Here is a 288,358-nt window from a genome sequence, read left to right as displayed (position 1 = left end):
TTCTTGAATTTCAATGCAAATTTAAAAATTGCAAATTGTCATCCCAAGTAACAATTTGAGTTTTATTACACTCTTATGATGACATTCAAGACCAAAATTGGTCATGAAAACCACCATAAGAGTACAATCAAACTCACATTGCTGCTTGGGATCACATACACACACATACATACATACATACATACATATATATATACATACATACATACATACATACATACATACATACATACATACATACATACATACATACATACATACATACATACATACATACATACATACATACATACATACATACATACATACATACATACATACATACATACATACATACATACATACATACATACATACATACATACATACATACATACATACATACATACACACATACATCACACACATTGAATACAATCAACATTTGTTTTGAATTCACACGTTTTAACGGTTTAATATACGGTGCTTAAGTGTTAAAGTTTAAATAACTTTTGAATGAACTGTCCGATTTTAAATAACTCGGTTTCGTTTGATAGATCTCAGTAGTAATTTTCAAATAATAATAAAATGTGTGATATTTTTCATTGAATTAATGCTTATATGTTACAAAAATATGTTTTAAATACTATTTTTTCACATTTCTTTATGTAACTTTCAAACTACAAGCCCAATCGTCATGAAATTTGGAAGTTAAGGGTTTGCAAGGCTCCTCTTTCATATGCAATCAATTTTGTTCAAATCGGTTAAGTGACCTATGAGATAATGAAGTCCCATATTTTTCATATTTTTATACATAACTTTTGAACTAAAAGTCCGATCAGTATGAAATTCAATAGCGACCAATGGGACACCTCGACCTTTCATTTGACACTAAGAACATTAAAATCGGTCCAGCTATCTCCGAGAAAAGTGAGTGAGATTAAAAGCGTCACATACACACACACACATACACACACACACACACACACACACACACACACACACACACACACACACACACACACACACACACACACACACACACACACACACACACACACACACACACACACACACACACACACACACACACACACACACACACACACACACACACACACACACACACACACACACACACACACACACACACACACACACACACACACACACACACACACACACACACACACACACACACACACACACACACACACACACACACACACACACACACACACACACACACACACACACACACACACACACACACACACACACACACACACACACACACACACACACACACACACACACACACACACACACACACACACACACACACACACACACACACACACACACACACACACACACACACACACACACACACACACACACACACACACACACACACACACACACACACACACACACACACACACACACACACACACACACACACACACACACACACACACACACACACACACACACACACATACACACACACAGAAAATGCTCAGTTTTCGAAACTGAGTCGAATGGTATATGACATTCGGCCCGCAGGACCTTCTTTCCATTTCCGGTTTTCCAAGTGATTTCTATACCTTTATGCTATATATTTATATAGTAGAAAGGCAAAACCTATAAACTAGACCTTTACTACGCAATGTATATGTTAAAGAATAATATTTCTTCTTACAACTTACTTTTACTTGCACTTACCCACATTAGTAACAACTTACTCAGCAATTTCATGAGAAAAAGAACTATCAAAATTTGTAAGTGCTACTATTTTGTTCAAATTTTGTAAGCTTATTCAATTTCCAAAATTTTTATGTAAACCAACGCACAATGCAACGTTAACTAATAGATGAATTATGTTCCGAAGACGTGTCGATTTCTATCTCAAATAGCAAGTAAGACCGTATAACAAAGGTTCCTTTCACCAATAGGTGGATTAAATCAGGTTTTTTCAATATAAATTAAATAACTTATGTAGCCTAAAATCAATCCAAAACTCGGGAACCGAATTTTGTTCGACTCCAAAATGTTCCTATTGTACATCAGTCTCATTTCATCATTTGTTCCGGGATCGACGCTGAAGTCGCCATTAGTCAACAAAATATTCCCCAACTTACCTTGGGCGCCAGTTTTGGGTCATATATTTTAAACGAGGCAAAGAAAACAAAATTCAAAACTTGGGTCGTTTTCACCCCAATGAATAATGCTCATGAACATGAGGACCACCTACCGGTAGAGTCGTATAAACATGGCCGAGAAACGCTGCCAATGGCTATACATTGGATTATTTCCAATAATTGTGAGAAGGAGAAGCTACCAGAGGACTGGATGGAAGGAATGATTTATTCCATCTACAAAAAGAGCGATCGGTTCGACTGCTGCTGCCCCTAGAAATGAGCGCTAATTCCGCCAATGATCAATTCCAAACTCTCGGGGCTGTGGCATTAACCAAAGTCAGGCTGCAATGGGCCAAGGATATAGCATCTTATTCTGCTCCCTAAAAATAGAAAGACGTACCAACTACCAAAGATGTGTTAGAATAAAAAAACAAAAGTAGCAAAGTAGTTGCTTAATAAACCAATACATAAATAAAGAAATGATGAGAGTGCATTCATTGCAAAGCTTAGTTAATAAATAATGCATATAAATTATTTTTGATATGAGTGTGGAATAATTGATGTATTCGAAATTGATACAAGACTACAGAGGTGGGCACGGCTAATCAGCTAACCGCGAACTAGCTAGCGCATAGTGCGTTGGGTTGAGGAAACTTGAATTTCATTTGTTTGGGAGCCATCCCCCTCCTAAAAAGGTAAGGGGTCCTAATTCATCATAGAAAAAAATCATGCCGCTAAAAACACACACATGCCAAATTTGGTTCCATTTGATTAAATAGTTCTCGCGTTGAGGAAATTTGTATTCCATTCGTATAGGAGCCCCCCCCCCTCCTCAAGTGGGGATGGGTCCCAATTCACCATAGGAACAATTCTTGCTTCCAAAAACCTTCACATGCCAAATTTGGTTCAATTTGCTTGATTAGTTCTCGAGTTATGAGCAAATTTGTATTTCATTTGTATGGAAGCCGCTCCCTCTTAAAGGGGAGAGGGGTCATAATTCCCCTTCTAAAGAGGGGTGGGGTCTCAATTCACCCTAGAAAAAATTCTTGTCTCCAAAAACACCCACATGTCAAATTTTGTTCCATTTGCTTGATTATTTCTCGAGTTATGCAGAAATTTGTGTTTCATTTATACCAGGAGCAGATACCCCTCTGTAACGGTCTAATGATGCATATGGCTGCAGCCCCCGCGTATGCGACTGCCGCGGATCCACCTGGAAGAGGGGAATCCGCGAACTTAAAATCTAAAGAAACCAAACACGCACGATCTATCTCTAGATTACGACTGACTTTATTGAAACTAAATTTACAAACAGGAAACTTAAGACCAGGCAATAAAACTGCTATCGGTAGACATCGTTGGTAATTCCATGGTTGTGAGTATCGGTCCGCCTATTTTGATGCTTCGTCCAGACGGTGTGAAAACAGGCAAACGTCCTGCCTATGGAATGTTGATAGATATGATGATGATGGGCAAAGCGAGATGGGCGGCAGGTAGTGGCCAACAATAACATATCCCTTTAGTTTATTTGGCGCATAGGTAGCAAGCGCCGTTAAACAAAACAAAATCAAATTAAACCTTATGTTGTGAATGGGGGTTTTCCCCGCCAGAAGGCCGATCCTTCAATCAGCTTATTGTAATGCATCTGGGGAATTCATATCACACCGCATATACTTTAAAATACAGGTAGGCAAATTAAGGACGAGTGGCGCTGCATCTCCCCCCTCTTATTGAGCTGCAAGACACACGTCTTGCAGTGGTTAGGTGTTTGGTGATATCCGTTAATGCCTTCCTGGTGTAGTCAAGTCTAAATAACTGAATGGAGTATGCTGATATCATATAGCTTGACCAGCGATGTTCGTATATATTGTCGTTTCTCTTATTCGCTTCAGGTTTGTTTTTATTTCGTTAATTTTTTAAACCTTTGATGATGTCTTTTTGATATTGACCTTTTTGTCTGCAAAACCTTCTGCGTTGGATTTTTGATTTCGCCTTTTGAAGCAATATTGTTGCCGCCTATGACATAGTTGATAAAACGTTCTTCTCGGTAAATGGTGTTGGTATCAACTTGATAATTATAATAATTATAATATATATTCTCGTTTGACATTCCTTTTCGCTCGCTATTTTTGTTGTCATAGTAATTTGCCATTTGCTACTTCTCCCACTTCCGTTGCCTTTCGCTGCTTCCGGTTGATCTAGCATTCAGCTCGTCGGTGCCTGGGTACGGACAACATCCTTCCTTTGCGGACTGCAGAGTCGTTTTCTTTATCGCAACGCTTCATTTTATAATTGTACTTATTTTTCTATCACAATATAGCATTTGCTCATGAAAATATAAATTTTTTTTTGTTTGAATTTCTTAAAAGTGTCTAAAAGTGGCTGCACGCTTTGCCAAAATATTAATCACAACTAGCAAAACTGCGAATGGGGAATTTACATTGTCATTAAATCTCTTCTAAATTCATTCCAAAAATATTTTTAATCACTCAACTGTACCTATTCGTTATATTATTTAACGTGAAAGTTAAGCCTATCAACTACTAACGATTTCTTTTTTATAAAAATATAACATGACGTATAAAATGCTATTGAAGTTGTAGTATTGCCACGTAATGTTGCATGTTTCCTAGACAAAGGTTTGCAATATATTATTTAGTATAAACCATAGTAATTTAGTGTTAGCTGTGACAACGTTATAAAGAATTTCATATTATAATATTTTCTTCGCTTTTCCATAATTAATCATCAACAATCATCTCATTTTTTTTTAATATCTACAATGCAATTTTACTCTCTCTATGTTCGATAGTCACTGTTATTATTTTACTTTATTTATTATCTTTTCCTATTATAAATACTACTAGTCTTTTGATTTTTTTTATCAAATTACAAAAATATAGAAGAATGGGCAAGTTAATTTTGTATACTTTCTAGCTATGCAGTTTTAATGAATAAAAATAGGCAAATGTATATTAATAACTTGATTGAACATAGGTTCATGAGGAAGTGCCCACCGGCGAAATATTTCTCAAATTTTCCCATATTGTTTATGTATTTAGTCATTTTTGGTTTTTATATATATAGATTATTTTTCATTATAACGTTTTTATAAGAGTATGCATTGAAATTTTGTTTTTACTTTTATTAGTTTAATCATTTGTTCTGTTTTAGTCGTACTGAATTTTTTAGATTTGTTTCAGACTTTAAGCGGTCTCTGTTACCCGTTAATTTTCTTGTTTCCTTTATCTTCGGTCATTTGCCTTATAATTTTTTTTCGTCATTATCCCTCTTCGTCATTAGCTTCTCTTCGCGAAATTCATGTATATTATTTATATAGTCGTCAATAACTGTCAATTCTACTTGCTGCTGAATCGCTCTTTACGTAATTTATTAAGTCGCTCTTTTCATTTTTTTTATTATTCGTCCTCGTGTTCCTTCTTTATCCACTTTACATATGCAGGAAACTGCATATCGCTTCCCCTCTCCCTCTGTAGGTGCGTCCACCTATTTTAGGGATTCTGGCAACAGGCTTGGGTAAAACTGTCATACATGCTTACATTCATTCCGGGTGCCGAAACCCGTTCATTTACTCATCACATTCACCCACACTCGCTTACTCCAGTTATTCGGCTAACTGGTGTTTGTTTTGCAACAGTCTTCCTAGCCATCTTGCACTAGAAATTCCCTTCAGGATATTCAACCAACAATCCAATTACTGTCCTTACATCCACCCCCCTTCTTTTACTTATTACTTATAACTCTCTTGTACTCATAAATGCCTCTCTAGGACTTTTGTACCGCTCATCTTCTATCTGAAAGGAAATAAATTTTATATATAAAAAAAAACAAATGCCAGACAGTCATCTGTCTGTAAATAAAGTTTGCTCCTTTCCCTCCTTTGTTGAATTCACCTGAAAAATAGATACTTAGTTAATTTTTTTAAACATATGTTATTAATTATTAAATTTTCTTTTCTTTTCTGAAATTCCTTGTTACGAAAGTTCTAACTATCAGTCTTCCCAATATTCTAGCATACAATATAAAAGCAGGTCAAGTCTCCATCCCTTTCATGTCAATACGCCATATTCTTTATATACCAACTTTCATGCAGTGTCTTTCTTGAATTGCCTTTTATGTCCTTTTATATTTTGAAATATGCCATTATATTCGCGTATGATCTATGTATGTTTTTTTTCTGTATAAATGTGCGTCATGTAGTCAAATAATTATTCCTAATCGCTATATTTCCAACTAACTATGTTAAACCGTTAATCCTTTTTTCCTAAAGATCGACATATGACAACAAAAAAGTGTCGACACAGTTTAAAAAAAAAATATGTTTTTTTAATCATAATACCGTTTCAGACGGTTATTATGTACTTTTTCTAACTTGTTTCCGTTTTTAATGACCGTGGTCATTTCACTTGGTAATTCGACCACCTCATATGGTCCCCGCCAGTTATTTTGCAATTTTTGACCCGCACCCGTATGGACGGCCTTTACTAAAACTAAATCTCCCCACATAGGTTGCCAATTATTAGTATTCTTATCGTAGAGCTCTTTTCGTTTCTCTTTGGATAATAATAGATTCCTTCTTGCTTTTGCGCGTGTTTCAAAAAATATACTTTTCAGTTCCTTTGTGTAATCACCGTAGCTTAAATCGTCAAAGTCTTGTCGTTTATATACCGATGCCGGGATATTAGCTCTCCGGCCGTACATTAATTCGAACGGCGTGTACCCCGTCGATGAGTTCATTGTTGTGTTGTATTCGAAAGTGAAAAAGGGCAGATGTTGATCCCATGTATGAGGCTTACCGCCAACATACTGCCTTAAATACATTTTTAATTCACGATTCGACCTTTCTACCACGTTCGCCTGTGGGTGGTATGCACTTGTGGTTATTTTTTTAATTTTCAAAATTTTGCACACATCTTTCATCAATGTGCTAACGAAATTTGTTCCATTGTCGGTGACTAATTCCAGAGGAGCACCATATTTGCAAATTAAATTTTCTACGAAAGTTTGGGCAACCGTCTGGCTCTCCTGATTGACCATCGGTGCAATTGTTAAAAATCTAGTTAAGTCGTCTTGCATGACTAAGCCATATTTATTCCCCCAATCGGACTCGGGCAATACGACGATGTCCATAAATAATTTTTCAAATGGTTCTGATGCGGTTGTCGTAATCCGCATTGGTATTTTATTCATTTTGCAAATTTTATTTTTCTGGCAGGAATCACACTGCCTTACGTAATTTTCAATATCCCGGCGCATATTTGTCCAGGTATACAAAGCTCCAATTTTCTGACGCATTCGCTTAGCGCCTACATGCCCTCCAAGTGGGCTGTCATGAAATTCGTGCAATACCGTTTCAATTTGATCTGCCGGTAAACTAGTTCGCTCTTGATCAGCATTAAACAATATAAATTTTTTTCCGAACAATCCCGCAAAAAACGTTATTATGTCTACAACGTTCTGCTGTTTAATTTTTCTAAATGAGGTGATATTGACCATCTCCTCTGATTCATACACTCTTTCCCCTCACTAGACACAATCGCGGACAAGACACTTCTAACTCTTACAAAATGTTAAAATAAAACAAATTACTTTTAACTTACACGTCGACCGGTTTCAGGCATCATATGCCTATCTTCAGGACGAGAGCCGATGTCCAACTGATCACTGTGTCGTTATTGTATCATCATCGATGCAACGTCGTAGAGAGAGTGAGAAAGATGTCACAGCTTAATTTTTTCTTATAAGATTGAAGAGAGGCGAGATTATTGGTGCGTCATCATCATTCATAAGCGGTTTCGTTGCATTGGAAATGAACATTGATTCCCAAGCATTAAGCAATGAAACCTTCTTCACGGTTTTAATTAGTTTAGCACTCTCCCAATCGATTTTATGTAGCTGGTTACCACTATGTGATGCAACACTAGAATCGCACGTTCTGTTGTGTTCCACTGCCTTCATATGTTCTTTTAGGCGAGTTTTGAACTTGCGACGTGTTTGACCTATGTACACGGCCGGGCAATCTTTGCATGGAATCTGATAAATCCCCGATTGCTCATCGGGAGGTGTTTTATCTTTAAGATTACATAACAGTTCCCGTAGTGTGCAGCTACTTTTGTGGGCTACCGCAAATCCAAATTGTTTCAGCACATGTTTAATTTAAAATTTGGGATTTACCGTAAGCCAACGTCAACGGACCGCTTCATAACTGCAGACTCGAACCATTTTGGTGCCCAAAAACAAGCAGCGTTTCACTCAATGGCACATCGTCTTTTCAATATACCATTGGAAAAAGACGAGTTTGATACTGAAAAAGATAGAATGTTCAAAATCGCTGAACAAAATGGTTACGATAGAATGTTTGTGAATAAAATTCTAAGAAAACACGAAAGAAAAAGACACCGTTATGAAGCAACGACCCTCCAACCAGAGAGAGAGGAAAACGTTCGAATTAGCCTACCGTTTTACCCAACAGTTACAAATCCGATTAAACATGTGCTGAAACAATTTGGATTTGCGGTAGCCCACAAAAGTAGCTGCACACTACGGGAACTGTTATGTAATCTTAAAGATAAAACACCTCCCGATGAGCAATCGGGGATTTATCAGATTCCATGCAAAGATTGCCCGGCCGTGTACATAGGTCAAACACGTCGCAAGTTCAAAACTCGCCTAAAAGAACATATGAAGGCAGTGGAACACAACAGAACGTGCGATTCTAGTGTTGCATCACATAGTGGTAACCAGCTACATAAAATCGATTGGGAGAGTGCTAAACTAATTAAAACCGTGAAGAAGGTTTCATTGCTTAATGCTTGGGAATCAATGTTCATTTCCAATGCAACGAAACCGCTTATGAATGATGATGACGCACCAATAATCTCGCCTCTCTTCAATCTTATAAGAAAAAATTAAGCTGTGACATCTTTCTCACTCTCTCTACGACGTTGCATCGATGATGATACAATAACGACACAGTGATCAGTTGGACATCGGCTCTCGTCCTGAAGATAGGCATATGATGCCTGAAACCGGTCGACGTGTAAGTTAAAAGTAATTTGTTTTATTTTAACATTTTGTAAGAGTTAGAAGTGTCTTGTCCGCGATTGTGTCTAGTGATTGTGGTGCTCTTACGTTGCACAAAAAATTTATTTGTTACTCTTTCCCCTATTTGGAAACTTCGCGCAAACTTTTCGAAAAAAAAATCGCACTCTATCATGGAGTTGTTTTTTCCGTTTAAAATCATTCCCCATATTTTCTTATCTGGGATAAATACTACGTCGTCTTTTAAGTAGTCTTTTATGCCGTTTGGTAGATCGCATAGCTTTGACAGCTCACTATGGGCTGTACGGCTGTTTAAAATTACGAAATTGGGAGTGTTTGCGTCTTTCCCTACAATTGTACGTGAAAATTTTATTTTATCTTCGCAAAGTGGCCTTTGCGTCAAGATTTCTTTATATTCATCAAATGTAATACCTATGTCGTTGGACGCGGTATCCAAGTTCTGGCTATCTGAAACATCGATATTTGACAAGTCTTGTGCACCATCAGCATTGTCGTTGCCGCCATCATGCGCATTTTGCGCGGCCTGCTGCCGTCGCTGTAGCCTGGTTACGGCTGCAATTTGATTCGGTTTATTTTTCTCGATTGTCTCGAGCTTGTTCAACGGTATACGGGATAAGAAATCTGCGACAACGTTCTCACGCCCGTGTTTATATCTGATGTCACACTCGAGTCCTTGAAGTTTTAAGCGTAGTCTCGTAAGTGTGGACGAGGTTTCCTTTAACCTCCAAATGAATACTAGTGGTCTATGGTCGGTGTATACGATAAATCTCTGTCCAAAAATGTAATGTTTGAAATAATCTACTGCCCATAGAACGGAAAGTAGCTCCTTCTCGATTATATGATATCGAGTTTCGGCACCTATAAGTGCACGACTCGCAAAAGCAATTGGTCGATTTGTCGACTTTTCGTTTGATAGGACGGCTCCAATAGCATGTTTGCTAGCGTCCGTAGTGAGCACAAAAGTATCTCCATAATTTGGCCTTATTAAGAGAGGTTCTGAAATTAATGCATTTTTCAGTTCTTCGAATGCATGTTGGCATTCTTCACTCCATGCAAATTTTACATTCTTTTTGAGAAGATCGTTTAAAGGTCTACGAATCTCAGCAATGTTGAGTATAAATTTTCCATAAAAGTTCACCGTACCAAGAAAGGACCTAACGCCTTTCACGGTAGTAGGGGGTGTTAGACATTGAATTGCCTTAACATTTGCATCAGTGGGCTTAATGCCGTCTTTATTGACAACATGCCCTAAATACTCGAGCTCGGTTTGCAAAAAATGGCATTTTCCGGGCTCTATCTTTAAATTATGTTTGCGTAAGGCTTCCAGCACCTTGCATAAATTTTGGTTGTGATCCTGTACACTACCACCAAATATAATTATATCGTCGAGATAAACGAATGCTTTTACTTGTCCGATCTCGAATAAAACTGTGTTCATTAATCTCTGGAATGTTGATGGGCTGTTTTTCAGACCCATCGGCATTCTTGTAAATTCGAAATGCCCCATAGGAGTTGAAAATGCTGTTTTAGCAGCGTCTCTCGGGTGAATCGGGACTTGGTAGAAACCTGATTTTAAATCTATGGAGGAAAAATAGTAGGCGTTGCCTACATTATCTAGGATTTCGTTTATTAGCGGGATGGGGTAAACAAATGGTTTTGTTACCTCATTCAAGGCTCTGAAGTCTACCACGATGCGGTATTTCTTGTTACCCTCTGCATCTAGTTTCTTCGGTACACATAGGACCGGTGCATTCCATGGGCTTGTGCTTGGCTTGATAATGCCTTGGGCTCTCATTTCCTCGATTTCTTTGTTAATGTGCCTCTTAGTGGCTTCTGGGAATCGGTATTGCCTTTTATTAATCGGAATATTGGAGGAGGTCTCAATCTCATGCACTGCTATATCAGTGATGGTCAGCTTATCTCCCTTAAGAAAAAATAGGTCCGCAAAATTTTCTAAAATCGATTTTATTTCTGTGAAATCCTTGTCTGGTAGGTGTGCTAGGTTAATCACCTCCCTCAATTTCTCCACTCGCTCGGCTCCGATTGCTCGGGAAATGTGTTTGTGTTCCAGAAGATCGCAATCCATTCTGGAGTCTATTTCGAAGAATTCAGGGGTTTCTTCCGCCCCCTCACTAATGTCAGCTTTATTGTGCACCGAGTCGCTTGAACACATTTTTAGTTCTGCTCGCGCGCGCGCCCTTGCGTTAATGCGCCGGTCTCTTAGCTCAGTAGATGAGCCCATCGGCTGCATCTCTTCATTTTCTCTATACAATGTGTAATGTGTTTTGGCATATTCTGTTCGCAATAAATTAATCCGAACATTTTGTCCTGCCCTAGACCTATAACCGTCAGGATCTACTTCTCCCGGTTTTGGGTAATAGTTTTGTAACACAATGTAATCAAAATTATTGCTTACATGTGCCGTGTGTTTCCTCAAGAAGCCTGACCCTAAAATCCCCTGTATATTTCCTGGTAGTTTTTCTACTACATAAAATTTTGTTGGGAATATCAGATCTCCAACAGCTAGATCGAGCCACACTGTCCCCAAGGTATTCAGGTGACCATCTCCAAGCCCTTGAAAAGTTGTGGACTCTTGGATGTTAGGTGTCTCTTCATAAAAATACAGCATGTCCTTTTCGATCAGGTTGTCACATGCTCCTGTGTCTAACAAAACCGTGAATGTCACGTGATAATATTGTTTTGCCGTAAGATCCATTGTAAGTTGTCTATCGGCATTATAATATATGCGTTTTGCTACGCACGCGCTGTAGTCCCAGTTGGGTCCTTGATTTCTGAACACGTGTGGGAAAAATTATTCTCCGGTGGGGTTGATTTGCCACCTCCGCAGAAAGTACAATGATTATGTTGTACTTGCCAAGCGGCGAGCACTCTATGGTCTAATTTTCTGGGTCGATTGTGATAGCCTGTGTGTTGCTGCGGCCTTGGTCCCTGGTTATTTTGAGCAAATTGATCCGGTCGGTCACGCCGGCTATTTGAACCTCCACCTCTCTGTTCTGTCCGATGTTGATCATGCTCCCTAGGATTATTTCTATTAAAATTATAACAATAATTCCCATGGTTATTTCTGGAATTATTACTGTTAATGTTAAAATTAGGGGCGCTTTGGCCGTTATTTCTATAGCCTCCGCCGCTTTCATATTTCGGGTCAGTATCGTATCTGTAGTCATTATTCTGATATGCCCTGTTGTTATCGTTATAGGTATTGTAATTACCGTTACCCTTACTACGATAAGGTCTCTCATTATCTTTACCTCTACTATAGTTAGAATCACTAGGACCATCGTTTTTTGGCTGATTTTGATTGCATGGGTAACCGTATCCATAATTACGATTGCACCCGTCCTGTGTACCCCAGTTCATTTCCCTGGGTATGTTATTCAAAACCTGCATTACCGAGTTCATTCGGTATGGATTGCCTTGATTTCCCGCACCTTGAACCTCCGGTTGTCCGGTTGGTTGTCCGGGTCGGAGCCTGGAAGGACCTGAGTATGCGAATGCACCTCTTGCTTGATCTTCTATCAACCTTCTTCCCAAAATTTTGGATACTAAGACTTCGATCTGTTCACACCAGTGTTGCTCTGATTCCAAAGAATCTATAAGCTCTTCCAGTGTGAGCGTCTTTTTTGTCTTTGCCATTTTTTTTAGTTGCGGGTTACGCAATCCGGTAATGAAATGCCATTTAAGATTCCTGGCAGTAATCGACTCTCTTATTTCATTCGGGGGGTCAAATAACTCCGTCTGAATTTTAAGTTGCTTTGCCCTATTTGCGAAAGCTGAAAATGATTCTCCCTCTTCTTGTTCCAGATTATCAACTCTGGCTATCACCTCGTCCATTTTAACCGAGACGCCGAAAATTTTCCTTAAATTAGCCTTTATGTTCTCCCAGTTATCGGCTTTTATAATATTAGCTTTTCTCGCCGCATCACTTTTTAGTTTGTCCATTACAATTGTAATGAGCGGGGACTGTGACTCACCCTCTGCAATAAGAGACGCAAAATAGTCCACTTGCCCGATAAATCCATCAAGCTCCTCCACTTGTCCTGAGTAATCAGGGATAAGCTGGTGGGCTAGCGCTAAGGGAAATGCCATAATTTCTGGTTTAGTATTTCCCAATTTTAACTCCCAAAGAATCTTCAAATTCTTTGCTGATTTCCACAAACCGCTTTTTTAATTGCTTTAAATGAGTCTCAGTGTCTGAGTTCTCTTCGTCGCTATTGCTTAAATTCTCGGCAATTATAGTGGACGATAAAATAGGCTCATTAACTGATAAATTTTGTACCGGCGAAGAACTTGAAGTGATGACTTCCCGATTTCGTAATCGAATTATTCGGTCGGTCATTTAATTTAAAAAGAGAAAAAAAAGAAATGACCGAATAAAATTAGCCCCACACAGAAAAATTAATGATCGTTAGAAACAACAATATGTGTTGTTAAGTTCGCCTTGTATCATATTTTTGTATGAATAAGAATAATATTTAAACCGAATTTATGCTCCTGTTCCTCGTCAGTCCGGAAACCCTCGTCGATAATTATAGTTTTTTTTAAACTAGGTATTGATCAAACAAAACATGGCAACGTCAACAAGACAAGAAAACGTGACAATAGAGTGAGCTAAAATATGTTTCAAAGGCCGAAATGTCAGGCAGTATAAAAAACCGTTTTTGATATCAAAAATGACTGCAAAGCCGCAAATCCACAATATAATATATCTCAGTCAATATCAATAATATGGCAAATAATCTTTGACCAACAAACGTACCTTAATCTCTACAAAAATAAAAAGAAAAAATAAACAAATAAACTTACCCCACAATCATCTTTTTTTTTGTGATTAACTCAAAATTCAGCAGCAGGAACAAAAAAAGTGTCGTTGAACAGATTAAAAATTTTGCTAAGCTCAAACACAGCCAGTCCGAAACAATTGATGCGAAACGTTTTTTTTTTTTCACTTCACTTGAACTTCCGTAGCATACACCGACTTTGCACTCACTTCAAGCACTTTGTTTGCGAAATGAAACAAGGTTTTTCGACTTTACAAAATTATGTTTCGTACTACTCCCGCGGCACTAAAAACAAAATGGCACGGATTCCGCCACCAGTCAGAAACTACGTTCGGCTCTCCTTCAGGGTCACCGCTGTCACCACAAAATGCAGCCCCCGCGTATGCGACTGCCGCGGATCCACCTGGAAGAGGGGAATCCGCGAACTTAAAATCTAAAGAAACCAAACACGCACGATCTATCTCTAGATTACGACTGACTTTATTGAAACTAAATTTACAAACAGGAAACTTAAGACCAGGTAATAAAACTGCTGTCGGTAGACATCGTTGGTAATTCCATGGTTGTGAGTATCGGTCCGCCTATTTTGATGCTTCGTCCAGACGGTGTGAAAACAGGCAAACGTCCTGCCTATGGAATGTTGATAGATATGATGATGATGGGCAAAGCGAGATGGGCGGCAGGTAGTGGCCAACAATAACATATCCCTTTAGTTTATTTGGCGCATAGGTAGCAAGCGCCGTTAAACAAAACAAAATCAAATTAAACCTTATGTTGTGAATGGGGGTTTTCCCCGCCAGAAGGCCGATCCTTCAATCAGCTTATTGTAATGCATCTGGGGAATTCATATCACACCGCATATACTTTAAAATACAGGTAGGCAAATTAAGGACGAGTGGCGCTGCATGGCAACACGCAGAGGGTTCTTCTATATGTGTTCAGTGACGGGTTTGGGAGAAAGAGACAGCAACGAAAGAGAAAGTACAGATGGTGGTAAAACGACGAACAGAGGTGACAATGAGTATTCGTATATGGGACGCGTGACTAATCGGACGTGACGAGTTGACGGTCGAGTTTACAGATTTACAATGGCGACGAGGTTGAAAATCGGTGGGTAATAGTGTTATGTGAATTATTAATTATTAATAACGAAAAGCGCAAAAAAAAGTAGTGTTACGACCATCGACCAAATCAATCATCACACACAAATAGGATTAACTTGTGATAAAATAAAAATGCTGAAAAAATGGCTTAGAATTATATCTTGTGCGAAAAATTGCTAGAAAAATGGCAGAAAATTATCTTGTTGAAGAAAAAAATGGCGGAGGTTCATGGCTTGATTTTTTTTAAGTTGATGGTTGTGCTTTTTGTATCTCGAACGACGCTTTGCTTTATGCGAGCAGAGAGAAAAAAATTGAAGCGTGTGAAAGGGAGTGAAATGACGAAAGTGTTCGTACGGTGCGAATTATTTTGTTGCTTGTGGTTATTTCTACGACGAGTTTACGTGCAGCATTATGCTCCAGCAGATAGTTTGCTTCGTTTGAGTTGTGCTTCGTGCCGAGTTATGCCCACAGTGACGTTTCATGCAGAATGAAATTTGTTACTGCGTTATGCTCTGAATAATGTTCGGCTTCGTGCTGAGTTATGCTTATACAGGATGATGCTTCGGAAAGAGTTTGCTTCATGCTGAGTCATGCTTCGTGCAATCGTTTACTTCCTGTAATATGTTTTATGTTTCGTGCTGAGTTATGCTTATACAGGATTGTTGTTGTTAATTGGCCTAACGTCTTATGACAAGGCCTGCGCAGTATAATTTCTCCATCTGTTTCGGTCCATGGCAACTGATCTCCAGTTCCGCGGGCACCCAGTGCTCGCCAGATCTCGCTCCACCTGGTCTTGCCACCTCGCTCGCTGTGCCCCTCTTCGTCTTGTTCCTACCGGATTTGATGCGAAGACCATTTTTGCAGGATAGTTGTCCGGCATTCTAGCAACATGTCCTGCCCAACGTATCCGTCCAGCTTTAACCACTTTCTGAATACTTGGTTCGCCGTAGAGACGCGCGAGCTCGTGGTTCATTCTTCGCCTCCATACACCGTTCTCTTGCACTCCGCCAAAGATGGTTCTTAGCACCCGCCGTTCGAAAACTCCGAGTGCTCGTAGGTCCTCTTCTAGCAATGTCCACGTTTCGTGCCCGTAGAGGACAACCGGTCTAATTAGCGTTTTGTACAGTGTGCACTTTGTACGGGGGCTCAGATTGTTCAACCGTAAGTGTTTGTGGAGTCCGTACCCAAGCAGCACCATTTGTTGCATGAAGGGTTACGCAACTCTAATTGAAACATTCAAATATGGTAAAAGTTCGCATCAGTTACCTTTATCGAACTGTTATGTGATTGAAAAAGCGCAAGAGGTGGAGCCTATCTGCAACTAATTGTTACACAGATGTTTTATGGACATCAATGCGCGTTATCTATCCATTCGCGACTACGATACTAAAAGAGATTTTAAGCCTGTTCGCACTCCCACGAAATCCTATGCCGCGTTGTCAAAACTTGCGTGAAAACATAAACAAAAATACTTCCTTCTCTTTTTTTCTCGCACAAAAACCAATGCGCGTTATCTAAATACAAGCAGGTATTCGCGACTACGATACTAAAAGAGATTTTATGCCTGTTCGCACTCACACGAAATCCTATGTCGCGTTGTCAAAACTTACGACTACGATACTAAAAGAGATTTTAAGCCTGTTCGCACTCCCACGAAATCCTATGCCGCGTTGTCAAAACTTGCGTGAAAACAAAAACAAAAATACTTTCTTCTCTTTTTTCCTCGCACAAAAACCAAACAATTATGAGCAACTTCATCACGAATTATGTTTAGCGGGAACCGGGATTTCCTCTCAGGGCTCCAAGACGAAAATTATTTATATTAATATTCTTAATGCGACTTTAGTTTTTTGGGCCTATTATGAGCTAATCTCCATGCCATTCAAAATTTATCGTGCAAAATATAATTTTGCTTTGTATTATTTGATGCGCCTCGTGAAAGTTATTAATTTATTTATTTTCAAGTTTAAAGAATTAACCCATCCAGATTAAGAATTCGTTTACGATGGAAAAATGCGGTGTAAAATCGAACTAGATACTGCAATCAAATAATATTTTAGTAAATGCCATGGATTCCTGATGAATGTTCGTGTAATTATTGTTGAAATAAAAACATTCCTTCGTTGAAAAATATTTTTTCATAAAAATATGGCAGAATATGATGTTACATTGGTTGTATTTGTTTGGTTACATTTTATTTAACAATATGCCGTAATCAACATGATGCAACATCATGTGACATTATTGTTTAGCAATGGCGTTATAATAACACGATGTTGCGATGAAGTTTCATGTTACTAGATATAGACTAATATATTTGTGACAGCCAGTATAAGTATTGGATAACCTGAATCCAACATATTAATAACATGAAGTTGCTTATTTGTTGTGTGTTTCAATACTGTAACCGGTGAAGTTTTTTGCAATTTAAACAAGACTTAATAGCCACATGGAAGATGTTGCAAGTGCTGCTTGGGTAGTAGGCCCGACTTCCGCTGATAATACGACTTTTAATCTCACGGCTGGTATTGTTGTCCTCTGTTGCCAGCGAGCCAAGGTATACGAACTCGTCGACTACCTCGAACTCATCCCCGTCGATTACCACGGTGCTGCCCAAGCGAGCCCTGTCGCGCTCGGTCCCGCCCGCCAGCATATACTTCGTTTTAGACGTATTTATCTGCAATCCAATCTTCTCTGCTTCGCGTTTTAGTCTGGTGTACTGATCTTCCACCGCCTCAAATGTTCTGCCGACAGCATCCACGTCGTCAGCAAAGCAGATAAATTGACTGGATTTATTGAAAATAGTGCCCCGCATTTCGATCGCCGCTCGCCTTATAACACCTTCAAGCGCAATGTTGAATAGCAGGCAGGAAAGACCATCTCCTTGTCGAAGTCCCCTGCGAGATTCGAATGGGTCCGACAATCCACCCGAGATTCTCACACAGCACTGGATCCCATCCATCGTAGCCATGATAAGTCTAGTAAGCTTACCCGGAAAGCCGTTTTCGTCCAAAATTTTCCATAGCTCTTGTCGGTTTACGCTATCATATGCGGCTTTGAAATCGATGAACAGGTGGTGCGTGGGGACTCGGAATTCGCGGCACTTCTGGAGGCTCTGCCGCAGGGTGAAGATTTGGTCTGTTGTAGACCGACCCTCCATGAAGCCGGCCTGGTAACTTCCCACAAATCTATTGGCTATTGGCGATAGTCGATGAAAGAGGACTTGGGACAGCACTTTGTAGGCGGCATTCAGGATAGTGATGGCTCGGTAGTTCTCACAATCCAGCTTATCACCTTTCTTGTAGATAGGGCAGATAACCCCGTCTTTCCACTCCTCCGGTAGTCGTTCCGTATCCCAAATCTTGACAATCAATTGATGCAGACAGCCGGCCAACTTGTCCGGGCCCATTTTAATAAGTTCCGCTCCAATGCCATCCTTTCCCGCTGCTTTGTTGTTCTTCAGCCGCTGGATGGCTTCTTTAACTTCCCTTATCGATGGAGGTGGCACATCTTCGTCGCTTGCTGCACCAATGTGGTCACTTCCTCCGCTATCATGGTCTTCCGCCTGCACGCCATTCAGGTGTTCATCGTAGTGCTGCTTCCACCTTTCGATCACCGCACGGTCATCAGTCAAGATACCTCCATCTTTATCTCTGCACATTTCGGCTCGCGGCACGAAGCCTTTGCGAGATCCGTTGAGTTTCTGATAGAACTTCCGTGTGTCGTGAAAGCGGTACAGCTGTTCGAGTTCTTCGCACTCCTTCTCCTCTTGGTGGCGCTTCTTTTCCTTGAAGAGTCGGGTTTGCTGCCTCCGCTTCTGTTTGTATCGCTCCACATTCTGACGGGTGGCTCTACGCAGCATTTGTACCCGCGCTGCGTTCTTCTCATCCAATATCTGCTGGCATTCCTCGTCAAACCATTCGTTACGTCGATTCGGTGCCACACTGCCTAGGACGTTCTCCGCTACGCTGTTAATGGCTGTTTTCACGGCATTCCAACAGTCTTCAAGAGGGGCTTCATCCAGCTCTCCCTCTTCCGACAGCACGGTTTCGAGAGATAACGCGTAGTTTTCGGCGACCTCTGGTTGCTTCAGTCGCGCTAGATTATACCGTGGCGGGCGGCGGTATCGTATGTTGTTCACAACAGATAGTTTTTGACGTATCCTTACCATCACTAGGTAGTGGTCCGAATCATTGTTAGCGCCCGGATAGGTTCTGACGTCGATAATGTCTGAAAAGTGCCGACCATCTATCAGAACGTGGTCGATTTGTGATTCTGTCTGGTTGGGTGATCTCCAGGTGTACCGATGGTAGAGGTTATGCTGGAAGAAGGTACTACGTATGGCCATGTTCTTGGAGGCGGCGAAGTCGACAAGTCTTAGGCCGTTTTCGTTCGTTTGCGGGTGAGCGCTGAACCGTCCAATCACCGGTTTGAATTCCTCCTCCTGACCAACCTGAGCATTACAGTCCCCGATGATAATTTTGACATCATGTCTTGGGCAGCGGTCGTATTCACGCTCCAACTGCGCGTAGAATTCGTCTTTGTCATCATCGGTACTTCCGAGGTGAGGGCTGTGCACGTTAATTATGCTTATATTGAAGAATCGGCCCTTGATTCTTAATCTGCACATTCGGGGGTTGATCGGCCACCACCCGATCACCCGCTTCTGCATCTCGCCCATCACTATAAAAGCTGTGCCCAGCTCGTGTGTATTGCCGCAGCTCTGGTAGATGGCATGACCATCTCTATACGTACGTACCATCGTTCCTTTCCAGCATACCTCCTGCAGCGCTACGATGTCGAACTTGCGGCTCTTCACTTCTTTAGAAAGCACGTGGGTACTTCCGAGGAAATTTAGAGACCGACAGTTCCATGTTCCTAATTTCCAATCGTTAGTCCGTTTTCGTCGCCTGGGTCTTTGCCGATTGTTCCGATTAGAGTTATTATTATTACTTACGGAGTCCATTGCTTTGGTTTTTTTAGTGGTTCAGGCTTGCAAAGCCCGCAACCAACCCCACAGTATCGCCGGAGGGCCAACGTAGCTCGAAGGAGCCCTCCCCCCTGTCAGCATACGACCTTGGTTTCCACCGGGGTTGGTTACCCGATCTCCACCCGAGGTTGCTCGTATCCCGGCTGGTACCACGAGGAGGTTGGGGTAGGAGTTGCTAGGTAAGAGGCTATGAACCACTGTGGGGTCTATTTTATGCCCAGTGCACAAGGCACCGATGGTACGCATTACCAAGCCATTTACCAGCCGCTTATACAGGATTATACTTCGGAAAAGGTTTTGCTTCGTGCTGAGTCATGCTTAGTGCAGAGTTATGCTTCGTGCGGTCGTTTACTTCCTGTAATGTGTTTTGTGCTTCGTGCTGTGTTTTGCTTATACCGGATTATACTTCGGGAAAGGTTTTGCTTCATGCTGAGTCATGCTTAGTGCAGAGTTATACTTCGTGCAATCGTTTCTTCCTGTAATGTACACACGTTGTGCCTCGTGCTAGGCTATATTTCCTACAGAGTTATAGTTCTTATAAAGGCGGTTTATACAGGCTTTAAAATAAGAGTTTTGATACGCACATCGTTGTGTCAAGGTTACATAGAAACTATTGGAAGTCATTGGTTTGCGTTTTGAGAATTAATATGATTAATGTAGAATGTTTGCGTGCGAATTGCCATGATTTATACGGAGAGATTGAATAAGGTAAATATTTTAAGAAACGATTTTTGTTTGTTTGTTGTTATTTACAGATGCGGCTGCAATGCCGGCGTTCAAGATTGGTAACGATTCCAGGAATGATTGGTTGAAGTGGAAAAGAGCATTTGAACGTTTTGTAAAAGCAAATAGCATTGACTCCGATGTAGAAAAATATGATCTCCTACTTGTCCTAGGAGGCATCGAGCTGCAATCATACTACGATAAAGTTCCCAAATGGATAGTCAGATGTATGTTTGCGGATATTGATGATGTGATTGTTGATCAGATCATTGAAGGATGCAGATCATCCGACCTTAGAAATAGACTTCTAATGGAAGACTTAACGCTGAACAACTCGGTTACTCTAGGGAAGACGCTCGAAGAACTACAGAAGCAAACCAAAGAATACGAGAGGCCACCACCGATGATCGTACAGCAAATTACAGGCCATAAAAATGAGTCGTCAAATATCTATAATCGAAGTGGACACCAGAGTTATGTTAGAAAATGCTATAATTGTAACAGAGCTGGCCATTTCGCCAAGGAAACCGAGAAGTGTCCAGCTAAGAATTCTGCGTGCCATAAGTGCGGTACTAAAGGGCATTTTTTGTTTTTACTGGTACTGACTTTATCGCGGTCAAACGTAAAACTCTTTTTTGATTAAAGCAGAGGAGCGTTTGGTGCGAAAAATGTTAGACTGAATACTGGGCAAGTTTCGATCTGCGGCTAAAAATATTGAGCTTAGCGTGGCACCGGGACTCCAACCCGGAATTTCTCGATTAGTACTCGAGTGCTTTACGCATTTAAACTATACCACACCCATATATTAATTAGTCTCAGATCTAGTTTTTGTCCTACCAGTCCAAGCGTTCCATCTTTCGCACACATACGCTCCCCCGGGGACGGTTATTATTTGTAATACGACTGCCCTTTGTTTCTACACGAGAAGATAGACTGTTATCGACTGCATTGTGAAGAAGCTAACAGTCTGGTGCCTACCGTCGTCGAGGCACAACGGTGTTAAACCACACCGGGGTGTGTTTTTTGTTTTTACTGGTACTGACTTTATCACGGTCAAACGTAAAACTCTTTTTTGATTAAAGCAGGGGAGCGTTTGGTGCGAAAAATGTTAGACTGAATACTGGGCAAGTTTCGATCTGCGGCTAAAAATATTGGGCTTAGCGTGGCACCGGGACTCCAACCCGGAATTTCTCGATTAGTACTCGAGTGCTTTACGCATTTAAACTATACCACACCCATATATTAATTAGTCTCAGATCTAGTTTTTGTCCTACCAGTCCAAGCGTTCCATCTTTCGCACACATACGCTCCCCCGGGGACGGTTATTATTTGTAATACGACTGCCCTTTGTTTCTACACGAGAAGATAGACTGTTATCGACTGCATTGTGAAGAAGCTAACAGTCTGGTGCCTACCGTCGTCGAGGCACAACGGTGTTAAACCACACCGGGGTGTGTTTTTTGTTTTTACTGGTACTGACTTTATCACGGTCAAACGTAAAACTCTTTTTTGATTAAAGCAGGGGAGCGTTTGGTGCGAAAAATGTTAGACTGAATACTGGGCAAGTTTCGATCTGCGGCTAAAAATATTGGGCTTAGCGTGGCACCGGGACTCCAACCCGGAATTTCTCGATTAGTACTCGAGTGCTTTACGCATTTAAACTATACCACACCCATATATTAATTAGTCTCAGATCTAGTTTTTGTCCTACCAGTCCAAGCGTTCCATCTTTCGCACACATACGCTCCCCCGGTGACGGTTATTATTTGTAATACGACTGCCCTTTGTTTCTACACGAGAAGATAGACTGTTATCGACTGCATTGTGAAGAAGCTAACAGTCTGGTGCCTACCGTCGTCGAGGCACAACGGTGTTAAACCACACCGGGGTGTGTTTTTTGTTTTTACTGGTACTGACTTTATCGCGGTCAAACGTAAAACTCTTTTTTGATTAAAGCAGAGGAGCGTTTGGTGCGAAAAATGTTAGACTGAATACTGGGCAAGTTTCGATCTGCGGCTAAAAATATTGGGCTTAGCCTAATCCAGACTGTTAGCTTCTTCACAGTCTATCAGTCAGTCAGTCTATGCAGTCGATAACAGTCTATCTTCTCGTGTAGAAACAAAGGGCAGTCGTATTACAAATAATAACCGTCACCGGGGGAGCGTATGTGTGCGAAAGATGGAACGCTTGGACTGGTAGGACAAAAACTAGATCTGAGACTAATTAATATATGGGTGTGGTATAGTTTAAATGCGTAAAGCACTCGAGTACTAATCGAGAAATTCCGGGTTGGAGTCCCGGTGCCACGCTAAGCCCAATATTTTTAGCCGCAGATCGAAACTTGCCCAGTATTCAGTCTAACATTTTTCGCACCAAACGCTCCTCTGCTTTAATCAAAAAAGACTAAAGGGCATTTCAAAATTTGTTGCCGTAAACGAAAACAGGAAGATGCTAGTTTTCGCAAAGGTTACCCACACAAACGAGTTAACGCTATCGAAATTGACAATGAGGACAAAAAGGCGGTGTTCTTTGTTGATAATGACGAACTGAGCGAAGTACTACGGATTGAGATCGGGGGCATAGTAACATCTATGTTGATTTATTCAGGATCGCCAGTGAATATTATCAACAGCAAAACATTTGAGTTTCTGAGAACGAACGATGCAAACATTTTAAACGTAAGAAACACTCAACAACACGACGTACAACTGAGATCTTTTGGCTCCGACAAGACAAGAACATCGTATTCAGTAATGCTTTTGAAGCGGAAATCAAAATTCCGGGTGAAGATTCCGGCATTTGGGCTCACATTTTAGTAGCTCCACGAGGTCAAACAAATCTTCTTAGCAAAAGTACGGCGTTTGCTCTGGGTGTCCTTAAAATTGGATATAACGTGAACCAGATTAGTGGGAGGAATGATGTTGATCAGATGTCGGAATTCCCAAAAATACCAAACTTTCAACTCAAAATCCAGGTGAATGATACGGTGCAACCTATTGCCCAGGCAGCACGGAGATTTCCTATCGCTATGGAGGCTGACGTAGAAAATGCGATTCAGGAACTTCTTCAGAAGAATATAATCGAGCGAGTAGACGGACCATTAACATGGGTGTCCCCTTTACTGCCCATCCGGAAAGCTGACGGGAGAATACGTCTTTGTGTGGACATGAGAGCGGCAAATAAGGCAGTACGGCGAGAGAATTTTCCAATGTCCAACATCGACGTCGCAATGGCTTCTATTCGCAATGTATCGAAATTGTCAAAAATTGATCTTGAGGCAGCGTATTACCATTTTGAGCTTGAATGCGACCGTAGAAATATTACCACGTTTGTTGCTCGTAGTGGAGTATACCGATTTTGTAGACTCATGTTCGGTATCAAATCGGCACCGGAACTGTTCCAAAGAGAAATGGAGAATCTCCTTTAGAGGGATTAAGGGATTAATAGTGTACATGGACGATTTACTACGTGCTCGTAATCAACGTAATACGCAAAGGTGTGGAAAAAAGGAGATAATCGTCGATTTTGCAGCCAGGGACGGTGCCACACTACAAAAAAAAGACCGTTCCGGACGATGCGACAAGTTTCGGCAGATCTACACCCGCGCAATCGTGATTAGCAGTATGCCGATCTCCAAAACATTATGACAGCATTTATTTTCATCACCTATACATAATCATTGCGTGAGGAACGGTGGATGTTGTTGTGCCGGTGGATGTTGTTGTGCCGGCTTTGGCTTTGGCTTTGAGCTTGTTTCTGAGATTTTTTTGTTCAAAGTGTTTATATTCATTTTTTCCCCCGCTTGGCTATGAGCTGAACTCTGCTCAAGCTATATTTTTCTCTCTTCTGCTTGGCCATAGCCGAACTCTGCGTAAGCCATTTTGACAACGTTTTTTTCCGCTAGGTTATGAGCCGAACTCTGCGCAAGCTATTTTGATAACCTTTTTTCCCGCTTGGTTATGAGCCGAACTCTGCGCAAGCTATTTAGACAATTTTTTACCCGCTTGGCTAGGAGCCGAACTTTGCGCAAGCTATTTCGGTAAAATTTTTATATTTTTCCATCGCTTGGCTATGAGCCGAACTCTGCGCAAGCTACTTTGGCAACACTTTTATTTCTTTTCCGCTTGGCTATGACCCACTTAAGCTTAATTAGGCGCGTCCGGCAGAAATCGAACAAAAATCTGGCAGCGAAAAACTTTTTCTGCCAGACATTCTGCCGGATTTCTGGCCGCAGTCACCCGTGAAAACTAGCAGAAATGACACATCCAATTCGGGCAGAAATTTCGCCTCGGTTTTTCTGTCGGATTTCTGTTCGATTTCTGCCAGAGGTTTCGAATAAAAACCGATTTTGTACCAATTCAGCTTTCCCTCCTTTTTTGGAGGGTAGCAGCACGAAGCGTACAATAAACAGGTTAACAATTAAATTATACCTGCTTTGTCATGTTCCATATTATTCTCTTATACCTTTTGCCCGAAACTGCAAAACTGATCAACCGCTTTTCTGCTGCCTCAAAGTGTCACATTTGACATATAGAGAATCGGGCGAAAAATGAAGACTGGTTCTGTTCGATTTCTGCCAGACATCCGAAATTTTCGTAAGCTGGGAGCCGAACTCTGCGCAAGCTATTTCGGTCACAGTTATTTTATCAGATTTTATGCATAACTATTATGTGTGTACAACTTACCCTAACTCATGTATTTATTTTCACATATTTATCACAAATGGATGCTCAAACTTGGATACTTTCATCACAGACAAACAGAAATAACTCTTGGAAGAAAAATCAACAAAAAATATCGTACCTCACATTTAGCCTGAACACCAGCACCATCTACGATCGACATTCCCAAATATGAGATAGCAACAGGAGTATCCCTCGAAGGTGCAGTATTTTTTTTTATTTCGTCAAAAAGCGCCACTTTGACCAAAACGGAGACATTCCCAACTAAGCTCAAATTTGAAATGACGGTTTAATCGGTACGAAGAATGGAAAACGAGTGTTATGTCTGTTTGTCTGTGCTTTCATCATATAATGCACTGAATCTTACATGGCAGAAAGCAGAATCGCCAATGTGATATTTTGTATATTAACTACGCTAAACACCTTTGATATTGCCGATGATATTGACAAACAGACGAGACACTCATGTTAATTCCATCGTATATTCAAAATCCACTTATTTAAAAAAAAGCATGTTTCGCAACATGACCACACCGCAACGCTCGAGTGTTGCTTCGAGTTTCCAGTATAAAGCCATTCAAATGTAAAAAAACATACAGTATAAAACCCTGCAAATGTAAAAAACCCTGCAGTGTAAAACCCTGCAAATGCAAGGTACTCCGAAACATGCATAACAGAGGGCGCTAATATTGCTTAACACCGGGGACCAGGTTTACCGCGTTCTCTATATTTCAGATCTCACGCTAAGCGAGCCCACTCACGCACACACCCTTCTTTCGGAATGCCACAGAACAATTTGATAATTTGCATTAATTATTTATTTGGAAACAAACGAAGGCAACATTTCAAAGCGCCTCACAGTGGAGCAGATTGACCCGACGCTCGGACAAAACCTCATAACTTCTTTTATGTGCTTCGTAGAGCTTTATTGTCTTCAGCAACATGCATTGTTATAAAATTTCGCATCTTTCTATAAATTTTAAGTAGTAGTATTTTTATTCCTATAGATGGCGTTGAAGTCTAACTTTCTAAATAATGACTTTAGAAATGTTGTCTTAAGAAAAGTTGTTTGTCCTGTAAAGTTACGTAAAGTTACTGAACATACCAAAATTGTAGGACTTACGGGAATCAAGTTATAAATATTTTAAATACTCAAACACATTTTTTTCAGTGTGTAGTCGAAATTGGTAGTCGGACGACCTCCTGTACAAATGTCGACCAACATTTAAAAGGGGCGGATAAGCCAACTGTCAAACAGAACGAGTGACAGTTATTTTTTGCTGGAGCAGCATAGGAAAATGAACTCTCACTCGTTCTGTTTGACAGTTGGTTTATCCGCCCTTTTCAAATGGTAGTCGACAAATTATCAAATTATCAATCTGTACAAAATATACAAAATCTGTATATCAAGAATAATTTAGGATTATTATTCTGGTATAGGGTAAATCAACCATTTGTGGACCTTTCTATACATTATTTTTAACTCTTAACGCTAAAAACCCAACCAATGGCACTTACAATATTAGTAACTTTCGAATAAGCCTACATCTATCAATTTATGCTGCAAATCTCTATATTTTACATATTTTTTAAAACAGATTGGAGTGTCCATTTTCCTTTTATGGAACCATGCGGTTAACAATAGAATAACGACCGGGTCCATTATAGGAATTCTAGTGTATTTTGCATGGAGAAGGTCCGCTAATGGCGCTAATGGCGGCACGAATTGACATTTTTGACGTAGGACTACGTCTTACGGCAAGTTTTGAGATAGGGTGTCATTCCAAAAAATCGAAAAATGCGAGCGTCACGAAAAATGAAAGGTTTTGAACGCTAATAGCTCAGCGGTTTTCCGATCGATTTTCAATATTCTTACACCAATCGATCGGAAAATCTTCTAAGAATTGACCCAAATGAAGAAAAGTATGGATTCTTGATGTTGAACTATTGAAAAATTGAAAATAATGAACCTATGTTTTACCAGAATTCTCGCTTCGTGATTGGTTGGAAGATTCTTTACGATGATCTAAGCCTATACCAATTTGATATCTGTACTTGGGAAGTAAGGCAAAACAAGTGACGAAGTTGCCTCATTTCAACAATATTTCTTAACACCGCGGTTAAACCTAGACCATTTTGATGTCCTTGATTGGGAAGTACGTCAGAAAGAGTAACAAAACCCCCTCGTGCCAACAGATTTCTTACGAACGCGATTAAACCTAGTCCAATTTGATGTCTGTGTTAGGGAAGTGTGCCAGAAAAAATGACACAAGTTCGTTCTCCCAACAGATCGCAAATTCTTTACTGCGAGACGATTAAACCTCGGCAAATTTGATATGTGTTGGAAAAATGTGCTACTACTGTAGTGTTCAGTTATAATATGACTCTGTATGAATACGCATGCTTGCCGTTTCATTAGAAGTGTAGTGAAAAGTTGTGCTGTTGATAAAATGGGATTGAATTGGTAAAATCCCTTCAACGTGGGGAACCATGGGTAATAAAAACAATCTTTAATTTCTGTAAGGTAGCAGGAAAGCAATAGTTTGTGTTATTGATTTTGTTAAATTGTTTCCAAATTGCACATAGAAATAACTCTGAAATCTTTTGAGGATTGAACGTATGCACTGTTACTGCTTTAATAAATGTTACATACAACGCATGTAGCATGTATATATGTTGCATATAGCATGTATACGTGCAGAATCGAATGATTACAAGCATGGATACATGCTACTATCACTACAAAGAGGCTTACGTAGTCCTGCGTCACCTATATATGCGGTCGTGTTGTACACAGCCCCTCTGATTTTTTAGGTTTAATCGAAAGTTGCTCGTATTGTAAGTGCCATCGGCTGCGTGTTTAGTGTTACCAGTTTAAAATAATTCGTGGAAGAAAACTACTCAAGTACAGTCATCCCAGTATTACGGGCCAGTTAAGCATGATACTGCTACAAAATTATCGGTAGAAAGACAAATTTAAATAATTTACAGATTATTTATAACTTAATTGGTTATAAATATACCATAGTTAGATGTTCTGTAGGCAATCTTGTTCAAAAATTACACACTTTTTTGCAGAACAACAAAATGTGAGCATATTCCATTCCCAGTATTATGGGCTACTTTTAAACCTGGTCAGAATTATGGGTCATGGGTATGTGTGTGCGTGTTTGCGCGCGTGTGTGTGTTTGCGCGCGTGTGTGTGTTTGCGCGCGTGTGTGTGTTTGCGCGCGTGTGTGTGTTTGCGCGCGTGTGTGTGTTTGCGCGCGTGTGTGTGTTTGCGCGCGTGTGTGTGTTTGCGCGCGTGTGTGTGTTTGCGCGCGCGTGTGTGTGTGTGTGTGTGTGTGTGTGTGTGTGTGTGTGTGTGTGTGTGTGTGTGGTTCTCGTGATTAAGGTATCTTGTTGTATCTTGTACTGCACTCAGCAACTATCTGAGTGAGTTGAGTTTAGATTCAATTTTAGCTTCTTCTTCAAGAAGCTCATTAAACTGACTCAATGTAAGATGGATGGTACTCAGTGCTGTGTTCGGATTTCGAGTGGAATGTCAAGTTCATTCGAGTCACGCAGAGGGCTTCATCAAAGTGATGGTCTCTATGGCAAACCAAGTATGCAAAAGCGGGCCTAAGCTAAATGGATACGATAGGCAGGGCATGTTGCAAGAATGCCGGACAACTACCCTACAAAGATGGTATTTGGCTCACATCCGGTAGGAATAAGCGCGCAGCGAGCAAGATGGTTAGATTAGGCGGAGCGAGTCTGGAAAATTGAAAAGCGTTGACCCACAACCGAGTGCATTGGAGAAACTTTGTTCATCAGGCTTTATCTTAGAACAGCAAGCCAACTAAGTACAGTAAGTAAATTCAGAAAGAAGAAAAGTATTTGATCCTTGATTATTAGTTTTGGGTGGTTTCCAAAAATAACGCGGAACTGCACTGTACGGTAGATTGTGATCCCTTGCAACTTCTCGAACTTTTTCGATTTGTCTTGCTGGATCAAAAGCGTGATGCAAAATATCAGAATCATAGAGCTTCGATTTCTGTATAGGGTAATTGATCTTGAATGGACCTATTTAGCGCTTTTTAACACCACCACTCGCACTCCTGCTCAATTTACTCGTCATTTATAAATAACTAGCTGACCCGACAAACTTCGTATTGCCACAAATTAACCTGTGTTGTACATAAATCATGAATCTCGGATGATCTTTGTCACAATCTCGAGTTTTGCAAGCCCCCCAGTGGGCGGCGCTTCCGATGGCGGGTCACCGGCAACACTCGCGACCGTCTCGTCCTGAATGATCTAGTGTTACTATAGATAGTTTTTGTGGTCTTGTATTGACTAATGTTTTATGGAAGAGTCACGAATTTCTCGAGTTCGATTAGTTTTTGAGTTTCGCAAAAATTTCTGTTTTATTTGTATGAGAGTCCATCCCCCTACCACAGGGGTGAGAGGTCTCTAACTATCGTTAAATAAATTCAAGACTCCAAAATCTCCCACTTGCCAATTTTGGTTCCATTTGCTTGATTAGTTCTCAAGTTATAAGGAAATTTGAATTTCATTTGTATGGGAGCTCCCCTCTTAAAAGGAGAAGGGGTCGTAATTCACCATAGAAAAAATTTCTGCCATCTAAAACTCCCACATGCCAAATTTGGTTCCATTTGATTGATTAGTTCTCGAGATAAGAGGAAATTTGCATTTCATTTGTATGGAAGCCCACCCTCTTAAACGGGAGATGGGTCATAACTCGCTTTCTAAAGAAGAGAGGGGTCTCAATTCACCATAGAAAAAAATCTTGCATCCAAAACCACTTACATGTCAAATTTGGTTCCATTTGCTTGATTAGTTCTCGAGTTATTAGGAAATTTGTTTTTCATTTGTATAGGAGCCCCCCCTCCTAAAGTGGGTAGGGGTCCCAATTCATCATAGAAAAAATTTTTGTCTCCAAAAACACCCACGTGCCAAATTTGGTTCCATTTGCTTGATTAGTTCTCGAGTTGTGAGGAAATTTGTATTTCGTTTGTATAGGAGCCCCCCCTCTTAAAGTTGGGAGGGGTCCTAATTCATCATAGAAAATATTCTTGCCCTCGAAAACTTTCACATGCCAGATTTGGTTTCATTTGCTTGATTAGCTCTCGAGTTATGAGGAAATTTTTACTTCATTTGTATAGGAGCCCTCCTCCTAAAGTGTGGAGGGGTCCCAGTTCATCATAGAAAAAAATTTTGTCTCCAAAAACACCCACGTGTCAAATTTGGTTCCATTTGCATGATTAGTTCTCGAGTTATGAGGAAATTTGTATTTCGTTTGTATAGGAGCCCCCCCTCTTAAAGTGGGGAGGGGTTCTAATTCACCATAGAAAATATTCATGCCCTAGAAAACTTTTACATGCCAAATTTGGTTCCATTTGCTTGATTAATTCTCGAGTTATGAGGAAATTTGAATATCATTTGTATAGGAGCCCCCCTTCCTAAAGTGGGGAGGGGTCCCAATTCATCATAGAAAAAAATTTTGTCTCCAAAAACACCCACGTGCCAAATTTTGCTCCATTTGCTTGGTTAGTTCTCGAGTTATGAGGAAATTTGTATTTCGTCTGTATAGGAGCCCCCCCTCTTAAAGTGGGGAGGGGTCCTTATTTACCATAGAAAATATTCTTGCCCTCGAAAACTTTCACATGCCAAATTTTGTTCCATTTGCTTGATTAGTTTTTCAGTTATGAGGAAATTTGTATTTCATGTGTATAGGATCCCCCCCTCCTAAAACGGGGAGGGGTCCCAATTCATCATAGAAAAAATTTTTGTCGCCAAGAACACCCACATGCCAAATTTGGTTCCATTTGCTTAATTACTTCTCGAGTTATGAGGAAAACTGTGTTTCTTTGGTACAGGAGCCCCCCCCCTCTTAAAGTGGGGAGGGGTCCTAATTTACCATAGAAAATATCCTTGCCCTCGAAAACCTTCACATGCCAAATTTGGTTCCATTTGCTTGATTAGTTCTCGAGTTATGAGGAAATTTGTATGGAAGCCCCCCCTTTTAAAGAGGAGAGGAGTTATAATTCTCCTTATAAAGAGGGGAGGGGTCTCAATTTACCATAGAATAAATTCTTGTCACCGAAAACACCCACATGCCAAATTTTTTTCTATTTGCTTGATTAGTTGTCGAGTTATGCAGAAATTTGTGTTTCATTTGTATAGGAGCCCCCCCTCTTAGTGGGGGGAGGGGTTTCTAACCATCACTAAAACCTTTCCTGGCCCCAAGAAACTTCTACATGCATATTTTCATGCCGATTGGTTCAGTAGTTTTCGATTCTATAAGGAACATACGGACAGACAGACAGACAGACAGACAGACAGACAGACAGACAGACAGACAGACAGACAGACAGACAGAAATCCTTCTTTATAGGTATAGATATGTGGTGATGTTACTATTTGTTGGAAAGTACCACCTTTTTTCTACATTATCAGTACTTTAAAAATGTATAATTGATGAAACTTTCATTAAATATATCGTTTTTTGCCAAAGCCTTTTTTTGATCTTGAATGGACCCAACATGATCTTGAATTGGAACTATTTTTGATTTTGAAATGAACCAAAATTAGGATTGTCATAGTTTCTTCCATGTAAATGAACAAAATAATAAGATTTTTTTTTTAATAGTACAACTATACTACTGTTATTTATTAATAGGACACAAGGTTGAACAGCTTTTACCTTTCTTATACTCTGTTAGAAAGGTATGAAATTCGGTTGAAAAATTTAAAATCGGTCACAGTCACCGAGGATCTTGTTTTTATGTCAGCCCAACAATTGAACAATGTTTCAGTGACTTGATATGCGTTGTGTATGTATCTGTGTGACATTTGTATATTGGGAATTTATTATTACCTGTTGTTCAGATATGGTTGAAACGATTTACTCGTGATAAAAAAATTATGTCGCCTATTAGTTTCAAAAAATTTAAACCATTCATTAAAAATATGTAATATAACTTGTATTAAACGTAGTTTATCAAGTACAGTGGGGTTCGAGCTTTTATTTAGTGACTACATATTCCGAAAGGTCAGACTTTTACTGACGTAGGACTACGTCTTACTGCAAAGCATCTAAAGGTTTGCGACAGCCCCTATCGAACATTTTGAATATAAAACCGTTGCAATCGTGAAAAATTCGTTAATTAGTGGTAATTATTCAATTTTTGACACATTTATATGCATTTTTTTCAGTTGAAAAATGGTCTAGATTTTGCCACGGTTTCGATTTTGGCAACATAGGCGACACGCATTTGTTGTCAAATTCGAAATCATACTGTAAATGGTGCTTGAAAAAATTAGACTTGGTAATTCTACTAGGTTTAAAGGTAAGCTTAGATACTAGGTTTTAATTTTAAATGATAGTCGATGAAGAACTGTACCAGATAGAAAATGGGAAGTTTCAAAAATGAATATTTTAGATCTCAGAGTCACTCAATTTCGGTGGACAAGGAGGTATTAATTTTGTCACAAGTCAGAGGGAAGAGGTGCTTAAAGAAAACTTTACATCCCCCAAGAAAACAATCAGAGGGGTTGTGTATAAGATACGACCACGGATGACGTAGTACAACGTTAGTCCGGTTGCATGATTTTGAATACTTTACTAAACTGATTTTTAATCTATCTTTCAATCGACCAAAAGGTGATGTGAAGTCAACCTGCTTACTTATCGGCGGAATATAAGGCCTTTTGTCACCCCCCCCCCCTTTGGAAATTGGCTTGAAAAATCGGGGGGCTAAAAAAATTTGGAGGATATGGGTATAAAATCAATTGTCCGTGGGCTCTACAGCCTGAAAAACTCGAAAAATTAGTGTACTTAACACTTCTAGCACGAAACAGAAATGGAAATTCGAATTCGGAGTTTCCGAAAATCGTCCAAAAAAAATTCTCTCGTTTTTGTCTTCTTTTCGTACATTTTTGCATGGAAACGTATATATTAAAAGCAAGAACAGATTTGGTTTTCACGCTTAAACTTTAAATAAAAATGCTTCAAACCCATGTTTTTTGCTCGATTAAAAAATTCACTTGGTCCCCCCCCCCTTTAGTGGCCCAACACCGGAAGGACAAAAACGTTATAAAATATTTGTAATGGCCTAATTTTACTTTATTATGAGTTTCACAATTATTTTAACTAAACTAGAAAATTATCAAATACAATATTATTTTTTTAGGCATATCCAGTTCGAAAATGGTCCAGATATTGATCCAAATTTTATATTTTTTGCACCATATCATTATCCAGGCCTTTACCTAATTTCTAAATCCTCCATTGACGCACAGATGATTTTATTGCCAAACCGGGTAATTTTGTAGGACGGTTGGGCATCACAAAGTTTCACGAGGGTGAGGAAGTTGGCGTTCTTAACCATCAGAAGTGGCTGCTTCTTTTTACTCAGACGAGTCTGATTTTGTGACTACAGGATCCGGTTGAATTTTATTGGCCTTAGGGTTTCCGTTCAGCGCGCTAAAGGTGTTTTGAAACTTTGGTATATGCTTGATTAACGTGTTTAAAATATTTCTCATCTGAGTTTTGTCAAAACTTAAACTTACAGCAAAACTTTTTGCTGTATTTATATAGAAAATACAGGACGTTATTTGTCCATGAAAAAAATTTTGATTCCAACCATTTTTACGATGTTGCCTGTAGATAGTTATGCAAGGATAACCACTTTAAATAGAGTTTGGAATATTAGCTTCGTAACTCAATTCGAAGTTCCAATATTAGAGTTTCCTATACAATAAAGCTATATATAAATCTTCAGAATTGTATTCTCAAATAACTTGTTTCATTCTTCTGTGCATTACTTTTAATGATACAAGAATTGTCCCGTTTAGCATAATTTGGGAATTTTTTTTACATAGGGCGAACAAATTGGGAAAATTTTGCTCTACTTATATAGATTACCTATATAGATTATATAGATTACACTTTTGCTTCGTGCTAAAACAAATACGTAAAATCCAATTGAAAAATTTAAGTGTAACTGGTTTTGTGCTAAATGCAAATGAAGCAAAAATAGCTCTGTTTTAAGGGGCATAGTACCTTTTACACCATATTTTTTGCCTAATTTCAAATAATTTTTTCTCGATAACGCGAAAGGCAAATTGAATCGGGTTTTTTGCATTCGAAACATTGCATTTTATACTAATATTTGCAATTTTGTTTTCATAAGGGAACATCTTCCCCTTGCCCCTACGGCTCCTTGAAGATAGTCGTTCAAAAAAACCATGAATTGCGGTACCATGGATTGGCGCTGGGGGGCTTATCCGAATTGAAAAATTCCAAAACGACATGAAAGAACATTAAATTATCTCGTGTTTGATCCATCCTTTTTTAGAATTCGAACACATAACAAAATGGCGGACATCGAAACATAAAAGTATGGTTTTTAAGCGAAAAAATTGACTTTAAACATTTCTAAAAAAATCAAAAATTACAATATCAAGAAAAGGATGGGTCAAACACTAGATAGTTTTGTTGGCTTTCAAACAAAAAAAGAATCATAAGAATTGCTTGAGCCGTTCTTAAGATATTTATGGTACCGACTTTCAAAACCTGGTTTCGAGAAAAACGACGTTGAAGTTTTTACTCGTTGTTTAATCGCTCCAGACATGCGCGGTACAAATAGCTGTAACTTTGTCAATATTTGGAATTCATGCAAACGACTTCAAACACATATGGTCAAAATGTTAATCTTTCGAAATAATCAATAAAAAAATTTAGGTTTTAAAAAATTGAAAAGGTACTATGCCCCCTTAACAGAAGGCAGTTAGTATCCCTCTTATCTTTTGATCCATCTTATCTTTTAATCAATGATGGTTAAAATTTTTGTACAATACTGAGAATAAATTAAGGTTATATTGTTTTAAGCATAAAATGACATATGTTAGCTAACTAATTAGGAAGACTTTTTAGTTTCAAAACTAGAGGCTACAATGTACAAACACTATGAAGCAACCACGAAAAAGGATGAGTGATAGTTAGTTTTATCAATATAATTAAGTTTTTATTTAGGCTATAAATCAAGCCTACTTTCAATATCCCGTGCTTATAGATTAATTATAAACGGAGATACTATAGTGACAACAAGCAGTTTTATGGAATATACAACGGCGTGTTCGTTAGTGGTAGGCAATGATAGCTACCGCCAGTGATGTCTCGGAGCGCAAAACTAGGTCCATTCTAAAATCAATACTAGGTCCGTTCAAGATCAAAAAAGGGGGTTAACATTTTTAAGGAATTTGAAGATTTTACTGGTTTTACTGAACTTTTAAATACCTAAATTGAAATTACACATATTTTAGCATCATTTTAAGAGTATTGTTTTATTTCAAACCAGAAGGGTTCCGGGTAGTAACAGTTTGAAAATACACTATGGTGACTGCCAAAACGCTGAAAAACAGCTACTTTTAAATAAGCGGCAATAAAGTGGTTTTGGCTATAATTTTAATTTAATTTTAGTATATTTACGTTCAGAAATGATTAAACATAAACATAAAAGCTAAATACAGTACAAAGACTTGATAATTATATCCTAAAATTCTTAATTAAAAAATAGGTCCATTCAAGATCAGAATTCGACTAGGTCCATTTCAAAATCATTTACCCTACTGATTTTCTGTGCACGTTTTTTCGTTTTACTGAAAACAAATTACAATTATAGTCAAAAACAGCGGATACTGTTGATCTATATGCTTGACCCATAATACTGGGAAAAGTGAATTTTGCTCCCAGTATTATGGGCCATTGTTTAATTTCGTATATTAAAGTGGAAAATGAATTTTTCTAAGCGGTTTCACCGTAATTCAATGAATACAACATACCTATTCCCTCGATTTCCATTCATTTTATGCTCAGACACACAAATTTACGCCGCTATTCAGCTTATAATTTACAACCGATTTTTTTACAACAACCGCAAAAATAGCAACAAATCGACAGTCGATTGGAAAATTAAGAAAATTAACGCTTTTGAACTAAGTGTATTACTATCAAGCATGCAGCGGAATGTTGCTTCTATCTATTGAACTCATACTCGATAGTTAAATACTAATTTGTTACGTATGAAGCTAACGTAAAGTATGGACTGGGCCTTAATACTGGGTGGCCCATCATATTGGGGTGACTGTATTAACTGTTCCACTAATGGTTAATTTACCTTATAAACTCAAATGTGGTGTTATGTTTTTGCCTTTCTACTATATAAATATATAGTATAAAGGTATAGAAATCACTCGGAAAATCGGAAATGGAAAAAGGTCCTGCGGGCCGAATGTCATATACCATACGACTCAGTTTCGAAAACTGAGCATTTTCTGTTTGTGTGTATGTATGTATGTGTGTGTGTGTGTGTGTGTGTGTGTGTGTGTGTGTGTGTGTGTGTGTGTGTGTGTGTGTGTGTGTGTGTGTGTGTGTGTGTGTGTGTGTGTGTGTGTGTGTGTGTGTGTGTGTGTGTGTGTGTGTGTGTGTGTGTGTGTGTGTGTGTGTGTGTGTGTGTGTGTGTGTGTGTAACGCTCTCAAACTCACTCACTTTTCTCGGAGATGGCTGGACCGATTTTAATGTTCTTAGTGCCAAATGGTTGGTAAACGGCTAGATAATGCGGAATATAGACCCCATAGTGGTCGTTAGCCTCTTATCCAGCAACTCCGATCCCGACTCCTCGTGGTACCAGCCGGAATACGAGCAACCTTAGCGGAGATCGGGTAACCAACCCCGGTGGAAACTAAGGTCGTATACTAACCGGGAAGGAGGTATAGTGCGTCTCGGCACTATGAGATGGCAGCCCCATCGCGAGACTCGGTAGTGTTGCCTTAGTACGGCTACACACCTAAACTAAACTTAAACTAACAACATTCAAGCATATTCGGAGCGGAATATTCGGCATCGGCCTAGGCGACGAAATAAGGACGACGAATGGAGACTCGGGACTTGGAACTGCAGATCGCTAAATTTCGCAGGTTGCGAGCGGGTGCTGATTGAACAGTTGGAACCCCGCAAACTCGGCATCGTAGCTCTGCAGGAAATCTGTCGTAAAGGAGAGAAGGTATGGAAGATCCGTGGCGGAAAGGCCCAGTTTTACCAGAGCGGTGGCGCTACCAACGAACTGGGAACGGGCTTTGTAGTGCTGGGCGGAATGCAGGATCGCGTGCTAGATTGGAAGGCGATCAACGAGAGAATGTGTGTATTGAGGATAAAGGGCCGTTTCTTCAATTATAGCATCATTAACGTGCACTGCCCGCACGAAGGTAGACCCGACGATGAGAAAGAAGCGTTCTACGCGAGGCTGGAGGCAACGTACGACAGCTGCTCGTCACGGGACATCAAGATCGTCATCGGGGATATGAACGCCCAGGTCGGTAGGGAAGAAATGTATAGACCGGTGGTAGGACCCCATAGCCTGCACACCGACACAAATGATAACGGCCAACGATGTATAAACTTCGCAGCTTCCCGAGGCCTGGTGATCCAAAGTACCTTTTTCCCGCGCAAGGATATCCACAAGGCCACCTGGAGATCACCTGACCAACGTACAATGAACTAAATTGACCACGTTCTCATAGAGGGCCGATTCTTCTCTAACATCACGAACGTACGCTCTCGTCGGGGTGCGGATATTGATTCTGACCATTACCTAGTAGCAGTACATGTGCGCTCAAAGTTGTCCACCGTATACCGGACACGTCAAAGCCGCCCTCCTCGGCTGAACATCAGGCAGCTAGATAACCCACAAGCTGCCGAGAACTACGCGCGAGTACTGAATGAGGCACTGCCTTCTTCCGAGGAGTTAGGTGCTTCAAACCTCGAAGACGGTTGGGGCAGAATACGCTCGGCCATCGGAGAGGCACTAGGTATTGAGCCTCGGAGTACACAAAATGATTGGTTTGATGGGGAATGCCAACAAGCGGTGGAGGAGAAAAAAAATGCTTGGAAAAATTATCTAAGTATTGCCACTAGAGAGAACCTGGCCAAGTACCGACGAGCTAGGAACCAGTTGACCACGATCCTGAGGAGAAAAAAGCGCCAAAAGGAGGACAGAGATCGTGAAGAATTAGAGCAACTATTCCGAGCTAATGACACGCGCAAGTTTTATGAGAAGGTGAACCAAACTCGGAAGGGCTACACACCGAAACCTGACATGTGTAGGGACGAGGGAGGGAATCTAATTACAAACGAGCGCGAGGTGGTCGACAGGTGGAAGCAGTTCTTCGATGAACACCTCAATGGCGAAGTCACGGAAGGAGGCGGAACGGAAATTAACCTAGGAGCGCCCATGGAAGATAGTGATGTCCTAGCACCTGATCTCCAAGAAGTCAAACGAGAAATCAGGCTGCTGAAGACCAATAAAGCCGCTGGGAAGGACCGCCTACCGGCAGAGCTTTATAAACATGGCGGGGAAACGCTAGCAAAGGCTCTATACTGGGTTATTTCGAGGATTTGGGAGGAGGAAAAGCTACCGGAGGAATGGATGGAAGGAGTGGAGCCTTTTTTTGATCTTGAATGGACCCAACATGATCTTGAATTGGAACTATTTTTGATTTTGAAATGAACCAAAATTAGGATTGTCATAGTTTCTTCCATGTAAATGAACAAAATAATAACAAAGATTTTTTTTTAATAGTACAACTATACTACTGTTATTTATTAATAGGACACAAGGTTGAACAGCTTTTACCTTTCTTATACTCTGTTAGAAAGGTATGAAATTCGGTTGAAAAATTTAAAATCGGTCACAGTCACCGAGGATCTTGTTTTTATGTCAGCCCAACAATTGAACAATGTTTCAGTGACTTGATATGCGTTGTGTATGTATCTGTGTGACATTTGTATATTGGGAATTTATTATTACCTGTTGTCCAGATATGGTTGAAACGATTTACTCGTGATAAAAAAATTATGTCGCCTATTAGTTTCAAAAAATTTAAACCATTCATTAAAAATATGTAATATAACTTGTATTAAACGTAGTTTATCAAGTACAGTGGGGTTCGAGCTTTTATTTAGTGACTACATATTCCGAAAGGTCAGACTTTTACTGACGTAGGACTACGTCTTACTGCAAAGCATCTAAAGGTTTGCGACAGCCCCTATCGAACATTTTGAATATAAAACCGTTGCAATCGTGAAAAATTCGTTAATTAGTGGTAATTATTCAATTTTTGACACATTTATATGCATTTTTTTCAGTTGAAAAATGGTCTAGATTTTGCCACGGTTTCGATTTTGGCAACATAGGCGACACGCATTTGTTGTCAAATTCGAAATCATACTGTAAATGGTGCTTGAAAAAATTAGACTTGGTAATTCTACTAGGTTTAAAGGTAAGCTTAGATACTAGGTTTTAATTTTAAATGATAGTCGATGAAGAACTGTACCAGATAGAAAATGGGAAGTTTCAAAAATGAATATTTTAGATCTCAGAGTCACTCAATTTCGGTGGACAAGGAGGTATTAATTTTGTCACAAGTCAGAGGGAAGAGGTGCTTAAAGAAAACTTTACATCCCCCAAGAAAACAATCAGAGGGGTTGTGTATAAGATACGACCACGGATGACGTAGTACAACGTTAGTCCGGTTGCATGATTTTGGATACTTTACTAAACTGATTTTTAATCTATCTTTCAATCGACCAAAAGGTGATGTGAAGTCAACCTGCTTACTTATCGGCGGAATATAAGGCCTTTTGTCACCCCCCCCCCCCCCCTTTGGAAATTGGCTTGAAAAATCGGGGGGCTAAAAAAATTTGGAGGATATGGGTATAAAATCAATTGTCCGTGGGCTCTACAGCCTGAAAAACTCGAAAAATTAGTGTACTTAACACTTCTAGCACGAAACAGAAATGGAAATTCGAATTCGGAGTTTCCGAAAATCGTCCAAAAAAAATTCTCTCGTTTTTGTCTTCTTTTCGTACATTTTTGCATGGAAACGTATATATTAAAAGCAAGAACAGATTTGGTTTTCACGCTTAAACTTTAAATAAAAATGCTTCAAACCCATGTTTTTTGCTCGATTAAAAAATTCACTTGGTCCCCCCCCCCTTTAGTGGCCCAACACCGGAAGGACAAAAACGTTATAAAATATTTGTAATGGCCTAATTTTACTTTATTATGAGTTTCACAATTATTTTAACTAAACTAGAAAATTATCAAATACAATATTATTTTTTTAGGCATATCCAGTTCGAAAATGGTCCAGATATTGATCCAAATTTTATATTTTTTGCACCATATCATTATCCAGGCCTTTACCTAATTTCTAAATCCTCCATTGACGCACAGATGATTTTATTGCCAAACCGGGTAATTTTGTAGGACGGTTGGGCATCACAAAGTTTCACGAGGGTGAGGAAGTTGGCGTTCTTAACCATCAGAAGTGGCTGCTTCTTTTTACTCAGACGAGTCTGATTTTGTGACTACAGGATCCGGTTGAATTTTATTGGCCTTAGGGTTTCCGTTCAGCGCGCTAAAGGTGTTTTGAAACTTTGGTATATGCTTGATTAACGTGTTTAAAATATTTCTCATCTGAGTTTTGTCAAAACTTAAACTTACAGCAAAACTTTTTGCTGTATTTATATAGAAAATACAGGACGTTATTTGTCCATGAAAAAAATTTTGATTCCAACCATTTTTACGATGTTGCCTGTAGATAGTTATGCAAGGATAACCACTTTAAATAGAGTTTGGAATATTAGCTTCGTAACTCAATTCGAAGTTCCAATATTAGAGTTTCCTATACAATAAAGCTATATATAAATCTTCAGAATTGTATTCTCAAATAACTTGTTTCATTCTTCTATGCATTACTTTTAATGATACAAGAATTGTCCCGTTTAGCATAATTTGGGAATTTTTTTTACATAGGGCGAACAAATTGGGAAAATTTTGCTCTACTTATATAGATTACCTATATAGATTATATAGATTACACTTTTGCTTCGTGCTAAAACAAATACGTAAAATCCAATTGAAAAATTTAAGTGTAACTGGTTTTGTGCTAAATGCAAATGAAGCAAAAATAGCTCTGTTTTAAGGGGCATAGTACCTTTTACACCATATTTTTTGCCTAATTTCAAATAATTTTTTCTCGATAACGCGAAAGGCAAATTGAATCGGGTTTTTTGCATTCGAAACATTGCATTTTATACTAATATTTGCAATTTTGTTTTCATAAGGGAACATCTTCCCCTTGCCCCTACGGCTCCTTGAAGATAGTCGTTCAAAAAAACCATGAATTGCGGTACCATGGATTGGCGCTGGGGGGCTTATCCGAATTGAAAAATTCCAAAACGACATGAAAGAACATTAAATTATCTCGTGTTTGATCCATCCTTTTTTAGAATTCGAACACATAACAAAATGGCGGACATCGAAACATAAAAGTATGGTTTTTAAGCGAAAAAATTGACTTTAAACATTTCTAAAAAAATCAAAAATTACAATATCAAGAAAAGGATGGGTCAAACACTAGATAGTTTTGTTGGCTTTCAAACAAAAAAAGAATCATAAGAATTGCTTGAGCCGTTCTTAAGATATTTATGGTACCGACTTTCAAAACCTGGTTTCGAGAAAAACGACGTTGAAGTTTTTACTCGTTGTTTAATCGCTCCAGACATGCGCGGTACAAATAGCTGTAACTTTGTCAATATTTGGAATTCATGCAAACGACTTCAAACACATATGGTCAAAATGTTAATCTTTCGAAATAATCAATAAAAAAATTTAGGTTTTAAAAAATTGAAAAGGTACTATGCCCCCTTAACAGAAGGCAGTTAGTATCCCTCTTATCTTTTGATCCATCTTATCTTTTAATCAATGATGGTTAAAATTTTTGTACAATACTGAGAATAAATTAAGGTTATATTGTTTTAAGCATAAAATGACATATGTTAGCTAACTAATTAGGAAGACTTTTTAGTTTCAAAACTAGAGGCTACAATGTACAAACACTATGAAGCAACCACGAAAAAGGATGAGTGATAGTTAGTTTTATCAATATAATTAAGTTTTTATTTAGGCTATAAATCAAGCCTACTTTCAATATCCCGTGCTTATAGATTAATTATAAACGGAGATACTATAGTGACAACAAGCAGTTTTATGGAATATACAACGGCGTGTTCGTTAGTGGTAGGCAATGATAGCTACCGCCAGTGATGTCTCGGAGCGCAAAACTAGGTCCATTCTAAAATCAATACTAGGTCCGTTCAAGATCAAAAAAGGGGGTTAACATTTTTAAGGAATTTGAAGATTTTACTGGTTTTACTGAACTTTTAAATACCTAAATTGAAATTACACATATTTTAGCATCATTTTAAGAGTATTGTTTTATTTCAAACCAGAAGGGTTCCGGGTAGTAACAGTTTGAAAATACACTATGGTGACTGCCAAAACGCTGAAAAACAGCTACTTTTAAATAAGCGGCAATAAAGTGGTTTTGGCTATAATTTTAATTTAATTTTAGTATATTTACGTTCAGAAATGATTAAACATAAACATAAAAGCTAAATACAGTACAAAGACTTGATAATTATATCCTAAAATTCTTAATTAAAAAATAGGTCCATTCAAGATCAGAATTCGACTAGGTCCATTTCAAAATCATTTACCCTACTGATTTTCTGTGCACGTTTTTTCGTTTTACTGAAAACAAATTACAATTATAGTCAAAAACAGCGGATACTGTTGATCTATATGCTTGACCCATAATACTGGGAAAAGTGAATTTTGCTCCCAGTATTATGGGCCATTGTTTAATTTCGTATATTAAAGTGGAAAATGAATTTTTCTAAGCGGTTTCACCGTAATTCAATGAATACAACATACCTATTCCCTCGATTTCCATTCATTTTATGCTCAGACACACAAATTTACGCCGCTATTCAGCTTATAATTTACAACCGATTTTTTTACAACAACCGCAAAAATAGCAACAAATCGACAGTCGATTGGAAAATTAAGAAAATTAACGCTTTTGAACTAAGTGTATTACTATCAAGCATGCAGCGGAATGTTGCTTCTATCTATTGAACTCATACTCGATAGTTAAATACTAATTTGTTACGTATGAAGCTAACGTAAAGTATGGACTGGGCCTTAATACTGGGTGGCCCATCATATTGGGGTGACTGTATTAACTGTTCCACTAATGGTTAATTTACCTTATAAACTCAAATGTGGTGTTATGTTTTTGCCTTTCTACTATATAAATATATAGTATAAAGGTATAGAAATCACTCGGAAAATCGGAAATGGAAAAAGGTCCTGCGGGCCGAATGTCATATACCATACGACTCAGTTTCGAAAACTGAGCATTTTCTGTTTGTGTGTATGTATGTGTGTGTGTGTGTGTGTGTGTGTGTGTGTGTGTGTGTGTGTGTGTGTGTGTGTGTGTAACGCTCTCAAACTCACTCACTTTTCTCGGAGATGGCTGGACCGATTTTAATGTTCTTAGTGCCAAATGGTTGGTAAACGGCTAGATAATGCGGAATATAGACCCCATAGTGGTCGTTAGCCTCTTATCCAGCAACTCCGATCCCGACTCCTCGTGGTACCAGCCGGAATACGAGCAACCTTAGCGGAGATCGGGTAACCAACCCCGGTGGAAACTAAGGTCGTATACTAACCGGGAAGGAGGTATAGTGCGTCTCGGCACTATGAGATGGCAGCCCCATCGCGAGACTCGGTAGTGTTGCCTTAGTACGGCTACACACCTAAACTAAACTTAAACTAACAACATTCAAGCATATTCGGAGCGGAATATTTGGCATCGGCCTAGGCGACGAAATAAGGACGACGAATGGAGACAATGGATCGCTAAATTTCGCAGGTTGCGAGCGGGTGCTGATTGAACAGTTGGAACCCCGCAAACTCGGCATCGTAGCTCTGCAGGAAATCTGTCGTAAAGGAGAGAAGGTATGGAAGATCCGTGGCGGAAAGGCCCAGTTTTACCAGAGCGGTGGCGCTACCAACGAACTGGGAACGGGCTTTGTAGTGCTGGGCGGAATGCAGGATCGCGTGCTAGATTGGAAGGCGATCAACGAGAGAATGTGTGTATTGAGGATAAAGGGCCGTTTCTTCAATTATAGCATCATTAACGTGCACTGCCCGCACGAAGGTAGACCCGACGATGAGAAAGAAGCGTTCTACGCGAGGCTGGAGGCAACGTACGACAGCTGCTCGTCACGGGACATCAAGATCGTCATCGGGGATATGAACGCCCAGGTCGGTAGGGAAGAAATGTATAGACCGGTGGTAGGACCCCATAGCCTGCACACCGACACAAATGATAACGGCCAACGATGTATAAACTTCGCAGCTTCCCGAGGCCTGGTGATCCAAAGTACCTTTTTCCCGCGCAAGGATATCCACAAGGCCACCTGGAGATCACCTGACCAACGTACAATGAACCAAATTGACCACGTTCTCATAGAGGGCCGGTTCTTCTCTAACATCACGAACGTACGCTCTCGTCGGGGTGCGGATATTGATTCTGACCATTACCTAGTAGCAGTACATGTGCGCTCAAAGCTGTCCACCGTATACCGGACACGTCAAAGCCGCCCTCCTCGGCTGAACATCAGGCAGCTAGATAACCCACAAGCTGCCGAGAACTACGCGCGAGTACTGAATGAGGCACTGCCTTCTTCCGAGGAGTTAGGTGCTTCAAACCTCGAAGACGGTTGGGGCAGAATACGCTCGGCCATCGGAGAGGCACTAGGTATTGAGCCTCGGAGTACACAAAATGATTGGTTTGATGGGGAATGCCAACAAGCGGTGGAGGAGAAAAAAAATGCTTGGAAAAATTATCTAAGTATTGCCACTAGAGAGAACCTGGCCAAGTACCGACGAGCTAGGAACCAGTTGACCACGATCCTGAGGAGAAAAAAGCGCCAAAAGGAGGACAGAGATCGTGAAGAATTAGAGCAACTATTCCGAGCTAATGACACGCGCAAGTTTTATGAGAAGGTGAACCAAACTCGGAAGGGCTACACACCGAAACCTGACATGTGTAGGGACGAGGGAGGGAATCTAATTACAAACGAGCGCGAGGTGGTCGACAGGTGGAAGCAGTTCTTCGATGAACACCTCAATGGCGAAGTCACGGAAGGAGGCGGAACGGAAATTAACCTAGGAGCGCCCATGGAAGATAGTGATGTCCTAGCACCTGATCTCCAAGAAGTCAAACGAGAAATCAGGCTGCTGAAGACCAATAAAGCCGCTGGGAAGGACCGCCTACCGGCAGAGCTTTATAAACATGGCGGGGAAACGCTAGCAAAGGCTCTATACTGGGTTATTTCGAGGATTTGGGAGGAGGAAAAGCTACCGGAGGAATGGATGGAAGGAGTGGTTTGTCCCATCTACAAAAAGGGTGATCGGCTAGACTGCTGCAACTATCGTGGTATTACACTGGTAAACGCCGCCTACAAGGTACTCTCCCAGATCCTGTTACGCCGGCTGTCACCGATAGCACAAGGTTTCGTAGGGAATTATCAGGCGGGTTTCATGGGGGCTCGCGCAACTACGGACCAAATGTTTACTATCCGACAGATCTTGCAGAAATGTCGAGAGTACAACGTGCCCACGCATCACATCTTTGTCGATTTCAAAGCAGCATACGATACAGTCGATCGAGACAAGCTATGGCAGATAATGCACGAATACGGTTTTCCGGACAAACTGACGCGACTGATCAGAGCTACATTGGATCGAGTGATGTGTTTCGTACGCATCTCTGGGACACTCTCGAGTCCCTTCGAGACGCGACGAGGGTTGAGACAAGGTGACGGTCTATCCTGCATGCTGTTCAACATCGCTCTTGAGGGGGTGATCCGACGAGCGGGCATCGAAACGAGAGGCACGATTTTTACCAAGAGTCGCCAACTTCTAGGGTTTGCAGATGACTTCGATATCATTGCCAGGAACTTTGCGACGGCGGAGGCGATCTACGCCAGACTGAAAGCGGAGTCTAGGAGAATTGGGCTAAAAATAAATGTGTCGAAGACCAAATACATGAAAGGAAGAGGCTCAAAGGAAACAAATGCGCGCCTCCCACGGACGGTAACCGTTGACGGCGACGAACTAGAAGTGGTAGAAGAGTTCGTGTATTTGGGATCGCTGGTGACCGCGGACAACAACACTAGTAAGGAGATCCAGCGGCGCATCCAAGCGGGAAATCGGGCCTACTTTGCCCTTCGTAAAACGCTGCGATCAGGAAGCATACGACGCCGCACGAAGCTAACAATGTACAAAACCATTATTAGACCGGTAGTTCTTTATGGACTTGAAGCCGTGACGCTGCTTACGGAGGACATACGCGCCCTTGCCGTGTTTAAGCGGAAAGTGCTGCGGACGATATTTGGCGGAGTACAAACTGAAAGCGGAGAGTGGCGGAGGCGTATGAATCACGAGCTACAGGCACTGCTTGGGGAGACTCCCATCGTACATCTAGCGAAAGTTAGCAGGCTACGGTGGGCCGGACACGTCGTAAGGATGCCGGACGACAGTGCGACGAAAACGGTCCTCTTCAACAACCCCACCGGCACCAGGAACAGGGGGGCCCAACGTGCACGATGGCTCGACCAGGTCGAAAGCGATTTGCGACTTCTGAGACGACTAGGAAATTGGCGACGAGTGGCCCAAGACCGAGTTGAATGGAGACGACTGCTATGCTGCTGAAGAAGAAGAAGAAGTGTCAAATGAAAGGTCTAGGTGTCCCATAGGTCGCTATTGAATTTCATACTGATCGGACTTTCAGTTCAAAAGTTATGTATAAAAATACGAAAAATATGGGACTTCATTATCTCATAAGTCCCTTAACCAATTTGAACAAAATTGATTGCATATGAAAGAGGAGCCTTGCAAACCCTTAACTTCCAAATTTCATGACGATTGGGCTTATAGTTTGAAAGTTACATAAAGAAATGTGAAAAAAAAGTATTTAAAACATATTTTTGTAACATATAAACATTAATTCCATGAAAAACATCACACATTTTTTTATTATTTGAAAATTACTGCTGAGATCTATCAAACGAAACCGAGTTATTTAAAATCGAACGGTTTATTCAAAAGTTATTAAAACTTTAACACTTAACCACCGTATATTAAACCGTCAAAATGTGTGAAATCATAACATATCAATCAAATGTTGATTGTATTCAATGTGTGTGTATGTATGAGTGCATATATGTATGTATGTATGTATGTATGTATGTATGTATGTATGTATGTATGTATGTATGTATGTATGTATGTATGTATGTATGTATGTATGTATGTATGTATGTATGTATGTATGTATGTATGTATGTATGTATGTATGTATGTATGTATGTATGTATGTATGTATGTATGTATGTATGTATGTATGTATGTATGTATGTATGTATGTATGTATGTATGTATGTATGTATGTATGTATGTATGTATGTATGTATGTATGTATGTATGTATGTATGTATGTATGTATGTATGTATGTATGTATGTATGTATGTATGTATGTATGTATGTATGTATGTATGTATGTATGTATGTATGTATGTATGTATGTATGTATGTATGTATGTATGTATGTATGTATGTATTTATGTATGTATGTATGTATGTATGTATGTATGTATGTATGTATGTATGTATGTATATATGTATGTATGTATGTATGTATGTATGTGTGTATGTATGTATGTGTGTATGTATGTATGTATGTGTGTATGTATGTATGTATGTGTGTATGTATGTATGTAAGTGTGTATGTATGTGATGACAATTTGCAATCTTTAAATTTGCATTGAAATTCAAGGAAAGTGAGTAACATGTCAATTGTCTAAAGTTTTTGAAGCCTCTTAGTGGAATACGAACTCTGAAATTAAAGAAAAGAAAAAATTTTTACCGACTAAATTCCACTATTTAATATTTATTCGCGACAGATACGTATACGCTTTGAAATAGGACACTGATGAAGCACGACCTGCAGGCGAACTACGTATCTGTTGCAAATAAATATTAAATAGTGGGATTCAATTTTTTCTTTTCTTTGATTTCAGATTACAATTGTCATTTTCTTCACTTGCTGCTACTCACACTCACAATTGTACAGCAAAAGCAAAAAGCGAAAAAAAGCAGTTAATTTAAGCATATAGGTATAGTGGATTAAAAATACTAGTGAGTTGATTTTTCCAAATAAACTTATATAAATTTCAAACAACTTTTGCGCATCAATAGATGCTCTTTCCAATCAATAGATACTAGAGCTTAGAAATTTTATATGAAAAATAAGAGGAAAACGTTATACGGTACTAATTTTGTACGATTTCTTTTCAGTAGTGACATTTTAAAAGACATAAATCTTATGTCATGTACCATCTATACCTATAAAGAAGGATTTCTGTCTGTCTGTCTGTCTGTCTGTCTGTCTGTCTGTTTTGTGTTCCTTATAGAATCAAAAACTACTGAACCAATCGGCGTGAAAATTTGCATGTAGAGGTTTTTAGGGCCAGGAAAGGTTTTAGTGATGGTTAGAGACCCCTCCCCCCACTAAGAGGGGGGGCTCCCATACAAATGAAACACAAATTTCTGCATAATTCGAGAACTAATTAAGCAAATAGAACCAAATTTGGCATGTGGGTGTTTTCGGTGACAAGAATTTATTCTAGGGTAATTTGAGACCCCTCCCCTCTTTATAAGGGGAATTATAACTCCTCTCCCCTTTAAGAGGGGGGGTTTCCATACCAATTTCCTCATAACTCGAGAACTAATCAAGCAAATGGAACCAAATTTGGCATGTGAAGGTTTTCGAGGACAAGAAAATTTTCTATGTTGAATTAGGACCCCTCCTCACTTTAAGAGGGGGGGCTCCTGTACAAATGAAATACCAATTTCCTCATAACTCGAGAACTAATCAAGCAAATGGAACCAAATTTGGCATGTGTGTGTTTTTGAAGACAAAATTTTTTTCTATGATGAATTGGGACCCCTCCCCACTTTAAGAGGGGGGGGGGCTCCTATACAAACGAAATACAAATTTCCTTATAACTCGAGAGCTAATCCAGCAAATGGAACCAAATTTGGCATGTAGGTGTTTTTGGAGGCAAGAATGTTTTCTATGATGAATAAGAACCTCTCCCCACTTTAGGAGGGGGGGCTCCTATACAAATGAAATACAAATTTCCTCATAACTCGAGAACTAATCAAGCAAATAGAACCAAATTTGGAATGTGGGTGTTTTCGGTGACAAGAATTTATTCTATGGTAAATTGAGACCCCTCCCTCTTTATAAGAGGAATTGTAACTCCTCTCTCCTTTAAGAGGGGGGGCTGCCATACAAATTTCCTCATAACTCGAGAACTAATCAAGCAAATGGAACCAACTTTGGCATGTGAAGGTTTTCGAGGGCAAGAAAATTTTCTACGGTGAATTAGGACCCCTCCCCACTCTAAGAGGGGGGGCTCCTGTACAAATGAAATACAAATTTCCTCCTAACTCGAGAACTAATCAAGCAAATAGAACAACATTTGGCATGTGGGTGTTTTTTTTGGTGACAAGAATTTATTCTATGGTGAATTGAGACCCCTCCCCTCTTTATAAGAGGAATTATAACTCCTCTCCCCTTTAAGAGGGGGGACTTCCATACAAATTTCCTCATAACTCGAGAACTAATCAAGCAAATGCAACCAAATTTGGCATGTGAAGGTTTTCGAGAGCAAGAAAATTTTCTATGGTGAATTAGGACCCCTCCCCACTTTAAGAGGAGGGGCTCCTGTACAAATGAAATACAAATTTCCTCATAACTCGAGAACTAATCAAGCGAATTGAACCAAATTTGGCATGTGTGTGTTTTTGGAGACAATTTTTTTTTCAATGATGAATTGGGACCCCTCCCCACTTTAGGAGGGGGGGTCCTGTACAAACGAGATACAAATTTCCTCATAACTCGAGAACTAATCCAGCAAATGGAACCAAATTTGGCATGTAGGTGTTTTTGGAGGCAAGAATTTTTTCTGTGATGAATTAGGACCTCTTCCCACATTAGGAGGGGGGGCTCCAATACAAATGAAATACAAATTTCCCCATAACTCGAGAACTAATCAAGCAAATGGAACCAACTTTGGCATGTGAAGGTTTTCGAGGGCAAGAAAATTTTCTACGGTGAATTAGGACCCCTCCCCACTCTAAGAGGGGGGGCTCCTGTACAAATGAAATACAAATTTCCTCCTAACTCGAGAACTAATCAAGCAAATAGAACAACATTTGGCATGTGGGTGTTTTTGGAGGCAACCATTTTTCCCATGATGAATTAGGACTTCTTACCTTTTTAGGAGGGGGGAGGGGCTCCCATTCAAACGAAATACAAATTTGCTCATAACTTTAGAACTAATCAAGTAAATGGAACCAAATTTGGCATGTGAGAGTTTTAGATGGCAGATTTTTTTTTCTGTGGTGTATTACGACCCCTTTCCCTTTTAAGAGGGTGGGCTTCCATACAAATGAAATACAAATTTCCTTATAATTTGAGTACTAATCAAGCAAATGGAACCAAGTTTAGCATGTAGGAGATTTTTGAGTCTTGAATTTATTTTATGATAGTTAGAGACCTCTCACCCCTGTGGTAGGGGGATATGGACTCTCATACAAATCAAACAGAAATTTTGGCGAAACTCAAAAACTAATCCAACTCGAGAAATTCGAGACTCTTCCATAAAACATTAATCAATAACAAGACCACAAAAACTATCTATAGTAACACTAGATCATTCAGGACGAGCCGGTCGCGAGTGTTGCCGGTGACCCGCCGTCGGAAGCGCCGCCCACTGGGGGACTTGCAAAACTCGAGAAGTGATAAAGATCATCCGAGATTCATGATTTATGTACAACACAGGTTAATTTGTGGCAATACGAAGTTTGTCGGGTCAGCTAGTATTTTAATAAATAAATCGAATTGACAAGCACTGGAAATCATATCGATCATGTTTCCCATTCTCAAGTATGTTTATGGCGCAGCTTTCGCACTATTCGACCTCATCTTGTTTTCGTAATCCTCTAACGGGAAACATTGTAAAAACGATGCGATCAAGCTAATGACTATCTTTCCATGAGAGTACATTCAAAAGAAGCTTAAGTTTTGATTTTCATGCAAAAATAATTATCTGAAGAAGCGCCAGCTAAGCAATAGTTCCATTTCTCTTTTTCATATCTAATGCTCTATTCAGTTATTTTTTCTAATTCAGATAAATTGCAAAATTGAAGCCAAGCAATCAATCATTTTGTTGTAGGTATCCTTTTTCTTCAAAAACGAAATATAATAATAATTTTTCTGAACACTTGTTTTTCAAAGATGCTAACTTTTGAACGCATGGTATTAATATCAAAATATCTGCTATGAACACATATTTCATATTGTCAATTCAAAACAAGTTTCATATGTGGCTCTGAAGCCCGAAAGTTAAGGCCGTCTGTAGACCCGTTAAAGGGTTAATTTCTAATTTTCTATATGTATTCATTCAAGTCTGCAAAATTATCTTTTGTGTTTACATTATGTTTCTATAAATCGCGTAAATATTATAAAACTAAATAAGGTGTTCATCAACATAAGTGACGCTTACAAGTATTTCTGCACCCGAGGAAAGAAAATATAATTATTGTACGCAATAGGTTGTGAATTTTAATGGCAAATAAAGTTTTTGAGGAATACGGAACGGATATTTAAAAATATAGTGAAGTTAATTATAAATGTTCCTGAGAAATTAAATAATGATTATTGTGGCAGTAGAAAGGCCAGATCACGCCGCTAGGTGGATTAATTCGGGTTTTTTTGGATGCCAGAAGGCCATCGGGTTGGGTGTGTTATGTTTAGTATGTTCTGTTTCATGGCAGAAGGCTCAAAAAATAACTTGTAACTGACAGAGTAGCAATCTGTTTATCCTGCAAACACGTATCAACATGTTCGACTCTAAAACACAAAATGCAGGCTAGTCCAACTAGCTGAAAGTCCAACCGAACATATTCTACTGCCAATTTGACTTGAAACAGAGTTAATTGGGAAAAAGCTGTTAAGTGGTCGCCTGTACAATGTCCTAAATTCCCCTTATCGACTTCAATGTATCTCATGTCGATAATAATGTTGTGTCTTACATACACAAGCATAAGTCTTTAACGTACAGCATGAATGAACTTCGCACTGGCGCGCGCATTTACTAATTTGTTGCCTCAAATGCCGAAAAACATGCATTCGGAAAACTTTAATATCTCCGAACATCGCAACTAGTAGCAGCTAATTTTTTGCTTATTACTAGTTAACACTTTGATTTTATGGTAGTGTCAGAGCGGAAATCTGTGGAAATCTTTTTCTACACACTATTGAAAGTTGACAAAAACAACAAATTTTTTGTTCTAAAACGCTTCATCAGAACAAAGCCTACTAGTAAAAGATCTGTCTTAATATCACCTAAACTATTAGTTTATAATCCCTTCAATGTGAATTGTGCCTTAAAAGTATAGAATTTTAAGCAGCATGGTACCCGAGCAAGGATTGACAACAAAAGTATATCAAAATTATTACATATTCTGCTGTTGATATCAACTAGAAAACATGTTTTGTTACCAACTCAAAATGGCACTTATGATGTATCAGACTTTATTATCATTTTGCTTTCATTATTAATGAAGGAAAATATGTTGGCAGATTCTATATATGGTGTAAATAAACGTAAATTTTCACTTAAATTTTTTTCTAGTAAAATGGTTGGTTCAAATTATATGATGATAGCAAAATGATGATCATATGATAGTAAAATTATAGTTATAACTAATTCTGCTTTCCTATTAATATTGTGTAACATCAAGATTAGTATTCCGTTTGATATTTTTGATAGCAAAAGTAGTATTCAATTTAATTTCACGGCGTGGAATTTTTGCAATCAATTTTGATATTTTAACCGCTAAGTCGACCAAAATGAAATCACACCGAGTATTCAAAATCCGTGACATCAAGATATCAAATTTTGTTTTCAATTTGCTCTAATACCCTGCTCGGGTAGCTAGATACTAAAAGATTAAATGATATTTATTTTCTCATTTTCCAAATTTTTTTAACACTGTGTTTCACCTTCTTTAATGCCTATTGAAAAACCCGATTTAATCCACCTAGTGGTGAAAAGAACCTTTGTTATACGGTCTTACTTGCTATTTGAGATAGAAATCGACACGTCTTCGGAAAATAATTCATCTATTGGTTGTAGTTGCGTAGTGCGTTGGTTTACATAATATTTTTGAAAATTGAATAAGTTTACAAAATTTGAACAAAATAGAAACACTTTTAAATTTTAATGAAAAAAGGATCATGAAATTGCTGAGTAAGGATAAGTAAGTTGTTATTAATCTGAGTAAGTGCAAATAAAAGTAAGTTGTAAGAGAAAATCTTATCCTTTAGCATATACATTGTCTAGTAAAGGTCTAGTTTATAGGTTTTTGAACTAGGCATAGTTTCCTGTAATGCCATTCTATTTGAATCACATCAATAGAGTTTTCTTGAATAATTTTCATCAATTTTTATTAACTCACGCTGATGTATTTTATACAACACGTGCAGGTTTTTCAACGCCATATTGTTAGTTACAAATCGTTGTCTAACTAACGTATATTCTTCAACAAACTTATTGTGAGCAAAATATCATAATTATTCAATGCATTAATAATTTAAATTGTTGGGAAAATTTATGCAGCAAAACTATCAGCAAATGTAAAATGTTTAAAATGTATCCGTCTGCTGATAGTCGAGTAATTCGGAGTCAAAATTAGGGTATTCTTTATAATCAAAGTTCTACAGTTCCTAAACAAGCAAACATACAGGTATACTATTTTCAGAAAAGTTGTGTATTTTTACTATTTGTACAATTTTGTAGTACATGAAAAAGTCATGCAACAATTACCAAAAGAGCAATAATAGAAAAACTGATTTTACAAATTCATGTACAATAAATAAGATTTTTCTATCTTCGCTGCAGAGATAGAAGGTTACTGTCTTTAGCAAAATTTCTTGTAATAATATGCTCTATAACTTTGCAGAACACATCAATGTGTTATATTGACACTGAAGAAAAATATTTTTTTTATTTCACTTTTAGGGGGATTAATAAAAATTTAAATTCCACCAGACGATAGAGCTTCCAATTTCAAGAAACTCTTTTAAAGGTTCGATAAACCTAAAACCAAGTTTTTCCAGTCAAAACTCTAGTGCACACGTTTTCTTTGGTTTGGGGCTATTGTGCGCGAGAGTAACTGTGTTACAAAAGATGGCGCGAGTGTTCGACGGTTAATATATTTTAATCGGTAAAACCAATTCTTATGCAATTTTGCATATATATTCGTAGTCTCAAAACCTCTCGTTTGATATTAAAATAATTGAAATTAGGTAAATTATCTTGGTTAAAATCATTATATATTATTGCAAATTTTGGTGTGGTGTATACGGTTGCTCATAACTTTCAAATTAAACGTCCAATCAAAAAACCATTCAATAGTGATCTATTAGGATACCTAATCAAATGAGACTAATAGCGCATAAATCGGTTTGGCCATCTCTAAGAAACAGGCGATAATTATTACCTTGTCAAAACAGGTTTTTTAACCATAACTTTTAAACTGCTTGATTGTTTTCAATTAAAAATTCCTGAACAATTTAGCTTTAATAAGGGCTTTCATTTGATACTAAGATCGCTGAAATCGGTCATGTAGTTTTGAAGAAACCCGTGTCACGTATTTTTCACATTTTTGCTTATAACTTTTAAACGAAACGTCGTGTCACGAAATAACTCAATAGTGATCTACTAGACAATAACACCTTCCAAACAAAAGTAATAGCGAACCATTCGGTTCAGCCATCTCTGAGAAACAGGCGATAGAAAAGTATAAGTATAAGTAAAAACGTGAAAATTACGTGACACGATTTTCTCCGGAACCAAATGACTGATTTCAACGATCTTGGTATCGAATGAAAGCTCTTGTTAATGCTAAATTTTTCGGGTAAATTTTATTGAAAACAAACAAGTAGTTTAAAAGTTATTCTAAAAAAACTTGTTTTGACAAGGTAATAATCATCGCCTGTTTCTTAAAGATGGCTAAACCGACTTAGGCGCTATTAGTCTCATTTGAAAGGTAACATAGCCTAATAGATCACTATTGATTTGTTTTTTGATTGGACGTTTAATTTGAAAGTTATGAGCAATTGAATACAACACATTAAAATTTACAATAATTTATAACTATTTCATCTAGGATGATTTATCTAGTTTGAATTATTTTTGCATCAAATTAGAGTTTATTGCTGCAAATATATCTGTACAATTTCAGAAGAATTGGTTTTGCCGATCAAAAGATATTAACCCTCCAACACTCGCGCCAACTTTTGTAATACGGTTATTCGCGCGCACAATGGCCCAAAGCCAAAAAGACATGCGCACTAGAGTTTTGACTGGGAAAATTTGTTTTTAGGTTTATCGAACCTTTGGAAGAATTTCTTGAAATTGAAAGTTCTATCGTCTGGTGCAATTTAAATTTTGATTAATCCCCCTAAAAGTGAAATAAAAAAAATATTTTTCTTCAGTTTCAATATAACACATTGATGTGTTCTGCAAAGTTTTAGAACACATTATTACAAGAAATTTTGCTGAAGACAGTAACCCTCTATCTCTTCAGCGAAGCTAGAAAAATCTTATTTATTGTATATGAATTAGTGAAATCAGTTTTTTATTTTAGCTCTTTTCGTAATTTTTGTATGACTTTTTCATGTATTACAAAGTTGCACAAATAGTAAAAATACATAACTTTTCTGAATATAGTATACCTCTACGTTTGCTTGTTTAGGAACTGTAGAACTTTGATTATAAAAAATACCCTAATTTTGACCCCGAATTACTCGACTACCAACAGACGGATACATTTTAAACATTTTACATTATTGCATCAAAACAGCATATAGACACCATTTTTCCATATGAAGAAACGAGAGAAAATTCCAGTTGAGCCAACACCTCATATGCTGATGCTTCATTTCTGTGATGTCAGTTTATGCTGATCTATTTTCCCAACAATTTAAAGTATTAATGCATTGAATTATTATGACATTTTGCTCATAACAAGTTTATTGAAGAATATACGTTAGTTAAACAACGATGTGTAACTTTATAACAATATGGCGTTCAAAAACCTACACGTGTTATACAAAATACAACAGCGTGAGTAGCCGAAGGTTAATAAAAATTGATGAAATTGATTCTGGAAAACGTTATTGGTATGAATCAAATAGACTAATCTCAAGATTTTAGTCTTGACCTTGGAATGAGGTCATACATATATTAATATTTTTTTGAAACGATGGTTCTACAATTGATGAAGGGACGGTAGGGGTAAGAAATGAAAATTTTGGTGAAGGAGGGGAAGGGCGGAAAGGAAGGGGGGGGGTATTGGTAGCTATGCTTGACAAGTAGTCATTTTGACTCCTACCTTTTGTCCAATGCTGGAAGGTGCATGAGTCGAACCAAGCTGTAATCTGAGATTATAACCGGATTCGAACCCACAACACCCTCCAGGGCATGTGGTTCGCTGGTACTTGTACCTTTGAACCATAGAGGCGCTGGACAAAAGGAGACCGCAAAATCCACTTCTCAAGGATAGCTACGCGTGTTGGTTGTGTTATCGACACATATTGTGCCGCTTCCTGCATCAATTGCAGATTACCACCGAGCGAGAAGTTTTAATCTAACTACTATTTTACTTTCAGGACGACGACACTGTGCCGGCCCTTACGACTTGCAAGGTACTGCACGTGACGCTGTTCGTCCGTCAGCGTATGTTAGCCGCGTTTCTCGGCGCGGGTTTTCGAGGGAAGGCCCCGTTCCTATGTAATAGACTAATCTCAAGATTTTAGTCTTGACCTTGGAATGTGGTCATACATATATTAATATTTTTTTGAAATGATGGTTCTACAATTGATGAAGGGACGGTAGGGGAAAGAAATGAAAATTTTGGTGAAGGAGGGGGAAGGGCGGAAAGGAAGGGGGGGGGGGGGTATTGGTAGCTATGCTTGACAAGTAGTCATTTTGACCCGCGCCGAGAAACGCGGCTAACATACGCTGACGGACGAACAGCGTCACGTGCAGTACCTTGCAAGTCGTAAGGGCCGGCACAGTGTCGTCGTCCTGAAAGTAAAATAGTAGTTAGATTAAAACTTCTCGCTCGGTGGTGATCTGCAATTGATGCAGGAAGCGGCACAATATGTGTCGATAACACAACCAACACGCGTAGCTATCCTTGAGAAGTGGATTTTGCGGTCTCCTTTTGTCCAGCGCCTCTATGGTTCAAAGGTACAAATACCAGCGAACCACATGCCCTGGAGGGTGTTGTGGGTTCGAATCCGGTTATAATCTCAGATTACAGCTTGGTTCGACTCATGCACCTTCCAGCATTGGACAAAAGGTAGGAGTCAAAATGACTACTTGTCAAGCATAGCTACCAATACCCCCCCCTTCCTTTCCGCCCTTCCCCCTCCTTCACCAAAATTTTCATTTCTTTCCCCTACCGTCCCTTCATCAATTGTAGAACCATCGTTTCAAAAAAATATGAATCAAATAGGCATTACAGGAAATTATGCATAGTTCAAAAACCTATAAACTAGACCTTTACTACGCAATGTATATGTTAAAGAATAATATTTGCTCTTACAACTTACTTTTACTTGCACTTACTCAAATTATTAACAACTTACTTATCTTTATTCAGCACTTTCATGAAAAAAGGATCTATCAAAATTTATAAGTGGTCATATTTTGTTCAAATTTTGCAAACTTATTCAATTTTCAAAAATTTTATGTAAAGCAACGCAGTGCGTAACGTTAACTCCGAATTATACTCTGAAGACGTGTCGATTTCTATCTCAAATAGCAAGTAAGACCGTATAACAAAGGTTCCTTTCACCACTAGGTGGATTAAATCGGGTTTTTACATAGCACTGACTGCCGCTGGAAGGATAACTATCCCATCAACACGAAAAAAAGAAAATAGCGCTCAAAGCTGAAAAACTGATGAAACTGAGAAAATGTTAGAAAACTAGGTACATTATTTTTGCATATAACTTGTAAACTTTTTACAAGAAACGATATACGCAGTGAGACAATTATGCGTCCATTTTTTCAGTGGGACAAATTGTCTTCAAATTTTTTTCGAAAACTAAAGTAAATTTGAAAAATACACATCGAATTTAACGTTATCGAACAAAATATCGGTTATGCTTCAAACGGCAGTGTAGGTACATTCTACTTGCCCTGGTCAGAGCATTAATAAGGGGGGCCCTACTCTGGAAGACTGCAAAATAATAGATTTGCGTAAGTTTTTTCAGATGCTAGAATTATAGCTAAGTGTTGGGGTATTTTGGTTATTGGTTAAGTATATTTGAAGATATATTTTGTATTTTTTGCATACCTGAATAGTGATTATTATGCTGGTGGCAGGTGGGCGCGTGAATGCCCTCTAGAAAATAGTTCCTTGCTGGCGGTACGTGCCGGAAACCAACGGAGTATCGTAGAACGGATTTGAAGGATGATTGTGAAGCTTTAGGTTAATACCTAAATTGTTACGCAGCGGTTTTTGAAAATTCGAAAAATTACCAAAATGGCGGCAATTTTTCCAAAAGAAAGGCCCTGGCGGGTGTTGTGGGTTCGAATTCGGTTATAATCTCAGATTATAGCTTGGTTCCACTCATGCACCTTCCAGCATTGGACAAAAGGTAGGAGTCAAAATGACTACTTGTTAAGCGTAGCTACTAATACTTCCCCCCCTCCTTTCCTTTCCGCTCTTCTCCTCCTTCACCAAAAAATTTTCATTTCTTTCCCCTACCGTCCCTTCATCAATTGTAGAACCATCGTTTCGAAAAAATATTAATATATATGTATGACCGCATTTCAAGGTCAAGACGAGATTAAAAATAGAAAAAAATTGCATTATCACTTTTAGCAGAGACAAGTCTTTGCTGGTCGTGGCAATCCTTTTATTTGTTGTTGTCTGGACGGTATGTATCTGCCTCGGCGTGTCGTTATCCCTCGTCCAAGGCAACCAGCTCTGCTTGACGCTTTGCGAGTTACTCACAATAGATTTGCTCAGCAAGATGAAATGCGTCGGGCTAAAGCCGCCAGAATTGTTATGGTCGGGTGGCATAGTGGCGATACCACCACTGCTAGCGCCGTACCGTAATCGCGTGACCAGCTCCCGCTGCCGGTGCGCAAAACCCCACTTCTGCTCGTGCCATCCACTGCTGCTTTTTGTTTTTTAGATGAAAAAAACTAAATCCGATCCGATGACAAATATACGTAGTGATTAGCTCAGGAAGCAGTACTATCTGCGTAAACTAATGACGGGGTGACAAAAGTACTATTCCTCTGCGGTACTGGCACGAACCACTTCTGCTGTTAACTAATCACTGCTGCTGCTAACTAATAACATCACTGCTAACTAACTGAACAATCGCACGCAATGTTCGCAGCTAGCCGAAAGTTCTGGATTTCCAGTTTCCAGTGAATTTCACTCAGTAGCACCGCTCACCGTCGTCAATATTCAAGAGAAAAAAAAACCTTTGCGTTGTGAGTGTGTTATGTTGCTGGTATTGCTGGTGGTACAAGCGAAATACTTTAGGGGCCATCCATATACCACGTGGACAGCTTAGAGGGGGGTAGGGGGTATGAAAATGTCCACGCTTGTCCACGGAAGGGGGGGAGGGGGTATGGAAAATGTCCACGTGGACAAGTTTTTTCATACAAAAAATAGAAATTAGAAACAGCAATATTGAATTAATTCTACATATTAGCATTAGCAACCATTGATTAGTGATTGTTTTTGGGCTTAAATAAAGTTTTGTCTTCTAAGGCATATGTTGACCTAAACACCTGAATCTTGTTGAAAAGATTAAGCCTGCGCTAGTACTCATAAATGTTGATTGCCTAGCCTGACATTTGATGTAATGCAATAAAAAAGATATTATTCTTTTTTACAACCCTTGCCTCCATTGGGAAAGGAAGAATTCACGAATATTCACCAGTCACGTGACTCATTTATCATTTAGGTCGCGCTTGTACCAAATGTGGATTGCGTTTAGCATCAATGGGTAACGTATTTCCAAAAGGATTCGTCTTCAGAATATTTTACGAATCATTTCGCGTCGAAAAGGTTTAGTGTTGTGTTGAAGTAGATGACCAAGCTGAGGTGCTCCGGTTAGACAAAGGTACTCTGAACAGAGAAGAATCGTCAAGCGAAAGCAGAGCTGCCACAAATACAGATATTTATGCAGGCATAAATTTGGGACCCATCAATTTCTTCAGTTGCTGTGCTTTCTGACTCTACTAATGTTCCTAAATTTTAAAGTGCTCCATAAACCCTAAGTCGGGCTGAAACGGACTTTCTTGCAGTCGATAATAATAGTAGACAAGATCAAAAGAATTAAGGTAAAACGGTACTGAATCCTAACATGACCGGAAATGTATTGGCGTCCATGTAAGGATACGGGTGCCATCGATGCGGCCATGATGGGATTCAGTACCGTTTCACCTTAAGGTCCTAACATTTTGCATACGGATTTTAATACAATGCATGGAATGCATGGGAAAACTCCAATTTCCGCAACGACTAAAAATCCGTTTGCATTGTGTCGAGGCCTCCAGATTGGAGTTTCCTTTCACGTAAGTTTTTTCAATAAATACTGCATAAATCAAGTTGAAAACTAATAGCGAATTTGTTTATTCAATCCAGGTTGGAACTGGATGAATTTTTTGTGTTCATTCGGATTGAATAAAAAAGTTCGCTATAAATTTAGCACAATGCATTTCTGTTTTGTTAAATTTGGCATAAGAAAAAAATTGTCCACGTGGACAAACAGGGAAGGGGCTGGGGGTTGAGCCAATATCCACGCTTGTCCACGGAGGGGGGCGGGGGGTTGAAAATAGGTGTTTTTCGGTCCACGTGGTATCTGGATGGCCTCTTAGCACAAATAGTTTATTAAAGTAAAAACTTGAGATTAGTCTAAAAGAAAGGTGCTTTTTCACCAAAAATCGCCAAATAAAAACTCTTAAAAAATTGAAAAATTGAGATATCCAAAAACCGGCTTTGTAACAATTTAGATAATTCATTTTTATATGCTTAAAAAAATTCAGCCAAATCGGTCCACTAAGTATAATCAATATATATATAGAATGCCAGTGTCGTTGGTGTTTCATGGATGTTTTGGTGGCAAACATGTTGCTGGTTCGTGTCTTGGATACGGGAACTACATTGTCAAATTGCCCAATAGAAAATTTTCCTGCCGACGAAATACCCCAAAACGACCAAATCGGGTGATTTATCCTACGTGATTTACGGAAAAGCAGAAGGATTTTTTATTGGGTTGCCTTTTTAGTTTGACAATCAGATTCTTGTTTCAAATGTAATTTTCAAATGTGTGATGTTTACCACGAGCACTGCAGCGACACTGGCATTTTATATATATTGATTCTACTGTCACTAGATCCTGAGATACACGTACCGCCAGCTAAAGAAACATGGTTGTGGGGAAAACGTGTTCAATGTTTTGTACAGCAATGCACAAATCCACAAAACAGCAATACAGCACAGTACAGTAGACTCTCGGAAAAGTTAATCGATTGGGGAATGGGTCGAATAACTTTTCCGAACTATTAACTTTTCCGAGTAGTCCTAAAAATCATTAAAAATGATAAACACAAGGGCGAAAAATGCATTCCGGGATATAAGATACACATTTTTATATATTTGGAAGTTGTAATGGAAAAAAATAATGTAGCAAGATCTTTATGAAATAATACTTAGTTCCTTTCAGTAAGTTTAAAATAATCGGTTACACGAGTTTACTTTCGTTTTTTCTGCGAATACGTTTTGATAATGTTCGCGCTTATTTTTAGTTCCTTGCTGTTCCTTCTTTTGCATTTAAAATTCATCTGAGTTTGCGCTTTTCCAGTATGTCATCAATAATTCTGAAGTATTCTATGTGCTCGTATTGAACTATTGTTGCGATTGTCCGGTACAAAAGTTTAATTTAATATCAGTTATGATGCGACTCTGTATGAAACTGTGGAAATGCGACAATAAACTGAAAAATGAGAAATTAAGATAGAAGGTAAACTCACGTGCGTGGACGAACGCTTGGACAACCAATAAATTCAAACTCTCAGAAAAGTTAAGGCAAAAATTAACTTTTTAGAGCGTTGCATGAGAGCTGATATTCGCTTAACTTTTCGGAACAATTAACTTTTCAGAGAGTTAACTTTTCCGTGAGTCTACTGTACAGCAATCCACAAAATTTGCCGTAAGTTTTCAACGAGATCAGATATTAAAAAATCCCTTTGGCATGACATTTCTGCAGGTGTAAGCTTCTCGAATGTGTAAAAAATAGAATTCGATTTTTCCGACTTTCTAGAGTAGGGTCCCCCCTTAAATTGATATCAAAATAAGTAGAAAATTCTAGACAATCAAACATTTTTTCAATTGGCCGACGCTATCGTTTATTATTTTTGGCGAACATAGTGAACGAATAACTGTTAAATACTGTTGAGTGTTTAGACTTTAGTTTGTTTAATTCCTAATAAGGTCTCAGCGACACCCAAGAAATAAACCATTTGAGCTATTCCAAAAAGTGGGGCGATAACTATCATGCGGCAGAGTCCTCCTTTGAAAAATGCTTGTGGTCCTTCATTAGATAACGTTTTCCTGTAAAATAAAAAAAATGTGTTACTTGCTGAAAACTACAGTGTGACATATATATATATATATATATATATATATATATTCGAGCAAAAATCATTTTATGTTTGCAGCGGCATATACGGTTGATACAATCAAACAAAACCATGGGTGTGTCATCATGACTTGAGTCTTACTTGACGTAGTTTCATTTTCGTATTGTGCCTCGTTCGCTGTGCACGTACCAGAGTTTGAGTTACGGTGGTGTCCAAGGGGTCGGACACTCAGCACATTGTGCCGCGGCATTCCAGAGATGTCAAGCGGCGGACCTGCGCTTCAATTTATGAAATGGGAGCACTGCCAGTTGTCAAAATCATCTCGCACGGTTGCGATCTATCAGATTATAACGAATTTAACAAATCTTGTAGTTCGGCACTTACGGCTGTGCCGAGTGACCGACCCCTTGGTGGTTGCTAATAAATAAATTTCGAAACGGTGCTACATGCAGCACTATTTTTCGTGTCCTCAAACATCACGACATAAAAATAAGATTTGAATACTATACACTAAAGCGATTTGTCGAGACGCGATCTGTCGAAAATCGCGAAAAAAATCGGAAGAAAACAAGGCGTCAGAACTACAGAGATCAAAAAGGTTGTTCGAGAGCGAATTTGTCGCAGTTGCGACCGGCCCGCACGGAAAATGGCAGTTCAGCTGAATATCGAAAGAAAATCTCTTCGTTGAATTTTGAAAATGGATCTGGATATGAAAGCATTTAAAAAAAACCCGAATTAATCCACCTAGCGGCGTGACGTAGCCTTTCTACTGCCACAATAATCATTATTTAATTTCTCAGGAACGTCTATGTATAATTAACTTGACTATATTTTTAAATATCCGTTCCGTATTCCTCAAAATCCTTATTTGCCAGTAAAATTACCAACGTATTGCGTAGAATAATTAAATTTTCTTTCCTTGGGTGCGTAAATACTTGTAACACCTTATTTAGTTTTATAATCGGTCGGCCTTAACTTTTGGGCTTCAGAGCCATATACGAAACTTGTTTTGAATTGACAATATGAAATATGTGTTCAAAACAGATTTTTTGATAATTAATTAATACCATGCGTTCAAAAGTTAGCATCTTTGAAAAACAAGAGTTCAGAAAAATTATTATTATACTTCGCTTTTGAAGACAAAGGATATCGACAACAAAATGATTAATCTCAAAATTTTACTATTAGTTTGCTTGGCTTCAATTTTGCGATATATCTGAATTAGAAAAAATAACTGAATAGAGCATTAGATATGAAAAAGAGAAATTGAACTTTTTCTTAGCTGGCGCTCCTTCAGATAATTATTTTTGCATGAAAATCAAAACTTAAGCTTCTTTTGAATGTACTTTCATGAAAAGATAGTCATTAGCTTGATCGCATCGTTTTTACAATGTTAGAGGGTTAGGAAAACAAGATGAGGTCGAAAAATAGTGCAAGCTGCGCCTTAAACATGCTTGAGAATAGGAAATATGATCGATATGATTTCCAGTGCTTGTCATTTTTGATTTATTTGTTGAAACATAATACATGACATAAGACATCTGTCCTTTAAAATGTCATTAACGAAAACAAATCTTACAAAATTACTACCGTGCAACGTTTACTTCAGGACTATTTTTCATGTAACATTTCTAAGCTCTAGTATCTATTGATTAAAAAGACCTACATGCTTAAATTAACTGCTTTTCTTCGCTGTTTGCTTTTCGTGTACAATTGTGAGTAACAGCAAGTGAACTGAAATCAAAGAAAAGAAAAAGCTTTTCGATTGAATCCCACTATTTAATATTTATTTGCAACAGAGACGTAGTTCGCCTACGACGTGCAGGCTTCATGAGTGTCTTATTCCAAAGCGTATACGTATCTGTCGCGAATAAATATTAAATAGTGGAATTTAGTCGGTAAAAGTTTTTTCTTTTCTTTAATTTCAAATTTCGTATTCCACTAAGAGGCTTCAAAAACTTCAGACAATTTCTTGAAGACTTTTCTTGAATTTCAATGCAAATTTAAAAATTGCAAATTGTCATCCCAAGTAACAATTTGAGTTTTATTACACTCTTATGATAGCATTCAAGACCACAATTGGTCATGAAAACCACCATAAGAGTACAATCAAACTCACATTGTTGCTTGGGATCACATACACACATACATACATACATACATATATACATATATACATACATACATACATACATACATACATACATACATACATACATACATACATACATACATACACACATACATCACACGCATTAAATACAATCAACATTTGTTTTGATTTCACACGTTTTAACGGTTTAATATACGGTGCTTAAGTGTTAAAGTTTAAATAACTTTTGAATGAACCGTCCGATTTTAAATAACTCGGTTTCGTTTGATAGATCTCAGCAGTTATTTTCAAATAATAATAAAATGTGTGATGTTTTTCATTGAATTAATGCTTATATGTTACAAAAATATGTTTTAAATATTATTTTTTCACATTTCTTTATGTAACTTTCGAACTACAAGCCCAATCGTCATGAAATTTGGAAGTTAAGGGTTTGCAAGGCTCCTCTTTCATATGCAATCAATTTTGTTCAAATCGGTTAAGGGACCTATGAGATAATGAAGTCCCATATTTTTCATATTTTTATACATAACTTTTGAACTAAAAGTCCGATCAGTATGAAATTCAATAGCAACCAATGGGACACCTAGACCTTTCATTTGACACTAAGAACATTAAAATCGGTCCAGCCATCTCCGAGAAAAGTGAGTGAGATTAAAAGCGTCACATACACACACACACACATACACACACACACATACATACACACACACACAGAAAATGCTCAGTTTTCGAAACTGAGTCGAATGGTATATAACATTCGGCCCGCAGGACCTTCTTTCCATTTCCGGTTTTCCAAGTGATTTCTATACCTTTATACTATATATTTATATAGTAGAAAGGCAAAACGTAAAATCCATGGATAAACGGAAGTAACAAAACAAAAACGGTAGGAAAGATGCAAACTACTGCTCCGCCGGCACGGTGATTCCGAAGTGATCTTTTCTGAGAAGGAGTTGTTTGTTCTTCAAACACCGCATCATGTTCAAAATAATCGGTTGTGGTTGGTTTCTATCACGAACGTTCCAAAACACAAACGGAATGTACAACGATACCAAAAATCATAAGCTTAAAGTGGCGATACGGTTATCATGGAACGTGCATGTCGACGTAGGCAGGTCTAGATGACAGTAGATTCAGTACAAAGCGTTAGCTATGATGCATAAAAAATGGGAGCTTGATCTTTTGTGATTCAGAGGGTCAACCGCCCAAGCGCCGCGCAACACAAGCTAAGAAAGTACAGCAATGTCGAAAACCGATGTCATCTGAAGATCTCGTAGAATACCAGAACTCCGTATGTTCAGTCAGTTTCCGTGGACTACACAAGCGAGAAAAACGTGAGCCTTTCTACCCAGTACGCTCGAATGGAGAAAAACGTTAGATAAGCTTCAATGTTTGATAATAATAAAAGCAATGTTATAACAAGAGTACCTGTCGTGTATTAATGTTTCATTTATTCTTGTCTTTGCTTTTGTATTTCTTCGTTATTCCTCTAGTCAATTTCAATTTCCTCGCCTTTCTTTTCATTTAGTTTTATTCTTCACGTTTTGCCTTTCTACTATATAAATATATAGTATAAAGGTATAGAAATCACTCGAAAAACCGGAAATGGAAAGAAGGTCCTGCGGGCCGAATGTCATATACCATTCGACTTCGTTTCGAAAACTGAGCATTTTCTGTGTGTGTGTGTGTGTATGTATGTGTGTGTGTATGTGTGTGTGTGTGTATGTGACGCTCTTCAATCTCACTCACTTTTCTCGGAGATGGCTGTACCGATTTTTATGATCTTAGTGTCAAATGAAAGGTCTAGGTGTCCCATAGGTCGCTATTGAATTTCATACTGATCGGACTTTTAGTTCAAAAGTTATGTATAAAAATACGAAAAATATGGGGTTTCATTATCTCATAGGTCCTTCAACCGATTTGAACCAAATTGATTGCATATGAAAGAGGAGCCTTGCAAACCCTTAACTTCCCAATTTCATGACGATTGGACTTGTAGTTTGAAAGTTACATAAAGAAATGTGAAAAAATAGTATTTAAAACATATTTTGGTAACATATAAGCATTAATTCAATGTAAAGCATCACCAGATTTATTATCATTTGAAAATTACTGTTGAGATCTATCAAACGAAACCGAGTTATTGAAAATCGGTCGGGTTCATTCAAAAGTTATTCAAACTTTAACACTTAAGCACCGTATATTAAACCGTTAAAACGTGTAAAACCAAAACATTTCAATCAAATGTTGATTGTATTCAATGTGTGTGATGTATGTGTGTATGTATGTATGTATGTATGTATGTGTGTGCGTATGTATGTATGTATGTATGTATGTATGTATGTATGTATGTATGTATGTATGTATGTGTGTATGTATGTGTGTATGTATGTATATGTGTGTTTGTGATGACGATTTGCAATTTTGAAATTTGCATTGAAATTCAAGGAGAGTGTGAAACATGTCAATTGTCTGAAGTTTTCGAAGCCTCTTAGTGGAATTAGTGATGTCCGATTTTTCCAATTAATCGATTAGCTAATAATCGATTACTTTTTGGGCGGCCAATAATCGACATCGATTAATCGGCGCTATATAATCGATTAGTCGAAATAATCGATTGGTTATAACCTTTACGTCCCGATACCAGAAATAAGGATACTTGCAGTTACACTTTCGGCACTATCTCCATTGTTGTTCAATCGATTTCTATGCAACTGACGTTAAAAGAACTACATTAGATTGGTCGGTAAATAGCAGGTTTTTTTCTGGAGCTGTTTTCTTTTCAACTGGATACCAGGCTTACGACTTGACACCTCTTTATCGACAGACTTCACATCCGTATTATTAGAGGGTTATTACTCCGCCTGCAAATGACGGATCTCGGTAGAAGCATGTTCGATGAACCTGAAAATACTGAGAACCTGAGCAGAGGGTCCAAAGCCCCTAAAGGAGGATGGTTGAATAGCTGTTATCCATGGCTAAAAGTAAAAACAAGAATGGATAAACCCCTAATCCAAGGTGTCATGCGACCCGTGCCGAGGGATGAATGGTGGGGGGGGGGGGGTTCTATAAATACCCAGCCTCAAACGGAGCCTGTGGAGTACCAGAGTGCCCTCCACAGTAATCAGCCCTTACCGCATCATGAGGGGCTCTGATGATTCTATATGAATAATCAAAATCAAAAAAACTTTACTTCAGTGAGCGCGGACGGATTAGATAATCCGTTCGCAAGAGGTGGTATCCAGCGATCTCCGCCGATGGATACGAGCAGAAGCGCCAGCGTGAGCGGAAAGGGAAGCGGCATACCTGTCGCTCCAACTGCATCTACGCCGGACGCAGCGATGAATGGCCCGTCGCTAATAAAAGCAGTGGAAGAAAAGAGAGACATGCTACCGAGAGTGGTAGCGACGTCTCATCAGCTCGATGCCATTATCGAGTTTGTGGCAGGCCGCAGCACCCTAGCGAAGGACCTGAAACAAAGCCTGCTCATGCTTCGGGGCACCATCCGTGCTGCGACGAAGGAACACGGCGAACTCGAAGCGCGAGTAAAAGTGATAGAAAAGGCGTTTGTATCGAGGTCTGTACAAACGAATGCCTGCCTGTCAACGACTGACCACACCGTAGCCCTTGTGACTACGGAGCAGTCCAGTGACAACAAGATATCGACTGAACGTGCAAGGCAGTCCCCAGGGGAACACCCCACGGGCCCGAAGAAGCGCTTGATCGCTGAGGATCGTAAGCAAACTGTGAAACCCTCCGAGGGTAATAAGACGCAGTTAGCTCCCGACAATCAGTGGGAAACAGTGAAAAAGAAGAAGGCCAGGAAGAAAGAGGAGGATCGAACTCCACCGAAAGTGGCCAGAAAAAAGAGGAGCAAAGGCGATGCCCTTATCCTCAAAACTGAGGGGCTGAGCTTTGCAGAAGTTTTGAAGGCCATGAGAGGCGATGAGCAGCTGAAGGGTCTTGGCGCGGATGTGCGGAGTATCCGCCGCTCCCGCACCGGCGACATGATCCTTGAGCTCAAAAAGGATGCCACTGAGAAGGGTTCTGCCTACAAAGTGCTGGCAGAAAAGGTCCTTGGTGATGGCATACAGATCCGCGCACTGACGCCTGAGATGACTCTCCAGCTTAAAAACCTGGACGAGATCACTGAAGCGGTCGAACTGACACGAGCTCTCAAGGAGCAATGTAACGTGGTGGTGACTACCGAAGGAGTTCGTCTGCGCAAGGGACCGGCGGGAACCCAGGTAGCTACAATAAGACTTCCACTGGTAGACGGGAATACAGCCCTGAAGGCGGCCAAGCTGAAGGTGGGATGGTCCGTATGCCCACTGAGCGTGTTCCAGCAGCCGGAGGCTTGCTTCCGGTGCTTTGGGCGAGGGCACAAGTCCTGGAGCTGTAAGGGGCCTGACAGAAGCCACCTGTGTAGAAGATGTGGCGGTGCGGACCATATAGCGAGGGACTGTTCGGCGCCGCCCAAGTGCCTGATATGTATAGGCCAACGGGACGCTAAGCACACAACAGGAGGCTCAAAGTGCCCGGCAGGCGCGCCTGCGACTAAAACACGGGCGTAGTGCAGGTAACGCAACTAAACTTGAACCACTGCCATGCGGCCCAGCAGCTGTTATACCAAGCAGTTACTGAGTCGTTGACGGACATTGCCATCATCTCGGACCCATGCCGCATCCCTGCCGGAAACGGTAACTGGGTCTCGGATAGGTCCGGGTTGGCGGCTATATGGACGACAAGCAGGTTCCCGGTTCAAGAGGTTGTGTTAACTGCAGACGAGGGATTTGCGGTTGCCAAAGTGGGTGGAGTGTTCTACTGCAGCTGTTATGCTCCGCCGAGTTGGTCGATCGAGCAGTTTACGCGGATGGTAGACCAAGTATCAGTTGCGCTGACTGGTCTAAGGCCGGTGGTTGTGGCGGGCGACTTTAACGCTTGGGCGGTTGAGTGGGGAAGTCGTCGCACGAACCATAGGGGTCGGATTCTGCTTGAGGCTCTGGCAAAGCTCAACGTAGACCTGGTCAACGTCGGCACCACAAGTACCTTCAGCAGGAATGGTGCAGAGTCTATTATCGACGTGACATTCGGCAGCCCTGGTCTGATAGGAGACTGGAGGGTAGACAATGGCTACACTCACAGTGACCATCAGGCGGTCCGCTATGGTGTTGGTCAGATAACGAGGCGGCAGGCGGCGGGTAGAGCCAACACTCCAACCACCCGTGGGTGGAAGACATCATACTTCGATCCTGAAGTATTTGTGGAAGCGATCCGAAGAGAGTGCGGTGATCGCGATATGCCCGATCCGAACGCTGATCATTTGGTTGAGGTGCTGTCGCGAGCGTGTGACGCCACCATGCCTAGGAAAAGCCGACCTAGGTATGGTAGGTCACCGGTTTACTGGTGGACAGAAGAAATTGCGGAACTCCGCGGAGCCTGCTTTCGTGCAAGGAGAATTATGCAAAGAGCTCGTTCGGACGAGGGCAGAGCAGAATATCGAGTAGCACTAGTTGCTGCACGCGCAGCGCTTAAGAGTGGGATAATAGCTAGCAAGCGAGCCTGCTTTGAAAGGTTATGTGCCTGTGCCAATGCGAACCCGTGGGGTGATGCCTACAGGATCGTAATGGCAAAGGCCAAGGGCGTGATGGCACCCGCAGAGAGATCGCCAGAGATGCTGGAGCGGATCATTGAGGGCCTCTTTCCGCGCCACGAGCCAAGGCCCTGGCCTCAGGCCGCTGAGTCGTCCCACGGCCGACGTTCCAGTATCTCAGACCATAGCGTAGGATGGTCGGTCTCCGTGCCGAACATCCAAAGTAACGTGGGCGACGGTGGTTTAGAGGTCGGGGAGGAAGTAATGGTTACGAACGAGGAACTCATTGAGATCGCTAAATCCCTAAAGGTGAGCAAGGCACCGGGATCAGACGGAATCCCGAATATGGCCCTTAAAGCGGCTATTCTGGAGGCTCCCGAATTATTCGGGGCAGTAATGAGTAGATGCCTGGAAGCTGGCAACTTCCCGGACAGATGGAAACGACAGAATCTGGTCCTATTGCCGAAGCCGGGAAAACCTCCGGGTATCCCCTCGTCATATAGGCCGATCTGTCTGCTCGATACTGCCGGCAAGGTGCTGGAAAGGGTTATCCTTAACAGACTCGTACAGTACACTGAGGGCACAAACGATCTGTCAAGGAACCAATTCGGCTTCCAAAAAGGCAAATCTACGGTGGATGCCATCTTGTCTGTCACTAAGACAGCCGAGGTGGCAATCCAGCCCAAGAGGACAGGTATTCGTTATTGCGCAGTTGTCACGCTCGACGTGAGAAATGCGTTTAATAGCGATAGCTGGGACTCCATAGCCAACTCGCTTCGGAACGTCCAAGTGCCGGTGTCGCTGTACAGGATCCTGGAAAATTATTTCCAGAATCGTGTGCTATGCTACAACACGGAGGAGGGTCAGAAGTGCGTTCCAATCACTGCAGGGGTTCCGAAAGGTTCCATACTGGGCCCGGTGTTGTGGACGTCATGTATGACGAGGTGTTGAAGCTAAAGTTCCCGGTAGGGGTGGTGATTGTCGGCTTTGCGGATGACATCACCCTGGAAGTCTATGGTGAATCTATCAGAGAGGTTGAGTTGACGGCTGCCCACTCTATAAGCATTGTTGAAGATTGGATGCGATCCAGGAAACTGGAGCTAGCGCATCATAAAACGGAGGTTATCGTGGTGAACAACCGCAAGTCGGTACAGCAAGCAAAGATCAGCGTCGGAAACTGCACTATTTCGTCAACGCGGTCCTTAAAACTTCTGGGAGTCATGGTCGACGACAAGCTCAAGTTCGGGAGCCACGTCGACTATACCTGCAAGAAGGCTTCCACAGCTATTTCGGCATTGTCTCGGATGATGTCTAATAGCTCTGCGGTATATGGCAGCAAACGAAGGCTATTAGCCAACGTGGTCCAGTCTATACTTAGGTATGGCGGACCGGTGTGGTCATCGGCGTTAGGTACCAAAAGCTATCTAGCCAAGCTGGAAAGCACCTATCGTCTCATGTGCTTGAGAGTGGCGAGTGCGTATCGCACAGTTTCACATGACGCAATCTGCGTCCTAGCAGGTATGATGCCTATTGGCATTATCATCAGCGAAGACGTAGAGTGCTTCAACCAACGAGGAACTAGAGGCATACGGAGTACCACAAGATCGGCCTCGATGACCACATGGCAGCGGGCATGGTCTAATTCCACAAAAGGTCAGTGGACACACCGACTTATCCCGGAACTATCTGGGTGGGTCAACAGGCGCCACGGCGAAGTCAACTTCCACCTGACACAGATTCTGTCAGGGCATGGTTGCTTCAGACAGTATCTGCATAAGTTTGGGCATGCGGAGTCCCCCGCGTGTCCCGAATGCGTGGATGCTGAGGAAACGGCAGAACATGCTTTCTTCATATGCCCTCGTTTTGCGGGCGCGAGAAGCAGCATGATGGCAGTGAGCGGACAGGACACTACCCCGGATAACTTAGTCCAAAAGATGTGTTCCAGCTCGGACATCTGGGGAGCGGTCAATGCGGCTGCTACCCAGATTGTACTCGAGCTACAAACCCACTGGAGAGCCGATCAACGGCGAATAAACAGCCTAACTACCATAGTCCAGTAGTTATCTAAGCGAGTGCATTAAGCACAATAGCCCCTCCCTGAAGTAATACCGATAAGGTGGTGCCAGGGGGGATTGAGGCTGGAGACTCGAGTAGGGTTTTAGTGGGTCGGGATCCTCACGCCCCATTAGGGGGGTCGGGATACCTAAACCCCACTCCCTGAGGTATCTTCTCAGGTGTCTGATAGTACCGTATCTTCTAAGGCGCTCAGCAGATTTCCCAACTCGTAAAAAAAAAGAGGGTTATTAGAGTAGAATGGGACAGTTACGAAGCTAGTGCAACAACTCTACTGATTCTATCTAGCAGCATCACCTGGCCGAGATATGAACATACAAATACGACGACCGGTTTGTTAGATCAGCATCGTACCTCGAAACCAACTAACTGGCCAATCGTATGTGGTTAATTTAGTAGCTAAGCGCCAGCCACTGTAATAAATTAAATTTGCTAAAAATTGTTCAATAATAAAATTTCAAAAAATCCCTCATAATCGATCGGCCAGGTAATCGATTATCTAATAATCGGAACATGAAGCAATCGATTAAAAATTAATCGATTATTTTGAGAGATAATCGATTAGTTCGATTAATCGAGATGTAATCGGACATCACTAAGTGGAATGTGGAATACGAACTCTGAAATTAAAGAAAAGAAAAAACTTTTTCCGACTGAATTCCAATATTTAAAATTTATTCGCGACAGATACGTATACACTTCGAAATAAGACACTGATGAAGCCTGCACGTTGTAGCCGAACTATGCATCTGTCGCAAATAAATATTAAATACAGTAGGATTTCGAATTTGGCAACAAATGCGTGTCGCCTATGTTGCTAAAATCGAAACCGTGCCAAAATCGAGACCCTTTTTGATATGACAAAATTGAATGTAAATGCATTGGAAATTAACTAAATGTTATTAATCAACGATTGCAACCTTTTTCACAAAATCCGCCAAGACCTATCCATGCGGTAAGTTTTTGGTGACCTACGGTAAGACATAATCCTACGGCAATAAAAATATTATTGTTCGAAACATTCTATGATCGCAAACTTTTTTTCATGAACACACTTAGGGCAATATTTTTTCGTCATTTAAAGTAATGCGGAAACTGACTGATATTTAAGCATACTTTTGGAAGTAAAATATTTTGTGTTGCCAAAAACGGATACTTTTGTTGCCAAAATCGAACATTGCCAAATTCGAAATCCCACTGTAGTGGGATTCAATCGGAAAAAGTTTTTTCTTTTCTTTAATTTCAGATTTCGATTGTCATTTTAATAAATAAATAATAATAAATAATAAATAAATAAATTTTCTTCACTTGTTGTAACTCGCAATTAGACAAGAAAAGCAAAAAGCGAAGAAAAGCATTAATTTAAGCATTTAGATATAGTGGTGTATAGGATTTAATATACTAATGGATTGATTTTTCCAGATAAACTTATATAAATTGCAAACAATTTTTGCGCATCAATAGATGCTGTTTCCAATCAATAAATACTAGAGCTTAGAAATTTTATATAAAAATAGGAGCAAAACATTGTACGGCAGTAATTTTGTACGATTTGTTTTCGTTAGTGACACTTTAAAAGACAGAAATCTTATGTCATGCATCATATTTCAATAAATAAATCGAATTGACAAGCACTGGAAATCACATCGATCATATTTCCCATTCTCAAGCATGTTTATGGCACAGCTTTTGCACTATTCGACCTCATCTTGTTTTCCTAACCCTCTAACGGGATACATTGTACAAACGATGCGATCAAGCTAATGACTATCTTTTCATGAAAGTACATTCAAAAGAAGCTTAAGTTTTGATTTTCATGCAAAAATAATTATCTGAAGGACCGTCAGCTAAGAAATATTTCCATTTCTCTTTTTTTATATCTAATGCTCTATTCAGTTATTTTTTCTAATTCAGATATATTGCAAAATTGAAGCCAAGCAAACTAATAGTAAAATTTTGAGATCAACCATTTTGTTGTAGATATCCTTTTTCTTCAAAATCGAAATATAATAATAATTTTTCTGAACTCTTGTTTTCCAAAGACGCTAACTTTTGAACGCATGGTATTAATATCAAAATATCAAAAAATCTGCTATGAACACATATTTCATATTGTCAATTCAAAACAAGTTTCGTATGTGGCTCTAAGGCCTGAATGTTAAGGCTGTCTATATATATATTCATTCAAGTCTGCAAAAATTATCTTTTGTGTTTACATTATGTTTCTATAAATCACGTAAATGTTATAAAACTAAATAATATGTTCATCAAGTAACATAAATGACGCTTACAAGTATTTCTGCACCCAAGGAAAGAAAATATAATTATTGTACGCAATACGTTGTGAATTTGACTGGCAAATAAGAATTTTGAGGAATACAGAACGGATATTTCAAAATATAGTCAAGTTAATTAGAGATGTTCCTGAGAAATTAAATAGTGATTATTGTGGCAGTAGAAAGGCTAGGTCACGCCGCTAGGTGGATTAATTCGGGTTTTTATATGGATTTGATGTTTTATTTTCTTTTTTTCCGGTGAGGAAGGGAGATGTGTAGGGTGAGAACACTATTTGGTATTCTACCTTCAATTGCATACTCGCTCTGCTGCCTCTCGCCTGTCGTGTAGCATTCAATGCCTCTGCAAAGGCTGGTGTCTCTAAATGATGTGGTGATGGTTCAGTTTAAACGGCAAGTTTGTTGTTGTCAAAGTCACAGGCTTGGTTTTTGGTACAGACATAAGCCTCTTATATAAATAGATTACAATGCGCATCTTTATAAAAAGTTATACACTATAAAAATTATTTTTGGTGAAAATAAAAAAACTTGAAATTTTCAAAATATTGTAACTTATTCGCTTTTAATTTGTCCATTATGAAACTTTTAGCAACAGTAGTATGTAATATTTAATAAGACAAGAAATAAAATTTACTAAATGCGCTTTTTTAGATATTCAACTTTATTTTCTTTTTTTGTCAAGTTTATTTTCTTTTTTTGTCAACAAAAAAAATTTTTTACGGTGCACGTATTTTTTTTAGAAGGACAATTTTATTATCTACAGCTTTGCTGAAGACACCATTTCGGCTAAACAAACCATTTTTCCAATATAAAATATTTAATTCATTAGTATCATTTTTGGTTAGGCCCTTTTGAAAAAGCACTCGAGATCTTAAAAAAATAACTAATAATATAAATTGACTACTTTTTTGACGTAGGACTACGTCTTCCTTGAAGTGCCTTCTTGCACGAAACTGTACCAATGAAAAGAAGAAGACGAAGTCAACATAGTAAATGGCCTGTGTGGTTCAACCCACATCTAAAAAATCTTAAAAATAGAAAACAAAAGGCACACAAAAAATTCAAAAATGAAAACAATAGCATTAACTTGAATAATTATCTCAATATTTGCGAAAAACTCAACTTGGCCACTAAAATCGCGTATGAAGAATATAATAATAAAGTCGAAAATGAAGTCAAAACATGCCCAAAAAATTTCTTAACTATGTAAATACTAAATTGAAAAGTAGTAATTTCCCATTCCAAATGAAACTTGACGGGCTTATTGGAAATAATACTAATGAAATCTGCAACCTTTTGCAAATTTCTTTCAAGAAGTATATACAACATTCACCGAAGAAGACCGCGACCATGAATATTTCTCATTTATTCCCGAATTTTCTAACGACATATCTGTCTCTCAACTATCAGAAATTAACGTATTTGAAGCACTCAGAGACCTGAATGCGTCAAAAGGACCGGGGCCTGACGGAATAGCACTCATATTTCTCAAAAACCTGGCCGAAGAACTTGCTACACCATTACAATGCCTATTTAACATGTCTCTAAAAAATGGAAAATTCCCGGAAATATGGAAATCTTTTTATTTAGTCCCTATCTTCAAATCAGGAACAAAATCAGACATCCGAAACTACCGTGGAATTGCCACTATCTCTTGCATTCCTAAACTATTTGAATCAATTGTAAACGAAAAAAATTTTCAACAAGTAAATCACAGAATTACAAGTCGGCTTTTTTAAAGGCCGCTCTACTGCCTCAAATCTTCTGGAATTTGTAACTTTTACTCTGAATGCAATGGACAATGGCAACCACGTAGAAGCTATTTACATGGACTGTAGTAAGGCATTTGACAGAATAAACATACCATTATTAATATTCAAATTAGGAAAAATTGGAATAGAACCAAAGCTCTTGAAATGGCTTCAGTCATATTTAACGGAACGCAAACAAATTGTTCGCTTTCAAAATGCCCTCTGGGTACTGTATTTTTTAATGAATGGCTTAAATTTTTGAAACTGACAGGCGAGATAAAAAATTTAAGGCGTGAAAATCGTTTCAACCATATGTGAACAACAGGTAATAATAAATTTCCAATATACAAATGACACACACAGAAACATACACAACACATACCAAAACATTGAAGCAATGTTCAATTGTTAGGCTGAAATTAATAACATAAAACCCGATTTAACCCACCTATTGGTGAAAGGAACCTTTGTTATACCATCTCATTTGTCATTTAAGTTAGAATTGGACACGCCTTCGGAACATAATTCAACTTTTATAACACTATGGTAGTTATCATAAATACATATGCATGGCTATGTAATACTGATAAATTTGTATAATATTTCAAAGGAATCAAAAAATGTCTTTCTTTTATTTGTAATTTGTTATTTTGAGTTAATAGCGGGGTCGTATTCTGGGGTTTGGTTTAAGTTAGAAACTGGCCGTTTTCCTGGATGTATTCGGAACGTTCCTAGAACTTTGTCCGGCTGTGGCCAATGGAATCCTGGACACTTTATATGACAACAAATGAACTACTTTTTCAATTTTGAGTACTTAAAGATGTCACATGTTGTATTTTAGTTCGATTCAGAAACTGATCCCCGATCCGAAACATTTCCGGACGTGTTCAGATGTGTCCGATGCTATTTTGAACATTTTATACAACTACCAATGGTCTAGTTTTGCAATTTCGAGTACTTGGAGGTGTCGCATGACGGGATTGTTATGATTCAAGGTGGTTCTATGTTCAAGTTTCATATATTCCGGAACTTGTTCCGGACATATCTTCGGAACCGTACATCCGATCCGAATTCTGTTCAATAGAATTTTTCCCAAGCAACAATGTGAGTTTTATTGTACGCTTATGGCGGTCTTTATGTCCAATTTTGGTCTTAAATTCCATCATAAGAGTGTAATAAAACCCAAATTGTTACTTGGGTTCTAGGCCACAAAACTTTGCGTTTGGTAGTTATTCAGTCAAATCGGTCCAGGCATTTGATAAAAGCAGATGTTTATTGTTATATTTTCACTACTGAGACTGTTATGCGTTTATTTGTAACTTGTTTGACATAGTTTGATATTTTTTTTCAAAATTTTGGGAACAAACATAACATTACTGTTATGTACTGAAATATTGAAAGAATGAACAATTTAAAGATGATTCCCAGGCTTACTTCAAAAGTGGTGAAAAATCACATGGGACTATTATGCGTTTATGGGTAGTAGCAAAGCAAAGCCTAGGCGCTACATTCCGTTATCGAAACTTGACCTTCTGTTTTTACTGTCGTATTCGCAGCCAGTTGTTAGAGTACAGGACAATTGCAGGGCTAGTTGCTACGGTCTTAATGACTCTAACAGCCTCTCCCAGCCGAGATTCGAACATACGACGACTGGCTTATTAGGCCAGCGTCATACCTCGAAGCCAACTGGGAGGCTTTTACGGAAGTAATGGTAGTTATCATCAACACATATGCATGTGTATGTAATCTATATCTATATCTATATCTCTCCTCCAGTTATTTCGTCTTCCGTGGCATGTACTTTCGGCAATTGGCAGGCACTGCAATGGGGAATCCTCTCTCCCCGGCACTTGCTGACCTCGTAATGGAAACGCTACTAGACAATGTGCTGAAGATGATCGATATTCCCATTCCATTTGTTAAAAAATATGTGGACGATTTGATAGCCGCTGTTCCCCTAAACAAAATCGAACATGTTAAGAACGCTCTCAACGCGTACAACTCGCACATTCAGTTCACGTGCGAAGTTGAAAACGAAAACCGTTTGCCCTATTTAGATATGATTCTAATAAGAACCGAGGAACAAAAAATCGTCACCGACTGGTACATGAAATCCGTTTCTTCGGGACGAATTTTAAATTATCTTTCGTTACATCCACTAACACAGAAGCTTAACACGGCCAGCGGTTTCATAAGTCGAGTTTTTCGCTTATCAACATGCAAACCGCTAGCAGAGAAGAAGAAAACGGTGCGTGAGTATTTGGCTAAAAACAATTACCCGATCGCTCTCGTCAACCGCTTGATGAACAGAGTGGCAAATGGAAATGAAAACAGTGGTGCTGCTACTGAGAATACACCACAAGTTTATCGATCTCTTCATCACGTTGAGTCTCTAACTCCCGCACTTGCAAGAATAATACGCAGAAACTTTAAAAACGTTAAATTGGGTTTTAAGTGCGCGAAAACAAATTCAGTTTTATTTTCAAAATTAAAAGATCCGACTCCAAAACTTTTTAAGCGCAATGTAATCTATCGCATACCTTGCATAGACTGCGACAGTGCATACATTGGGTTAACAACACAACAACTCAAACAACGTTTGTCTGGTCATCGTTCACTTATGAAACGATATCAAGAGTTTAATGCGTCGGGTAGTGCGGAGAGTAACAAAAAAGATGAGTTCAAAAAGACGGCGCTGATGGTACACATGATAGATAATGATCATAATTTTGATCTGTCTAAAGTAACGATTTTAAATCAAGACAATCGAGTTCAAGCACTGCAAATACTTGAAATGTGCCATATATTTACGGACCAACTTACAATAAATTTTAGAACTGATACGAATAATTTAAATGTGGCATATTCGGGTATTTTGCATTCACTTGCTCAGTAATCGTCAAATTTTTTACTCTCTTTCTCTCCGTCTCTCAAATTAAATACAGAAGCTTCGTTTACAGCAGCATATTAGAAAGTTCATATTGGAATAATCGATCTGGTTGTGATGTGCGTAGACGGTTATAGTGTAAGTTGGAATTTTAAGTTAGCCAATACAATAGTTAGTTTGTAAAAAATCCGTTTCCGTCCATTTGTTATGCTTTCAGTATAGAGGGTTAAACAAAAATAACACTTTCATGTTTAAACACTTGACTAAGAAAACAATTATCAACGTTGTAAGTAATTATGTGTAATGATGAAGATTGTTTAAATAATTGTAATGTTTTATAACAATAGTTGCTCCGAAGATGAAGGCATAGTTCTTCGAAACGTCAGCTGAACGTAAAATAAAGTTTTCGTAAGAAACTCGAGACCGAAAAGCCATATCTTTTAATAGTAATCTATACCTATAAAGAAGAATTTCTGTCTGTCTGTCTGTCTGTCTGTCTGTCTGTCTGTCTGTCTGTCTGTCTGTCTGTCTGTCTGTCTGTCTGTCTGTCTGTCTGTCTGTCTGTCTGTCTGTCTGTCTGTCTGTCTGTCTGTCTGTCTGTCTGTCTGTCTGTCTGTCTGTCTGTCTGTCTGTCTGTCTGTCTGTCTGTCTGTCTGTCTGTCTGTCTGTCTGTCTGTCTGTCTGTCTGTCTGTCTGTCTGTCTGTCTGTCTGTCTGTCTGTCTGTCTGTCTGTCTGTCTGTCTGTCTGTCTGTCTGTCTGTCTGTCTGTCTGTCTGTCTGTCTGTCTGTCTGTCTGTCTGTCTGTCTGTCTGTCTGTCTGTCTGTCTGTCTGTCTGTCTGTCTGTCTGTCTGTCTGTCTGTCTGTCTGTCTGTCTGTCTGTCTGTCTGTCTGTCTGTCTGTCTGTCTGTCTGTCTGTCTGTCTGTCTGTCTGTCTGTCTGTCTGTCTGTCTGTCTGTCTGTCTGTCTGTCTGTCTGTCTGTCTGTCTGTCTGTCTGTCTGTCTGTCTGTCTGTCTGTCTGTCTGTCTGTCTGTCTGTCTGTCTGTCTGTCTGTCTGTCTGTCTGTCTGTCTGTCTGTCTGTCTGTCTGTCTGTCTGTCTGTCTGTCTGTCTGTCTGTCTGTCTGTCTGTCTGTCTGTCTGTCTGTCTGTCTGTCTGTCTGTCTGTCTGTCTGTCTGTCTGTCTGTCTGTCTGTCTGTCTGTCTGTCTGTCTGTCTGTCTGTCTGTCTGTCTGTCTGTCTGTCTGTCTGTCTGTCTGTCTGTCTGTCTGTCTGTCTGTCTGTCTGTCTGTCTGTCTGTCTGTCTGTCTGTCTGTCTGTCTGTCTGTCTGTCTGTCTGTCTGTCTGTCTGTCTGTCTGTCTGTCTGTCTGTCTGTCTGTCTGTCTGTCTGTCTGTCTGTCTGTCTGTCTGTCTGTCTGTCTGTCTGTCTGTCTGTCTGTCTGTCTGTCTGTCTGTCTGTCTGTCTGTCTGTCTGTCTGTCTGTCTGTCTGTCTGTCTGTCTGTCTGTCTGTCTGTCTGTCTGTCTGTCTGTCTGTCTGTCTGTCTGTCTGTCTGTCTGTCTGTCTGTCTGTCTGTCTGTCTGTCTGTCTGTCTGTCTGTCTGTCTGTCTGTCTGTCTGTCTGTCTGTCTGTCTGTCTGTCTGTCTGTCTGTCTGTCTGTCTGTCTGTCTGTCTGTCTGTCTGTCTGTCTGTCTGTCTGTCTGTCTGTCTGTCTGTCTGTCTGTCTGTCTGTCTGTCTGTCTGTCTGTCTGTCTGTCTGTCTGTCTGTCTGTCTGTCTGTCTGTCTGTCTGTCTGTCTGTCTGTCTGTCTGTCTGTCTGTCTGTCTGTCTGTCTGTCTGTCTGTCTGTCTGTCTGTCTGTCTGTCTGTCTGTCTGTCTGTCTGTCTGTCTGTCTGTCTGTCTGTCTGTCTGTCTGTCTGTCTGTCTGTCTGTCTGTCTGTCTGTCTGTCTGTCTGTCTGTCTGTCTGTCTGTCTGTCTGTCTGTCTGTCTGTCTGTCTGTCTGTCTGTCTGTCTGTCTGTCTGTCTGTCTGTCTGTCTGTCTGTCTGTCTGTCTGTCTGTCTGTCTGTCTGTCTGTCTGTCTGTCTGTCTGTCTGTCTGTCTGTCTGTCTGTCTGTCTGTCTGTCTGTCTGTCTGTCTGTCTGTCTGTCTGTCTGTCTGTCTGTCTGTCTGTCTGTCTGTCTGTCTGTCTGTCTGTCTGTCTGTCTGTCTGTCTGTCTGTCTGTCTGTCTGTCTGTCTGTCTGTCTGTCTGTCTGTCTGTCTGTCTGTCTGTCTGTCTGTCTGTCTGTCTGTCTGTCTGTCTGTCTGTCTGTCTGTCTGTCTGTCTGTCTGTCTGTCTGTCTGTCTGTCTGTCTGTCTGTCTGTCTGTCTGTCTGTCTGTCTGTCTGTCTGTCTGTCTGTCTGTCTGTCTGTCTGTCTGTCTGTCTGTCTGTCTGTCTGTCTGTCTGTCTGTCTGTCTGTCTGTCTGTCTGTCTGTCTGTCTGTCTGTCTGTCTGTCTGTCTGTCTGTCTGTCTGTCTGTCTGTCTGTCTGTCTGTCTGTCTGTCTGTCTGTCTGTCTGTCTGTCTGTCTGTCTGTCTGTCTGTCTGTCTGTCTGTCTGTCTGTCTGTCTGTCTGTCTGTCTGTCTGTCTGTCTGTCTGTCTGTCTGTCTGTCTGTCTGTCTGTCTGTCTGTCTGTCTGTCTGTCTGTCTGTCTGTCTGTCTGTCTGTCTGTCTGTCTGTCTGTCTGTCTGTCTGTCTGTCTGTCTGTCTGTCTGTCTGTCTGTCTGTCTGTCTGTCTGTCTGTCTGTCTGTCTGTCTGTCTGTCTGTCTGTCTGTCTGTCTGTCTGTCTGTCTGTCTGTCTGTCTGTCTGTCTGTCTGTCTGTCTGTCTGTCTGTCTGTCTGTCTGTCTGTCTGTCTGTCTGTCTGTCTGTCTGTCTGTCTGTCTGTCTGTCTGTCTGTCTGTCTGTCTGTCTGTCTGTCTGTCTGTCTGTCTGTCTGTCTGTCTGTCTGTCTGTCTGTCTGTCTGTCTGTCTGTCTGTCTGTCTGTCTGTCTGTCTGTCTGTCTGTCTGTCTGTCTGTCTGTCTGTCTGTCTGTCTGTCTGTCTGTCTGTCTGTCTGTCTGTCTGTCTGTCTGTCTGTCTGTCTGTCTGTCTGTCTGTCTGTCTGTCTGTCTGTCTGTCTGTCTGTCTGTCTGTCTGTCTGTCTGTCTGTCTGTCTGTCTGTCTGTCTGTCTGTCTGTCTGTCTGTCTGTCTGTCTGTCTGTCTGTCTGTCTGTCTGTCTGTCTGTCTGTCTGTCTGTCTGTCTGTCTGTCTGTCTGTCTGTCTGTCTGTCTGTCTGTCTGTCTGTCTGTCTGTCTGTCTGTCTGTCTGTCTGTCTGTCTGTCTGTCTGTCTGTCTGTCTGTCTGTCTGTCTGTCTGTCTGTCTGTCTGTCTGTCTGTCTGTCTGTCTGTCTGTCTGTCTGTCTGTCTGTCTGTCTGTCTGTCTGTCTGTCTGTCTGTCTGTCTGTCTGTCTGTCTGTCTGTCTGTCTGTCTGTCTGTCTGTCTGTCTGTCTGTCTGTCTGTCTGTCTGTCTGTCTGTCTGTCTGTCTGTCTGTCTGTCTGTCTGTCTGTCTGTCTGTCTGTCTGTCTGTCTGTCTGTCTGTCTGTCTGTCTGTCTGTCTGTCTGTCTGTCTGTCTGTCTGTCTGTCTGTCTGTCTGTCTGTCTGTCTGTCTGTCTGTCTGTCTGTCTGTCTGTCTGTCTGTCTGTCTGTCTGTCTGTCTGTCTGTCTGTCTGTCTGTCTGTCTGTCTGTCTGTCTGTCTGTCTGTCTGTCTGTCTGTCTGTCTGTCTGTCTGTCTGTCTGTCTGTCTGTCTGTCTGTCTGTCTGTCTGTCTGTCTGTCTGTCTGTCTGTCTGTCTGTCTGTCTGTCTGTCTGTCTGTCTGTCTGTCTGTCTGTCTGTCTGTCTGTCTGTCTGTCTGTCTGTCTGTCTGTCTGTCTGTCTGTCTGTCTGTCTGTCTGTCTGTCTGTCTGTCTGTCTGTCTGTCTGTCTGTCTGTCTGTCTGTCTGTCTGTCTGTCTGTCTGTCTGTCTGTCTGTCTGTCTGTCTGTCTGTCTGTCTGTCTGTCTGTCTGTCTGTCTGTCTGTCTGTCTGTCTGTCTGTCTGTCTGTCTGTCTGTCTGTCTGTCTGTCTGTCTGTCTGTCTGTCTGTCTGTCTGTCTGTCTGTCTGTCTGTCTGTCTGTCTGTCTGTCTGTCTGTCTGTCTGTCTGTCTGTCTGTCTGTCTGTCTGTCTGTCTGTCTGTCTGTCTGTCTGTCTGTCTGTCTGTCTGTCTGTCTGTCTGTCTGTCTGTCTGTCTGTCTGTCTGTCTGTCTGTCTGTCTGTCTGTCTGTCTGTCTGTCTGTCTGTCTGTCTGTCTGTCTGTCTGTCTGTCTGTCTGTCTGTCTGTCTGTCTGTCTGTCTGTCTGTCTGTCTGTCTGTCTGTCTGTCTGTCTGTCTGTCTGTCTGTCTGTCTGTCTGTCTGTCTGTCTGTCTGTCTGTCTGTCTGTCTGTCTGTCTGTCTGTCTGTCTGTCTGTCTGTCTGTCTGTCTGTCTGTCTGTCTGTCTGTCTGTCTGTCTGTCTGTCTGTCTGTCTGTCTGTCTGTCTGTCTGTCTGTCTGTCTGTCTGTCTGTCTGTCTGTCTGTCTGTCTGTCTGTCTGTCTGTCTGTCTGTCTGTCTGTCTGTCTGTCTGTCTGTCTGTCTGTCTGTCTGTCTGTCTGTCTGTCTGTCTGTCTGTCTGTCTGTCTGTCTGTCTGTCTGTCTGTCTGTCTGTCTGTCTGTCTGTCTGTCTGTCTGTCTGTCTGTCTGTCTGTCTGTCTGTCTGTCTGTCTGTCTGTCTGTCTGTCTGTCTGTCTGTCTGTCTGTCTGTCTGTCTGTCTGTCTGTCTGTCTGTCTGTCTGTCTGTCTGTCTGTCTGTCTGTCTGTCTGTCTGTCTGTCTGTCTGTCTGTCTGTCTGTCTGTCTGTCTGTCTGTCTGTCTGTCTGTCTGTCTGTCTGTCTGTCTGTCTGTCTGTCTGTCTGTCTGTCTGTCTGTCTGTCTGTCTGTCTGTCTGTCTGTCTGTCTGTCTGTCTGTCTGTCTGTCTGTCTGTCTGTCTGTCTGTCTGTCTGTCTGTCTGTCTGTCTGTCTGTCTGTCTGTCTGTCTGTCTGTCTGTCTGTCTGTCTGTCTGTCTGTCTGTCTGTCTGTCTGTCTGTCTGTCTGTCTGTCTGTCTGTCTGTCTGTCTGTCTGTCTGTCTGTCTGTCTGTCTGTCTGTCTGTCTGTCTGTCTGTCTGTCTGTCTGTCTGTCTGTCTGTCTGTCTGTCTGTCTGTCTGTCTGTCTGTCTGTCTGTCTGTCTGTCTGTCTGTCTGTCTGTCTGTCTGTCTGTCTGTCTGTCTGTCTGTCTGTCTGTCTGTCTGTCTGTCTGTCTGTCTGTCTGTCTGTCTGTCTGTCTGTCTGTCTGTCTGTCTGTCTGTCTGTCTGTCTGTCTGTCTGTCTGTCTGTCTGTCTGTCTGTCTGTCTGTCTGTCTGTCTGTCTGTCTGTCTGTCTGTCTGTCTGTCTGTCTGTCTGTCTGTCTGTCTGTCTGTCTGTCTGTCTGTCTGTCTGTCTGTCTGTCTGTCTGTCTGTCTGTCTGTCTGTCTGTCTGTCTGTCTGTCTGTCTGTCTGTCTGTCTGTCTGTCTGTCTGTCTGTCTGTCTGTCTGTCTGTCTGTCTGTCTGTCTGTCTGTCTGTCTGTCTGTCTGTCTGTCTGTCTGTCTGTCTGTCTGTCTGTCTGTCTGTCTGTCTGTCTGTCTGTCTGTCTGTCTGTCTGTCTGTCTGTCTGTCTGTCTGTCTGTCTGTCTGTCTGTCTGTCTGTCTGTCTGTCTGTCTGTCTGTCTGTCTGTCTGTCTGTCTGTCTGTCTGTCTGTCTGTCTGTCTGTCTGTCTGTCTGTCTGTCTGTCTGTCTGTCTGTCTGTCTGTCTGTCTGTCTGTCTGTCTGTCTGTCTGTCTGTCTGTCTGTCTGTCTGTCTGTCTGTCTGTCTGTCTGTCTGTCTGTCTGTCTGTCTGTCTGTCTGTCTGTCTGTCTGTCTGTCTGTCTGTCTGTCTGTCTGTCTGTCTGTCTGTCTGTCTGTCTGTCTGTCTGTCTGTCTGTCTGTCTGTCTGTCTGTCTGTCTGTCTGTCTGTCTGTCTGTCTGTCTGTCTGTCTGTCTGTCTGTCTGTCTGTCTGTCTGTCTGTCTGTCTGTCTGTCTGTCTGTCTGTCTGTCTGTCTGTCTGTCTGTCTGTCTGTCTGTCTGTCTGTCTGTCTGTCTGTCTGTCTGTCTGTCTGTCTGTCTGTCTGTCTGTCTGTCTGTCTGTCTGTCTGTCTGTCTGTCTGTCTGTCTGTCTGTCTGTCTGTCTGTCTGTCTGTCTGTCTGTCTGTCTGTCTGTCTGTCTGTCTGTCTGTCTGTCTGTCTGTCTGTCTGTCTGTCTGTCTGTCTGTCTGTCTGTCTGTCTGTCTGTCTGTCTGTCTGTCTGTCTGTCTGTCTGTCTGTCTGTCTGTCTGTCTGTCTGTCTGTCTGTCTGTCTGTCTGTCTGTCTGTCTGTCTGTCTGTCTGTCTGTCTGTCTGTCTGTCTGTCTGTCTGTCTGTCTGTCTGTCTGTCTGTCTGTCTGTCTGTCTGTCTGTCTGTCTGTCTGTCTGTCTGTCTGTCTGTCTGTCTGTCTGTCTGTCTGTCTGTCTGTCTGTCTGTCTGTCTGTCTGTCTGTCTGTCTGTCTGTCTGTCTGTCTGTCTGTCTGTCTGTCTGTCTGTCTGTCTGTCTGTCTGTCTGTCTGTCTGTCTGTCTGTCTGTCTGTCTGTCTGTCTGTCTGTCTGTCTGTCTGTCTGTCTGTCTGTCTGTCTGTCTGTCTGTCTGTCTGTCTGTCTGTCTGTCTGTCTGTCTGTCTGTCTGTCTGTCTGTCTGTCTGTCTGTCTGTCTGTCTGTCTGTCTGTCTGTCTGTCTGTCTGTCTGTCTGTCTGTCTGTCTGTCTGTCTGTCTGTCTGTCTGTCTGTCCGTATGTTCCTTATAGAATCGAAAACTACTGTACCAATCGGCGTGAAAATATGCATGTAGAGGTTTTTGAGGCCAGGAAAGGTTTTAGTGATGGTTAGGGACCCCTCCCACCACTTAGAGGGGGGGGTTCCCATACAAATGAAACACAAATTTCTGCATAACTCGAGAACTAATCAAGCAATCAGAACAAAATTTGGCATGTGGGTGTTTTCGGTGACTAGAATTTATTCTATGGTAAATTGAGACCCTTCCCCTCTTTATAAGGGGAATTATAACTCCTCTCCCCTTTAAGAGGGGGGGCTTCCATACAAATTTCCTCATAACTCGAGAACTAATCAAGCAAATGGACCCAAATTTGGCATGTGGAGGTTTTCGAGGGCAAGAATATTTTCTATAGTGAATTAGGACCCCTCCCCACTTTAAGAGGGGGGGGGGCTCCTGTACCAAAGATATAAATTTCCTCATAACTCGAGAAGTAATCAAGCAAATGGAACCAAATTTGGCATATGCGTGTTTTTGGAGACAAAACTTTTTTCTATGATGAATTGGGACCCCTCCCCGTTTTAGGAGGGGGGATCCTATACACATTAAATACAAATTTCCTCATAACTCAAGAACTAATCAAGCAAATGGAACAACATTTGGCGTGTGAAAATTTTCGAGGGCAAGAATATTTTCTATGGTGAATAAGGATCCCTCCCCACTTTACGAGGGGGGGGCTCCTATACAAACGAAATAAAAATTTCCTCATAACTCGAGAACTAATCAAGCAAATGGAACAAAATTTGGCACGTGGGTGTTTTTGGAGACAAAATTTTTTTTCTATGATGAATTGGGACCCCTCCCCACTTTAGGAAGGGGGGCTCCCATACAAATGAAATACAAATTTCCTCATAACTCGAGAACTAATCAAGCAAATGGAACCAAATTTGGCATGTGAAAGTTTTCTAGGGCAAGAATGTTTTCTATGGTGAATTAGAACCGCTCCCTGCTTTAAGAGGGGGGCTCCTATATAAACGAAATTCAAATTTCCTCATAACTCAAGAACTAATCAAGCAAATGGAACCAAATGTGACACGTGGGTGGTTTTGGAGACAAAAATTTTTTCTATGATGAATTGGGACCCCTCCCCACTTTAGGAGGGGGGGCTCCTATACAAATGATATACAAATTTCCTCATAACTCGAGAACTAATCAAGAAACTGGAACAAAATTTGGCATGTGAAAGTTTTCGAGGGCAAGAATATTTTCTATGGTGAATTAGGACCCCTCCCAACTTTAAGAGGGGGGGCTCCTATACAAACGAAATTCAAATTTCCTCATAACTCGATAACTAATCAAGCAAATGGAACCAAATTTGGCACGTGGGTGTTTTTGGAGACAAAAATTTTTTCTATGATGAATTGGGACCCCTCCCCGTTTTAGGAGGGGGGATCCTATACACATTAAATACAAATTTCCTCATAACTCAAGAACTAATCAAGCAAATGGAACAATATTTGGCGTGTGAAAATTTTCGAGGGCAAGAATATTTTCTATGGTGAATAAGGATCCCTCCCCACTTTACGAGGGGGGGCTCCTATACAAACGAAATAAAAATTTCCTCATAACTTGAGAACTAATCAAGCAAATGGAACAAAATTTAGCACGTGGGTGTTTTTGGAGACAAAATTTTTTTTCTATGATGAATTGGGACCCCTCCCCACTTTAGGAAGGGGGGCTCCCATACAAACGAAATACAAATTTCCTCATAACTCGAGAACTAATCAAGCAAATGGAACCAAATTTGGCACGTGGGTGTTTTTGGAGACAAAATTTTTTTCTATGATGAATTGGGACCCCTACCCACTTTAGGAGGGGGGGGCTCCTATACAAATGAGATTCAAATTTCCTCATAACTCGAGAACTAATCAAGCAAATAGAACCAAATTTGGCATGTGGAGGTTTCTGGAGGCAAAAATATTTTCTATGGTGAATTAGGACCCCTCCCAGCTTTAAGAGGGGGTGCTTCTACACAAATGAAATACAAATTTCCTCATAATTCGAGAACTAATCAAGCAAATGGAACCATATTTGGCATGTGGGTGTTTTTGGAGGCAACCATTTTTTCTATGATGAATTAGGACCCCTTACCTTTTTAGGAAGGGGGGCTCTCATACAAACGAAATACAAATTTCCTCATAACTCTAGAACTAATCAAGCAAATGGAACCAAATTTATCATGTGGGTGTTTTTGTAGGCAAGAATATTTTCTATGGTATATTTTCTATGGATTTCCCCACTTTAAGAGGGAGGGGGGCTCCTATAGAAATGAAAAACATATTTCCTCATAACTCGAGAACTAATCAAGCAAATGGAACCAAATTTGACATGTAAGTGGTTTTGGACGCAAGATTTTTTTCTATGGTGAATTGAGACCCCTCTCTTCTTTAGAAAGCGAGTTATGGCCCATCTCCCCTTTAAGAGGGTGGGCTTCCATACAAATGAAATGCAAATTTCCTCTTATCTCGAGAACTAATCAATCAAATGGAACCAAATTTGGCATGTGGGAGTTTTAGATGGTAGAAATTTTTTCTATGGTGAATTACGACCCCTTCCCCTTTTAAGAGGGGAGCTCCCATACAAATGAAATTCAAATTTCCTTATAACTTGAGAACTAATCAAGCAAATGGAACCAAATTTGGCATGTGGGAGATTTTGGAGTCTTGAATTTATTTTACGATAGTTAGAGACCTCTCACCCCTGTGGTAGGCGGATATGGACTCTCATACAAATAAAACAGAAATTTTTGCGAAACTCAAAAACTAATCGAATTCGAGAAGTTCGAGACTCTTCCATAAAACATTAGTCAATACAAGACCATAAAAACTATCTATAGTAACACTAGATCATTCAGGACGAGACGGTCGCGAGTGTTGCCGGTGACCCGCTGTCGGAAGCGCCGCCCACTGCACAGCGGTCCCATTGGTATCAGAACACGCGTTTTTTTAATTGCGCCGAAATGGTTGATTATACTGGTTAAGCATGTTCAGAGAAATTTCTCAGCGTTAAAAGCTCTTTCATATGGCATGAACGATTATTTGATTAATCCCCCTAAAAGTTAAATAAAAAATTTATTTTTTGAACAGTAAGAGATACAGCAAAACAAACTTCTACAAATTTTTTGAAAAGATTATTATAAAGAACTTTGCCAAAGAAAGTAACCTTCTAGCTATTATAGTTTTAGAGATAAAGAACAATTTTTATGGAGACTTTACGAAAATCAATTTTTTGACCACAGTTCTTTCTACAGTATTTATACGCATTTGACATGTTCGGCAAAGATTTTCTAACAGTCAAATTACATACTTTTGTAGAATATAGTAACTTGCTATCGTCAATATTTGCGGAGAAAATTAAAGTTTTCGTTTAAAAATTAACCAATTTTCAACAGCAATAACTCCCAAACATGCAAATATATTCAAGCCATTTATTACCCATGTGAAGGTACAAGAAAAATACTACAAAATTCAAAACAAATTAGCTTGACCCTGGCTATCCATCTACCAAAACACTCGCATTAAAAATTGTTACTCGGTTGAATTTAATATGGCGTAGTGTAAAAACCGTGTTATCCCGATCAAGTAAGTGTGCAAATTAAATTATGAAAATGTGTAATCCAAGCAGCATGGATTATTAAGATTTTCAAAATTCGTTTTCGGATGAAATTTGATTACTGCAGTTCGAGGTGTACAAATTTCGAAGTGTATTTGAAGATACTTCATCCTCACTATCGCTGTTACTGTGCATATCAGACCTCGTCAAGTATTATCAGCTCGAAAGCTGCATCACTAAACACGTTTTCTGATGAAGAACTGAAGACAGTAACTTTTTTCGTAAAGTACGGTTGCGATGGAAGATGGAACCGCAGATCTTAGCGAGTATTAGCAAACATTCATTGATGATGATGGCACGAAGTCCAACTCAAGCCTTTGTGTCACATCAATTGTTCCCATGAAAGCAGTAACAAATGGAAAGTATATATTCCTAAATCTACATCCATCTTCGGCCAGATATGTTTCTTTGAATTAGCCTAATTAGATCGTCTTCGACCAGGTATTGCCGGCCGTTGCATCTCCAGTTTGCAAAGGAAACGACTGCACTAACGCTGCAAGAAAAAATTAACATAGACCAGCAAATCGCAAAAATTCATCCTACATCCATTGAATGTGAAGGTAGAACGGTAGTGGTTACGAGCTGATGATGACAATGGTGGACAAGGACATACAACAGTTCCGAACTCATCACACAAGGAAAATCTCCAGAATGGCTACAAATACGGATCTTCTGCCGTCTGAATCTTCTGATCCGGTAATTTCTAGCATGAGGGAACTACCAAATAACAAAAACGCCATGTCCTCTGAAGATGTACCTACTGCAACTGTTGGTCAGTACCTACATATGATATGCACAATAATAGCGATAGTGAGGATGAAGGATCTTCAAATACATTTCGAAATTCGTACACCTCGAACTGCAGTAATCAAATTTCATCCGAAAACGAATTTTGAAAATCTTTTTCTCTACAAATAATCCATACTACTTGGATTACACATTTTCATTATTTATTTTGCACACTTACTTGATCGGGATAACACGGTTTTTACACTGCGCCATATTAAATTCAACCGAGTAACAATTTTCAATGCGAGTGTTTTGGTAGAGGGATAGCCAGGGTTAAGCTAATTTGTTTTGCATTTTGTAGTATTTTTCTTGTACTTTCACATGAGTAATAAATGGTTTGAATGTATTTGTATGTTTGGGAGTTATTGCTGTTGAAAATTGGTTAATTTTTAAACGAAAACTTTAATTTTCTCCGCAAATATTGACGATAGCAAGTTACTATATTCTACAAAAGTATGTAATTTGACTGTTAGAAAATTTTTACCGAACATGTCAAATGCGTATAAATACTGTAGAAAGAACTGTGGTCAAAAAATTGATTTTCGTAAAGTCTCCATAAAAATTGTTCTTTATCTCTAAAACTATAATAGCTAGAAGGTTACTTTCTTTGGCGAAGTTCTTTATAATAATCTTTTCAAAAATTTTGTGGAATTTTGTTTTGCTGTATCTCTTACTGTTCAAAAAATAAATTTTTTATCTAACTTTTAGGGGGATTAATCAAATAACCGTTCATGCCATATGAAAGAGCTTTTAACGCTGAGAAATTTCTCTGAACATACTTAACCAGTATAATCAACCATTTCGGCGCAATTGAAAAAACGCGTGTTCTGATACCAATGGAACCACTGTGCACTGGGGGGCTTGCAAAACTCGAGATTGTGACAAAGATAAACCGAGATTCATGATTTATGTACAACACAGGTTAATTTGTGGCAATACGAAGTTTGTCGGGTCAGCTAGTATACTGATAAATGTGTAGAATATTTGAAATCAATCAAAAAATCGTGTGCAAAGTTCTTGGGCAGGATCAATATTTAAGGGGGGACCCTCACTGGAAAGTCGAAAAACTTGTTTATTCAGGAGCCTTTTACCTTCAGAAATGTTGAGCCCGTAGTATTTTTCGGTACGTGGTCTCGTTGAGAATTTGCAATAAAATTGTGGGATCGCTTGAAGGGAAGTGCAGTGCTGTACAATAGTTTAAACGCGCTCTCCTCGAAACCATATATTTTCATCGACGGTGCGTGTATCTCAGTATCTAGAGGATTGTTTTGGCTGATTTTTTTTGACGTGTAACAATTAATTATCTAAATTGTGACGTAGCCGCTTTTTGATATCTTAATTTTTCAATTTTCGCGGCATTTAAAAAAAATCGTTACACTTCGCAACCAGAAAGAGGTAGATAGTTACTATGTATAGCAAAGTTGCTTATTTTACTGTGTTATACAACTTTTGTGGAGACACTGTATTTTTTTGGACGCATTTAAAAAAACAAAAATTTGTAACACCCTAATAGGTAGATTTACGGTCACCCTAATAGTGTAGAAAGTTGCACCATATTTTTTAAATAAACTCTTCCAAAGACACGCCACCTGGAAAATTAAGCATTTTTGCGCTAGAGCACATGATCGCGTTTTTTTTCTATTTGGTTCATATCAGAAAAGTTTGCTTAAATAATTTCATCAATGGTTTCCAAATAACTTTTGACTGGTAAGGCCAATTCTAATAAGAGAAGAGAAGAGAGTTAAGGCCTCTCGTTTGATACTAAGATAATAGAAATCTGATTAATTATCTGGTTAAAATCGTTATGAATAGTTGTAAATTTTATTATGCTGTACACGACTGCTCATTACTTTCAAATTAAACATCCAATCAAAAAACCAATCAATAGTGATCTATGAGGCTGTATTACCTACCAAATGAAACTAATAGCGCGTAAATCGGTTTGGCCATCTCAGAGAAACGTTCGAGTAATTGACGCCTTGAAAAAGCACATTTTTAAGCATAACTTTTGAACCGCTTGATTGTTTTTAATAAAACTCTCCCAAAAAATTTGCCGTAGCAAGAGCCTTTATTTGATACTAAAATTGTTGAAATCGGTTGAGCGGTTCCGGAGAAAATCATGTCACGTAATTTTTACATATTTGCTTATAACTTTTAAACAAAATGTCGGACCGCAAAACAATTCAATAGTGATCTACAAGGTGATAACACCTTTCAAATAAGCGTAATAATCAAGCATCACATACACACATATACACACAGACACACACACACATACACACACATCCACACACACACATACACACACACATACACACACACACGCACACAGATATTGCTTAATTCGTCGAACCTTATCGATTGGTATATGTGACTCGGCCCTCCGGGCCTCGGATCAACTTCGTGTTTTTCGACCAATTTTTAAACCTTTGTAATAGTACAACAAAGGTAAAAAGGTGTCTGTATGCAGCAAAACTATCAGCAAATGTAAAATGTTTAAAATGTATCCGTCTGCTAGTACACGAGCAATTCTGGGACAAAATTATAGTATTCTTTTATAATCAATGTTCTTCAGTTCCTAAACAAGCAGACATAAAGGTACAGTAGAGATTTGTATAACGTGGATTTGTAGAACGCGGATTTCTATAGCGCGGGTACCATGATATTTCTATAACGCGGGTTTCCGCGTATAACAAATACACGTAGCATATGGATATTGAGTTAATTGGGGCTAAACTCAAATTTTGAGCGATTTTAAACAGATACGACCGTGGTGTCTTTTAAGAAGTTGTAGGACACATAACAGTTGACTCTCTATCTAAGTGATATACGGAAACCACAAAGTTACGGGTTGGCCTGCTGGAGGTTCCGGAATATCCGTCGAAATTTTCGTATTGGTAAAGTTGGTTAAAATTGGTGAAATATTTTTGAAGTAACTAAAGTCGGGTAATTGATACGAATTAAAAAAAAAAGTAATAAATAAACGACCTTAGAAAGCCATAAGGTGGTCCTCCGAAAAATTCAGAACATATCGTGAATATTTTGAGTGTAATTTGACTACACTAGAAGTATATTTCGACTATTTGTGATTCAATTTGGCCATTGGATGGTTTACCGGGAGAAAATTCTGAACTTACCTGAAATTAGTCACTGGAAATGCAAATGTTTTTTAATTTGTAACAGATCAAAATGAAAAGGAATATCAGCAATCCTCAACTAAATAGGCCGCTCACGACTCGACATGGCCGCCAAAACGTTCACTCGAAAATTAGGATTTGTCGTCAAAGTGAACAAGAAGTGAAAATTTATGTTGAAGTCCGCGTTACAATTTGAAAAAGGTTTGATATAAACCATTTCGGATTTAGAAATAGAAATGATGCGAATACTGCAAATGTTCGCTGACAAATAAACGTGGTTATTTCCCAAGTTTGTTAAAATTACCAATTTTGCTAGTGTAATTTCATAGATGTCGTATAGTAAACTGAACTACCGGTAGCATTTACTATACTTACAAATCTAATGGCAAATATATCAACTTTTGTATAAGCTCTTCACCAGGTATTTTGCTCTTCTGGGAAAATTTTAACATAAATCTAGCCATCGTAGTTAGCCATGGCCATTCCGCCTGGCCATGGTAACACCACCGACGAACCGACATGACATCCCATACATTGGAAAACATCCTTGAAAAGCTTGTGTCCGAAAATTTGAATTAAAATACGTTAAACAGTAACACCATCTGCACAACGGATCGCTATTTATCTTGGAAAAGAAAAGAAGAGAACAGGGGTGACATTGCGTATCTTGTTTCGAGTGATTTTGGTTCGTTCCGACCACGATTGACATTGCCGATTTCGATTCGAGCTCGAAAACGAGTAAACGAGTATGACATAAGGTGGTACTAGATTTTCGAGTGAAATTAGGCATTGCGTAAACATTTGATCGAGTATTTTTATTTTCGAAGCAAACACAAATCGCTCGATAGAAAAAACCTATCGCTTCAGTGCAATTGCATAGATTTTGAAAGTAATACAGTGGGATTTCGAATTTGGCAAAATATTTCACTTCCAAAAATATGCGTAAATATTAGTCAGTTTCCGCATACATACCTTAACCCTTAAATGCGCACGCTGATAAAAATTCATTTAAAAAAAACTTACTTATCTAAAGGCGGTAAAAATAATTTACTTTGAGGATGTTTTTCGCTATGTTGATTTAAAGCAACATTGCGCATTTAAGGGTTAAATGACGAAAAACTGATGCCCTCAGTGTGTTGATGAAAAAAAGATTGCGGTTATGGAATGTTTCGAACAATAATATTTTTATTGCCGTAGGACTACGACTCACCACAGATTGCCAAAAACTTATATGAACCGGACGGAGTGCCCTTGGCGATATACCATGGTTGCAGTTGTTGATTAATAAGATTTACTCAACTACCGTGAACGTACCATATTCTGCGCAGTTAACATTTGTATGATTCTTCCGCTATTCTAAGTATTCTAGATTTAAATTAACAACGTGGATAGCAGCAACGTGTAGTACTACGGTCTATAATATCTGGTAAAAAATCAGAGGGGTTGTGTACAAGACACGACCGCATATATAGGTGACGCAGGACTACGTAAGTCTCTTTGTAGTGATAGTAGCATGTATTCATGCTTGTAATCATTCGATTCTACATGTATACATGCTATATGCAACATATATAAATGCTATATGCAACATATATACATGCTACATGCGTTGTATGTAACATTTATCAAAGTAGTAACATTGCATACGTTCAATTCTCAAAAGATTGCGCATTTGAAAACAATTTAACAAAATCAAGAACACAAACTATTGCTTTCCTGCTACCTTACTGTAATTAAAGATTGTTTTTATTACCCATGGTTCCCCACGTTGAAGGGATTTTACCAATTCAATCCTATTTTATCAACAGCACATCTTTTCAATACACTTCTAATGAAACGGTAAGCATGCGTATTCACGGGAAACTAGCAGTCATTGACTTTTCGTCGGAAAGCCCAATTTCGGAAGCAGCTTTTCGACCCAAAAGCGGGATTGTGTTTATAAAAATGTATATACTGCATTCTTTTTGCCAATCTGAACACAGCGAATATATTTTCATAAACCGAATTTTTGTTTCAAACAAAAAAAACTGCTTTTGAAATTGGCAGCATCGATTATGACTAATTTCGCCTTCATACAGAGTCGTATTATAACCGTATTATAACATTTTTCCAACACAGATATCAAATTCGCCGAGGTTTATTCGTCTCGCAGTAAACAATTTGCGATCTGTTGGCACAACGAACTTGTGTCATTTTTTCTGGCACACTTCCCTAACACAGACATCAAATTGGACTAGGTTTAATCGCGTTCGTAAGAAATCTGTTGGTACGAGGGGGCTTTGTCACTCTTTCTGGCATACTTCCCAAGCAAGGACATCAAAATGGTCTAGGTTTAACTGCGGTGTTAAGAAATCTTGTTGAAATCAGGAAACTTGGTCACTTGTTTTGGCTTACTTCCCAAGCACAGATATCAAATTGGTATAGGTTTAGATCATCGCAAAGAATCTTTCAACCAATCACGAAGCGAGAATTCTGGTAAAAGATAGGTTCATTATTTTCAATTTTTCAATAGTTCAACATCAAGAACCCATACTTTTTTTCGTTTGGGTCAATTCTTAGAAGATTTTCCGATCGATTGGTGTAAGAATATTGAAAATCGATCGGAAAACCGCGGAGCTATTAGCGCTCAAAACCTTTCATTTTTCGTGACGCTCGCATTTTTCGATTTTTTGGAATGACACCCTATCTCAAAACTTGCCGTAAGACGTAGTCCTACGTCAAAAATATGGGAATTATAAGTCGACCAACGATTGATTATATTTTACGTTTTGTAAACTTATCCACGGTGCCTAGTTCTGCGCACTTTCTTGCCCATGTTCCTAATTTTGCGCATGTTTGCTCCTAATTCTGCGCACCCAAAAAGTAAAAATAAATACTATTTATTTCCTTATTTAAATTGATACTTTTCGGTGAAACTTGATATAGAAACATTTATTTATAGTTTACGTTTCTGCCTACTCGATTCGGCCATCATCAGAACTATATATTTAAAGAAAATACATTAACAATATTCTTCCATACGACAAACAATAAATATTGACTTACAATTTTAAATACTTTGACACATAATAATTATTCGATTTTAATCTTCGTTATTTATCACCGCTGTTCTTCCACTGCCTTTGGTTGTATGTAGCGATCTGATCTGGTTTATCAGTCCATTGTACGCATTGGAGAAGCTTGCCGCATCACGCTGTAGGTTTACCGCTCTCTGCTCTCGTATTTTGATGTGGAGCATTTCAGCCGTCAGTCTCGTTGGTTCGCTGTTGATTCTCTCTAACACATGAACGTTTGAGAAATCAAACACATGCCCGAGTTCCATCGTGTGTTGAGTTAAACCAGTTATAGAGCTGCTGGTACGAATAGAGTTTTTATGCTGTTTTATGCGTTTTTCTAGCATTTGAGATGTTTGTCCTATGTATTCTTTATCGTTGCATACCCCACAAGGAATACTGTACACCACATTAGTCTGTTGCATAATTGGTATCTGATCTTTCAATTTTGTAAAAATAGTGGTTTTAATTTTGTCGTTCGGTTTGTATACTGCGATAATATCATGCTTCCGTAAGCTTTTCCCGATTCGTTCGCTCAAACACGGTATGTAAGGGATGGAGACAAACATTGTGGACTCGTTTCTCGAAATTTCTGTGTTTTGTAGAGTGTTGTAAAGGAGATGCACTCTTTTTTTGAGTATGTTGTGTACAAATTGTTCGGGATAATTATTATTGCGTAAAGTAGCAACAGCTGATTGTATGCTTTCTTCACGTTTCTCAACGGTTGTTAGTTTTAGCGCTCTATCTATGAGTGCTATTGCTGTGTTGGTTTTGTGCATGTGAGGGCTTTCCGAAGTGTAGTCTAAGTAGCGACCGCTCTGTTGTTTTGGGTGCCACTTTTTCTGAAGCCGTTTTTCCACTCTCGTCCACATGCGTACAATGGACTGATAAACCAGATCAGATCGCTACATACAACCAAAGGCAGTGGAAGAACAGCGGTGATAAATAACGAAGATTAAAATCGAATAATTATTATGTGTCAAAGTATTTAAAATTGTAAGTCAATATTTATTGTTTGTCGTATGGAAGAATATTGTTAATGTATTTTCTTTAAATATATAGTTCTGATGATGGCCGAATCGAGTAGGCAGAAACGTAAACTATAAATAAATGTTTCTATATCAAGTTTCACCGAAAAGTATCAATTTAAATAAGGAAATAATTTTCGCACGGTGATTAAAATAGACCAAATCTAACAATTGATCAAGCAATATAGGGAAGTAGACACAATGTTTTTTATTACAAGAGTGACAAGAAAATACAATACAGAAGTTGGTAGCCAAACAAAAACGTATCTAAAAACTGCTGTAAAGATGGCGAAAATGAAAAACCGCCTCAAGTTTTTACTGAACTGCAGGCGCTGCAAACTGGTTCCTAAGTGCCTAAATTACAAAACTAGTGTGGTGTTACATAGCGCATTGTCACGTCAAGAATTAGAAAAGATTCAATATAAACAAAAAATAAGAATCATTAGCTTGATGATAAAGGATACAAAACGACTAACAGAAGTGCTAAAGTGTAAAAAACGTCATTGTAAAGAAAGCCTACAATCGGTGCTCAGCGAAGGTGATTGGAAAATCGTACACGAAAAAGTGGAACAGAAAGCAACTAACGTATACAACATAACGAAACAAAATGAAATTCGGAAGTTGGATGCACTAAAACATCGAAAGATTGAAACGCTTACACAACAACCGGAATGGATCGAAAACACAACAAACTTTGCATTACCAGACTATCTCGAACGCACGCTACTACTTGGACCAAACTACAACATACAAGACACCAAAGCGATTCCATACGTTCGAATGGTTGCAGATGTCGAGACCGTCATTAAGAGGAAACCTGAAGCCGATGATATTAGAGCTGAAATTTCGACCATTATATCCAACCACATTAACTACAAAAAACAACCACGCACGAAAGAGAACGACTGGATACGCAAGGATATCATCCGAAGTCGAAAGTTTCTTAAGGAGCATCAAGAGATCTACGTAACTAAAGCGGATAAGGGGAACAAAACCGTAATACTTTCGGCGGCAGAATACAAACAAAAAATGACGGAACTACTACAGGACACCTCCACTTACAAAACACTAACGGAAAATCCAACTAACAAAGTACTCAAGAAACTAAACACAATAATCGACCAATGGTGGGCAGATAAACACATTGACACAGCAACAAAACACCGGTTAAAAGTATACAACTGCAATCCACCAAGAATCTACGGTTTGCCTAAAATACACAAGAATAATCGCCCACTTCGTCCAGTGGTATCTACTATAGGTTCTGCCACCTATAAAATGGCACAATATCTAGCAAGCATTCTACGAAACATGACTGGCAAGACAGAACACCATGTCAAGAATAGCTTCACCTTCGCAGAAGAGATAGCTGAGATCGAAATGCCCGAAGAATGTATAATGTATTCGTTAGACGTTGTATCTTTGTACACAAACATACCGGTAGATAAAATATACGACTGTGTAGAGGAACGTTGGAATGAACTACGAAACACGACTACCATCCCGTGGAACAGTTTCAAACAAGCTATGAAAACCGTGTTGGAATCTACTTTTTTCCAATACGGTGGACAAACTTTCAGTCAAATATATGGGGTCCCAATGGGGTCCCCAATCTCGCCGGTAGTAGCTGATATAGTTATGGAGAAACTAGAAAAAGATGCAATTGGTAAACTAAACCATGCCGGGGTTTCGATAAAAGTGTATCGGAGATACGTAGACGACTGTTTTCTAGTGGGAAAAGAACAGGAAATCGAAATAGTGCAGGAAACGTTTAATAGCATATGCAACAGTTTACAATTTACCGTTGAAAAAGAGGAAAATGCTTCACTTCGTTTTTTGGACATCGAAATAATGAGAGTGGAAAAACGGCTTCAGAAAAAGTGGCACCCAAAACAACAGAGCGGTCGCTACTTAGACTACACTTCGGAAAGCCCTCACATGCACAAAACCAACACAGCAATAGCACTCATAGATAGAGCGCTAAAACTAACAACCGTTGAGAAACGTGAAGAAAGCATACAATCAGCTGTTGCTACTTTACGCAATAATAATTATCCCGAACAATTTGTACACAACATACTCAAAAAAAGAGTGCATCTCCTTTACAACACTCTACAAAACACAGAAATTTCGAGAAACGAGTCCACAATGTTTGTCTCCATCCCTTACATACCGTGTTTGAGCGAACGAATCGGGAAAAGCTTACGGAAGCATGATATTATCGCAGCATACAAACCGAACGACAAAATTAAAACCACTATTTTTACAAAATTGAAAGATCAGATACCAATTATGCAACAAACTAATGTGGTGTACAGTATTCCTTGTGGGGTATGCAACGATAAAGAATACATAGGACAAACATCTCAAATGCTAGAAAAACGCATAAAACAGCATAAAAACTCTATTCGTACCAGCAGCTCTATAACTGGTTTAACTCAACACACGATGGAACTCGGGCATGTGTTTGATTTCTCAAACGTTCATGTGTTAGAGAGAATCAACAGCGAACCAACGAGACTGACGGCTGAAATGCTCCACATCAAAATACGAGAGCAGAGAGCGGTAAACCTACAGCGTGATGCGGCAAGCTTCTCCAATGCGTACAATGGACTGATAAACTAGATCAGATCGCTACATACAACCAAAGGCAGTGGAAGAACAGCGGTGATAAATAACGAAGATTAAAATCGAATAATTATTATGTGTCAAAGTATTTAAAATTGTAAGTCAATATTTATTGTTTGTCGTATGGAAGAATATTGTTAATGTATTTTCTTTAAATATATAGTTCTGATGATGGCCGAATCGAGTAGGCAGAAACGTAAACTATAAATAAGTGTTTCTATATCAAGTTTCACCGAAAAGTATCAATTTAAATAAGGAAATAATTTTCGCACGGTGATTAAAATAGACCAAAAATAAATACTACTACCATGCTGTTTATGTCTTTATCCGCTGAAAGCACACCAAAAAATCCGACATTAGCCATTACAATAATTAAATCCATGATCCGGCCTTCTTGTGCTGTCCGGGTGGCAAAGGAATATTGTTATCATTTTGATTGCTTCATTTTAAATATTTTATTCTCGATAAGAATATGGCCGTACGTAGTACCTTTTTCCAGCACAGAATCCATCACAAGTACACCTGGAGGTCACCAAATCAGACAGAATCACAGATCGACCACGTTTTGATCGACAGTCGGCACTTCTAAGACATTATCGACGTCAGATCCACTACCTAGTGATGGTTAAGATGCACCCAAGACTCTCCGTTGTGAACAACATTCGGTACCGACGCCAGCCTCGGTTAGATCTCGCGCGGCTGAAGCAGCCAGACGTCGCCGCAAACTACGCGCATTCACTCGAAGCTGCGCTGCCGGAAGAGGACGAGCTGGACGAAGCCCCTCTCGGACTGTTGGAACACTATCAAAACAGCCATCAGCAGTGTAGCGGAGAGCTCCATCGGGCATGTGGCCCGGAATCAGCGGAACGATTAGTTTGACAACAAATATAGGAGGGTGATGGATGAGGAGAACGCTGCGCGGGCGGCCAAAAAGCGCAGTGCCACACGTCAGAACGTGGAAAGACACAAACAGAAGAAGATGCAGTGAAACCAAATCTTGCGGGAGAAAAAGCACTACCTGGAAGAGCAGAAATACGCAGAGTTGGAGCGGCTGCATCATTCTCAGGAAACGCGAAAGTTCTACCAGAAACTGAACGGATCCCGCAAAGGCTTTGTGCCGCGAGCCGAAATGTGTCGGGATAAGACTGGCAGTATTCTGACGGACGATCGTGAGGTGACCGATAGGTGGAAGCAGCACTTCGCCGAACACCTGAATGGTGCCCAGGTGGAGAACCATGGCGGCGGAAAGCGATTTCGACGGTGCAACAAACGGGGAAGAGGTGGCACCCCCAACGATAGGCGAAGTTGAGAAGGCAATCATGCAGTTAAAGAACAACAAGTCAGCTGGAAAAGATGGCATCGGAGCGGAGCTTATTAAAATGGGACCAGAAAAGCTGGCCGTTTGTCTACACCGACTAATTGTTAGAATTTGGGATACGGAACAGCTACCGGAGGAGTGAAAATATGGGGCTATCTGCCCTATCTATAAAAATGGTGATATGTTGGACTGTGAGAACTATCGAGCGATTACCGTGCTCAATGCTGCCTATAAAGTGCTGTCCCAAATCATTTTTCGCCGACTATCACTAATTGCGAATAGATTTGTGGGAACTTATCAAGCCGGCTTCGTCGAAGGTCAGTCTACAACGGATCAAATATTTACACTGCGGCAAATCCTCCAAAAGGGCCGAGAATACAGAGTTCCCACGCATTATTTATTCATTGACTATGACTATGCCGCATATGAAACCATCGACCGGAAAGAGCTATGGAAAATCATGAACGAGAACAGCTTCCCCAGGAAGCTCATCAAACTGATTAAATCTACGATGGATGGTACACAGTGCTGTGTTCGGATTTCGGGTGGATTGTCAAGTTCATTCGAATCACACAGAGGTCAAGGTGATGGTCTTTCATGCCTGCTGTTCAACATAGCGCTACAAGGTATTACGAACCGAGCGGATATCAACACGCAGGACACGATATTCAACAAATATAGTCAATTCGTCTGCTTTGCCGATGACATGGATATTATCGGCAGAACATCTGTGGCGGTGGCTGAACAGTACACCAGACTAAAGCGCGAAGTAGAAAAGATTGGGTTAAAGGTAAATACGTCTAAAACAAAGTACATGCTGGCCAGCGGAACCGAGGCCGAATGACACCGCTTGGGCAGTATATTGATCGACGGCGATGAGTTTAAGGTAGTTGATGAATTTGTCTACCTTGGCTCACTGGTAATGGCGGACAATGATACCAGCCGTGAGATTCGGAGGCGTATTATCAGCGGAAGTCGTGCTTACTATGGGCTCCACAAGCAATTGCGGTCGAGCAGACTAAGTCCCCGTACAATGTGCACCCTGTACAAGACGCTTATTAGACCGGTTGTTCTCTACGGGCATGAAACATGGACAATGCTCGAGGAGGACCTGCGAGTGCTGGGAGTTTTCGCACGACGAGTGCTAAGAACGATCTTCGGCGGCGTACAGGAAAACGGAGTATGGAGGCGAAGGATGAACCATGAACTCGCACAGCTCTATGGCGAACCCAGTATCCAGAAGGTGGCTAAAGGTGGACGGATACGATGGGCAGGGCATGCTGCAAGAATACCGGACAACTACCCTGCAAAGATGGTGTTTGCCTCAAATCCGGTAGGAACAAGACGACCACGAGCGCAGCGAGCAAGATGGTTAGACCAGGTGGAGCGAGAGCTGGCGGAGAGTACTCGGTGTCCGAGGAATTGGTGAGCGGTAGCCCACAACCGAGTTACATGGAGAAACTTTGTTCAATAGGCTTTATCTTAGGACGGCAAGCCACCTAAGTAAGGTCGTTTAGTGCCTGGACCTTTTGCGCTAGTGTTTGGTGAAGCAGTCTCCTCAGACTGTTGCTACTAGCTCAGCTTGAGAGGTTGCGGCAGCTGGTAGGCAGGGCAGAGGGCCAGTTTCATTGCCTCTTCCTCTTGCTGAGATACCGCTTGTGCCGCCTTTTCTGTGCAGTAGAGAGTCGCTTGAGACCACCACGAGATGACGTTGGTGCTCCATCATCGTCTGGTCGCGTCTCCGGATCGGGAAGATCATCCGCTCGACTTTTCACACTCCCTTTTGGCGAACTCAGGATCAGCGAGGAGACTGAAGGTAATACGTGCAGCGAGTCGCTGTCGAGGTTGAAGGTTTCCTCCAGCTCTTCATCCTTCGGTTGACTTATTGCACTCTATTCCAAAGAATCACGCGCGATGGAGTCCTCCGACTTCATTGGTTCCGGTTTTGGAAGGCACCCGGTGCCTTGAAGTGTTGATACACTATTCTTACACACACCGCCAAAGATAGTCCTCCTTACCAGATCTTGTGGAGTCCGTAGTAAGCACGACTTCCGATAAGAATGCGTCTGCGTATTTCTCTGTTGCAGTTGTTATCTGACGTCATCAACGACCCGAGGTATACAAATTCGTCCGTTTCATAACACCTTCTAGTGCGATGTTGAATAGGAGACAGGAAATACCATCGCCTTGTCAAAATCCCATGCATGTTTCAAACGGGCTTGATAACGCGCGGGAAATCCTCACACAGCACCGAACACCATCCATCGTGGCCTTAATCAGTCTAGTCAGCTTCCCGGGGGAACCGTTTTCGTCCATAATTTTCCATAGTTCTTCACGGTCGATAGTATCGTAGGCGGCCTTGAAATCTATAAATAGGTGGTGCGTAGGGACTTGGTATTCGCGACACTTTTGGAGGATCTGTCTCAGCACAAAGATTTGGTCCGTTGTCGATCGCACGTCTACAAAACCGGCTTGAAAACTTCCCACGAATCTACTTGCTAGCGGCGATAGGCGGGTAAAGATGATCTGAGAAAGCACTTTAAGGCGGTGTTGAGAATGGTGATCGCTCGACAGTTCTCACATTCCAACTTGTCACCCTTCCTGTATATTGGGCATATTACTCCCTCCTTCCACTCTTCCGGTAGCTGTTCGGTTTCCCAGATTGTGACTATCAGCCGGTGCAGACAGGTAGTCAACCTATCCGGGCCCATCTTGAAAAGCTCCGCGCTGCGATGCCGTCCTTGCCAGCTGCCCTGTTGTTCTTGAGCTGCTTGATGGCTTCAACTTTACTTATCGGGGGTCGGCACATCACCATCATCCGCTGTACTGATGTAGTCATTCTCCCTGCTGTCTTGGTATTCCGTCTCCGCGCCATTCAGGTGCTTATTATAGTGCTGCTTCCACCGTTCCACGTTCGTCCGACAAGATCCCTCCGTCTGTATCTCGACATGTTTCGGCTCGCGGCACGAAACCTCTGCAAGATACGTTCAGTTTCTTGTAGAATTTACGCATTTCTTGAGAACGATACAGCTGTTCCATGTCCTCGCATTCCATTTCTTCTAGGCGGGGCTTCTTATCCCGGAAAAAGTGGGTTTGCTGTCTTTGTTTCTGTCTATGTCGTTCCACGTTTTGACGGGTTCCCTGTTGCAGCATCGACGCACATGCTGCATTCTTCTCATCTATTATCCTCTGGCATTCCTCGTCGAACCAGTCGGTACGTCGATTCCTCTCTGCAAACCCAATGGCATCTTCCACTGCGCCGTTGATGGCTGCTTTAACGCTATCCCAACAGTCCTCGAGAGGGGCTTCGTTTAGCACTCCCTCACCCGGCAACGTAGTCTCAAGGCGTTGCGCGTACACTCAAGTACTTTTTTACACGATTCGTTTTTTCGATTATAAAGAACGGTGTAACTTAGGGGCCGTTTATTTATTACTCAATGCATTTAGGAGGGGCTTGACTTTCGTCACGTTTTTTGTAAATGGTGCCTAAGTTGAATAATCGAAAAAACAAAACGTGTAAAAAAAACTTTAATGTACTTAGTAGCGACCTCAGATAACTTGAGTCGTTCCAGATTGTACCGTGGCGGGCGACGGTACCGAATGTGGTAACGGCGGAAAGTCTTTGGCGCATTTTAACCATCAAAATGTTGTGGTCAGAATCGATGTTTGCGCCACGATAGGTTCTAACGTCGATGATATCCAAGAAGTGCCTTCCATCAATCAAAACGTGGTCGATTTGCAATACCGTCTGTAGTGGTGATCTCCTGGTGTACCGATACGTGAAGCTGTGTGGGAAGAAGGTACTTCGTATGGCCATTTTTCTGGAGGCGGCGAAGTCAATAATTCGAAGGCCGTTTTCGTTCGTAAGCGGGTTTGCGCTGAACTTACCAATAACCGCTCTGAATTCCTTCTCCTGGCCAACCTGAGCGTTGAGATCTCTGATGACGAATATGATGTCATGTCTTGGGCAGTTGTCGTATTCCCGTTCAAGCTGCGCATAAAAAGCGTCCTTATCGTCTTCGTCACTTCCTAGGTGTGGGCTATGCATATTGATAATGAATGTGGAAGAAACGGCCTCTAATCTTCAACTTGCCATACGGCTGTCGATTGGCCACCCAAGCAGCACATTTTTCGCACTTATGGTTTCAGAAACTTATTTACGACTAAAATTAGTCGTAAATCGGTTGCCATAACTGGATTGTAACAACTGTGCTACTAGGGCAGCACCCAATCACGCGCTTTCGCATGTCGCCCATCACGATAAAAGCTGTACCCAGCTCGTGTGTATTGCCGTAGCTCTGGTAGATGGTGTATCCATTTCTATACGAATGGACCGTAGACCTCTTCCAGTATTCCTCGTGCAGCACTACAATGCCGAACTTGCCGGCTCTCAATAAGTCGGAAAGAATGCGGGTACTTCCCAGAAAATTGGGAGACTTGCACTTCCATGTTCCAAGCTTCCAATCGTTAGTCCTTTTTCGTTGCCTTGGTCTATGCCGATTGTTCCGGTCTCTATTTACATTATTTGCTGACTGTACTATGTAGTATGTTTTACGAATGGCTTGTAGAGCCTACACCAACCCCCTGTGTCACCGGAGGACCATCGTGACAGTACTGTTTAGCGTCCAACACTGACACGAGGATGATGATTCCCCCTTCCCTGTCAGCATACGACCTTAGTTTCCACCGGGGTTGGCTAGCCGATCTCCGTCAAGGTTGCTCGTATCCTGGCTGGTACCACGAGAAGGTAGAAATAGGAGTTGATGGATAAAAGGTTAAGAATCACTATGGGGTTTGTTTCACACATTATTCAGCCGTTTATCAACCAAAAACTAATAATAGCATTACAAGCAGCAAAAATTTTGATAAATTGTTGGTTGTTTCTTTGCATACTATTATTGAGTTTCAACAAATCTTTTATCGAAAAAATATTGGCTCCCTCCACTACTAAATACCTGATGCAGTCTGAAACGCCATTGAATTGCACTTCTCCTTCAACTTTCCGTAAAGCCTGAAGTCTAGTTTTGATCACGTCAAAAGGATTAACCGCCAATGCAGCCAACGATCCAGCTGCACATCCACTTAAAAATGAACACCTTGAAAATAAGTAAAAGTAATTTTAACAGGTATCGGAAAATAACCATTTAGATTACCAAAATACAGCCTCACCAGACGCATCCGATTTTCTTGGGCCTAAATCATTGAGCGTAGCAAATAATGGGAAGTATACAATTGAAAATGAAACATCGCGAAGCATTGTAGCGCCTGTTCCTTTGTACAAACCGGCAAGTCCTTTTGTTTTAAATAAATCTAATGCAATTTGAGTGGCAGTTGATTTGGAATAAGTTTTACCGCTTGCCTTGGCCTAAAAAGAGATAACATTGTTTTCTTTTATTATTTACAAAGTATTTTTTATTTTCTTTATGTTTTATTTATTTGCTTCATCCGACAATCTGTCTTAATGAAGATGTTGGTACAGCCGACTGTGATATTCGTGTAAATCGAGGTAGTCTAAATAGGGGCAAATGTCGCAATAAGTAGTTTGCTTAATTTTATTCAATAAACATCAAAACCATTGTTTTTCCACTAGCACGTAACCAGGTTGAAAAAACTAGCAGCAATCGTTTATGCTTATCCGCTCTTGATGATGGTTTGGAAAACACACAATTATGATCACGTTTACTTATTCTAGAAACTAAACAGCTGTGAATATGCTATCACAGAACAATTCTGCTTCTTTTTATCACGGAAGAACACAAAAATTCCCCTCTGATATGAAAATATAAATCAATTTTCATTCACTAGCCATTAGCAGCATTTTGTTTTTAATTCCAGCATATGGTGCGTTATTACACTACTACCAATATATGTGCTGACATATCTGGTATTTGAGTAACAACTGGCGCTAGTGTATATGAATGATTAAGTGATACACTAGCGCCAGCTGCAAGCTGTTGTCACTGCAATACTAATTATCTTCAATGAGCCCGGAATGTAGGCAATAGCGAGAAGTTATCCATCGGTCTCTCTTTTCTTGTCGTTTGATCTGTTTTTGAAAAGCATTTAATCGCTCTGCTAGCTATTTCAGCCTGTCGGATTTAAAAAACACAGACACCACTATAGAAATTGGGCTTAATTTAGCCGCAGTGACTTCATCATTTCTCGCGACTATAATTCAAATTCAGTAGCGTTTTATTAAGACCAAATACACGCCGATATTCAGTAAATATTATTCTGTCAACTGGTATAAAAATCTTGTCTCGAATAAATATAGTTTCAACGTAGTTCCTGAATATTGTTCAGGCTACCGCCTAATGGGCTGGAAATACCCACCCGTACCCTAATTGATTTTAAAGTGTATTTTTAACTTATATTTCTAGTCCTTTTAACATGTTGTCTGCTGTCCAACTTTAAATTAATATTTTATGTAATTTTATTAGAAAATGTGTTTTAATAACTGTTAAACGTGGCAAGTTCCATCTGTTTGTGGTTTTACAATGTATGTGTATATGAATGTCTTAATTGTCATTGCTTGTAAGTTATCTAGTCGTTCGTGTGGTAATTCCAATGGTAGCGTTCGTTACGCCTGTTGGTACTTTTGGCATTTTTAACCTTCTGTCGCCGACGCTGTTCGGAACATAACCCGGCTAAGGCTGTCTAACCGGTAGTATCGGTAGTACCGAAACCGGTAATACCGACAATGGAAAGGCCAAACCGGTAATTAGAAAGGTACGTGTTGGGTGCGCTTGCAAAAGTGCAGTGCTATTTCCAGCTGGTGATGACTCAGTTTTAGTGTGTAATGTGTGGTGGTCTGTGCGACAAGGGTTTATGGTTTCACCCTTTTGAAAGTTAATGAACTTTTGTACTGAAAGGCCTGCAATTGGGTGGTCTGTGATTGATGGTGGACCAGCAAATTGTAATTTTACGGTGGCCAGTAACTGTTTATCCGAACGGCTCGTACGTATTTGTTCAATGATTTGTTGATTGTTCTTATTATTGTGGTTTTGGTTGATGCGCGGTTGTTTCCTGCGTTTTCTGTTACGTTTGGCTTTTCCGCAGCCCTTTCCTGAAGCCTACAAATCCGTTGTTTACGATCATACATTGACCAATCCTGCATCCAGCGCCATTTATCGCCTAAAAGTCGCCATCCTGGAGATAAATGGTCAATTTTTGGTTGAAGATTTTTATTTTGCTGATTATTTTGCGCCGGGGTTTCTGCCAGTTCTTCCTGTACTGTCTTCATTGGCGACAAAACTTCTTTTGCTGCAATACTACAATTGAGCTTGCTAATTGACGAGGCTTCAACTGATGATTCAATTGCGTCAATTTTTGATTTAAGTGTAGCAAAAGCGTTTCCAAAATGCTTTTCCAAAAGTTTATTTGTGTGTCTTTGGATTTCTGCTACAATTGTGTCATTCACGTATTCTGATATTTTTTCTTCAATACTATAGAATGATTCTGCCATTTTCGCGTTAAGCGGCTTAAAAAATCTCCAGTTAGCATTTCGTACAACGACCGCAAGGTGGTCGCTTACGTTTGCTGACAAAGATGTTTTGATATACTGGCTAATGTGGTGGCTATTTGCTTATTTTCCACATACCAATGTTGTTCAATGGCAGCCATTCGTTTTTCGATTTGTTCCACTGCGTCCTGCATATGCGTAATATTCTGCAATTGTGTGATGATTCGATGTTGGCTTTTTGTCTGCTTACTGATTTTTTGTTTCAGCGAGCGATTCTCACAGTCACCTGGGTGACTCCGCTCCCCTGGGTGACTGTACAAATCAAATGGGGCCTGTAAGGTGAGGTGACTTTAGGTGAGGTGACAGGAAAGTGAAAGAAGTGAGGTGAGGTGAAGTGACTGTGAGAATAGGGGCCATGTATTCTACTATGCCTTAAATGGGTTCTAGATCTATAATTATGGTAGATGATCCATTAGTTGCGCCACTAAGCACAATATAACTTCATTTTGCTTGTTTATTGAGGTATATGCTTCAACTAATGCTTGTGGGATATAAATTAATCAAATACAAGGTATTTGTCAGAAGGCAAGACAATTGCTTTCGTTGTACGAGAAGCTTTATAAAGAAATGGATTAATTTTCCGATTCAACTATATTGTGCCAACAGTTGCGCTAATGATTCCTTAATTAAATTTGATGTTCCTTTAATTGTGTTATTCCATATACATTGCTAGGTTGCTAAGTGAAAAAAACATCGTTGCAAAACTATAGATGTGCACTCCAACTGCCCGTTAGATTTTGGAAAATTGGCATTATAGCAAATAATGCTTTAATTTTAAAAGGTGTAGTCTAACTACCAATAATTACCACAATAGATCTAACTAATGGTCGCAGTGGTCCAGGCACCCATAAAAAAAAACTACCAATAATTCTAAAAACCTGTTTTATATAATGTATGTAATTGTTTTATCTAAAATGCTACGGTGACGAAAATATGCATTAATAATGAATAGTAGCGCAACTATTGGTACTACCACAACTATTGGATCAACTACCCTATTTGATCCACAATTCCCTTTCTTTCTTCAGGAATTTGAAAAAACTATGATATGAGTTGGCTACACTGGCCTTGCCGCACCTTCCATTAATACACGTGAATGAATCCTACATAATAAGTAACTAAAATATGTATAACATTATTCATATAGGAAAATTATATTCTCCCATTCCATCGGATCGTGTATTTCTATTCATTTTCGGCGGAGAATTATAATTGTTGAAACTTCTCGTTGAACTAAATTCAACAATAAGTATTAGAAAATACCGGAAATACCGGTTTTTGGCCTTTCCAAAAACCGATACTACCGGTATGCCTCCAAAAACACCAAATGTGGTTCCATTTGATTAATTAGTTTTTGAGTTATGAGAAAATTTGTATTTCATTTGTATAGGAGCCCCTCCTCCTAAAATGGGGAGGGATCTCAATTCACCATAGAAATTCTTGTCTCCAAAAACACCCACACGTAAAATTTTGTTTCATTTGCTTGATTAGTTTCCGAGCTATGCAGAAATATGTGTTTCATTTGTATGAGAGCCCACCTCTTAGTGGGGGGAGTGGTCTCTAACCACCATAAGAACCTTCCCTGGCCCCAAAAACCGCTAAATGCACATTTTCATGCCGATCGGTTCAGTAGTTTTCGATTCTATAAGGAACATTCGGGCAGACAGACAGAAATCCATTTTTATAGGTATAGATTTGTATGGGAGCCCCCCCCCCCCTCTTAGTGGGGGGAGGGATCTCTAACCATCATAAGAACCTTCCCTGCCACCAAAAACCCCTACATGCAAATTTTCACTCCGATCGGTTCAGTAGTTTTCGATTCTATAAGGAACATAGAGCAGACAGAAATCCATTTTTATAGGCATACTAGCTGACCCGACAAACTTCGTATTGCCACAAATTAACCTGTGTTGTACATAAATCATGAATCTCGGATGATCTTTGTCACAATCTCGAGTTTTGCAAGTTTCAGAGGAGTTCAACCTTAGATGATTCATTTTGGCAGTTACGTAACTATGAAAGCATCCCAGGTAACCAATAAGCATCACCAATGCTATTCAAATGTAGGCCAATAAGCATTTAAGTCTCCTTAAATGCTACTTAAATGCTATTTTGGCAAAATATACAGCAACTTTACTGATAACCTTCTTATAGTGCTGACAATGCTAATTTACAGCTAATTACCGACACGAAGAATTTGAATACAATTTTGGATGCCAATTTACAACACCTATGCAGTCAAAAAGAAATATACAAAAGCGTGCAGTATAACATGCCAGATACGCTGATTTGCTGCTTATGTTAATGCTTATTAGTTACCATGAATGGGTAGTTTAATGTACAAATTTGCAATTTTTCCTCACAGTAAAGTAGAAAACAACTACCCTGTCCCCTCATTGCATAGCCAGAAAGCGGATAGTAATATTCGCCATGATTGTACAACATTTCGCTGCATATCATTTTGCGAAAACCCTTAAGCGGAATGTACTATTTCACGGAAAACTTTTTTGTGGAAAGTACCATTTCAGGATCCTCTCCTTACTCGCTGTCGCTCGTTCCAGAAACCCAGGTAGACCTAGGAAAACAAATAAACCTAGACAGTAGTGATTTCTGCGGGGAGTTGCCTCCCAAAGTGGGCGGCGCTTCCGACGGCGGGTCACCGGCAACACTCGCGGCCGTCTCGTCCTGAATGATGTAGTGTTATTATAGATAGTTTTTGTGGTCTTGCTATTGACTAATGTTTTATGGAAGAGTCTCGAACTTCTCGAGTTCGATTAGTTTTTGAGTTTCGCAAAAATTTCTGTTTTATTTGTATGAGAGTCCATACCCCCTACCACAGGGGTGAGAGGTCTCTAACTATCATAAAATAAATTCGAGACTCAAAAATCTCCCACATGCCGAATTTGGTTCCATTTGCTTGATTAGTACTCAGATTATAAGGAAATTTGAATTTCATTTGTATGGGAGCCCCCCCTCTTAAAAGGGGAACCATAGAAAAAATTTCTGCCATCTAAAATTCCCACATGCCAAATTTGGTTCCATTTGCTTGATTAGTTCTCGAGTTATAAGGAAATTTGTAATACGTTTGTATAGGAGCCCCCCCTCTTAAAGTTGGGTGGGGTCCTAATTCACCATAGAAAATATTCTTGCCCTCGAAAACCTTCACATGCCAAATTTGGTTCCATTTGCTTGGTTAGTTCTCGAGTTATGAGGAAATTTGTATTTCATTTGTATAGATTCCCCCCCTTAAAGGGGAGAGGAGTCATAATTCCCCTTCTAAAGTGGGGAGGGGTCCCAATTCACCATAGAATAAATTCTTGTCACCAAAAACACCCACGTGCCAGATTTTGTTCTATTTGCTTGATTAGTTCTCGAGTTTTGCAGAAATTTGTGTTTCATTTGTATGGGAGCCCCCCCTCTTAGTGGGGGGAGGGGTCTCTAACCATCATCAAAACCTTTCCTGGCCCCAAAAACCTCTACATGCAAATTTTCACGCTGATTGGTTCAGTAGTTTTGGATTCTATAAGGAACATACGGACAGACAGACAGACAGACAGAAAGCCTTTTTTATAGGTATAGATATTTGTATGGGAGCCCCCCCTCTTAGTGGGTGGAGGGGTGTTTTGCCATCGAAAGAACCTTCCGTAGCCCCAAAAACCCCTACATGCCAATTTTCACGCCGATCGGCTCAGTAGATTTCGATTCTATAAGGAACATAGGGACAGACAGACAGACAGACAGAAATCCTTTTTGCTTTTCTACTATATAAATATATAGTATAAAGGTATAGAAATCACTCGGAAAACCGGAAATGGAAAGAAGGTCCTGCGGGCCGAATGTCATATACCATTTGACTCAGCTTCAAAAACTGAGCATTTTCTGTGTGTGTGTGTGTGTGTGTGTGTGTGTGTGTGTGTGTGTGTGTGTGTGTGTGTGTGTGTGTGTGTGTGTGTGTGTGTGTGTGTGTGTGTGTGTGTGTGTGTGTGTGTGTGTGTGTGTGTGTGTGTGTGTGTGTGTGTGTGTGTGTGTGTGTGTGTGTGTGTGTGTGTGTGTGTGTGTGTGTGTGTGTGTGTGTGTGTGTGTGTGTGTGTGTGTGTGTGTGTGTGTGTGTGTGTGTGTGTGTGTGTGTGTGTGTGTGTGTGTGTGTGTGTGTGTGTGTGTGTGTGTGTGTGTGTGTGTGTGTGTGTGTGTGTGTGTGTGTGTGTGTGTGTGTGTGTGTGTGTGTGTGTGTGTGTGTGTGTGTGTGTGTGTGTAACGCTTTCAATCTCACTCACTTTTCTCGGAGATGGCTGGACCGATTTTAATATTCTTAGTGTCAAATGAAAGGTCTAGGTGTCCCATTGGTCGCTAATGAATTTCATACTGATCGGACTTTTAGTTCAAAAGTTATGTATAAAAATACGAAAAACATGGGACTTCATTATCTCATAGATCCCTTAACCGATTTGAACAAAATTGATTGCAAATGAAAAAGGAGTCTTGCAAACCCATAACTTCCAAATTTCATGATACTTAGGCTTTTAGTTTGAAAGTTACATAAAGAAATAAGAAAAAATAGCATTTAAAACATATTTTTGTAACATATAAGCATTAATTCAATTAAAACATCACACATTTTATGATTATTTGAAAGTTACTGCTGAGATCTATCAAACGAAACCGAGTTATTTAAAATCGGACGCTTCATTCAAAAGTTATTCAAACTTTAACACTTAAGCACCGTATATTAAACCGTTAAAACGTGTAAAATCAAAACATATCAATCAAATGTTGATTGTATTCAATGTGTGTATGTATGTATGTATGTATGAGTGTATGTGTGTGTGTATGTATGTATGTATGTGTGTATGTATGTGTGTATGTATGTATGTATGTGTGTATGTATGTGTGTATGTATGTATGTATGTGTGAATGTATGTGTGTATGTATGTGTGTATGTAATGACTATTTGCAATTTTGAAATTTGCATTGAAATTCAAGAAAAGTGAGAAACATGTCAATTGTCTGAAGTTTTTGAAGCCTCTGCGATGCAGAAAAAGGAGCCGGGACAGACACCTGTGTTTGAGCCAAATGACAAGACATAAAATTTCAGTGTCAGATAAAATTATTATCACTAATCTAAATATCTCGCAAAAAATAAAACTTTCTAAATTAGCACATTTACTGAAGTGATAATGAAGGTAACAGTATAGCAAAATTAAAATTAAAGTGAAGTAAAATTTTTTGATATTAAATAACTAGATTCTAACTTAATTCTAAAATGTTTACAGGCAGTTATACTAATTAAACTAAAATTTGTTTGGAAGGGGAAAAATTTCTTAATAGGAGAAAAATTGTAAAATGCAAGGTGAAGAAAAATTGTTAAATACTAGAGTAAAACTAATTTCAGCTTCGAGCTAACTTGATCCAAATAAGAGTTTGCTTCGCGGAATCTCCGAAAAATTCTACCAACACTCTTAGTGGAATACGAACTCTGAAATTAAAGAAAAGAAAAAACTTTTATCAAATTCTAACTAAATTCCACTATTTAATATTTATTCGTAACAGATACGTATACACTTCGAAATAAGCTACTGATGAAGCCTGCACGTCGTAGGCGAACTACGTATTTATCGCAAATAAATATTAGATAGTGGGATTCAATCGGAAAATTTTTTCTTTTGTTTGATTTCAGATTTCAGTTGTCATTTTCTTCACTTGCTGTTACTGACAATTGTACAAGAAAAGCAAAAACCGAAGAAAAGCAGTTAATTTAAGCGTGTAGGTATAGTGGCGTATGTCATGTATCACATTTAAAAAAATAAATCGAATTGACAAGCACTGGAAATCATATCGATCATATTTCCCATTCTCAAGCATGTTTATGGCGCAGCTTTTGCACTATTTCTCGACCTCATCTTGTTTTCTAACCCTCTAACGGGATACGTTGTAAAAACGATGCGATCAAGGTTATGACTATCTTTTCATCAGTACATTCAAAAGAAGCTAAAGTTTTGATTTTCATGCAAAAATAATTATCTGAAGGAGCGCCAGCTAAGAAAAAGTTCAATTTCTCTTTTTCATATCTAATGCTCTATTCAGTTATTTTTTCTAATTCAGATATATTGCAAAATTGAAGCCAAGCAAACTAATAGTAAAATTTTGAGATTAATCATTTTGTTGTAGATATCCTTTTTCTTCAAAAGCGAAGTATAATAATAATTTTTCTGAACTCTTGTTTTTCAAAGATGCTAACTTTTGAACGTATGGTATTAATATCAAAATATCAAAAAAATCTACCCTTTGGGTTAAAACCACATTAAAAAAAAATATCAAAAAATCTGCTATGAACACATATTTTATATTGTCAGTTCAAAACCAGTTTCGTATGTGGCTCTGAAGCCCGAAAGTTAAGGCCGACCGTTTATAAAACTAAATAAGGTGTTCATCAAGTAACATAAATGACACTTACAAGTATTTACGCACCCAAGGAAAGAAAATATAATTATTCTACGCAATATGTTGTGAATTTTACTGGCAAATAAGGATTTTGAGGAATACGGAACGGATATGTAAAAATATAGTCAAGTTAATTATAGATGTTCCTGAGAAATTAAATAATGATTATTGTGGCAGTAGAAAGGCTAGGTCACGCCGCTAGGTGGATTAATTCGGGTTTTTCATTGAATTGATGCTTATATGTTACAAAAATAAGTTTTAAATACTATTACTACTACTAATACTATAACTTTCAAATTACAAGTCCAATCGTCATGAAATTTGGAAGTTAAGGGTTTGCAAGACTCCTCTTTCATATGCAATCAATTTTGTTCAAATCGGATAAGGGATCTATGAGATAATGAAGTCCCATATTTTTCGTATTTTTATACATAAATTTTGAACTAAAAGTCCGATCAGTATGAAATTAAATAGCGAACAATGGGACACCTAGACCTTTCATTTGGCACTAAGAACATTAAAATCGGTCCAGCCATCTCAGAGAAAAGTGAGTGAGATTAAAAGCGTTACACACACATACACACACACACACACACACACACACACACACACACACACACACACACACACACACACACACACACACACACACACACACACACACACACACACACACACACACACACACACACACACACACACACACACACACACACACACACACACACACACACACACACACACACACACACACACACACACACACACACTCACACACACACACACACACACACACACACACACACATACCCACACACACACACACACACAGAAAATGCTCAGTTTTTGAAACTGAGTCGAATGGTATATGACATTCGTCCCGTTAGGCTTTCTTTCGATTTTTCGAGTGATTCCTATACCTTTATACTATACACTAGTATTTTTCGACTGATATATAAGTATCGATTAATTGGGATTTTGGCCGTTCAGTCGTTAAATTATAGTAAACGTTCTATTTGTTTTTTACGCCAACGTTTCGATCCGGATTTGGATCTTCATCAGGGCTTCTACGAACGGGTACTTTTATTAGCAGTTGTTGTCTGATTTATAATTAGTTTGGTACTTACAAAGTGTTGATCGTCTTTGTCTAAATTCTTTTAGCCTACAGTGTTGTCTGGTTTTGGATTTTGGTACAATTTGTTTTACTATATAATGTTTGAGTTAATCAGAATTTAGTGACGATTTCTAATTGTGTATACAATATTGTTTTAGACTTACTGGTAACTGTCATTTGTTTGTGTTATATTAATTACTATTTTAACCTGTCGTGAACTGTGTGAACTTCCTATATTGGGCACGATACTTTTACTATTGGCTTGATTTCAATTGTGCTACTTTTTATTGGTTTGTATTCGTGATGTTTGTTTGTGTTTGTGCCTGGTCCTGCGTTTCTGTGTTAGTGTTTGCCTGTGTGGTTGTTTTTCTACTATTTTGTTTTAGTGTGTTTAGTATTCCCGTATAACATAATATATTCCATATATTACATTGTGTGTCTGCAGGGTGTCTTGTTTTCCTTTTATTGTACGGTATATCCAGTCGACGTTATAGTTATTGTAGTGTGCTATTTTAATATTGTTGTAAGCCTTTGATTTCTCAATTAGCTTTGTTATTTTTGGTGTTAATTTGTCTATATATGGAATGGATTTGTATATTTCATTGTTGTTTTTGGTTTTGTCTGTGATTCTATCTTCTTGTTTTCTATTGATTAATCTATTTATGAGTCGTTTTGGGTAGTCGTTTTTCCTTAGCTCCTCGGTTATTATCTTGTTTTTGTCTATTTGAGTCATTGTTGTTGTTAGTCTATTAACTCTGGATATTAAATTGCACGCTGTGTTCATTTTTTGGTACATTGGGTGCATTGAGTGATAATTTATGAACCGTCCTGAAGCTATAGGTTTTTTGTACCATTCCGTACTAAATGTCTGATCCATATTTCGAATGATCAGCATGTCCAAGAACGGTAACTTCCTATCTCTTTCTACCTCGACAGTGAACTGTAATTTTGGGTGGTAACTGTTAAAAGTGTTAAGCACATTTTGTATCTCTTTGGTTGGTATTAGTAGGAATAGATCATCTACATATTTCTTTGCAACCGGTATGCAGATATTAACATTTTTTAAAACCTTATCAATTAACATGTTCATAACCCAATCTGCTAGAATGGGCGACAAAGGGTTACCCATTGCGGTTCCACTAAGCTGCTGAAAGTATTGTTGTCGGAATTCGAAGTAACTGGCATCCATGCAGTATTCGATCATCTCCCAAAACAAGTCCAGATTGATGTTAGTGTATTTTCTTATGGTAGGCCAGTTTGTGTGTATAGCTTTACTTACTAGTTCCTTTGGTATATTCGTAAATAATGAGACGACGTCAAACGATACCATCACATATTCCGGGGGTGCTGTGCAATTGTTTATGCATTCACAGAATTCGTACGAGCTGTTAATATTGTGTGTGTTGTCTATTGCTGTTTTTAGTGTATTGGCGATGAATTTCGACAGCTGATAGTTTGGGGCCGTCATGTTCGGCACAACCGGTCTCAATGGCAAATTAGATTTGTGGGCTTTTGGTTGTCCGTAGATTCTAGGACAAACAGCGGTGTTTGATTTTAGAAGTTTTGCTGTGCGTTTATCAATTAAATCCAAATTTAGCAGCCGTTCAACAAAGTTGTTGTTTTTGTTTTGGAATTTCGTCGTCGGATCTCTGGATAGTTTTGTGTACGTGGTTGTGTCTTGTAGTAGTTGTTGCATTTTCGTGTCATAGTCGTTTGCTTCCATGACTACAGTTCGATTGCCTTTATCAGCTGGTAGGATGCACAGGTTCAAGTGATCTTTTAAAAACTGTTTGGTAGTCGCTAAAGCGTTGTTGCAGAATATTGTTGCTGGCGTTTTTTGTGTAAAACATTGCTTTTGTATGTGGTTTAGGATTATATTTACCAGTTTCGCTCTAGTTGTATTTTGTGTTTGTTTATCCGGGTTGTGTTTTAGCAGTTCTTCGATGTCCGCTATGAGGTGGAAGTATTCTGTTTTGGGTGTTTGACTAGTTTGTACGATAAATTTTAGTCCTAAACTTAGTAGAACTTCCATATCCGATGGCAATGTGGTGCTGGTGGCATTTAACACTGCTTTTAAGTTTAGCGATGGAACGGTATTGGCTTTGGCGGTGGAGTTGATTAGTGTCTGTAGCTTCTGGTTTACTCGGGAGCGATTTTTGTCTAGCCTGGAATTATAGCTTGTCTCTTCTAGGGAAAAGAATCTGCTGAATATGTTGCTGTTGGTTTTTTGCATAATTAGCTGTTTTTGCATCGACTGTTTTTGTTGCAACTGGTTGACCGTATAGAACGAGTGACGTATTTCAGCGTTTAGCAGTGATCTTTGGAACCTTTCGATTGTTCTTTGTAGCTTTGTAATGTATGGACTTTGCTCAACCAGCAATGCAAATACGCATTTGAACGAGTGCGTTATGTGTTTCGGTATCACACCATGTCTCCTGCATTGTATGAGGAATTCTTTCCTGGATATTGTATTTGAAAGTTTTGTGCTTAGATTTGAGTATGTTTTAAACGTTTTCTTCGTATCGTGTCAATATGTATCTTGAATTCTTTTGTAGAAACCATTATTTGTGATTCTGGCCATTTTCTATTGATTCACTAGTATTTTTCGACTGATATATAAGTATCGATTAATTGGGATTTTGGCCGTTCAGTCGTTAAATTATAGTAGACGTTCTATTTGTCTTTTACGCCAACGTTTCGATCCGGATTTGGATCTTCATCAGGGCTTCTACGAACGGGTACTTTTATTAGCAGTTGTTGTCTGATTTATAATTAGTTTGGTACTTACAAAGTGTAAAAAAAAAAAAAACCTATAGCTTCAGGACGGTTCATAAATTATCACTCAATGCACCCAATGTACCAAAAAATGAACACAGCGTGCAATTTAATATCCAGAGTTAATAGACTAACAACAACAATGACTCAAATAGACAAAAACAAGATAATAACCGAGGAGCTAAGGAAAAACGACTACCCAAAACGACTCATAAATAGATTAATCAATAGAAAACAAGAAGATAGAATCACAGACAAAACCAAAAACAACAATGAAATATACAAATCCATTCCATATATAGACAAATTAACACCAAAAATAACAAAGCTAATTGAGAAATCAAAGGATTACAACAATATTAAAATAGCACACTACAATAACTATAACGTCGACTGGATATACCGTACAATAAAAGGAAAACAAGACACCCTGCAGACACACAATGTAATATATGGAATAAAATGCAAGGAATGTAAAGCTATGTACGTTGGACTAACAACCAACAAACTAAAAACAAGATTATCTGGGCACAAATCGGACACAAACAAACTGGAAAAAATCGTACAAATACAGGACCAAACTACAAGACAAATACAACTTGAACAGCTGAAGGAAAAAACAGCTATGATCACCCACTGCATCAACACAAACCACCGATTCGACTTAGAACAAGCATCAATTCTGGATCACAGCAACAAACCAACACAACTACCGATACTGGAAGTATGTCATATAATGACTACGAACAACATCAACAAACGCACCGACACAGATGGAATCAACATATGTTATACGGGAATACTAAACACACTAAAACAAATTAGTAGAAAAACAACCACACAGGCAAACACTAACACAGAAACGCAGGACCAGGCACAAACACAAACGAACATCACGAATATAAACCAATAAAAAGTAGCACAATTGAAATCAAGCCAATAGTAAAAGTATCGTGCCCAATATAGGAAGTTCACACAGTTCTCGACAGGTTAAAATAGTAATTAATATAACACAAACAAATGACAGTTACCAGTAAGTCTAAAACAATATTGTATACACAATTAGAAATCGTCACTAAATTCTGATTAACTCAAACATTATATAGTAAAACAAATTGTACTAAAATCCAAAACCAGACAACACTGTAGGCTAAAAGAATTTAGACAAAGACGATCAACACTTTGTAAGTACCAAACTAATTATAAATCAGACAACAACTGCTAATAAAAGCACCCGTTCGTAGAAGCCCTGATGAAGATCCAAATCCGGATCGAAACGTTGGCGTAAAAGACAAATAGAACGTCTACTATAATTTAACGACTGAACGGCCAAAATCCCAATTAATCGATACTTATATATCAGTCGAAAAATACTAGTGTATAGTATAAAGGTATAGGAATCACTCGAAAAATCGAAAGAAAGCCTAACGGGACGAATGTCATATACCATTCGACTCAGTTTCGAAAACTGAGCATTTTCTGTGTGTGTGTGTGTGTGTGTGTGTGTGTGTGTGTGTGTGTGTGTGTGTGTGTGTGTGTGTGTGTGTGTGTGTGTGTGTGTGTGTGTGTGTGTGTGTGTGTGTGTGTGTGTGTGTGTGTGTGTGTGTGTGTGTGTGTGTGTGTGTGTGTGTGTGTGTGTGTGTGTGTGTGTGTGTGTGTGTGTGTGTGTGTGTGTGTGTGTGTGTGTGTGTGTGTGTGTGTGTGTGTGTGTGTGTGTGTGTGTGTGTGTGTGTGTGTGTGTGTGTGTGTGTGTGTGTGTGTGTGTGTGTGTGTGTGTGTGTGTGTGTGTGTGTGTGTGTGTGTCCAACATTTCTCGGAGATGGCCTGGACCGATTTTAATGATCTTAGTGTCAAATGAAAGGTCTAGGTGTCCCATTGTTCGCTATTTAATTTCATACTGATCGGACTTTTAATTCAAAAGTTATGTATAAAAATACGAAAAATATGGGACTTCATTATCTCATAGGTCCGTTAACCCATTTGAACAAAATTGATTGCATACGAAAGGGGAGTCTTTCAAAACCTTAACTTCAAGATTTCATGACGAATGGGCTGGTGGTTTGAAGGTTACCGTCATCCGGGGCGAGATTGTGCCAAAAAAGCATATGTTTTTGTTCTTTAGCTCAGTGTACACGCAATTTAGGAACTAAGTTGATTTCAAACCTATCAATGTATACTAAATTGTTCAATTAACAACTACCGTAAAGATGGTTTAGTTACAATGAAACCTCATTTTACTGGAAGTGCATGAACTTTGGCACAATCTCACCCCTTCTAGGGGGTGACATTGTGCCAAAAACATAAAGTTAAGCTAAAAACCTAAACAGTGAACATTAGCATGTTTTTAAACAATACACATATATATCAATATAAAGTAGTTCATATGGGGCTGTCCGTGAACTAAGTGGATTATTAGGGGCAGGGGGTCGGCCAAAAACAACGCATCATACAAAAAGTATGAACGAAAATAACCCGGGGAGTTCTGAAATAACTAAAAATGAGTCCGTACTCAATGGACAGCATGTATATAGCCAGTAGCGTTTCTAGGGTTAATAAGGGGGAGATATATTAAGGGGTGTATCCTAAGAGGGCATACCTATTTGATCATTTAACAACAGTAACTATTAACTTCGTTCGAGAACACGCGGCCGCAGAACATGTGGCCTATGCCACCCCCCACCCTTAAAACTGGCAGTTTATACACGGTATAATATATTCGTCTTATATTAGAGTGTTTATTCAAAGCATCTGAACATTCCAAAGCAAAAGTAAAAAATAGTTTAAATTATTTAGCAGATCTTTGATGCTATTTGCTCCAAAATGGATGATGCAATCTAATCTGTCAAAATATTGTGCTCAATAGTAAAGAATGTGAGTGTACTGGTGTATACTGACGTATTTCTATTGTGTATGTGAAATTCACAAATTGGATCGATCATTATGGCTTGGCACAATCTCACCCCCGTGAAGCTCGAAAAGTACAAAGTTTCGAAAAATATTATTTTCGTATTCAAAACTTATCCAACGCATAATAACCTTTCAATACATTGTAAATGATTAGTTTATATACCTTTAAAATGGCAAGATGATGCGATTTCTTGTTTGGATTGGTTTATGCGGGACTTTGTTTACAAGCGTTATTTCCGAGTATTTTTGATCGCGAACTTTGAAACCCTGTTTAGGCTAAATAGTGTGCTAATATCATCTGTGTTCCGTTCTAAGTTATGAATAAATATGTTATGTTCATCATCATTTTGAATTTAGGTCACCAGCTTCTATAGATATAATAAATTTTCACAAATTAACATTTTTGGTTTTTGGCACAATCTCACCCCCGTGGCACAATCTCACCCCGGATAGCGGTACAAGAAGAGTGAGAAACATTTCAATTGTCATTTTCTTTACTTGCTGTTACTCGCAATCGGACGAGCAAAGCAAAAAGCGAAGAAAAGTTAATTCGGGTTTTTAATTTTAGATTTAATTTTAGGATACGACGACTGGCTTATACCTCGAGGCCAACTTTTTTTTGACTAAATTCATGTGTATTTCTTGTTTGTTTTTGTTTCTTACAATATAGGTATACATTTTAAGTGGTTAGCATTAAAATATTGCTTCTCATCTTTATTATACTTCTTGCTTTTTTCGTTGACTTAGTTTGTTTGATTAACCTAATATTTTTCAATGTTGAAACATTCTTGTTTGTTAGAATTATAAAAATATATCCTACCTACTTATCTAACTTAAAACTAACGCTTTAACCTAATGCATTCAAAACTTGAATTATTTCATGTACTGAGCGGGAACACTTTTCTTCGTATTTTAGTTTGTATGCATCAAACTTAGTTTCCAGGGTGTCCAAGGCAGCGAGCTCATGCACTTCGATTGTTCTCGTCCAGGGGGGTAGGTTCAGGATCATCTTTAGGCATTTATTTTGTACGCGCTGTAGCCGCAGTCTGTGTGTCCTAGCACATCCGGACCAGACCGGGACTGCGTACTCTATCGCCGGGTAGATAATTTGTTTGTAGACAGCCAGCCGATTCGCCAGGCTCAATTTGTATGTTTTGCATATCATCGGGTACAAGGAACGGACGAGTGTGCTACGTTTGTTGATAATTTTGTTGATATTAGACCTGAAGATCAGCTGCTTGTCTAGCGTGAGTCCGAGATAAGTAAACGACCTCATCGGACCATTGTATGATGGAGTCGCCGAACCGGACCCTTACGTTCGCAGCCGGAATCAGCTTTGGAGACTTCGAATGTGGAAAAAGGATTGCTTGAGTTCTAAACGCATTGCTCACAATTTTCCAGCTCGTAAAATATTCTGTCAGAGTATCCAGAGCTCTCTGAAGCTTGCATGTGAGGGCACGTATGACACGACCTTCGTACATGATTGCTGTGTCGTCCGCAAACTGAGACAATACCCCATCTTCTGGGAGGGGAGGGATGTTAGATGTATATGGGTCATTCCGCGCGAAGTGTCCGAGTCACCTGTTATCGACCTTCACGGATTTCAACCAAGTTTGGTGCCGATTGAACCCCCCTCGATTAATAGGAGCCCCCCTCTTTTTAATGAATAGCCCCATTTTTGCTAAATTCTTTTGCTTATATCTCCGTAGATATTAAGTTTAGAAACAAACTTTCTTCTGCATTTTCAAGGAAAATTATCCAAGGAATCCGAAAAAGATATCAGTTTTTAGCAACAGTGCTGCCAAATATTGTTATTTTCAATTTTAAAACTAAATTTGCATTTTTCTTTCAATGAAAAAAATTTGATCTCGACAATTTCAACACCATCGTATTCTTCGGACTTTTTTACTTAAGAAACACTCATCACCCCGAGGTATTCTTAGCTGATCTCGAGATATAGCGTTTTGAAACAAGCAATTCCCAGTTTCTTGTGCCTTTAACCATGCAGTGGTCCATATGGATTATGTTGGTAACTCGATGGAGTTGATGGATGGTGGACCTTCCTTTGCTTCCAGTGCTAATTTCATAGATTTAAGCTTCGCACTTTTCCGTTAGTGGGATTATAGTTGAATGTGAAGATACTGAGTTATTGTATGAATTTAAAATATATTTTATTGCTATGCTTTTTTATATTTCATGAAAATGGATGACAACTTCAAAAATCGCACTTATACCCCACCCTACTCTATATGTAAAAATTTGTTGAAAATTATGCGTAGAATTTGGATATTTTTGAAAACTTTGTCTACCTTTAAAATTAAAAAAAAATCCGAAAGACTGTCCATAGATACCCAGGGAACCAATAAGCATTAGTATAAGAAGTAAATCAATCGTTTATTAGCATCCCTGGTGTTTTATACTACAGGTTGCTGTTTATCAGCTTTTTGTTTGCATAACTGTTGTAAATTGGCATTCACAATTCAATTTAGATTCTTCTTGTCGGTAACTAGCTGCAAATAACATTGTCAGCATTATAAGAGGGCTAGCAGTAAGTAGCATTTAAGGCAACTTAAATGCTTATTGGCTTGCATTTAAATTGCATAGAAATTCTTATTGGTTACCTGTGTAGCTCTTCACCAGATTTTAAGGCATAATTTAAGCTATCTTCAAAAAAAATTGGGCAAATCAGAGGGTATGGGTTTGAGATAATTGTCATTTTATGATTTTTATCTTGGTTTTGAAAAGCTTTTTCTTTCTGTGTGATTTTTTCCTGAAAATACACTTAATTTCTTACACCTTTTGCTTTGACGTAATTCTGATCAAATAAGTTTTTTCTTTTAGTGTATTTTTTTCCTGAAAATACACTTAATTTGTTACAATTTTTCCTTTGACGTCATTTTGATCAAATAATGATCTTCTGAAAAAAGTAATCTCATGTCTAAATATGCCCTTTTGAAACGTTACTCTTGACGAAGAAAATCAACTTTAGAGGAAAATGAATTCTTGCGTGGTATCCAACATACCAGGAAACTTTCATTCCATAGGACACCACACGAACCGTTGCTTTTCAAGTGGTAGTAAAATCAAAATTTCTCACTTGTCTATGTTTACCTACCTGAAAAATAATCACTAATCATATTTTATTTGTGGTACAGTTACTTTGTTATACTTAATTTTCATGACTTCTGCCTAATTTTGATACAAAACATACTTTTCCTATACCAGTAGTAGTAGTAGTAGTAGTAGTAAGATACCATTCTTCCGAGAGTCCGCAAAAGTGATTTTATACCGTACGAGAGCCAGAAGCTTTTTTGTGACGTTTTAATGTCATGACATGACCGCAATAAATAAAAATAATGTTTACCAACTATTTATTGGTTCAGGTGTCAAACGTTATATTGTGATTAACAATAAACGCAAAAGAAACTGAGATGCATGAGAGAGTAATGTTGCTGCGTTGAGAAAATTTATTGACGCGCAAAATTGAGCTGTTTCCGAAAAGTACAATATGACATCTGTTGTATAACATATTGTATTATGTTGTAACAGGGAAACATTGATAGTTTCAAGCATACTCTCATGCATGGCGCATGATGCAACACTAGCGCCAACTTCTGTTATTTATTATCAGAAACTAGTAGCAGTGTTCTGTTAAAAATAATCAAGTAAAAAATGACCTTTTTTCAACGTTTTGAACTGGAATTGCTCTTTACTGCTAATCCTCTTAAAATGCTGGCAATGCAGTTATAACACAGACAGATAAAAGCCATGGCGGGGAATCGTGAATAGTGGAGATTTCTGATTTCATCCCTTTGTTCTGCTGGACCGGCGGACATGGACACATAAGTAAGTAAGTATGCAGTCATAAACAAGTTACAGCCTACGCACTACGTTAAAGCAAGCTCTGTAAATGCAAAAATTTAGCAGAAAGCGCTAACAAGACTGTTGACTTGATGCGGAAAGAACTTGAAAAAGCGGAATCTGTTTTGTACAGTAGTGCACAAAAAGAGTTTTATCCAGAAGAATTATCTACGCTGGAGAATCATCGTCGACAATCTGAAGCGGATCAAGTGAGTTTGACAAAAACCAGTATATTCTACAAACCTTCGTCCATTCTCGACGAATTCCATGTGACTCTCAAAGATAGTGGCATTAAACACAAGCAGTTCCAGACAAGCCACCCAACTGTTCTCCCCAAGGATCGCCGTGTGATTCAAGTATTGATCGAGTTCTATCATCGTCGATTCAATCATGGCAATGACGAAACTGTAGTGAACTTAGGCAGTAGTTCCACATCTCTAAGGTAAGAGCAGCAGTGCGCAAAGTCGCCAGGGAATGTGCGTATTGTTTGGTCTACAAATGTGCGCCCAAACCATCACGAAATGCATCTCCACCCGCAGTACGTTTAACCCCATACGTCCTCCCGTATTCCTTCATTAGGAACGACTACTGTGGCCCGTTCCTTATCCGAATCGAAAGGATAAACAAAAAGCGCTGAGTGGTGGTGATTACCCGTTTGACGCTCAGAGCAGTCCACCCAGAGGTCGTTGCTACTTTGTCAACCGAGCCATGCAAGTTAGCCATTAGACGGTTCATATTTCTGACTATGAGGTTCGGCACAGGAGATATATAGCAACCAAGGAACACATTTCCTAGGAGGAGTCACGAGCTGACGGTAAAGATGATTAGAATAAACAATAAACTGTCTCAATCATTCACCAACACCATCACTCAATGGTATTTAAATCCTTCAGCTGCTCCCCACATGGACGGGGCTTGGAAGCAGAGTATAATCAAAGTGTACATATTTCGGAAAAGGAGGATGTATCAGAAAGGCGGATGTTAAAACCAATAGTGGTATACTACCGCAACGTGCAACCAAGTTAGCGGTGCTCGACGTCACTAGCAGCATTGCAGGCCCAGACTTCTAGACGCAATACGGGGCGGGGGATGTTGAGACGAACACAGCATAATCGGCAACTCATGCAATCCAATAGAAGGAACGAAACTAACGTCGAACAGTAACGCAGAGCTTCTATACACTAACACTATATTACACTTAAACTAGGCTGACCAGACGTCCCGGACTATGCGGGACTGTCCCGGATTAAGATGGCTTGTCCCGGATTACTAAGCGTCCCAGAAAATGTGCCGCATTGAATAATTTTTTAAACGAAACAGTTTCTAAGGATGAATCATAGCAAATTATATTACAATGCAGGAAAACCCCCGAGTGATGCGTCAATGAGTTCTTCCGAAGATCGACTCACCGAACTACCTACGGAATGAATAACAGCACTGCAATACAGCAATGTGCTGTAACCGTTTTACCCCCTAACGGGCAACATCGTAAAAACGATGCGATCGAACAAATAATTACTTTATCATGAAAGTACACTCAAAAGAAGCTCGAGTGTTGATTTTCATGGGAAAATATTTATCTGGAGGTCCGCTACGTATGAAATAGTCCAATTTCTCTTTTTAGTTTTTCATGCCTAACGCTGTACCCAAATATTTTTCGGAATTCTTGTTTTTGAAAGATGATAACTTCTGAACGCATAGTCAGAATGTTGCGATATTAGTATCAACATGTCAAGAAATCTGTTCTGAACATATTTCTCATTTTGCCAATTCAAGGCAAATTTTGTATGTGGCTCTGGAGCTCTAAAAGCGAAGGCCGTCTACAGACGGTCTTACCCGTTAGAGGGTTAACAAAGTTGCTCATATGTTTGATTTCGGTATGACAAAGTGTGTATTTAGACTAAGAGTTAGTTAGGTAATAAGTAATATGTCTGTACGATATTTATATGTCGAAGATCAATAAACAAAGAAATGAAAAAACCTGCTGCTGACACCGCTCGTCAGCCGGTACACACCCTCCCCAGTCACGGCCTCAGCCAGCCGGCACCTTAAACTTCTCATCTGATCAATGTCACTGGTGACTGTTCTGTTCGTCTTAAGCTTTCGCTTTATTATCCCCCATGTATTTCAATACTGGGCGAACCCGGAGACAATTTGGTGCACTCAGCTCTTTTGAGATGAGTTGAAGTCCATTGTAGCATATCATGGGACTTAATGAAGGGAAAATCCGCCTGGTGAGGCACCTACCCCTGTGTATCTTCGAATTCTTATCCGTCACAAAACACTGGTTTTCATACGGATGCCAATGAAACAGATCCATGGCCAAGTCATAACTTTTATCACAATTTAACCCCAGGGTTTGGCTGAAATCGGCCTTATCTGCATTGGCGTAGCTAGAGGGGGTGCCTGGGGGGCTGGTACCGAATGGCCGAAACACAAATGGCCGAATCACGCATGGCCGAAATCCAAATGGCCGAATTTCAATAACAGTCACAAAAGGCCGAGTCACGAAAGGCCGCATTACGAATGGCCGAATCACGAAAGGCCGAAATTTGTCGGAATGCCTAGATAACTACTCAATAAAAACCCATGAATTGGCAAGTAGTTAACAAATAACTTTAATCAAACAAAAAACAAACTACTACTATTAAACAAACAAAACATGCTTTACGAACGCCTTTGTTTAGCGCTTAATAAAAGCGCAACTGCGTCAACAAAATTTTTGCTGCTCATTTTGTGAGCATTAACACATTTTGAGTAGATTTTTTCTTCTATTTCTCGGCGCGAATTCGGAACATCCCCCTGAAGAATTCTAAGGATGTTCCCCTCTATCGACTTTTGCTCCACCCGCAGCTCTTTGATGATCCTGGTCATTGACAGGTGATGGGAACCAACAATGGTTGTTCATCGTTGGTGCCATGCTTCCAAGCTGTTTGTGATCCGCGGTAGCTTGTCAATGATAGGCTTAAAATTTGACCACAGAGTAGGGTGAAACAATGGCCTGTTGTTCCGGTTCCTCCCACTTATGTATTCCAAAAATATGTAAGGAAATTCTCCAATTCTTCAGGCATCGTTGCTTCCATCGCGTAGTACGCCTCCTGCATCCGATTTTGCGGCAGAAAAGACAAAGCCTAGAATTTTTATTACATTAAAAACACCAAATAAAAGTACTTTATCAACAAACCTGCAGCCGTTTTACCGCCATGAATATGTCTGTGTTGGTCGAGTAATGTTGTTTTAGTCCGCGTGTATTTGTTTTATTATATTTTGTGTGAAATGAAAAAAGCATAAGAAGTATTCCGCTTCTGCTTGTTTTTATTGAATAGTATCCCATCAATGGAAAGCATCGGTTTTCCTCTCTGCGACAACACAATTTTAACGACAGGTGCACTTTCTTCGTTGTTGAAACCAGCAACATCGGATGAATCGCCGGATGCACTCATTTTTCACAGGACAACTACCAACTACCGTGCGGAAAGCAAACCGTGTTCAACAACAAAGGACACAACTGTTGGCTTTGCTACGTGAGGTCAACAAAGATGGACACGGCGGGATATTGAATGAAATATTTCGGCCGCTTTAGTAATAGGGTAATAAACTTGTAGTTTACTGCATTTACTTCTTTATGAAAATCCATGACAGTAAGAATAAGATTACAATTATAATATAACGATCACGATTGATATTTCACCGATCGTGATCAATTTGAATACATTCACTTAAGTGCACGGTGATTAAAACCAAATCATATAAGCATATATCTACGAAAGATAATTTTTATGCTGGCTTTTACCTTATATTTCTTGATTATAAATACATCTTCATTATAAGGTGCGAGACGTATTTACCGTGTTAGTAGCAAATGTTTCCTAGATGATTCAGGGCGAGACGGCCGCAGGCCGCGAGTGTGCGCCGGTGACCCGCCGTCGGAAGCGCCGGCCACTGCGGGGGGCAGCCCCCCGCAGAAAACACTACTATTTAGGTGCATGCATTTTCCTAGGTTTACTGTCTATTAGGGATTATCCCTTAGTTAAGTCCGAACGAGCGGCAGCGAGTAAAGACAGCATGTACCCAACGTTTACGCAGGTTGAAGGCTATGAATGTTTGCGGTCGAATATGACATTCGGCCATTCGTGTTTCGGCCATTTGTGATTCAGCCTTTTGTGATTCGGCCATTCGTGATTCGGCCATTTGATATATTATGCCATTCGTTATTTCGGCCATTCGTGATTCGGCCATTTGTGTTTCGGCCATTCGTAGGTAATCCGCCTGGGGTACCAGGCCCCCTCCAGAAATTTTCCTCATTGGAATGGGAAACCGGGAAAAAGCTCAGTGTATATGTTCCCGCTGTGTAGATATTTTCTTTTTCACTAGGCATCGCAAAAGCGTAGTTGTCGTCGTCGTCAGTAGCTTAGTAGCCACCCGGCCACTTGGGTCACTTGTCGCAAATTTCCCACTCACAGAAGTCGCAAATCACTTTCGACCTGGTCGAGCCATCACGCCCAAGTAACAAAGTTCATTTTAAGGTGTACTTGAAGAGGTTTCCAGCATTTTCTTCTTAAAACCGATCATAAAACTTATACTTCTACAAAATTGCGATAAAACAGCCATAAAACCCTTATAAAACTAGGGAGGCTTTAGTGTGGACTAAAGAAGGTTCTCAAGAATAATTCCAAAGGTCCTTTTAAAACTTGTAATTTTTATCGATATCTATTTATAGTGACTTTCAAGAATCGCTTGAAACTAAAAGAAAACCACCACAAGTGTTGCAGATTTTATGGTTGTCTTCTCAAAGAACGCTTGCAAAACATCATACACTTTTCATAGCCTTAATGTTTTTAATTGACTGAGAGCTATAAGAGAAAAAAGCATTCACAGATATTACTTTTCCAAAATGGATATAAATGAAAATTGAAAATAAAAATGGTAACAAAAGCAGCTGCTTTGTTGCCCATAAATAAAAAATTTTCAAACCACGCTCAGTTTTTCGATGTTTTGTGACATGAAAGTAAGAATACGCGCGCAGGGCGCTATATCTCTGCATATTAGTGATGATAGGAGGAAATGCTTATCAACTTAGGGACTATATTGGCACGCTTCATTGTGCCTGATTATTAATTTTAGGTATAATAAATTTAAGTTCTCGATATAATCTCGATCCTTGAGTATGGGGCCCTTGTATGGGCGCCCTACCACGCCGTCCATATCAACCGGATCGAACGAATCCAGCGTCACTTCGTTCGGTACGCTCTGCGGTTACTGCCCTGGGATGATCCAATTCGACTGCCTCCTTACGAACATCGATGCGCTTTAATACGCCTGCCAACGTTAGCGAATAGGAGGGCTTTGCTGCAACGACTATTCATTTTTGATCTGCTAGGAGGTAATATCGACAACCCGGAGCTCCTAAGTCGAGTCCGATTTAACGTTCCACCAAGGCATGCTCGACGAGCTGATTTCTTTAGGCTTCCATTGCACCGTACTCAGTTCGCTCAAAACAATCCATTTGACGTATGTTGTCGTGTATTTAATACTGTTTCTGACGCTTATGATTTTAATGTTACTCGGACTACTTTCAAACTTAGAATAAATAATTACTAAGAACTGTCTGTACGAAATTTCGAAGACTAGTAAATAAATAAATAAATTTTCAAACTATAGTTCATTATGTAGTACCGTTGCCATTACATTTTAATTATAAAAAGGTGTATTTTTGATCTTAATTTTCATAATTACTGGCTTTATAAGAAAATTTCCGAATATCCAGGTTCGTCTCATACAACCTGTGCTTACATACTGAGAATCCTTTCGTAAGGTAATTTAGCATCGTTTGCTTTCGTGTCTCACTCGTTGCATTTTTCCGGCAGCGGTTGTTTTAGAAGGCCATTTCGAATTCATTTGAGCACACTTATGTCGAATTCGTTTATTCAATCCGGGTTGAAACTGGATGAATTTTATCTGTCAGATAGGAGCAAATGGACACAAAAAGTTTATCCAGTTCCTATCCGGATTGAATAAGCAAATTCGACATTAGTAATGGTGCGTTTACAAGCCGGAACTTTTATTGAAATCTTATAAACGTGCATTTTAATCGTTAAATCGCTTACCTAGGAACATCACGCGTTATGTCTATCATATGATTATCAAATATTTGTTTATTTGTTTGTTTATTTCCCATTATCAAATATCAAAAGCTTAATACCTTTTATACTGCTTATGGAGTAGACAGAATTTTTTAGCAAGTTCTTTATCAAAGGATGCCCAAATGATATCTCACGCAGTCAATGTTTTTGATTGATTGGCAAATAGACACGTTTGTCTTAGGACAGCTTTCGTGCACAGCAACAAAGGTCTATCGGTATTTAATAACTGACCGCGCGCGATTTCGAACGAATCGAACATAACTTTCGGTGCGGTAAACTGATTTCTCATAGTTTTTTCTTATATCGGTTTGTCGGTATGACTACCTGTTGGCCACGTAACCAAAAACGTCCTCAAATCGTACGCGAGATCGAATGACAGTGATCGCATCACCTGCCTCGGTGGATCCAGATCAATTCCTTTCTACTAACAACAACTCCTTCTTGTGACACTTGTGGATGATGCAGAGGATTCCTCGGTCTCTAGTAGCAGCAAGTGTCGGACTAACATTCCTTTCCCTCCCAAATTGACCTGCATGGGCGTGGTCAGCTTTACTACTGATCATCACAAAGAATTAGATCACCAGAAAATGCACACTGAGAATGATCTGCACACGTAAAAAACTCAGCAAAATTTGCCGAGATTTGGACAGCCGAGCGCTCGGTGAAAATTTTAGTTTTGCAAATCGACGTTTACGGATCTTTACTAACGTTTGGCATCATAAAAAAATTTACCGAACGCTCGGCTGTCCAAATCTCGGCAAAATTTTGCTGACTTCGGCACTTTTTTTGAAGTAGGACTACTTCTTTGATTTCTATATTGGGGTGCACTCTAGAAAAACGAAAAGGGAACATGTAACGAAAAGTGGTTATGGTTTGCACGCTTATAACTCAGTCATCCGTCAACAGATTCTAGAGATATTGGTATCAATCGATTGGAAATTTTTCAAAAAATCCATAACAATACAATAGATTCCATGTTTCCCAAACAGACGTTTAATAATTGAGAAAATATTAGACGGATATTCATTATTTCATTATTTTCATGTTTTTGCCTTCCCACGCCAATGCTTCCCTAGCACAGATGACAGAAATATATACGAGATGAGCTATGGGTTAAGCTGACCTTTGATTGTATTTAATTTACGCTCTATAGAATCCGCTCGAAAATTGTTGAACTTTAGCGGTTGCTGCTTGCTCGGAATAAGGCATCGAAGACATTCAAATTCACCAAGCAAGACGCCAACAAACCGAAGAAGCCACCGACTCGTCCGCCAGCGAACGATATGGTTTTTGCTGCTATCAATACCCAGTAAAATCAATGGATCCTCGCTGCAAGCCGTTAGAAGTAAATCGCCGCTAGCCGCAATTGTGACGTTCCAAGGTTGGACGCGTTTGTGAAAAAGGTTTTGAAATTAGCTGTCGAAAAGCTGGTCCAAACAAAAAGAACAGGCGCTTCCGATTTGTTCAAGGTTGATAAGGACGGACGAAAACAATATCTTTGCTAACTGCTGCAAAGGCGGCTCCGATTAAAGCTGTACTACTGGAGTAAATATGCGGGTGCCCCCGAACAAAAATCTACTAAGCCAATGAAAACCGTAGCAATGCACCGAAAGCCCCAGTCAAAGGAAGTCGTTCCAGCGGAGAAGGTGCCCGAAAAAACTGTTGCCTAGATGTACATTTCCTTGATTTGCATTACTAATATCTGGTAGAAAACAATCAGTTCTTTTAAGAACTACTGAATAAAAGTAAACGCAGCAGTTAAATTGATTTTTCTCACATTTTAAAGTGATGTTGGCAGTTTAGTATGAGCGTTCGAATTATGAGCCCGTTAGAAATTACATGTATTAAGACAAACCTCCCGAAGAATATTTCTGAACAAAATTGTTCATATACCTACACAGGCAAAATAATACGAATTTAAGATTCTTTCTAAAAACACGAAACGAGTAAGCCACATTATCTGGCAAAAGAAAACTGCGCCACTTCGTAATTCGAGACTAAGCGTTTAGTGAGAAAATCGAATTGCATCTTCATTTATATATTAGGCCCTAAAAAGGGCTAATTGTTGTATAGTTACAGAAGCCTGACCAGATACATTTACTATAGGCCGGTATACTTTGGTATACTACCTTCCGAGACGGCGCGCTTGGCAAACTCACCCGGCACAACCACACAACTGTGAGTGCACGTCTGCCATGCCCGTTGCCGTGCCATCCCTGTCGGCATTAAATGAAAGAAAATAGCGTTGCTCTCCTAGTGGCGTGGCTTCTTCTTCTTTTTCCTATCGCGCTTTGCGGCCTTTCCACTGGTTTTCGGTGGCATGAAGACGATGCTTCATATTAGGTTGCTCTGCAGAAACTGGTAGCTCTTCATTAAGGAAGCACCGGACACCGGTTTTGTTCAAACAATGTACGGAGTACGATTTCGTTGAACCGCCTTTCTTTCGTGTCTATGATTCTCTGCCCTACGTTGATCCGCCTTTGTTACAACTTGCTGCCGTTTGCTCTGGTATATAATCAGAAGTAAGCCGGCGAACGGCATCATTTTCGCATTGGCATTGGTACGGTTGGCACCAGACAGAGAGTTGCGATTATATCTCCCTCACTGGACTCGGCAAACTGGTAAAACGCAGCGCAGCGGCAGCCGATCATTGTTTGGTGTAGAGTGCGCCGAACGCATTGGTACCGGAGCATCGATCTATTATCTGCTATATTAGAATATTTGGTTGCGGGAGCGGAAGATCTTGAATTAATGGAAAATGCTCTGTGCGGTAACCATTGCACAGTGGTCCAGGAGACAATTTTAGGCGGAAATTAAGGTTTCTAGCCTAAAATTGACTTTCCAGACAAAACTTGTGTTCGACAAAGTTGTTGCATGTAAAAATGCGCTCATTTGGGTGCTATCAAATTTTAGGGTGGTTCTTATTTTCAAACAAATCGAAAATCTAACTTTTTTATTTTGAAAATTAGAAGTAAACATTGTTCGTCAAAGTTGTAGATCTGTTAATTTCAAGCAATTTGAAAAAAAAATTTTTGTTGTATCTCTTCAATTGACTGATTTGGAGCCATTTTTCTGAATCGATTTAGGGTGACTCTTAAAAAAACGGTTTTTTCGTTGTAACTTTTTAATAGCGAAATTCTCGTGAATGTTGTCTTCAGATGACTTTTAGAACTCTTGAAGACAAAAGTTTTGCAGCATAGAGCGTGCTTATACATTAATCCAATCGTGAGTAATTAGCGTTTTTATTTATAAAATACGCCTTTTTCAAATGTTGATATTTTTAATGGGGGCAAACCAAAAAAATATTTTTTGATGGCATTTTGAAGGGCTTACTTTGCTGTTTACTATATACACGACTTGAAAATATGTTATTTTTTTATCTCGAATAAATTAAATTTGAAAACATCAAGTTTTACATATAACTGAACGCTTTTGAATCTAAATTTGGATACAAGCATGAACTAGCAGGTACTAAATTGCATAAAGATGGGTTTTTTGGTTCAAACATTATTCCAGTGTAACAAAAAAATACCTTTCTTCAATATTTCTTTTATTGAAAGCATCTGCAATGCTTCGTTTTTTGGCAACTAGTCAAGGCGTATATGTTTCGTGACTTTTTTGAACAGCGTGACTTTTTACAGAATTACCCATAAAAATTACAAGATTTTCAGAGTTATCAAACACTTTTATTGATTTATTTATTTGCTTCAATTGTGGCCTGACTATTGTATGCGGTTGTTTATGTACTAATGTTTGAAACTATTGATTTTCAGTATTTCAATTAACTTGAGATACTGAATGCGCCTCCCATGTGCCCTCGATGTAAGACGCTGGAGAGGATGTTAGATTTGATGCCAACCAAAATTGATAAAATGTTGGTCACAAGAAAAATGTTCTTCACCATGGTTAACACTAAAATACTACTAAAGAACGCTTACCAGTTGGGCATGAAGACACTTATTTACCTGAAAAGTGTCAAAGAAAAACGTTGAAGTCAAATACCGCGGCATAAGGCAAAATAATAAGGCATTCGTTAGTTCCAATCGGGATGTTTTCCGAAGAAGCTAGGGAGTGTAGAAACAAGAGCATTTGGAAGTGGGGAGAGGATCATGCAAGGAATTTCAATCACAGAGAACAGACTAACAGGCTCGAAGAAAGTAGTTGATTTTTTGTGTGTAAAATTTGTCGGTGGCGCCCTCCATAACTAATTTGCCAATCGCATAATAATATGCATTCACCATTTCCAATACAGTAATGACCCGATTTTGTCACCCCCATGATGAATTTAGGGGTGACTAAAACGGGACAGTGACAAAATCGGGTATATTTTCAATTTTAATTTTTTTGCAGATAACTTAGAACGAACTACATATATTTCATTCTGATCACTTTTAGGACATTTCGCACTTTCTTCTACCTCTCTGTGGACATTTGTCACCTGTTCACAGCACAGCCCACAGGTATGAAAACACGCATTTTTTAATTGCGCCGAAATGGTTGATTATACTGGTTAACTATGTTCTGAGAAATTTCACAGCGTAAAAAGCTCTTTCTTATGGTATGAACGATTCTTTGATTAACCCCTCTAAAAGTAAGATACAAAATTTATTTTTCAAGTAGTAAGACATAGAGCAAAACAATGTTCTACAAAATTGTTGAGAAGATTATTATAAAGAACTTCGCCAAAGAAAATGACCTTCTAGCTGTTATAGTTGTGGAGATATGAAACAACTTTTGTGGAAACTCCACGATAATCAACACAGTTCTTTTCACAGTGTTTTAACACATTTGACATGTTTGAAAATGATGTTCAAACTAAGCTTTTGATAAATCAAAAGCGTGACAAAATCGGGTAAAAAACGTGACAAAATCGGGGGTGACAAAATCGGGTCAAAAACGTGACAAAATCGGGGGTGACAAAATCGGGGAGTGACAAAATCGGGTTACCACTGTATTACATCGTGCTGTAGTTACATATTAGCGATGGCAGTGACATCATGTTTCAGATTGCCACTTATTGCTCGAGGGGTGTCGAGGCATTACGCGTTGCTTCATTAAAGCCTTTTTACACACTTTTTGTTCATTGTATTTTCTATGTTTTCTACCTTAAGAGAAAAAAAATTTGGAAAATATCTTCAAAAGACTTCTCGTGATTGCTGACCCGGTCACACCCTTGACAAGCAAACGCTCTCCAAAACATTCGGAACTTGCTCTCAAGGAATATGTTCGACATTTAATCCTGTAATTTATTATACGTGTATAATATTTTATCTCTTTATTAACTAAAATTCAGAAATGCTTGAAATATGTAAAAAATTAATTTTAATTATAATGTCAGTTCTTGCCTTTTATATTAATTGACAATATAAAGCAAAGCCTAGGTGCTACATTCCGTTATCGAAACTTGACGTTCCAGTTTTTAACAACAGACTTCGCAGCCAGTTGTTAGAGTATAGAATTGCGGGGCTAGAGCTACGATCCTATTGACTCCAACAACCTCTCCCAGCCAAGATTCAAGCGTACGATGACTGGCTTTTTAAACCAGCGTCTTACATCGAGGGCACATGGGGGGCGCATTCAGTATCTCAAGTTAATTGAAATACTGAAAATCAATAGTTTCAAACATTAGTACATAAACAACCGCATACAATAGTCAGGCCACAACTGAAGCAAATAAATAAATCAATAAAAGTGTTTGATAACTCTGAAAATCTTGTAATTTTTATGGGTAATTCTGTAAAAAATCACGCTGTTCAAAAAAGTCACGAAACATATACGCCTTGACTAGTTGCCAAAAAACGAAGCATTGCAGATGCTTTCAATAAAAGAAATATTGAAGAAAGGTATTTTTTGTTACACTGGAATAATGTTTGAACCAAAAAACCCATCTTTATGCAATTTAGTACCTGCTAGTTCATACTTGTATCCAAATTTAGATTCAAAAGCGTTCAGTTACATGTAAAACTTGATGTTTTCAAATTTAATTTATTCGAGATAAAAAAAATAACATATGTTCAAGTCGTGTATATAGTAAACAGCAAAGTAAGCCCTTCAAAATGCCATCAAAAAATATTTTTTTGGTTTGCCCCCATTAAAAATATCAACATTTGAAAAGGGCGTATTTTATAAATAAAAACGCTAATTACTCGTGATTGGCTTAATGTATAAGCACGCTCTATGCTGCAAAACTTTTGTCTTCAAGAGTTCTAAAAGTCATCTGAAGACAACATTGACGAGAACTTCGGGCTTAAAAAGTTACAAAGAAAAAACCGTTTTTTTAAGAGTCACCCTAAATCGATTCAGAAAAATGGCTCCAAATCAGTCAATTGAAGAGATACAACAAAAATTTTTTTTTTCAAATTGCTTGAAATTAACAGATCTACAAATTTGACGAACAATGTTTACTTCTAATTTTCAAAATAAAAAAGTTAGATTTTCGATTTGTTTGAAAATAAGAACCACCCTAAAATTTGATAGCACCCAAATGAGCGCCTTTTTACATGCAACAACTTTATCGAACACAAGTTTTGTCTGGAAAGTCAATTTTAGGCTAGAAACCTTAATTTCCGCCTAAAATGGTCTCCTGGACCACTGTGCATTGTCTCCATTGCCCTGGGAGGTGTTGTTTCAAACATTCAAGCCATTCTGCTGGGCGGATTTTCAACCACATAAATTACCACAACCCGTCCTTTTTAGGACGAACGAATTTGTTTATGAAGAGATGAAAATTTTCTGTATACTAAATATCTTTAATTAAATTTCCAAATGTCGCTGGTTCTTTAAATCATGAAGAATTTCTTCTGATTTGATCTATAAAACGTTAAATATGTGGTAACTCACCATGCAGTCTTCTAACTCATGACGTTGCTTTAATTTTATTTTTGCTAAAAATTTTTGCCTTCTCACGCCAATGCTTCCCTAACACGGATGACAGAAATATATAGGAGAGAGCTATGGATTAAATTCCCTTTGAATCAAAGAGATCAAAGTTTGATTGTATTTAATTTACGCTCTATAGAATCCGCTCGAAAATCGTTGAGCTTCAGCTGTTGCTACTTTCCTGGAATAAGGCAACAAAGATATCCAAATTCACTAAGCGAGACGCCAATAAACCGAAGAGTCAACGGATCCTCGTTGCAAGCCGTCTAGAAGTATATCGCCGCCAGCTAGATTACTAAGTCAAAGAAGACCATAACAAAGGCACCGAAAACTCCAAAGCCAAAAGAAGTTGTTCTAACGGAGAATGCGGTTAGAAAAAAGTTGCTGCTAAGCAGTAAATTTCTTCGATTTGTATTATTAACAGCTGGTAGAAAACAATAAGTTCTTTTAAGAACTACTGAATAAGTATATGAAGCAGTTGAATTGATTTTGCGAACGACATCATTTTCGCGTTGTTTGGGTTACAAATAATAATGAGAGTTACTATTTTATCTCCCTGCGGCAAAGGTGGTAAAACTCGGCAGCAGCCGATTATTGTTTGGTGTGGAGTGGAAGTTACGCCGACCGTGTTGGATTCGAAACATCGATCTATTATTGTCAATTGCAAGGAAAATTGTCCAATCAATAAGTGCGCAATCGCTCATAAAAGTGCTATTTTAGCTTAAATCGTTTCGGTCTCTTCGGCGCACTTATTGCTTGGAAGATAACGAAAAAGTGCGCCGAAGATCGAAACGATTTAATGCAAAATAGCACTTTATGAGCGATATCGCACTTTGGATGGTACAATTTTACTTGCAATTGACAATAAGCGGCTATAATAGAATATTATATAAGCTAGAAAACCCAAATTTTGGTCGCGGAAGCAGAAGGGTTTAAATTGGTGGAATGCCCATCTAAAGGACGAAAGTTGACAATGGACACTACGAGTCAGAAATTTGAGAATTAGAGATTAACAAACGGACCTTTTGAGGTCCACCATATAAATTAGTTGAAGAGTTGAAATTATGAATTTCTCACATGTAAGAACACAATTCTTTAATGCGCAACTTGTACATCTATATATGAAATTCATTCAAAAATCACCGGCTTTAGTATTGAGAGACGAATTGCGCTGCATTCGTAGTCCTACTTCAAGCCTGCGCCCGTGCCACTAGGCATGGACCCTTGTACTTTTTAAGTGTGTGCTACTCCCAAGCATCATTCTGATGGTTCTTTGTGCAATTTTAGCTGATCTAGATCAATCGCGGGCAACTCACGGGCGGTCAAACTATGCTATGCTCTGCTATGCTTGTGACTAGTGATGTCCAAAATTTTCAATTATTCGATTACCGATTAATCGGCGAGCGTGGGGGGCTCCGTAGCTGCAAGGTTACCGAGTCTGCTTTGACAAGCGAGTGGTCGTGGGTTCGAATCTTAGTAGAATCAAGCCATTCGATGTCAAGTGACTTTAGCATGGGTTTATTCTCAGGCCCCTCCATTTACCCTTCCTTCGTGCTGAATTCTATATTTACCCTCTGAAGCCTCTTGACAGTGCAAATGTCCCTCCTATAGTTAAGTGTACTGGTCAGAGGTACGAATGAGTCCTCGCCAGGGACGGCTATAATATGGGATAGTGCTGGCAGCGAGGAATAAGTGGGTAAAGTAGAGTAAGCTTTGAAGGAAGGGTAAACCCCAATACACGCAAGCACGCATAAAATTTAATAAGCATATCGCTCACTCAATAGCGATTATAGCAAAAAGAAATGCAGTGCAGGTCATACAGCAAACACCCGGGCGATATTACAATAGATCAACTATACTGGTCGCAGTAATGAGTCCACACATGGAAAAAAAAAAAAAAAAAAATCGGCGAGCGTTGTCTGCACTAATCGATTAATTCAACTATTCGTGCTAGTGGTATTCGATTAGAAATATTCGAATATTTTTTGCAATAATTCGATTAATCGAACGATTATGAACGATTAGTGGCCATTATTCGGGGATTATTCGCATTCACATTATTTCCTTTGAACTATTCGATTAATTCAACTACTCGTGCTGGCAGTATTCGATTAAAAATTATTCGAATATTTTTATAGTTATTCGATTAGTTGAATTAATCGAACGATTAACGGACATCGCTACTTGTGACATGAAAGATAGAAAATTTTAACGCATCGGCTATTTTTGCTAGATTATTGAAAAATTTAATTAATAAAAAAAATCAATAGTTTCATTAAAAAGTTGATAGCTACCAAATTTTTAACAAATTGCGGCAAAAAGCCTTTTACATGTTCAAACATTTATTTAAAAAGATAAGATCACTTATGGTATTGTAAAACAACGTGTTTATAAACGCCCACATGCAATTGGCTACAATTTCAAAAGTAGCCCAAAATAGCCCTGTTCGCCATTTTTTCAATGGTTTTATCTAAATCAACCAGAAAGCGATTCTTAGACTAACATTTCTTGCACAAGACAAAGAAAATTTTTCCAAGAGGGCAATAAGTTCATCTATACGTATTGAATTCTTGAAGAAGACAAGCTGCGCTTGAATAAGAATTGTTAGAATTACTTAAGGGAACCAAGCTTTTTCGCAACCATTCTAGTATAAACAAAGAAAACGTCAACGAAGTGTCGATGTTTGTGCTGGAGATTCATATACTTCCCCTTAGCGCGATAATTTTAAAGTACAGCAGACATGTTGATTGTTAATATAAATTGATTTTCAAAATTAGAAAAGGACTGCACGACAATTCCATGCGGAAAATTTATTCTACAGAATTTTTTATACACTTTATCATTATCATCGCTTTTACAAAATACGCTTCAATTGCTTCAATCCCTTCAATCATTTTCCAAACAAAGATACTAACTAGTGATATAGAGGTCATTCAGTTTAAAAAACTACAAGGTATACAGCCCTAAGGGTTGTACAAAAGGGTGACGTAGAACTATATCAGATCATTAGATTAAAGACTAATGTAAACTGCATTTCAGGCATGTGTATGTTTATAAGAATCTGTGAATGCCATTAAGAGAAAAAGTGAAATATTCAGATTCAATTCTTCATTGAATGCAATGGTGGCTTTGAAAATACGTGGACATAAGTACAACGCCTGCAACCATTGAGATATAGAAATTTCTTTTAAAAATCAATTGTGTGCATCATAAAGATTGAAATAGTAATGAATGACCTGCCCACAGATTATCGTATTAAATATGATTATGCGTAGCTTGACATATAATCCAATAATCTTACTTTAACTCCCTTGTGGCCTTTAAAAAGGCCATTGGTTACAAGTAACATTAAAGCCAAAGCACGTTCATCGCAAATATAACGTGCCGTGCGAATGTCCTTCTCTTTTGACATGAACGGCAACAGGCGCTTAAGTTAGCGTTAGTTCTTTTGCTTCGAGAAGGTTTAGCTAGTTTACTTTCACACCTTACCGCTTGTTACATAGCAGAAAATATGGCACATACGCAAAAATTTCTGTTTTATTTGTATGAGAGTCCTTATCCTCCTAGCACAGGGGTGAGGGGTCTCAAACCATCATAAAATAAATTCATGCCTCCAGAAACCCCCCACATGCCAAATTTGGTTCCAGTTGCTTGATTAATTCTCGAGTTCTCGGCTAGACCCCCCCCCCCTCTCCTAAACAGGGGACGGTCATAATTCATCATAGAAAAAATCTTGCCTTCTGAAACCACCACATGCCAAATTTGGTTCCATTTGCTTGATTAGTTCTAGAGTTATGAGGAAATTTGTATTTCATTTGTATGGGAGCCCCCCCTCTTAGAAGGGGAAGGGGTCTCAGTACACCATAGTAAAAATTCTTACCTCCAAAATCCCTCACAAGCCAAATTTGGTTCCTTTTGCTTGATTAGTTCTCGAGTTATGAGGAAATTTCGGACAAACTGACGCGACTGATCAGAGCTACATTGGATCGAGTGATATGTTTCATACGCATCTCTGGGACACTCTCGAGTCCCAGTGACGGTCTATCCTGCATGCTGTTCAACATCGCTCTTGAGAGGGTATTCCGACGAGCGGGCATCGAAACGAGAGGCACGATTTTTACCAAGAGTAGCCAACTTCTAGGCTTTGCAGAGGACTTCGATATCATTGCCAGGAACTTTGCGACGGCGGAGGCAATCTACACCAGACTGAAAGCGGAGTCTAGGAGAATTGGGCTAAAAATAAATGCGTCGAAGACCAAATACATGAAAGGAAGAGGCTCAAAGGAAACAAACGCACGCCTCCCACGGACGGCAACCGTTGACGGCGACGAACTAGAAGTGGTAGAGGAGTTCGTGTATTTGGGATCGCTGGTGACCGCGGACAACAACACTAGTAAGGAGATTCAGTGGCGCATCCAAGCGGGAAATCGAGCCTACTTTGCCCTTCGTAAAACGCTACGATCAGGAAGCGTACGCCACCGCACGAAGCTAACAATGTACAAAACTCTTATTAGACCGGTAGTTCTTTATGGACTTGAAACCGTGACGCTGCTTACGGAGGACATACGCGCCCTTGCCATGGTCGAGCGGAAAGTGCTGTGGACGATATTTGGCGGAGTACAAACTGAAAGCGGAGAGTGGCGGAGGCGTATGAATTACGAGCTACAGGCACTGCTTTGGGAGACTACCATCGTACATCTAGCGAAAGTTAGCAGGCTACGGTGGGCCGGACACGTCGTAAGGATACCGGACGACAGTGCGACGAAAACAGTCCTCTTCAACAACCCCACCGGCACCAGGAAAAAGGGGCCCAACGTGCAAGATGGCTCGACCAGGCTTCTGAGACTTCTGAGACGACTAGGAAATTTGCGACGAGTGGCCCAACACCGAGTTGAATGGAAACGAGTGCTTGAAACAGCACGACCCGCCCCGGCTCTATGCTGCTGAAGAAGAATGAGGGAATTTGTATATTATTTGTATGCCCCCCTCCTATAGAGAGAAGGGGTCATAATCCACCATAGAAAAAATTCTTGCCTTCTGAAACCTCCACATGCCAAATATGGTTCCATTTGCTTGATTAGTTCTCGAGTTTTGAGGAAATTTGTGTTTCATTTGTATAAAAGCCCCCCTTCTTACACCCTTTTTAAAATTGCTCTCTTACCCCTCCCCCCCCCATTAAATTGCTGGTTATTTTATCTATCCAACGACATATAAATTATTCAGTTTCATACAGCAGTTCAGAAGTTATTACAATTTGAAATCTTTCATTCAAACGTTACACTTCTATTTTCGTTTTCACAAAGTGCTACCCAGTCTAGTATAGTAAACAAAGACGTAGTCCTACGTCAAAATACAAACAACTCTAAAGGGAACCCGCACCGTCTCGTCATTCATTTTGTGACTCCGTTGATTGTTTATATCAAAGAGTTTTGGGCTGAAATTTGCTTAATTTTAAGTTAATAATCATATTTTTTCAATTTTCTCCGGGTTCAGACATTTGTTTTGACAGATCAGTTGTTTACGCTAGAATGTTCTTTCTTAAGAGTATGATTTCTCTTTCAAGAATACACGGTTTTAAGAGAGTTTTATGGTAGTACTGTTTTAAGCACTGCACTGTTTTTAAAACTGCTTATAAGGTGAATTACACTTATTGATAAGTCTCCTTCAGTCATACTTCAGAAATATTAATCAAATAAGATAAAATTCACTTGGGGAAAAACATTATAAAATCTGATACACTTAGCAATGCTCTGATAAAACTACTATAAGAAATGAATAAGACCAATTTGCTTTTGGATTGTTACTTGGGCGTTGAGCCTCCCTGTTCCTGATGCTGGTGCAGTTGTTAAAGAGTACTATTTTCGTCGCACTGTAGCCTACTGACTTTCGCCAGATGACGATGGCAATCTCTCCAAACAGTGCTTGTAGCTTATGATTCATACGTCTCTGTTACTCTCCGCTTTCAATTTGTACTCCGCCAAATGTCGTCCGCAGTACCTTCCGCTCGAAAATAGCGTATGCCTAGCGTTTTGCGAAGGGCTAAGGAAGCCTAATATCCTGCTTAAATGCGCAACTAGATCTTCTTACTAGTGTTGTTGTCCGTGTGTACCAGCAATCCCAAATACACGAACCCATCTGCCACTTCTACTTCGTCGCCATCAACAGTTACCGTCCGCGAGAGGCACGCGTTTGTTTCCTTTGAGTATTTGGTCTAGGCCGCATTTACGTTTAGAACACTTGTCCTAGATTCCGATTTCGTCGGATCACCCCTTCAAGTGCGATGTTGAATAGCATGCAAAATAAGCCTTCACCTTGTCCCAACTTTCGCCGCGTCTCAAAGTAACTCGATAGTATCCCCGAGATGCATACGGAACACAACACTCTCTCCAATGTAGCTCTGCTCAGTTGCGTCAGTTTATTCGGAAAACCGTGTTCGTGCATTATCTGCCATAGCTGGTCTCGATCGACTGTATCGTATGTTGCTTTGAAATCAATAAAGATGCGCGGACAGGTTGTACTCCCGACATATCTGGTAATTGCGCGGACCCTCATCAAGCCCGCCTGGTATTTCTCTACAATCCTTGTGCTATCAGTGACAGCCAGAGTAACAAGATCATAATCAAAATTTTTTGGAAGGCACCCGCTAGGCCCCCTCCAGGGAAAGTTCCAGGGAAAGCTACGCCAATGCTTATCTGAATCTTATTCATCATCAAGTCAGACAATGCATCGCGTTTCGTCGCCACCCGGCCGCATAGCCCACAAGACCGGATTCTAGCCTTTGTTTATTGTTTGAGGTATCTGTTAGGCTCCCCACTTGCTTGGTAACACTTGTAGCCATTCCGAGACGGATTCGCCGTACAGTACTCACTTCAGTTCAGTGTTCAGGTCGGTATTCAGTTTTTTCGCCTAAGCACAATCCGTGACGCTGAGATAACCCTTGGCTTTCCGAATGGCCCTCAATCGCAGTTGACGATCAAGAGTTCAACTCCAACGTCTGGCCTGTGCCTTGCGGACAGCCCTGAGAGTTTCCTTGCACCCCTCAATTACTCACACCACAGCTCTTTTAGGATAATCCGTCAGTCCCGCCAGCTCGCTGATGAATTCTGCAGATAATCGCACGCAATTACTTTTATTTCTCAATTACTTTGAATATCTCGAAACCTCGTTACCTTTAACCTGCGAAGAAAATATACCGAGCAGACCTGTTTACAAATAACACAACGCTACCAAAAGCTAGCATCCATGGCTACTGGAAGCGCCGCTTTCGCCAAAATGAAGTGCCCAATTTCTAAATCATCTCATCTTTACTATCGAACTGATTTAGCAAATAAGCCATTCAATATGTCCCGCATTCATCAAAAAAAATCTCACTTTAACTTAAACAGATTAAACAGATCACTACTATGTAACACGAAATGAGTAAAGCCGTGACTATAACTAGACTAGACTAGAACTATAATCTTACATAACATTAAAAACGCATTTGCTTTCAGGAATCGATAATTGTGTGGCGACTGCCTCAGCTCGGTGAGAGGTACCTAAAGCAATATTCATTTCTGATATCTTAACCTTAGAAATCGACCTCAGCGATTGCATACCAATATCCGTTGTCGGCACCTCCGATCTCATCACTTTGTAAATCTTACCGCTTTATGGTCAACATGAATCTCTCTCTCTCTGGCATGTGTCGTGTGTTCAACCGTTACAATGCGTTATTTTGTTGTATTTGATATTCATTTGTCTCGTACTATTCTTAAAAAAAACCTTTTTTGCGTGCTCTCCAAGGTAATTTTTTTTTGTATACAATTTATTTTTTTTACATCATTATACTTGTGTAGTATTAAATGTTAGCATATAGATAATAGTTTTTAATACTTGTATTGATTTTAAGATTTTATTGTGTAATTTGTAGTAAGCTGTATTATTTGGTGTGAAATCTGTTGGTGCAAAAACATGAAGATTTTGTGCCTGCTGAAGAAGGACCCGTCAAGTCGGTCCACTTCCGCGGGATTTATCCTTCTCGAAGCATAAAGAATTAATTGCGGTAAACTCGCCGCAATTAAACCGATTAAAACAATTATATCTTTAATTATTCAATTAAATAAAACTATACAGGTTACTTACCTGTGTTGCAATGCGGCCCGCATCCTGCATTTGAATTTTCAAGAGCTCCATTGGCGTCGTTATTATAATCTGACATAACCCCGCTAAGCCACCAGCAACCATTTGTCGTATTACAGGCAATTTGCTAAATACACAGACATTAAAACAATGGTAAATTTATCATTTACTCATTTTTACCCTTCTTTTGTGGTCAAATTGTATCTGAAAAAATCATTAGCAGCCAACTTTATTGCTTTTTCAGGTGTAATAAGCAATATATTAACAGCAGAGCCTCGATACATTCCAAAATAACCTTCGGTTTTATAAGTTTTTCTGAAACAATCAAACCTGAAAACAAATGTTTGACTATTAGTGTACGTAAAGGCAAAAATTCCATTCAGAAATTTCCGACCTGGAGGAAAGAATCGTGCTATAACTCATAAAAACATGATAGGTAAATAATTCAACATGATAATACGAGTGTTGTGGTAAAGCTATTTAACCTTAATGTGGGCGACGGGGTACCCGTGTACACATTTTAATATTCAAATATTAATAAAGTCATGCAGGTAATGTGTATTACTATGAAACTTTCTGGCTCTAAGCGGTCAAGATCAACAACTTAGTGCAAATTTTGAGAGATTTTGTTTAGAGATGTGTTACATTTTAAGTTTATTTAGCGCTTTACGCACAAGTTTACTTCATCACCACTAGTTCCTATTTAACTATCACTACCTGCGGGCATTACTAGACCGCGACGCATGGTTTCGTACACGAGCTGGGAGATGTTCACATGTCCGCTATGGCCTTCGAGATGGCACGGACGCTTACAAAACGGAGACTTGTCCACGCCAATTTCGGCGCATCCTTTCTTCCAGCTCCGTGAAAGGGGTCTTTGAAGATGATAAATCGTCAGTCCGAATTGCGTCACGTCACCGCTGAGTACCACTGGCTCAATCTAATCGCGAAGCACACATGTGTGCTCTGACATTCTCAGCCGTAGAAGAATCTCACAGCCGCACGCACTGATGCCCTTCCTACGGGTGTATGCTCTTGCCGATCGCTATGAAGAAATAAAGAAAAAAGGCCCTGCAACATATTGTTGCTTCAGCTGCTATGTCACATACGAGCTACAGTTCGTTTTCATTACCTCTTTCGAAGGCCTTTTCACGTATGGATTTGTCCGTACACAGCGTATCGGTAATAGTGGGCTTTGTTCGACTGCGAAGAAGACAATGCCCATTATGGAATTGTAGTTTAACAAAAGCCGAGAATAATTACCTCGAGTAATGATCACGTGGTATCCACAGTCGAAATATCAGGACACAGAGGGATAGCCTACCCCTACAGGCATCCGAATCGGTCACACTCCTGATGGTAATTTAAAAAATGGCGTTTCAATGGCACTTGTGAAAATTTCTGTCTCTGGCTCTGCACTCGGCAGAACGAACTGGTGGCACTTGTAAAAACTCGCTTCTGCGATCGACGGATGCGACGGTCTCGACCAGCGGTTGAGATACTTCTAGTTTTACTCATATCTAGTTGGTTTGGTGTCTCCTCGGCTGAGCGAGAGAGCGATCGGCATGCGATAGAGCGATAAAGTTCGGCAATTCTACTGAGATTATTCGATCGTTCGTCTCATATATGCGTGGTGAGTAGTCGTGCGAGCCAACGGTGGCTATTCTTATGTAATATCGTTGATGGTTTGATTCACATGGAAGATACAGTACTCACTCAATTTTCGTCAGCAAAATTCAATTGTAACACAACATCATGCCAGCGGAAACGAAATTTTTGTGGATGCAGAATAGATCCACAAAAATTTCGTCTTATCGCCCGCGATAAGATCTTGAAAAGTCTGATTATTCCTTATGCTATACAATATCGATCAGATCTGCTCCATATTGAACATCGAGTATTGTTACTTTCTAAAACTACACGGTACTCCAAACTCATTAGCTAACGGTATTTTCGTTCTTCACTCACAGTTCTGTGACAAATCATTGCAAGAATCTCTGTATGTCACCGCTTAAGTGTATAGCGGAAAATTTCTAACTCTATCTTAATTATACTATTTCTTATTTTATAGTCAATCGAGTCTTCAAGATCTGAGTTACAAAATTTATACAGGGCGCCGGAATTCTACCGAGGAAAGTTTTCTACCTACTTTGAACGATAACAATATTACGATAATTTTGACATTAATTTGGATTGTAATTGATTAACATAAAAGTTTGCTACTAGTGGTGAACTTGTCTAATATAAACTATGGTATTGTGCGAGTTGTCAGCACCAGAGGAAGTTTCGTCTGTAGCCTCTGAAGACTCATAAAAACACTTTTACGAGGTCGAGCTGTCTAACCATGTTGAACTTGTTGTGTAGATCCTTCTCCGGGGTGCTGAATTAGCTGCTTCTTTCAGGCTTGAAGAATATTTCAAAGTAACTGTTGCCGATAGGGTTTCAATACTGTTAGGGATGGGGCCGCTGATCGGACAACAGCACCAAGTCTGTGGCGTATCGCTCTTGGTCGACAGTTAAACCGCGTACATAGCTGGATAGACAGGAACATTAATCTGCCTTGATGTCTTTTAAATGGTGAACTCTGGTCTTCGAAGTTTTTATGTCCTCCAATAAGCAGTTGTTACAGCTCTGAGCTTGTCGTACGATGCACAGTATGAATTTGGCTACCAGGTTTTTTGTGTGATGTTCTGTTGGTTGAGACAACTCAAACGGAGAAAATGCTCTAGATCCATACTAACTTTTGCTCATATCACCGACTGGTCACCGAATGTCCACTTTAGATTCACGAGAATTTCACTTATTGTTTTGCACGCAGTAGTGGGTTTTTAGGTTGGGCGCCATGTTATATTTTAAGTTTATTTAGCGCTTTACGTACAAGTTTACTTCATCACCACTAGTTCCTATTTAACTATCACTACCTGCGGGCATTACTAGACCGCGACGCCATTTTTTTCTAGTTTCTTTTGCTTTCATTTTATCATGTATGGTCTTCAGCACTTTTGTTCGTATGAATATCCCCCTTAATCTAAAACTGTCAATAGTTAGTCATTGCTTACTATAATGAAAATAAAAAAATAACTTTTTTGTGTTAGGAAATATAGACATAGCTTCTTCGGTAATGTTGTAAATAACGTAAAAACAAGCAACTTTGATGAAGAAATAAAATTTCTATCTTTATCGATTGCTGAACTATTTACTTTACTTTATTTACTTCATTGTTATTTCATCTGGCCTTCGCAGGCCTCAATGAAATTTGGGAGGTGGGGAAAAGCCCACCTGAGGTCGACCCTCAGGTGCGCGTAAAAACCCCACCATCTTTTGACACCGTTACAAAAGTTTTACAATTACAAAACTGTCTTACGAGCTATATACATTTATAGTAGCTTATATGAAAAATCTTTTTACCATTAATACACATTTAACTCAAAAACACATTACAACAATCGCTTAAGGGGAAACCGAAAGTGGCTCAAAGATGGCTGGATACATGGCTACCATTCGAAGCATGTATTGTTTTGCGCCTTAAAAATGCATCTGTATTGGCAGAGCACGCTTTCGCCACGTAATCAGTGCTGCCAGCGCTGTTATAATTTCCTAAAACTTGTAATTCAATTTATCGATCTGCTATTTATCAATAAATGCTAAGCAAAACATAATTGCTAATGAAAAATAAATTTAACTGAACATATCGATCATTACGTGTTCATAAAAGCGACCAATGTATAATTTAGAATTAGTTAATAGATATTTGGTTACGCACATATTTCGTTGAACTAGCGATTTCCGAAAAAGCAGCAACACAGTATCAAACTTTCGTCACATCAATGAGCTTTTAAAGAGCTTTCAACTTTCGCCGCATCGATGAGCTTAGAGTGAAGTAAACAAACAAAACGCGAACGCAGGAATCAAAAACGCAATCCGATGCAAGCGGATTAATTAAACATCCTAGTGATCCTACGCATTATTCAGTTGCTGCTGTTAATTTTGATTGAATCGGAATGCCTTGATAAAGAAAACAAACCCTTTTTCGGGAAGTTTGTAGTCAGTGCGGTTGGCTGCGGATCAGCTGTTTATGTTTGCAAGCTCCGCTATTTGACAAATATTACCAATACTAATGCAATATTCAAATAAACGTTTAGGTTTTTTACAAACACATGAGATGTACAGTACAGTGTTTGTCGCACTAACACAATAACGAGAGCCACTTTCGGTTCCGCCTTAAGTCGATTCTTAAAAGTAACACTGGATAAATTAAAGTCAAATAGTTCAAACGCGTTGTTAAAGACGTCACACATCGCCCCAACGGGTTCGTTCTGGCCATAATCGGTTCGGTGAAATGCAAGGCGCAGAAAATTTCGTATTCTTAGTGTTCTGGAAGGCACATTTATATTGATTTGTGAAAGTATACCAACTAAAAGTTTTCCTACGAAAACAGCTTTGGCGATATTTCGCCTTTTTTCAAGTGTGTCAATTCCCAATATTTGACAACGGTCAACATAGGTTACCAGATGGTTAGGATCACGCCACGGAAGAAACCTGAGAGCGTAACGTAGAAACCTAGCTTGTACTGCTTCAATGCGGTTGGTCCAAATTTCAGTATACGGACTCCAAAGGGGCCATCCATATACCACGTGGACAGCTTAGAGGGGGGTAGGGGGTATGAAAATGTCCACGCTTGTCCACGGAAGGGGGGAAGGGGGTAGGAAAATTTCCACGTGGACAAGTTTTTTTCATACAAAAAATAGAAATTAGAAACAGCAATATTGAATTAATTCTACATATTAGCATTAACCATTGATTAGTGATTGTTTTTGGGCTCAAATAAAGTTTTGTCTTCTAAGGCACCTAAATCTTGTTGAAAAGATTAAGCCTGCGCTAGTACTCATAAATGTTGATTGCCTAGCTTGACATTTGATGTAATGCAATAAAAAAGATATTATTCTTTTTTTACAACCCTTGCCTCCATTGGGAAAGGAAGAATCCACGAATATTCACCAGTCACGTGACTCATTTATCATTTAGGTCGCGCTTGTACCAAATATGGATTGCGTGTAGCAACCATGGGTAACGTATTTCCAAAAGGATTCGTCTTCAGAAAATTTTACGAATCATTCTGCGTCGAAAAGTTTTAGTGTTGTGTAGAAGTAGATGGCCAAGCTGAGGTGCTCCGGTAAGACAAAGATACTCTGAACAGAGAAGAATCGTCAAGCGAAAGCAGAGCTGCCACAAATACAGATATTTATGCAGGCATAAATTTGGGACCCATCAATTATTTCAGTTGCTGTGCTTTCTGACTCTACTAATGTTCCTAAATTTTAAAGTGCTCCATAAACTGTAAATGTTATTTAAAACATCAGATCGAGAAAATAAAATACTCCGGAGAAAACGGTAGGGTCCCAAATCCATGCATGCACAAATATCTGTATTTATGGCAGCTCTGAGCGAAAGTCGGGCTGAAACGGACTTTCTTGCAGTCGATAATAATAGCAGACAAGTTCAAAAGAATTAAGGTAAAACGGTACTGAATCCTAACATGACCGGAAATGTATTGGCGTCCATGTAAGGATATGGGTGCCATCGATGCGGCCATGATGGGATTCAGTACCGTTTCACCTTAAGGTCCTGACACTTTGCATACGGATTTTAATACAATGCATGGAATGCATTGGAAAACTCCAATTTCCGCAACGACTAAAAATCCGTATGCATTGTGTCGGGGCCTCCAGATTGGAGTTTCCTTTCACGTAAGTTTTTTCAATAAATACTGCATAAATCTGCAATCTGCTGTTGAAAATAGGTGTTTTTCGGTCCACGTGGTATCTGGATGGCCCCAAATTACAGCTGATGTCTCCAAAGTGGAGCGGACTAGTGAAAAATACAATGACCGTAAGCAAAACGGATCTGTGAACTCTCTGGCAATCCTCATTATGAAGCTAAGGTTTCTGTTAGCGGTTGCTATGATGTGTGAATAGTGATGCCTAAAGGAGAGTTGTGAGTCTAGTAATACGCCCAAGTCTTTAATTACTGATACTCTTTCCAGTATTTCTCCAGATGCGGCGTAGTTTCATAATAATGGGTTTTTCTTACGTGTATAAGTAATTACAGAACATTTTGATATACTAAGAGTCAGTGAATTGTGCAAGCACCAGTTACAAAAATGATTGATAACCAAAATAATATTGGTATGACCAAAATTTCTGAAACAGTTTGCTTTAAACCTATAACTAGCCAGTCTGTTGACATGACTAAAAAAGATATTCGTCATTCATTAAACGCGGTTACTTCAGGAGTAAAAACGGTTCGTTATTCTGAATCAACAGGTGAAGCGTTTGTCAAATGTATTACAAAACAAAAATCAATGGAACTACAAACGAATGCACAAGAATTATTAGGAAATAAATATAAAATAGAAATTCGGGAGCCAACTAGACCAAAAATTCGTATTGTAGAATATGAGAAAGATGAAAACGATGGTAGTAAATTCATTAGAAGCCTAAATTGAACAAAACGATATTCATGATAAAGCAAACATCAAAATTGTAAAAACATTCAAGAATGAAAAATGGAAAAATAGTTCAATGATATCGATTTTGGAAGTAGATGCCGTTACGTTTGAAACTATTATAAAGAAAAAGAAGGTAAATATTGGATGGGACAGATGCAAAGTGTTTGAAGAGATTAGCGTAATGCGTTGTTATAAGTGTTGGAATTATGGCCATAAAATAGCAGATTGTAAAGAAAATGTTTGCTGTCCCAAATGTGCAGAAAATCATGATATAAAGGAATGTAAAGTTAGCTTGGAAAAATGCATAAATTGCGACAAATACAACAAAAAAATGAAATTAGAGCCAGATAACCAGTTGGATACTTGCCATCCAGCATGGAGTTATGAATGTGATATGTTCAAAAAAAGACAAAGTAAGGCGAAACGATTTATTGATTACACAAAATAGCAAAGAAAGTTCATAATAATGTATCTCAATTCTGCCGGATTGACTTCAAATTTTGATGAAATTTGTTTAGTTGTAAATGAGAGTAAACCATCTATTATAGTGCTAACAGAGACTCATTTGACTGACGAAGCAAGTGCCGCAATATTTTCAATTCAAGGGTATACTATGTTAACAATATATGTTAAGCGTAAATTGACTACTACAGTAGTATTGAATGCCAAAGATAATGAAAACTGGTTTCTAGGGTTGAAGGTTAAAATTGGTACCCAATATGTTATTGTTGGAGGATTATATCATTCCCCAAATTCAAGTGACTTGGCCTTTCTCAGAAAACTTGAAGATGAGTGGTTGTTGGAAGCACTTGATGATACTATTGATAGCATTATCTGTGGTGATTTTAATATCGTTGTAGTCGATGATGTAATGTAATGTAAGTAATGATAGTAGAGAATTAAGAAGAGTGATGGATGTATATGGACTTAAACAAATTGTGAAAGAAGATACACGTGTTACGCAACAAAGCAGCACAAGGATAGATTTAGTTTTTGTTAATTATGTTAATGAAGCGGAAGCTAGTATTGAGCCAAACTTACGTGTTACTGACCATGAAACGATATGTGTTACAATCGACAATACATCGGCATTAGATGATGAATTCACGAAAGTGAAATGTTGGAGAAGGTACAATCAAACTGATTTATGTTGTCTGCTAAGGCAGACTCGACTTGACACACAAGCTTCATCCTGTTGCTTGCAAAGGCGAGACAGGCAAGATAGAGATGAGATATTTGCCATAGATCAGTGCTTGAATTGTAGTACACATGAAACGTTTGAAAATTGTGTCCAAAATTATGACCTAATGCTTGAAAACAATGTAGCCAGATTACTAGACAACAGAATTTTAAACACAAATCGGTGTGATGGTTGGTATACTAATGAATTAGCCCAGATGAAGCGAGAGTGTATTCAGTTAAATAGAGAACACAGAAGACACAAAACACAATATCATTGGAACAAGTATATTATGGCCAGGAACAAATACTCTAGGGCAATTCGAGATGCTAAAAATAAATCTATTCAAGATGAACTAAACAGAAATAAGCATGATGGTAAAAAGATGTGGAAAACTATAAAAAGACTCACAAATCCGAAAATTGAACATGCGAGTACAATAATATTCGATGGGATAGAGGAATCAGATGAACTCTCAGTTGCTAACAAATTTAATGACTACTTCATAGATAGTATATACGAGATACGAAACAATATTCCAAACACAAACAGTAGTCAACCAGCTATGTCACAGATAACATGCAACCGGTGAATGTATAGATTTGAGGTTATCTCAATGACGAATTTGCGTAATATTGTGAACGAACTGAAACAAACGGCAGGAATTGGCAATGTGTCTACCAGAGTGTTTAAGGATGCATTTTTGGAAACCAATGACATACTATTGCGATTTATTAACACTAGTCTATCAACGGGTTTGGTGCCAAGTGCATGGAAGGAATCAACCATAGTCCCAATTCCGAAAGTGAGTAAGAATGCAACGCAGTATAGACCAATTAATATGTTGGAGCTCCAAGAGAAAACACTGGAAATCGTTGTCAAAGGGCAATTAATGAGTTTTGTCAATTCTCAGGATATTATAATACCTGAGCAGTCAGGATATAGAAAAAGTCATTCCTCAGAAACGGCTATAAATCTGATTTTGCATAATTGGAAGACTAATATTGAAAAAGGAAAATTCACTGTAGCTGTTTTTTTGGATTTCAAAAGAGCATTTGAAACAATTGATAGATCGCAGTTGTTAGATCTTTTACATAACGTAGGGATACGGGGAACTGTTTGGAAGTGGTTTAACAGTTATCTTTCTAATAGAAGTCAAAGGACTAAATACGGAAACGCTGTTTCGAATACGCGTAGGAATGATTTGGGAGTACCACAGGGAAGCGTATTAGGACCCTTACTTTTTATTTTATACATCAATGACCTAAAAACTTGCTTGAGACATGGAAACCTGAAACAGCCATTAACAGCGTAGCGGAGAACGTCCTAGGCAGTGTGGCACCGAATCGACGTAACGAATGGTTTGACGAGGAATGCCAGCAGATATTGGATGAGAAGAACGCAGCGCGGGTACAAATGCTGCGTAGAGCCACCCGTCAGAATGTGGAGCGATACAAACAGAAGCGGAGGCAGCAAACCCGACTCTTCAAGGAAAAGAAGCGCCACCAAGAGGAGAAGGAGTGCGAAGAACTCGAACAGCTGTACCGCTTTCACGACACACGGAAGTTCTATCAGAAACTCAACGGATCTCGCAAAGGCTTCGTGCCGCGGGCCGAAATGTGCAGAGATAAAGATGGAGGTATCTTGACTGATGACCGTACGGTGATCGAAAGGTGGAAACAGCAATGGGCCCGGACAAGTTGGCCGGCTGTCTGCATCAATTGATTGTTAAGATTTGGGATACGGAACGACTACCGGAGGAGTGGAAAGACGGGGTTATCTGCCCTATCTACAAAAAAGGTGATAAGCTGGATTGTGAGAACTACCGAGCCATCACTATCCTGAATGCCGCCTACAAAGTGCTGTCCCAAGACCTCTTTCATCGACTATCGCCAATAGCCAATAGATTTGTGGGAAGTTACCAGACCGGCTTCATGGAGGGCCAGTCTACAACAGACCAAATCTTCACCCTGCGGCAGATCCTCCAGAAGTGCCGCGAATTCCGAGTCCCCACGCACCACCTGTTCATCGATTTCAAAGCCGCATATGATAGCGTAAACCGACAAGAGCTATGGAAAATTTTGGACGAAAACGGCTTTCCGGGTAAGCTTACTAGACTTATCATGGCTACGATGGATGGGATCCAGTGCTGTGTGAGAATCTCGGGTGGATTGTCGGACCCATTCGAATCTCGCAGGGGACTTCGACAAGGAGATGGTCTTTCCTGCCTGCTATTCAACATTGCGCTTGAAGGTGTTATAAGGCGAGCGGCGATCGAAATGCGGGGCACGATTTTCAATAAATCCAGTCAATTTATCTGCTTTGCTGACGACGTGGATGCTGTCGGAAGAACATTTGAGGCGGTGGAAGATCAGTACACCAGACTGAAACGCGAAGCAGAGAAGATTGGATTGCAGATAAATACGTCTAAAACGAAGTATATGCTGGCGGGCGGGACCGAGCGCGACAGGGCTCGCTTGGGCAGCACCGTGGTAATCGACGGGGATGAGTTCGAGGTAGTCGACGAGTTCGTATACCTTGGCTCGCTGGCAACAGAGGACAACAATACCAGCCGTGAGATTAAAAGACGTATTATCAGCGGAAGTCGGGCCTACTACGGACTCCACAAACACTTGCGGTCGAACAATCTGAGCCCCCGTACAATGTGCACACTGTACAAAACGCTAATTAGACCGGTTGTCCTCTACGGGCACGAAACGTGGACATTGCTAGAAGAGGACCTACGAGCACTCGGAGTTTTCGAACGGCGGGTGCTAAGAACCATCTTTGGCGGAGTGCAAGAGAACGGTGTATGGAGGCGAAGAATGAACCACGAGCTCGCGCGTCTCTACGGCGAACCAAGTATTCAGAAAGTGGTTAAAGCTGGACGGATACGTTGGGCAGGACATGTTGCTAGAGTGCCGGACAACTATCCTGCAAAAATGGTTTTCGCATCAAATCCGGTAGGAACAAGACGAAGAGGGGCACAGCGAGCGAGGTGGCAAGACCAGATGGAGCGAGATCTGGCGAGCACTGAGTGCCCGCTGAACTGGAGATCAGTTGCCATGGACCGAAACAGATGGAGAAATTATACTGCGCAAGCCTTGTCATAAGACGTTAGGCCAATTAAGTAAGTAAGTAAGATTGATTTTAGATGGTCTGTTCTACCGCTTTTAGCGTTCTGGGCATAGAATCTCTTACGCTTTTACCATTTTCGAGTCAAAAAATTTGGCTAGTTGGGTCAATAAAATTGCGTCAATTATTGCGTCTGTTAAGACTTTTGCCGCGGAAGTAAACAGGAACAAAAATGCCTTCGGGTCAATAAGTTGTTTAACGGTTTAGAGGCAGATCGTTTCTCTGAAACTGGGTTCGAAAACTCCGCAGCCCAAACTTTATTTTATACCCATCTGTAAAAATGGATGATACCAGAATGAAGATCAAGTCCTTCGGAATTCCGTGTTGAACTGTTTCAGTTCTTTCTTATGGAACATCCATGTTGGGTTATGATTCCATAGAGTAATGGAAAGACATGCTGAATTTTATTTCGTTTGTCTTGTCACCTCGTTTGCCTTCGATGAATATATGACGGTGACGAAAGTATTGATTGCTCGGTTCGGTTTTACTGCGTTGCATTTTTCTACAATGTTTACTATGTCATTGGCATAAGCAATGACCTGCGATAGGTTTTCGAAAAGTGCAACTACTATCAAAGCAAGGGAGTGAGAAATCCAGTCTTGTGGACAACCTTTGGTGATCGGTATTGTGAACAACGAACTCGACAACGAATTACTCAGATTACTGAGATTTCTCTGCTCGTTAGCATAGCTTGATGCAGCTCATTGCAATATTATACTGCCGGTGGAAACATAACCGTCCCATGTTACATTTTGTCATTTTCGACATTTTGTTGTCTAACGTTATAATTATATATATATACATATATACATATATATATATATATATATATATATATATATATATATATATATATATATATATATATATATATATATATATATATATATATATATATATATATATATATATATATATATATATATATATATATATATATCCGATCTCCGCTAAGGTTGCTCGTATTCCGGCCAGGGTTACCATTTTCACAGGTTTTTCTGTACAATCACAGATTTTTTCGTCATTTTAAAGCACAGAATCTGTGATCACATATGACAGATATTTTTGAAAATCACAGATTTTCACAGATATGCTACATGTTGAAGAAAAGTTTATCAATTTTATCAGTGGAAGCGAAATGGCACAAAAAATCGGGAGGTAAAGTTACAAAACCGAAATTACTGCGCATCTAAAACAAAATTCACGAAGCGTATGGATGATATTGAATGAACTATATTGTTCAAAAACATTAAAATGCTAATTTTTCTTAATGGAAGCATAATTACGTATCACAGATTTAGTAACAGATTTTTTTCGATAGTTTTACAGATTTTCACAGATTTTTAAACTACAAACACAGATTTCAAAATGGCAACTCTGATTCCGGCTGGTACCACGAGGAGGTCGGGATCGGAGTTGCTGGATAAGAGGCTAACGACCACTATGGGGTCTATATTCCGCATTATCCGGCCGTTTACCAACCATATATATATATGCCGGCCGGATAATGCGGAATATAGACCCCATAGTGGTCGTTAGCCTCTTATCCAGCAACTCCGATCCCGACCTCCTCGTGGTACCAGCCGGAATACGAGCAACCTTAGCGGAGATCGGGTAACCAACCCCGGTGGAAACTAAGGTCGTATACTAACCGGGAAGGAGGTAGTGAGTCTCGGCACTATAAGATGGCAGCCCCATCACGAGACTCGGTAGTGTTGCCCCAGTACGGCTACACACCTAAACAACACAAACTAACAACATTCAAGCATATTCGGAGCGGAATATTCGGCATCGACCTAGGCGACGGAATAAGGACGACGAATGGAGACTCGGGACTTGGAACTGCAGATCGCTAAATTTCGCAGGTTGCGAGCGGGTGCTGATTGAACAGCTGGAACCCCGCAAACTCGGCATCGTAGCTCTGCAGGAAATCTGTCGCAAAGGAGAGAAGGTATGGAAGATACGTGGCGGAAAGGCCCAGTTTTACCAGAGCGGTGGCGCTACCAACGAACTGGGAACGGGCTTTGTAGTGCTGGGCGGAATGCAGGATCGCGTGATAGATTGGAAGGCGATCAACGAGTGAATGTGTGTATTGAGGATAAAGGGTCGTTTCTTCAATTATAGCATCATTAACGTGCACTGCCCGCACGAAGGTAGACCCGACGATGAGAAAGAAGCGTTCTACGCGAGGCTGGAGGCAACGCACGACAGCTGCTCGTCACGGGACATCAAGATCGTCATCGGGGATATGAACGCCCAAGTCGGTAGGGAAGAAATGTATAGACCGGTGGTAGGACCCCATAGCCTGCACACCGACACAAATGATAACGGCCAACGATGTATAAACTTCGCAGCTTCCCGAGGCCTGGTGATCCGAAGCACCTTTTTCCCGCGCAAGGATATCCACAAAGCCACCTGGAGATCACCTGACCAACGTACAATGAACCAAATTGACCACGTTCTCATAGAGGGCCGGTTCTTCTCTAACATCACGAACGTACGCTCCCGTCGGGGTGCGGATATCGATTCTGACCATTACCTAGTAGCAGTACATGTGCGCTCAAAGCTGTCCACCGTATACCGGACACGTCAAAGCCGCCCTCCTCGGCTGAACATCAGGCAGCTAGATAACCCACAAGCTGCCGAGAACTACGCGCGAGTACTGAATGAGGCACTGCCTTCTTCCGAGGAGTTAGGTGCTTCAAACCTCGAAGACGGTTGGGGCAGAATACGCTCGGCCATCGGAGAGGCACTAGGTATTGAGCCTCGGAGTACACAAAATGATTGGTTTGATGGGGAATGCCAACAAGCGGTGGAGGAGAAAAAAAATGCTTGGAAAAATTATCTAAGTATTGCCACTAGAGAGAACCTGGCCAAGTACCGACGAGCTAGGAACCAGTTGACCACGATCCTGAGGAGAAAAAAGCGCCAAAAGGAGGACAGGGATCGTGAAGAATTGGAGCAGCTATTCCGAGCTAATGACACGCGCAAGTTTTATGAGAAGGTAAACCAAACTCGGAAGGGCTACACACCGAAATCTGACATGTGTAGGGACGAGGGAGGGAATCTAATTACAAACGAGCGCGAGGTGGTCGACAGGTGGAAGCAGTTCTTCGATGCACACCTCAATGGCGAAGTCGCAGAAGGAGGCGGAACGGAAATTAACCTAGGAGCGCCCATGGAAGATAGTGATGTCCTAGCACCTGATCTCCAAGAAGTCAAACGAGAAATCAGGTTGCTGAAGACCAATAAAGCCGCTGGGAAGGACCGCCTACCGGCAGAGCTTTATAAACATGGCGGAGAAACGCTAGCAAAGGCTCTACACTGGGTTATTTCGAGGATTTGGGAGGAGGAAAAGCTACCGGAGGAATGGATGGAAGGAGTGGTTTGTCCCATCTACAAAAAGGGTGATCGGCTAGACTGCTGCAACTATCGCGGTATTACGCTGATAAATGCCGCCTACAAGGTACTCTCCCAGATCCTGTTACGCCGGCTGTCACCGATAGCACAAGGTTTCGTAGGGAATTATCAGGCGGGTTTCATGGGGGCTCGCGCAACTACGGACCAAATTTTTACTATCCGACAGATCTTGCAGAAATGTCGGGAGTACAACGTGCCCACGCATCACATCTTTATTGATTTCAAAGCAGCATACGATACAGTCGATCGAGACAAGCTATGGCAGATAATGCACGAATACGGTTTTCCGGACAAACTGCCGCGACTGATCAGAGCTACATTGGATCGAGTGATGTGTTTCGTACGCATCTCTGGGACACTCTCGAGTCCCTTCGAGACGCGACGATGGTTGAGACAAGGTGACGGTCTATCCTGCATGCTGTTCAACATCGCTCTTGAGGGGGTGATCCGACGAGCGGGCATCGAAACGAGAGGCACGATTTTTACCAAGAGTAGCCAACTTCTAGGCTTTGCAGATGACTTCGATATCATTGCCAGGAACTTTGCGACGGCGGAGGCAATCTACACCAGACTGAAAGCGGAGTCTAGGAGAATTGGGCTAAAAATAAATGCGTCGAAGACCAAATACATGAAAGGAAGAGGCTCAAAGGAAACAAATGTGCGCCTCCCACGGACGGTAACCGTTGACGGCGACGAACTAGAAGTGGTAGAAGAGTTCGTGTATTTGGGATCGCTGGTGACCGCGGACAACAACACTAGTAAGGAGATCCAGCGGCGCATCCAAGCGGGAAATCGGGCCTACTTTGCCCTTCGTAAAACGCTACGATCAGGAAGCATACGCCGCCGCACGAAGCTAACAATGTACAAAACCATTATTAGACCGGTAGTTCTTTATGGACTTGAAGCCGTGACGCTGCTTACGGAGGACATACGCGCCCTTGCCGTGTTTGAGCGGAAAGTGCTGCGGACGATATTTGGCGGAGTACAAACTGAAAGCGGAGAGTGGCGGAGGCGTATGAATCACGAGCTACAGGCACTGGTTGGGGAGACTCCCATCGAACATCTAGCGAAAGTTAGCAGGCTGCGGTGGGCCGGACACGTCGTAAGGATGCCGGACGACAGTGCGACAAAAATAGTCCTCTTCAACAACCCCACCGGCACCAGGAACAGGGGGGCCCAACGTGCACGATGGCTCGACCAGGTCGAGAGCGATTTGCGACTTCTGAGACGACTAGGAAATTGGCGACGAGTGGCCCAAGACCGAGTTGAATGGAGACGAGTGCTTGAAACAGCACGAGCCACGAGCCACCCCGGCTCTATGCTGCTGAAGAAGAAGAATATATATATATATATATATATATATATATATATATATATATATATATTTTATATATATATATATATATATATATATATATATATATATATATATATAACTCCGCCTGCAAATGACGGATCTCGGTAGAAGCATGGTCGATGAACCTGAAAATACTGAGAACCTGAGCAGAGGGTCCAAAGCCCCTAAAGGAGGATGGTTGAATAGCTGTTATCCATGGCTAAAAGTAAAAACAAGAATGGATAAACCCCTAATCCAAGGTGTCATGCGACCCGTGCCGAAGGATGAATGGTGGGGGGGGGGTTCTATAAATACCCAGCCTCAAACGGAGCCTGTGGAGTACCAGAGCGCCCTCCACAGTAATCAGCCCTTACCGCATCATGAGGGGCTCTGATGCGGCGGACTCTTCTTTCCCCTCAACTCGTGGGATTCTATATGAATAATCAAAATCAAAAAAACTTTACTTCAGTGAGCGCGGACGGATTAGATAATCCGTTCGCAAGAGGTGGTATCCAGCGATCTCCGCCGATGGATACGAGCAGAAGCGCCAGTGTAAGCGGAAAGGGAAGCGGCCTGTGGAGTACCAGAGCGCCCTCCACAGTAATCAGCCCTTACCGCATCATGAGGGGCTCTGATGCGGCGGACTCTTGTTTCCCCTCAACTCGTGGGATTCTATATGAATAATCAAAATCAAAAAAACTTTACTTCAGTGAGCGCGGACGGATTAGATAATCCGTTCGCAAGAGGTGGTATCCAGCGATCTCCGCCGATGGATACGAGCAGAAGCGCCAGTGTAAGCGGAAAGGGAAGCGGCATACCTGTCGCTCCAACTGCATCTACGCCGGACGCAGCGATGAATGGCCCGTCGCTAATAAAAGCAGTGGAAGGAAAGAGAGACATGCTATCGAGAGTGGTAGCGGCGTCTCATCAGCTCGATGCCATTATCGAGTTTGTGGCAGGCCGCAGCACCCTAGCGAAGGACCTGAAACAAAGCCTGCTCATGCTTCGGGGCACCATCCGTGCTGCGACGAAGGAACACGGCGAACTCGAAGCGCGAGTAAAAGTGATAGAAAAGGCGTTTGTATCGAGGTCTGTACAAACGGATGCCTGCCTGTCAACGACTGACCACACCGTAGCCCTTGTGACTACGGAGCAGTCCAGTGACAACAAGATATCGACTAAACGTGCAAGGCAGTCCTCAGGGGAACAAACCCCCACGGGCCCGAAGAAGGGCTTGATCGCTGAGGATCGTAAGCAAACTGTGAAACCCTCCGAGGGTAATAAGACGCAGTTAGCTCCCGACAATCAGTGGGAAACAGTGAAAAAGAAGAAGGCCAGGAAGAAAGAGGAGGATCGAACTCCACCGAAAGTGGCCAGAAAAAAGAGGAGCAAAGGCGATGCCCTTATCCTCAAAACTGAGGGGCTGAGCTATGCAGAAGTTTTGAAGGCCATGAGAGGGGATGAGCAGCTGAAGGGTCTTGGCGCGGATGTGCGGAGTATCCGCCGCTCCCGCACCGGCGACATGATCCTTGAGCTCAAAAAGGATGCCACTGAGAAGGGTTCTGCCTACAAAGTGCTGGCAGAAAAGGTCCTTGGTGATGACATACAGATCCGCGCACTGACGCCTGAGCTGACTCTCCAGCTTAAAAACCTGGACGAGATCACTGAAGCGGTCGAACTGACACGAGCTCTCAAGGAGCAATGTAACGTGGTGGAGACTACCGAAGCAGTTCGTCTGCGCAAGGGACCGGCGGGAACCCAGGTAGCTACAATAAGACTTCCACTGGTAGACGGGAATACAGCCCTGAAGGCGGCCAAGCTGAAGGTGGGATGGTCCGTATGCCCACTGAGCGTGTTCCAGCAGCCAGAGGCTTGCTTCCGGTGCTTTGAGCGAAGGCACAAGTCCTGGAGCTGTAAGGGGCCTGACAGAAGCCACCTGTGTAGAAGATGTGGCGGTGCGGGCCATATAGCGAGGGACTGTTCGGCGCCACCCAAGTACCTGATATGTACAGGCCAACGGGACGCTAAGCACACAACAGGAGGCTCAAAGTGCCCGGCAGGCGCGCCTGCGACTAAAACACGGGCGTAGTGCAGGTAACGCAACTAAACTTGAACCACTGCCATGCGGCCCAGCAGCTGTTATACCAAGCAGTTACTGAGTCGTTGACGGACATTGCCATCATCTCGGACCCATGCCGCATCCCTGCCGGAAACGGTAACTGGGTCTCGGATAGGTCCGGGTTGGCGGCTATATGGACGACAAGCAGGTTCCCGGTTCAAGAAGTTGTGTCAACTGCAGACGAGGGATTTGCGGTTGCCAAAGTGGGTGGAGTGTTCTACTGCAGCTGTTATGCTCCGCCGAGTTGGTCGATCGAGCAGTTTACGCGGATGGTAGACCAAGTATCAGTTGCGCTGACTGGTCTAAGGCCGGTGGTTGTGGCGGGCGACTTTAACGCTTGGGAGGTTGAGTGGGGAAGTCGTCGCACGAACCATAGGGGTCGAATTCTGCTTGAGGCTCTGGCAAAGCTCAACGTAGACCTGGGCAACGTCGGCACCACAAGTACCTTCAGCAGGAATGGTGCAGAGTCTATCATCGACGTGACATTCGGCAGCCTTGGTCTGATAGGAGACTGGAGGGTAGACAATGGCTACACTCACAGTGACCATCAGGCGGTCCGCTATGGTGTTGGTCAGATAACGAGGCGGCAGGCGGCGGGTAGAGCCAACACTCCAACCACCCGTGGGTGGAAGACATCATACTTCGATCCCGAAGTATTTGTGGAAGCGATCCGAAGAGAGTGCGGTGATCGCGATATGCCCGATCCGAACGCTGATCATTTGGTTGAGGTGCTGTCGCGAGCGTGTGACGCCACCATGCCTAGGAAAAGCCGACCTAGGTATGGTAGGTCACCGGTTTACTGGTGGACAGAAGAAATTGCGGAACTCCGCGGAGCCTGCTTTCGTGCAAGGAGAATTATGCAAAGAGCTCGTTCGGACGAGGGCAGAGCAGAATGTCGAGTAGCACTAGTTGCTGCACGCGCAGCGCTTAAGAGTGGGATAATAGCTAGCAAGCGAGCCTGCTTTGAAAGGTTATGTGCCAGTGCCAATGCGAACCCGTGGGGTGATGCATACAGGATCGTAATGGCAAAGACCACGGGCGTGATGGCACCCGCAGAGAGATCGCCAGAGATGCTGGAGCGGATCATTGAGGGCCTCTTTCCGCGCCACGAGCCAAGGCCCTGGCCTCAGGCCGCTGAGTCGTCCCACGGCCGACGTTCCAGTATCTCAGACCATAGCGTAGGATGGTCGGTCTCCGTGCCGAACATCCAAAGTAACGTGGGCGACAATGGTTTAGAGGTCGGGGAGGAAGTAACGGTTACGAACGAGGAACTCATTGAGATCGCTAAATCCCTAAAGGTGAGCAAGGCACCGGGACCAGACGGAATCCCGAATATGGCCCTCAAAGCGGCTATTCTGGAGGCTCCCGAATTATTCGGGGCAGTAATGAGTAGATGCCTGGAAGCTGGCAGCTTCCCGGACAGATGGAAACGACAGAATCTGGTCCTATTGCCGAAGCCGGGAAAACCTCCGGGTATCCCCTCGTCATATAGGCCGATCTGTCTGCTCGATACTGCCGGCAAGGTGCTGGAAAGGGTTATCCTTAACAGACTCGTACAGTACACTGAGGGTACAAACGGTCTGTCAAGGAACCAATTCGGCTTCCGAAAAGACAAATCTACGGTGGATGCCATCTTGTCTGTCACTAAGACAGCCGAGGTGGCAATCCAGCCCAAGAGGACAGGTATTCGTTATTGCGCAGTTGTCACGCTCGACGTGAGAAATGCGTTTAATAGCGCTAGCTAGGACTCCATAGCCAACTCGCTTCGGAACGTCGAAGTGCCGGTGTCGCTGTACAGGATCCTGGAAAATTATTTCCAGAATCGTATGCTATGCTACAACACGGAGGAGGGTCAGAAGTGCGTTCCAATCACCGCAGGGGTTCCGCAAGGTTCCATACTGGGCCCGGTGTTGTGGAACGTCATGTATGACGAGGTGTTGAAGCTAAAGTTCCCGGTAGGGGTGGTGATTATCGGCTTTGCGGATGACATGACCCTGGAAGTCCATGGTGAATCTATCAGAGAGGTTGAGTTGACGGCTGCCCACTCTATAAGCATTGTTGAAGATTGGATGCGATCCAGGAAACTGGAGCTAGCGCATCATAAAACGGAGGTTATCGTGGTGAACAACCGCAAGTCGGTACAGCAAGCAAAGATCAGCGTCGGGGACTGCACTATTTCGTCAACGCGGTCCTTAAAACTTCTGGGAGTCATGGTCGACGACAAGCTCAAGTTCGGGAGCCACGTCGACTATGCCTGCAAGAAGGCTTCCACAGCTATTTCGGCATTGTCTCGTATGATGTCTAATAGCTCTGCGGTATATGGCAGCAAACGAAGGCTATTAGCCAACGTGGTCCAGTCTATACTTAGGTATGGCGGACCGGTGTGGTCATCGGCGTTAGGTACCAAAAGCTATCTAGCCAAGCTGGAAAGCACCTATCGTCTCATGTGCTTGAGAGTGGCGAGTGCGTATCGCACAGTTTCACATGACGCAATCTGCGTCCTAGCAGGTATGATGCCTATTGGCATTATCATCAGCGAAGACGTAGAGTGCTTCAACCAACGAGGAACTAGAGGCATACGGAGTACCACAAGATCGGCCTCGATGACCACATGGCAGCGGGCATGGTCTAATTCCACAAAAGGTCGGTGGACACACCGACTTATCCCGGAACTATCTGGGTGGGTCAACAGGCGCCACGGCGAAGTCAACTTCCACCTGACACAGATTCTGTCAGGGCATGGTTGCTTCAGACAGTATCTGCATAAGTTTGGGCATGCGGAGTCCCCCGCGTGTCCCGAATGCGTGGATGTTGAGGAAACGGCAGAACATGCTTTTTTCATATGCCCTCGTTTCGCGGGCGCGAGAAGCAGCATGATGGCAGTGAGCGGACAGGACACTACCCCGGATAACTTAGTCCAAAAGATGTGTTCCAGCTCGGACATCTGGGGAGCGGTCAATGCGGCTGCTACCCAGATTGTACTCGAGCTACAAAACCACTGGAGAGCCGATCAACGGCGAATAAACAGCCTAATTACCATAGTCCAGTAGTTATCTAAGCGAGTGCATTAAGCACAATAGCCCCTCCCTGAAGTAATACCGATAAGGTGGTGCCAGGGGGGATTGAGGCTGGAGACTCAAGTAGGGTTTTAGTGGGTCGGGATCCTCACGCCCCATTAGGGGGGTCGGGATACCTAAACCCCACTCCCTGAGGTATCTTCTCAGGTGTCTGATAGTACCGTATCTTCTAAGGCGCTCAGCAGATTTCCCAACTCGTAAAAAAAAAAAATATAATATGAATCGGAAACATGGTGTTTATCACTAGATATACCAGACCAGTCATTGTGACTGGTAGTGCAATTTCAATTTGAAATTTCTACAACATCTAACATTTGATTTTAGAAACGATGTTATGACTTTTGTAGCTATAAGTAGAGAATACAATTTATGAACTTAATGTTACTTAATATATATTAGTAACATATATAATTTTTGTTTTTGCCATTTATACCAGCGCCAGACAAAATGACTGGTCTGCATTTTGCATAGCATAGCATGCATTTTGGCATAGAATTTCGGGAGAACGATGAGTCCGAAGCATGCAATTATTCAGTGAAATGCCGTTCCTAATGGTTCTTGGCCATTTTTGTAGAGTTTTGTCGAGAGTCGGTCCTTTTCGGCGGTTCTATTCTTCAGCTGACCGATTTTTCGCCGGATGTCTTTGAGATCGGAAGTCGAAACGCCCTTATGCTCTCATACGTTAACTTTTGCTCCATTTCATTTTGCTATATCAGCAATTGAGATCCCTATCAAAGAACTGCTTCCACTCACCAACCACTATGCGCTCGTTTGTGGCCAGGTTTGCTTGCTCGTTCCTACACATATCAGGCCTCGGTGTGTATCCTTTACGAGATCGGTTCACCTTCTCATAGACCTTGGGCATCTCACTAGCCTGAAATAGGGGTTCTAGCACTCCTTCTGGCGTTTTGCGGCCTCACTGATGGCCGAACGTATTCTGCTACATTTATCTTCGAGGGTCGAAGCACCTGGCCACAGAGGAAGGCGCATAGCATGCGCGTAGTTCTCATCACATTCCGGGTTGTCTAATTATCGAGTGTTTAACCGGGGGTGGCTTTGTCGTAAGATATATACCGTCGATAATTTTGAGCGCACGTGTACTGCTACTAGGTAATGATCTGAATCGATATCCATACACCGTAGGGAGCGTACGTTGGTGATGTTCGAGAAAACCCAACCTTCGATGAGAATATGGTCGATTATGTTTGATGTTAGTTGGTCAGGTGATCTCCTGGTGGTTTTGTAGATCTATGTGGGGAAAGAATGTGTTTCTGATCCCCACGCCTCGGGAAGCTGCAAAGTTGATGCATCGCTGGCCGTTATCACTATACATTGCTTCCCTGTCGATCTGATCGTTCATATCCCCAATGACGATGATATCCCGTGGCCAGCACTCGAGCAGCTATCGTATGTTGCCTCCAGCTGGACATAGAATGCTTTTTTCTCGTCGTCATGTCTACCTTCGTGTGGCCAGAGCACGTTGATGATGGTGTAGTTGAAGAATCGGCCTGTTATTCTCAACACACATATCCTCTCCCGATCCTGCATTCTGCCCATCACTACGAAGCCCATTCCCAGCTCGTTGGTTGCTCCACCGTTCTGGCAAAATTGGGCCTTGCCGCCACGGATCCCCCAAACCTTCCCGCCAATGTCAAGGAACATGGGTGCCAAGTTTGGTGGAGAACGGTCAAGGAGTTTTGGAATTATGCCGAAGCTATATATATATATATATATATATATATATATATATATATATATATATATATATATATATATATATATATATATATATATATATATATATATATATATATATAAACATACGCTAACTTTTGAAGTAGGACTACTTCTTTGATTTCTATATTGGGGTGCACTTAAGAAAAACGAAAAGGGAACATGTAACCAAAGTGGTTATGGTTTGCACACTTATAACTCAGTCATCCCTCAATAGATTCTAGAGATATTGGTATCAATCGATTGGAAATTTTTCAAAAAATCCATTACAACACAGTTTATTACATGTTTCCCTAACAGACGGGTAATAATTAAGAAATTATTAGACGAACATTCATTAATTCAATATTTTCATTTTTTTGCCTCCCCCACGTCAATGCTTCCCAAGCACAGATGACAGAAATATATACGAGATGAGCTATGGTTTAAGCTCCCTTTGATTGTATTTAGTTTAGGCCCTATAATAGAATCCGTTCGAAAATTGTTGGGCTTCAGCTGTTGCTGCTTGCTGCTTCTCCGGAATAAGACATCGAAGACATCCAAATTCACCGAGCGAGGCGCCAACAAGCCGAAGAAGCCATCGACTCGTCCGCCAGCAAACGATATGGTTTTCGCTGCTATCAATACCCTGTATAATCAACGGATCCTCGCTGCAAGCCGTCTTCAAGTAAATCGCCGCCAGCCACAATTGTGACGTTTCAAGGTTGGCCACATTCGTGAAAAAGGTTTTGAAATTAGGTAGCTGTCGAAAAGCTGGTCCAAACAAAGAGAGCAGGCGCTTCCGATTCGTTCAAGGTTTATAAAACGGACGATAACAAATTAACTTTGCTAACTGCTACAAAGGCGGCTCCGATTAAAGCTGTACTACAGGAGTAAATATACGGCTGTCCCCGAACAAAAATCTACTAAGCCAATGAAAACCGCAGCAAAGGCACCGAAAGCCCCAAAGCCAAAAGAAGTCGTTCCAGCGGAGAAAGTGGCCCGAAAAAAGCTGCTGCCCAGATGTAAATTTCCTTGATTTGCATTACAAGTATCTGGTAGAAAACAATCAGTTCTTTTAAGAACTACTGAATAAACTGTATTACATGGCAAAATCCTCTGAAAAGAAAACTGCGCCACTTCGTAATTCGAGACTAAGCGTTTAGTGAGAAAATCGAATTGCATCTTCATCTATATATTTGGGCCTAAAAAGGGCTAATTGTTGGATAGTTACAGAAACCTGACCAGATACATTTACTATGAGTATTTGTACTTTGGTGACTGTTTCAGTACGTTCCGAGACCGATATTATGCTTGACTGAGCGGTAGTCAACAAACGAAAGAAAATAGCATAGCTCTCCTAGCGGCGTGGCTTCTTCTTCTTCCTATCGCTTTTTGCGGCCTTTCCACTGGTTGTCGGTGCCATGACATGAAGACGATGCTTGATCTACAGAAACTGGAAGCTTCAAACAAAGTACGGCTTCATATAGTCACGCCTTATTTTCTTCTCTGCCATTCCTTTTTCTACGTAGATCGGCCTTTGTTACAAATTGCTGTCGTTTGCTCTGATATATAACCAACGGTAATCCGATTAACCGCATCATTTTCGCATGGACATCGGACATCGGTACCGAGAGTAGCGATTTTATCTCCCTCACTGGACGCGGCAAAAGTGGTAATACGCAGCAGCAGCCGATCTGCATTTGCTACAAATTTTTGCCTTCCCACGCCAATGCTTCCCTAGCACGGATGGCAGAAATATATAGGAGATGAGCTATGGATTAAATTCCCTTAGATTGTATTTAATTTACGCCATGTAGAATCCGATCGAAATTGTTGAGCTTTAGCTGTTGCTGCTTCCCCGGATAAGGCAATGAAGACATCTAACTTCACTAAGCGAGACGCCAATAAACCGAAGAGTCAACGGATTCTCGTTGCAAGCCGTCTAGAAGTATATCGCCGCCAGCTTTCCTGAAAAAGGCTTTGAAAAGCTAATTTTCGACAAGTGAAAGGTGGTCCAAGCAAAGAGAACTGGCGCTTCCGGTTCGTTCGCCTACCAAACTGGCTAGCGAGGAGCAAGATGCCGAAAATTGGTGCAGCAATGGCGGCTCCGGTTGAAGCCGCCAAAAAGACTACTACTGGAGAAAAAAGGCTGCTGCCCCCGAACAAAAATATTACTAAGTCTTACAGAAGACCATAGCAAAGGCACAGAAAACTCCAAAGCCAAAAAAGTCGTTCCAACGGAGAATGCGGCCCGAAAAAAGCTGCTGCCAAGCAGTAAATTTCTTCGATTTGTATTATTAATATCGTAGAAAACAATCAGTTCTTTTAAGAACTACTGAATAAGTATATGAAGCAGTTGAATTGATTTTTCTCATGAATGATATTCTTCATTTAAAAATGTACATGACAAGTTGGCAGTTTATTTATTCAAGCATGAACACGTACAGTAATTAGATTTTTAAACTGCATTACGACAAATATTGCGAACTCAATTAAAAGCATCAGGTTATTGTAACAAATGAACAAACAGATGCAAGCATTCACGGTTTCATTTTGTTCATTATGTTTTGATAAGTTGCTTTCTTTCCTGCAACTTTCCCACAACAGATCCACTATGGAGTCGAAAAGACCATTATAGTTCAGCCAAATTATCAAATATAAAACTTCCACACCAATTTTCAACAGTTTCTTCAATAAAAGCGCTCGTTAATGAGCAGAAAAAAAGTTACTGAGTCCTGTACTATAACATACTTTTAAAAGAATTTTTAAATGAACTTTAGTGAATACAACTGATTATATACCTACCTACATATGCAAAATAATGCCATTTCGTGTTTCTTTCTGGAATGCATGAAACGGAAAAGCCACATTACCTGACAAAATCCTTTGAAAAGAAAACTGCGCCACTTCGTAATTCGAGACTAAGCGTTTAGTGAGAAAATCGAATTGCATCTTAATTTATATATTTGGCCCTAAAAAGGGCTGATTGTTGTATAGTTATAGAAGCCTGACAAACTGCCTGACTTGGCAAACTCACCCGGCAGCCAGCCACAGTCAAAAGAGCAAAACCACACACAACTGTGAGTGCCGTCTGCCGTGCCAATGTGCCATTCCTGTCGATCCACGTTTGTTTGCTTACTTGAAAATGATGCATGCGTGGTGAGGTAGCGCTTTTTATTCGAACAAAGCACGCTTCAGTAGCTCCACCCTTTTTTCCTATTCTGCTATTCCATTACCTACGTAGCACGTCCTTATTGTCGATTCTTGTCGCTTGCTCAAATATACAACAAGAGGTAAGTCGGTGAACGACATTATTTAGACGCTGTTCGAGTTACTGTAAACATCGAGTCGAAACACAAATTCTAATCATGTCTGGACGCGGTAAAGGTGGAAAAGTTAAGTGAAAGGCAAAGTCTCGTTCATCTCGTGCTGGGCTCCAATTCCCAGTAGGTCGTATTCACCGTCTACTTAGGAAGGGCAACTATGCTGAGCGTGTTAGTGCTGGAGCCACCCGTCTATCTGGCTGCTGTGATGGAGTATTTGGCAACTGAAGTTTTGGAATTGGCAGGAAATGCGGCCCGTGACAACAAGAAGACCAGAATCATCCATCTTCATCTGCATCTGCAAATGGCCATCCGTAATAACGAAGAATTGAACAAACTCCTTTCCGGTGCACCATTGCTCTAGGAGGTGTTCTTCCTAACATTCAGGCTGTTCTCTTGCCTTAGAAGATCGAAAAGTAGGCAGAATTCCAACTATCGAGTTGATTGTCAAAAAACCCGTCCTTTTCAGGACGACAAACTTCTGTTTATGAAGATTTACAAGATTTTGCTCACTGATTCTCGATTCAACTTTTATTATTATCAATGAATCAATTCTCACGTTAAACAAACGTCTGTTAGAAGCTTATTTTGACGTGAATATTAAAGAACTTATTTGGGTTGTAAATTGCAATTAAATCAAGTTACTCACATTGCAAATAATTTTTTAACATTTTAGTTTTAATTTTCAAAAACATGAATTTGACTTCCGCATAAATAACTGAATAACCATCTTTAGAATTATCAAATAGATATCGGACGCTTTAATGGGTAGACGTTCCGGTCCTGTTTACAACATTTAAGAGTTTTTTAAAACAAAGCTACTAGACTCGTGCAGTATTTTGCTTACGAATGATTCATTCTTTACTTATTCATACATATTTTACTTTAATTTAATGAATACGTATAGAATGTAATAAGTATTCATTCTTTACTTTGCTTGTTTATTATTTAGCTGCGAAAATAGTAAAACTTCTGCGACCTTGCATTTCCAGCACACCACAGATGACCTTCATGGCGTGATGATGAATTGTTGTAAATTACGGCATCACGAAACAAAATACAGATGCCAGCGGTCCAGTGCCAGTCCAGGCAGAATCGTAATCGTGTTCCCAACCTTCCCAAAACAAATCGTATCACATACACATGTGTATAAAGCTGCATAGCGGAACCAGAGATGCCAGATTTTTGCAAAATATAATCTGCATCTACTCGAAACTGTTTGAAATAATTCCCCAAATCTGCACCAACATGTATCACATGTAAGAACACACTTCTTTAATGCGCAACTTGAGCATCATTGCGTCACGAAAAATGAAAGGTTTTGAGCGCTAATAGCTCAGCGGTTTTCCGATCGATTTTCAATATTCTTACACCAATCGATCGGAAAATCTTATAAGAATTGACCCAAATGAAGAAAAGTATGGATTCTTGATGTTGAACTATTGAAAAATTGAAAATAATGAACCTATGTTTTACCAGAATTCTCGCTTCGTGATTCGTTGGAAGATTCTTTACGATGATCTAAACGTATACCAATTTGATATCTGTGCTTGGGAAGTAAGCCAAACCAAGTGACAAAGTTTCCTCATTTCAACAAGATTTCTTAACACCGCGGTTCAACCTAGACCATTATGATGTCCTTGCTTGGGAAGTACGAAGAAGAGTGGAAGCCAGAGAGAGTGACAAAGCCCCCTCGTGGCAACAGATTTCTTACGACCGCGATTAAACCTAGTCCAATTTGATGTCTGTGTTAGGGAACTGTGCCAGAAAAAATGACACAAGTTCGTTGTCCCAACAAATCGCAAATTCTTTACTGCGAGACGATTAAACCTCGGCGAATTTGATATCTGTGTTGGAAAAATGTGCTACAGCTGTAGTGTTCGGTTGTAATACGACTCTGTATGAAGGTGAAATTACTCATCATCGATTCTGCCAATTTCAAAAGCAGTTTTTTTGTTTGAAACAAAAATTCGGTTTATGAAAATATATTCGCTGTGTTCAGATTGGCAAGAAGAATGCAGTATATACATTTTTATAAACACAATCCCGCTTTTGGGCCGAAAAGCTGCTTCCGAAATTGGGCTTTCCGACGAAAAGTCAATGACTGCTAGTTTCCCGTGCATGCTTACCGTTTCATTAGAAGTGTATTGAAAAAATGTGCTGTTGATAAAATAGGATTGAATTGGTAAAATCCCTTCAATGTGGGGAACTATGGGTAATAAAAACAATCTTTAATTTCAGGAAGGTAGCAGGAAAGCAATAGTTTGTGTTCTTGATTTTGTTAAATTGTTTTCAAATGTACAATCTTTTGAGAATTGAACGTATGCAATGTTACTACTTTGATAAATGTTACATGCAACGCATGTAGCATGTATATATATAGAATCGAATGATTACAAGCATGAATACGTGCTACTATCACTACAAAGAGACTTACGTAGTCCTGCGTCACCTATATATGCGGTCGTGTCTTGTACACAACCCCTCTGATTTTTATATATATAGAAGATATACATAGATAAAACACATTCACTTGTTTTTCCCCTCTCTTATCTACCTCATATCACTGTGATTTAATTACAAAATCTGTATATTCAACCAGAGATGATTCAATCACTTTGATTCAATTTTAATGCATTTGACAGTACCGTCTCAGCCGTGCAAAATTTGACAAAGTTGTCTATGGGACATTTGTAGAACAAGTAGTTATTATCTACAATTCTGCTGCATAAAGTTTACGATGTATCTTGTATTTTTTTTTGCTAGTACCTCATTAGTAACTAAATGAACGTTCATGAATGAGGTACTCGCATTGTAGCACCATAAATACGAAAGGCAGTAAAACTTTATTTAGCAAACTTGTGGATAATAACTAGTTCTACAAATGTCCCATAACGCTTTAAGCACGGAGGGTTTTAGCTACGATATTTTTGGTTTTTGGATCAATATAAATTTTTTTTATCTCTCGAGATACCAAAACCAGTATATTCTATACATTGCAACAACTGTTTGCTAAATTTAGCAACCTACACAATTGTGTGGGTTCGGCCTTATCTTATACCATTGCACTATGGGCAAAAACGAGCCGAAAAAACGGACGCAATTAAGATATGGCCTGCAGGCTGATAAAATGTACGTGATCTTATGTAAAATTTTCCGGATAATCGCATGGTGTTCACCGCTTTCCTGTATGTCATCGGGAAGTGCCCCATTTTGCTCATTTTCCCCTATTTTTACCATTTTTTACCCTTTTTGGACTATACCAAACCAGGCTTTGAAAAAACAAAACATGAAAACCTAATTATTTTGTGTAAAGAAGTCCACAGAGTTGAATAGGGTTGACCCCGTTTAGTTTGGAGCGAGATCATCGCTTCGAGGCTCATAGACTTCAGCTTCTGCAGCAGCGGAACGGTTGCTACGTAGCTATGGAAATACACGCAACTGTTTGCAAGTTAAGTTTTTACTAACCTTAATACAACAGATATACCGGAACGTCCAGATTGGCTTAAAAACATTCAAATGTTGATCCAAGAATTTGTCTTATAAAATCCCGTAGTTGAATACATCATTTGCCACACTTCTTTATTATTTTACAATTTCTAAATGACCATTTTTAGGTTGCGGTAGTACTCTAAACGGAAGTTCCGTAGTGTGGAACATGAACGAATGCTCTACAGTATAATGTATTCATTCTTACTGACTCAAAATGAGAAGGCAGCAGTAGATTTCGTTTTATTTCATCTGTTACTTACGACGTGAAAAAATAATCCTACTGCGATCTGGAATATCTCCGGGAAAATGGATCCAAAATTTGCTAAAATATTTTTTCAGTGAAGGTCAATCTAAGGTGGTTCTTTGAAGACAAGTTGTATAAAAATCGATCAATAAATAGTAAAGATAGAGCCAAAAGTGTAACGGCAAGTACACTAATTATTGAAGTCCCGGCGGGAACGTAATGGTAAAAGTAGGTATAGAATAAGGCCGAACCTACACAATTGTGTAGGTGTGGAAAACAATGTGCATAAGTAAGTTATAAAATTTATTTTCCGTAAATTTTTAATTACATCAATTAGAAATACTTATTACCAATAATTTTTATCTAAGCAATTTCGAAATACGGAATCAATAAGAAAATACGACAGATAAAACTTTTTGCTATTTTCACAAGATTTTGAAGACTAGACAATAATTAATCCAACCACAAAAGAAAACTTCTTTTCAGCTATTTTCTATTTTTTCTACGAGTTACGATGTTTACACAAGAGATTGGTGCCACATATGTAAAAGTACGACGTTTAGAAAGGAAAGGAAAATTTTTTAAAAGTAATCATATCTCACCCACACAATTGTGTGGGCTCGGGCTTAAAGGGATATACAACTTTGAGAAATTTTGCTTGGCTGAGGCGGTACTGTAAAATGAATCAAAATTGAGTCAAAGTGATCGAACCATCCCTGTATTCAACAATTTACATTCATTGAAAATATGTTTTGCAGTGTCCAACGAATAGTCAGCTGAGTATTGTACAACCGATTTTAAGATGTAACCGGGCAGAAAAAAGCATTTTGGATTTGCATAAGGATCTAAATAAACAAGTAAAAATTCTTGGTTAAAAGTCCCTCCCATGGGTAGGTGGTTTGTCGCGCACTTCGGCAGACTCCTAAACTTAATTCCGCATGTAGAATGTAATATAGTTTAAGTTAGATATATGTGTAGTATGTAGTATAGTATTGCATAATTTAGCTTTATGTGTAGCATGTGTCTCGTAAAGCGGAATGGAGCGAAATTGAACGGATTTGATTTTAAATTCAATCCGTTTGGGCCGAAGCACCGGGAGGGCTTACTCAGTTCCCTAGGTGAATTGCTGGTATGCACAGAAATTTCTCTAGAAAACTGAAACCAAATCCTACCCACCATTCATGAGATTTTGACTTCTCATGAAAATTAAAATTTATCGCTAGTTAGAACGAACGAGTGTTCAAAAATGATGTGATGTCCTTATTTGCGTAATCGAGACATTTTCTATGAGATTGCCATAGAATTTGTGGCTGTTATGCGATTATGGACAGCACAGCACTGAAAAATATACACACACGTACATGTATACATGTGTATGCATGTATGAGTGTGCATGGGTGTATAGGTACGAATGAATATATGTTTGAGTGTTCTATGATGAGTCGGAAATTCTTCTTATACCTATGCTGCCAAATTACAATTATTAATGGGCAGGAAGTTATAGTCAGTAGCTGTGTTTCCTGTGTCAGTTTCCTATGTTATTACTATTATTACTAATATTGCTATCGTTGCTGTTACTGTCACCTCTATTGTATTGTTTTGGATGTAATTAATTATAATTATTATTTTCTTATTTCCCTCCTTTATTAGAATGATTTGCCTGTCTTGTGACTAACCGCGTTAACGGTATTCAACTAACAACATAAAATGATCATGAATGACGCTGTTTGTCTCCCAAGGGACCTCCTAATGCTGATGAGCCTCTGTCGGAGAGTGCATCAGGTCGGACGGTGGCAATTCACCGGCGGCCTGCTCCTCTCCATTCTTGCTGCTGTCGTCGCGGTCGGACTTAGTGGATCTCTCGAAAAGCTTTATAGCCTCGATATATATTTTGCTCTGTCCATTGCCCAATCCTGGCAGACTTCAACTGGAATTCCATTTCTAACTAAATCTTTTTAGAGTATAGCTCTTCAAGTAAAAACAGGTATTCGATTCTCTGGCTGATTCAAGCGATAGTGACGGGTTGTCCTCAATATACTATCATTCCCACTTCCTAAAATATGGTCGTAGTACATAATATATGGCCATGGTATGAGGATTTTTTCGATTCAATACCATCTTCACAGAATTATCAACTTCGTTAACATCTTATTAAGTCTTGCTTTAGTGACAGCTTGCACTTAAGACTTAACACGGTATATATACATATCTCCAAGTGAAGTTCTACATGATCCACCTCATCCTTTCTTAGTTACAGAATTGCTTCAATTTGACCATAGTCTGAACTGCCGGTGGAAGCATAACTGTCCCATGTAACATTTTGTCGTTTTCGACATTTTGTTGTCTAACGTTATAAATTTATATATATTTTTATAATATGAATCGAAAACATGGTGTTTATACTAGAAAAACTCGAAAAAATTCGACGCCAATTTGTCCCACTGGAAAAATGGACGCATATTTGTGTCGCTGCATATACCTTTTCATATAAAATGGTTTCAAGTTGTGTACAAAATTTAGTAAAGTTTTTCAACATTATCTCAAAGAGGGATGAATAATAACATGAAAACTAATATTTTTTGAAACGATGGTTCTACAATTGATGAAGGGACGGTAGGGGAAAGAAATGAAAATTTTTTGGTGAAGGAGGGGGAAGAGCGGAAAAGGAAGGGGGGGGGGTATTGGTAGCTATGCTTGACAAGTAGTCATTTTGACTCCTACCTTTTGTCCAATGCTGGAAGGTGCATGAGTCGAACCAAGCTGTAATCTGAGATTATAACCGGATTACGGATTACAGCTTGGTTCGACTCATGCACCTTCCAGCATTGGACAAAAGGTAGGAGTCAAAATGACTACTTGTCAAGCATAGCTACCAATACCCCCCCCCCCTTCCTTTTCCGCTCTTCCCCCTCCTTCACCAAAAAATTTTCATTTCTTTCCCCTACCGTCCCTTCATCAATTGTAGAACCATCGTTTCAAAAAATATTAAATATATGTATGACCTCATTCCAAGGTCAAGACTAAAATCTTGAGATTAGTCTATGAAAACTAAGTAATTTTAGAAAAATCAGTTTTTCAACTTTGAATGCGATTTTCTCATTTTCGTGTTTTGTAACATGGGACAGATATGCTTCCGGCGGCAGTGAAGAGCATACCGACAAATCGGTTGACTACCGCTACAAATAGGCAATTATTGCCACCGGGAATAATACGAGCGAGTGCCAGTCCCCATTATATCGCTTCTGCTCTATTTTTCGGAAGTTCAAGTAGTTTTTCGACAGTTCTGAGCGATAATATTGCTCTTGATTCGAAAATATTCGAAAATTTACGCCAACAGCTACAAATACTGCAAAGATGGTAGATAAAGAAGCGGCTGTGGCTTTTAATGAGCATAGGTGGTTGAACAGCGCTGGGTCTACCGTGATGACATGGGTAGTTGGAGAGATGAGTAGCGTCCATCCTAGCGAGTAGTTAGTCGGTAGTAGCATAGGCGATGGACAGACATAGAATTCTCGTGATATTACTAACCCGAAAATTGCAATCAACATGTTGACTAAAAATATCCTCTTTTCTTTTCTTTTCTGCCTGATCTCTATCGCTTCTTCTCACGGCAACAATAATGTTGTCGTGAGGGGCGGCAAGAGATCAGCCACAGAAGACTACACTGGTGACAACGATGGATGAGGACGCCGTGGTGCCGTGAATAAACATGAAGTAAGAAAGGGTCGAGCAAGACGAAGAAACAAACAAAGGAAGGAGAAAACAAGATAAGTACAAGCCATCTTATTCTATATTGACCAAGTACACAATTATAACGAGCCAAGTTCTGTCACTCTTCTTCCGCCTCATTAATCCATAATCACCAACGCATTATGGCGCTAGCGTTATCCGCAAGGATTCCTTTATCATTATCACAACCACCTTATCTCAGCCCTGGACAGACTTGGCTCTAACTGCCCCACTTCGTGCTGCAAACAGAAACAGAACAGAACAGAAAAATTCTTGGTTAAAAGTGCTGTTCACTATTTATAGAATTGTTTCATTTCTAGGTAATCTCTCCTGGAAAAGTGACCCTGGACAAAGAAAACGTTGTTTCAAGAGACGCAGTATGTCTGGACATATGTAATCAGCAAGATTCATTTGGACCATTCGTGCTGAAAAGTCTTTTATCTAAAACCGTACTAGGCAAAGACATTATTGCAAGAGCTGAAAAGGGACAGTTATCAGAACCGCGGCAATTAGAACTAACTGGAATAGTAGCCGAATGGCATCTAGCCAATCGGGAGAAGATTCACGATAGCGGTCTTGCTGCTTACGCGAAAACTATTAAAATTTTATTTGGGTTCGAACAAGAGGAATCATACTTTTTGCCTAGAGGAGGAGAAAAACGAAACCCTGGGGGTAAAATTTATAATAAGATTAATACAATCAAAGCTCGACATAGAAAACGAAAGAAGCAGGAGGGCGAACATTTAAAGCGGTTGAGATTGGAAGCTTTTGTTGAGACTGACGAAAAGCAAACATCGGAAAATGCAACAGAAGCTCTCCAGTGGGTAATGAGGAATGTAGGGTTATTGAACGTGGTTCGGCCTATGCAAAAAATGATCCTGGTTCGGCCCATCAGCTTAATCATCGATAATTTATTGAATATTTAAAGATTTAAAGGCAAAATAGTTTTATAAGCTGCTTATATTATTTTCCTATGCATTGCCTTCATTTATTTGCCATAAAAATTAATGTAACTAGTTCAGATAATTAAATTTATAACGCATGTGAAAGCGGCTTCCAATGTCGTCATCAGAGTTGCCTTTTTAACACCTAGAAAGTGTTTTAGTCTGTGAAGTATAGGTTAGAATCTTTCATTATTGGAAAGTGTTATTCCAAACAAAAAGCGAGATTACGACTTATTGAGAAAATACGATTTTAATATTTTGATCTGAGTTCGGCCTACAAATGATCGTGGTTCGGCCTATCAGCTTCACTGAATCGCCGCAAGTGGCGCCGCGCTTCGCCCACGTTTTAACCAATTTCTGACTGCACGTACCACTCGTGTTAAATCTAAATGTTGGGTTTTATTCCATATTTTATTATTTCATGCATTTCAGAAACAAATTTATTATCATCCTAAAATTGAGCTTTTATTTTAACAATAAATATGACGGTATTTTTTCAAAAGTAGCGTACAAACTAGGTTGTAATGCGTTAAAATTTTATGCAACCTTGTACACAGCTTCAGGGCTTTTGCATGAAACGATATTTGAAAAAAAAATCATGGTATCGTGTTTTCCTAGAAAACTCAAATGGAAATTTTCCGATTTTCATGCCCTATTCATCCCCTATTTTAAAAATTCATAGCTGTTGAGCCAAGTATTGTAAAATAAATATTTTTTCATGATAATGTAAGCAAATTTATTCACCGATCCAGAAAAATACTACCTGGAAAAAAACTTTCTACAAAATTTCATGACTGTGGGAACTCCAAGGAAAGATCAATAAAAGTAGTACATATCACGAACTAATTGGAAATGAATTCCTTTCAGTTCTACTATAATTTGACTTACATCACTTATACGCGTTTTTCGGTTATTCAGCGAGGCAAATTTCATCAGCGTGTATAATTTCTGCAGAACTTATAGTAGAACTAAAAGGAATACATTTCCAATTAGTTCGCGACATTTCGCGAGTTCTACTAAGACTCTCGTAAATAATTTTTTATGCTTTACCTTTTGATTTTTTTTAAAAAGTTTTTCGGTTCGCCAATTTCTATTCATTTAACGATAGAAATTTAGCATAATTTTTTGTCCCTGAATTAGGTCAAAAACCAATGACTGACGTCGGTGTATGACGGATTATTAGTTAACACAGTCGTTATTTCCATAGCAGCTATTTTCATATTCTTCTTTGATTTTAAGTCACCGCAAAATCACTATCTTCAGGTTTAGTTGAAAATTTTCGATGAAATAATGAAACTGAAGAATATATCGCGTAACGTTTCAGCCTACTATTCTTCAGCTATCGTCTGACGCCTGTAAATATTTATTACCATTAAATTGTGCTCTTTAGGTATTTTTTAACAATCAAATTCGCGAATTACAATTTTCTTAAACGGTACAAAAACACACATTACAAAGCTCTTACATTCTTCTAGTATCTACGCCACATTCATATTAGTTATTCAGCCTTCACCAGTGGGCTGGAGGTGGGCGGGGGTGGAGACGCATCTTACCTCACTAGTGGTTTGTTTAGTCGCTTGCAGAGAGTTATAGAGTTTGTGTACTCGATCTGCTAATATTTGCCGGACAAACCATGTGGGGTAATGGTTGATGCGCAAGATGTTTTTTGCCATTTTATTGACTTCGCCAAAACTCGGGTTTTAGAACGAATAGAGAACCAGGAGACCAGAACAACAGCGGAAATGTTCCACATCAAAATCCTAGGTGATAGCAAAACCGTGAATCTACAGAGAGAATGCGGAACATTCAATGCTGCATACAACGGTCTAGTCCTAAAGCTTCGTCAGAGTAACAACAACAAGCCAGTTGGACGGAACGAAAACCAGCCCACTGGTGAAGGCTGAATAACCAATATGAATGTGGCGTAGATACTAGAAGAATGTAAGAGCTTTGTAATGTGTGTTTTTTGTACCGTTTAAGAAAATTGTAATTCGCGAATTTGATTGTTAAAAAATACCTAAAGAGAATTTTTAATTAAATTTAATTAAATTTCCAAATTTAATGGTAATAAATATTTACGGGCGTCAGACGATGGCTGAAGAGTAGTAGGCTGAAACGTTACGCGATATATTCATCAGTTTCATTATTTCACCGAAAATTTTCAACTAAACCTGAAGATAATTTTCATATTCTGAAAGTTAGTGTAAATTCTGTCTTTCTTCGAAGGCACCTTTTAGAATACAGGACAATTACCAGGCTAGTACTTCGATCCTATTGACTCATTGACGTCTGGTTTGTAAGATCAGCGTTGTACCTCGACTCCAACTGGGAGGAGAAAATTAATAACTGTATCTAAATTAACTTTATTTGAAATAACAACATTATTGTCTATGTACAAGTCTATTTAACACTGCTAGGTAGATAAGGTGAAAAAAAGATACTAAATTTAGCATCAAAAATACAACTGTACTACTTGTAATGCTTCAATATTCTATTGAATATGACCGAAGAAAGTAAAAAATTGTCTTAATTTATGTAATTCGAAATAGTTAGAATATTAACCATGTACAAGCTCATTTAACACTGCTAGGTAGATAAATTGAAGTAAGATACTATATTAGGCACCAAAAATAAGCTTATACCATTTCTGATTGTTTAATATATAAAAACATTCGTTTTAGAAACTCTATATCGCATTAGGCCGAACCAAGATCATCGATGGGCCGAACCACGATCAACGTAGGCCGAACCAGGATCATAATTTGACTGTCATTAAAAATCAAATTATAAATCAACTGATCTTCTAAGGTTTCTTCTAAATTAAGAAATAGAATCGTCTTTAGTTATTCTTGCCATACATTCTAATTTTTTTCGAAAAACATTGTTATTTAGATAGATATACGTGCATTAGTCCAAAGGTGCTATGTGAAACAATGAGAATAGGCCGAACCACGATCAATCACCCTATGAGGTAAACATGATGCTAACAATCTGTATCAAGTCTGTGAATCGGGAATTTCATTGTCAAAGTTGCTCATTGTTATTTATCTGTGCGCTGGTTGGTGCTGTCTAAAGAAACTGACTAAAGAAAAGACACTGGAGCTCAGTCACTCACGGCCTCCTGTCATCATTAAACCTAATTTGCTCATCAATGATTGTTGTGCGTGACTCTTTTCAAAGTTGCTAGGAAAAGTTCGAACAATATTTTTTCGAGTTCAACATTTAGGCGATTTTATGAACTGTACGATACAAATTTGATTGCCTGGTGTTTTCGTTAGGCAGCACGGATCGATTTCGTGATGATACGATGATATTTGTTGCCGTTTGCTTACAGTCATTATTTTCAGTCGCGTTCATCGACTGATACTCCGCAAGTTTTCGAGCAAAAGATTCAGAAGGTTTCATCGAGATTCATGCGCACTTGGTTTCGACGAATGGAATATGAGTTCCTATGTCAGTTCTTTAGTCAGTTTCTTTAGTGCTGTCGTTAGTGCGCTCATCGCTGTTTTTTCATGCCAGTGAAATGTTTTTAAACGCTCATTTTCTTTTCGTGCGGATGAATTGAATCCCACAAGTGCGCCCTTTTGCACCAATTTTTTCAAAAATTTCCAATTTTTTCAAAGTATCCAATCACATTACTTGGCAGCCATACTTGAAATTTTAAACTGGTTTTCAAAGTTTGACAATGAGATTCCCCTTTTGATGAATCTCAGGCACACACATATATGCATATATAATGTAAATACATTATCTGAACATGTGTAATGTTTACCACGCGCACTACAGCGACACTGGCATTCTATATATATTGATTATACTACATAGACTTTCGATTACTCGAGATTGGAAACGATAACGGTTCATCTAAATGGACAAGGATTATACCTGCCGTTGCAAAGTATTTTAAACTACGAGCTTCTGACGATTGTTTTTCAAATTTACGTACATGTTTGAATGATGAGGGAAACAGTGAAGGTACCACAACTTGATTTTTGCTTTTTCATGTTTGAAATTGTCACAATTGGAATTGTCTAGTGGTTCTTGTGATTGATTTGTAATTAATTTGTTTGATCTTATGCTTTCAGATGTTCGACTAAGTGCGCTGATCCTACTGCTAAATTGCCTGCTGCATCCACAAAAAGTAGCTGAGCACTACAAACCAACGATCACGAATGGTATAGAAGATTCGATTTTGTTTGCGAGCACTGATGATGATGCTGCTGCTAGACTGAAAGCCCAGTACGACCGCTATCGAGATTTCTCGCTTCCAGCTTCACCCAAATTAGTTTTTTTCGGAACCAGCTGCCAGGATTTATCCGGGATTTTTCGTGTTTATTACGGAAATCTGTTCTACACCTTACCCACAGTTTCAAGAGCAATCGACGTATTGGTGAAATTTTCGGCTGTCTTAGGTTTGAAGCACTCCAAAATATCTCATCTGGTGTGGTTATTCATATCGCACTATATTTACGAGATTAAACGTCCTGAACGATGCGCAAGTATAATCAAATTGGAAGCATTTTTGGATACAGCTGTGCAAAATGACAACGATGATACCAACGATTAAATGTTTTGTTGAACTATGCGACAAACGTTTTTCATCTGCTGCATTTTATATCGAGCATCTGATAAACAGTCATCGAGTTCCAAGATCATACTGATACATCTGCACTTATGAAACCTGCGATTTAATATTTACGAAATTGTACTCATTCAAAAGACATCTTTTCAACCATTATTTTGAACCAAATAGTAATTCAACTCCAGAAATACAACAAATAATATCAGTTTCTTATGACAACAGTAATGATCAAATCAATGCATTTAGCAAACCAAACAATTCACAAGTAGAAGATAACGATGGAATTATCATGTGTGATATAAACAAGGTGATATTAGATTCCATGCTCAATTTACACAAGAAAAATAACATAACGCGTACAGATGTACGATCAATTCAACAGAATGTTCAATCAATCAATACGAAAATTGCAGAGCACCTAGAAACTTTACTATCAACTTCGAAAATAAACAGGCTGAATATGATTTTAAGTGCCATATTGATAAATTAAAAACTACCTTTAAATTTCTCGATAGCGATCATAAATTTTTCTGCTTCTTAGAACGAAATAACCTCTACAAACATCCAATCGGATCAACAGTTAAAAACCTGATTTAATCCACCTATTGGTGAAAGAAACCTTTGTTATACGGTCTTACTTGCTATTTGAGATAGAAATCGACACGTCTTCGGAACATAATTCATCTATTAGTTAACGTTGCATTGTGCGTTGGTTTACATAAAAATTTTGGAAATTGAATAAGCTTACAAAATTTGAACAAAATAGTAGCACTTACAAATTTTGATAGTTCTTTTTCTCATGAAATTCCTGAGTAAGTTGTTACTAATGTGGGTAAGTGCAAGTTAAAGGAAGTTGTAAGAAGAAATATTATTCTTTAACATATACATTGCGTAGTAAAGGTCTAGTTTATAGGTTTTTGAACTATGCATAACTATGCATCAATAAGGTTTTCTTGAAAAAATTTCATCAATTGTCTGGCAAAAATCTGGTGGTAAATTAGTCCGATGGGGAGGCGTTTTCCTGAAAAAATCTTGCTTGTTTTGCTCACCGTAGATGCAAAATTTTGTCCAAAATTAGAAGTGATGACCTTTTTGCAAATCTGGCACATTGCCAAATATCTGGAAGGTTTAAAGCTTTGTCTGTTGGTCTGGCGCGCAATAAAAAATCTGGTAAAATCCAGATTTATCTGGCATACTGGCAACCGTGGGTGTACCGCTATTGGCCCCAAACTGGAATTTTTTCACGTTACTTCATATGGAAAAATGATATCTGTATGTAGCAAAACTATCAGCAAATGTAAAATGTTTAAAATGTATCCGTCAGTTGGTAGTCGAGTAATTCGGGGTTAAAATCAGAGTATTTTCATAATCAAAGTTCTACAGTTCCTAAACAAGCATACATAGAGGTATACTATTTTCAGCAAAGTTGTGTATTTGTACTATTTGTATAACTTTGTAACACATGAAAAAATCATACAACAATTACAAAAAGAGCTAAAATAGAAAAACTGATTTTACAAATACAGACACAATAAATAAGATTTCTCTGTCTTCGCTTCTATCTCAGGGTACAGTCTTCAGCAAAATTGCTTGTAATAATAGGCTCTAAAACTTTGCAGAACATATCGATGTGTTATATTGAAACTGAAAAAAAAATTTTTTTTCACTTTTAGGGGGATTAATCCAAATTTAAATTACACTAGATGATAGAGCATTCAATTTCAAGAAACTTTTCCAAAGATTCGATAAACTTAAAAACAAGTTTTCCTAGTCAAAACTCTAGTGCGCACATTTTCTTTGGTTTTGGGCTATTGTGCGCGCGAGTAACTGTGTTGCAAAAGTTGGCGCGAGCGTTCGAGGATTGATATCTTTTGACCGGTAAAACCAATCCTTATGAAATTTTGCATATATATTCGTAGTGTCAAAACCTCTCGTTTGAAATTAAAATAATTGAAATTAGGTTATTTTTCTTGGTTAAAATCATTATAAATTATTGTTAATTTTGGTGTGGTGTATACGATTGCTCATAACTTTCAAATTAAACGTCTAATCCAAAAACCATTCAATAGTGATCTATCCGGCTATATTACCTGCCAAATAAAACTAATAGCGCATAAATCGGTTTGGCCATCTCTGAGAAACAGGCGATCATTTGAACCTTATCAAAAATGGTTTTTTAAGGTTAACTTTTAAACTGCTTGTCCGTTTTCAATAAAACTTGGTAAAAAGTTTAGTAACAGCAAGAGCTTTCGTTTGGTACTAAGATCGTTAAAATTGATTACGTAGTTCAGGAGAAATGCGTGTCACGTAGTTTTCACATTTTTGCTTATAACTTTTAAACGAAACGTCGGACCGCAAAGCAATTTAATAGTGATATACTAGACAATAATACCTTTCAAACAAAAGTAAAAGCGATCAAATCGGTTCAGCCATCTTCGAGAAACAGGCGATAGAAAATGAGCTGCACACACACACATACACACATACACACATACACACACACACAGACATTGCTCAGTTCGTCGAGCTCTATCGATTGGTATATGTGATTCGGCCCTACGGGCCTCGGATCAATTTCGTGTTTTTCGACCAATTTCTAAACCTTTGTTATATAGTATAACAAAGGTAAAAAGACATTGCAATAGAGCAGGAAATCTGTACCAATGATTTATTCTCAGAAATTGATGTAAATGCCCACATACTAGTGTTATGTGATATCGAATTTCAATTAAAGGCATATTTAGAAGATCCGCAGGTATTCCACGAAACAAAGAAGTTCATGAAAGAGATTGAAAAATCGCACAGAATTATGCATTTTTTAAATGGAGATATATGGAATAGATTAAAAAGTAAATATCCAGGCGAAATAGTAATGCCGATAGCTTTCTATTCGGACGAATTTGAAATAAACGACAATTTAAGCTCCCACAATAAAAGAGATGCTGTATGCGCTATGTACTACAGTTTACTATCGATTCCAACTAATTTTACATCGAGACTTTCAAATATATTCGTCGCAGGAGTAGTGAGAAAAAATTCAATTACTGCTGTAGGCAGGCTTGTTATTTCCTCACTCATCGTGCAAAAAAGAGCAACTTTTTTATTCAACACAATGAGCAGAACTTAAAGAAACTGACTAAAGAACTGACATAGGAACTCATATTCCATTCGTCGAAACCAAGTGCGCATGAATCTCGATGAAACCTTCTGAATCTTTTGCTCGAAAACTTGCGGAGTATCAGTCGATGAACGCGACTGAAAATAATGACTGTAAGCAAACGGCAACAAATATCATCGTATCATCACGAAATCGATCCGTGCTGCCTAACGAAAACACCAGGCAATCAAATTTGTATCGTACAGTTCATAAAATCGCCTAAATGTTGAACTCGAAAAAATATTGTTCGAACTTTTCCTAGCAACTTTGAAAAGAGTCACGCACAACAATCATTGATGAGCAAATTAGGTTTAATGATGACAGGAGGCCGTGAGTGACTGAGCTCCAGTGTCTTTTCTTTAGTCAGTTTCTTTAGCAGAACTGCTGCCGCAGATGAGAAATAAATCCACACAATGAGCAACAGACCAGCAGTAAAGATAAATACTGACGCGCATAAATAAACTTTACTTTCTCCCTGCGCTCTTTAAATGAGCAACTTTCGGGTTTGCTCTCGGCAGCCACTGCAGCAGTAAGCGTAAAAGCGAAACAACCGGTGCGCGTACAGAGTGTACAGAGAGTGCGCGTAAATTTTGAACCAGAACGGAAAGTTCTATTGTACCTACCTAAAAAAGATAATTCTCCGCTATGATTGAAAATGTAACGCATTTTGAATGCCTTGACGCCTCTGTAGTCTATAATCTTTGTAGCTGCGCGTCAAGAAGCAAGTACATGGGAATTCCAATGTTCCCATATCTTTCAATCGCTAGCATCAAATGCATCGTTGCATAAGGGCAAAAGCAATTAATATTTTTCAATTGTTAGCCTAGGATACGTATATATTTTACGCGTGATTTTACGGTATTCTAATCCAATGCCATACTGAATCGAAATGCATCGTAGAAACCTAGAAAATAAGACAAAGCTAATGACTACATAACTACATAGTAATGTCTCTTAATGTTATTCATGTTAAAATAGTTGAGTCTACAATAAGAGCAAGGGTCTAAGTAACATTTTTTCTTTGCTGCCGTTGAGAGAAAGTAAGTAAGGTAGTAAAAATTGAGAGAAAACTGAGTTGCTTTTGAATGAAAAAGTCAATTGTCTAATCTGTTTATCGATTTGAAATGATTGGGCAATGTTTTAGTGATACTGACCATAGAAATTAACGAGCAATTAATTTATTACCAGCTACTTTTACATGTTCCATTTAAATAAAGGCAAATGATTCTACGAATTCTTTAAGTTTTAAACATGTTTTAATACATGAATTCGACATTAGCATTTTTCTGTTTAATTTTTTTATATGATGTCTTTAAAAAATCAAGCTTTTATTCTAATATGTAGGTAAAACTGTTAAATTCTCACTATGTACAGTGAAATTAAATATAACTCGTTACATCATTGTTTAAAAAAAAATCCTGCGAAAACAAGAAAATATCGGCAACGCTGACAGTAAACTGAATTCATTTCGTAACGGAAGATACTTAAAATCAAATTTCAACTCAAAATGTGCGATAAACGTAAGAACGAGGCTGATTTTTTAAGTTTTTTTAAAACAAAAGTACTGGTTGGTGAAGATAACACGGAAACCTTTGTAACGGTATGTTCATTATGTACAGATTCTAGTAAAACGTTCAAATGTAACGCGAAATATAATTTGAAAAGACATATCGTCTTGAAACACAAGGAAAAAGCAAAAGAACTAAACTTATTGGATGATGAAACCGATGTGGTTGGAGAATCTATTGGAGTTCCGAAGAATAAAAACAAAATCGTTGTTTCCCTTGACCGAAATGTGTACGTAAAGTCCATCGTACAGTGGGTAACTGAGTGCAATGTTCCATTGCATTTTTTTTCTCATCAATGCGTGCACGATGTTCTGCATCCCATTGAAAATGCACTTAGGCTAGGCCATACTAATCGGCACAATATTCTCCAGTATCTTGACGAAATTTACAAAAAGCTTGTAGAATTCATTGCATCTCGATTGTATGGAAAGTTATTGAGTATAAAAGCTGATATCGCCTCGCGGAAAGGAAGAAGCGTGCTAGGCATCAATGTTCAGTATATTTACCAAGGAAAAGTCGTCGTTTATACTCTTGCGATGCTAGAAAGTACGGGTCGCAATACTGCAGAGAAGATTTTGGAAGAAATCCTGACCGTGCTTGACAGATTTGGAATCCAGATTAAACAGATCTACTCGATTACAACCGATAATGGCCAAAACTTTTTGAAAGCATCACGACTTTTCCGGTCTAGACAAATAGAGGATGCTGCGGATTCCGATGAGGACGACGTTTGCGTTAATGCAATTGATGTTGAGGATTCGGACTCTGATTTGGATGCTTTAGAGGACATTGATCCTATTGAAAACGACGATTTAACGGTGTAAGTATTCTTAATTATTAATCAGTTGTTGGGCCTGAATTGCATAGAAGACGCTGAATTTACTTGTTTTTAGTGATGATGATGAAGCCGGCGAATTCGATTGCGAATTTGAACTCCTTGATATACAAGATAGTCTGCCTGTAATAGAGTATACCCATTTGACTGGTATAAAATGTACTGCCCATACCGTACAGCTATCTGTTTACGATGTACTAAAAACTAAAAGTTTGTCAAATTTTCTGAGTAATACTAGAAAACTAGTCAAAATATTACGATGCCAACCTTATATAAATTCATTTAAACTGGATAAAACCAAAAAACTACCATTCTTGGATGGCGAAACCCGTTGGGGTTCAGCATACCTTATGGTTGACCGGGTGCGAGAACAGAAAGATTTCATAATCAAACTTCTGCCAGTACAAATACAGAAATCTTTCAACGCCAATTATTGGAAACGCGCTGAACAATTTGTAGCTGCAGCCAAACCCGTTTACATTTTAACTAAACGTATTCAGGAGGAATCTCTGTTATGCGGTACCTTCTATCTGTACTGGAAGGAGTGTTGTCTGGAGCTTCAAGAATCTAGCGACACATTGTCAAAACAACTGTATAAAGTAAAGAAACTGACTAAAGAACTGACATAGGAACTCATATTCCATTCGTCGAAACCAAGTGCGCATGAATCTCGATGAAACCTTCTGAATCTTTTGCTCGAAAACTTGCGGAGTATCAGTCGATGAACGCGACTGAAAATAATGACTGTAAGCAAACGGCAACAAATATCATCGTATCATCACGAAATCGATCCGTGCTGCCTAACGAAAACACCAGGCAATCAAATTTGTATCGTACAGTTCATAAAATCGCCTAAATGTTGAACTCGAAAAAATATTGTTCGAACTTTTCCTAGCAACTTTGAAAAGAGTCACGCACAACAATCATTGATGAGCAAATTAGGTTTAATGATGACAGGAGGCCGTGAGTGACTGAGCTCCAGTGTCTTTTCTTTAGTCAGTTTCTTTAGTATAAAGCCTTACTCCATCGCCAGCACATGTGGCTAGATAATCCGGCTTTCCTGGCAGCGTTATATGTTGACCCTAGACTGAATGAGTTTGACCCACCCGTGTTAACATCTGAACAAAAGGAAATTGCCATTGTAAATTAGCATATACATTTACCAAAGATATATTAACTCATCTACACTTTTGATTTTAGAATCATCTGTTGGTTACTTGGAAAGCCATCCTGTCACTTTCTGGTACAGCGCAATCAGTACCAGATACATCAATTCCGTCGACATCAACCAATAACGATCTTCAACGTGTCCAAAAACTTTTGCTATCCAAACGACTATCGAAATCATCTAGTGACATAGATATTGAAAAAAGAATTCGTCGGATCCCAATCGACATGTCATTATCATTGGATGGTGATGTAACAGGCTGGTGGGTAAAGCAAGCAAAGCAAGATGAAGACCTGTCTCTTCTAGTCCTAGTCGTACTGCAATTGCCGTGTACTCAGGTTTCCGTTGAACGAGGATTCAACGGACTTGGTCAGATATTGACGAAATTCCGAACGAAACTTAGTTCAAACTCTTTGGAACACCTTCTTTTTGTTAAATCAAACAAACACGTATTAAATTCCATCAATATCAATTTATAATTTCAAAACTGTAATTTTAGGTGAAAGGTGACTAAAGTTTCATTAATTCAAATGTGGAGTTACTTTTCTCTGTTGGTTAATTAGTTTTATCAGTTAAAATAAAAAGAATATAAATGCACTTTCAAGCGAAAAAAATTCCATGAATTATTTTATCTCTACCTGCAAATTTAAAATGATTTATTCCTTTTAATTATTTCTGTTAGTTATAGCCCAAATACAATGCATTAGTTTTTGAACATGATTCGGACAGTTTTTCCATGGGTTTTCTGTCAAATTTCCGGATTTACTAAAACGGATGCATTGCGCTTGGGCTATTACTTTCAGACGCTCCTTCAATGTACTGCTGATAGTGAAAACGTCTATAGTCCAACGAAGTCCTGCTGTTAGTAGGCTATTTTGACAAACCGAATCGTTGACTAATTTAGTTTCGAATTAATTAGGTTAATTCCTGCGAAAAATAAGAGGCTCAAATCTCTCAGATCCTTTTGCTAACTAACTGGCTAATACAGTAGGATTTCGAATTTGGCAACAAATGCGTGTCGCCTATGTTGCCAAAATCGAAACCCCTTTTTTGATACGAAAAAATTGAACGTAATGCGTTAGAAATTGACTAAATATTATTAATAAACGATTGCAACCATTTTATGGTAAAAAAGTCCTCCAAGAGCTACCCGTACGGTGCAAGTAATCTTTTGGCTACCCGCGGTAAGACGTAGTAAAAATATGGTTCGAAATATGATGTAACCGCAAACTTTTTTTCATGGTCACACTGAAGGCCTCATTTTTTCTTCATTTAAAGCACGTATGCGGAAACTGACTGATATTCAAGCATATTTTTGGAAGTGAAATATTGTGTATTGCCAAAAACGAATACTTTTGTTGCCAAAATTAAACCTTGCCAAATTCGAAATCCTTCTGTATACTAATTTCATAAAATATATTTTTTCGTTCTAGTAAGTCAATCGTAGAGAACTCAATGTACATTTTAGCAAATGAAGGCAAAAATAAATGTTTGCAAATAAAATACACATTTCAACGTACCCCATGTATAGACTAAACTGACAACATTGCTGATATTGATATTGCTTTTCCGTGTAGCACCTTGCGTTGTGCCAAGCACAATCCAAATCAGCAAGTTACCGCGAGTGCTGTCACGTAAAATACTCTATTGAAATAATAAGGAATATAGATGTAAATAACATTTTACGCATTGTTGCCGTTTCAAGAAACATAACCATATAGATGCAGTTGTGTCTAACCAGGCAGCCAAACTCAACTAAATTTACTAAATGAAAGAGTCATGATTCAACTGCATTAATGAATTAACATTATTCCGATGGTGATGTCCGCTGTTTATTATAATCGTCGTTTTTTTCTCATTGCACCTCGCACGTTATAACTACTGTAGTTGTCTCACGTCAGCCCAACGCAACAACGTATTCAAAGTGTATTAACATTCTGTTGCTCCTCAATGAGTAGTACAGTGTGTGGTTGCTCATACAACTGCGTTCAGCAAGAAAGAGCACAGTTAAAATGAAACGGAGCAGAATAAATCGCGTTGAAGACTGAGCACAGTTTGAATTTTTCTCTTCTCTTTTTTTCTTCTGAGGAGGTGCCATCCCTGGCTGTAGGAATGAATAAGCTTTTAGAAAAAATAATCGAAAAATTCAAAAGTTTTGAGACGGAAGGTATCGAAATTTAAGTGGATAATGTTAAGCATCTTGTTAGATTTGCGTTAGTTTTATGTCAAGGGGACAATCTGGGTATTCATACCATGCTTATGTTTTCTGGTGGATTTGCGGCGAATTTTTATTGTCGATTTTGTAAACGACACAAACGATTTCTGCAACATTATACGTCAGAATTTCCTGCAGACGAGCGTAACATAAATAACTATAACGAAGATATTAAAACTCATAATCAACAAGAAACTGGAATTAAAGGAGACTCTGAATTTAACAAATTACCAACCTTTCACGTGATAACTAACAAAACGGCCGATGCAATGCACGACGTTTTTTGTAACGGTATTTGTAAATACGGATTTACTAGTATACTAAATTATTTTGTTTTTACTAAAAATTATTTAACTATCAAGCAAATAAATGATCGAAGAAAAGCTTTGAGCAAAACAGCATTAGATACATCATTATCTAGAATGCCAGATTTTGACTGTTCCTATAATTCAACTAAGAAAACTAAAACTATTATAATTAGAACTACCGCCAATGAAATGCGAGCATTTTGCTATTACTTTACATTGATTGATTGACATTGAAGTATGGACATATTCCAAAGTTTTGATTAAGTTAGTAGATATGATTCTTTTACCATCGTTCTCTGAAAATGACATAATTCAACTAAATGCGCTTGTTAAATGTCATCATGAGTTATACCAGAAATGCTTTGCAGAAAATTTAAAACCAAAACACCATATTGCCGTTCACTATGGGTCTATAATTCGAAGTAGTGGCCCAATATCGAAACAAATGTGCTTCAGATACGAAGCAAAGCATAAGACATTCAAGCAATACGCAAATGTTATTTCCTCTCGTCGTAATATCGTTTACACATTATGTGTAAAGGCTGCTTTGCAATTTAGTCATGACTTACATAATAAGACTTTCTTTCAACCTGAACCTTGCACTACATTCGTAAAAATTGATTTTAGAAATCGATCATATTTCAAATATCTTGTTCAATCAGAAACAAATGACGAGAACCATGTTATATTAGCAACATATTCATGCAAATTAAATGGAACATTATATAAAAATGGAAACTATTTAACGATTACAGAAAAAGGTTTAACAGAGTTAATAGAAATTACAGAAATTTTAAAAATCGAAGATAAAATTTATATCGTAGGGCAGCTATGGAGTTGCGGTGATTATAATGAGCATCTACTCGCTTATGAAGCAATCCGTAAGACTGATTTATATAAGATGGTATTATTATCAAATTTCGATGGACCTCCTTTAATGTTACACTGTATTGAAAATCAGCAATATTTTCGTAAAAGATATGATTTCTTTCACAGTGAAAACGAGATTTAAGTAATAATTATAATTAATAGATTAATAAAATTAATTTATGTATTAATAAACCACTTGATATACTATAATTTTTTAATTTAAAACAGATCCTTTTTCTCCCAAAATGAAAACAATATGCTGATAATTTTGACCTCTTTACACTTGAATGTGATGTTCTTGTTATTGTTTTTCATGTGCGTATCTAATAAAATTGCAATGCTGTTTACTTGCAATTTTCGGTTTTTTAATATTAAATTTTATTGACCGCATCATCGATAAGGAACAACGTAATAGTGGATAACAGTTGCATGCCTTTTCAATGTGCAATCATTATCATTTAATATAATAGTGTTTTACACTTATTATTCACGTGCTTTGTCTTTCGAAATTTGTGTAGCAAACCACGTGTATTGTAATCCTTCTGCAATAAGTGCGAATTCACGTGTTAAGAATGTGAATGCAACGTGTAAAATTTTATCAGTGTAGTTACTCGTGTAGTTACTCGCAACTGAAACGCCACACAGCTAGTGTGCTAGCCAACAAGCGCACACGCAATCGAGTAGCGAGTAAAGTTGAGCAGCATTCAACTTTACTCGCTACTAGCAAACAATCTGCTAGTCAGCTAGTGTGTATGATGACATAGGGCGAGTTCACGATCTACTCGCCAACTCGCTTACTAGCAACCTAAAAACTCGCTCAGTGTCATCGACGCTATAGTAAGGGTATAGATTACCGGATAATAAGCGCTTGATTAACTGTTATTTAACAGAAATGTTTGTTGGGTATATCTGGCATCTGCTTACGACCTTTTCAAAAGTTGGTGCCGAACTTATTATATACCAAGCAATGCCTTATGTAAAGAGCATTTTACGTGACAGAGCGAGATGCTAACTTGCTGATATTGATATTGCGCTTTCCCTGTACTGTGCTGGTACTTTGACAATCCGCAGATGCCCCACGGGAAAGCAAAAGCAAAATCAATATCAGCAATGCTGTTAGTTCGTAAAATGGTCAATTCGGCTGATATTGGCATTGGCGGAACTAGGGGGGGGGCTAGGGGGGGCTAAGCCCTCCCTAGAAAAGATTTAGCCCCCCCTAGAAAAGTTGACTAAGTTTTTTAATTTTTGAAAAACCAATAGTTAGATAACTATAGGTACGAAAAACTTCAGAGTAACGTTTATTTGCATGACTGTTATAAGATTCCAGGCATTAATGTGCATTAAATTTTAATATGCCGACGAAATAAAACGGTTGAAAAAAATTCCGGGGGCTATAGCCCCCCCTAGAAATGAGCGCTAGTTCCGCCAATGGATATTGGTATTGGACAAAAGCGACACGGCTTTCATTGGTTTTGATTTTCAATTATTCGATTACCGATCAATCGGTTAGCGTTGTATGCACTAATTGATTAGTTCAGTATTCGTGCTAGTGGTGCTAGTAGTATTCGATTATAAATATTCGAATATTTCGCTTAATAATTGGATTGATCGTACGATTATAAACGACTGATGTGGATTATTCGCATTTTTTTTTCTTATAGCGAATTCATAAATTAACCTGGCTCAGGTCGATTAGCACTCATTAGCACTTGCATCTCGGTTAAACTGACAGCATCCGGTTTGAAGCGCAGGTTAAAACTGTATAGCATTACGGTTTACGGGTCGATCTGTCAGTCAAACTGCCCGTATCGTTCATAAATTTCGGGTTCGAGTTGGCACGAACCCAGGTTAATTTATGAATTCGCTATTATTTAAACTACATTCGATTAATAAATTACTCATGCCGGCAGTATTCGATTACACTCAAGTACTTTTTTTACACGGTTTGTTTTTTCGAATATTGAGAACGGGGCTATTTAGGTACCATTCATTTATTTCTCAATACGTTTGGGAGAGGCCCGACATTCGTCACGTATTTTGTAAATGGTCCCTAAATTGCACCGTTCTTGAGTAATCGAAAAAAAACAAAGGGTGTAAAAAAGACTCGAGTGTACAAGTTATTAGATTATTCCATGCCCTAATCGATTAATCGATTAATCGAGCGATTACCGGACATCACTAAATGTAGAAATTGAAATTATATAAATTGCATTTTTTCATACCGCAGTAATTAGTATTAATTATTTTGAATTAATAATAATGACTGTATCAAAACGTGTTTAAAAAAATTAAAATGGCATTCAAAAAGCAAAGCAAAGCCTGGGTGCTAATTCCGTTATCGAAATGGCATTCAGCTTCCTGTTGATCTGTTTGATCTGCACAGAAATCTGCTGGCGCAAACATTTTCGGGCCGAATGTATTTGATAATCTCACGAATTCCATGCTGTTTTGCAAACAGCGTACTGGCCCCACAAAATATGTTAAAATTTATTCGGTTTTGTAACACGGGTAACGTCTCAGATCGAATTTTTGACATTAAATTTGACAAACAGTGTACTGGGCGAGACAAATATGTCTGTCAAATACCAAAATTTGCCCAAATTCTGACAAGAAGAAAATTTGACGATAAAGCAAACAGTGTACTGGTACCTTTACCCTGGCAGAACAAATCCTTGTGCGCACGACCATTAAACCCACAACATTGCTGGCTGATGTGGTAAAAAGCGCAGAAGCCACAGCGCACTGACTCCAGATCGTTGATGGGTAAACGGCACTGCCACAGAGCTTTTTTTCCATCTTCCTATTGTCGGAACTGGTGCGGATGCTGACTGGCTTACTGGTGCGCCTTTGTTTCGAACAGATCACGATCGGTATCAAAAACACTTGCTCAAATTGTATCACAGCTGGCGAAATTAATCTTCACTTCAACGAAAACCGAAAGTAAATTGTTCGGATATTGGATATACACAACTAACTAATCAAGAAATAACGTTTTACACGGGTAAATTACAGTGGACGATTCCTCATGCAAACTAACGGGGTTAGCTTTTAATTTGAACAACTGGTAACCCTAAATATGCTGGAGCTTGTGTGAACTGGCCGCCCTGTTCTTTATTATTGTTTTGGTGGTTTGATTCAGTTGGCAGTTGCAAGCAGCGAATATTTCATTCTCCGATCAGATTTCTACCATAATCGTTGGGAAAACGCATTGTGAAACAGATTGAACATGCGAGATCAGTACAAACAAATCGTGTTTATGTGCATTGTCTGCATAAGCAAATGATGTCATATTGAGAATGACATTCGAACCATTTTTAATTTGCACGTCGTGCAAACCAACGGGGTTCAAATTAAAAACGGTCAAACGAACGGGGGTTCACGGTATTACGAAAAATATAACAGCGCTAAAAGAGTAACTATAAACATGATGCTACTCCTGCTTCCAATACGGACACCCAAAAGCACATTGTTCTAAACCAAATATATGCTTCAATTGTTCTGAACCAGCTCATGGAGAAGTATGTAAAAAAACTCCTTTCTGCCAAAACTGTAAAGATGATCACAGACCCTGCAATCGATATTGTAAAATATACAAACTAGAAACGGAAATTGTAAAGGTGAAGGTTGATTCTAACCTCACTTACGCCCAGGCAAGAGAACGTGTGCAAAGTGGCTCAAATACATATGCCAACATAACTGCGCAAACGCGCCTAGATCACGCTAGATTGACTGCACTTGAAACTCATCGAAATGAATGCTAAAAAGGACGAACAAATTGAAAAACTTGAACACCTAGTGCAAAAAAAGAAAACGTGCATTCAACAAGAGGTGCAAAAACAACAATCTTCATCGACTCTAAACCCTAAAAATAAAAAACCCAATATCGAACAACTTAATTACTCGAATGGTAAGCCTAGTACGGATATGCATAATCTACGACCCCGATCTAAAAGAAGCGGACCTGAACAACTTACACTAAATCGACTAAACTCAGACATCTCTCCGGACCGCAACCGAAGCCCACCATTAAAAATAGCTAACACGAGTGAAGACTTACTCCATCCACACACTATGCAATCAGATATAGTAGAAGCTGACGATATCGACGTTGAGATTGAAGAGGATGAACAAAACTTCTCGAATTAAACCATCACGAACCAAATCTCGTGAAATAATATCTAAAAAAGCAATAAACATGTCAAACAACGAAAACAACGATATCAACCAAAACCAATCTTCAGCCGGTGAAAACATCACACAACTTATACGTCTTGAAACAACAACGAATAATTCCACTATTGATGTGCTCAATCCGACAAATATTTGCAATAAAACCGGAGATGTTACCATAAGGCACTTCCCTACACTGACCCCGATCGAAGATGTTCCAGTTTATACTGAGGATCCTCCGACGGCTGTTGGTGTAGGGAACCTGCCTGTACTTCAGGCAAGTAGAACTCTTTCATCAAAATCGAAACAGACGACCGATTCACATTCAATTACAGACTATACAGAAAGCAAACAGAATGATATTAAAAAGCAACATGATGTCAACACCCGACCACTAACCAAATCAGGAATTATACCAGAACCATCTGACTCATCTACAACTACAATACAGAAGACGGATGAAACTGCCATCAACGAAGACCGCAACCCTGTCGACACAGCACCAAAAAACAACAAATCCCGCTGCATAACAACCCGTAGGCGAACAAAACTTCTTAACACAAGGCACTCCCCTGCGTTGACCCCGATCGGGGACGTTCCAGTCAATACTGATGATCCTCCGACGGCTGTCGGCGCAGGGAATGAGCCTATATCTCAGGCAAGTACAATTCATGCAACAAAAGAAAAACAGATTACCGACCCACGACCCATTCCAACACTGCGGCATGAAATTCCAACAGAATCATCTAAGACCTCTACAGCAACTGGTAGTACCAGCAGAAAATTTGCCACACAGACAAATGCTGACAACGATGCTGATATCTATCGCACATTTGGACACGACACCCGGTAGCGACTAATATTGCAATGGAACATAAACGGTCTATCAAACAATCTTGGCGACCTCGAGCTTCTGATTAAAGAGAATCAACCAATATTTCTGGCTATCCAAGAAACACACACCCGCCCTAATAGCGACCTTAACCAATGGCTAGGTGGAAAATACCACTGGTATGTTAAAAATGGAATGAACTTGCATCAAAGTGTTGCACTTGGTATCCTTAAGTCCACTGACTACTCTGAAATCGAAATCGATACACCCTTGCTAGCTGTTGCTGCTAAACTAAGAAACAACACTAAAATTACAGTGGTATCGATATATGTTCCAACTCATGGGCAATCGAACTTTGCAAACGAATTTCAGAAACTCATGAAACAATTAACTCCACCATTTCTAGTAGTAGGTGACTTTAACGCCCACCACCCACTCTGAGGAAGTTCGCGTGAAGACGGACGAGGAAAAACTATATGTGAAATCGTCGAAAACATCAATTCTATAGTAATGAATGATGGCAGCCACACTTTTCACAGAGGCGTCACAAAATCTTCCATCGATATCACTATCTGCTCCCAGGACGTCATCAAGAGCATACATAATAACTCCTACGGCAGCGACCACTACCCAGTTGAGATACAGATAACCACAAATGACCTACCCTCGAGAATCACACGCAGGATACGATGGCTTTACAATGGTGCAAACTGGGAGGAGTTTGAAAAGGAAGTATCGGAGCGCTTAGTGCTAGGTAATGAGTACACTATGAAGGAATTCACAAATCATATATTCAATGCCACTAAAAAAAGTATTCCTCGCACAAAGCAAAACCCCGGAAACAAACTAGTGGAGCAAAGAAGTTGAAACAGCGTTTAAAACTCGCAGAAAAGCACTTCGGCGAGTACAAAAGCTCGAGTGAGATAGTCCAGAGAGAGAAGAAGCCATGAATCAGTTTCGATCATTGAGAAATTCAACCCAAAAGCTTCACGGAGCGAAAAAGCTCCAGTTTGCTTCAAACAAAATGATTGTTGCTTTAAGCCTCAATAAAATATTTTTATAACAACCTGAAAATATTGTTGTTTCAAAACAAGATTCTGATTGAATCAAGAAAATAACAGTTTTGAATTAAAAGTAAAGTATTTTCAAATTTGAAGTTAAGATTGATATAACAATAAATATTTTCATTTCAATCATATATTTCAGTTTGAAACAAAACGAAATTTTTGTTTGTGCGTAAAACAACCATAAATATGGTTGAAACTACATTTTTATTCTCCGTGTTATTATGGATTCGAAAAAAAAATCGTGGGAAGAGTTCCTCGACGGTATAAGCAACCAGACCTCCACTTCTGAGATGTGGCGGCGCGTCAATGCCCTCAGCAGAAAACGCAGAAATCATGGCATCACACTTGAAGTAAATAACTCTACAACCGATGAACCTGCTACAATTGCAAACGAAATTGGTAAATATTTTCAGTCACTCTCAGCCACCGACAATTTCAATACCAACTTTCAACGAATAAAAATCAAAGCCGAGAACATCTATGTACCCTTCCAAGTTAACCAAAATAGCAGTAATAAAAATTATAACATGCCCTTCTCGATGGATAAGCTTCTGAAAGCACTTGATAAGGTACACGGAAAGTTTTCAGGAGCAGATGAAATTGGCTATCCAATGTTGCAAAGACTACCGTACACCGCCAAAAAAAAAACGCTGCTGAACATAATAAACAACCTATGGATAACAGGAAGCTTTCCCGAAGAATGGCGAAATAGTATTGTGATCCCAATTCCGAAAAGCGGTCGAAGTGCGAATAAACTTGATGGGTAAAGACCTGTCAGTCTAACCAGCTGTATTGGAAAAATATCCGAAAGGATGGTCAATCTGCGTCTCATTACTGCTTTGGAAGAGAAAAATCTGCTTGACTGGCGCCAGTACACCTTTCGGACAGGACAGGTCGCCATAGGCGGCACTCGATCTTTACAGTTTAGTGAAGAAAATGGAATGCCGCAAGGCATTCCCCCCCCCCCCCCCCCCCGACCCGTCCAACATTTGCAAGGACCAAGATAAAATTACAAGCAGCAATTCGTGCTGCCTTAGAATCTGGCAACTCCAAACACGCTCTAATACAAAAACTAGAAATAAAAATTAAAAACCGACAGGATATCACCTTCTGTTGGATACCTGCCCATTGTGGCATTATTGGCAATGAAAAGGTTGATCGATTAGCCAACCAAGGGTTTATAGGGCCAAGGGCCAGGATAACAACATCGATCCGAGACACTTTATGCAATGACCGCCAGGCAGAAGATCGGTTAATCAAATTCCTTCATGACACAAATTTGTATGATAGCATTTAGAACCAATGTACTTAAATTATTAAATAGAGGCGAATGCACAAAAGTGTAAAACCTCTCAAATAAAATAACAACAACAACTATTGGATTCAATCATTCGCTCTTCGGCTGTCGAACTGTACGGTTGTATTGTTGGTTTGCTCAGGAGTGTTCGTGCACCACGAATCAGTACCGTTTATGCAAACATCAACCGTGTACAACCCTGGATGATGATCCACAGCCGATAAAGGGAACATTCGCGAAAACTGATTCGAGCAGTATATAGCCATTTCGCTCGTCTCTGACTTCCGGGCTCTACAGTATAAAAGCGTCGCCGACACACTCAATGCTTCTCTTTCTACGCATCTGGCAGCAGCAACGAAACGTCATCTGTAGTGTTTACGTTCAACCCGAAGCAAATTACAAGTGCAAATACAAATTGTATCATATTGAATTGTGAATTGAATTAAGAAATCTAGTGATAATGCAGTTATAGAGTTTATAGAAACTAAGCGTTTTACTTACCTGCACAATTGTGTGAAACCTGTAAAGGAAACTGAAGTGAAATAATTTACCTGTAAAGTGGAAGAAGACTCTCGAACTCGAATAATGAACACACTCACCTGTAAGGAAGAAATACTCACCTATAAAGAAGAAATACTCACCTGTAATAAATTTACTTACCTGTGATCAAAAACCTAAAATAAATCGCCAAATTAAGTACTGTACGTGGCTCGAACAAAGTGACTGAATTTCCAAGTAGTGACGTGAACAATTTCTACTGCTCTCCCTGTGCAATTCGACATATGGTCCTTCGAACCGGATGCAACGTTGAACTCCGTTGCCCAGCATTTTACTTTGTGATAGTGCGTCGTTTCGTCGCCATTCTAGTCTCTGGTTGGAAGCTTTGTTTCGTCGCCATCGTTACCGCTCACTGTGAGCGCCATTGCTACTGCTGCTGCCTGAAGTTTTGTTGTACGCCATCGCATACTGGGTCATCTTTTGGACAGATACAACCGTTTTGGGGATTCAACTACGCCTGCCGTTCTAGAATCTACGCTTTGAGGAGAAAAGAGCCAACTGCTTGTTCGTGGATGCATTTCTAGCCTTGCAACGGCTAACTTTCAAGGCATTTTAAAGCCTTTACAAGGTAATTGGCTTTCCAACTCTTTTATTTGCCCTGCTTGTGCTGCGCGGTCTTCTGCCTTTCAGATTCCGCCATTTCGTTTGATTGGTCGACGAGTTATCCTGCTACAATGGCCACCGAGCGCCGCATTAAGACGCTGAAGCTGCGTCAAAGAAGCCTGCTGACGTCATTCAACTCCATCAAGCAATTCGTGGCCGATTACAATGAGGAAAACGACGCCTTTGAGGTTCCAGTACGGCTTGAGAGCCTCGTCAAACTCTGGGATGACATGAACGCGGTTCAAATGGAACTTGAGACGTTGGACGAGGCCAATCTGGACGAGCAACTGAAGCTGCGAACGGAAACCGAGTCAACTTACTATCGGATAAAAGGTTTCCTGTTGGCCAACAATAAATCTAACAATTCGTGTATGACAGTTTCTACATCAAGCCACATCCCTCTGTCATCCGCGCATATCCGTTTACCTGACGTTAAACTACCGGTGTTCAATGGTGATCTAGATTCGTGGTTGAACTTCCACGATTTATACTTGTCGTTAGTGCATTCGTCGGTTGAACTTTCGCTGATCCAGAAGTTTTACTATTTACGGTCGTCATTATCTGGTGATGCTCTAAACCTTGTACAATCGATTCCAATTAGTGCTAATAATTACGCGGTCGCTTGGAAATTATTGGTTGAACACTATCAGAATACGTCGCGTTTGAAACAGACCTATGTAGACTCGTTATTCGAATTCAATACGCTCAAACGGGAGTGCGCGTTAGACTTAAATTCACTGGTAGAAAGGTTCGAGGCAAATGTGAAGGTGTTACAACAGTTAGGTGAACAAGTGCAATTCTGGGACATCTTACTGATCCGCATGCTGAGTAGTTACCTCGATTCCAAGACGAGAAGAGACTGGGAAGAATTCGCCTCGACTAAAGAAACTCCTTCCTTCAAGGATTTGACGTCGTTCATCCACAGAAGGGTCACCGTGCTGCAAAACATTCAAGGTGGTGCAGCAGAACTCCAACCATCCATCCTCGTGAAGAAGTAGACACCTCGAACAGCAGCCAGCCACGCAGCCAGCAAGCCCGAGTTTCGACAGTGTTTTCTCTGCAACGATTGCCATCCGCTGTACTTGTGTCCAACATTTACGAGGTTGAATACAGTCGACAAGGAAAAAGAAGTCCGTCGTCTTCGTTTGTGTCGCAATTGCCTGCGTACAGGTCATTCAACCAACGACTGTTTGTCTACCAGCAGTTGTCGAAAGTGTGGAAGCAGACATCACACACAACTCTGCATCGAGAGGGTCAATCTATATGCAACGGAGGAAACTGCCACTGAAGAGCGTCCATCGACGCCAGCACCATCGACTAGCTACCCAGTTACTGCTACAATTTCTGCTATTATTGGGGAATCGGCCTGCAATGCTTCCGTAGGTCACGGACAGAAAACAATTCTTTTGTCTACCGCTATTGTCATCGTCGTCGACAACCAAGGAGTCGAGCATGCAGCACGGGCGCTGTTAGATTCCGGAAGTGAATGCTGCTTCATGAGCGAATCGTTTTCGCAACGAATTCAGGCGCAGCGACAAAAGATTCATCTCCCTATCGCCGGCATTGGGCAGTCTGCAACGCATGCCCGGTACAAGCTACACACCACGATTCGGTCCCGTCTTAGCAAGTATACATACCCTCTTGATTTTATCGTTTTGCCGAAGGTTACCATCGATGTTCCATCTACTTCCGTTGACATCTCTTCTTGGGAAATTCCGCCCAACATTCACCTAGCCGATACGTCATTTTACCGCACTGGTCCAATCGATCTTGTCCTGGGTGCGGAAATATTCTTCGAGCTATTCAACGCTGCTGGCAGAATTCCACTTGGCGACAACCTTCCCGTGCTCATCAACTCCGTTCTCGGTTGGGTAGTGTCGGGAAGCTCCGCCTACGTTCAGTCTACTACTCCAATCATCGCCAACGCAGCCACCATGCCAAATCACACGCTGATGGAGCAGCTCACCGAAGAAGACAACACCGCTTTCTGCTATCCCGCGAAGGCCGCTTGCAAAAAATATTTTCGACGAACAATTATGCACTCCTCCGACGACCGCCATGAGGTTCGGCAATCGATAAGGCACAACGCATCATCCAACCTCGTTGGCAATCACCGTTCCGTACCTTGCCATCTTCATCGACATTGCCATCGGGAACACAACGCAGACCTACATCGTCAATTTCGGACCTCTAAGAAGGAATGCTACACGATGGGTCATAATCAATGTACATTTGACCAACATAAACTCTCAACACCGTACCACCATCGTCAGCAACACGCTTTCGTACACAAGGGAAATACCACGACCAACGACCGACGACTAACGACCGCAAATTCTTGCTACAAACAGTCTGGACCCTCAAAGACAAAATGTGGGAACTTGTCCCCACGCTTAATGACCGCTGGCATGAACATCAATCGCAACTAACTCGTTAAACGGAATTACGCATCGACTGCTACGTTTCCCTATCAACGCAACGCAACAAGTCAACGCAGAAATTGGCCAATTCCACAACTCAAAACTATCCGATACTCTGAAGTCATCGTAGAGCAACATAAAACCCTGTAATCATCGTCCAACTAGTCGCAATCATCCGCAACCATCGATTAGTCAGTGGCAAAATTCTCCCCTCCACTTGCCTTCACACTCCGCATCGTAGGCTACTATCGACGATTCACCTGAAATTGACGAGTAAATTCATCTTCTCTGGGCAAATTTACCTACCTAACAGCAGAAAAGCAAGTCAACTGCAGCATCAAAGACTACTCTGTGCAAAGGCCAGCCCGTTCCATCTAATTTTATCCGCGTTACTTACGACGTTGGTTCTTAGGGGCCAGAAATCCACCAAATCATTTCCTTCGTGTAGTATCCATCCAAACATCGCAGTCCACCGGCTCCCAATCTTGTCTGCTGCTGATTGCACTATCAGCAGAAATTTCATCACCAACGTAAACAACGACGACAGCCGGCAGCAAATCGCCTAGTTTCTCGTTCCTGCGTTGGTTTCGGGAATCCGATGCCCTCTACTCACCTGGTCCAGTCTGCTGTACCTGAAATGAAACTATACAAGGCCCTCTGAATCTAGGGACAAGGTGAGAACCTGTCCAATTAATTATTTTACAAAAAAACCGCTACTGGGTCTTCATTTTGATTTCATCCCAATAGAAAATTTTGACAGATGCTGTTTTACGCATCTATCGACCAAATAGGATGCCGAAGAAATCAACCAATTAATCAACCGACTTCGTCGGATCGCGTTGGGTGGTTGTCTCCGTCACCCGACGCATTGGTATATTTAATCTGTTACCGTCGGGTAACGATTAAATCAGATGATGATCGGTTTACTCTGTACAGAATGATGTTTTGACAGCTAAGTCTGATTGATTTTTGAACAAGGCCAGTTTACTTCTAATTTACTTGTTCTTTATTTGAATAGTTAGGTAAGTATCCTTTACATAAAAAGACAGCTGCATTGAATTTGTAACTTATTATCGCTATTTTAGTTGGAATTTCGCACTGAAAATTATCGTGCGACAATTTTTTCCTATCGGATTGTGGAGCCACACAACGGAAATAGAGGTTAGGTCCAGTAACAAGCTGCTCTTGACTCGGTTTATATCTTCCTTAAAGGAACTCCGTCCGGATCTGCGTCGCCGTCAATAAGGCATGGAATCGAAAAGCTCCTGCGACAAGTTCATCTCCTTTGTCACGATGGGAACGGATTGGTTCTGCGGAGGAAATTGATCGATTGGCTTCATGAAGGATGAGCAGGTTAGTGAAATTAAACTATAGGAGTCAATATAAGTGTTCGTGTATGTTCCGCAGAAGAGAGAAATTTCTTCAATGAACAGCTTTTTTCGATTCCAATTAATTACCTTCTGATCGTTACAGGTTGTCATCGCGCCGACGTCGCTCGTGCTATTTCAAGCAGTCTTCTTCGTTCAACTCGGTCTTGGGCCGCTGGTCGCTAATTCTCAGAAGTCGAAAGTCGCTTTTAAACTGGTCGAGCGATCCCGCACGGTGGGCATCTCTGTTCCTGAGGCAGGAGGAGTTGTTGAAGAGGGCCACTTTCAGGGCATTATTAGGAGCATTTTTATTAGAATTAGGTTTGGTTCTATAGACTTCAATATAATGCTCAAATTGATCCACCTATTTTGTCTGTATTGATAAATTTTATGTCCCGAATAATCGACCTATTTCGTATGGTTCCGTAGGTTACAAAATTTTCTCCATCGATTAATCCACCTATTTCGTATGATTTACGTATTTCGTCATCTGATTCCTCCACCGATTCGATCGGCTTTGGTAGGCAAGTTAACTACATACACCAATTAATCCACCTATTTCGTCGATATATTGACAAATTTTATCTCCCGATTAATCAACCTATTTCATTTGGTTCCATCAGACACCTTTATTTCATCACCCGACTAAACAGCCAATTTAGTCGGTTTTAGTCGATCGATTAAACATACCGACGAATCGGTAGATCGCCCTGTTAAACTCCCATAAGCGTCGTTGCAACAATCGGCCGATTCGTCGGGTCCAAAATCGGGCGATCCAGCCGACGCGAACCTACTAAATCGGGGGAAAAGTAGGGGGGAGTAGGGGGGAACAACTCCTCCTGCCTCAGGAACAGAGATGCCCACCGTGCGGGATCGCTCGACCAGTTTAAAAGCGACTTTCGACTTCTGAGAATTAGCGACCAGCGGCCCAAGACCGAGTTGAACGAAGAAGACTGCTTGAAATAGCACGAGCGACGTCGGCGCGATGACAACCTGTAACGATCAGAAGGTAATTAATTGGAATCGAAAAAAGCTGTTCATTGAAGAAATTTCTCTCTTCTGCGGAACATACACGAACACTTATATTGACTCCTATAGTTTAATTTCACTAACCTGCTCATCCTTCATGAAGCCAATCGATCAATTTCCTCCGCAGAACCAATCCGTTCCCATCGTGACAAAGGAGATGAACTTGTCGCAGGAGCTTTTCGATTCCATGCCTTATTGACGGCGACGCAGATCCGGACGGAGTTCCTTTAAGGAAGATATAAACCGAGTCAAGAGCAGCTTGTTACTGGACCTAACCTCTATTTCCGTTGTGTGGCTCCACAATCCGATAGGAAAAAATTGTCGCACGATAATTTTCAGTGCGAAATTCCAACTAAAATAGCGATAATAAGTTACAAATTCAATGCAGCTGTCTTTTTATGTAAAGGATACTTACCTAACTATTCAAATAAAGAACAAGTAAATTAGAAGTAAACTGGCCTTGTTCAAAAATCAATCAGACTTAGCTGTCAAAACATCATTCTGTACAGAGTAAACCGATCATCATCTGATTTAATCGTTACCCGACGGTAACAGATTAAATATACCAATGCGTCGGGTGACGGAGACAACCACCCAACGCGATCCGACGAAGTCGGTTGATTAATTGGTTGATTTCTTCGGCATCCTATTTGGTCGATAGATGCGTAAAACAGCATCTGTCAAAATTTTCTATTGGGATACATCGCTTGACATGACCAGACGTCATCCGCACCAGAGATGCCAGCTCGACCAACAACATCATCGCTTTTCAGTATACACGCTACTACCAATCTACCCAAATGAAAGTACCATCCACTCACGCTCGTCGGATCGACTTGGGGAAAACCAGAAATTGGCATTTCTGAGGGTAGGGTGTACAACCCTGGATGATGATCCACAGCCGATAAAGGGAACATTCGCGAAAACTGATTCGAGCAGTATATAGCCATTTCGCTCGTCTCTGACTTCCGGGCTCTACAGTATAAAAGCGTCGCCGACACACTCAATGCTTCTCTTTCTACGAATCTGGCAGCAGCAACGAAACGTCATCTGTAGTGTTTACGTTCAACCCGAAGCAAATTACAAGTGCAAATACAAATTGTATCATATTGAATTATGAATTGAATTAAGAAATCTAGTGATAATGCAGTTATAGAATTTATAGAAACTAAGCGTTTTACTTACCTGCACAATTGTGTGAAGATCCGGGAAACCTGTAAAGGAAACTGAAGTGAAATAACTTACCTGTAAAGTGGAAGAAGACTCTCGAACTCGAATAATGAACACACTCACCTGTAAGGAAGAAATACTCACCTATAAAGAAGAAATATTCACCTGTAATAAATTTACTTACCTGTGATCAAAAACCTAAAATAAATCGCCAAATTAAGTACTGTACGTGGCTCGAACAAAGTGACTGAATTTCCAAGTAGTGACGTGAACAATTTCTACTGCTCTCCCTGTGCAATTCGACAAGGAGTATATAATAGTTTAGTGATCAATTGTTCAATAATTCCAGCTTTTGTGAAGATCTTTTTACCGACAAGTTTGAAAAGATAAGTATTCTATTGTTCTCTCGCGTTGTGTTCTTATCTATTGCTATTAAACTTAGTTTGAAAGTTTTTTTCCGGAGCATTTAAGCTCCACCAAGGAACCATGGACGGGGACGAATTAGTCCCCAAAAGAGTTAGACGTTACCCAGAATTTATGAAAGGTCCCTTCAAAGTGTTCATTAGGCAGAAAGAAAAATCGATTAACGTGCTTCTTGTATCTGCGGAATTGCAAAAGCGTTTCAAAACGGTGAAAGAAGTCCGAAAAGTTACGTTCAGCAAGTTGAGGATTGTGTTTACCGACCGGGAAGAAGCGAATAGCTTTGTTCAAAACGAACTATTAAGCCGGTTATACCGCGTTTATGTTCCGGCAGAAGATATAGAAATTGACGGCGTCGTTTACCAGGCTGACCTTCCTGGTGATTACGTTATCAAGGTTGGCACGGGGAAGTTCAAAGATTCTCGCATTCCTTCGGTTTCGATCTTAGATTGTCATCAACTTGCTGAAAGCCATGTAAAGGATGGCAAAAAGCATTATTCTTTGTGTCACTTTTATCGCATCACGTTTGAAGGCCCAATCATTCCTGATTACCTTGAAATTGATCACGTTTTAATTCCGGTACGACTATACACCCCAAAATTGATGCTGTGCGATAAATGTTCTCGTTTTGGTCACACAGAGAATTTCTGCGCGAATAAACCACGGTGTGGTAAATGTGGTGAAAACCACAAGGAAGGCGATGTACAACAAAGGAGAATATTTGTATACTCTGCAAGGGTTCTCATGATTCGAAGCGAGACTGGCAATTATACAAGCAACGTGTTAAGCTTACTAAAACACGAGTTTTGCAGAAGTCCAAAATGAGCTACGCGGAAGTTATCCGCTCAGTTGTCTCTAATGATGTAGAACATGAGAACTTTTACAATACGCTTAGTAATCTCTCAGACGATGAGTATGAGTTACCTAATGGTAGTTTGACTGGCGCACGACCTCGTAAACGGAATTGACTGCTTTGCTATTTGTGAAACCATGTTAACATCTGATTTGTCTTTCAATGTTCCTTCTTATAATATTGTTCGTCTAGATCGTGAATCGAGAGCTGGCGGAGTACTGCTTGAAATCAAGCAATCCTATTCATATCGTAGAATTGAACTTTCAGATGTGTCTCAGATTGAAGCAGTGGCAGTTACTGTAGAAGTTTCAGAATAAGAATTTTGCATAGCTTCAGTGTATATTCCACCTCTTCCAAGTAGACTGAATCCCATCAGTTTGAGAAACTTAGTTTCCAAATTATCTCGTCCATTTTTCTTGCTAGGAGACTTTAACGTGCATGGTTGCTTATGGGGTGAACCATACGATGATTCCAGAGCAACAGTGTTGTATGATATCATAGATGAATTCAGTCTCTCTGTATTAAATACCGGTGAAATCACACGTATTGCTTGTCCTCCTGCTAAATGTAGCAGAATTGATTTATCTCTATGTTCATCATCTATAGCGCTTAATTGCACTTGGAATGTGATCAATGACCCTGCCGGTAACGATTACCTTCCTATCCACTTGGAATATATGGCTAAATCCCAAGTCATAGCTCAGCCTCCATTAAATATTTGCAAAAATGTCGACTGGATTTGCTATAGAGAGGAAGTTTCCAGGGGTATACAAAATGGACGGGTCCCTCCAAATGAAGAAGTTTACCCATTCTTATCAAATCTCATGATTGAGTCAGCATATCGCTCGCAGACTAAACCAGTTAATACCAGCCCTAACCGTTCAAAACCCCCTACTATCTGGTGGGATAGCGAATGCACCGAAATAGTTAAATGTCGGTCTGCAGCGTTCAAACGCTTTCGCAAGTCGGGTTTATTTGGGCATTTTTTGGAGTATAAGAAGATTGAAGCACGAAGTAAACAAGTTTTGAAATCAAAGAAGCGAAACTATTGGAAGACGTATGTTGAGTCTTTAACACGTGAAACCTCCATGTCGTCTCTTTGGTCAACTGCTCGCCGAATGCGTAATTTTGAACCACGGCCATCCAATGTTAATGAGCATAATGCTAATTGGATTGAGGAATTTGTCGACAAAATATGTCCTCCTTTTGTCCCAGTTGGTACTCAATCATTTGAAAACGCTTCCGACAGTTTTGGATTTCTCGATCAAAGTTTCACATTAACAGAGCTGGAAAATGCTCTGTAACAATTCGTCGCCCGGTATAGATAATATCCGGTTTTCTTTAATTAAGAATCTCCCTTCTCAAGCATAAGATCTGTTGTTGCTATCCTTCAATTGGATGTTTAGTAATAGCGCTATTCCTGAATCATGGACCCATGTCAAGATTGTCACAGTTCCTAAACCCGGTAGAAATGTTAGCTCGTATGATTCGTATAGACCTATCGGTTTGCTTCCATGTGCTCGAAAGACGTTGGAAAAAATTATTCTTGGTCGCCTAGAGTGCTGGGCAGAAAAAAATAAAATTCTTTCCCCAACTCAATACGGCTTTCGTCATTCACGCAGTACTAGAGACTGCCTAGCTCTTTTAGCAACCGGTATTCAGATTGCATTTGAGTCGAAAAAGGAACTTGCGGTGGTTTTCCTCGATATCAAGGGTGCTTATGATTCGGTCCTTATCGACATTCTTTGTAAAAAGCTTAATGAATTGGGTCTTCCAAAGCTAATGAATTCATTGTTTTATTCTCTTTTAAGATCCAAACTGCTTTATTTTTCATATCAGAATGAGATAAAGGTTGTACGCTGTAGTTCACTTGGACTGACCCAAGGTTCAGCATTAAGTCCCTTATTGTATAACCTTTATGTCTGTGATATAGACCGTTGCATTGAGCCCGATTGTATTTTGGTTCAGTATGCTGATGACTGTTGTGTTTGGCAATCAGGAGGTAATAGTACTTTAATGATATTGAGTTTACAACAAACTTTATCGAATTTATGTTTGTGGGCTGATAGAATTGGTTTTGAGTTTTCAACTTCCAAGACAGAGCTAATCATGTTTTCGCGGAAAATTAATGCCTCAACCAACGTTGCCAACCTTCCAGATTTGTCTGGATTTTCCAGACTTTTTGATGCCCAATCAGACAAAAAAAGACGTTTTCCAAACATTGTCTTTCATTGGAGCAAATGGCAGCCAGACTTTTCCAGACACTTTTATTCTCGTTTTCCAGATTTTCGTAAAAACCGGTTGGTAACGCTGGCCTCAACATCTATCAACAGACGATCGTTTCCGCAAATGTAGTTGATGTGATGATTTCAACGCATATAATGTCAGTTGAAGTAATCTCTGGCGTACCACCTCTATACAATCGTTTATGCGAGTTGAATTGCCGATATTTGGTTGGTAATCATATCAGGTCTACTGGATTGATGAAAAAGTTAGATCTGCTGTTTGATTTAAAACCGGAGTCAAGATTTCTGACTTGCTACCGCGAGTGTTTAACGATACCATCTTCAGAAGCTACCTTCCTACATAGCTTTGATTTAGATTTATTTGAAAGGATGCAGGAGGTGTTAACGGATACTTCCTTAATGGATGAGCTTTCCGGTATTCCTATACCTGGTTTTGCGGTACAAGTGCGGATTGTTTCTGAACGAAAAATGGCTGCTTATGAAGAGGAAAATATACTCTTCACTGATGGCTCTTTAATAAACGAAAATGTTGGTTTTGGTGTCTATAACGTCAAACATGAAGTTTGTTTTAAGTTGGATTATCCTTGTTCAGTCTTCACAGCCGAAATATCAGCTATCTTATACACTTGTCAGTATATAAAGTCACTTTATCCAGGTAACTTTTTAATCTGCACCGCGCGCGAGCTCTATAGAAGCCCTGCGATCATCGGTTAGTCACAAGAGTTGTCAAGCTGTATTAATGCTTAAGAAACTGTTCAGATATTTCCAAGAATATCATTACAATATCTTAATTTATTGGGTTCCGTCTCACTCGGGAATTATGGGTAACGAATCGGCGGATACTTCACCTAAGCGAGGGGCTTTCAATGGTACCATTTTCCAACGTGAAAATGAACCAAATGATTTCTTTCCACTCTTGAAAGACAGTGCTTTGGGTAGGTGGCAACAACAATGGTCGAAGAGCACCTTAGGAAGACATTGTTATAGTGTTCTTCCGTCAGCTAAGAGAAACCCATGGTTCTCTGGGCATGAATTCAACAGATCTCTCATTAGAAATTTCTCCCGAATAGTTTCCAATCACTATTTACAAAATGCTCATCTTTTCAGAATAAAACTGTCATCTACCAATATATGCGATTGCGGTCAAGGCTACGGTGACATTGATCATATCGTTTGGCGTTGTAATCAATACAGCGATCTTCGTGCGGTTATGTTGAACGACCTGAGACAGGCTAGAAGAAAGGCTGGATTACCAGTTCGAGACATAGTTGGAATGAACGATGCGACCTTTATGAAAATCATTAATAATTTTATTGTGAATGCTAAAATCCTTATTTGATATATGTAAAAGACTCTCATGATCATTTTTGCTCTACTAACCCCAAATGAATCGCGGGTAACCGATTCCCAAAACTAATATTAGTATAGGCTAGGTTAAGTTAGATTAAGATTTCCTCCATCCCCTTCTTTGTGCGAAAGTGTGAGTGAGAGTGTGTGTGTGTTTATGAATGTATGAGTGCATATATGGGCGTGAGTGAGATACAATTAACCCCGAGATGCCGCGGGTAATCGGTAACCCAAAACTAACTATAGGTTAAGGTTTAGCTGAAAGATGTTTTAATTATTTGATGCTCGGCTGTATAATACCTATGTGTAAAAATTGCCTTCTAGTTAAATAAAATTAAAAAAAAAACAACTATTGGAATATCATTGCTAAGTTGGTTAATAACATTGGTAAGTTGCATTAATAACATTGGTAAGTTGCGTAGAGCACCATCGACTTCAGCACTCGAGGCAGTAGTGTTATGGAGTGTACCTTGAAAGTTTTCAGCAAAGAGAGCGCATTTTTCAGCTAGCGAACTGCCATGACTATCACCAAGAAACATGTCAACCGGTAGCCCCGCTTCTTTACGTTTGGTATTTACGAATGACCAAAATAACATAGGATTGCGTCTAAGATTGTTCTGCATTCGAAAGGTGTACTACTTGTAGGGGTATCGGTTATATTTTCGGTAGACGCTGCTAATACGGTTGAAGTGTAGTTTAGAAATTGGACATCGTCGTTTGCAATATGCTCGCAGAGCTGAGGAGCGCTGTCTTTTTAACAGCCGGAGATGCTGATTAGTCCAAGGAGCTTTTCGAGCTGGTCTTCGATAAGGAACAAAACGAGCGATTGTTGACATAATAGCCGAGTTGAAATATTCCAGGGCTTCATCAACAGGCGGGGAGGACTCCAGAAACTGCCAATCAATTTGAGAAACGGCAATGTTCAGTGACTCAAAATCAGCTCTGCGGAAATCCAAACTCGGAATGTCTGGGATATCCACGAATTGTACCGGCTCTGTTAGACTGACAGAAGTGTCAAGCGCTGGCTGATTTGAATCGAGTGGTAGCAGTGGTTCACTCGCTTCAAACACTTCACATAAAGCTGCGTCATTAACGAGTGCCCATTCGAGCAGGCGACTGTTGCCATTAGTTACATGGTTAATTTGCGTTAGGTTGTGTAGACTTAACCCATCCAATAGCGTGGAACATGCTGCAGATATGTTGGACTGTAGAAACTCAGCAGTAGGGGTACCATCATCCATACGTTTCCACACTATTCCGGGTTGATTATAGTCTCCGAGAATAATCGCGCGATCACTACCGTCTAAGCGTGTAAGAATGGAGCCAATTGAACTAATATGATTTTCTATGGAGACAAAATCAGATCTACGGTCGGGTGGTAGGTAGATAGCAAAAACTGTCTTCTTCATTAAGATCGAGACACAACTTTCGTCACATCGGCATTAGTTATATTGGGTTGAAAGCCGGATAGATACAGCCACCACCTAGCCGGGCGGGGAGCGGGTGTAATATTGGCAACCGACAGATCACTAAAATCTATCGTGCTAGTGCCACGATCAGCCAAATCTCGCGCGGTTTGATCATTATTCAACTCTACGTTATCAGCGCGACGACGTTTAACTCCTAGCTTGGGCCAAGATGTGACTGTTGAGCTTTGTTCATTACGGTTTTGCATAAGACGATCTACTTTGTCACTTAGCGATCGTTGAAATTGATTTGAAATAGCAGCATCCATCGGTTGAGCCGGCAAGTAATTTAACTTCTCAGCCAAATAGGTACGGATACTTTTGCCATTCAATTCAGTTTTGCAGGGTGGGCACATAAATATTGCTTTCCGAAGGCTATAATATGGGATAGTACTGGCAGTAAGGAATAAGTGGATAATGTAGATCAAGCTTTGAAGGAAGGGTAAACCCCAATACACACAAGCACGCATAAAATTTAATAAGCATATCGCTCATTCAATAGCGATTAGCAAAAAGAAATGCAGTGCAGATCATACAGCAAAACACCCGGGCGATATCACAATAGATCAACTATACTGGTCGCAGTGATGAAGAAAAAAAACACAGGAAAAAAAATGATCATTTTTCGGCCACTTCCTGTGATCGGATCATTACAAAATTAGTATCAAAATAAACGCAAAAGACTGCAAAATCCAAATCTGATATAAAAAAATAATGATTTTTTAAAAATTTTTAGTCGTTTATGCTCAGTAAATGCTTGGGAATCATTGTTCATTTTCAATGCAACGAAACCGTTTATAAATGATGACGATACACTAATAACACTGACGAACTGACATGACACATAGAAGAAAATCCTTTAAAAACCATCGTCCTACACATTTTGCTAGCACACTAGCACCCTCTGTTATGCGTGTTGCGGAGGCCAGCGATGCATCAACTTTGCAGCTTCTATAGACTTGGTGATCAGAAGCACTGTCTTTTCCCACAAAAATATCCACAAAGCCACCTGGAGATCACCAGTATAATCAATATATATAGAATGCCAGTGTCGCTGCAGTGCGCGTGGTAAACATCACACTTGTTCAGATAATGTATTTACAGTATATATGCATATGTGTGTGTGCCTGAGATTCATCAAAAAGGAATCTCATTGTCAAACTTTGACAACCAGTTTAAAATTTCAAATATGGCTGCCAAGTAATGTGATTGGAAACTTCACTTGCTGCAAATTTCTGAAAAAAATCGGTGCAAAAGGGCGCAGTTGTGGGATTCAATTCATCCAGACGAAAAGAAAAAGAACGTTTAAAAACATTTCACTGGCATGAAAACACAGCGATGAGCGCACTGATGACAACACCAACGAGCGCACAGATAAAGAACAGATAAATAACAATGAGCAACTTTGACAATGAAGTTCCCGATTCACAGACTTGATACAGATTGTTAGCATCATGTTTACCACAATGAGTCCCGTAGTAAAACAGCGACACTGGCATTCTATATATATTGATTCTACTAGATCACCTAACCAACGAACTTTGAACCAAATCGACCATATTCTCATCAAGGGCCGGTTTTTCTCGAACATCACCAACGTATGCTCCTTACGGGGTGCAGATATCGACTCGGATTATTATCTTGTAATTTATACGCCCTTCTCGGTTAAACATTCGGCAGTTAAACAACCCGCCAGTTGTCGAAAACTACGCGTGCCTACTGGATAAAGCTCTGCCTTCTTCTGTGAATCTAAATGTGGATCTCGAAAATGGATGGAGTATGATACGCTCGGTCGTCAACGAGGCCGCAATCGCGGGGCTAGGAGTGGAAACCTCAAGTGCACGAAATGATTAGTTTGACGGGGAATGTGACCAAGCGATCGAGAGGGAAAAAAGAGCTTAGAAAAACTGTCTAAGCATAGCCACGAGAGAGAATTTAGCCAAGTATTAACGAGCGCGGAATGATTTGACCAGGAAAAATCGCCAGAAGGAGGACAGAGATCTTGAGGAGCTGGACAACAATTCCGGGTTAATGACAGGCTTAAGTTTTACGAAAAAGTAAGGGCTACACACCTAAATCGGACATGTGTAGGGACGAGGAAGGGGATCTAATCCCAAACGAGCGCGAGGTGGTCGACAGGAGGAAGCACTGTTTCGATTGGCACCTCAACGGCGATATAGCAATAGGAGACGCAACGGAAGTTAACCGTGGAGTGTCTACAAACGACAACTGCGTGCCGGTTCTCGATCTCTAAGAGATCTGGCGAGAAATTCATCAGCTGAAGAATGGGACTACCGGTCTGATTAGCGCTTTGTACATCATCAGCTTTGTGCGGCGTATGCTCATTGATCAAAGCATCTTGCAGAGGAAAAAATAGGCTCAATGCGAGAGTGCCAGAAGCTATGCAGTCTTTAAAAAGCCTGTAAAATATTCTCAGCACCAAACTGATTAGCAGAAATCATATTATACACAAGCTTTTGAAAACCATTAGAAAGTTACTTGTGTTACATGAATACTTAGTTAAATAAATTAATTAATTGATTCGAAAGAAAATTCAGTAACATAAACATTGATATATTCCTTGAAACAAACGGTTTTCTGCATAATAACTTGGCCTCCCTCTAGAGGCGAGTGAACCTATTAGATTTAAAACTTCTGTAATAAAAAATGGCTTGCCACCCTCCCCCCCACCACGGAAATCCTAGCTACGTCACTGGTTCGTGGTTGTGTCTAGTGACTAGTGACGTCGTTAATACGGCTTAAGACTTACAACTTCTCAGATGATCTAGAGGTATTTATCAACTGTGGATTCATGGTGTAGTTTAATACAAAACGTGAATTAAACTAGCAGCAAGTAAATAGACTAATCTCAAGATTTTAGTCTTGACCTTGGAATGAGGTCATACATATATTAATATTTTTTTGAAACGATGGTTCTACAATTGAAGAAGGGACGGTAGGGGAAAGAAATGAAATTTTTTTTTTTTTTTTTTGGTGAAGGAGGGGGAAGAGCGGAAACCCGCGCCGAGAAACGCGGCTAACATACGCTGACGGACGAACAGCGTCACGTGCAGTACCTTGTGGATTTTGCGGTCTCCTTTTGTCCAGCGCCTCTATGGTTCAAAGGTACAAGTACCAGCGAACCACATGCCCTGGAGGGTGTTGTGGGTTCGAATCCGGTTATAATCTCAGATTACAGCTTGGTTCGACTCATGCACCTTCCAGCATTGGACAAAAGGTAGGAGTCAAAATGACTACTTGTCAAGCATAGCTACCAATACCCCCCCTTCCTTTCCGCTCTTCCCCCTCCTTCACCAAAAAAAAAAAAAAAAAAATTTTTCATTTCTTTCCCCTACCGTCCCTTCATCAATTGTAGAACCATCGTTTCAAAAAAAGAGCAAGTAAATGGTAAATTCATTTCTTTCACGTGGTAAATTCTTTTCTATATCGTGTTAATAATACGTACATAGATTTATATAGCTTCTCTCCATTTGATCCAACTTGTTGATTTTGAAGACGTGTTTTTACTAGGTCTAATGGAAACACACAGGAAACTCCTATAATACCTGCAATACCACCATTTATAATCTTTGGGACAAGCCTGTAAATAAATTCATTCATGTATTTAATGGTTACTATATAGAGATAGTTGCTTACGAAAACTGCTTAGTAGTAATTTCATTTGGAGCCATTTTTAGGATCTGAAAGTATAAAAAAAACGTGATTGAATATACGAAATTGATAGAGACAAATGAATACTTTACTACAAGCGAATCTTTTATTTACTCCAACTGGATGAATTTTATCTGTCAGATAGGAGCAAATGAACACAAAAAATAAACAAATTTGCTATGAGTGAATAAAAACGACTCAGGTAGGGGAACCCAGGCGTAAATTTCCAAAAAGGGTAACCAATTAACCTCTTTGGAATTGAATAAAAATTTCACTACCGTTAATAGTAGCAACAATATGGAAACAAACAGAGCCATCATACCTTCAACCCCAGAATAAGCAAAACCTCACGACATTCTATTTGAACTTGACCTTATGCGTCCCCCTTTAGTACGTCTTAGTCAGTAATCAACACAAGCCGATTGTCATTGGAGGCGACTTCTATGCCTGGGCAGTCTAGTGGGGTAGCAGGTGCCCAAAACTGACTAGAAGTATTGTTCAAACTGGACGTGAGTCTGGCAATCACAGGTTCCGTCAGTACCTTTTGCCAGGGGGTACAACAATCGATATTACTTTCTGCGGCCCAACGTTGCTAGCCAACATGGGCTGGAGGGTGTTCGATGATTACACGCATAGCTACCGCCAAGCTCTACGATATACGATTGCACGACGGCCACGGTCACGTAGGTTGAGGTCAACCGGGTGGAGGTGGAAAGCAAAAGCCTTCGATAAAGACCAATTCGTTGAAGCACTCAGCGCAGAGAGCAATCGCTCTAACCTGAATACCAATAAGCAGACCAACATCCTAACATGTGCATGTAACACAACTATGCCTAGAAGTGGGCAGCCAACGAACGGTCGTCGCCCGGTATGCTGGTAGAACGAGACCATCAGTCTCCACGGCTCCAGATGCCACAGAGTGAGAAGGCGTATGCAGAGGGTCCGAATCGATGCGAATGTCGAAGCATGCGGAGTTGAGCATAGAGCGACCAGGTTGGCGCTCAACAAAGAGGTTAGGCGTAGCTATAAATCTCGTTGTCAGGAGCTATGCCGTACTGCGGATTCAAACCCCTGGGGTAGTGCTTATCAGGTGATGATGAAAAAGATGACGGGTGCATCTACTCCGCAGCTAAAGGTCATCATGGAATGGTTATTCCCGCAACACAATTCAGTGATGTGGCCTACGACCCCGTACGGTCAAGCCCTCATTCTGGTAACGAATGAGAAGCTTATTGCGGTTGCCAGAGGTCTAAAAACGAAGAAAGCACCCGGTCCTGACGGGATTCCGAACGAGGCACTGAAAGCGACGACCCAAGCATATTCTGTTATGTTTAGAGAGACGCTTTAGAACTGCCTATAAGTAGGCGAATTTCCAGAAAAATGGAAAATCCAAGGACTGGTACTGCTACCGAACCCGGGGAAACCACCAGGGAATCCCTCATCGTACAGGCCGATTTGCCTACTTGACACGTTACGTAAATTACTAGAGCGTAACGAAAAGTGGTTATAGTTTGCACGCTTATAACTCAGTCATCCCTCAATAGATTTTAAAGATATTGGTATCAATCGATTGGAAATTTTTCTATGAACCATTACAATACAGTAGATTTCATGTTACTTTAACAAACTTTTAAATAAATATGGTACTGGCTTTTGGTCACGGGTTTCGTGCGAAAATATTTATATTTCATTTAAAGTTGACGTTTCGAAGGGTATCCTCATCCTGAGGATGAAGGGATACCCTTCGAAACGTCGACTTTATTTACTTATTTATTTATTTATTTATTTATTTGAAAACAACCCCAATGACTCCACTTAAATTAATTTACAAATAACATAAACATCTTTTAACATCACACTGTTAACGCTCTTACAAAATTACTTTTAATAACACGTCTACACAAATTAAAATCGAAGCACTCGAAACAATTCTCAAATACACGACACATATTTTTTATTGGCTCATGCATCCCATAGTTTGTCCTAGACCTCCCTATATCGAGGAACATATGGCTGGTTACCCTACCACGAGGAGATAGAGATAGAAGTTGCTGGATAAGAGGCTATACGCTACTAGCTGACCCGGCAAACTTCGTATTGCCACAAATTAAAATGTGTTGTACATAAATCGTGAATCTGTCACAATCTCGAGTTTAGCAAGTTTCTGAGGAGCTCAACCTAAGATAACTCATTTTGGCAGTTACGTCACTATGAGAGCACGGGTAGTTTAATTTACAAATTTTCAATTTTTCCTCACAATAAAGTAGAAAACAATCCCCCTGTTACTTGGCCAGATAAAATAAAGCGGATAGCACTTAAATATTCGCCGTGATTGTATAACATTTCGCTGAATACCATTTCGCGAAAAACCTTACGCGGAATGTCCCATTTCACGGAAAACCTTTTCATGAAAAGTACCATTTCGATCCTCGGGGTGATCCTCTCCTTACTCGTTGTCGCTCGTTCGAACCCAACTGAAGGAAAGTAATAGAGGTCAGTAGACCTAGGAAAACAAATCAACGTAGACAGAGCTGATTTCTGCGGGGGGCTGCAGAAAGTTTTTGGTGGTCTTGTTATGTTTTATGAAAGAGTTTAAAATTTCTCGAGTTCGATTACCCAGGTAACCAATAAGCATTTCCAATGCAATTTAAAAGCTAGCCAATAAGCATTTAAGTTGCCTTAAATGCTACTTAAACGCTATTTTGGCAAAATATGTGGCTACTTTACTGTTAGCCCTCTTATAGTGCTGACAATGCTTATTTGCAGTTTTTATGAGAGTTCTTATTCCCCTACCTCAGGGATGAGGGGTCTCAAACTATCACAAAAAATCCTGCCTACAAAACCCCCAACATTCGAAATTTGGTACCATTTGCTTGATTAGTTGTAGAGTTATGAGGAAATTTGTATTTCATTTGTATAGGAGCCCCCCTCCTAAAATGGTGAGGGGTCCTAATTTACCATAGAAAACTACAAGATATGCAGCCCTAAGGGTTGTACGAAAGGGTGACGCAGGACTATATCTGCTCATTAGATTAAAGACTAATCTAAACCGAATTTCTGGCATATGTATGTTTATAAGAATATATCAGTGCCATTGTTTAAGTGAATGTTTAAATGAGAAGAGCGAAATATTCAGATTCAATTCTTCATTGAATGCAACGGTGGCTTTGAACATACGTGGACGGCGGTTCATTTCTTTCAAATCACTTCTGTGGATCATAAAGGTTGAAATAGTAATGAATGACCAGCCCACAGATTATTGAATTAAATATGATTATGCGTAGCTTGACATGTTTCAATAATCTTGATTTAACTCGCTTGTGGCCTTTAAAAGAGCCATTGGCTACAAATAACATTAACCCCTCTAAGGTTTACATCATTTTTAGCACCGCAAAATTCACTAAAATGGCCATAACTTTTTTATCTTTCAATATTTTTTCACCAAATTTGGGAATTTTGCCGAAAATATTTTCTATTTTCATAATATCTATAGATAATGGCCATATGCAATATGGTCCCGAAGTTATTCCGGAGTTCCTTGGGGGACCAAGATATGGCTTTTTTAGATAAAGTTGCCAAATATCTAAAATTTGTTTGAAATCTGTTGATTTTTGAAAACATATCATCGACTGTGGACATATCAGTTACTTTGCCGCAGTTATGAGCCATGGTGCGCGCCATCCGAATCCGGGGGGACACTATAAATCCGGAACCGGTTCCCGTAACGGGGCATTTCAGCTTCAGTAAAGCATGTCGTGTCGCATATCAAAACACATCAGCATTCGATAAAATAGCGATTGGCGATCCTGGACTCGGTCATATGGCCTCTGAAAGACATGAGATGATCGCCAATCGCTATTTTATCGAATGCTGATGTTTTTTGATATGCGACACGACATGCTTTACTGAAGCTGAAATGCCCCGTTACGGGAACCGGTTCCGGATTTATAGTGTCCCCTCGGATTCGGATGGCGCGCACCATGGCTCATAACTGCGGCAAAGTAACTGATATGTCCACAGTCGATGATATGTTTTCAAAAATCAACAGATTTCAAACAAATTTTAGATATTTGGCAACTTTATCTAAAAAAGCCATATCTCGGTCCCCCAAGGAACTCCGGAATAACTCCGGGACTATATGGCATATGGCCATTATCTATAGATATTATGAAAATAGAAAATATTTTCGGCAAAATTCCCAAATTTGGTGAAAAAATATTGAAAAATAAAAAAGTTATGGCCATTTTAGTGAATTTTGCGGCGCTAAAAATGATGTAGACCTTAGAGGGGTTAAAGCCAAAGCACGTTCATTGCAAATACGACGTGCCATTCGAATGACCTCTTTTGACACGAATGGCAACAGGCACGTAAGTTAGCGGCGTCGATTTACTTCTTTTGCTCCGAGTTGGTTTTACTAGTTTACTTTCACAGCTTACCGCTTGCTATATAGCAGAAAATATGGCACATACGCAAAAATTTCTGTTTCATTTGATGAGAGTCCTTATCTTCCTACCACAGAGGTGAGGGGTCTCAAACTTTCATAAAATAAATTCATGCTTCCAAAAACTCCCACATGCCCAATTTGGTTCCATTTGCTTAATTAATTTTCGAGTTATGAGGAAATTTGTATTTCATTTGTATAGGAGCCCCCCCCCCCAAATTTGGTTCCATTTGCTTGATTAGTTCGAGATTTATGAGGAAATTTGTATTTCCTTTGTATGGGTGCCCACCCCCCTCTTAGAAGGATAAGGGGTCTCAGTACACCATAGACCAAATTCTATCCTCCAAAAACCCAGACATTCTAAATTTGATTCCATTTGGTTGCTTAATTCTCGAGTTATGAGGAAATTCGTATATTGTTTGTATGGAAGCCCCCCTTCCTAAAGAGGGGAGGGGTTTCAATTTACCATAGAAAAAAACCTTGCCTTCTGAAACCCCTACATTCCAAATTTGGTTCCATTTGCTTGATTAGTTCTAGAGTTTTGAGGAAATTTGTGTTTCATTTGTATAGGAGCCCCCCCTCTTACGCCCCCATTAAAATTGCTCGTTTACCACCTATAAAATTGCTGGTAAATTTATCTATCCAACGACATATAAATTGTTCAGTTTCGTTCAGTAGTTTAGCAGGTATGTATTAGCATTTGAAATCTTTCATTCAAACGTTACACTTCTATTTTCGTTTTCACAAAGTACTACCCAGTCCCAGTATAGTAAACAAAGACGTAGTCCTACGTAAAAAAATTCTTGCCTCCAAAAACCTTCACATGCCGAATTTGGTTCCATTTGCTTGATTAGTTCTCGAGTTATGAGGAAATTTGTATTTCATTTGTATGGGAGCCCCCCCCCCCTCCTAAAGAGGGGAGGGGTAATAATTCCCCTCCTAAAGAGAAGAAGGGTCTCAATGCACAATTAAAAAAATTCTTATCTCCAAAAATACCCATATGCCAAGTTTTAATCTATTTGCCTGATTAGTTCTCGAGTTATGCAGAAATTTGTGTTTCATTTGTATGGGAGCCCTCCCTCTTAGTGGGGATAGGGTTCTCTAACCATCAGTGGTTGGAGAATTCGCGAAAAAGTGATCATTTGAATCGATGAACATTCCTGATGAACATACACTATTCGCCTGCCTCGCCGATAATGCACGCATCAGCTTTGAATTTTATCACGAACAGAACCTCAATGTGAACATCAGAATTCGTTCAAAAATTGAATATTGAACATTGAGTGTGTTCGATTTATCGGATATAGAATGCCCGGGGACGCCGGAAAGTATTCAAAATAAATTATTAAAATTTTTTATTTTAATTTTAAGTGAATAAAATTTTCACTCACATGTAGGATAAACGTTTTTCGCTGACCCATTATTCTCATATGACCACTAGATTCTGTGGTTATCTGTTTGTACAAAGCGAAAGAAAAACATTTTTCCGCTACAGAATGCGAGTTGATAATATCTCATTGCATTTTTCCCTGAAAAACTTTTATCCGCTCTCAGTGAACCATGAAAAATATAAATCGCAGGTGGAATTGGCGCGAAACTCTAATGCATTACTAGGTATATAATGAAACCCATGGTGATACCCAAATACATAAATTCGGTTGTTTTATATGTCTCTCTCTTGTTGGCTGGTTGCTTGGTAAATTCAATAGTAACCTGTGTATTCTCGTCTCTGAAAAATGGCTGATACCGCTTTATCCTCTCACAACAAAGAGAGGATAAACTCGTGTTACGAAAAATTCATAATTCATCTATTGGTTAACGTTGCGTAGTGCGTTGGTTTTCATAAAATTTTGGGAAATTGAATAAGATTACAAAATTTGTATAGAATTTTGATAGATCCTTTTTTCATGAAATTACTGAGTAAGGGTAAGTTGGTTGTTACTAATTTGAGTAAGTGCAAGTAAAAGCAAGTTGTAATAAGAAATATTATTCTTTAACATATACATTGCGTAGTAAAAGTCTAGTTTATAGGCTTTTGAACTTCGGTTACTCACGTTGTTGCATTTTGTACAACACGTGTAGGTTTTTGAATGCCATATTGTTATATAGTTACAAATCGCTGTTTAACTAACAAATATTCTTCAACTAGCTGACCCGACAAACTTCGTGTTGCCACAAATTAACCTCTATTGTACATAAATCATGAATCTCGGATGATCTTTGTCACAACCTCGAGTCTTGCAAGTTTCTGAGGAGTTCAACCTTAGATGAATCATTTTGGCAGTTACGTAACTATGAAAGCATCCCAGGTAACCTATAAGCATCACCAATGCTATTCAAATATAGGCCAATAAGCATTTAAGTCGCCTTAAATGCTACTTAAATGCTATTTTGGCAAAATATACAGCTACTTTACTAATAACCTTCTTATAGTGCTGACAATGCTAATTTATAGCTAATTACCGACACGAAGAATTTGAATACAATTTTGGATGCCAATTTACAACACCTATGCAGTCAAAACGCTATACAATAACATACAGTATAAAATGCCAGATACGCTGATTTGCTGCTTACGTTAAGGCTTATTAGTTATAATAATAATAATTTATTTACATAATAATAATACTAATAACCTTTTAATATTTTTCAAAGTATGTATTACTACTCTACTAGTGAGAAAAATGCAATTTTGTTTCTTTCTTGAACCTATGAAATGATGTTTGTCTCTTTATTGCGTGAGACATGCTGTTCCATAGTCGTATAGCGCGATGTCTGAACGAGTCTCGCAAAATATTAGTTTCGCACTTTGGAAGTAGCAAGTTCAGCGTTCTAGGAAGTGTTGTAGTGGTAAAATATTCTTCTAAGTAGACTGGAGAGTGATTTAGTATTTTATACGCCATACTGCAAATTCTAAAATTTATATATTCCCTGTAACCACAATCAAGAATCAATTTGGAAAAACTTGAAATGTGGTCAAATCTTCTTAATCCGTAAACAAATCTGGTAAGTGAATTGATAGTAAGTTGTAACTTACGAAAGTTTTCGTCTGTTGACTGAGCAAAAAGTACATCTCCATATTCGAATAGTGGAATTATTAGGGATCGTACAAGTTTCAATCTCATCTGCTGTGGAGTACAATGTTTTAATGCTACCAAAGTGTGCAATGAAAATAAAACTTTTTGGCAGACCGCATTAGTTTGAGCCTTCCAATTCAGATTGATGTCCATGAAAATGCCAAGATTTTTTACAATATCGGAGTAATTTACATTTTCACTACCCAGTTTGACAGGAGGAGCTTCATGTACATCCATGTGTCTTGTCCTAAAAATGATTGCTTGAGTCTTACGTGCATTTAGTTTGAGATCATTCGCATTGCTCCATTCAATTATGTTTTTAATGTCTAGATTAACCATGTTGACTGTGTTCGGTAGTTCACTCAGTTTTCCCGATAAATATATTTGACAGTCATCGGCATACAAGTGTGACTGACAATAATTAATTTGATTAGGTAAGTCATTTATAAACATTGAGAAAAGTAAAGGACCTAAAATTAATCCTTGCGGTACACCGCATCCAACACATAAACGTCAGACTTAAGACCATTGAACTCGACATATTGTAGTCGATTAGATAGGTAACTCAATATTAACCCAACTGCAGAATCGTGCAGCATAAAGTAACGTTTAAGTTTTTGCAGAGCAACAGATGATCTATAGAATCAAATGCTTTACTGAAATCAAGCAATACTAGTACAGTTGCCATTTTCTTATCCAAAGCACATCGAATATCGTTATCGATTTTTATAAGAGCTGTTGTGGTGCTACAGTTTTTTCGATATCCTGATTGAAAACGACAAAGTAATTCGTGCTCATTCAAATATTCATTCAGCTGATTTGAGAGAATCTTTTCAAAGATTTTTGAAAGCGCTGGAAGTATGCTAATAGGCCTGTAATCGGTCTCGCTAGCAAGATTCCACAAGCTAAGAAAGGTTGATGATGTTATACTGAAATTGAAAAGGTCAGTTATGTAAGGAGCTATAATCGAGAAAGACATTTTCAAAATTCTGAGTGGAATTTCATCATTGCCAACAGAATCGCATGAAGCTGAAGAAATTTCTTTAAGAATCTCGTCTAATGTTACACAACGGAAAGAGAAACGTGCTATTGAATCGCTATCCGAAACTGTTTCTGCGAAAGAATGCGATGCGTGATTAGAGACAAAAAAGACGTTTAAACTAGCTGCCGTAACATATGCGCAATTGGCAATAACTGCAGTACGTTTTAAACCAAGCTTTTTGATGTTATTCCACAATTTCTATGACGGGAGGTTTATATCAAGTTGAGACGCAAAAAATCCTGTTTCGCAAACTTAATTTCTCGATTGGTTTTGTTTCTCAGCCGTGCAAAATTGTTCCATTTTGCCTCATTACCCTTGTCTTTCTTCCAACATTCATAAGCTTCCGATCTGCTTTTGAAAAGCCTACGAATATGAGAATTAATCCACGGTGTACTTGAGTCAGAGACAGTTTTCTTTTTCAAAGCTGCATGTTCTTGGATTACTGATTTGAGCGATCTATTAGGGAAAGTCAGTTTATCATTGACAATTGACATTATCGCAATGATACATGAGATCCAAGTTTAAATGGCTAAGATCTAAGGTAAAAGCACCCCAGTCGATATTATTATAATCACGATAATCCTTACGATAGTCACCAGGAATGAATAGTTCAATACACAAATTTGCAATTTTTCCTCACAGTAAAGTAGTAAACAACTCCCCTGTTTCCTCATTGCATAGCCAGAAACCGGATAGTAATATTCGCCATGATTGTACAACATTTCGCCGAATATCATTTTGCGAAAAACCTTAAGCGGAATGTACCATTTCACGGAAAACTTTTTCGTGGAAAGTACCATTTCGCGATTCTCTCCTTACAGGTAGACCTAGGAAAACAAATAAACCTAGACAGTAGTGATTTCTGCGGGGAGTTGCCTACCCCCAGTGGGCGGCGCTTCCGACGGCGGGTCACCGGCAACACTCGCGACCGTCTCGTCCTGAATGATCTAGTGTTACTATAGATAGTTTTTGTGGTCTTGTATTGACTAATGTTTTATGGAAGAGTCTCGAACTTCTCGAGTTCGATTAGTTTTTGAGTTTCGCAAAAATTTCTGTTTTATTTGTATGAGAGTCCAGATCCCCCTACCACAGGCGTGAGAGGTCTCTAACTATCGTAAAATAAATTCAAGACTCCGAAATCTCCCACATGCCAAATTTGGTTCCATTTGCTTGATTAGTTCTCAAGTTATAAAGAAATTTGAATTTCATTTGTATGGGAGCCCCCCTCTTAAAAGAGGAAGGGGTCGTAATTCACAATAAAAAAAATTTCTGCCATCTAAAACTCCCACATGCCAAATTTGGTTCCATATGATTGATTAGTTCTCGAGATAAGAGGAAATTTGCATTTCATTTGTATGGAAGCCCATCCTCTTAAAGGGGAGATGGGCCATAACTCGCTTTCTAAAGACGAGAGGGGTCTCAATTCACCATAGAAAAAAATCTTGCCTCCAAAACCACTTACATGTCAAATTTGGTTCCATTTGCTTGATTAGTTCTCGAGTTATGAGGAAATTTGTTTCTCATTTGTATAGGAGCCCCCCCTCGTAAAGTGGGGAGGGGTCCTAATTCACCATAGAAAATATTCTTGCCTACAAAAACACCCACATGCTAAATTTGGTTCCATTTGCTTGATTAGTTCTGGAGTTATGAGGAAATTTGTATTTCGTTTCTATGAGAGCCCCCCCTCTTAACCCTTTATAAGGCAGTGGCAACTATATTGCCACCAACAAACATTTTTTATTTTGCTTCTATAATTATATTGATGTCATTATAGACGCAAAACAAATATTTTTCGTTAGTGGCAATATAATTGCCACGGCCTTATAAAGGGTTAAAAAGATAAGCGGTCCTAATTCATCATAAAAAATGTTTGCGTCCAAAAACACCCACATGCCAAATTTGGTTCCATTTGCTTGATTAGTTCTCGAATTATGAGGAAATTTGTATTTCATTTGTGTTGAAGCACCCCCTCTTAAAGTTGGGACGGGTCCTAATTCACCATAGACAATATTTTTGCCTCCAAAAACCTCCACATGCCAAATTTGGTTCCATTTGCTTGATTAGTTCTGGAGTTATGAGGAAATTTGTATTTCGTTTGTATGAGAGCCCCCCCTCTTAAAAAGGTAAGGGGTCTCAATTCATCATAGAAAAAATTTTTGTCTCCAAAAACACCCACGTGCCAAATTTGGTTCCATTTGCTTGATTAGTTATCGAGTTATGAGGAAATTTGTATTTCGTTTGTATAGGAGCCCCCCCTCTTAAAGTTGGGAGGGGTCCTAATTCACCATAGAAAATATTCTTGCCCTCGAAAACTTTCACATGCCAAATTTTGTTCCAGTTTCTTGATTAGTTCTCGAGTTATGAGGAAATTTGTATATCATTTGTATAGGAGCCCCCCCTCCTAAAGTGGGGAGGGGTCCCAATTCATCATAGAAAAAATTTTTGTCTCCAAAACCACCCACGTGTCACATTTGGTTCCATTTGCTTGATTAGTTCTTGAGTTATGAGGAAATTTGAATTTCGTTTATATAGGAGCCCCCCTCCTAAAGCAGGGAGGGGTTCTAATTCACCATAGAAAACATTCTTGCCCTAGAAAACTTTCACATGCCAAATTTGGTTCCATTTGCTTGATTAGTTCTCGAGTTATGAGGAAATTTTTATTTCGTTTGTATAGGAGCCCCCCCTCGTAAAGTGGGGAGGGATCCTTATTCACCATAGAAAATATTCTTGCCCTCGAAAATTTTCACACGCCAAATGTTGTTCCATTTGCTTGATTAGTTCTTGAGTTATGAGGAAATTTGTATTTAATGTGTATAGGATCCCCCCTCCTAAAACGGGGAGGGGTCCCAATTCATCATAGAAAAAAGTTTTGTCTCCAAAAACACGCATATGCCAAATTTGGTTCCATTTGCTTGATTACTTCTCGAGTTATGAGGAAATTTATTTCTTTGGTACAGGAGCCCCCCCCCCCCTCTTAAAGTGGGGAGGGGTCCTAATTCACTATAGAAAATATTCTTGCCCTCGAAAACCTCCACATGCCAAATTTGGGTCCATTTGCTTGATTAGTTCTCGAGTTATGAGGAAATTTGTATGGAAGCCCCCCCTCTTAAAGGGGAGAGGAGTTATAATTCCCCTTATAAAGAGGGGAAGGGTCTCAATTTACCATAGAATAAATTCTTGTCACCGAAAACACCCACATGCCAAATTTTGTTCTGTTTGCTTGATTAGTTCTCGAGTTATGCAGAAATTTGTGTTTCATTTGTATGGGAACCCCCCCCCACTAAGTGGTGGGAGGGGTCTCTAACCATCACTAAAACCTTTCCTGGCCTCAAAAACCTCTACATGCATATTTTCACGCCGATTGGTACAGTAGTTTTCGATTCTATAAGGAACATACGGACAGACAGACAGACAGACAGACAGACAGACAGACAGACAGACAGACAGACAGACAGACAGACAGACAGACAGACAGACAGACAGACAGACAGACAGACAGACAGACAGACAGACAGACAGACAGACAGACAGACAGACAGACAGACAGACAGACAGACAGACAGACAGACAGACAGACAGACAGACAGACAGACAGACAGACAGACAGACAGACAGACAGACAGACAGACAGACAGACAGACAGACAGACAGACAGACAGACAGACAGACAGACAGACAGACAGACAGACAGACAGACAGACAGACAGACAGACAGACAGACAGACAGACAGACAGACAGACAGACAGACAGACAGACAGACAGACAGACAGACAGACAGACAGACAGACAGACAGACAGACAGACAGACAGACAGACAGACAGACAGACAGACAGACAGACAGACAGACAGACAGACAGACAGACAGACAGACAGACAGACAGACAGACAGACAGACAGACAGACAGACAGACAGACAGACAGACAGACAGACAGACAGACAGACAGACAGACAGACAGACAGACAGACAGACAGACAGACAGACAGACAGACAGACAGACAGACAGACAGACAGACAGACAGACAGACAGACAGACAGACAGACAGACAGACAGACAGACAGACAGACAGACAGACAGACAGACAGACAGACAGACAGACAGACAGACAGACAGACAGACAGACAGACAGACAGACAGACAGACAGACAGACAGACAGACAGACAGACAGACAGACAGACAGACAGACAGACAGACAGACAGACAGACAGACAGACAGACAGACAGACAGACAGACAGACAGACAGACAGACAGACAGACAGACAGACAGACAGACAGACAGACAGACAGACAGACAGACAGACAGACAGACAGACAGACAGACAGACAGACAGACAGACAGACAGACAGACAGACAGACAGACAGACAGACAGACAGACAGACAGACAGACAGACAGACAGACAGACAGACAGACAGACAGACAGACAGACAGACAGACAGACAGACAGACAGACAGACAGACAGACAGACAGACAGACAGACAGACAGACAGACAGACAGACAGACAGACAGACAGACAGACAGACAGACAGACAGACAGACAGACAGACAGACAGACAGACAGACAGACAGACAGACAGACAGACAGACAGACAGACAGACAGACAGACAGACAGACAGACAGACAGACAGACAGACAGACAGACAGACAGACAGACAGACAGACAGACAGACAGACAGACAGACAGACAGACAGACAGACAGACAGACAGACAGACAGACAGACAGACAGACAGACAGACAGACAGACAGACAGACAGACAGACAGACAGACAGACAGACAGACAGACAGACAGACAGACAGACAGACAGACAGACAGACAGACAGACAGACAGACAGACAGACAGACAGACAGACAGACAGACAGACAGACAGACAGACAGACAGACAGACAGACAGACAGACAGACAGACAGACAGACAGACAGACAGACAGACAGACAGACAGACAGACAGACAGACAGACAGACAGACAGACAGACAGACAGACAGACAGACAGACAGACAGACAGACAGACAGACAGACAGACAGACAGACAGACAGACAGACAGACAGACAGACAGACAGACAGACAGACAGACAGACAGACAGACAGACAGACAGACAGACAGACAGACAGACAGACAGACAGACAGACAGACAGACAGACAGACAGACAGACAGACAGACAGACAGACAGACAGACAGACAGACAGACAGACAGACAGACAGACAGACAGACAGACAGACAGACAGACAGACAGACAGACAGACAGACAGACAGACAGACAGACAGACAGACAGACAGACAGACAGACAGACAGACAGACAGACAGACAGACAGACAGACAGACAGACAGACAGACAGACAGACAGACAGACAGACAGACAGACAGACAGACAGACAGACAGACAGACAGACAGACAGACAGACAGACAGACAGACAGACAGACAGACAGACAGACAGACAGACAGACAGACAGACAGACAGACAGACAGACAGACAGACAGACAGACAGACAGACAGACAGACAGACAGACAGACAGACAGACAGACAGACAGACAGACAGACAGACAGACAGACAGACAGACAGACAGACAGACAGACAGACAGACAGACAGACAGACAGACAGACAGACAGACAGACAGACAGACAGACAGACAGACAGACAGACAGACAGACAGACAGACAGACAGACAGACAGACAGACAGACAGACAGACAGACAGACAGACAGACAGACAGACAGACAGACAGACAGACAGACAGACAGACAGACAGACAGACAGACAGACAGACAGACAGACAGACAGACAGACAGACAGACAGACAGACAGACAGACAGACAGACAGACAGACAGACAGACAGACAGACAGACAGACAGACAGACAGACAGACAGACAGACAGACAGACAGACAGACAGACAGACAGACAGACAGACAGACAGACAGACAGACAGACAGACAGACAGACAGACAGACAGACAGACAGACAGACAGACAGACAGACAGACAGACAGACAGACAGACAGACAGACAGACAGACAGACAGACAGACAGACAGACAGACAGACAGACAGACAGACAGACAGACAGACAGACAGACAGACAGACAGACAGACAGACAGACAGACAGACAGACAGACAGACAGACAGACAGACAGACAGACAGACAGACAGACAGACAGACAGACAGACAGACAGACAGACAGACAGACAGACAGACAGACAGACAGACAGACAGACAGACAGACAGACAGACAGACAGACAGACAGACAGACAGACAGACAGACAGACAGACAGACAGACAGACAGACAGACAGACAGACAGACAGACAGACAGACAGACAGACAGACAGACAGACAGACAGACAGACAGACAGACAGACAGACAGACAGACAGACAGACAGACAGACAGACAGACAGACAGACAGACAGACAGACAGACAGACAGACAGACAGACAGACAGACAGACAGACAGACAGACAGACAGACAGACAGACAGACAGACAGACAGACAGACAGACAGACAGACAGACAGACAGACAGACAGACAGACAGACAGACAGACAGACAGACAGACAGACAGACAGACAGACAGACAGACAGACAGACAGACAGACAGACAGACAGACAGACAGACAGACAGACAGACAGACAGACAGACAGACAGACAGACAGACAGACAGACAGACAGACAGACAGACAGACAGACAGACAGACAGACAGACAGACAGACAGACAGACAGACAGACAGACAGACAGACAGACAGACAGACAGACAGACAGACAGACAGACAGACAGACAGACAGACAGACAGACAGACAGACAGACAGACAGACAGACAGACAGACAGACAGACAGACAGACAGACAGACAGACAGACAGACAGACAGACAGACAGACAGACAGACAGACAGACAGACAGACAGACAGACAGACAGACAGACAGACAGACAGACAGACAGACAGACAGACAGACAGACAGACAGACAGACAGACAGACAGACAGACAGACAGACAGACAGACAGACAGACAGACAGACAGACAGACAGACAGACAGACAGACAGACAGACAGACAGACAGACAGACAGACAGACAGACAGACAGACAGACAGACAGACAGACAGACAGACAGACAGACAGACAGACAGACAGACAGACAGACAGACAGACAGACAGACAGACAGACAGACAGAAGGGAGGGGTCTCAATTTACCATAGAAAAAAAATCTTGCCTTATGAAACCCCTACATGCCAATTTTGGTTCCATTTGCTTAATTAGTTCTAGAGTTATGAGGAAATCTGTATTTCATTTGTATGAGAGCCCCTCCTCTAAGAAGGGGAAGGGGACTCAGTACACCATAGAAAAAAATCCTACCTTCTAAAACACCCACACGCCAAATTTGGTTCCATTCGCTTGATTAGTTCTCGAGTTTTGAGGAAATTTATGTTTCATTTGTATAGGAGCCCCCCCTCTTACGCCCCCCATAAAATTACTCTCTAACCCCCTCCATAAAATTGCTGGTCATTTTCTCTATCAAACGACATATAAATTGTTTAGTTTCGTTCAGTGGTTTAGTAGTTATTAGCATTTGAAATCTTTCATTCAGACGTTACACTTCTATTTTCGTTTTCACGAAGTGCTACCCAGTCCTATATAGTAAACAAAGACGTAGTCCTACGTCAAAAAAATGGAACGCGTCATTTTTATTTTGCCGTGAACATTGTCGAACGCGATGTTTTTCATTTCGAATAACTTTAATTCGTATAAGTAAAGGCTAGCTAATTAAAAATGCAAGTCTTTTTTCCGGGAATTGAACCCACCATCCTTTGATCCATAAGCACTCACCGTATGATCCGTCCCATTTGCATCTGCAGAATAGAATTTATTTATTTATTTATTTGCAGTCAATCGTGTGTAGACCGTGATACAAGCTTAACCTAATGTTATCAATCGATTACATATTCTATTTATGTTTGCTCGTTTCTGCTAGTTTTCTGTTGTTATTGAATTGAATTACTTATTGTCCTAAAATATTGCTTCAATTTGGTTTTTTTAATTGTGAAGTCAATAAAATTACAATGTTGGTTGTATAGCACCATCATTTGATTTATGGGCCCGAATTTAGCATAATTAGTTCGATAATGATCCGTGGCAAACAGTGTACGAACACGTAAATTTCTAGTAGGTGCGTAAAAATTTAATTTAGATAAGAGTTCGGCAGAGTCAATACGTTGTGAGACTATGTCATTAACAAATGAGACCATTGCAAATTCACGACGCGCCTTTAATGTTTCGATATTTATAAGCTTGCAGCGGTCGTCATATGACGGAAGAGGAAGGCTCGTCCAATTTAAATTACGGAGTGCGTACAACAAGAATTGTTTTTGTATTGATTCTATTCTATTTATGTGTGCATTGGCAAACGGAGACCATACCACGCTACAGTACTCAAGAATTGAACGAACGTAGTAAATGTAAAGTGTTTTTAATGTGTATGGGTCTCGAAAATTAAAGCTAAAGCGTTTTATGAAAGAGAGCATGTTGCTTGCTTTACAAGTAATTGTATTATAGTGATCTATAAACGTTAATTTTGAGTCTTGAATAACTCCCAAATCTCTAATTCGTTCACAATTTTCTATCATTTGATCTCCAAGGGAGATGTTGGTTATAGGTGTATTTCGTTTTCTACTGAATTTAATTAATTTACATTTGTTCACGCTTAGTTGAAGTAAGCTCTTCTTACACCAATTATAAAACATTTGAATTTCGTTACAAAATGTGTTGACATCTGTCTCATTTTTTATTTCTAAGTATAATTTCATATCGTCGGCGTAAATAAGGACTTTTATATTCTTGAGAACGAATGAGATATCATTAACGAATAAAAAAAACAATAGCGGTCCTAAATGAGACCCTTGAGGGACTCCAGAAGTGACTTGAATGGGATTAGATGTTTTTCCTTTAAATTTAACAATTTGCTGGCGGTATGCGAGATATGATTCGATCCATATTAAAAGTTCTTGATGTATACCTATTTTTTGCAATTTGAAGAGAAGCATTGGTATATCAATACGATCAAAGGCTTTACTAAAGTCGGTATATAAGGCTTCAACGTAGTTTCCATTATCTATTGCGTTAAGCGAAAAGTTAACAAACTCGAGTAAATTTGTTGTGGTTGAGCGTCCTTTGTAGAAACCATGTTGTGTATGAGTAATTCTATTTTTTATTTGTGAGAATACCTTCTTATTGACAATTGCTTCAAAAAGTTTTGGAATACAAGAGATAATTGCAATACCTATATAATTACGGATATCAGATTTCTTACCAGCTTTGAACACAGGCACTAAGAAAGATCTTTTCCAGATGCTTGGGAAAATTCCAGATTGAAGGGACATATTAAAAAGCCAGAATAGTGGAGTAGCTAGCTCTGTTGCTAGTTTTCTTATGAATGCTGGAGGTAAACCGTCTGGTCCGGGGCCTTTAGAGGAATCTAATGTTTCTAAGGCGTCTAATATTTCTAATACACTAATTTGTCTAACGTTTACGTCATTTGAGGATTCTGAAAAATGTGTAAAGTAGCGGTAATCGCGATCCTCTTCTGTGAATGTACCATAGATATCTCGAAAGAAAGTGGCAAAAAGTCGCAAATTTCTTCTATGTTATCTGTGGTTTTTTCGTCCAAATGCATTCTAGATGAAAAGTTTTCTGATTTTAATTTTGAAATTACATAGTTGAAAAAGTTTTTTGGTTTTGATTTTATCTCACGCTCGGTTTTTTGTATATACTCTTCAAAGGCAACATTTATTGCTTGGTTTAGTTGATCACAGAGATCAAGATAATTTGCCAAGATAAAGTTATTGTCATTGTTATAGTTTTTGTATGCTTTGTGTGCCTTTTGCTTGCGATTTTTTATATTTTTTATTTGACTGTTGTACCATATAGGATGCTTTGAATGAGCCTGACGTCTTCTTTGTTTCATAGGAACTTCGTCTTTTAATATTTCAAATATGAGCTTATAGAAGGCTTCGACAGCCATTTCTACATTGTTTTCATTTCGAAATACATGTTGCCAATTAATATTGTGAAGCCTTTGTTTTATGTTCCCATAATTTGCGGACTGAAAGTCCGATACTTTTTCATATTCGCACTCGTAGGGTCGCAGATTTTCATGTATAAATAACGAATATTCGATGGCGGTATGAAATACCTCGTTTTTCCATAATGGAATTTGCGATTCAGTTACGCAGAAGTCTTCGCCTATGTTAGTAAACAATAAGTCTAAGTAGCAATCTTGCCTATTCTTTATGTGATTAATCTGATAAAGGTCCAAGTTGGCAGATTTGTCAAATATTAATTGCAAGGTTTTGTTTTCACCATGACTGTGAGAAGAATGCTCTCGTTGTCAATGTCTGTAATGAAGTCAAGATTGCGTTTGTTGAAATCTCCGTATATGTGAAGCTTTATTTCAGGAGAGAGCTCAGATAAGACATTTTCCGCGACTTCAAAAAACGTTTCATAGTTTTCTTTACGTGCATTGTTTGGAGGAAAATAGACGGACGCAAAGACATGTGTCTCACCAGCTATTCGTGCTTTCGCCCATACATGTTCAAATTCGGTAAATGATGGAGTGATTATGATGTCTGAGTCTAGCTCTGATAGTATAGCAATTAATACACCGCCACCTGATTTCATTTCAGACAATTGATAATTACGATCATTTCTATAGACATTATATCTATTACCAAAAACTTTCTCGCTATGTACACTATCATCCCAACTAGTTTCGGTTACAAGAATTATAGAAAAGGAGCAACATAAGATATTCTTTTGAATTTCATTAATTTTGTGAGCACTTCGTATGCGGTTTAGATTTTAGCAGTATACCGAAACTTCAGTTACCGTAGAATAATTAAGCGAAGAAGTTGATGGGGTTTCAATGATTAAATTAACAAACAGTGAGAATATCTTTACACCTGAAGCCTCGCCAGCCTAGCGTGAAGCAGTCGATAATGTCGATAACTGACAAACTTTTGCTGGCAGCCGAATTGCGAAATTCTATGATCTGACGTTATGTGTGCTGTGAGCCGAAAGAAAACTTAGTAGAAGCTTGTAACGCCACTTTAACACCCTTAAGCACCCTTAAAGTAGTTTGAAAGCTGTGAGTCTATGAAAGCTTCCACTCTACACTTTAACACCTTTAGGCAGCCGTAAAACGGTTTGATGTTTATGGCTGTTTAGAAGCAGATTGTTTAGCAGAAAAATCCGCTATTAAGCTTGTTTATCAGCTTTTGGGAGAGAACTGGTTTGAAAAACTTAAAGTAGCTTAAACATCGCTTATTTAAACACCATTTGAGTGCTTACTTTATGCAGCTTTGATCGCATTAAACCAACTCGTAAACTAAACAGCCATTGCTCTTGCAATTCAGCTACGGTTGTTACTTGGGCCCTTTTCGTTTTTCTAAAGTGCACCCTAATATAGAAATCAAAGAAGTAGTCCTACTTCAAAACAGCGAAGATTCCAGAACTCTAGACTATGCATAGTAGAAAGTTCGCATATCTACAACAAAGGTAACCGCCCAGTTAGCTTCGAGGTACGATGCTGGTCTAATCAGCCAGTCGTCGTATGTTCGAATCTCGGCTAGGCGGTGCTTGCTAGATAGAGTCAGTAGGATCATTACACTGGCCCCGTAATTTACCTGTACTCTAACAACCGGCTGCGAAGTCTGTCGATAAAGAAGAGTAATGTCTAATGACGGTTTAAGCCCACGGCTTTGTATATACAGGAAAGAGGATACTACTAACGCCATCTCTTATCCCAAAGAAGTTACTGCTGCTCATGAGTGTTAGTGATCGCAACCATCTGAAAGAATGTAAGCGTGTGATCACAGACTAACAGACTTAACACTGAAGCCTCATTCCATCGTCAATAAAAACGATCATTTCAAATTTTCGCTTAAGCAAGACTCAAACAACAGTCGCTGCGCGAGAACGCCACTCGCCTGCGTTGGCACTGTTGTCAAATAATATACAAGTAAATTTATAGCATTACTAAATTTATAGCAAACTACTCTGCGTAGCGCGAAGACTGCACAAGGTGATGCTAGTATTGTTCCCAAGTTTTAGGGATATCATTGAAACGATGTTTTGTTAGAAAATTTGTTCGAAGTGTTACGTCTGTTAGTCTTTGGTGTGATGTTGATGTATGATGTCATGCAATGATGTCAGTGTGGGTGTGATACTAGAGTGATGGCATATATACAACCTAAAAGTTACGACCGTCATTCGTAGAGGGCTTACTAATCCTGTCCGTCGAGACTTGACAGAATGCCCAGTCTTCAGTTCTGTAGTCTTCGAAAACAGGCTACTCTGCTGGTTGATTATGTGGGAAGTTACGTCAACTATGAAACCAATAGCAGTGAGTTGCTCTATTTTTCCAAATTTCTCGAATATTTTCGAACAAACACATGTTATTTAAGTGTTGAGCATGTATATTACATAGTTAAGAATGGGTAGGACCGAAAAAGCACATTTTGGTCATTTTAGTTTTTACGTCAACTGGGAAATCATGGACAGTAAAGGTGTACATAAGAGCACAGAGAACAGACATCCAAGCTAGAACAAATTTTTCGTAATTTTCTGTGTAAAAATTCAAACGAAAAACCGTTAAAATTACAACAGTTATCAAACACCACCTAGCCCACGAATCGCCAAACTAAATGACTGTCAATCACCGTCAAGAATTTCCGTCAATTAACGATGTGAGATAACACTTGAAATAACTATCGATATAACGGAGCTATTTATCGATGATTTGACGGATACTATTCATTGGCGTAGCTAGAGGGGGTGCCTAGGGTACCAGGCCCCCTCCAGAAATTTTCCCCATTGTAATTGAAAAACCGGAAAAACATTCAGTGTATATATTCCCACTGCGTTGATGTTTTCCTTTTCTGCTAGGTATCGCAAACGCGTAGTTGTTGTCATCGTTAGTAGCCGTCAGTAACCTGGTAGCCACCCCGGCTAATGCTGTTATAAACAGTCGTCTCCATTCAACTCGATCTTGGGCCACTCGTCGCCAATTTTCCAGTCTCAGAAGTCTCAAATCACTTTCGACTTGGTCGTGCCATCTTCGCACGTTAAGCCTCCCTGTTCCTGGTGCTGATGTAGCTGTTGAAAAGAGCTGTTTTCGTCACACTGCCGTCCGGTATCTTTACGAAATGTCCGGCCCGCGATAGCCTACCGACTTTCGCCAGATGACAATGAGAATCTCTCCAAACAGTTTCTGTAGCTCGTGATTCATTCGTCTCTGCCACTCTCCACTTTCAGTTTGTTCTCCGCCAAATATTGTCCGGTGTGCCTCCCGCTTCCGGCAAGCGACGCTGTGAACAGTTACCGTCCGTGTGAGGCACGTGTTTGATTTATCGAGCCTCTTTCTTTCATGTATTTGGGCTTCGACGCACTTATGTTTAACTCAATCCTCCTAGACTTCGCTTTCGTCGGACCACATCCTCAAGAGCGAAGTTGAATAGTATGTAAAAAGGATTCGAAAGTGTTCCCGAGTTACACACGAAATATGTACATCTCTCGATCCAATGTAGCTCTGATCATTTGCCCCAGTTTATCCGGAAAACCGTGCTCTTGTATTATCTGTCAGCTAGCTGCTATCTATCTGCTATCTGCTAGCCTCGATCGAGTGCATCGTATCTGCTTTGAAATTAATAAAGATGTGGTGCATGGGCACGTTGTACTCCCGATATTTCTGCAAGATCTGTCGGATGATAAACGTCTGGTCCGTAATTGCGCGGGCTCTCATGAAGCCCGTCTGGTACTTCCCTACAAAACCCTGTGCTATCGCTGACAGCCGGCGTAACTGGATCATAATGAAATTTTTTTCGGAAGGCACCCCCTAGGCCCCCTCCAGGGAAATTACCTAGCTACGCCAATGATACTATTTCGAACAAAACTAGTCAAACATCAACAGTAATATTAAAATAATAATGATAATTAGCATAACAACACGATAACATCAAGAGAAGACCGAATTTTGCCACGTGTGTGTCACAAATCGCAAATCATTTCTAACAATGAAGTTTGACTATACTATCGACACCACACTAGTTTCGATAGTATCAACAAACATTTGTACCATTCCCTTCGTTCGGTTTGTTTACTGATGAGCTTTCGATGTTTTTTTTTTTGATTTTTGCATAAGTAAAAACCTGATTTAATCCACCTATTGGTGAAAAGAACCTTTGTTATACGGTCTTACTTGCTATTTGAGATAGAAATCGACACGTCTTCGGAACATAATTCATCTATTAGTTAACGTTGCATTGTGCGTTGGTTTACATAAAAATTTTGGAAATTGAATAAGCTTACAAAATTTGAACAAAATAGAAGCACTTACAAATTTTGATAGTTCTTTTTCTCATGAAATTGTTGAGTAAGTTGTTACTAATGTGGGTAAGTGCAAGTAAAAGTAAGTTGTAAGAAGAAATATTATTCTTTAACATATACATTGCGTAGTAAAGGTCTAGTTTATAGGTTTTTGAACTATGCATAACTATGCATCAATAAAGTTTTCTTGCAAAAATTTCATCAATTTTTATTAACCTTTGGTTACTCACGCTGTTGTATTCTGAACAACATGTGTAGGTTTTTGAATGCCATATTTACCAATCGTTGTTTGACTAACGTATATTTTTCAATAAACTTGTTATGAGCAAAATGTCTGAATTATTCAATGCAATAATACTTTAAATTGTTAGGAAAATAGATCAGCATAAACCGACAGCACAGAAACGAAGCCAGCAGCATGCGAGGTGTACCGCTATTGGCCCCAACTGGAATTTTTTCACGTTACTTCATATGGAAAAATGGTGTCTGTATGTGCCAAACTATCAGCAAATGTAAGGTGTTTAAAATGTATCCGTCAGTTGGTAGTCGAGTAATTCGGGGTTAAAATCAGGGTATTTTTGTAATCAAAGTTCTACAGTTCCTAAACAAGCAAACATAGAGGTATACTATTTTCAGCAAAGTTGTGTATTTTTACTATTTGCATAACTTTGTAACACATGAAAAAATCATACAACAATTACAAAAAGCGCTAAAATAGAAAAACTGATTTTTCAAATACAGAAACAATAAATAAGATTTCTCTGTCTTCACTGAAGAGATAGAAGGTTACAGTCTTCAGCAAAATTTCTTGTAATAATAGGCAGAACACATCAATGTGTTATATTGAAACTGCAGAAAAATATTTTTTTTCACTTTTAGGGGGATTAATCCAAATTTAAATTCTACCAGATGATAGAGCATTCAATTTCAAGAAACTCTTTCAAAGGTTCGATAAACTTAAAACCAAGTTTTCCTAGTCAAAACTCTAGTGCACACGTTTTCTTTGGTTTGGGGCTATTGTGCGCGTGAGTAACTGTGTTGCAAAAGTTGGCGCAAGCGTTCGAGGATTAATATCTTTTGACCGGTAAAACCAATTCTTATGAAATTTTGCATATATATTTGTAGTGTCAAAACCTCTCGTTTGATATTAAAATAATTGAAATTAGGTAAATTATCTTGGTTAAAATCATTATAAATCATTGTTAATTTTGGTGTGGTGTATACGATTGCTCATAACTTTCAAATTAAACGTCCAATCCAAAAACCATTCAATAGTGATCTATCCGGCTATATTACTTGCCAAATAAAACTAATAGCGTATAAATCGGTTTGGCCATCTCTGAGAAACAGGCGATCATTTGAACCTTATTAAAAATGGTTTTCTAAGGCTAACTTTTAAACTGCTTGTCCGTTTTCAATAAAACTTGGTAAAAAGTTTAGTAACAGCAAGAGCTTTCGTTTGGTAGTAAGATAATTAAAATTGGTTTCGTAGTTCAGGAGAAACGCGTGTCACGTAGTTTTCACATTTTTGCTTATAACTTTTAAACGAAATGTCGGACCGCAAAGCAATTCAATAGTCAATATATACAAGACAATAATACCTTTCAAACAAAAGTAAAAGCGATCAAATCGGTTCAGCCATCTTCGAGAAACAGGCGATAGAAAATGAGCTGCACACACACACATACACACACACAGACATTGCTCAGTTCGTCGAGCTCTATCGTTTGGTATATGTGATTCGGCCCTACGGGCCTCGGATCAATTTCGTGTTTTTCGACCAATTTCTAAACCTTTGTTGTATAGTATAACAAAGGTAAAAAGGGAAAGAAATATATTGGATTTCAGTTTTGACAGATTGCGGGTGGCGCCGCCATCAAACGAATCGCCAAACTAACAAAAACGAGGGGTAACTTCGGGTAACTTTGACGTGAACGAGGGGTTATTTCGAAATGGCCGATGGCGAAATGGGTTACAAAAATTTACACAGGTTGGGTATGCCAGCCTGGATGTCTGTTCTCTGTGGGAAAAGTAATATATTTTCGACAGTGTCTTGCCCCTCGGCGAAAACCTCACCAAAGAAAAATAAAAACAAAAAAGTCTCTGTTACCAGTTTTGATCGCCGAATCGTTCGGACTTCCACTTCTTGACCAAACTCGTGTTTTAGTCTTTTGACCTTGAATTGCGGTCATATTTTAATATTTTTTGAAACGATGGTTCTACAATTGATGAAGAGGAACGGTAAGAGAACGTAATGAAGAAGGGGAATGGAGGAGAAAGAGTGGAAAGGAAGGGGGGGGGGGGGGGGGGTAATAGTCACAAAGGCAACTTGTTAAGCGTAGCTACCTGTTACCCCCCCCTCCCTTCCTTTTCACTCTTTCTTTTCCATTCCCAAAAAATCCTTCTTCATTACTTTCCCTTACCGTCCCTTCATCAATTGTAGAACCATCGTTTCTTCCACTTCTGTTCTGTGTGAAGACCCTAAACCCAAGTCTATATTCTGCTAGTTCAATTCTTATTCGGTCAGCGCAATTGTGCTGGGATTCAATTAACATTTGTATATGCAAATATATATACAAATATATATATATATATATGTACAATTCTCGGATAATTTTTCAAATAGACCTATGTGACAATGAGAGATTCTCTCCGTGTCTCCTTGCTTCCGTTATTTACAGCGATACTAATGCATTTTAACACATCAGCTTTACATGAATCGGTTGTCGGAGTCACTAGTTAGCAAAATGTTTTGAAAATTTTCTTTTCTATGCATTTATGTAGCCGTGAAAAGCGGAAGAGAGGAGACGCGAAGAGAATCTCTCATTGTCACATAGGCCTATTTGAAAAATTACCCAATTATCCAATCTATAACTTTACTTTTTTTTTGTCAGAATATTTGAGCACTGCGACCATTATTTTGATCTATTGTGGTATATAACTTTACTTCGTTGTTCTTATTGAACGAAAGGACGTAGGAAAAAGTCCCGCTTCAAAATAAACAACAAATTTTGCATAATAAATCTGCCTAAAATTAAAAAAGACGAAAACTTATCCAATTTAATTCTACGATGTATATTTTATTCACGACAGATACGTATTTCGCCTACGACCTGCAGGCTTCCTCAGTGTCTGTTTTTGTTTGTTTTGTTGGGTTCGAAAACAGACACTGAGGAAGCCTGCAAATCGTAGGCGAAATACGTATCTGTCGTGAATAAAATATACATAGTAGAATTAAATTGGATAAGTTTTCTTCTTTTTTAATTTAAGGCTTCGTATTCTACTAAGACGCTCCAAAAACTTCAGTTAATAAATCTGGTTACATCGCATTAAAAGAAACTGTCTAGTTGACACAGATTTTTTGGATAATGCTTATGTATATCTTCTAAGTATAAAAACGAACACCATTCGGACAGCAGCACATAATTTTTTTTTATAATTTTGCGCACTATTTTTGCAAGGAATAACACATATTTGTTAAACAATGTTTACCTAAAGCATATTTAGATGCATATCAATAATTAGGGGCAAAGCTTTCCGTTTTGAAGATAGAGTCCATATAGTTTGAATTGTCTAAAAATGCAGTCAAAAAAGCAGTCGGGAGGCTTACTATTAGTTGAAATAAATGTGCTTTCTCGCTTAACTACTGCCTTGTAGGACCATATACATTCTTTATGATCTACTAGCTGACCCGACAAACTTCGTATTGCCACAAATTAAACTGTGTTGTGCATAAATCGTGAATCTCGGATGACCTTTGTCACAAACTCGAGTTTTGCAAGTTTCTGAGCAGTTCATGGGTGTTTTAATATACAAATTTTCCTCACAGAAAAAATGTAAACAGTTCCCCCCATTGCTTAGCCTGATAAAATAAAGCGGATAGCATTGAATATTCGCCATCATTACAAACCATTTCGCCGAATACCATTTTGCGGAACACCAATTCTCGGTTGACCCTAACGCGGAATATAGAGTTTCGCAGAATACCATTTCACGAAAAACCTTACGCGGGATGTACCATTTCACGGAAAATCTTTTCGTAGAAAGTACCATTTCGCAGGGGTGACCCAAATGAAGGAAAGTAATAGAGGTCAAACTCGTGTTTTTTAGTCTTTGACCTTGAAATGCGGTAAGGCATTAATATTAATATTTTTTTGAAACGAAGGTTCTACAATTGATGGAGGCACGGTAGGGGAAATTTTTTTGGGAGAGGAGGGGAAAGAGTGAAAAGGAAGGGGGGCGTTCCACTCTTTCCCCTCCTCTCCCAAAAAAATTTCCCCTACCGTGCCTCCATCAATTGTAGAACCTGAAAGAGTGAAAAGGAAGGGGGGCGTTCCACTCTTTCCCCTCCTCTCCCAAAAAATTTTCATTACTTTCCCCTACCGTTCCACCATCAATTGTAGAACCATCGATTCAAAATATATTAATAGAGGTGAGTAGATCTAGGAAAATAAATAAAGCTAGTTAGAGGTGATCTCTACGGGGGTCAGTGGCCGGCGCTTCCGACGGCAAGTCGCCTGCAACACTCGCGGCCTGTGTCCGTCTTGCACTGAATCATCTAACGTTACAATTTATAGTTTCTGGTGGTCTTGTTATTGACTTATGTCTTATGAGAGTCTAAAATTCTCGAGTTCGATTAGTTTTTGAGTTACGCAAAAAATTCTGTTTTATTTGTATGAGAGTCCTTATCCCCCTACCACAGGGGTGAGGGGTCTCAAACCATCACAAAAAAATTCCTTCCTCCAAAACCCCCCACATGCCAAATTTGATTCCATTTGCTTGATTAGTTTTCCAGTTATGAGGATATTTGTATTTCATTTATATAGGAGCCCCCTCCACTATTGAAGGGGGGAGGGATCATAACTCCCCTCCTAAAGAGGGTAGGAGTCTCAATTTACCATAGAAAAAAAATTGCCTGCAAAAACACCCACATGCTAAATTTGGTTCCATTTGCTTGATTATGAGGAAATTTGTATTTCATTTGTATGGGAGCCTCCCCTCCTAAAAAGGTAAGGGGTCTTAATTCATCATAGAAAAAATCATGCCTCCAAAAACACCCACATGCCAAATATGGTTCCATTAGCTTGATTAGTTCTGGAGTTATGAGGAAATTTGTATTTCATTTGTATGGGAGCCCCCGTCCTAAAGTGGGGAGGGGTCTCAATTTACCATAGAAAAAATTGTTGTCTCCAAAATCACCCACATGTAAAATGTTGTTCCATTTGCTTGATTAGTTCTCGAGTTATGCAGAAATTTGTGTTTCATTTGTATGGGGGCCCCCTTCTTAGTGGGGGGAGGGGTTTCTAACCATAAGAACCTTCCCTGGCCCCAAAAACCCCTACATGCAGATTTTCACTCCGATCGGTTCAGTAGTTTTCGATTCTATAAGGAACGTAGGGCAGACAGAAATCCATTTTTATAGGCATAGATTTGTATGGGAGGCCCCCCTCTTAGTGGGGGGATGGGTCTTTTGCCATCGAGAGAACCTTCCCTAGCCCCCAAAAACCCCTATATGCAAATTTTCATACCGATCGGTTCAGTAGTTTTCGATTCTATAAGGAACATAGGGACAGACAGACAGAAATCCATTTTTATAAGTATAGCTTTCAATCTGTTTGGGTAAAATTAACCAAATTTTCAAATATTCCTGTATGAATCGACTGAAGTTTTTCGAGCGTCTTAGTAGACAATTTTTTTACAAGAGCTCGTTTTAAGTCATTTTGATTAGGGTAATTGATCTTGAATGGACCTATTTAGCGTTTTTTAACACCACCACTCGCACTCCTGCTCAATTTACTCGTCATTTATAAATAATATGTGGTGATGCTACTATTTGTTGGAAAGTACCACCTTTTTTTCTACATTATCAGTACTTTAAAAATGTATAATTGATGCAACTTTTATTAAATATATCGTTTTCTGCCAAAGCCTTTTTTTGATCTTGAATGGACCTGTTTTTGATTTTTGAATGGACCTAAATTAGGATTGTCATAGTTTCTTCCATGTAAATGAACAAAATAATAACAAAGAATTTTTTTTAATGGTACAACTATACTACTTTTATTTATTAATAGGACACAAGGTTGAACAGCTTTTACCTTTCTTATACTCTGTTAGAAAGATATGAAAGTCAGTTGAAAAATTTGAAATCGGTCACAGTCGCCGAGGGTCTTGTTTTTATGTCAGCCAAACAATTGAACAATGTTTCAGTGACTTGATATGTGTTGTGTTGTTGTGTTGTTGTGTTTCTGTGTGTGACATTTGTATATTGGAAATTTATTATTACCTGTTGTTCAGATATGGTTGAAACGATTTCCACATCATAAAAAAATTATCTCGCCTATTAGTTTCAAAAATTTAAACCATTCATTAAAAATATGTAATATAACTTGTATTAAATGTAGTTTATCAAGTACAGCGGGGTTCGAGTTTTTGTTTAGTGACTACATATTTTGAAAGGTAAGATTTTTACTGACGTAGGACTACGTCTTACTGCAAAGTATCTAAAGGTTTGCGACAGCCCCTGTCGAACATTTTGAATATAAAACCGCTGTAATCGTAAAAAAATTCGTTAATTAGTGGTAATTATTCAATTTTTGACACATTTATATGCAATTTTTTCAGTTAAAAAATGGTCTAGATTTTGCCACGGTTTCGATTTTGGCAACATAGGCGACACGAATTTATTGTCCAATTCGAAATCATACTGTAAATGGTGCTTAAAAAATTAGACTTGGTAATTCTACTAGGTTTAAAGGTAAGGTTAGATACTAGGTTTTAATTTTAAATGATAGTCGATGAAGAACTGTACCAGATAGAAAATAGGAAGTTTCAAAAATGAATATTTTAGATCTCAGGGTCACTCAATTTCGGTGGACAAGGAGGTATTAATTTTGTCACAAGTCAGAGGGGAGAGGTGCTTAAAGAAAACTGTACATCCCCCAAGAAAAAAATCAGAGGGGTTGTGTATAAGATACGACCACGGATGACGTAGTACCACGTTAGTCCGGTTGCATGATTTTGAATATTTTACTAAACTGATTTTTAATCTATCTGTCAATTGACCAAAAGGTGATGTGAAGTCAACCTGCTTACTTATGCAGCGTCAGTGCCCAGTACGGGTAACATTGAAAGCGAAAGTTTTGCCTTTCGGTGCGGTTTATTTCTATGGCAGGCTCAGGGGCAAGCGTAAATGTTTGCACATGGAAAATAACAACCATTGTACGTCGAACGTGCGATGGGAGTTAGCTTAGTACATGTGTGAGAGGTTTCGCGCGCCAACTGAAACTCTCATAGAACTTAAGTTCCGCTCTACTCTCTCTTTGTTTTTCTCAGCAGCTGCTCTAGTACTTCTTGCTACGAGCAATTAAAAGCTGTTATAAATACGGGCGGCAACGCCACGAGCAGGGGTCAGATAATTAAAACTCAAGTGGAAAGTGCAGGAAATTTATCCCCCCCCCCCGGTGGGGGCTAGATTTTTATTCATGTAGAAAACATGTAGATAGTGATTGTAGTTTTAGGAATAAACTTCTACATACTCATCTTGTGCTTTTTTTTACATCTCCATAGCGTTTAAGCTACACTTATCGGCGGAATATAAGGCCTTTGCAAAATATTTTTTAAGTTTGTTTTTGTCACCCCTTCCCCCCCTCCCCTTTTGGAAATTGGCTTGAAAAATCGGGGGGGGGGGGGGGGGGGCAAAAAAAATTTATAGGATATGAGTATAAAATCAATTGTACGTGGGCTCTACAACCTGAAAAACTCGAAAAATGAGTGTACTTAACACTTCTAGCACGAAACAGAAATGGAAATTCGAATTCAGAGTTTCCGAAAATCGTCCAAAAAAAATTCTCTCGTTTTTGTCTTCTTTTCGTACATTTTTGCATGGAAAATAATAACGTATATATTAAAACCAAGAACAGATTTGGTTTTCACGCTTAAACTTTAACCGTTATGTGTGCAACAGGGTACCCGGGTACCTTTTCAGTTTTAAAATAGTCATAACTCATTCAATTTAAAACATACGTCATTGAAATTTTGCGACATTGTAAAACTCGTTGATCTTAAGTTATTGCGGTTTTTTGGTGCATATCCATAAAGGGGACTAGCAATGAGAGGCACTTGAATTTTTTTATTACGTAGGAGGGCGACAAGGGTACCCGGGTACCCATGATTTGCTATGTTCATAACTTTGGCTATCTTGAACCGATTTGGATGAAACCAGTGGCATTTGATTCGTACATTTATCTAGTTTTGATTAGATAAAGCATTTGGCCATCAAATGACATGTAGTTCCCGGGAATCGATAATTCCGGAGCAACGTCCGGTAAAACGTAGGAAGCCGCTTGTTTTGAAATAATATCAGCTTTCAGCGAATCTATAAGCTTTGAACTTGACATTGTGGACCCTTTTTTCATCTTATTATATAAATTGGTGACTCTTTAGACTTGGGTTTTATCGGCTCATCAGTCAGAAATCAGTCAGTAAATTGGTGACTTTAGATCGCTTTGGCCATTCCAGAATTGGGTTCCTGTAGGGTTATAGATGGCCAGTTGGGTACATAACCCAATACTAGAATTGGTTTAGCGGATCTCTTAGATGTTTTGAACTGATATGCCCAGTTTAGTACTTATTAATAATTTCGGAATTGATTCCAAATGTATAACGGATGGTTCTACGTTTTGAACTGATCTGATAATGCTAAGCATTATCTTGAATAACCAATCAAAATACATCGAAATGTAAAAAATATCACCTACCAAACTAATTCCAAGAACTTTGATACCCATATTGCTAGGTTTTACTTCCAATCCTAGACTGGTCATCCATGACCCCACAGGAACCTACTCCGGAATGGCCAACCTGATTCATCTCATTACATGAAATAGTTCATTGTATGAATTTTTAGAGTTTTTAAATCCGCATGACTGATTTTCCTGCAATACAATCAGTTCTCTAGCTCACAGCGGACACTCTGTCGGAATTCCGGATTTTCGGGCCCCGTATATCTTTTAATGGCCAAACGGCCGAATGATTCAAAACTAGATAAATTAACGAATCAAATGACACCTATTTCATCAAAATCGGTTTAAAATTGTTGATGTTATAACAATATCAATTGTGGGTACCCGGGTACCCTTGTCGCCCTGCTAAAGGTGTTTTTTTTTGTCGCACGGTTAAATAAAAATGCTTAAAACCCATGTTTTTTTCTCGATTAAAAAATTCACTTTGTTTGCCCCCCCTCCCCCCCCCCCCCTCCAGTGGCCCAACACCGGAAGGACAAAAACTTTATAAAATATTTGTAATGGCCTAATTTTACTTTATTCTGAGCCTCATAATTATTTTAACTAAACTATTTAGAAAATTATCAAATACAAAATTATTTTTTTAGGCATATGCAGTTCGAAAACGGTCCAGATATTGATCCAAATTTTATATTTTTTGCACCATATCATTATCCAGGCCTTTACCTAATTTCTAAATCCTCCATTGACGCACAGATGATTTTATTGCCAATCCGGGTAATTTTGTAGGACGGTTGGGCATCACAAAGTTTCACGAGGGTGAGGAAGTTGGCGTTCTTAACCATCAGAAGTGGCTGCTTCTTTTTACTCAGACGAGTCTGATTTTGTGACTACAGGATCCGGTTGAATTTTATTGGCCTTAGGGTTTTCGGTCAGCGCGCTAAAGGTGTTTTGAAGCTTTGGTATATGCTTGATTAACGTGTTTAAACTATTTCTCATCTGAGTTTTGTCAAAACTTAAACTTACAGCAAAACTTTTTGCTGTATTTATATGGAAAATACAGGACGTTATTTGTCCAAAATTTTGATTCCAACCATTTTTACAATGTTGCCTGTAGATAGTTAAGCAGGGATAACCATTTTAAATAGAGTTTGGAATATTAGCTTCGTAACTCAATTCGAAGTTCCAATGGGTTTCCTATACAATTAAGCTATATATACATCTTCGGAATTGTATTCTCAAATAACTTGTTTCATTCTTCTGTGCATTACTTTTAACCCTTTATAAGGCAGTGGCAACTATATTGCCATCTACGAAAAAAATTTATTTTGCTTCTATAAGACCATTACAAATATTTTATAAAGTTTTTGTCCTTCCGGTGTTCGGCCACTGAAGGGGGGGGGCGAAAAAAAACAAAGTGAATTTTTTAATCGAGCAAAAAAAAGATGGATTTTAGGAATTTTTATTTAAGGTTTAAACGTGAAAACCGAATCTATTCTTGCTTATAATATATACGTTATTATTTTCTATGCAAAAATATACGAAAAAAGACAAAAACGAAAGAAAATTTTTTTGGACGATTTTCGGAAATTTCATTGTTCGAATTTCCATTTTTGTTTCGTGCTAGAAGCGTTAATTCAACTCGGAGACTCATTTTTCGAGTTTTTTAGTAGTAGAGCCCACAGACAATTGATTTTATAAAAAGAAATTTGACTCATATCCTACAAATTATTTTTTTGCCCCCCGATTTTTCAAGCCAATTTCCAAAGAGGGGGGGGGGGGGTGACAAAAACTTTAAATATGATTTGCAATGGCCTAATTATATTGATGTCATTATAGACGCAAAAGGGGCCATCCATATACCACGTGGACAGTTTAGAGGGGGTGGGGGGTATGGAAATGTCCACGCTTGTCCACGGAAGGGGGGAGGGGGTATCGTAAATGTCCACGTGGACAAGTTTTTTTTTCATACCAAAAACAAATTAGAAACAGAAATATTGAATTAATTATACATAACCATTGATCAAATAAAGGCTCAAATAATGTTTTACTATATCTTCTGATGAGACAAATGTTAACGTAAACACATGAACACATGAGCATTACGGAAGGATTCGTCTTCAGAAGATTTTACGAACCGCGTCGCATCGGAAAGGTCCTGTGTTGTGTTGAAGTAGACGGTGCTGAGGTGGTCTAGTTAGACAGGGATGCTCTTGACGGAGTAGAATCGTCAAGCAAAAGGCAAACTGAAACTGACTTTCTTGCAGTCGATAATAATTCGCTGTAGACAAGATTACTATGAACACAAGAATTCAGGTCCTAACACCTTGCATACGGATTTTAACGCTGCGAAAATTTGACAGAAAATGCACGGAAAAACAAAAATTTTCGCTGCGACTCAAAATCCGTGTACCGTGGACCCCCGTTCGTTTGACCATTTTTAATCTGAACACTTTTTAATTTGAACCCCGCTGGTTTGCACGACATGCAAATTAAAAATGGTTCAAATGTCATTCTCAACATGACATCATTTCCGGAGTGATTCGCGATTGGGGCTCAACTACAAATTGTAAACAAATCGTTTTATCACATCATCAGCCTTAAAAATACTGATATCATTGGCAAGAATCCTTTCTTCTGTTTTAATCGTTAGAATTATTTAAAACAAGTTTTTAGTAATGGGCGATAGAAGTGTTTAATCAAAACAAAAGACAGTTTGCAGTTTAGCCCCTCGCATTGTTATGAAGTGACAGGCCTATTTGCAAATCGTTTTGTAAACAGGCGATAGTAAAGAGCGAAACTGTGTTGTTTTCAAAACACAGGCGCATTGTAAAGAGGCGAAACTAAATAAAAAAATCAAAACAAGGCGAAGCAGGGCTGGGCGAATCTCATTGTCAAAATGCTTTGAGGCTCATTCCAAGGGGTTCAACTATAAAACTTAGATTTTGAGCTTGAATGCACAAATTTTATGCAGTTTTGTTGTAAAATTATAAGGTTGATTTATTCTACACCAATTTATGTCTTTAAACTTGATTTTTGTAACTTTTATTTAAATTAAGATTTGATAATGTACTGGCAAATTATCACAGTGATATTCTCATTGTTCACACTTTGTTAGTTGCGCCCTTATCGCGAATCACTCCGGATTTGTTTATGCAGACAATGCACATAAACACGATTTGTGTTTAATCGGTTTCACATTTCGTTTTCCTAAGGATTACGATAGAAATCCGATCGGAAAATGCAATATTCGTACTTGCAACTGTCAACTAAAACAAACCACCAAAACAATAACAAAGAGCAGGGCGGCCAGTTCACACAGGTTTCAGCATATTTCGGGTTACCAGTTGTTCAAATTAAAAAGTAACCCCGTTAGGAGTCGTCCACTGTACATTGTGTCGGCCTTTAGATTAGAGCGTATGTTTTTTTATAAATACTGCATAAATCAAGTTGAAAACAAAATTTAGCACAATGCATTTCTGCTTTGCTAAATTACACCTAAGAAAAAAATGTTCACGTGGACAAGCAGGGAGGGGGTAGGGGTTGAGTGAATGTCCATTCTTGTCCACGGTCGGGGACGGGATGGATTGATGTTTTTCTGTCCACGTGGTATCTGGATGGCCCCAAACAAATATTTTTGGTTAATGATACAAGAATTGTCCCGTTTAGCATAATTTGGGAATATTTTTACATAGGGCGAACAAATTGGGAACATTTTACTCTACTTATATAGATTATACAGATTACACTTTTGCTTCGTGCTAAAACAAATACGTAAAATCCAATTGAAAAATTTAAGTGTAACTGGTTTTCTGCTAAATGCAAATGACGCAAAAATAGCTCTTTTTTAAGGAGCATAGTACCTTTTACACCATATTTTTTGCCTAATTTCAAATAATTTTTTCTCGATAACGCGAAAGACAAATTGAATCGGGCTTTTTGCATTCGAAACATTGCATTTTATACTAAAATTTGCAATTTTGTTTTCATAAGGCAACCTCTTCCCCTTGCCCCTACGACTCCTTGAAGATAGTCGTTCAAAAAAACCATGAATGGCAGCACCATGGATTGGCGCTGGGGGGCTTATCCGAATTGAAAAATTCCAAAACGACATGAAAGTACATTAAATTATCTCGTGTTTGATCCATCCTTTTTTAGAATTCGAACACATAACAAAATGGCGGACATTGAAACATAAAAGTATGGTTTTTAAGCGAAAAAATTGACTTTAAACATTTCTGAAAAATACAAAAATTACAATATCAAGAAAAGGATGGGTCAAACACTAAATAATTTTGTTGGCTTTCAAACAAAAAAGGAATCATGAGAATTGCTTGAGCCGTTCTTGAGATATTTATGGTACCGACTTTCAAAACCTGGTTTCGAGAAAAACGGCGTTGTTTTTGAGAAAAAGTTTTTACTCGTTGTTTAATCGCTCCAGACATGCGCGGTACAAATAGCTGTAACTTGTCAATTTTTGGAATTCATGCAAACGACTTCGAACACATATGGTCAAAATGTTAATCTTTCGAAATAATCAATAAAAAAATTTAGGTTTTAAAAAATTGAAAAGGTACTGTGCCCCCTTAACAGAAGGCAGTTAGTATCCCTCTTATCTTTTGATCCATCTTATCTTTTAATCAATGATGGTTAAAATTTTTGTACAATACTGAGAATAAATTAAGTTTATATTATTTTAAGTAAAAAATGACATATGTTAGCTAACTAATTAGGAAGACTTTTTAGTTTCAAAACTACAGGGTACAATGTACAAACACTATGAAGCAACTACGAAAAAGGATGAGTGATAGTTAGTTTTATCAATATAATTAAGTTTTTATTTAGGCTATAAATCAAGCCTACTTTCAATATCCCGTGCTTACTTATAAACGGAGATACTATAGTGACAACAAGCAGTTTCAATGAATATACAACGACGAGTTCGTTAGTGGTAGGCAATGATAGCTACCGTCAGTGATGTCTCGAAGCGCAAAACTAGGTCCATTCAAAAATCAATACTAGGTCCATTCAAGAACAAAAAAGGGGGTTAACATTTTTAAGGAATTGGAAGATTTTACTGGTTTTACTGAACCTAAATTGAAATTACACATATTTTAGCATCATTTTAAGAGTATTGTTTTATTTCAAACCAGAAGGGTTCCGGGTAGTAACAGTTTGAAAATTCTCTATGATGACTGCCAAAACGCTAAAAAACAGCTACTTTTAAATACGCAGCAATAAAGTGGTTTTGGTTATAATTTTAATTTAATTTTAGTATATTTACGTTCAGAAATGATTAAAGATAAACATAAAAGCTAAATACAGTACAAAGACTTGATAATTTTATCCTAAAATTCTTATTTAAAAATAGGTCAATTCAAGATCAGAATTCGACTAGGTCCATTCAAAATCATTTACCCTAGAAATCGAATGATTTCTCATTATAGTTTTGAAATGGTTTCAAAAGATGTTCAATGGGGTTTAAATCTGGACAGAATGCTGTTGTTAAGCGAGAAAAAACGATTATTTTAACTTCTTTACAAAAATATTGCGCAAAATTTAAAAAAGAAATTCATGCTCTGCTATTCGAATACTTTTTTGGTTTACTGTAAGTATTTGGTGTTTAATATTTTCGCAAATTGATATTTCAGTTCATGAAAACGCATTCTTTGTATATCAATATATTTTCAAGAGTTGGGGCGAACCAACCAACGGTTGAAAGCCCCATCAAATAGTAAATAAATAAATATTTTTAGAGCAACTTTTTCATTTTGAACGAGAAAAACTGAAAATCTAGAAGATTACGAAATAATAGGACCGATTATTAGTATTGGCGTAGCTAGGAACTTTCCCTGGAGGGGGCCTAGGGGGTGCCTTCCAAAAAAATTTTGATTATGATCTTGTTACTCTGGCTGTCACCGATAGCTCAAGGTTTTGTAGGGAAATACCAGGCGGGCTTGATGAGGGTCCGCGCGATTACCAGATATATCGGGAGTACAACCCGTCCGCGTGATTTCAAAGCAACATACGATACAGTCTATCGAGACCAGCTATGGCAGATAATGCACGAACACGGTTTTCCGAATAAACTGACGCAACTGAGCAGAGCTACATTGGAGAGAGTGTTGTGTTTCGTGTGCATCTCGGGGATACTTTCGAGTTATTTTGAGACGCGCCGAAAGTTGGGACTAGGTGACGGCTTATTTTGCATGCTATTCAACAACGCACTTGAAGGGGTGATCCGAATCCGCACTTGAAGGGGAAATCGGAATCTAGGACAAGTGTTCTAAACGTAAATGCGGCCAAGACCAAATACTCAAAGGAAACAAACGCGTGCCTCTCGCGGATGGTAACTGTTGATGGCGACGAAGTAGAAGTGGCAGATGGGTTCGTGTATTTGGGATTGCTGATGCACACGGACACCAACACTAGTAAGAAGATCTAGTTGCGCATTTAAGCGGGAAATTAGGCTTCCTTAGCCCTTCGCAAAACGCTAGGCATACGCTATTTTCGAACGGAAGGTACTGCGGACGATATTTGGCGGAGTACAAACTGAAAGCGGAGAGTAACGGAGACGTATGAATTATGAGCTACAAGCACTATTTGGAGAGATTGCCATCGTCATCTGGCGAAAGTCAGTAGGCTACAGTGCGACGAAAATAGTTCTCTTTGACAACTGTACCAGTATCAGGAACAGGGGGGCTCAACGTGATGGCTCGACCAGGTCGAAAGTGATTTGCGACTTTTGTGAGTGGGAAATTTGCGACGAGTGGCCCAAGATATATATAGGAACATATACACTGAGTTTTTTCCCGGTTTCCAATTCCAATGAGGAAAATTTCTGGAGGGGGCCTGTAGAATTCTGGAGGGGGCCTGGTACCCCAGGCACCCCCTCTAGCTACGCCAATGATTATTACAATCTAAATATTATGCAGTCAGGTAGATACTAATAGAACTTTTTTTTGCAGATTTAATACATGACTCGTTCCCAGACGAAACTAATGCTTCTATCGAAACTACTATGAAAACCTGATTTAATCCACCTAGTGGTGAAACGAACCTTTGTTATACAGTCTTACTTGCTATTTGAGACAGAAATCGACACGTCTTCGGAACATAATTCATTTGTTGGTTAACGTTGCGTTGGTTTATATCACATAAAATTTTTGTAAATTGAATAAGTTTACAAAATTTCAACAAAATAGGAGCACTTTTAATTTACTACTAATTTGAGTAAGTGCAAGTAAAAAGAAGGTAAAGGTAAAGGTCTAGTTTATAGGTTTTGGAACTATACATAATTTTCTGTAATGCCATTCTATTGATTTACAGGAATAAATTTTCTTGAATATTTCTTGAATATTTTCAATTTTTATTAACCTTCGGTTACTCCCGTTGTTGTATTTTGTACAACACGTGTAGATTTTTGAGTTCCATTTTTGTTTTAAAGTTACAAATCGATATTAAACTAACGTATATTCTTCAATAAACTTGTTATGAGCAAAATGTCAATGTTCAATGTTTTATACTTTAAATTGTTGGGAAAATAGATCAGCATAAATCGACATCAAACGGAAACGAAGCAATTGGCCCCAACTGGAATTTTTTCTCATTCCTTCATATGCGAAAATGGTATCTTTATGCAGCAAAATTATCAGCATTGATCATTGGCGGAACGAGCAAGCGGGGGGGGGGGGGGGCTAAACTCTCCTAGGAGATATCTAGCCCTCTTTAGAAAAATCGAATCTATTTTTTTCAACCTGATTAGTAAACTAGAGATAATAAAAGCTTGAGAGTAGTTTTTATTTGCATCACTTTTATAAGATTCCGTACATTAAAGTGCATTTCGTTTTAATATAGATATGGGAAAATGGAAAATGTTTAAAATGTATCCGTATGTTGGTAGTCGAGTAATTCGGGGTCAAAGTTAGGGTATTTTTTATATTAAATGTTCTACAGTTCCTAACAAGCAATCATAGATGTATACTTTATCTAGCAAAGTTGTGTATTTGTACTGTTTGCACAACTTTGTAATGCATGAAAAAGTTATACAATAATTACACAAAGAGCTAAAATAAATAAACTGATTTTAACGATTCTCATACTTATAAGAAATCGAATTATTCTACCTTCGCTGAAGAGATAGAAGGTTGCTGTTTTCAGCCAAATTTCTTGTAATAATATGCTCTAAAACTTTGCAGAACATATCAATGTGTTATATTGAAACAGAAGAAAAATATTTTTTTTTTCACTTTTAGGGGGATTAATCAAAATTTAGATTCTACCAGACAGTGGAGCTTTTAATTTCAACAAACTCTTCCAAATGTTCCATAAACTTAAATCCAAGTCCCACTCGAAACTCTAGTGCGCACGTTTTTTAATTTTGGGCCATTGTGCACGCGAGTATTCGTGTTACAAAAGTTAGCGCGAGTGTTGGAGGGCTAATATCTTTTGACCGGCTAAACCAATTCTTATGAAATTTTGTAAATATATTTGCAGCATTAAAATCTCTAATTTGATGCTAAAATAATTTAAACTAGATAAATTATCTTGAATGAAATCTTTATAAAATTTTGTAAATTTTAAAGTGTTGTACCTACACGATTGCTCATAACTTTCAAATTGAACGTCCGATCCAAAAACAATTCAATAGTGATCTATCCGACTATATTACCTTCCAAATGAGACTAATAGCACATACATCGGTTGGGCCATCTCTTAGAAACAGGCAATAATTATTACCTTGTCAAAACACGTTTTTTAAGGTTAACTTTTAAACTACTTATTTGATTTCAATAAAACTTCTTGAAGTTTTTTATGATAGTAAGAGCTTTGATTTGGTACTAAGATTATTGAAATCGGTTGTGTGGTTCCGGAGAAAATCGTATCACATAGTTTTTACATTTTTGCTTATAACTTTTAAACCAAACATCGGACCGCGAAACAATTCAATAGTGATATACTAGGCAATAGTACCTTTCAAACAAAAGTAAAAGCGAACGAATCGGTTCAGTCATCTCCGAGAAACAGGCGATAGAAAATGAGCTGCACACACACATACACACACATATACACACACAGACATTGTGTGATGTGATTCGGCCCTCCGGCCCTCGGATCAATTTCGAGTTTTTCGACCAATTTTTAAACCTTTGTTGTATAGTATAACAAAGGTAAAAAGTGTTAAATAATCATGACACTTTGAAAAAAAAATCAAAAAAAAAATTCTTTACGCGAATGATATATTAAATGTAAGACAAAATGCATTCATTGTTGGCTGAACTGACTGGATGGAATAAAAATACAGAAAAGTATTCAGTTAAATTTTATTATTTTTTAAGATGACAATTTTCTATCGATTCAATACACTCGAGTCTTTTTTTACACGGTTAGAGTGACTATATACAGAGTGGCGACAATGTCAAAATTGGAATGATAATTATCTGTCAGTGTCATTCCAATCGAGCAGACGACCTATCCAACGCGTATGCAGGAAAGAGAAAGAAAAACCTTGGAAAAACCACATTGCATACATTTGGGATGACTTGTCGCCACTCTGTATATAGTCACTCTATACACGGTTTGTTTTTTTTCGATTACTCAAGAACGGTGCAATTTAGGGACCATTTACAAAATACGTGACGAATGTCGGGCCTCTCCCAAACGTATTGAGAAATAAATGAATGGTACCTAAATAGCCTCGTTCTCACTATTCGAAAAAAACAAACCGTGTAAAAAGAGTACTTGAGTGTAACAATAAAAACCAAAAATAAACCGAATCGGTTCAAAATCGGTTCTATTAGACACGTCGGGCAGAAATCGAACAGAAATCCGGCAGAAAAATCAAAACAAAACCGTTAGGCGAAATTTCTGCCAGAATCGGTTGTTGCGTTTCTGCTAGTTTTCACGGGCGACGGCGGCCAGAAATCTGGCAGGAAAAGATTTTCGCTGCCAGTTTTTTGTTCGATTTCTGCCATGCGCACCTAAGCGGGCTGTCATTTATACTAAATCATAAGGTTTCGCCAGAAGTGTGTAAAGGTATGTTTGGCACGATACTTGGGAAATATGCGGTAGCGTGTAACTGGTCGGTTGACAGCAGGGATACCAGACTTGCAGATTTGTCTGCAAATTCCAGATTTTTGGAACGGTCTTGCAGATCATTATAAATTTGCAGATATTTGCAGTTTTTCTGACTTTTATTGTTTTGATGCAGATTTTTGTTCGAAGCTCTTTAAACTTTCACAGACTTCCTAAAAAAGTGTGCAGATTTTCGCAGATTATTTTTAAACCAGAAAATTCGAGTAGCCGGAAAACTGCTCGATTTTTTCGGTTTTCGAGCAGTTGCAGACATTTGTTTTAGAAAATATGGCATCTCTGGTTGACAGCACCCCATCGGCAGGCAACAATGTTTTCGCTGCCAACATCTCGTGTGTGCGAAAATGAGACAACATGTCAGCACTGCGTTTCACTCAGCTGCCAGCAGTATGATTTGGGCCCGCTGTCAAATTTTGAGCCCCGGACATGCTGTCGCTCAAAGTAAATTGATATATACCAGGTATATGACAATGCGAGCTGTCATATACACTTTTCACTAATAGCGAATTCATAAATTAACCTGGGTTCGTGCTAATTCGAACCCGAAATTTATGAACGATACGGGCAGTTTGACAGATCGACCTGTAAACCGTAATGCTAGACAGTTTTAACCTGCGCTTCAAACTGAATGCTGTCAGTTTAACCGAGATGCAATCTCGTTTAATTTATGAACGCTTTGACAGCACTTCGATTAAAACTGAGTGCTAATCGACCTGTGCCAGGTTAATTTATGAATTCGCTATAACACATCTACACTAGTTCTGAGATTTCGAGCATTTTGTATGGAAAATTAGTTAATTTTTTAAAAAAATCGTTGAATACGCAAGATTTGTCAATTTTTTTTCTCACAGTTTTTATGTTTATGGCTTAGAACATTATTTCTAGCACAGACAAACAGACGAGACACTCGCGATAATTCCATCGTCCAATCAAAAACCACTCATTTTTTCAAAAAAGCATGTTTCGCAACAAGACCACACCGCGGCGCGCGAGTGTTGCTTTGAGTTTTCAGTATAAAACCATTCGAATGTACAAAACCCTACAGCATAAAACCCTGCAAATACAGCTACTCCGCAACATGCATAACAGAGGGTGCTAGTGTGCAAGCAAAATGTGCAGGACGATGGTTTTTAAAGGATTTTCTTCAATGTGTCATGTCAGTTCGTCAGTGTTTCTAGTATGTATTTTCATGAATACAATGAAGTGCAACATTCCAAATTGCAAGCGGAAATTTTTTCATCAAAACGGTATCAAGATGTCTCAAAGAAATGTCGTTATATCGCTTTCCTACAAGTAGTAAAACAAAAAAGATTTTTTTTGAAATGCTCGAACATGATTGTTCAATAAGCAGCATGAGCAACATTGTTATCCGCCCGCGATATTTTTCGTCTGATTTCTCGTAAGCTTTTAAACAACCTTATTCTGCGAGGCGAGTGACGTAACTAATTTGGAGACTCGCTTTGTCACCTAGGTGACACGGTTTGTCATTTAGGTGACACGGTTGTCACCTAGTTGACAGCACTCAATTCGACTCACCGTGGCGAGTCACGGCGAGTGACAATTGTCGTATTGAGTCACGTGACTCGCAGAATAAGGGTGAAAGTGTTAATTATCTTCTAAGACCGTTTTGTAGCAATCTAAGATTACTTTTTATGGTTTTCTACGTAGTGTTGAGACGGGTAAATTTATGATAAAAAGGTATCATCTTGGAACAGTGACTTCAACTTAAGGATTTTCAAGCAGTAGCACAAGCATCTATTCAAATAAAACTATTTTTTAAAAGAAGACATCAAAGGCAGATATTCAAGAGCATCATGCAAGCAAAATGTTGGATGGAACGTGTTTTAATTTAAGCAACCGTATACCGTATTGATCGTGAAGTATTAGAAACATTAATTCATTTTTCAATTACACATCGAAATAGTTAGTCACCCATGTTCTCAAATTTTTTACGCATAATAAAGAAGGCTACAAGTGCAAATGACTTTAAAATATATTCCTTACATTTCATTGTAAATGTTCAAATATTTCTCTGGAATAATATAGCTGCATTCATTAATTACAATTAATTTAGTTTTAATTTTCATGCAAGTTCCACCATATTTCAGAACTATTTCTTCTTCTTTCTACACACACTAATGCAACCCTCGATGGTCACATACCTGGTATATATCAATTTACTTTGGCTGTCGCTAACGTTTACTGCAGCTCGATATAGAGATGTCGATGGGGTGGTTGACAGCTACCCCGTAACAAAGTGACAGTTATTAACAGTTTCCCATAACACCCGCCAGTGTCAAAAATGTCGCGACGATCGTTTTTACGTGCCGTTCAAAATTGACGCACCTTCGATTTCCAACGGAAATGCTAATTTTTGTTACGTCAAATGTGAACGCAAAAAGCTGTCTGGACAACGATTTGAAAAGTGCGTATTGATTATTTCTTGTTTTCGGTAAAACTCACCCCATCGGCAGACAACCATGTTTTCGCCGCCAACATCTCGTGTGTGCGAAAATGAGATAGCATGTCAGCACTGCGTTTCACTCAACTGCCAGCAGTCTGATTTGGGCCCGCTGTCAAATTTTGAGCCCCGGACATGCTGTCGCTGACGTTTACTGCAGTTCGATATAGAGATGTCGATGGGTTGGTAAAACTGCTTGAATTCTTGGTGGGTTGTTTGATTGCTTTGTTTACAAGATAAAAAGCGGTATTTATTACAAGATTGTCACTCTTGTGTATGAGTTGTCTGCTGTAAAGTATTTAAATATTGCGTGTTTCATTGAAAGTTATCCGCTGCGCAATTCAAAATGAAATGCTCTTTCATGATTGCTGAATCGATTTTGTCGTTAACAGAACAAGTTAAGCACAATTCAAGAGTCAATCCAAGCAATAGAGATCGTTGCAGTTGTACAAAAAACACTCTGTTACATGACAGAACCAAATAGAGCATGTTATTATGACAGAAGAACCAGTTATGCAGCTATTGTCATTACCACGGAAACGTTTTGATACTTGACATAATGTTGTCAGTTCGTAAAATACTCTACTGAAATAATAAACCAATTCAAATCTTATATGCACAAGGGATTTTTTGCCAAAACAAATGATAATAAACTCTTTCTTCGATATTTACGCCGCTTTCAAACATCTGTCGTGAACCATGAACCAGCAGTTTTATACCCTAGACAGACATACAGTTGTACCAGCGTTGTAGGGGAACTGTGGGTAAGACGAACAGGTTAAGAAGAACAGCTAATATAATACAGAGGACTTATGATTTATAAAACCTAAATACAGTTTACTTCAGCTCAACATATTGTTTACAAAAGCAGCTAGTGAAATATTTAACAAAAAATGTTTTTCAATATGTATTTTGAGTTTTAAAAATGGTCCGAAAAAGTGAACTTTTTTAGTTCTGCGGGTGAAACGGACAATGTGTGGGGGTAAGATGGACAGGTATTGTAAATCGCCCCAACTGAGCGCATATTATTATTATTGACCCTTAACAAATTGAATACGTAAAATATGGTGGTGTAGCGTGCAAAAAAATGAAGGGGGCAGTCCACCCCCTCCCACTAGAGGCAGCCAATAGAAAGTTGTTTGGCAGTGGCAATATGAATAAGCATTCCAAAGACTGTTTCATGCCTGGCCGCTGCTGATTTGTTTGAAGTTCACGTTTGCCGGTTAAATTTTCATTTATATGCTTGAGATATCACTAACAGGCAAAATCAACAATTTTATTATAATATGTTCACTGACCATCTTACCCACACTAGCAGTTGTCCATTTCACCCCATCATTATACATTTTTTTAAAGAGTTCACAATTTTTCATACGCAAATAAAATTACGTATTATTTCAATGCAGATGAAACTTGAAAAGGTATTAAATCGAAATACTTCATGCTATGGGCAACATTTTGGAATTAAACCACTCAAAAAGCTTAATTCCGATGGAAAAAAAAGTTACATCTAAACGCAGAATCATGTCCAATTTTTAGTTTTTCTGTACTTTATCAAAATTGGAAAGTTATAAATGATGATTGAAACGTTCAGACATCATGAGATAGCAAGATGGTTGGATGCCCATCAAAACATTTACGAATTTTAATGCTTAAGCGGGGTACGCTGCTGAAAAGTAATGGGTAAAAAGATAGGACAAGAAATGCTCAAGAAATCGATTTCGTTTACGATTTCTTAAGCAGTACGCACTTCATAAGAAATATTATTTCACGTTCAGATGGCGCAGTTTTACATGCAGGTGAATTAAAACGTCACTTTTCCGTACGGAATAATATCCGGCGCAATTATTACCACAAGAAAAAATGACAGGTGGTTGCTTGCATTGGAGTTGTCAAAATTTCTTCGGTAAATAGCAAGATTTTTTCTTGAGCTGTTTTCTTTTCAGCAGCGTACCCCGCTTTAACTGGTAGAATCAACCACCTGTCCGTCTTACCCACCCTGTTCGTCTTACCCACAGTTCCCCTACGTGTACAGCGTTGTACATGTACAACGGAAGGGTGACAGACATACTGCTGTACGTTGTACCACAGAGAACAGACATCCAAGCAAAAGGTCCCCACTTGGATAAAACTTATGTCAAATTAGTTGGGAAACTATAGTGATGATGTCGCTGAAGGCACCTAGAATTCAACACTAAACTCACAACAGCTAGCTTCTGACGCTAGCATTACGCTTATAGTCCATATATACTAGCGCCAGAGGAGCCAATGGTTGTCAGTGTGCAAATCAAAAGAATCATTTAGTTGGGAAACTATAGTGGTGGTGACACTAGCATATTAGGTGATTTTAATTTGAAATTTTATCCAAGAATTCCCGAAAAATTTGTTCCTGAATGGATGTCTGTTCTCTGTGGTTGTACGTGGTAGTGCTCATCACTGATATTCTGTAATTGTATGGTCTAAGCGTTGGTATTAGTTCCTATTCACGAAATGTAAACACAAATTTCAAGATGCCGAGCGTTTAGCGTTAAATCCTTGCCAAAATCTTGCAAAATAATAATTTATTTAAAATTCTGCTTAGTTTTTGTTATCACAACTACCAGTCATTGGCGCTGCGCGCAGTAAAAATCGAGCAGTTGTAGCTTCCTACAACGGTGAAAGAGGTAGGTACAGAAACCACCGTTGTACCACTTTGCTTGCGTGATTCTATCGTTGTACACGGTGACAGACATACAATTGTACAGGTACAACGCTGGTACAATTGTATGTCTGGCTCTGGTATAGATCATTTTGCGATGACGTCATTTTGCCGTCAAATGACACCACTTGGTGGTTTGTTTACATGTTTTTGTCACATCCAGCAGTTTCGATTTGAAATTTCGTGAAGGATTACTGCATCAATTTCTGTAAAATGCATGTAAGGCACTTTCTCTTCAATAAAAACTATAAATTTCTATCATTATCTGCCGGACAAAGATAGAAAACTCAATTCAAAATTTAACACCACGTAAACAAACCACCAAGTGCTGTCAAAAATGTGTGGTTAGGAGCTCCCGTGTAATGATCTATAGACCAAATCAAGGTGACGTCATCTGGCAGATACTGGCGCCCTTGTTTACAAACAGACCGCAGAGTCCAAAAAAGTTTCACCTGTTTAAACGGCAAGTTTGTTGTTTAAACCGAGTTTAACCAGCATTAGGACTAAATTTAAAAGCCAATATGCCTGTAAACTGTTAAAACACTCGCTACATTCGCTATAAACGAAAAGGAAAATTTTACAAAACGTAAACAAGGGCATCAGTATCTGTCAATTGACGGTATGATGATTTGGTCTATTAGGTACGTTTGATTAGTACAGTACCGCCCCGCTAATCCGACAAATTTATAGCCGGATTAGCGAATTTTGACTCGATAATCCGACAGTCAAACTGACGTCAATGTGAGTTTGAAATGTGGTTTTGTTTACATCCATACGTAAACAACTCCGGAAATTTTTGAAAATATCTGTCGAAAGTACGCAATAACTATGTTTTATACTCGGTAATGCTCAATTTCGTCAACAAAATACTTTGAAATTCTTAGCTAGTGTCGAAATAAGCACATCAGTCTATTGAGAGTAGCAATGAAAATATTATAGCCATGGCAAAAGTGAACGTATTGTCGATTGAGAGTAGCAATGAAAATATCATAGCCTTGGCAAAAGTGAACGTAGTTAGAAGCAGCACCTTGTGCCATTTCCATTTAGTTAGAAAGAGTGCCATTCTGACTTTAACGGAGACGCCAAACGAAGGTAGTGTTCGATAGAAAGAAGTCAAATACAATACGTTTTAATTCGGAATTTTCCGGAGTAGCGAGATCCGGACTATTGAGTCGTCGGATTATTGGGTGTCGGATTAGCGGGGGGATACTGTATGGGAGCTGTCACATTGTGACCGGGTTGGTTGACAGAGTGTGCTCAAGCATGCAGTAGATGCCCGCGAAAAGGAAGTTAAGTGAGTGGCTAGTTGTGGATTCCAACAACCAATCACGAGCAAGAATTCTGGTAAAACATAGGTTCATTATTTTCACTTTTTCAATAGTTCAACATCAAGAATCCATACTTTTCTTCATTTCGGCCAATTTTCAGAAAATGTTCCAATCGATTGGTGTAAGAATATTGAAAATCGATTGGGAAACCACTAAGCTATTAGCGTTCAAAACCTGACCACTTTTCGAGAATTTTTTTTTGGAATGGCACCCTATACCAGCTATCTTTCTGAAAGACGTAGGCCTACGTCAAAACTTTTCAGAACCATGGTAAAAATCATAAAATGTCAGTTATATCAAAACTATCCCTTCCGATTAGCCTATTTTTTTAAAAACAGCTGAAATTATGCCCTAAAATCTGGCTAAGAGCTATCGATGGACACTCTTTCGGATTTTGTTTTCGGAGTTTTTCAGAAATATCCAAATTTTGCAGTTTTTCGTACAACTCAAACAAAATCAAAATCAAATTGCAAATTAAAATGTTTCTTAAATAATCGCCACTTCAATCTGTGGGTAAATTTTAAATTTACCCACATTTTATTATTTTATAACATTTTATGATTTTTATCATGGCTCTGAAAAGTTTTTCTTTCAGTAAAAATACACTTAATTTCCTACAACTTTTCCTTTTACGTCATTTTGATCAAATAAGTAGTTTTTAAGATATTGTCAATTGCAAGGAAAATTGTGCCATCCAAAGTGCGATATTGTTTATAAAAGTGCTATTTTAGCTTAAATCGTTTCGGTCTCTTCGGCGCACTTATTGCTTGGAAGATAACGAAAAAGTGCACCGAAGATAGCGAAACGATTTAAGCTAAAATAGCACTTTTATGAGCAATATCGCACTTTGGATGGTACAATTTTCCTTGCAATTGACAATATGATCTATTGAAAAAATGTAATCTCATTTCTAAATACGCCCTTTTGAAAATTTACTCCTGACGAAAAGAATCAAGTTTAGTGGAAAACTAGTTCTTGTGTGGTACCCAACATATTAGGAAAATTTCATTCTAATCACAAAAAGTTGGATCAAACCGTTTTGCTAGTTGAGCAGGAACTGCTCTTTGGTCTCACTTGTTTCGGGCAAACTTACGAAAATTTTCGTCATAGGGCTAACTCGCTTTAGTTTTGATTTATTTTACTTCTTGAACAAAATCAATTATTTCATCATTTTTTGTGAGCAGCAGATACAGCTAAGAGGCAATTAACTTTCAAAAGAAATGCAAAAACTCCAAACACTGGAGATTTAAGCGAACGGTGGCAATTTTAAAGTTTCAAAAAAATGTAAGTTTAATACTTACCTTAATGATTCAATCGCGTCTTTGCAGCAGATAAATTCTTTTCACGTTTAAACTTATCAGTAGGTTTATTTTCCTGTTGAAGCTAAGTTATTGATCACGTTATAGTGTTGCGTAAGGCTGTCAAGAAGAAATGATTTTATGAGAGCCTCGAATCAATTCGAGATTGTCTTCACGGTTCAACATGTTAATAGCTATTGACAATAATATTACATTTCAGATTGATGAAGAAGATATCTGTACCAAAAACAAAACAGTCAACAATATCTGCTAACTTTAACGCTTATTTTGCTTTTTTAACAGAGTAAAGTTGTTTAATTGTTTGAAGTAATGGATTGAAACGAATGGTTATATATGTATGTAGCATTCGGTTCCAGAAACGTTACAGATTTTGTGCGCCAGGCGCCGGGGCCGGGCAAAAGTTATGTTCGTTTAGTACCTATTCGCGATCGCGATGACGGCGTTACTGATATTGTTCAGGGTTTTGCGTGAGAAAAGAAGAGAGGGGCGAGATGGGCCGTCATCGGCCTCAGCCTAAGCTTGACAGACTGACAGAAGGCACAACAAAACAAGAGAGGGAAATATTTTTGTTATCATCGTTTTTACGCATTCGCTATATATGACGGCGCCGCAGTGGAGACACCTTCATTAGTTTTGAGTTTGCGTGAAGCAGAATAGCGATGTGTTAAAGAGCGCAAAAGACAGAAATATGTCGGAAATAATTTTCACGCATTCAGCTACGGGCAGTACTGTAAGTGGAAAAGAGGTCGTGCGGTGCCGTCATAGCGAATACGCAACTAAAGCTCTAAAATATAAAGTATGGCAATATGGTCGATTGATGGTGTACCAATCAAACTTAAACCCGGTCAACCATTGGTGAAATTCCTTATTTGTTTATAAAAATAAAGTTTTATTTTCGCCGAAAACCGCCGACCACAAAGAGCAAACAATTTGAATTGCGGCGATCAACTCAATGGAACAAAAATAAAGCTTTAGTTTTCAATAATACGAATACGATACGATACTAGAACCACAGAGAACAGACATCCAAGCTAGAACAAATTTTTCGTAATTTTCTGTGTAAAAATTCAAACGAAAAACTACAAGGTATACAGCCCTACGGGTTGTACGAAAGGGTGACGTAGGACTATGTCAGATCATTAGATCAAAAACTAATGTTAACTGCATTTCTGGCATATGTACGTTTATAAGAATCTATGAGTGCCATTGTTTAAGTAAATGTTTAAAAGAGAAGAGCGAAATATTCAGATTAAATTCTTCATTGAATGCAATGGTGGCTTTGAAAATACGTGAACGGGCATTCATAAGTACAACGCCTGCAACCATCATATAGACATTTCTTTTAAAAATCACTTGAGTGCATCATAAAGGTTGAAATAGTAATGAATGACCAGCCGACAGATTATTGTATTAAATATGATTATGCGTAGCTTGACATGTTTCAATAATCTTTAACGCTTGTGGCCTTCAAAAGGGCCATTGGTTACAAATAACATTAAAGCGTTCATCGCAAATATGACGTGCCAAATCGAATGGGCTTCTCTTTTGACATGAATGGCAACAGGCACGTAGGTTAGCGGCGTCGTTTTACTGTCTTTTGCTACAAGAAGGTTTTACTAGTTTACTTTCACATCTTACCGCTTGTTACATAGCAGAAAATATGGCACATACGCAAAAATTTCTGTTTTATTTGTACGAGAGTCCTTACCTTCTTACCACAGGGGTGAGGTCTCAAACCATCATAAAATAAATTCATGCCTCCATGATTAGTTTTCGAATTATGAGGAAATTTGAATATTATTTGTATGGGAGCCCCCCTTCTTAAAGAGGGGAGGGGTCTCAATTCACCATAGAAAAATTTTTTGCCTTCTGAAATTCCCATATGCCAAATTGGGTTCCATTTGCTTGTTTAATTCTAGAGTTAACGTTAAAGTTATGAAGAAATTTGTATTTCATTTGTATGGAAGCCCCCCTCTTAGAATGGGAAGGGGTCTCAGTATACCATAGAAAAAATTCTTACCTCCAAAAACCCCCACATGCCAAATTTGGTTTCTTTTGCTTGATTAGTTTTCGAATTATGAGGAAATTTCAATATTATTTGTATGGGAGCCTCCTTCGTAAAGAGGGGAGGGGTCTCAATTCACCATAGAATTTTCTTTGCCTTCTGAAACCCCCATATACCAAATTTGGTTCCATATGCTTGATTAGTTCTAGAGTTATGAGGAAATTTGTATTTTGTTTGTATGGAAGCCCTCCCTCTTAGAAGTGGAAGAGATCTCAGTATACCATAGAAAAAATTCTTACCTCCAAAAACCTCCACATTCCAAATTTGGTTCCTTTTGCTTGATTAGTTTTCGATTTATGAGGAAATTTGTATATCATTTGTATGGGAGCCCCCCTTCCTAAAGAGGGGAGGGGTCTCAATTCACCATAGAAAAAAAGCCTTCTGAAACCCCTATATGCCAAATTTGGTTCCATTTGCATGATTAATTTTCGAGTTTTGAAGAAATTTGTGTTTCATTTGTATAAGAGCCCCCCCTCTTATGCCCTCCTTAAAATTGCTCGCTTACCAGCCTATAAAATTGCTGGTCATTTTATCTATCTAACGGCATATAAATTGTTCAGTTTCGTTTAGTAGTTTAGTAGTTATTAGCATTTGAAATCTTTCATTCAAACGTTACACTTCTATTTTTGTTTCCACAAAGTGCTACCCAGTCCCAGTATAGTAAACAAAGACGTAGTCTTACGTCAAAACCGATAAAATTACAACAGTTATCAAACGCCGCAAACTGTTTTACCTGACTCACTGCGAATATGCGTATTATTGAAATAAAACGTAACCATACGTTTTATTCGTTTATAACGCATATGCAGGCAATATCGATAACAAACGATTTTTTGTAAGTTGTGCTTTTGTTATAGCATTTAATTTGTAAAAAGTTGCATAAATAACAATTCAGTTTCACAATACAATTATTGCGTACTACTCGCACTTGAAATATAACGTTTAAGTACGTTATTTTTAGTGATCAAAATTAACGATATTTTCGATACAAAGGCGATATTTTTCGAAACCTTTCGAACCAACACGATCCCGCGAACACAACGCGTATTCGCAGTGAGTCAGGTAACACAGTAGCCTACGAATCGCCAAACTAAATAGTATAGATCATTTTGCGATGACGTCATTTTGCCGTCAAATGACACCACTTGCTGGTTTGTTTACATGTTTTTGTCACATCCAGCAGTTTCGATTTGAAATTTCGTGAAGGATTACTGCGTCAGGTGCTTTAAAATGCATGTAAGGTGCTTTCTCTTAAATAAAAACTATAATTTTTTATCATTATCTGCCGGACAAAGATAGAAAACTCAATTCAAACTTTAACACCACGTAAACAAACCACCAAGTGCTGTCAAAAAAGTGTGGTTAGGAGCTCCCGTGTAATGATCTATAATCAATATATTGTCCGTTCAGAGAAAAATTAGCGTTTTGCGCTCATTCTGACAACCGCAACTGACAACCGAAACTGACAGTTCCGATAAAACTGATACAAACTCATCTAAAGAAACACGTAAACATTATGCGTACACGCTGAATTATTTTTAGTCATAACCTGCAAAAATATACATTTAATCGCACAAAAATTTAAAAAGCACATTTAAAATATACATTTCAACGACGCAGAAACATATTTTTTTAGAGTTAGCAATGTAAATACGAATTATTGACATGGAAAAGGTTATAAAAAGCATCCCATTAGAATCAAACATAGAGCTGCTGTGAGCTAGACAGAGTATCTAACTAAATCGTGCAGTAGTTTAAAAACCTACTCAACTCGTAGTGAACTACATGTACTTGCTACCCCTATCGGGGCTGGTGACGGTCAGTTTCATCACTGATACTAAATGTCATCTTGCAAAATAGTCTCATGCGTTCTTTGTAAGTCTCGTCATTTTGAAATCCCAGATGACGGACTATTGTTTAGCATTTTAGATGGAAAATTGGAAACCCTTGCAATTAGACTTTTTTAGAACGGGTCTAACTGCCAGTAGTCGAAAATAGATGTTTGACATTATTTTGAAATCCAAGATGGCGGACTATTATTTAGCATTTTTCATGAAAAACCTTGCAATACAGACTTTTTTAGATCGGAGCTAACTGCCAGTAGTCGAAAATAGATTTGAACCATTTTGAAATCCAAGATGGCAGACTATTATTTAGTAAGCGTTTTATACATTGAATACGGTTTTCTGGATTAACTGACGCGGCTGATCAACGCTACTCTGGAGTAAGTGATGTGCTATGTGCGCGTTTCGGGGACACCCTCGTGTCCTTTTGAATCACGCAGATGGTTGCGGCAAGCGGATGGACTGTCCTGTATGTTTTTCAATATCGTTCCACAAAGAAGTAACCTCATACCGCTATTGTTTTCCTTATTCTTTAACGACGTTTGTGCTGTACTTCCACGAGGATCCAGATTGCTGTACGCTGATGATCTTAAAATGTTTGTGCCGGTCAAATCAATTGAAGACTGCTGCGAACTACAACAACTAATCGACATTTTTGCATTTTTGGTATCAAAAGAATGAGCTTTCCACTAGCGTGCGCAAGTGTTCGATCATCTCTTTTAGTCGCATGAAAGAACCTATTATATGAAACTACCGCATCAGCAACGAAATACTGGAAAGGGTAAATGCAATCAAAGAACTCCCAAGTCTTCTTGATACGAGCCTCTGTTTTCGGAAACACTTCTTCTTCTTCTTCTTCTTCTTAATTGGCCTAACGTCTTATGACAAGGCCTGCGCAGTATAATTTCTCCATCTGTTTCGGTCCATGGCAACTGATCTCCAGTTCCGCGGGCACCCAGTGCTCGCCAGATCTCGCTCCACCTGGTCTTGCCACCTCGCTCGCTGTGCCCCTCTTCGTCTTGTTCCTACCGGATTTGATGCGAAAACCATTTTTGCAGGATAGTTGTCCGGCATTCTAGCAACATGTCCTGCCCAACGTATCCGTCCAGCTTTAACCACTTTCTGAATACTTGGTTCGCCGTAGAGACGCGCGAGCTCGTGGTTCATTCTTCGCCTCCATACACCGTTCTCTTGCACTCCGCCAAAGATGGTTCTTAGCACCCGCCGTTCGAAAACTCCGAGTGCTCGTAGGTCCTCTTCTAGCAATGTCCACGTTTCGTGCCCGTAGAGGACAACCGGTCTAATTAGCGTTTTGTACAGTGTGCACTTTGTACGGGGGCTCAGATTGTTCGACCGCAAGTGTTTGTGGAGTCCGTAGTAGGCCCGACTTCCGCTGATAATACGTCTTTTAATCTCACGGCTGGTATTGTTGTCCTCTGTTGCCAGCGAGCCAAGGTATACGAACTCGTCGACTACCTCGAACTCATCCCCGTCGATTACCACGGTGCTGCCCAAGCGAGCCCTGTCGCGCTCGGTCCCGCCCGCCAGCATATACTTCGTTTTAGACGTATTTATCTGCAATCCAATCTTCTCTGCTTCGCGTTTCAGTCTGGTGTACTGATCTTCCACCGCCCCAAATGTTCTGCCGACAGCATCCACGTCGTCAGCAAAGCAGATAAATTGACTGGATTTGTTGAAAATCGTGCCCCGCATTTCGATCGCCGCTCGCCTTATAACACCTTCAAGCGCAATGTTGAATAGCAGGCAGGAAAGACCATCTCCTTGTCGAAGTCCCCTGCGAGATTCGAATGGGTCCGACAATCCACCCGAGATTCTCACACAGCACTGGATCCCATCCATCGTAGCCATGATAAGTCTAGTAAGCTTACCCGGAAAGCCGTTTTCGTCCAAAATTTTCCATAGCTCTTGTCGGTTTACGCTATCATATGCGGCTTTGAAATCGATGAACAGGTGGTGCGTGGGGACTCGGAATTCGCGGCACTTCTGGAGGATCTGCCGCAGGGTGAAGATTTGGTCTGTTGTAGACCGACCCTCCATGAAGCCGGCCTGGTAACTTCCCACAAATCTATTGGCTATTGGCGATAGTCGATGAAAGAGGACTTGGGACAGCACTTTGTAGGCGGCATTCAGGATAGTGATGGCTCGGTAGTTCTCACAATCCAGCTTATCACCTTTCTTGTAGATAGGGCAGATAACCCCGTCTTTCCACTCCTCCGGTAGTCGTTCCGTATCCCAAATCTTGACAATCAATTGATGCAGACAGCCGGCCAACTTGTCCGGGCCCATTTTAATAAGTTCCGCTCCAATGCCATCCTTTCCCGCTGCTTTGTTGTTCTTCAGCCGCTGGATGGCTTCTTTAACTTCCCTTATCGATGGGGGTGGCACATCTTCGTCGCTTGCTGCACCAATGTGGTCACTTCCTCCGCTATCATGGTCTTCCGCCTGCACGCCATTCAGGTGTTCATCGTAGTGCTGCTTCCACCTTTCGATCACCGCACGGTCATCAGTCAAGATACCTCCATCTTTATCTCTGCACATTTCGGCCCGCGGCACGAAGCCTTTGCGAGATCCGTTGAGTTTCTGATAGAACTTCCGTGTGTCGTGAAAGCGGTACAGCTGTTCGAGTTCTTCGCACTCCTTCTCCTCTTGGTGGCGCTTCTTTTCCTTGAAGAGTCGGGTTTGCTGCCTCCGCTTCTGTTTGTATCGCTCCACATTCTGACGGGTGGCTCTACGCAGCATTTGTACCCGCGCTGCGTTCTTCTCATCCAATATCTGCTGGCATTCCTCGTCAAACCATTCGTTACGTCGATTCGGTGCCACACTGCCTAGGACGTTCTCCGCTACGCTGTTAATGGCTGTTTTCACGGCATTCCAACAGTCTTCAAGAGGGGCTTCATCCAGCTCTCCCTCTTCCGGCAGCGCGGTTTCGAGAGATAACGCGTAGTTTTCGGCGACCTCTGGTTGCTTCAGTCGCGCTAGATTATACCGTGGCGGGCGGCGGTATCGTATGTTGTTCACAACCGATAGTTTTTGACGTATCCTTACCATCACTAGGTAGTGGTCCGAATCAATGTTAGCGCCCGGATAGGTTCTGACGTCGATAATGTCTGAAAAGTGCCGACCATCTATCAGAACGTGGTCGATTTGTGATTCTGTTTGGTTGGGTGATCTCCAGGTGTACCGATGGTAGAGGTTATGCTGGAAGAAGGTACTACGTATGGCCATGTTCTTGGAGGCGGCGAAGTCGACAAGTCTTAGGCCGTTTTCGTTCGTTTGCGGGTGAGCGCTGAACCGTCCAATCACCGGTTTGAATTCCTCCTCCTGACCAACCTGAGCATTACAGTCCCCGATGATAATTTTGACATCATGTCTTGGGCAGCGGTCGTATTCACGCTCCAACTGCGCGTAGAATTCGTCTTTGTCATCATCGGTACTTCCGAGGTGAGGGCTGTGCACGTTAATTATGCTTATATTGAAGAATCGGCCCTTGATTCTTAATCTGCACATTCGGGGGTTGATCGGCCACCACCCGATCACCCGCTTCTGCATCTCGCCCATCACTATAAAAGCTGTGCCCAGCTCGTGTGTATTGCCGCAGCTCTGGTAGATGGTATGACCATCTCTATACGTACGTACCATCGTTCCTTTCCAGCATACCTCCTGCAGCGCTACGATGTCGAACTTGCGGCTCTTCACTTCTTTAGAAAGCACGTGGGTACTTCCGAGGAAATTTAGAGACCGACAGTTCCATGTTCCTAATTTCCAATCGTTAGTCCGTTTTCGTCGCCTGGGTCTTTGCCGATTGTTCCGATTAGAGTTATTATTATTACTTACGGAGTCCATTGCTTTGGTTTTTTTAGTGGTTCAGGCTTGCAAAGCCCGCAACCAACCCCACAGTATCGCCGAAGGGCCAACGTAGCTCGAAGGAGCCCTCCCCCCCTGTCAGCATACGACCTTGGTTTCCACCGGGGTTGGTTACCCGATCTCCACCCGAGGTTGCTCGTATCCCGTCTGGTACCACGAGGAGGTTGGGGTAGGAGTTGCTAGGTAAGAGGCTATGAACCACTGTGGGGTCTATTTTATGCCCAGTGCACAAGGCACCGATGGTACGCATTACCAAGCCATTTACCAGCCAAGAGTTTTCGGAAACACTACTCATATGTAATATCTAAAGGCAATCAAAATTTGGGCTTCATATTTAGGGTACCCAAAGAATTTAGATATCCATCTTGCTTACGTTCCCTGTACTTCTCTGTACTTCTCTATAGGCGACTTTAAATGTAATATTTTATTGAATTAACAACAGTGGGAATGATGAAAATGGATAATAAAGGTAAGAAAAAGCATTACCTTTCATTTGATATATATTGTTTCTGTTTCAGGAGATTATTAGAGCTTCGCAAGTGTATTTATGTTTACGAACTGATAGGTTATATGTTTGGTTCTTGGCGCAGATGATGCTAATCAAGAAAATAAATCCGTTAGCATTTGAAAACACATTGGAAAACGCTGAAGACTGAAAATAATTGGTGATTCTCTATCCAGGATATGTAAACTTTACAGCTGACTCTATGTACTTTTGTTTCATGCGGTACAAAATCAAACATTAACATTTTTCTGCCATAAAGTTAATTAATTCGAATATTTTCACTTACCTTAACGTAGATAAACAAATTTCTTCCAATATTTCGCTATCTAAAATCCTGACAATTGAAAGGGTTAATCAAAAACTGCATTTTATTTCAGTTTTTTTCAAAAATGTATGGAGTTTGACAGCGATTTTACTTTTCATCACTTTTTTTATGCAGCGCCTCTAAGCGGGCGATAGCTTGTCAAAAACGCCTATTGTGTGTTCTATCCTAGAGTATGCTGCTGAAGTTTGGAGCCCCTCACTGGAAGTTGGTCCTCCAGGTTGGAAGCAGTACAAACAATTCTTACGGTATGCTTCGAGATTTCTACCCTGGTGAAACCCTTTAGTGCTTCCGCCGTATCAAGACCACTGCAACCTACTCAACATTGAAACTCTCGACAATAGGAGAAAAACTGAAAGAGTTCTGTTAATCAGGAAAGTTTTAGTGGGCGAATTGGACTCTCCAAACATCCTCGCTCAAATCAATTTCAATGCCACGTCACGTGCGCTTTGAGGCATACAATTTCTACGCCTGGACTTCCGATGAATCCTGATTTCCTACACTAAAACCGGGTTTTCCCATTCCTTCATATTCTTTTCCAGAAGGCGTAGATATTTCTACCCTAGTTCTACCTAATAAATTATATCCTGCCTGGCTTCTACACTGTTTATCAGATAATTCTTTCTTAAATCCAAATCTAAAGAAGTACATAATTTTAATAATATATAAATTCAACTTAGAATCTTATTTGTATGACAAAAGTTAAATATCAAAATTTGTCTTGTTCTATAGACCTAGGAAAGAAAACGTGCGATGTATTAGGGAAATGTCAAAAATGTTGTTCAAATATTACGAACACGTCTACCAGTATGGCTCGTAAAAAGCTGAATAGGTACGGATTATGGGTAATTTAATTTTGGCCTACACCAAATCCAACATAATTAAAAGATTATTATTCACGCGTATTTTTAATTAGAAGTGTATTTCGTTTTATTGCTTCAGCTTAATACTTTCCCTAAAAACTTCACAGTAAAACTTTTCATTTGGAACCAAAATCATTAAAATCGGTTCGGTTGTTTGAATGTTATAAACAAATAAATTTCGACGTGACGTTTTTTCAATATGTGAGTAAGTAAAATATGGCAATATGTGACTAGATAAACGTTTTTCTATATTTAAATGAAAAAAAAACAGACGTTAGTTCTTCGGAATAAAATTTTTTTGTGACGATTTGCGCGAAAATTTTATTTTTGTGCATTTCCAATTATGAGTGTATCACGTGTTATTCATAACGGCGTTTTTGTTTCAGTGTTTGAGAAGTTTGACAACTGCGGGGTTGCTTCTTCTTTTTCGTTCAAAATCGCTCGATGAGAATTTTTCTCTGAACTGACAATATATAGAATGCCAGTGTCGCTGGTGTTTCATGGATATTTTGGTGGCAAACATGTTGCTGGTTCGTGTCTTGGATACGGGAACTACATTGTCAAATTGCCCAATAGAAAATTTTCCTGCCGACGAAATACCCCAAAACGACCAAATCGGGTGATTTCTCCTACGTGATTTACGGAAAAGCAGAAGGATTTTTTATTGGGCTGCCTTTTTAGTTTGACAATCAGATTCCCGTTTCGAATCGATCACTCACACATACAGTATCCCCCCGCTAATCCGACACCCAATAATCCGACGACTCAATAGTCCGGATCTCGCTACTCCGGAAAATTCCGAATTAAAACGTATTGTATTTGACTTCTTTCTATCGAACACTACCTTCGTTTGGCGTCTCCGTTAAAGTCAGAATGGCACTCTTTCTAACTAAATGGAAATGGCACAAGGTGCTGCTTCTAACTACGTTCACTTTTGTCAAGGCTATGATATTTTCATTGCTACTCTCAATCGACAATACGTTCACTTTTGCCATGGCTATAATATTTTCATTGCTACTCTCAATAGACTGATGTGCTTATTTCGACACTAGCTAAGAATTTCAAAGTATTTTGTTGACGAAATTGAGCATTACCGAGTATAAAACATAGTTATTGCGTACTTTCGACAGATATTTTCAAAAATTTCCGGAGTTGTTTACGTATGGATGTAAACAAAACCACATTTCAAACTCACACTGACGTCAGTTTGACTGTCGGATTATCGAGTCAAAATTCGCTAATCCGGCTATAAATTTGTCGGATTAGCGGGGCGGTACTGTATGCGCATACAGTGTAAATACGTAATTTTCAAATGTGTGATGTTTACCACGAGCACTGCAGCGACACTGGCATTCTATATATATTGATTCAACTAACTAAATTGACTGTCAATCACCGTCAAGAATTTCCGTCAATTAACGATGAGAGATAACACTTGAAATAACTATCGATATTATGGGCTATTTATCGATGATTTGACGGATACTATTTCGAACAAAACTAGTCAACCATCAACAGTAATAATAATGATAATTAGCATAACAACACGATAACATCAAAAGAAGACCGAATTTTGCCACGTGTGTGTCACAAATCGCAAATCATTTCTAACAATGAAGTTTGACGATACTATCGATACCACACTAGTTTCGATAGTATCAACAAACCTTTGTACCATTCCCTTCGTTCGGTTTGTGTACTGATGAGCTTTTGATGTTTTTTTTTGGTTTTGGCATACACGGAGAAAAATGTATGGCAAAAACAACCATATTTTAGGTTGCTCCAACCAGCTTTTCACAATGAAATTTGCGTAAATATATACTTGATTACTTTGACAAACCGCGATGCTTGAAATTAACTAAAATATTAGGTTGTTTTTGCTTTAGGAATTAACTTAAATTCAACAAATATTTGCTTGAAATAACCAGAATCTTGGTTGTTTGGTTTTGACAGTTGATATCTTTTAGGTAATATCAACCAAACTTTATAGTTTGATCTAAACAGATTTTAGTTTAAAACAAACTGATTAAATCTGTCAAGTCAAACATTGAAACGTTTGAAACAAACTAATATTATTTTTTGAAATAAACCTGAAATGAACGTTCAATGTAACCAAAAATGTTGTTTGCAACAACCAAGAAATTTATTGAAACAATTTTTGCGGTTTTAAACATACATACGCATTGCCGTTGCAGTTCAAAACCGACAGTCTACCATTCGGTTTTATTGTTGTTCTGTACGTCGCAAGTTGTGTGCTATATCACTGTGCGATTACAGCTCACCGCTTTCGACTTAATTGCGACACACAGAACAAGAATTAAATCGATTATCGTAGGTCGATTACTACGGTGTTCAACTGCATCAGCAATATCTTATAACGGTATTTTCGGAAGACGAGACAATTTCATGAAAATAAAAAGTTATAAATTATCACTAGTTTTAACGACCCAAATCGACTGCTTCGGCTTTCGGTCCACCTTGAAATCATTCGGGTACGCCAGCTTGTACGAGTTCTTCTCACCAGCCAGATTGTTACGATTTCGCCAGATCCCATCAATTAACGCCGCTCTGCTGGACCAAAGAGATAAACTGAAACTGAATTGTTGTTTTTGCCACCTCGAAAGTAGACGAATGACCACCCTTGTCTCGGCTTCCGATCAGTTTAAATGTTTTACCAGGCCAAAATCTCGCAAGATTCTTTTTCTAGTACCAGCACTGGGACTTCGAACGCCGTAAAACTAGACATTGGATGATAAAAAAAACATACGATAACCATCAGAATGAACTGGCGAAAGGGAAATCCGAAATATTCCATCCGATCAATGGAAATTCAAGTCCAAATAGTTCAATTGCTGACGAAAGGATTTTGAATTTGTATGAATAGTTGCTAATATTCTGGCTTTTGAACTCACACAAACTAAAAACGATGATGCAGAAACGCGACACGTCGGCCGCGTAGGCAAAAGCATCGTTACACTGACCATCCTGGATGTCCACCACCAGATTCATATCCAACGAGTCCTGCCTGACTTGATCCGGTAGCAGAACGTACGTCAACAGCGCCTTGTCGGTGTTGAGGTCGAAGGTCAAGCACTTTGAGAGTACAAATTTGCTGCAGAATTGTTAGTGGGTCGATAACTCCGGCGTCCAGAACCCACAGTCGATCGCATTTATCGTCGTCAATTCGGTACAATGAAACCAACTTGCTACAGTCGGGATTCCCAGAATCCGATTGTGGGGTGGTGTAGCTCCAGTCCGGATGCGGACTACAGGGAGCGCTGGGGTTTTTTATCGGTGACGGCATATACACACTTAAACGATTCGGTAAAATTTACCGAAATCTAAACAGCTGAACGTTCGGTAAAATTTTTTATTGCACCAAACATTACTAATGATCTGTAAACGTCGATTGGCACCATCGAAATTTTTACCGAACGTTCAGCTGTTTAGATTTCGGTAAAATTTTACCGAATTCGGTGCTTTTTGTTAAGTGTGTAGGATAAAGTCGCAGGAACACCAGGATTCCAGCGGGGAGTAATGATGAAGACGTGATTGATATATCGTTCCATGACGGAATATACATCCATCTGCATAACACCGAAAAATCCTATGGCAAATCATGTAAGAAAACGTGAGAAAATTGAATGAATAATCTTTAATGAATGCTACTCATTTCGGAACCTACCTCCGCGTATTCATACACGACCCAGGACAAACCATATTTCCCACAAGAGGTTTATTGTTTCAAATTTCAGTTTTCCTCTTGTGATGTGACGACGAACAGACCGCGAAAACGCGAGCGACGCGACGACCTACACGGCAAAAAATAATGACATCATCGCAACTTAAATTTTGGTTGGAATAAACATGCTTATGGTTGAAAATAAATAAACTTTTAGTTTGGATCAACTGATATTTAATTTGTAACAATGCGAGTTAATCAAGTTGAAATAATGTGTAAAAGTCGTTACTTTCAACTAGATTTGTGGATTTAATGCAAACAAATTTCGATGTTAACGTAATCAAAACTTTAGTTTGGCTCCAACCAAATTTATGGTTGTTTTAAACTAGCCACATTTCCGGAGTGATTCGCGATAAGGGCGCAACTAACAAAGTGTGAACAATGAGAAATATCACTGTGATAATTTGCCAGTACATTTTATAGTCATAATTTAAATAAAAGTTACAAAAATCAAGTTTAAAGACATAAATTGGTGTAGAATAAATCAATCTTATAATTTCACAACAATACTGCATAAAATTTGTGCATTCAAGCTCTAAATCTAAGTTTTATAGTTGAACCCCTTGGAATGAGCCTCAAAGCATTTTGACAATGAGATTCGCCCAGCCCTGTTTCGCCTTGTTTTGATTTTTTTATTTAGTTTCGCCTGTTTACAATGCGCCTGTGTTTTGAAAACAACGCAGTTTCGCTCTTTACTATCGCCTGTTTACAAAAAGATTTGCAAATAAGCCTGTCACTTCATAACAATGCGAGGGGCTAAACTGCAAATTGTCCTTTGTTTTGATTAAACACTTCTATCGCCCATCACTAAAAACTTGTTTAAATAATTCTAACGATTAAAACAGAAGAAAGGATTCTTGCCAAGAATATCATCAGTCTTTTTAAGGCTGATGGTGTAATAAAACGATTTGTTTACAATTTGCCAGTTGAGCCCCTATTTCGAATCACTCCGGATTTGTAAACGCAAACTAAGAACACGTTTGTTTTGAACTATTTTTAAGGTTGGTATTTACGTAACCATAAATTTAGTTTATGTGTACACTCAACCCCCGCTAATATGAAAAACAGCTCGTTCAGATTGGGCGAGTTCATTTTTAATCTGAATATTTGGTAACTCTATTCATTTTCACACACACGCAAGACGCGCACCCTATTGGCCTTGCCAGCGTTGAAAAAGATTTCGTAGGCTGCTCGCACTTACAGGAAATCTCGTGCTGAACTGTCAACGCGTGAGTGTTGACAAAAGCAAAAATACTTCCCTTTTTTTTTTTCTCACGCAAAACCCTGAACAATATCAGCAACGCTGGCAAGGCCAATGAACTTGTTGTTTTGATTTGACGAAAACAAACGTTTTGAAAACATCTCAAACATGCGCGAATTCTAAAGGTTCGGTTTGTATAATACGAAATTGGCTCGGCAGTTTAGACTAAAATGTGCTATTTTGAGTGCTGGAGAGAGATAAATTGCATATGAGCTATATTGCCAAAGTTCCTGAGCAAGAGGAAACGCATTAAGATTTTTTGCTTTTTTTTAATTTACCGGTCCACTTTAACGTTAATTGTGTGTGACGCTTGATCGGTTTTTAATGGGAACGCATTCATACCACCGGGGTACAGATTAAAAATGTTCAGATTAAAGAAGGTCATACCAACGGGGGTACACGGTACCAACGGTTTAGGTTAATTTAAACTAACACCTCAATTTGAATTCAGGTAAAATAACTGCATTTTGCAACCTAAATTTTGGTTGAAATAAACAAGATTATGGTGGAAAAAAGCAAACTTTTAGTTTGGATCAGCTGATACTTAATTTGAAACAATGCGAATTAATAAAGTTGAAATAATGTGGAAAAGTCATTTCTTTCAACTAGATTAGTGAATTTAATTTAAACAAATTCCGATATTAACGATATCAAAAATTTAGTTTGGGCTTCAACCAAATTTATGGTTGTTTTAAACTAGCCACATTTTTCTCCGTGTAAGTAAAAAAGGGAAAGAAATATATTGGATTTCAGTTTTGACAGATGCTTGCGGGTGGCGCCGCCATCAAACGAATCGCCAAACTGTTAGGGTAGACAAGCCCTCGCTACTTGATGTTCCAGCATTTGCGAATGCTACCTATATACGTAGTTACGATCTCATATACCTTTGCATACATTACATTGTATCACTTTGTTTATTCTGAAAGTTATTCTCGTACAATAAACTACGTTTCTTAAATTCGCTGTTTATTTTCCGTACGAGTGCATTTCACGATCCTAGATCCGTTTTAGGTTATGTGCTCAGTCGCGTTTTCATTCGGTTTGTCGAGTTAAGTTTCGTTTCGCAGTTTGTTTCGCACGATGGAAGACGAAAAATTCGACCGGCATTTTCTTCCGCTGTTCGACGGCTCAAACTACGCCGCTTGGAAGTATCGGATGATGGTTCTCCTGGAGGAGCACGAACTCCTGGAGTGCATCCGGTCAGATGCGGACCAGTTGGAGGAGCTGAAGGACGAGGATGGTGATAATGCTGAAGTGAAAACACAAAAGGCGAAAAATCGGCAAAAACGTGCAAAACAGGATCGAAAATGCAAGTCATTGCTAGTGGCGAGAATTCACGATTCTCAGCTCGAGTATATCCACGATCAGATTTCACCGAAAAATGTGTGGGATACTCTACAGCGGGTCTTTGAGAGACGCAGCCTGGCAAGCAGGATGCATTTCAAAAAGCAAATGCTTGCGCATCGTTTTACCAGTGGCACTTTGCAGGAACATTTTCTGAAATTTGACAGACTCGTTCGCGAATATCGAGCTACCGGTGCCGTTTTCGAGGAGCTTGATGTAATTTGTCACTTGTTGCTAACGGTTGAATCGACATATTCGACCACAGATAACAGACATCCAAGCTAGAACAAAAAGCTTCGTAAACCGTGTGTAAAATGACTCTAGCGACATCTAACTGCTTATTGCCACTTGCATTCTCTTAAGTGATTGAAGCGCCCGCTTGCGATACCTGCAGCTGGTGTTGGGCAGAGCTGCCAGATATCCCGCTTTTTTCAGCTTACCACATATTGTACACATATATTATAAATACGGCATGGTTAAAAGATATGTTTATATTAGAAATCAATATAAATCCAAATAGATGAAACAGAATGCACAAAATCATTGTTTCCGTGATTCGGCGTTAAAATTCGATAAAGAATAATTCTTTTAAAAAATATCTGGCAGCTCTGCAAAGTGTTGCTGATATTTTGAGGTTTGTTCATGACAAAAAAGGAAGGAAATATTTTTTCCTTTTGTTTATCTTCCCGTTTAAGATTTCGTGCAAGTGCGAGCAGGCTCTTCCGCGAAACTAAAAAAGGATGTTCAATTCTTTTCGCTCTCACACGAAATCTCATTGTGGATTGGCAATGCGTGCGTGATGTCAAAAGTAAAATATTTTCTTCTGTTTTTTTTCTCGCTAAAAAGCTAAACATCGATGATTCGCGGTTTTGCTGATATTGTTCAGGCGTGAGAAAAAAAGAGGGAAGTATATTTTTGATTTTTTCGTTACTCACACGTTGACAGTTCGTTACGAGGTTTCCTGTAAGTGCGAGCAGCCACGAAATCTCTTTTACTGCTTTCAACGCGAATTCGTGACTACAAAAGTGAATGAAATTTTCAAGCCTGTTCGCACTTACACGAAAACCCATGCCGAATTGTCAAAACTTGTGGGAAAACAATAGCAAAAATACTT

At 39.6% G+C, this 288,358-nt stretch overlaps 1 protein-coding gene and 1 pseudogene across 2 annotated transcripts; both read right to left on the bottom strand.

Annotated features, from left to right (window-relative positions):
• Positions 1 to 63,068: 63,068 nt before the first annotated feature.
• Positions 63,069 to 271,846, bottom strand: LOC128736919 (mitochondrial glutamate carrier 1-like). Of its 2 annotated transcripts, XM_053831430.1 has the most exons (9): positions 271,606 to 271,846; positions 271,396 to 271,512; positions 221,800 to 221,843; positions 221,609 to 221,743; positions 148,552 to 148,701; positions 148,375 to 148,498; positions 107,765 to 107,976; positions 107,567 to 107,707; positions 63,069 to 63,283 (listed from the first exon to the last, which is right to left on the bottom strand). In XM_053831430.1, exons 3-9 carry the CDS (start codon positions 221,832 to 221,834, stop codon positions 63,133 to 63,135), a joined length of 948 nt encoding a protein of 315 aa, XP_053687405.1. In that variant the 5' UTR covers positions 221,835 to 221,843; positions 271,396 to 271,512; positions 271,606 to 271,846; the 3' UTR covers positions 63,069 to 63,132. The 2 variants fall into 2 exon arrangements, with proteins under 2 accessions (XP_053687405.1, XP_053687406.1); XM_053831431.1 differs by lacking the exon at positions 271,606 to 271,846 and having other exon boundaries at positions 271,396 to 271,596.
• An 11,423-nt stretch (positions 271,847 to 283,269) lies between these two features.
• Positions 283,270 to 284,466, bottom strand: LOC128735947 (protein yellow-like; annotated as a pseudogene).
• Between the last annotated feature and the right edge of the window lie 3,892 nt (positions 284,467 to 288,358).

The sequence above is a fragment of the Sabethes cyaneus genome, chromosome 2 (assembly GCF_943734655.1).
Source record: "Sabethes cyaneus chromosome 2, idSabCyanKW18_F2, whole genome shotgun sequence".
Classification (NCBI taxonomy): domain Eukaryota; kingdom Metazoa; phylum Arthropoda; class Insecta; order Diptera; family Culicidae; genus Sabethes; species Sabethes cyaneus.
The sequence above is the reverse complement of the archived record's forward strand: the minus strand, read 5'-3'. Positions and strand labels throughout refer to the sequence as shown.

What these genes read in the sequence shown, in the direction of transcription:
- LOC128736919 (XM_053831430.1), bottom strand. Translation starts at nt 221,834, where the DNA reads ATGGCTCCAAATGAAATTACTACTAAGCAGTTTTC. An exon ending in AATTTGACCACAAAAGAAGG is followed by an intron (nt 148,499 to 148,551) that starts GTAAAAATGAGT and finishes CTGTGTATTTAG; the next exon opens with CAAATTGCCTGTAATACGAC. An exon ending in TCTGGTGAGGCTGTATTTTG is followed by an intron (nt 107,708 to 107,764) that starts GTAATCTAAATG and finishes CTTATTTTCAAG; the next exon opens with GTGTTCATTTTTAAGTGGAT.